At 38.9% G+C, this 271,117-nt stretch overlaps 3 protein-coding genes and 1 pseudogene across 12 annotated transcripts; 1 reads left to right on the top strand and 3 right to left on the bottom strand.

The window, feature by feature from the left end:
* Positions 1-24,024: 24,024 nt before the first annotated feature.
* NDUFAF4 (NADH:ubiquinone oxidoreductase complex assembly factor 4) lies at positions 24,025-30,079 on the bottom strand. Its single transcript, XM_064707263.1, has 3 exons — positions 29,038-30,079; positions 28,345-28,442; positions 24,025-26,239 (listed from the first exon to the last, which is right to left on the bottom strand). The coding sequence occupies exons 1-3, from the start codon at positions 29,357-29,359 to the stop codon at positions 25,925-25,927; spliced, it is 735 nt and encodes a 244-aa protein (XP_064563333.1). The 5' UTR covers positions 29,360-30,079; the 3' UTR covers positions 24,025-25,924.
* An 11,998-nt stretch (positions 30,080-42,077) lies between these two features.
* LOC135446332 (kinesin-like protein KIF11-A) lies at positions 42,078-43,931 on the bottom strand (annotated as a pseudogene).
* A 1,505-nt stretch (positions 43,932-45,436) lies between these two features.
* On the top strand, positions 45,437-167,822 carry KLHL32 (kelch like family member 32). Of its 10 annotated transcripts, XM_064707255.1 has the most exons (13): positions 45,438-45,714; positions 53,754-53,869; positions 54,222-54,314; positions 72,911-72,993; positions 75,495-75,675; positions 94,851-94,958; positions 105,213-105,311; positions 128,755-128,970; positions 150,120-150,846; positions 160,279-160,337; positions 162,738-162,930; positions 165,004-165,098; positions 166,910-167,822. In XM_064707255.1, exons 4-13 carry the CDS (start codon positions 72,971-72,973, stop codon positions 167,069-167,071), a joined length of 1,863 nt encoding a protein of 620 aa, XP_064563325.1. In that variant the 5' UTR covers positions 45,438-45,714; positions 53,754-53,869; positions 54,222-54,314; positions 72,911-72,970; the 3' UTR covers positions 167,072-167,822. The 10 variants fall into 10 exon arrangements, with proteins under 10 accessions (XP_064563331.1, XP_064563332.1, XP_064563325.1 ...); XM_064707254.1 differs by lacking the exon at positions 53,754-53,869; XM_064707252.1 differs by lacking the exons at positions 53,754-53,869; positions 54,222-54,314.
* Positions 167,823-175,205: 7,383 nt separating this feature from the next.
* On the bottom strand, positions 175,206-269,713 carry MMS22L (MMS22 like, DNA repair protein). The gene is made up of 25 exons (XM_064710087.1): positions 269,458-269,713; positions 268,216-268,403; positions 266,035-266,160; positions 262,808-262,860; positions 259,956-260,043; positions 259,677-259,854; positions 257,857-257,950; positions 255,758-255,888; positions 252,364-252,477; positions 251,150-251,329; positions 244,326-244,388; positions 238,327-238,446; positions 237,692-237,912; positions 234,811-235,320; positions 202,169-202,359; positions 199,584-199,734; positions 196,680-196,822; positions 195,781-195,923; positions 195,472-195,631; positions 192,352-192,521; positions 184,841-185,052; positions 181,766-181,932; positions 180,271-180,367; positions 178,985-179,152; positions 175,206-176,041 (listed from the first exon to the last, which is right to left on the bottom strand). Exons 2-25 carry the CDS (start codon positions 268,392-268,394, stop codon positions 175,957-175,959), a joined length of 3,744 nt encoding a protein of 1,247 aa, XP_064566157.1. The 5' UTR covers positions 268,395-268,403; positions 269,458-269,713; the 3' UTR covers positions 175,206-175,956.
* Positions 269,714-271,117: the final 1,404 nt, after the last annotated feature.

Here is a 271,117-nt window from a genome sequence, read left to right as displayed (position 1 = left end):
TCACTTCCAAACTGGGATAGGGTGACTCCTGATTCTGAGAAGGGCAAGGCCATAGATGGTCATTTCGAGACCAAAGTCTACATGGCTTAGGGTAGCTAATGTAGTTTTTAGTAATTGTTTTAATATATTAGTATGTATTAGTGCCAGGACTCACTGTATCATATTAAATGGCTATAGAACGATGCAAACTGATACGAAAGCTATCTTTTCTTCCAAAGCCTGCTGTCTGAAGGAAGAATCTTTCACAATCCCTCTTCCTATTCAAAGTGCATTTACCTGATTGCCAGCAAACACCTTTCTCTCTACAATAGATCACAACTGCAGAAAGTGGACTCAGACCATTAAAGAAGAGAATAAGGAAGCTTCTCATTCTCCCAAATGGATCTCTTAAGCACACAGCTGATGGGATGTCAGCAGAATGCTAGCATCTACATCTAATCAAAGCACTGATACTGCTTTGATTTTTGAGGAGTTCAACTCTTGATTGACTTCAGCAGCCCTGCACCCACAAGGCTATGGCTGGGAACTGCAAGGCAGAGAAAAAGCAATTCTTTCTGTCTGAGTGAAATTATTTCTTTATTCTTAAATTTTCTTTTACAAATGGGTGTGAGCACTATTTTTCAGTTGTAATTTCCCATCAGAATCAAGTTCAGTTCTCATCACTGTTAGGTTCTGCTGCTCATTTTGAATGCAAAATAAAAGACCTAAAGGAACCTGTGGGGTTTGAGTTTTGGGATGCACTCTGAACTCCTCTCATCTGAAATAGCCACAACTAACCTGATTTGTGTTGCTGTGGTTGGATAAAGTTTTTAAAGGGTTTTTCTAGCATAGGGGAGACATGATATATTGATTCAATTTGAAAATCCTCAGATATTATCACTGCACTCCATCTTGTGGAAGAGACAACAACATGTTTTTAAATGATTCTGTAGTGGTTTGAGTAATTAAACATAACAGTGTTTGGTTCGTACTACCAAAGCAGAGAACTACATATAGCAATGGATATGAGAAGTTGCTTAAGTCTTAATTAGCCTAATTGTACCCAGTGGATTTCTGTAAATGTCCCTTGGTTTCAGATATGAGCTTCACATATTCTTTGTTTTGGAAAGGAGCTTTAGGAGAGCATTCGAAGAGCCTAATTTGAAAAGCAGAACTAAAGAGGAAAGGACTCTGCTTTCTAGGTGAGGCTGCCAAGGAGCACTCCAGGTCTGGGAGAGATTTGGGGATGGTGATCTGTTGGGAATATGTGGCTGGGGTTAAGACTCTGCTTAGCAAGATTGCTCTGTAGAGAACTTGCTGGGTTTGGGGTTTGATCTGTGTGGTTTTGGTGGGTTTTTGTTACCCCTGTATTAAGGACAATAATCCAGTTGTATCTGGACACTGTTTTGAGGATCGCTGTCTTACCAAAAAAAAAAAAAAAACTAACCAAAATGAAGTGATGAGATTCACTCATGTATTTCTGAAACTGCCTTTCATGGCTTGTGACCTTTTTCCCCTTGATGTCTAATGCTGCTTTGGGAAATCAAAATAGGTATTGAGGCAACAACTGTGAACCATAGCAGGGGCATAGTCGTACATACCTGTGTCTGACCAGATTCAGAGAAAATTGAGAAACTTATCTGAATTCACTGCTATAAAAAGGTTAACCTTATAATAGTTGCCCTAGGACAAGCTTGAAGATAAAGCCATTTAACTTTAATGAATAACTTAAAATACAAAGGGCTAGTTATTCTAACTGTTCCTAGGGCGGAAGCAAAAAGGTTTTATTGAAAAAAGACTGTAGAAAAGCTTAGTCATTCAGACCCAAAGAAGCCGGGAAAAACAGGTCTGGCATGGGAAGGATTTAGGAGAAAATTCTATTGTACAAATGAGGATCCTCTGAATTACCTCACCCCAGAAGTAGGTTCCACAAGGAGACTGAACTTAATTAGCAGCCATGAACTATGCTTTTCGTTTTCTTTTTTCTTTTTTTCTCCCCCATAACTCTCCAATTTCTGGCAGTAGCAGTATTGAAGCACTGGCCTTTCCTGTATCATTTACCAGGGAGGGGGTTGGACAGCAGCTTGCTGAAGGCTGGTGTGCTTTACTGCTCCAGACTGAGCTGTCTAGTAAGGTTGAATTGATCTAAATAATGCCTCAGTGCAAACAGGGCCTTGAAGGTGGAGTGTCTCTGTCTACTATTCTAATAGTGGAGACAGGTCTCATTAATTCCTGATGTATACTGAAGGCAGGCAATCTTCATTGACTACAATGTTTGTTAGCCTTTTCCAGACTCCTTGGTCATTTTCCTAAAGCAATGACTCACTACTCCATCACTGCACTGATTACATTAAATTGTTGTTATTATTATTGCAATGAAAGTAACATAATGTTTATGTTAATTCACTTTGTGCGCAACTGCCACAATTCTTGTAACAGTCCTCAGTTGAAAGAAACCTACACAAGCATTTGGCATTATTTAGACTCTTTCAGATTATACTTTTCGATATTGTAGGTAAAAACTTGGAGCAAAGAATCAGACCTATTTGTGAAACCACTGGTATTGTGTGAGGGGAAATCAGGACATTACTGCTCTTGAGCATCTACTCCAGTTCAGCCTCACAGATTCATTTTGTTTTCTTACAGAACAGGCCAAGAGTAATGTTGGGGCAGGGGTAACAGGGAAGATTTCCCCAAAATGAAGTCTGCTTTTTCAAAGCATTCAACATGGATGACAAAACAATGAAGTTAAGTTTGGGCGTATTTCCAACAGTAGCAAGAAAGCATGCAGAAGAACAGAACAAAAGTCAGATGTTAAGCAAATTTATATTTGCATTTATTTGATTAAGCAGAGAGTTGTACACAATCCCAATAGAGTCTTGAGTTTCAAAACTGCCTCTGAACTCTATGCCCAAGAGATAAGAGATTTCAAAATGTAGTTTCTGCTATATGCAACATAAAAAACCCCTTATCATCCTTTTTGCCTGCTTTTTTCTTTGTAATGGAATGAATTTGAAGACATGAAAAAACACAGTGTAGTGTAACAAGGGAGAGACAGTACTGAGGTCTGACCTCGGTGGATTATTCATGTCCTTGAAGTTACACAGGTATTTTGTTCTGCTTACCACAGTAACTGGAGCAAGGGAAGAAAGACTGGGTGAGTAAGGATTATAGTGGAAAAAAAGGCTGCTATTTTGAAATGGAAATTTATGACATTGACCTGAGCATTGGTGCAGAAGGCTGGCGAATTGGAGCTGAGTTTGAAATGTAGCACAAAAATGCTTTCACACCTTTTGTCTAGAAAAATTAAATCCTCTAGAGCTGTGTTTGCAATGGAGCACATGTCAACTAATCATTTCCTCACAGCTTCGTTACTTTGTTTTCTATCCTGTTTTCACTCTGAGAGGAAGAGAGGAAGAGAGAAAGAGAAAGCATGCCAACAAATTTTTTTCTCATTGCAAAGCAAATATTGAGATAGTTTAGTATACAATTTAAGGTATTGCCATACATTCAGAGCCTCTTGTCCTCTTTTGGCCATCTGACTGCTATTGAAGTAATTCTTCTTTTATTTCTTATAACAAAGATGAAAAGATGGTCAACAAACCTCACAAATTCACCTGCCTCTCAAAGGCCATTTGCTGCTTCAGCTGCTACTCTTTGCCTTTGAAGCAAGATAAACCAAAGCTCTATTGCATCTGTGCACCATCCACATCAGCACAAAAAGAATGTTTTGAGAAAATTCAGCTTTCAATTTCCAGTCTACAAGACCCTGTAATGTTTGGGCTGTAACTTAAGTAACTCAAATCCTTCAGTAATTATAATAATTTAAGGAGCTTGGAGGAGTAGAGGACATAGGACAGAATAGTCTCCAATGTGATAGTTTGCTCTTATATTTTTTGCTCAATTCTGAGAACCATGTATATTCATCCCATATCCTAGTTTTAAGAAAGGAATGAGACTCACAACACTTCTCTTCATTTGAACTCTCCCATAATAGAACCAGCAAACTTCTTCTTGCAGTTAATGTGTTGGACAGGGAGGCTACATCCAGTATTACTGAAACTGATAAACTCTTTTTAATTTGTTTCCTTTTGTTCTCTCATCCAGGACCTAGGGGCAAATAATATTTTCTGGATTTCCTAGAGAGAAACTATAAACTTCTTTCCCACTCTCTGCCCGCTCCTCCTCCCAGTTCAGTGTTTCCCATGCTTCCATGATTAGGGTGTAATAAAAGAAGTGTAGCCTTTTTCCCATTCCAATTGCATCTGTGCCTGGGCTTGGAAATTTGCTGTTGTGTCACTTTCAGCCTAGATTTATATCTACTTCAGTTACTTGATATAATTTTCAGTAGGATCTCTATCATACATATTGGTATCTCTGTTTCAAAACAGTATTTTTTTTTTTACTGATAACATAGGTATTAAAATTAGCAATGTTAGTTTTCAGCAAATCCTTTGGGATCCTTACATTACAGTCTAGTGAAACTGGCTGGAATGATTTTCCAGTGTCTTTGTGAAGGAAAGCATCCACAGTGTAGTGTCTGAGCATGTCCAGTTTTTAGTTCAACTACACTCTAAGAAAAGAATGTAGTTAAAAAAAGAGTGTAGTTGAACTTCTGCCACAAGCACCTTTCTTTTGTGATGGCACAGATTTGTTAATCTAATTCTGTGCATGTTAGAATTGTTGCCATTCATTCTTCAGCAAATTTGACTTTTAGAAGATCCTAGAAGTGAAGATGGACAGCATAGATGATGTTTATTAGAAACATTTTTTTTTATTTAGAACCAAAATCAATGCCCCATGAACTTCATAAGATTAAGTTATCTTTATAATAAAAGAGGTTTCTGAACTGAAAACCAATGACAAATCCTTCACAGATCCTCCAGTTAAATAAAAATAATGGTGAAAAACTCATTTATCATTGAAAGAGATCATTACATTGAATAAGATATTATTCTCATTTGCCACTGGAAAATACCTGGAATCCCTTTGAACTGGTAAGTAACTTCAGCAAAGAATGAACATGAAATAGTACTTTTAAACAAAATTTTCTGTTCAGTCAGTTCAATGAAAATATAACAATTTTACTGAGATGTTGCACATAAGTTTTAGTTGTCTCTTTAAAATAGTTGTTACCCTATTTTAATTGCACCAGGGATAATTTAAGTTTTCAAATTCTCTGTAAGTTCCCTTTGTCCTAAATATGCCATACCATTTTTTGAACAGCACTACTAACTCAAGAGTGACTTCCACCTGTGGAGGCCTTTACAATTCACACCCTCAGAGGGGAAAAAAATGTCCTAAGAACATCCATGAGTGGGGAAAATGCCCTACAGAGTTGGACTGTGGTTCTTGTTTTCTCAGAGGCTGACAAGAGACCCTAGCACACATCAGGTATTTTGAGTGTACATCAAATGCCATCTCTCCTCCAGATACGCTCATTGAAGTTCCTGCTGTGCTTTTCCCTCTGCACTTTTTATTTATACACTCCCTAACCAAGGCCCTTTCAAGCTGCAGAATCTCCTCATCAACAGCTTCCAGGTCCTGTTGGTTGTTTGTGTCACCAGAGGAAGGAAGCTGGATGGAGGGATCCTGGTGGCAGTGGAACCTGTGTATATTCATGTCATCATTCTCGCACTTCTCCAGGCAGGGCAGCACTGGGCAGCATCCACCTGCTCCTTGGTCAGCCTTCAAGAAGGGATGAGTGATGTCTGGGTTTCTCTGCTTCATGCCCTCCTCCAGTTCCTAGCTCTGTATTTTCAGTGCTGTAACTCTTCCCTTTCTATCATTTGTTGTTTGTTGTTGTCTATTTTTGTCCTTGTTTTCATTACCTATAGCCCTCTCCCTCCCTTGGGGGGTCTTCAAGGTTTTGCTTATACAAAATTCTGTTTTTCTAAACAGAAAAGTAAATAGAAATAGCAGCAGTAAGAGAAACTATTTACAGAGTGCACACAAGTTTGGCCACCATCTTCAAACTCTTTTCTTTGTACTCCCCTAGCTTCTGTGGCTCTTACAAAGGTAAATCCTTGCCTAGTCCTTTCACTGTCATTTTTTTGGACTTGCTGCACATGAACTTACCCAATTCCTATCTGAAATATCCTGTTATTGCTGGGATCTGCTTCCACAACATCTTTTGGCAGCAAGTCCAGAAATACACTAACCACTGTAAAGGAATGTGTTCTTTTTATCTGTTTTAATTTAATTCTACTGAATGAGCCTAACTCTGAAATTTGATGAAAAATATTCATTCTTATAGCCACCTTCATGATTTCATAAAACTTGAAGAACTTTCACCACTGCCTTCTCCCAGCTGAAAATTTTTGAGTCTGATCTCCTGAGACAGCCTCTCCCTTTAATCCCTTTAATAATTTGTTTTTTCCTGTGTACCTTCCCTACCTTTTTCATGTCCTATTCCAGATATTGAGACCACTTTCTTTTTAGGTCCTGTGAACTTTTACCATCTTTTGTATAATGCATGAACATGTCTATTGATCCCAGTGCTATAAGTCTTCCAAAGGAACAGCTCTACCTGGAGTGAAGAGGAATTCTTATTTAAATAAGCTCAAACATATCTTTGTTATGGGGTAGATGAGGTGACAAAACACTAGGTCCTAGCTAGGAAGACAGTAGAGAGAGCAAATTTGGATCAGTACCTGAGACCTAAGATTGATAAGCCAGCTGTTTATTTTGGGGCTGGTTATGTCCATGCTGAGTATGGAAAGAGGAGAGGAAAATGTGTTCCTTAAGCATCATTGAAGTCTTCATAGATTTGGGGTTTTTTTCTTAATTTCATTTCCAGTTTTTAGATGCAGAAGTGCCAAAAGTGAACAGCTAGGAGAGGTTTTTATAAGAGACTTAATGATATTGAGCTGTTTGTATGTGTATGTGTGGAGATATCCCTCATATGATGCACTCTTTGACTTGAAGGCCCTGCAGTAGAGCTCAAACAAAGAGGTAAAAGAATTTTTTTAAAAAATCTATTTCCTTAAAGTAATTGCTTTCCAGAAATGAGACATTTTGCATATTACATTTTTCTTGGCACATTAGCTGTTGTCAATTCACTATTCATATAAAACAGCAATGTAAGGCACCTGTAAAGGCAATTGCACAGACAGCAGACTATTCTTTTATATGCTTCTTTGCTGTTTTAGTTTTGTATTTTAAAAGTCCAGATATTTTAAATCCCATTCTATAACAAATAAAAGAAGGTACTGTCTTTTGGGGGTTTTTAGGGCATATTGTAAGATATCCAAACAATACATAAAGTACATATTTAAAAATTAATATTTTCACACTGTTCTATTCTTATGAATGCTGATTACTGGAGAGGAAAGGATTGGTAATGTGAAAGCCCTATGTCCTTTTAAAGCGAATCTGTTATTAAAAGTAAACAAGTTTGAAGAATGAACCTTTTACTAATGATCAGCATACCCTCTCCATTTTTGTCTTCAAATAGACCAGCTGACACCAGATCTTATTTGGTTTTTTTTTTTATGCAGGGAGGCAATGATTACAACAAAGTTGTGTTTTAACTAAAAAACCTGATAAAGCCATCTTTTTTTCAATTTCAGATCATGTCTACTGAAGCATATTTCTCTGGATTGCTCTACATAAAGTCCTTTATAGTATTATGATTGATGCCTTTAAGTACACAGGCAGTGAGATGGCAATCACCAAAGAGGGAGGAGAGCTATGAATAAATTTAGAACGTTTCTAATAATCAGGAGAATCAGGTTCTGGAATAGTTTTTCAGCAGAAGTCTTGGTGGGATGATCTTTCAGTACAGAGATGACATATGTGATTTCTAGCTCTGCCAACTTAATCACAAGACTCTAACACAGCCTGCAGTCTTTATTTCTTGTGTAGAACCAAAAAATAAAAATCCCAATCCGGAACTGAATTCCACAGCCTAAGCATCCTCCTGTCTGTGTGGGACATAGCTGCATTTCTAATTTAGGGATTGAAAGGAAAAAAAATCCACATTCTTGTCCACTACATCTTGCCTGTGAGCTCTTCCTGAGGTGTGGATTATTTAACATAACTTTTGTGAAAGCATTGGTGGAAGTTTTAGACACGATTGTTTTTCTGCTGGAGGGCACTGCCATCAGAGTAGAGCTGGCAGAAGGGCTCATACAAGAGTTTCTTCTTTTCTTCAGCAAAAGGTCAGCCAAGATTAGATCAAAATACATTAAACAGTAGGTTAAACTATGCCAGCTGACTTTGTGCAGAAGTAGATTAGGAGTGCCCACAAAGGCCATTCCACAGCTGAGCTCCAGAGGCAAGTGAACTCAGAAGGAAAGGACAGCTTCTGCCATTTCTGTGGTGACTGACACAGCTCAGTAGCTGTATCCATGCAACCAGTTATTTCTGCTTCAATCTGAATTACAGTCTCCTTGCAGAGAGGCCACTGAAATATTAGGCTTGTAACATTTCTGGACAGGTTGAAAACGCTGTGCTTCCAGATATATGCATTCTGAGATGCTTTCCTGTGGTGCACTGAGAAATGCCTGATAGATGGAAGGAAAAATCAATGGGCAATGCAGACTTGTGCTTGCTTCCTTGCTGCCCTGATGCCCAATTCTTCTGGGCCTGTTTGGATGGATCTGCACCACACTGCTGGTCCTTGACACCATGACCAATGAAAGTCAGTAGATCTTTACAGGAGCAAGAAGTAAGAAATATGTGCCAAATGAGAACATCTGCTTTCCAGCAGTGAGTGATTTATGAACTTCCTAAACCACTTGTTCTTCCTAGGAGTTACATCCCAACTGCTGTGTTTATTAACACATGAACTTCTACTTCAGTGTTGATTTTTCAGGATATTTTTCTACTTTGTTTTAAATCTACTTATGCTTTTGACCTCTGTAAGATCTCATGGCAATGAGTTCCACAATTTAATTACACATTAAAAGAAGGACTGTTTTGCAGGACTTGCAATGCACTGTAGCTACACATTTCTTAAAGCCTGTTTGCCATTTTAGTGCCCTTGTTGCAGAGTTCCAGCCTACAGGGACACACAGAGAAACAAGAAATGGAAAAGATCTGTTGTATCACAGTGTTAGCACCAGCTTTAATAGAAAATGTTTCAGTCACAGCTTGACATGATAACATCAATGTACTTAAAAGATACAGCAGGTCTCAGAACAGTCTGCAGGGTGTGAAAACAAAGACTTCTACAGCCCCCAGGGTGTTTTTCCTCAACAGAATGAACAGGGCAGGATTCATTCAACAGGGCTAGAGCTGCTGTGAACATCTCTATTGGAATAATTGATATTTTTGAGTAGGCTTGTCATTTTCCTCACCACTATAGTTCTAAAGATATTTCCTGTCCTTCTTCAACAGTTGCTAGACTAACACTGTGTGCATTTCCTTGTATAGGTAGTACAGAAATTACATTATTGTATTAATGAACCACAGATTGTAAGTATCTTCATGGGGAATACAGTTAATTTTCCATACCATAAACATTGGTTAAAGAAGAGGCAACAAATTGGTGACAGTTTACCACATTCAGTCCGGAAGTAGATCTCAGTCTTGAAACAATGAAGGTAGTAACTCACTATGGCAATTTTCTAAGGATTATGCAGGGTTCTTTCTCACTGGAAATTACTTGATTAATAGTGGGTTTCTTATTTTTCCCCTAAGCTTCTTCTGTATTTCAAAAGAAATGGGAAATTAAGGGAGCATTACATCACTTTATTTTAGATCACATTAGAGTGTCACAGTGGTCATGTCTAAGATTATATAAATTATGAAATAAAAACAAAAGACGTCAGAATAACGATGAATGATTGAAAAACACAATTTCCTCTGGAATAATTCAGAATAAATAATGATCAGCTAGTTTAAACAAAAACTCCTTCAGTAACCTACTGAGAGTTTTTCCTAATAAACAACAACATCAACACTGCAGATTTATGTAATACATCAATTTAGTGCAGTCCAAAGTTGTATACAGATGATGTATGGGACTACTTCATACATCTCTAAAAAAATCTCTTATTGAGTAGAAAAATTGTAATTATCAACAATAACACACTGTATTCTGATTTCTGTGATTTCTGGGTGTCTGGATAATTCCATCTGTAGGCAAAATATATGAGCTGCTGTCCATTTTCCTCCTCAGAAAATAATAGGAAACAAATGTTGAAGAAAATGCCTAACTATATGCTAAAAACCTTCCTCCAAATCAATCCTCAGTATTTGATTGTGATATCCCAGATTTTGCATTAACACAGATTTTTTTTTTCTCAAAGAGGAAAATTGTATTATGGGTTTTTTACTCGGGAAGTTTTAAATCCTTCAGTTCTGTTATTAGATGAAAAGTTCTATTTCCATCCCTTTTTAAATGGAAGTTTCTAAGCCTTATGATTGTAGAGAAAATATAAACCTGCAGCAAAGGTTCAGTAATTGTAAATCACATAAACCCTAGGATCCCATACTTCTTTTAAAATTCTTTGATGCTTGAGGGCAGTAATACAATTCTTGACAAGTGGGACAAAAGACTTTGCCATGCTTGGAACTGAACAATATTGTAATTCCTACCTCTTTTTAGCCATTTGTTGTAATGAGAATTTACTTAGATGGTTTTATAGCCTTACTTTGCATTCTCACAAACTCATACAGATTAAGTGACTCCAAAGTGAAGATGTTACTTATTTTCAAATGTATATCCTTTGTTCCAAAATGCTCTCAATTAATGGGAACATTCAGTGGTATGCTGAACAAAGACAAAAAACTTTTGTAACAGATAAAATTTTGAAAAACTCAGTAATTCATCACATCACTTGCCTGAGTTTATTTTACCTAGATAGAAATGTCAAACACATTTTAATTAGCACAGAATATACTATTGCTAGGTTTTAAACCAGGTTCAGGTTTTTAATATCTGATAATACATGTAGCAAGAAGAATAAATTGCCAGTTTGTAGTTAGCTGAACACAAAATTGGCAAAATTTGGTACAGAGCAGTTACTTAAAAGAACTCAATTCTATCAGCCCAGATCTCAAAGCTCATCATAGGCTTTTTATACACTTTTAACCATTATAAGTGGCTCTGATTTATATACATTTCTAACTGAAGCAACCCTTCCAGACTGCACACCCATGAAATCCACCTACCAGGCATATGGGGACTGTGGACCAAATAAGATACAAGGAGCTCCACAACTGTGCATTGACTTGGAGGAAAAATGGATGCCTAGTGAACCATTAGCATCACCACAATAAGTTCTGGAAGTCTGGTCAAAGCTGCCCTTCTCCACCCCCACTGAGAATTCACATAGTTAAAAATAGTAAAATGGTTTTATCCAATATTCCTTTTTTTTTTTTTTTTTTTTTGATACTCAACAATAATTTTCAGTGTAATTCTCTTTCAGGTGTTTGTGTTCTACAAAAGATTTTGTTTCTAAGTACATGTTCTGCTCTGGTAATTATCCCTCCTGCACTGTAATTCAAGCCTGAAAGTTGATTTATTCTCCATGTATTCTTTTTACAATTAAATGTGTTGCCTTTGTAACTGACTTACATCTGACAAAGCTGATCTAAACAGTTGCAGAAATGTCTCATTGCCTTCGCAGTTATGAGCCCAATTAACTTGTCAACATTTTCCAATGGTTATTTACAACAGATTTACCACAGCTCTAATCAGCTACAGAGGCAGGAGAATGAAGGACAATTGGGTAGGGAGTGCCTTTCCTTGCAGTTTTCTAGTAACAAGTGGATCCTCATGATACAAGAATTTTAGGATCTGTAGGAGTCAAAATGGTGATGGGTCAGAAAATCACAATTTCTTCAGTGATTGTGATCTGACTCTGAAGCCTACTGAAATTAGTTTTTGCATGAATAATTATTTCATTCTTGGTTATTTCTACAGTCACATTTAAAAATGAGATTATCCCATCTGTTTTAGCATACTTAGATGTCATTGGCATGCAGTTTACTGCTTAGACCAGCTTCTGCTACTTTGTTCATCATATCTGATGAATACCACACCTGCATAGAAAAGGTGAAAACATAACAAATGACAACATAAGCTATTGTTCTGATAGTATTAATCCCTTTTATAATTTGTTTTTTGCACGTATGCTGTATCACCCAAACTAAATAACTGTAGATCCTCCTAGGGAAGTATCACAATTAAAGTTGTGTGATTTAAATATACCTAGAGACATCAAGGCACCTTGCTAGAGAGCAGGTCAGTGCACATTGCACTTTCTGGAGCTGTTGAAAAGTGCAGAGATCAGAAGCTCTTGATCTAGCCTGACAACAAATACTGTGTTCAAAACACATTCATTCCTTTATGAGACACCAAGCAACTGCTCGCTTTGAGAGGGCTCTGCTCTCTCACTGCAGATCATCAGAGCAGCAGAGCATTCCCTCCCGGCAGGGGCAGGAGCAGCAGCAGTGCTGGTGCTGCCGGAGGTTCCCAGCAGCCTCCTCCAGCTCTCAGGCCCATCATGCCCACTGGGGACATGAAGGTGCCATGGTGTTGGTGGTGCCAGATGGATTGGGAAACACGTTGGCTCTCAGGGTTCATCAAAACCTGTGATGCTCAGAAGGTTTGGCGCTCTTTGAAAAAAGGTGTCTCTGTGAGTGGGGTTATTTTCAAACCTTGCTGTAGTGAGAGGAGATACTTTGGGTCTGGGAAAGTATATTGTGTTCAAATACAAAATCATGTTGATCTGTCCATAGATAGGTCAAGTTGTAATTCTGGTTTTAAGATAATTTGAGTTGTAATTTTGGTTTTAAAATACCTAGGAGTTATTTGTAATGAATATTGAGACAGAGTAAGGATCCATCCTGAACTAGGTGAAGTGTCTGGGAGAGGTGAAGGGTCTGTGGAGCTAAAGCTGAAGGAGAGGCCGCGTTCCAGAGACAGCAAGGAGACAGAGAAAGAAAAACAGAAAAACCACGAGGTCAATCTGCCCCCGACCTAGGAATTCCTCCGATAAAGAAGAATTAGTGCTAAGTGTCATGCAAGATGAATATGTATGAACTTATTGTGAAACTGTATGCATATGCATTTGGAAGGGGGATAAAAGGAGGTCTGAAATCTTCAGGGGTACGCATGCCCTTTTGGGGAGTCTTGCGTCCGGCGCGCGTCGTAATAAAGCATACCGGGCTTTACAACTTTTACAAGTTGTGAGGTTTCTTCTTTTCTCCGCAAAACAAATATAAAACTGAAATTGTTTCTTTTCCAAGAGGGCGCTGTGGCTGAGGGGAAGCCATGGTAACCAGGGTGGCATAATGCTGATACCTTGCTCCTGAGTGATAAAAATGCACGTAGAGTAGGTTTTGGGCTTAGCAACAAAAAGGTTGGGTTTTCAAATAGCTCCTTCTAGCCCTCCATTACAGCTGCCATCCTTGTCCTACACAGTATGTATCCCAAGCTTCATTCTTTCATGTTCATTAAGCCTTTAGGCATTCAATAAGCAGCAGAAAATACATTTCACACAAAAGAAAGTAATTTAATTTTTTTGGCTATTGCTTTAGAAGAATACAAAACTCAGATCTCTTCCCTGTAGAGCTGTTGTGAGGTATGACTCATCCTTGCCCAACATGTTGGATGTTCACTTTAATTAGATATGTGCATCTAAAGATTGTTGTAAACACTTGCTGTTAATAGCATATTGCTCCGTCTTCTACAATGGGAAGTATAAGCAATCCTGATACATTTAATACATAAAGCTGTACATTTTAAGTCATGTTAGGGCAGCACACTTTCAGAAATTAATTAGGAATATTCTCTAATTAGCATATGTTGGCTGCCTTACAAATCATGTTGGCATAAAAAATTGGTATAATGCAAATTTTATTCTACAATGATGCTTAAATATTTTATAAACACTAAATATTGTTACACAAATCTTAGATATCTACCTATGTGGTAAATCTGGATGGAGATCCAGTTTATTCATAATAATGAGTGAAGAGATAAAGTATTGCTACTTTCTTGTTGGTGATGGTACATGAGAAATAGGCTAACCTTTATAGAATCACAGAGTAGTTTGGTTTGGAGGGGACCTTTAAAGGTCATTTAGTCCAACCCCTCTGCAATGAGCAGGGACATCTTCAACTAGATCCAGTTGCTCAGAGCCCCATCCAACCTGACCTTCAGTGTTTCAGTGTGGCAGCCACCACCTCTCTGAGTAACTAGTTCCAGGGTTTCACAACCTTATATCTAGTCTACATTGACCCTCTTTTAATTTAAAGCCATTCCCTCTTGTTTTATCACTGTCTGCCTGTGTCAAAAGTCTGTCCCTTTCTTTCTTACAGGCCCTCCCTAAGTACCAAAAGGCACCTATAAGGTTTGCCCAGAGCCCTCTCCAGGCCTCTCCAACCCCAACTCTCTCAGTGTTTACTCATTAGGAGAGGAGCTCCAGCCCTCTGATCATCTTCATGGTCCTTCTCTGGACCCATTCTAACAGGTCCATGTTCTTCCTCTGCTGAGGACCCCAGGCTGGATGCAGAACTCCATGTGAGGTCTCACTAGATTGGAGTAGAGGAGTCCTCCCTTGACTTGCTCCCTCATTTCTTTTTCATTTCACATACACATATTTTCCTCAGTACAGGCAGGTGAAATGTCTTTATACTCAGCTGGTATCTAACCAACCCACACACCAGTGCCAGCATATGACACAGCACAAATTGATGATCCAGAGATTTTACAATCTCTCTCTTGGGAGATTGTAAAAAAAAACCCAGGACTATTATGTCTTTCCAAATGTGGCTTAGCATACTTGAGTAAGCTTGACTGCTCTCAAAATCTAATACAACAATGATAAAACCATGTGGTTTTTTGTGTATGTCTTTCTCTGTTGTGCAGAAATGAATCATACTTGTCTGTAAGCAACATATCTTTTTTCTCTTTTTAAAGTTCACTGACATTTACTGACTCAGTATGTACAGTATTTCATAACCATAATGCTATATCACCATGTGTTAAAAGGAAGGCTCTAGGGTGTTAGACTGGCTTTATTAACATCATTTGTAATTTAAGAGTGTTTTCACATGGTCAGATCAATAGCACATGATTTAAACATTATTTTGCCTTTTACTGCTCAGAAGCCTTCACAGGGTACCACTTCACACTTTCGCAGAAGAGCATATTTCAGTGTTTTTATCTGTCAGCCAGAAAAATCCCTGAACAACAAAAATCTGAACTAGTCTTATCTCTGAGAAATTTATAGACACCTTAGTGTTAATCTGAAGACCTAACTGAACATACTTTTGATCACATGCATCATTTCTTTTGGTGGAAACCTTAGCATTTATGTAAATAAAGATTCATATCTAAGCTGCACAATCAGAACTTGAGAGTCTAGGTCATTCCATTCACTTAACAAGGATAATGGTGCACCCCTGGACTTCACCTTTTCTCCCACAGCCTTTTTGTGGCAGGTCAGAATTTTTTGGCTTTCTTTTACCTTTAGTTTGCACTCAAACACCTGCCAGAAAGACAAATGTGTGTATGTCACAGGACTATCAGAGAGTCTTCCTGGAGTGATTTAAGTGACATGACAACAATTTGGTGTATGCTCCTAAGGCATTGATCAAAAAAATAGCAGCCACATTTCTTCATGTGTCTGATGTAGACCTGAGGCATTAAGAAATTGTGGATTTTTTTGTGTTGTGTCACTAAGAAAATGTGGGAGAACTTGAAAGTAAAATGTCACCTCACTTATGCCTTTCAGTACCATTAAAACACAGAATTAAGGCATTTTAACAGTCTGTAACAGATTTGTTTCCAAATATTTCATTAAGTTTGATGCCTTAGAAAATGAATAACAACTGTGGATCTTTTAAGCATGTAATAAATGGAAACAATTTTCAGAAAGTGTTCAGACTGTAATGTGGATCCTGTAACCTTATTACCAGAAAATGTTACTACAGAGGAGTTGCTAAGAGAAGAGGAGCAGTTGTGAGCTTATGTATAATTTTTCTACATTACTGTTCATTAAATAAAATAAAGCAATATTATTTCCATTGGTGAACCACAGAGAAAAAACAGGGATAAGTTTTGCCTGGATTTTTGCTCGTTTCCTTGTTCACTCACCCACAGCCCTGGCTGCTGCTTTCCAGAGACAAATGCTTTGCCTGGTCCTAAGTGTATGTAGAGAAAACATGCAAGCTGACAGGAAGAGTGATGGTGTTACTATTGCAGGAATAATCCTTAAATTGTATGTTTATATTCTGTTGAATGACTTCTTTGTCTTTTAAGCTACATCATAGTGCCTTTTCCATCTATTCATGTTTTATAGATGAGGTGGTAGAGTTAGCTCCCAGTAGAAACAGGAATTGGAAAGATGACATGCCCAGCAAAGGAGTAAAGCACAGATGGATGGAACCAAGTTTCTTTCTGATACTCTGGTGATGCTGAAAGATATTTGGCCAGGCATAAGCAATATGGAGAAATTCTTCCATCTTCCAGTCTTCTAGCAGAACAACAATGGGCAACAGTCACAAGTTGCAACAGGAAATTTTGCCCAGCTGTACAGAAATTCCTTTTCCCACAAAGACAGTTAGGCACTGCAATGGGTTCCCTGTGTTGTAGAATATACAGGTTTGAAAGTATCCAAAGCTTGACTGCACAAGATAAATTATTCCAGTTATTACAACCTAAATTACTCTGTGATTCTATGAATTCAAAAATGTTTACAACACAGTGCAGAGTGTTTTGGGGTAGCAAGTGGTCTGCCTCATTCCCAAATGAAATGCTCAGTTCTTCTTCCAAGATCATTCCTCCTGCCATTAGATCCCACATCTCTAGATGGTGTCCTGCAGTTGACTTGGAAGCTGCCCAGCCATGGTTAAAGCTGTCACCTGGGTCCTGCAGGTCAGTAAGACCCCAGTGCTCCTTATATAATTCCTGTTACCTTTGTATAACCTTGATGGATCAAGGACAAGCTTTGAAAGTATTACGGACCTTATAGATGCTGCTACTGATCTGCAACTTTATAAGCAAAATTAAAAAGTGAAATAGAAATATTTTGGTAGCATGGCAAGAGATGCATATGTAAAAAAACATGCCTAGGAAAAGTCTATATTGATTTCTCATACCTGTAATTTTTTATTCCTATTCTGCTGCTAGCAGACCTCAGAAAAAAAATAGGTAAAACTATTCCTAATAGCAAAACAGAGAAAAACATAGCAGTAAATCAAGTAAATCATGTTTTGTGTAATAACTTATCCCAGAGCTATGGAATGAAGCATCCTTGCAAAAAACAGAGAAAACAAATATTATTCTTGTTATCATAGTTTACATTTAGTAGTTGATCCTGGTAAGTTACCTTCCCAAATGATCCAGACAGGTCCATTGAGATGTCCCTGCATAAATTTAATGATGTTCTTATAAAAATCTCTGGCCACCTGCAGCATATATAGATTTGCCAGGGCTTTGGGGAAAAGTTTGATTTGCAGAGAGGGGTTATTTGCAAGGATTCAGCAACAAAACCATCTGCCTGCATCTCCTCCACAGCCTGAAACTCTATTTCTGTCTAGTGTATCTAGTGAAGGGACATAACAGATAAGCTGTGTTCTCATCTTTAAGCCACATTTTATCAGCTGCATCTTTAGATAACCATTCTGCAGCTCCAGAGACAGTTTGACCAATTGGAATGCACACTGGATTTTTATCTCTTAAGTAACCATTTTTTCTTATCATGAAAATAGCTTGAAGACCAAGAGAATGTGAAGGTAGTTCAGGTTCAAGCTATTTTCCATTTGAAACAAACCTTTGATGAAGACTGGAAAAATACAGCATATCCATGTCTAGCACCAGGTGTAGAAAGGACATAACATTTGAAAATCCCTCATAACACATTCTTCAACCTGACATTTGAATATTTATCTACCATTTCCCTCTCTCTTCTCTTGAGGATGCCAAGATAATCTGTGCAGGAGAAAGCAAAGGAGTTGCTATCATTTCACCAAAGACAAAGGATGATTTTAGAAAAGGCATTTCATGTTGTTAAAAACTAAAAATAAGGGGAAATGTCACAGAGCCTGTGTTAAATTCAAGACAGAAAGGAGTAGTAGCACATCAAGAGCTCTATGTAATTTATATCAGTATGTCCTGCATTTTGACTTTAACTACATTTAGGTTTTCATCTTTTAGTTTCAGAAGTATTGAGCAGCTAAGACAGAAGAAGCAGTTCATTTTTCACAGTGTGTTTTAAGTTGCAGCAATCTCAAGAGGATTTGAGTAAGCATGGCTTACACTCAGTTCAGCTTTTGTTCTTGATTGAGAATTAATTACGCTTTTCTGGCAACATTAAACGTGTTATGCTAGAGTGCAATGTTGTAGCAAGGGCTGCATTCTGTAGCAAGTTCCACAGCAGCAGAATGATAGCACAAATTCCCGAGCCTAGGAGTCTAACAAGGGTTTCTCATACTGCTCTGTCAGTAAAACTGCATATTTCCTTAGCCTCCCAAACATTGCAGTTTTGCTGCTTTCTGAAGGCCAGAGAATTACGTGTGTATGTACAGAGTCATGGACTGTATGCATTACAAGCAGGTATTTGTGCTATCTGTTGAAAGAACAAACTTGCTTTCAGTAGCATCTTCTCAGCTTTTAATCATAGCTATGTGTCCATGGTAAAATTCAAATAATTTTATTCAAAATGTACTCAGCAGTACATTTATTTCAAAGGGTTAAGAAGTCATGATTAAATGTCAACCTATTAAGAGAGACACAAGAAAAATGGCTCCATTTCTCAAATTGCTACATTAATGACAACTTTGCAATATAAAAAGGGTTTAATATTGAAGAATTGCATGTGCTGAAGTGAGCTGATAGAATTTATCTTTGTTAAGTGATGACAGCTGTGAATTTGTTCCCACAAAGGAAATCTTTAACTGGTGACAGCTAATTGAGAAAGGCAGAACATAGTATGAAATTTATTTCCACTTTCTTCCTCTGCAGAGAAGCAAAGCCAAGAGTCTGGCATTATTTCTTCCTGAAGACATCTTCAGTGGCCTGTTTTACACTGATTCATTGCTATTCAATGCACTTACTTTCTATTTATTCCAGTTTCACTATAGCTTTAGGTAGACAGTAAATCAGCCTCACTCAATGTACACAATTAATTTCCTATCTATGAAACAGGACTAGAAACCTACAACTTTACTTGTCAGCAAAGTAGAGGGGTATGAGGGGACTGGATTTAGGTAAGGGTAGGAACAGTAGTAACCAGAATGTGACAAACTTTGTTTAACACAAGTCTTAGCATTTATTTTGGAGATTGACCAAAGGAAAAAAAAGCCTCATTATTTTGTAAAAAGAACAAAACAGGTGTCTGAACAAAATATTTTGTCTTCAGTTTGAACTGTTCTTAGAAATAAATGTCATCTTATACCACCACACTTAAATATGCTTTTAAAATTTAAAAAGAAATAAAGGTTTTAACAGTATGCTTTTCAAATAAATAACCTAGGGATAATGCATTTAAAAATAACCTAGGGACAATGCATTCGTAGCAGCATTTAGGTACATCTGCATGTTCAGCTTTTTGCCCCTAAATTTTGTGCAAGAAAAACATACCCAGTTTTTAATAACTTGTTTCTCCATGTAGATATGGCAAATAATACAAGTAAGCTGAATATATGGTGGCTTCAGCCAAAGGATAGCCACTGATGCTGAGAATGGTAAAGACTTTATTCTTCTCAGTTATAAAAATATCTCTTTTGCTTTGTTTTCTGCCATGTTAGTGAATTAAAGTGGTTCATCAAGTGGCCTGACAATTGCCTGAGCTAGCAAAAAGAGAGGAGGTGGGCTGTAGCACTGGGAAAGGGGTGGGGTGGTAGGGAACAGAGAAGGCTTCCCTCCCTAAGCAGCAGTGAGCCCCTTCCCCTGCCCACCAGGCTGTAGCCCCTACCACTGCCCCACCTGAGCCCCACCAAGAGGGACTTGAGCCCTGCTATGCTTGGTTCTCATGATGAAAATTCATGGTGTGGAGGAATTATGCAACTGAGATACACAGGTTCCAGCTGGAGACTGCTAAGATAGGCTCTATCTAACATTCCATTTCTGCTTGGCCTTAAGAGGGATGGAAATCCACAACCCCACTTTACAAGGGGACACCTAGCCATCCTTTAGGCCACAGTGTCGTGCTGTGAACCCCAGAGGCTGGGACAGAGGGCAGTGGAGGGTGACATGCAGTGCACAACTCCTGTACATATGGCAGCTGAACAAGGATCTGACTGTCCAGGCTTACTGTGCTCTGCCCCTGCTTCATTGCTCTGCCTCTATTTCACACTCCACACATTGCTGAACTTCAGTCATGAACTGTATTGATTTTTGTTTTGGAGCAAAGCCCTGTGCAGTTAACAAAAGGGCACACTTTAGGTCAGAGAAACTCTCAAAGAGACTCCACTTTTATCTCTTTTCACTCTGCCAAAACAGGCAATTATAACCAGCTCTGCACTCCCAGTGCACCCAAGTTACCAGTGCTGTCTGCTGTCCTTTCTCCAGACCCCAAGCTCTGTGTAAGTAGAGCTTCCAGCTGTGACTTTACACTCAGGCTTCCAGTTCCAGCAGCCCTGGCAGGACTGATTCCAGCTTTCACCAGCACCACATGCAGCTCATCCCACTCAGCAGTGGGATTCCTCAGTCCCTGTGTTATCCCAGCTTCAAGGTGTGGGTGCCAATGAATGACTTTTGAAAAAGTAGAGATTGATGCAACCACACCATCATTTCCCTCAGCTTACTAAAAACAGTGGCCTCATGCTTACAAGACATCATGCATTTTTTATTCCCATATGAGAAATCCTGATAGGAGATACCTGTGTGATCTGTCTGGCCCCACTTGCTTCCCTCCAGGGCAATGCAGCACTACTCTCAGGAGGCCAAAACATCTCACCTAAAAACAGCTTCTGCAGTTGAAGTAGCCCACACTGAAAGGAGATTTTTGCACAACAGTCACAAAAGAACCACCTTGGCAGACTTATTTTTTAAATTTGTTTCCTGGTGGCAGACACATCAAACCCCACTCCACCTTGCAGAGGCACAAGAGCAGCAGTGCTCTCCCTCCAGCACGATACAGGAGATGTGCTGCTGTTACTTACCACTGCTGCTGTGTACATCTAAGTCTCTGTTTCAGACCAAGAAAACCAATGTCAAGTTTCTAAGAGAATTTAATCCATGGGATTTATGGCTTTTTTCAGGAAAAACCCTTAGCTCTGGTACCAACACAGCAATACCTAAATTGTGAAAGATTAACAGAATTCATTAGACTTATAGGTTGCTGAAAACAGATTTAATAACAGTGTGTTTTGATTGCAAATACCACATCAGTTGGTGTTCAACTTGCAACAGTCTCAAGTACCAAAATCTGTTTGCACCTGAAGCTCCCCTGCTCTGGCCTGCCCTGTCGGTTCAACAGTGAGTGGCACCATCCGACTAAGAGCCAGGAAACTCCTGTATAAAGGGGCTTCAGAAAGAGCTGTGAAATGTGAAGCTTCGTGCAATCTCAAACATGCAAGCATGATGCTTACATGTAACAAAGTAAGACAGCCACCCTTTTATAACTTTTGCATTTTGATCCTGCTGTATGTGCTGTACTTGAGCTGCACTTGAGCTTTGATTTGATTTTCCAATACAGAAATAAGACATTCCATTTTGTAAGTTTAATACACATGTTGCACATATACTTTTCTTCTCTCCTTGAGCAAAAAAGGCAGCTTAAAAGACGAGTTCCCTGTGCTGGGAGGCTACACAAAATTCACATTTTGTACAGAAGGGCCCTCTGACTAAACTGCATAGGGAGCACAGTTAAAACTCCCTCCTGCCTCACAGCTCCAACCTTGCTATCTTGCCATCAGTCTGCAGGAACCAAGCTACAATTAATACATATATGGTGAGAGAGATTACTTACTAGGTTCACATATCCCTAAAGAGTAGGTTTTGAAGATGTCAAAGCTAAATTCCTTTTGAAAACCTGTCCTGTTCATAAGTTCTGCAGCGCAAAATGTGCTCAGTCTTTTAATCTTTATCTCAGCAGATGTGCTACTCTCAGAAGGCAAGAGTGCTCTGCAAAATTAAAACAGTTGTTACTGAAAGGGCAGAATACAACCAACATTTGCATGTGATCTAGAACAGAGAAAGAATGCAACTGCATGAGGTTTTCATACTAGCAAAGGCTGGCTGCAGAAGGCTGGGAATAGACTTAATGATAGAACAAGACTAGAGAAAGAGGAGTATGTCCAAAAAAACCCAGGTAAATTAGGTATTTGACTATCCCTAAAGAAATTTTCTATAAAAAAATTCAAGCCAGGAATTCCAGTATACCTGCTGGAACTCCCTTGAAGACAGTCAATTTTATGACTCACCAGGAATGTAACCCTCATTATCAAAGGAGGCTCAGCCTGCTCCTGTGTATTCACTCTGCATTGGTGCTCAAAGTGGTCTGGGGTTTATTCAGTGATGTTTGAAACTCTGGTAGAATAATGTCACATGTAAGAAGTTTGTCAACCATGTGCCACACTAGAAATGAAACAAATCCCTTGCAGGATCACAAAGTACTTGCAACACATTGCATTAATTCCATAATAACAAAGCAGTCTGAGTGAGACAGGTTGTTCCCTACCAAATGTAATGTTTCTGCATGGTGGACAAAACCACCTGAGCTAAATTTGTTTCACCATATGCATGGCAATGAGACATGAAAAATTCTTCACATAGAAGTACCTGAAAACAGAACTGCAGGTTCCCACAAATTCCCCATAATTACCTCTTCAAAACAGTTGCATGAAGAATTTCTTAAGATGACAGCCAAACAGGAAAGGGATATAGACATAAAGGGACACAGACACAACCATGGTTCAAGTGTAAAGAAAATACCATTATTCTTCCAATTAGAAACTAGTAACCAGGCAAGATAACTGATGAGTAAAACGTCCCTTGAAACTGGAAGAAAGGATAGAAGTACTTCTAGAAAAGATGCAACAGTGAGAATAGTTGTTCCATACATCAAGCCTAAAAGACAGCATTACCTTCAAACACATACTGGAACACTGTAGGCACACACACATGCTGTGGTCAGAATTGTACAAGAGAGTAGTGTTGGAGAGCTTGATCAGGGACAGGCTTTCTTAGCAGAGTAAAGGAAAGATCCATGCTCCAGGTTCTTGTGAGCTTTGGAGAACTGACATGCTCCATGTTGTAAAATACAGTGAAAGCCAAACATTCAGACCTCAGATGATTTGTGTCGCAGACATTTTTTCATAGAAATCTTTTCTTTCACATTTGTCTATCTTCTGGGAAGCAGAGCCCCAGAAAAAGAATGTAAACAATTGTTATCAGCTACTGTGAAATGTAGCAGGTGTCCTTGTGATTGGCTCATCTTCCATGTGTACCATTAAAAGCCAATCACAAGAGCAGCTCAGGAACAGATTCCCTGGACACAGAACTTTGTTATTCATTCCTTCTATTCTATTCTTAGCTGAGCAGCTCTCTGCAACTTCTCTTCTTATTCTTTTTAGTATAGTTATAATGTATTATATATCTTATATCAATAAATCAAGCCTTCTGATCAAGAAACAAAATTCTCGTCCTTCTCTCACCACAGTGACCGTCTAAAGTCACTGTAATAGATTTGGATAGATAATGGTACAAATTTTTACATGATCCTGTACCATTGGCCAATACCCTTGTAATACTGGTTTGACACTGCCCAGCAGGTGGGGCAGGTGACCAGCAGAAGAATCCTTGCTGACAAATTGCATTGCATCCAATTTTCCTGGGGCCTTCTGGGCCACAAGTTCACCTGCCTGCAGGGAGATGGGATCCCTACACCAACTCTGCTGTGGGGCATCTGCTTTCCCACTGTGGATAATATATTCTGAGGAAGAGATCCTGGCTCCACAAAACAGGGAACAGCTTTGCAATCATCACAGTTGTGGACACGATTTTGTCCTGAAGGTAGGCTGGGGCACTGAATGGGATGACAGCAAACATCCCAAAGCACAAGCCTGCTCCTGGAGGGTGGAAGCAACACGGTAGAGAAGTGAAAACAGAACACTGAAGTGAAACAGAGCACTGTCATGGTGCGGCCACATCACAAGACTTTAATGAAGGCAGACAAAAGATGCCAAAATACATACCAAGGTAGTCAAAGGGCATGGTTAAACTGGTGTCTGGTGCTGGTTGTAGTGTGTTTTTAATCAACTTCAATCCATAATAAAATTCATTTTACAGGAAATTGCAGCATCTTCAATATCAACAGTATCTGTACCAAATGCATTCCACAGCTGTTTTCTGAATGTTACCTTATATATTACATTAGGATGAACAGTACTCAAACAATTAAGTATTTCTGTTGTAACATTTTCTAAAACAGTATTTTGTGCAAAGCAATCTTAATGTGGTGCATACCTCAGATGCATTAGTTTCAGAGTGCAGCTCTGTAGCCCTTTGTATTAGAGGATAAATGACAAGCCATACATCTTAGACTAACAATTTTGAATTTTTATACAATGCACATACTGTCATTTTCCACTATCGTACAGCATTATGTACTTCAGAAATGAACCAAACATAACCTTCAAATCCACTGTGGCAAACTGTACTGGAGATACCAAGTTCCAACTCAAAGAAGGTGAAGGAATCTTGCTGTGAAATAACAAAGCTGATCATCTTCTTGGTAAGGCATTTACCAGACTCCAAATCAAAGACTTGGCAGAAAGGTTCTTGAAAGTTACATTGTAAGCCAGGCATGGACTTTTACCCTTTAAAATCACCTTCTTTGGTGACAGGCATAAGATTAAAGATTCTGGGTTTGTTTTTTAAAGGAAGGCAACCATAATGCATTTTTAAATATCAATTCTGATTATCTGCCGCCCCATCTCCCCAGCTTATCTGACCACGTTTCACTGCAGGATTAACCATCACTGCAAAACTTCTTACCTACAGACATGACTAGTCACAGTATTGGGGTTTAAACCCACCACTGCCTCAGAGTGTGTGTTACCCTCGTGTCATCTGTATAGATGCATGCTGTGAGTAAACATGACCTGATCTAGCCCACACTTGGATCAGACAAGGCTTCCACAGGGAAAAAGGATTATTGTAACAGGAAGGGCAAACATTCACAGAAGTCCTACCAGTGGGTCCAATTAGTAGATCCAGTTGTATGTCCTTGCTACCTATTAATATGAAGCATTGCTCCTCACACAGCAGATGGCATGGGCTGCTGCAAGAGACTCATGCCAGAAGATCATCACTAAAAATTCTGTAACAAACAGCACCTGGAGAGGTGCAGGTATTTAAGCTAAATGAGAATAGAGTATAAGAGGAGTTACATATGAACCACTGCTGTTCCAGCACCAGAAAGAGGCCTTCTTGCTGTTCACCTTTTTATTTTATGTTTGACACAGCTTAATTTTCCAAACGCCCTTGTGGTTAACCTTCTTTACAAAGTATAAATACCATTGTGGTTAATTGTGAAATGCCCTTGTGGTTAACCTTCTTAACAAAGTATAAATACCATTCCATTCTTACACAAAAGAAACGCAGCTGTTTGTTATATACACACACCTTGACAGCAATTCCTTGAAAAAGCAGTGCAACATGAAATTACAGAGCCAACGCCCACAGAGCACCTCTTTAGCTGCAGGCCAAGAAGTCTCTGCTGAGAAAGGCAATCTCTTAAAGTAAAATTCTTACAGTAAAATGCTTTTACCGAGTTCATAACATTTGAATGGGATAGTCAGAACTGTGTGACATGCTGTCATACCATGAATTAATCATATTCTGGTTTACAAACTGTAGTTGCTGCATTTCAATGAAGCCATCCAATGGAGAATGGAACTGCTTGAATACATCTCACTGGCATAAGGATGTAGCCTTGCTGGATGACACGTTGTTGACTGAATTTTCAGACATGGAATATACTTGAGAGTAAAATGAAGACACGAGTGAGATCACAAAAGGTTTTGGCAAATATTTTTATGTTAACTGTTTTGGTTTATGGCTTGTTATAGCTTTTTTGGTTTCCTTACGAAATTCCTGCACAGCAAAAGGAATGAAGAATTCCAGAAGAGAGTTGACCTCCTTCAGTTCCAGACTGTATTCTGCTGCTATTTTCTCTGCAGTCCATATTTGAGGTTGAAGTTTATGATTATTAAGAAGTGTCAGAGCCTCCACAAGGGAAATTTTGCCTTTGGGAACTTTGTTAACATCTAGACCTTCCAAGTGGCCTAATTTTGTAAGTCTCTTTTCCTCCAGTTTACTTGGAAGATGTTCACCACCTCCATCTTTTACCTAATTGAGGGAAAGAAAACAAAAAGAGCTCAACAGCAGTTCTGTTTACTATGTATACCATAGCAGCTAAGCTGCTTTCCTAAATATTTTTTCTGTTTAGCTTTTCCTGTTAGCTTTTCCCATTTTTTTAAAAAAAGCTTAGCCAGCCTAGCTTCTTCCACAGCCATTCTACACAGAGTGTCAGCTCCCAGCCAAATGCTGAAAAGCTCCCATTCACTGCACTTTCAGTGTTGTATTGGCTTGGCAGCCCTTCACACAAGGCAAACTACAGATTCTGGTAGGCAAATGTAAATCCAGATAACCTAATACTTGGTACTGATTCACTGGAAGAGACAAAAAAAAAATCATACAACAAATCGGTATCCTTCTGATCCCACTGGAAAACTTTTTCATGTAGTCTCTCTCCCTTTCCTTTTGTTTTCAAATTTTAGTTTTCCTACTAAAAGAAATCCCTTCTTTTGCTTTGTCTAGAGAACAAGCTTTCCTGCTCTTTTGCAGCATATGGAGTTTAATTGCCATGACTACTGCAACATGTTGACATGCAAAGTCAATTCTCTAAAGTCCCTTCATATTTCTAAGTAATCTCCAAAACAGCTTTCACTTCCTCATATTTCCTTTTATTAACATTTAATCAGGGAATCACACTAAAAAAAAAGACACAATTAATCTTATCTTAAATTCAGCAGTATTTACATAATAATCAGAGCCCAGTACCACTGATTATTACACAGACACTCTGTACTAACTCAGATGCTGAGCAAACTGATGTGGATCCTACAGCACCTGTGTGTCTGTTTCTGAGCTACAAGGAATGTCTGTACTCCAGGTCTTCTGCTTTTTGCTAAAACTGTGCTTGGATAATGAATGATTTTCAACTCTTAATTAGATCATCTGTCTCTGGGAATCTGCCACTTCAGGGCTCCCAGGCTGGTGCTTTTCCACTTACCACAGGCAGACAGCCCAAACATACACAGAGGTGTGTGCACATCATGTACACAATGCACAAAGTCATCGGGATAACATCAGGAATGGGAGAAAGCTTTTCTATTGCTTTGCCCACGTGTCTCTGTGATTACACTTCAATTGTGCTCTAACAGCTGCAAGCAGACACAAGGGCACAAGGGCAAGTCTGTGGCAGCAAACTCAGAGTAGGCATGGAATCAAGCAAAGATCTGCTCCACTTTGGCTTTTTCTCAAATCTCTCTTGACAGCTTCATACATGAATATTCAAAGATACTGAATTTAGGCCTTCAGCACTTCAAGATTAGAGTCCTAATCTCTGTGGTGGAAATTAAGGATAGAGATTTCTTGAAAATTTCAGGTAGAAACTACAGAAATCTATTTGAATTTTAAATATTTTTAGACTTGAATACCATATAAATAGCAAATTAGAGAGACTTAGGGATTTTGCTAGCTGACTATAAAATTTTTATTGCTGAATAAAGCAGCTGGAATAAAGTGGTCCTATAATGAAACAGGTAAACCACACAAGCCACAGCACGATACGATAGAAAAGAGGACACTGAACCCCAGTCTGCATTTTACAAAGGAGTACGCTTAGCCTGTCAAGTAAAAGATTGCAGCCAGTGGCAATAAGGAAATGATGACCATACAACCCACAAGATTATGTAGAAAAAACCTAAGGCACTTCCATGAGCTGGATAAAAAAAGTCTCTGCATTGTGTAACATTTAATGGAGTTAAAGAGTAAACATATTTGTCCTCTACCACATCCCTGCTCCCCCAGCAGCCCCAGTCTTTTCCAACAACTCCACAAATGACCTCTGGCAAACTACTTTATCTTTGCAAGAGCCTCAAGAAGTATCCTGCCTCATAGGAAGCAGAAATAGGAATTTAGATGAAAAACAATATAAGAACAACAAAATGTTAAAAAGGAAGACTGTGTCAGCATTTTGAACTTGCATAATAATTACAATTTGTCACACATTCAAAACCTGGGGTCAGACACACCCAGTGTTATTAATGTATAGAAGAGTAATAAAAACACCACTTTTATCTACTGAAAAAGGTAAGTTTCATGCACAAAGAGCATTTTTCTTGACACAGGCTTTGTGCTGAGTTTGAAGACCACAAAGCTGCACTCACCCGCACCGGTGGATCTCTGGAGTCGACATAAACGTCTTTGAGCAAGGTGAGGAGCCTATCGTCCTTTCTGAAAACTTCTTCTTTTATCTCTGGGCTATCTAAAGGCAGTGAGAAGAAGAAGGGAAGGGAGAAAAAAAACAAAAAAAAGAAAGAAAAGATTGATCTGACTCAAATCGTTTCCTTTAGTTCTTCCCCAGCGGCACGGCATGGCTCCCGCAAATGCACCTGCCCTCTGGGGAAGGTGTCATTCCTCTCCCACAGCCCTGACCTCAGCGACACGGCGGGGCTGGGCCTGTCACCCGTCACAGCACGGCGGGACAAGGTGCCCACACGCTCGGAGCTGCTCAGCCAGCGCTCCGTGCCACCATCCCTGCCACCACCGACACCACCGCCTGCCATAGCTGTCCCCGGAACCACCCGCGCCATCAACCGTCCCCAGCTCCTGTCCCCACCAGCCACCTCCACCGCCCCGCCCCCCGCAGCCGTGCCAGCAGCCGCCCCCATCTCCCAGCCCACCAGGCCAGCTCCACCGGCCTCCCTCACGCCGCTGCCCGCTGCGACCGCCCCGGTCCCCCACAGCCGCCCCACCGCCACCGCCACCGCGGCTCCCGGCATGCCCCGCGCGCCCCGCGCCGCTCTCAATGTCACCGGTCTCGCACCGGGGGCCGGCGGGCGAGGCCGGCGCTCACTCACCGGCCATGGCGTCCAGCCGGGCCGTGCGGTGCCGCGGCGCCGGCGTGGGCTTCTCCTTGCTGATCTCGCGGCTGGCCCGGTTCTCCACATTGAAATTCCGGAACACGCGGGTCACCCGCCCGCCCATCGCCGCCGCCGGCCGCGCCTGCGCACGGGGCACGCCGGGGAGGGGCGGTGTGCCGCGGCGGAGATGCACCGGAAGGAAATGAACGGAGCACCGCGGGCAAACAAACAAATAAACGAACAAATAAACGAGTGAACCAGAACACAGACGGCGCGGTTTGCTTTGCACTTCACGGCGCCCCGTAGGCGCTCTCTCCATGCCCTCGGTGCTGCCGTGCCTTTTTTAGAGGCGTTCGTGAGGGGCGCCCCGGGTCGGGAATGCTCCCAGAGCCGCGGGCTGCCCCGGAGTTTCCTTCTCAGCCGTGGCGGCCGCCGCCTGGTGAGCCCCCGGACACGTCATGTCGCGACTGGGGCTGCTTATTTATCGGCGGGGAAAGGCACGGGATCATTCCCCAGTACTGCTGAGAATGTATTTGTAGGCTACACAGTGCTTTCAGGGCGCGGACCCTTTTTTCAGTTCAACCAAATAGCCTTTCTTCTGACTTCCCAAAAATCGCGAAAACTGCTTGTGAGAAAATACTGAGAAGGTCTTAAGCCATGAAAGGTAAATTTGTCAACGGGATCAAAATTGTTGGGATGGAGTCAGCAGTTTATAGATTCAAGTGTGAAAAGATAGAGAATCCTCGGAGAAAGGAAGGCAGAAAGAGTGAGAGCTACTGGCCTGATGCAAAAAGCAATAAAGCCTGATGGTTGACTACTTTATTCAGCCACGACTGATAAGGTGTCTCACCAACAGAGATTAATGACTCGTTCATTCCAGCTGCTGTGTGAATTAGCCAATAAGTAATTCCCTTATGGCTTTAAATTGTGTGTGCTGTTTGCAGAGTCTTAGTGCCTTCTGGGCCAGCTAGTTCATGGTACTAGTTGCCTGAATGGAGTAATAAAGTCACCTGGAGTGGGAGTGCTAATAAAGGACAGAGAAAAGACCAGACTTTTTGTGCTGCTTTTTTTTTCTTTTTTTTTCTTTTTTTTTAACCTGGGGTTTCAGAACTTGGTCTCCTAATAGTAGCATAATTTAGTAATAATAATTATGATATGATAGTTGTCAAGGCTACAGTGTGCTTTAATGCTGGATTAATGAATGGCTGTGTTTTCCTTAGAGAGAAGCCAAATGGATTTTGAAAGGCAGTGGAGACAAGGCAGCATAAACATGGTGTGTGCTGGATTTCTGCTCTCTTTGGGAATCAGGAAAATGCAGTTTCTCCACGTGTTTATTTTACAGACTCTCACAGTCTGTAGGAGAATAGAAACATGTTTTTGTTCTCTGGTAATAAGCTTACTGACCCTGTCTTATTTTAGACATTGCATGCGAGTGAATTAAGGAGACCAGTGATACAGTGATAATAGGAAGCTGTTAAAATGTGCTGAAGTCAGACTGGTGATAAGTTTAATTCAATATCTATAGTCAGTTACTTGCTGCCTAAACCTGTGTTCCTGAGTCCGGGACTTGATGCTTTTGTAAATGGTGAGTCTGTGTGGTGTGGCTATAGTGGAGAAATCCACATGGATGCCTTTGGTGGTTGTAGACCTTTCATAGGTACTTTAGATTTGTATTCTTACTGATCCGTCTGCAGATCAGCTATTGTGGCAAATTTGAAATAAAGTTTCTCCTTCAAAAGCTGAGAACTCCTAGCTTGTGGAATGAAACTCAGCACAGGGCTTCTGTCTTCGTAAAGCCTGAATGTGATTAACACTGCTGTAATATGTACTGACAGCAAAACAAATTCACCAGAAAGCAGTCAGTTAAAAATAAAAGTGATGTCATGCTCTGCCTGTCACTTCCTACAACTGAGGATGGCACAAGGCTGTTCTTTTCATGTATAAAGATGCATCAAAAGTCCAAGGTTTTTATTCTGAAGAATCTTTCTTAGACTGTAGCAAGCAGAAGAACTGAAATTGAAAACAATATTTTTAATACAATTTGATATTTTACCAATTTAGTATTTTACCAATTTGACCATGTTGATACTAAATGTCAGTAATCAAGAGGTTAGATTTTTTTTCCATATAGAACATCTGAAAGTGAGATGATTAAAAAATGAATGTATGTGTACTCAGCTTAGAGTTTCAAATGGGATGCATTTTTCTTGAACGAGAAGTCTGAATTTTTCCAGGGAATTCAAAAATAACAAAATAGCCCATGAGAAGAACAGAGACTATCCAGCTGGATTCATACACACCTGTTCTCAACAGGTTCTCATAGCAGCCTGTTCTCAACACTGGACAGCACCAAACACATCAGAGAAAAATACTGTAACTCTCATGATATATGCATGCCTTAGGCTGCCACACTAGATCTCCTCGTAATCCTTCCATACCTTTTAAGAGAGAAATTTCTAAAGCTACTGGGAAGTAAGAAGTACATTTGTTCTTTTAATATTTTTTGTTTTCCATCTCAGTTTTAATTATATGTTGTGTGTAATTTTTTTCTCAGCTAGTTCTGTTGCTGAGTGAAAAATTAAAAATTAACTTTTGTATTTAACTAGCATCAAAAGTCTGATTGACCTATTGAAAATTCCCTTTAGAGAAGGGAGAAAAGGAATGTCTGTCGCTAACTTGTGTTACTGTGTGGTACTACTAAAGTTTCTTTGCTGTCTTTATTACTCAGAAGATCAGGAATCAGAATATGAGTCCAGATGGGCAGGTAATCTCAGTGAAATAAGAGTCTTTTTTGGTAAAAGGTGCCCAGCTGGAGAATTTTGGAGAGGAGGCAGGTGAGGTTTGCTTTGTGATTTGAGGTGTGGGAATGGCACAGCAGTCAACCGCAGAGGGAAGTGAGGAATGCCCTCATACAGCAGCAGCAGCCCAGGTTTGTGTTTGATGCTGTCCACATTTTCTACCTCTGAAACTGTTTTCCTATTCTTGTCTTTCTGTTGTTGTTTGTTCATAATTGATGTCAGTCTAAATGGATACTTGAGCAAATTCATGTATCATTAGGATTCAGGGAATTGAGTCCTCTGTCCTGATTACTGGTTTACCAGTAAACACAATGAAAGCATTGATCCTTTTGTTCCTTATCTCATCAGTGTTAGGCAGAACCAGAGAACACAGCATTAGCAAGAATTGATTATGAGCCAAGTAAAAATTACTGTCCTGCACTTTGTAAAGATGAACTCAAGAGAGATGGATTTACTGATGGATCACTTTCACCTTTCAGTGATTTTTGGTTGTTCTGTTACCTAATTCAGATTATTTCTCTGTTACTGGTTTCAACTGATCCATCTTTTACTGGCTTCTGAAGTATCTACAGAAGGATCTACACTGAAGGATTTTGCTTAATTCCAGTCTGTGATCAGAGTGTTCCTGAACACTTGCATATTTTCAAGGCTAGGTGGCTGCAGTGCTTTATTTAAAGGAGTTTTTATCAAGCCCTTATGTGGATGAAGTTTATGGCAAGTGCAGCAAGCTCAGTGTTACAGACTCACACACCAGCCCAGAGAGATCACTAGCTCCTTGTCAGATAATACTAATTCCAAAGACATTGCATTTAAATTCTCCTGATGGACTGTGGCTTGATATACCTGACATCATCTTCCATCTTTTTCCTGTCTGATTTTTGTTTCTCAATTAGCAGGTTATTTTGACTTGGAAATGCACAGTAGGAGCCAGCATATTTGGGAATGAGGCAGCCTGGTGCTGGAATAAATGAATTTCATCAGTTACACATGCCTTTTTACTTCATTTTTACTCACAGGGTTCAGTACCCCCTGTTCTCTTCTCAGCTGCAATAGTAGTTGAGACAGCTGACATCCCTATTATTTCTTGTAACCCTGGCTTGAGTTCATCCCTCTTGCCAGCATGAGGTTGTAGGAACACCTCCAGAGCAAACAGCATCACACAGATGGTCTGATTTAATAATTTTTCTAAGCTATATCAGTCACACTGGAACAACAACAACAACAACAACAACAAAAAAAAAGGCTGTGAAAGGAGGAGTGTGAATACTGTGAACTGATATTGCTGCCTGGTTGGTTGGTTGGTTTGTTTGTGAGTTTGCACTTTGCTCCCAGATTGTTTCCCTGCAGCAGTGACAGAAACAACTGTACCAGCTCCAGTGAGGAGGAGGAGGTGAATCAGGAAGAGCCTGGATGGAATGGAGTGGTGGCTGCCTCATCTTGGGCTGGCTTTGCTGTGCTCCAACAGCACTCAAGACAAACAACATTCTTTGTACTGACTTGAGGCAGTAACAATAGCCATGATTTTATTTCACTGCCACTGCAGTAGCTCTCTGATTGTCCCAGCATGTGGGACACAAATGTATTTTAAACAGTTACATTTACTAAGAAGAGAGATGGTGAATGGATTCAGAATATTAGCTATCTGCTGGAGTTTCTTTTATGAAATATAACACACAAAAAATAGCAAATATATAACCTAAGTGTGCTGGCAAGATGCTCTTCTACAATAATGTAATATTTTTCCATCCCCAAAGGATATTTCTAGTCTCTCTATATGGTTTTAATTTATGATTATACATACATATTTATACAGGGGTGCTGCATTTTTGCATACATAACTTTATAATTTAGTTGTATTGTCTGTGACTTGATGTATCAAGTTGATTTTCCATGCTTTTATAAGTAGTTGCAGAACCAGTTTTATTTATTCATTTTACACTTTAATTGCATCCATCTGCAATTTACATATTGGGTATTGGCAGGTGTGAATTACATGAAAAGCTCAAGTAGTTTATTTACCTGTGGGGAGGCAAATTTTGTGTAGAACAGGAAAGCCAAAATGACCTCAGTGAACACTACTAAAACCATTTTATATATATCTCAGTCCTAAAGAAGGCTTATATATAGATCTTAAGAAGCTGGAGAAGTTACAGTGTGGTTTAATAGCTCAGTGGCTTAATCAGTGTTATGCTGGGTAAGTAGCATTTGAGTCCATGTCCTATACCTGTGTTTTTTTAGATGCAGTAGCTAAAAATCTGCCTGAAACATGCAAAGGATTCTTTGCAGATATTCAAGTAATACCATACTGTGATTACATTTCTTTCTTGGCAGCTTCCACAAGCCATTTCAAGTCCTCTAATTTCTAAAAAGCAAATATATCTTCACTAATTCTGAAAGAGGATTCTATCAGGGGAAGATACCAGACTGCAGAGCAAAGAAATTGTGACCATAGGATTACTACGTACAACCTTTAATTAAAGGCCTTGAAGTAAAGATGAATGTGCAAAATTGCATTACCAGAAGACTGGAGACATACATTAAATTCATTTAACATTTAGTCCAAGAAACAAATGAGTATTCTGAGATGTGCAGTCTACAGTAGAGTTACAATGTTAAAGTCTGGCTGATTTCAGCACAATTTTTCCTTAAATTTCTTGTTGAAATAACTTTATTCTAAACTCTAAGTTTAGAAACTGATCTTAAAACATATACAACAGATAAAAATCCTATTGACTTCAATAACATTTATACAGGATAAATAAGAATGAAAATATTGGGAAAAAATCCAAAGCTCTAGAAAAAATTCTTCATTTGAAATGAACCAAAAATTCTTAGAATTTGGAGTGTAATTCAGTGAGTGTCAGAAAAGAAATCTGCAAAGGAAGATTTTTCATAATTATGTTCTGTCTACTACATGGGTTTTGTTTCTTTTACCCCTTACTGTGAAATACCCTGTGGAGGCCCTTATTAGAGACACAGTTTTAGATAACATGTATTCAATATTGATGATTGGGGAAAATAGATTTATTATCTACTTTTATTATCTACTTTATTTACCATAAAATATTACATTTTATTTGATTTAGGACTATTGCAGTATGCATTATTGTAGCAGTATTGTAACAGGAATAATATCCACTACAAAGGATTTGGTCTACACCTAATGCAGTAGTATCCATAAATGTATGTCACAGAGAAGGATATAGTTAAGACAAATAATGCTGCATTGTTTTAGTTAATTTTGCATTATTCCCTAATACTCTATGTACAATATTACACAAAATTAATTACATTCTTCCTGCAGCTCTTCTGAGCATTTTCATTGTGTGTATCCCCATTTACCCGAGTGATTACATATCCAAATTGTGCTGGTAGAAAATGCATTACAGGACAAGAAAAGGTCTCAATGATACCAACACATGACTACCAGTATTAGAGTTCAAGTGGAAATAATTACTGAAGTTAGAGAGCCCTTTTGTGTGCCTGTTCCTCCCACAGCATCAAAAATCAAGGGGCAGCATGTGGGACACAGATGTATTTTAAACAGTTACATTTACTAATTATATAGAGAGATACAGTGGTTAAGAGAATGCAAGTGTCAGGTTGCTCTGAGGGCTACTAAAATAGACCATTAAAGAGGTCCCCAAATATTTAAAGTACTACCTCTATATACTAAAAGTTCATTTTTAGATTGTATAATAAGGGCAGGATTAAGCTTCAAACTCCAGCATTTTAATGTAGACTTACTGAGACTCCTTGAAGGTAGAGTTCTTTCTTTATGTAAGATGTCTTTGGGATCATGATGAAGCTACCACACTTTCCTGTGTACATAATAAAATACAAAATCAGTGTTCTCAAGCATTAATTCAGGAACTCTGTAGGTACTATTGTACTTTTTTGGGCTAGAAAATGCTGAAAATGGTCACGTTCTCTTCAGTTGATAACAGTTTGTCAGAATGTCTCAGGTTTTTCTAATCTAAATTAAGGAATTCTCTACAGGATATATGATGAGTGATAACATGATAAATTTCACATGCACAAAATTGGTAGAAGTTGGGTGCTCAGAGGGATTTTTGTAACTTTCTGTAGGATTAGGTGTCAGCATATAAGAGCTGCTGGGGGATGAGGTTCCTTGCTGTACCTACAAGTAGCAGGTCTCAGCCTGTGCATGACAGAGACTTTAAATAATTCAGCACAGTGGGTTACTCCAGAAGAAATGTCTGTTGATGGCCTGTCTGAATTATGGCAGCAAAGCTTTTCTTGTCAGAAGCACTGCCAGACTCTCATCAATGGATTGTGACATGGGCCAGTTCCATCCTGGTGTCAAATCTCCTGTCAGACTGTAGAAATGATCCCTGCAGGGCATCTCTCTTTGCAGCATGAGGAAATTTACCTCTCACCCCAGGAACAATTGAGATTTTTAGATTTCCGCAAGCTGCTCCTGTAGTCTTTCAGTTTTTGTTCAGACATCAGAGGAAACATGCTAAGTTCTTTGTTCTTGTTTAATACTTTAATCTGCTTGGAAAATGTGGGTCATCTTGTAGTGGTTAATTGCTGCAACAATGAAGTGATTTCAATTTTTTATGACACCCTTGTGGATGGACTACACTCTTTTTTGGACATGGGGTCAAGAAGCAGAACTACAGACTCTTCACATGGGAGGCAGAATAGCATTGATTTCAGAATCTGTTCTCTCTCTCTTTTCAAGTGCTGAAATGCATATACCAGTGATCTCCACAAGCTGTTGCAGCTCTCAGTAACAAAGCAAGATACATTCTTCTCTTTTTAATGGATGGATTATTTCAGCCACTGCCTTTTGTTCTTTCTAGTGGTTCACCTGTATTTCAGGCTCTTAGAGTGAAGTGGAAAATGGAGTGGAAAGTAACACTGCAATATTTTTGAAAGAACAGTCACACTTTTTGCTAAAATTTAATATTTTTTCAGATGTTTTGTCTTTCTAAGGCATAAATAAGGTGTGAGGTGTTTTTTTTTGTAGTGCAGTGTATAAATTGATAATAGAGAGTAAAAGGCTAAAGTATAGTCAGCAAATGTATAAGAGCTAATATGAAAAATTATGAAAAATTCATAAAATGTGTTCCTGTTTCCTAATAATAGGGTAAATCTGAAAGGTTTAAATTTTGATACTTTTTACAATTTAGCATTTTATTAATGTATTTACTGTGTTTGCCAGAGGTGACCATACATGTGTTTTCTTAACTGCCCCTGTAGATTGGGGCTTAAATGGAAACAATATTTGGTTTAATGATAAAATTTTATTTGGTATTTTTGATTTTGCAGGTTTTTCCCGCTGGGCAAAACAGAAGATGGCTTCAATGACTCTTTTGAAGGCATCTTGCTCATTTGAGTTCTGCTTCTTCCAGACTGCATACATAAACCCCTTTTATGTGTGGGCACAGCAGGAAACAGGAGACAGTTTCCATGTTCAGTGTCAGCCTACCAGGCAATATTCACACACACGTGTACACAGACACACAATTGTAGGCCATTGTTACTTCTGTGGACAGGAGGGGCTGTTGTAATCTATAACCCTTGCTGTCACAACCCAAATTTTCATTTAATGACGACATAACCTGTCTCCCTCCACGCTGCTTTTTGTATCTTCATCTTGGATGTACAGAGTGACTCCCCAGACAAACCCAACCATCCTGATTTCAGACCAGATTACTCAACTTCCACTCCATGCCTCTCATTCCTGTGAATGATTTGGGCAGTGACTTCAGTTGTTTTGGATAAAATAAATTTTAAAAACCCAAACAAAATGATATTTGACTGTAGTTGGAAGTAGGCTATCATTCCTAGTAACCTTAAATAGGATTTAGACTTTTCATAAATCAGAGGTGCATCTCATGAAAGTTAGTTGCAATCTGTCTTTTAGTGTCTCCTGCACCATTATGATTTTCTGTCTATTTGAACAGACAATGCCTGCTTCCCAGAGTGGAATCCCTCATCCTGAAATCACTTTCAAGCATCTTTTTTGTGTGTTTACCAGAAGCAATTTAAGTCTGCAGTCTAACACTGCATTGTCTCTAAAGGAGAATCTTTGCCCCTCAGCCCCCTTGGGAAGAAGGGCTCCTCTGCCTGATGGTAGGCCAGCTCAACCTACTGACTGTGCAGAAAACCTCTCACTTGCTTTTCTTTCATTCTATTTTTTTCAGATACCTCTTGTTTAAGAAGGTGAGTAAGAAGCATAGCACATATATCTTGTGCAAGATTTCTTTCAGGAAACTATTCCAGATTTTTACTGTTCCTTAACTAAGGAGTTAAGGATTGGAATGTCAGCCTTTGAGGGTTCAGTTACACTGTGTTAGATAATCTTTGGTCTGAGTATGTATAGTCACTATTCTGCCACCAGTATGACTAAGAACGTTCTTCCTCCACTGATTTAACAGCACCAGTCATGCACATGAAAATAACAGGCTTTCAGAACTAAGGTGTTCATATTACCCAAGTACCACTGTGAGTGGAGTCATCTATTTTGTGATTGTGTTGACTAGAATATCTTCTGTTTCTAGTGCACAAATCCTGACAGAGGTGCAGGGGTCTTTGTTCAGACACTGAGGAGCTCAGTAAGCTGTGACCTCGTATTGCTGGTATCTCAGTAATATCATTATTTTGGATATCTACCTAGCCCTTCCTGCCACTGTCTATGAATTCATGCTCTGACAACACAAAGCCGTACAGAATCTTCAATAATGCCCTAAAAACCACAGAGAACTGTTAGAATACATACTGAGAAGGATAAAAGGCTGGTAACATTTGCTGAAACAACCTAGAAGGTAATAAACTTCAAACTGTAAGTGCTGTGAGTAACAGCCTAAGATAACTGATTTCTGCAGGTGCTTTTGCGTGGGCAAATACTGGAGGTCCTTGATCGGATATGGACTCAACTATTCTCAGGATGGTGCCTGGAAAGTGAATAGTCCCAGGTAGAGGAAGATTACACATGCTCACTGTCCCATGCTGTGTTTCTAATGTGTACCTACTGGCTCTTCTTATTCTTTTCATCTTCCGAAGTCAGAAACTGGGAAAGTTGTATGATTAAACAGTTAATTTTTTAATTGCATGAGGAAGGAGTTGCTGCTGTGCATAGTTAGCATAGCGAGGTCAGCTCTGACAGCTGTAGTTGTGGAAGGGATGATTGAAAATCCTTTGGTTCTGCAGACAGACTAAGCTCAATAAATTACTTTTATGAGCTCTCCCTCTCCCTGCAGATTTCTAACACCTGCATCCTCCCTCTTATGAGGAGGAGGCCTGGTTGTCTAATTGTCCTAGAATTAAAAGTGAAGCAAACATTCAGTCATTCTTTTAGGTCTTCGGTATCCCCATGCTACTTTCCATTGCAGAAAGGACCTGAATGTAAGAAAAGGTTGAAGGAAGAGTAATCTAAAGGCACTGTTATACAAGCAGAAGTCCAACATTAAAAAAAGAAAAGAAAAACTCACTGGTTTTGAAAAGAAAGACATGCAGAGTGCTCTAGACAAAGGCCTACGCTTTTGTTAGCAGAGTGGCAGGGCCAAGGCTTGCAACAGGCTCCATAAAGTGCTACACATACAAGCTCACCACAGTGAAAAAGCACTGCAGGAGTGCATGGTCTTTCTCCCTCTTGCTGACCCCAGGTTCTATCCACACTCTTCCTTTGCAGCCATGTCATGATCCCTTTCATCTGATCATAGAGGTTTTCACACATTGGAGCCTCCAGCCTGATGTTCTTGCAGCAGCCAAATGCTGAATGGAGCAGCTACATTTTCAGAGTACTGGCAGTAAAAATGTTTCCTTGATGTTAGCAACACACCTCCTACTTCACAGAAATAAAATCTGTGGAGTATCACATCCAATGTGCCAGACTATTTTGATTTCAACAGTTTAGAAGTTGAGAATGATTTTGTTTAAAGCAGCCTCAGGCTGAGCTATGTTTAACTGTTCTTTGGGAGTAGGGGGATCTGGGAAAGGGAGATGGAGGAATAAGAAAATTATTAACATTCAGTGGTCAGCAATTTACCTACCAAAAGTATCACACAAGTTGCTTAGAGAACTGTTTTTTTAGTTTCTTGTCTAACCTCCACTTCCTTTTTCCCTTTCTGTAAATGTTAAGGGCTGCATCCAGGGCTGTATTCAGAAAAACATATGTAGCAGAAGGAGCATTGCAAGGTTCAAGCAGGACCTTACACACCCTGCTACCTGTCAGGAAGTTTCTTTCCTCCTGTAGGGGATGTCACCTCATGTGACTAAATCTGTTCCAAATGAAAGAACCAGGTCAAAGCAGTAACCTAGACAACTTCAATGTTACAGCTAACACTACTATTTATATAGCTTCTACTGATAGGGGAATAGTTACTCCCTTACCTCTTTTAATTTTCTTTTGCCCTTACCTGTTTTTAATTTTATTTTACCAGGCTTCTTTTATGCAGATGCTCTCGTGTAGTTTGTGTTTGTCAGCTCCACCAACAAGCAGAAAACTCAAGGCACTTAGGGGTTTTCTTCTAGCTCCAGTTGCAATGAGGATTGAGGGTGGGATTGCAGATACTCTGTTTCCTTCCTTTTTTAATGTTGGATTTTTATTCTGTTTGATTTTTTTAGAAACATTTATTTGTGACACTGACATTTAATGTTTGTGGTACTGACATGTAACCTAGAAAATACTCAGCTGAGAGAACTGCACAGAACATAATGTAGTGTTTGGTGTTTTTCTGTTTTTAATCAAAATGGTGGTGCTGGATATATGTTCAGATGTAACCATGAAATGCCTGTGTTTATCTGGCTAATTTTCAGAACGTTGAGATAACATGCACCACCTGTACTGCAGGTTTCCATTCAGCTTTGCAACTCAGGAAGAGCACTGTAAAAGGAAATGGGTTAAGTACAGATGAGTTGTAAAAAACCTCTGAAGAGAAGGTTTACACAAACATTGATTGCACGTGATCAGAGATTGCTGTAACTTGTGGCTATGTGGGGAACTCATCATAAATCACCATAAGATGAGAATCTTGTGAACCCATACTGGAATCTGAACTGCAGAAGTTTTCAGTACAGATAGCTGAGTGATACATGATGGTGACACAGTGACTGTTAATCATTTTAGATGTTATCCAAAAACTAGAGGAAAAAATACTTCCTAGGGTGGCTGGAATCCCAAGGCACTGCAGTGTTCATAGATGTTCCAGCAACAGAAATTTTATATTTACTTCATAGTGTACGAAGGGGTAACACAAAATTCTGTATTTATGTTTGAAAGCAGTCTCAGCTTTAAGTTCAAGCCAGCTGTACCCTGAGGCTGAAACATGGCCATGTTTTGGCAGCAGGGAAGACTGCCATATGTTGCAGTGATAAAAAAATTACACTGATGCCAATCTCTGAAGTCAGTCTTCTAAAAAATATATAAAAGAGCATATTTGTGGCAATATAAGCTTTTAGAGAGAGAGAGTAAAAGAGCTTTATAAGCCTTTATTTAATGATAATTTTTCTGTCTCTTTAACAGTAAATGCTGCAAATCATAACTCACTGTTGTTCTTGAGAGAAGTTGTATATAATAAATAAATAAATCCATTGCATCTCCCCGTTACACAGCATTGCTTGCTGTCTAGCTCCCAGCTTTCAATTGCCATAGGACAATTCCATTCATTGAATAAGTTCTTACTTACTGACTGGCTTTTAGTGAGCACAAACTGGAAATCGATAAGAAGACCTTTTTTTAAGAGTTATTCAGGCAGACCTCTAAATGAGAGCAGGGATGTGGACCCTGGACCTAGCTGGCAGCACCATCACATACTCTCTCCTTTTTTAAGGTCAGTATAGGCCATTGGTTTGTAGCTCTCATGGGTGAATTCCAATGCTTTTAAAATTGGCAATTAGTTTGTTTTAGTTCCAGAAGCATGTCAAGGATCTTTGAACACAACTATTTGTATTCTTGATATGCATATAATAAAATGTATTGTAGGATATATTCTCACAGTGCAGTAGTTCCAAACTGCATCTACTGAAATCTTAAAGCAGAACAAAATATCAAATAAAAACTACGGATCTCAATCATAAACCTTCTGTTCTCTACTGCAAACACTGAAGCTGCTGTTTCTTGTTGCTGAAGAAGGACTGTTACTGATCCATAAAGCTGACTCTCTGAGCAGTTTTAAATTCCCTCCATTTACCAGTATCCTGAAATGCAGTTTTTAGATTGCTAAGAAGTTGCTGAGAACAGACTATGGATTCTACCAGCATCTTCTTTCATGTCCATGAAACATATGGCCATAAACTACCATTTATGTCCTTGAGCTTTTGAAAGAAATTATCCAGAGATGCAGTAAACTTGTTTTGAAGCAGAAGTTTTGCTATTGGCTAGGTCAGTAGTTTGCAGATAAACATTTTCTTGCCCAACAGTGATGGCAGTCATCAAACTTGCATTTTTTGGCAGTATACAAGCTAGAGTTCTTCTGCATCTCCTGTGCCAACAGGTTCAGCTGGCTTTAAAGTGAGGACACTAATTCATTTGCATTCTTTGTATATACACACTTTTCCATTTCCACTTCTCCTAAATTCCCAAAGTACTTTGCATCTGAGAAAAAAAAAAAAACCACAGGCTGTTTCTGTAATTTTTCAGAGTGAGACAAAGATCTCCTAAGAAGATATTAATTGTTTTTATGGTCCTCGATCTCATCAACCAGAAAATTTCCTTATGTTATTCTGAAACAAACAGTTTAGTTCCAGGACAATTTCTACCATTGCTGTCAAGATATTTAATGCTCCTGCTGATCCAGATATTTGCTTCTCAGTCAACTTGACTGAATGGCTCAGTTTTACTAGCAAATAGCACAGTCCTATTTTGTTACACATTTTCAGACACTTGAGAAAGTTCAGTGGTCAGCAATTTTTAACAGAGCTAAAAGACCCTGATACAACTAGTGCAAATACATTATCTCCTGAACAACTGATAGATACGAGGACACCTATAAATTATGTGTAAGATGTCAACATCTGTTGCTGCTTCAGATAGTTCTCACTGAGTCTTGTACTTTATTGACCAGAACATTAATTTCTCCTGCAAATCTATTTGGATGATAGCACTGCTATCAACAGCTCTCTTATGATACAATTTTGTAAGCAAAACATGATTTATCTTAACAGTACTGACCAAATGTGCTGGGAAGTTTTTGTGTATTCAGAACTGAAACCATATATTCTTTCTGAGCTAGAGGAATCTTGGTTTCTTGCAGATCTGTCTGTGCTTAATTTCAGTTATTTCTCCTTGAGTTGCAGATCTGTTTTCATTGTTTCATTGCTTTTATTAATTGAGAATGGTTTAGTGATTGTTTTTACTACTTTTTCCATGGTGCTCATTATCTCAATATCCTCTGTAACTTCTTCTTCCCAAACTTTCAGCTTTTTTTTTAAGGGCTATACGAATGAAAATACAGATTCCATTTTACTCTCGTGCAGCAGAGGTCTCCTTTCAGGTGCTTAATCTCTTCAATATCTTCCTCAATAACAGCTCCTTTTGGCAGTGACTGGTTAACTGAAGGTTTCAACACGTTCTTTGCTCTGTGAGCATACTCCACTGTACTCTGTTTTCCCTTGGGATTCATAGATGTGGGAGAAACTCTGGCTATTACTGATGTCCTTTTTGTTCTCTTAGAGTCGTGAAGGATCCTCTTAGGATGTCTTCTGTGTCTTCTTCCACAAGAGCAGCAATAACTCTTTCATGGTTCAGGATAGATCACTTGGTATTTCCAGCTTCATAAACTCTTTTATCAACTGAAGTGTTTTTACCTCATGCAAGTCTATATTCCCAGTTCCAACAAGCTCTTGTTCATCTGCTTGAGTTACTTTCATACAAATGGTAAAGGAAAAACAGGATCAACTGGAATATGCATTCATGTAAGTAGCTGCAATAGATTTTTTTGCTGCACCTTTTTCCAAGATCTGGTAGGCTTCATTTTTGTTGTGGTCAGGTATTTCTTTGGAGCCTTTTACATTTACACGTGTCTTGTATATGGGATCATCGAACATCTGCAGTCTTTCTCTAGAGCTGAGAATAGGAGTAAGATAAAAAAGCTCTTCATTATATATTTCCAGAATAGAGAATTTTACAAAGAAAAAAAAAAGAGAAAAAAAGAATAAAAATCATTGTCAATCTCTGTAACTTTTCTAATACTTAATACTTTTCTAATACTTAATATGTTGTATTGCCAGACTCCTTTCAGTAGTGTCCAGCAACAGAACAAGGAGCAGTGAACATAAACAAAAACACAAGATCTTCCACCTCAACAAGAGGAAGAACTTTATATTGAAAGTGGCAAAGTCCTGTAGGAATCTGCCTAGGGAGGTCAAGCAGTATCCCTCTCTGGAGGCATTGGAAACCCACTTGGATGCAATCAAAGAAAGGTATTGTAGCCATAACAGTTTTGTGTTGCACATGAATTAACTGGTTCTAATGAAGCACTGGCCTTGCCTTTATGCCTCTGTTTTGTAACAAAAAAAGGGCCTTTGCCTGGTATTGCACTGCATAAGCACCAAGCTGCTTGACCCTTGACTTGGGGAAGTTTTGCATAACTACCCAAAATACTCCATAGACTGCAACTGGTGAACTAACTTTCCAGATGTTACTGTCTGCTCTGCAGATGAGGAATTGGGGCATTTCTAGATCCCTTTCACAAACACCTTACAACAGAACAACTCTTCTGTCAGTAGGCTTAACTGACAACCCGCATGCTGTAAAAGTGTCTTAAGGAATTGTCATCTGAAAAAAACTAGAACTCCTCTGACGTGACACGTATGTAAAATATAATATGGAGTTATGTTGGAGATGGGAAGCAGAGCTTTTTGGGATCTACTGGTTTTGTATTAACTTCACAGATCAGAAAACAGAAATTAAACTCCTAAGAAAATCCAGTAGCAAGATGAAGACTGCTCAAAAGTAGAGGTGCTCTGTGCAATTCTCAAAATTGTATTTTCTCCTATATATTAAAGCACGTTCCAGTTTTGCTGATTATGAGTGGATCACTAATCATCAGATTTATTTTTTAATTTTCCTGAATGTTCTTCATAACCATGGGATCAGTTAGAGAGTGCGGGAAGAAAAGTTCTCGCCACCTGTCAGTTTCATGAAGCGAGGCTGAAAGAACAGCATTGTTACTGAGCCTCACTGAAGAGATGGGTCCTGTGTCCCTGCAAAGATGGCATTTGGAAAAATACAGTGGTGCAGCACTTGTATCTCAGACAGATGTTCCTCATCACTTTTGCACTTAAGATTTTTAAAAATTCACATTAAACCCCATAACAGGATGATAAAGCAGCGATGCCTTATTATGCTAGGATGCAGTGCTCTGATCCTGACCCTGCAGAGACCTCATCCTTCCCAGCCGTATCTCTTGTTCTAAAATCCTTTTTCCCAAATGGCTCTCTGACAGCCCTCCTGATCCCGTCGTCATCCCGCCTCGCAGGTGCTCGCCTACAAACTTAGCGCTACTTAAAGGGCTCACTCAACCAGGCCTTTTGCCCTCCAGCGCTCCCGCAGGGCCGTGGCCCCGGCGGCTGAGAACCGCGGGGGCCCTCGCCTCACGGGGGCACGGCGGGCTGCGCTGGCGGCCCTGCCCGGCCCCGGGAGCGGCCGACACACCGCCTCTGCCTCCTCCTCCTCCTCCGGCAGGTGCGGCCCTCCCGGGCCGCCGCTGCGCACTGGGCGGGGCGGGGAAGCTCCTCCTGCTCGGGCACCGGAGCGGCACAGCCGGGACGGCGGCTCTGCGGCGCGGGAGCTGCTGGCCCGCAGCTCGTCCCCCCGCTGCCGTCGGAGCGCAGCGGAGCGGGGCGGAGAGGAGCGGAGAGGCGGCGCCGCCACCGCCGTGCGCGGCCCCGGCACCTGCCCGAGGTGAGCGAGCGGCCGGGCCCGCGGCGGCGCCCGCGTTACCTAACCGGGACCGGGGCGGGGGGCGGCCGCCGGTCGTGCCCTGCGGCCCCGGGCGCTCAGCCCCGCTCTGGGGAAGGGGGCTCCGCTGGGGAGCAGGGGGCGGCGAGGGCGAGTGTCCCCGTTGCCAGGGAGACGGGTCAAGCGGCAGCTCCGGCCGCCGGGGCGCCCCCGGGCAGCGAACGGCGCTCCCGCCGGCCTCGGCTCCGCGTAGGAGGCGGCGGGGAGCGGCCGTGGGGGGAGGATGAGCCCGAGCCTGGGGTAGCTCCGGGACGCCGCGAGTGCCGCTCCCGCGGGGTTGTGTGGGGACGTGCTGCAGGTGCCGGGCTGGCGGCGGCTCGGTGAAACATGGATGGCTCTGCCGCCGCGACACGGGCGCTGCGGGGCGGCTCGGGGCTTCGTGCGAGCTGCGCTCTCGTGTGCCGGCACTCGAAGCTACCCGTTTGGCTGACAGAAATCAAGCTCTTGCTCTTCTCTGGCGTTTAAATATGCGGGAGCTCGCAGCTGCAAGTGATCCAGGCACCCTGATTGCTGGAACATTGGATCTGCAGCCCTCGCGAATGATAAGGTGCTGCTCAGGTGGTTGCAGCTGATGGTGGGGAAAGATTCGGTTCCCGGCAGGAAATTTCCAGTTCGGTCGATCGGGAGCAGTTCTGCCGATGCCGCAGGTTGCCGATTGCTCAGCTCGCTGCTGCCGCTCTCCCAGGCCACGGGCGCGGGGTGGATTCCGCCCGCGGAGCGAGCGGGGTCGCGGTGACAGCTGATCCACGGCTGTCACACCGAGCACGGGCAAGCAGCGTGCCTGGCACCAGACACCGCAATGAAACGGGAAAGAAATGGAATTGTGGTTTCAGTCTTACCGCCGGGAAATAAGCTGCAGACGTTGATCATAGCAAATCGCGTGACTATAGTTTGTAAAGCTTGTCATGATTTTTTCCAATTTTGTAGGGCTAGGAAAGTATCTTGCAAACGTTTCAAAAGAAAGTTGGGGTTAGTCTTGTTTGAGTAAATGTTCATGGCAGCATTTGTTCAGTCGTGAAAAGACCAGGAGCGGACCCAGAGGCCACAATCCTGTTAACTGTAGCACATAGGGTAAAGGATTACTGGAGCCCTGCCAATTCCTGTTGATTCTGGGATCTGCCTCCATAAAGCAGTTGGCAGGAGCAAGACCACTGAGGCGTGTTCAATTCTTCAGAGTTTTTATCTGAAAACTGTATTTGTTGTTTAAATAAATCCTACAGAAATCCAGTGATGTGCTGAATAAGTAATACAGTTACCACAGATGCTTAAAAAGCCACCCATATATATGTAGCTACTCAGTCACATCTCCTTGTGTTATTCAAGTTTACAGATGATTACTGAGAAATTTTTTCTTTACTTTGAAAGTGCTCCAGAAAAACTCCTTTAATCTTTTGCCTGTTTTTCAGACTGTGAATAATTTGACACTGTGACACATTTGACACAAAGCACTTTACAGTTATTATGTACAAAGTACTATGCTAGGTTTGGGTATTCTCAGAAACTGTTAGAGAATAATAAGCTGTTGATTAGTAGGACACTAAAAATAGTGTAGTTGTACCAATTAACATCTCCTAAGCACAAGATTTTTTTTTTTTAGGTGTCTACAATGTTTATAAAAATATTGTGTTATACTGTACATACAAGCAACAAAAGGCCCTGTTAATTCCTGTATAGGCATGCATGGACAAAATGTACATTTGGGCAGCTATTGAATTGACAGATGGGGCAAAGATTGTACTCCTGATATGTCAAGAGGCAAAGAAGTTGCCTTGGGGTTTATTTGAATATGGTCCAGTTAGATTGGCAGGTATACCTTTCATTCATTAACGGGAGAAAATGCTGTTAGGGAAGGGAATTTTAATATGGAAATTGAAGTGTTCTTTATTTAACACTTTGTAGCTCAGCACAAACCACACACAAGATGAAATTAACCACTGTTTTTACTGTCAGAATACAATGGAATATTTTAAAAGTAAAGATGACCATGCAGAAACTTAAGTTATTGATATATTTTTATGAAAGCAAGCTTGGAAGTGAGTGTGCTTCAAACTGACTCTGAACAAATAGTGTAGAATCTTGCCTTGGACAAGAATTATGATATTCCTTCTGATCTTCTAGTGGAGTTGTAATCTTTCTTCAATCTTGTCTTCTTTTTAAAATAGGACATGTACAACTGTGTTTAAGATGGCAACTTCTGTTGAAAAGTCTGTGTATTGCCAATTGTGTAAGTGAATTTCACCCAGGATTTGAGTTTGAACATACAAAGAAATTTGAGTAGCATCAAGGGAGGTGGTCTTGGTTTTTTTTTTTTTTCCTTTCTTTTTATTGAGGGGAGCAGTAACTTTTGATTTTACAGTAAGGAGAAGTATGGTTACAAGATGAGTAGGTGATGGAAATTTATGCTGGCATGGGTCATTTCTTCAGTGGGCACTTACAAAGTAAAGTAAGTGCAATTTGAACAGAGAAAATGCTGTGTTCATTTAAAAAAAAGGACTTTTTTGTTGTCTGTTTTTGATTCAGAATATTTTTCTTTTGCCTGAAAAGTCAGAACTTTGTGTAACAGCTTCTGACACTGAAGATCAGCTTCTACAAAGCAGCAAAAAGGACTGTATTTAATAAGAAATCCATGGCACTGCTGTGGTATTTTTGATTGATTCTGCTGACTGGAATATGATGTGATTAATGGTCAAGAATGACGGTAATTTAATGACACACTAGCATGGGGAAGTGATGATTATAAATTGAACTAGAAGTGGAAATTGGATTAAGTGAAAAAATGAAATTAATTTAATCACTTGTGTGAGAACAGATGACAATTAATGGGAAAAACTAGCAAAACAAAAATATCATGCAGTGTAATTATACTTACCTACAGCAACCATGTATTTGTCTCATTTTAATTCTTTTATTGAAAAAAAGAATTATCCTTCATATTTCTCATCTGTCTAAGACTTTCGTATGATACTTGCCAGTGTTCTCTGTTCTTAGGACCTCAATTACTCTGACTACTCTGATTGCAGAAGTGGAGAGAGTTTTATGTTTGAATTTTTTCAATCTCTCTTCTTTGGAAATAGAGGAACAAATTTTAGCCAAAAGGCTAAAAACGGTAAGATTTTCCTAAGAAATTATTGAAGTTTTAGAAACCTAATTTTAAATTTTTTTACAGTTTATTCCCCACACAAAAAAAGCGCAAACCCACCCTCATATTACTAACTGGTAGAGCTAGTATATCCCCTCAAATTTGTTGAATTATCTGATGCTTATACTTAGTAGTGAAAGACAGAATCCTTGACATAGTGATTTCTAAGCCCTCATTTCTTTGTGTTCTGACTGTGACGGCTTTTTGACTGCTTATGAAATAAAATGAGGTCTGCTGCTCTGGCATTCCGTGTGCATACTGTATTGCATGACTGTCTGCTTGTAGATGGGATGCTTTTATTCCCAAGAGATTTTTGAAATTTTAGGATGAAATTCTCATTACTGAAAATAAGTAAAGAGTAGAAACCCTTCACAGGGTCTTTTGATTATTTTAATTTTTTTTTTTTTTAATTTTACATTTTGTCTCATGTGTGGGTTTTACCCCTGACTGAATTCTGGGCTTTGAACAGTTAGAACCTTCAAATTGAGAAGAAGCATACTTAATGGACCATTTTTCGAGAGGCATTCCTGCTAAGCCTGAAGAAATTTCAGGGACTAGAGGCTGATCTGGGAGGTAGCTTCAAGAGAAGAAAATGAAGCAATTCTGTTGGGGTTTGACAGTTTAAACTGTAAGACCAGGAGAGCTTTGAAATTCCTGGTTCTGGGTGTTCCCATGTGAACCAGCCACCCTGAATCTGCCTGACCTATATAGAAAGGGAAATTTCTAATGTAGTCCAGAAAGGAGCTGTGGCAGGTTCTGGGCAGCTGCTAGTCTGTGTTCTAGATTCTAGACAAATGTTCTGTCAAGATTTATCAGACAAGTTTTAATTGCATTTTAACTATAAAAATTTGCTCTAAGCTAAGATTCAACCCTGCAGTCCATTGCTGGGCTTGCTGTGCCCCTGCAATGTTCATCTTCCTTTCTGGGGCAGGGCGTTCACAGACGAGGTACCTGAATTAGGAGACCTTTTGTGCTCCTTGCTGTTCGTGGCTGTGTGGTCACTGAGGGCAGAGAGCTCGTGGGAACTGGGGCAGTACCAAGGGGTCTTTCTGGCCCTACATCCGCTATTAGATCTTTGAAATACAGCTCTCCTTCGGCTTGAGACAGGAAAGATGCTGTTTCAGAAAGTGACATTCCAGTAGTGAATGCTGTGCAAATTCCAGTCACCCTCGTGCCAGTTGGAAGCTGTTGACCTTGCTATTGACAGCTGGATATTTCCCTCTGATGAGAAAGCAAATATATAAAAAATTATGAATAAAATAAATCAGAGGCTTCAGAACATCAATAATGTTTGAGAATGCATGATTTTTCTTCCTCGAAGTTAGGTGACTATTCTCAAGAGTTATGTAAATTAAGGATTTGTTCTGCCAAAATTTCCGTAGCAATATGCTGTGGCAGTTTAGAAGAGCTTTAATTGTAGGGAATGAGCGCTGTAGGGGGATAAATATTGTAAATATTTTGATTCGTCAGTACGTGAAAGTTCAGGTTGTTCTGAAGAGTGTCTTTTTCTACAACCATCTGTCTTTGTTTTTCCTGACAGGAATGATACATATAGTGGTGGTATTTGACAGTATAGATGTTGTAATGTTGGAGCCTAATTCACTTTTGTGTTTTTCCTGAGTGCTGTGATTGTTTAGGATGGATCTTAAGATTGTGGATTTTTCCACTCAGTAGTCAACTCTTGAATTTTTTTTAACCCCTTATGGCTCCAGAATAACCTTTCATTCCAGTCTTTGGTAAGAAACATATTGGAAAAAATTCTCAGCATCACTAGTTTGGATTGCAGAGGGGTTTTGTTTTGAAGGTATCATATCTCAGACTTATTGAGGTCCATTTCTGCACCATTGTTAAGGCTTGATTTCTGTCCTGTATGTTTTGTTTGTTTTCTTAAAGTGATTGCTTAAGTGAAAGCAGCATTGCTTAGATTAATAACACATTTTGAAGAAGATGTGAGCAAGCTTATGGCCTTATTATGTCTGAAACATTTTCCATCAGGTTTCACTTCAGGTCAAATAAAGTAAAAGGGCTGCTGCCCTTTGTAAGCTAAACTGTGCCTCTACCTGACCTATTAAGACAAAACAGATAAAAACCCGTGGTTGAAGAAATGTCATCAGGATATGTGGAATGTATATTTTCCAGGTTTATTTTTGAAGTTTTCTAAAATTGGTCTTAATGTTTTTTTTCCCCAACAACTGCATTTATAAGACAGTGTCTTTAATAATAGTTTTTCCCTAATCTAATACAGATTTTAAAATTACGTCTTTAAAGCAATAAGAAGGTGGTTCTCCTTTTGAGGGGATACATCTCCGGTGATTTTTGCCTTTTCTCTGTTAGTTTTGAAAGCCCCCTTTCAATCATTGACCTATATTTTAGTTGCATAAAACAACAAGGAAAAAGAAAGAACTGAGGTGATATTTTCAGAACAGAACTGGGACTTGAACTTCAGTGATCTGTGGAGATCAAAATAGAGGTCTCAAGAGCAAGGCTGAACTGATGTGCTGCCTTCTTGAGGGGATAAAAGTACCTGCTTTGTGAGTTTGGTGTATTCCTTAGCTGAACTTCCCTTTTTTTTTTTTCACTTTTTCTGTTTCTGTAGAAAACTCAGACAAACAGGAAGGGATCAGAACTCCTTTCTGGTTGAGCCTTAGTGCATCAGCACTGAGGAGTGCACTGGAGAGTGTGCCATGCCCCTGCTGTGCTGGGCTTCCCATCCTCACTGAGGTTACATTGAAGTACACTTGGCATTTCTTGTGGTCTGGGGTTACTTTTGCATATAAATGCAAAAGGGAAAGTAGGGAAAGTGTAGGGAATTGCTTGTAGAGAAGGTGTGTAGGAAATTGAATGATGGCAATGCAAGTGAAGTCTTGTCCATTTGCATTTCATGTATGTGACTCCATCCTCCAAACACACTCACAGAATTGCAGAAACTTACATGTTGCTGAAATGTGAATAGAAGAACTAGATGTGCTTTGCTTGCTTGCTTACTTAGGGAGGATAACTATGAATGGAGGTGAAACAGAAGAAGGAATTCAGCATTAGAGAGTAAGTCAAACTCCAAAATGTTTTGGTAGCCAGGGCTGCTACCTATTACAGGAGGAAGCTCTCCTGGACCAGTGTGACTGGGTCCTCAGGTACATATTCAGTTTGAATTATGCAATTTCTTTTTTTTTGTTTGTGTGGGGTTTTTTGGGTTTTTTTTTTGTTAGTTTTTTTGTTTTGTTTCTTTTTATTAAATTTGTTCAATTTCTTTAAGACCTTTTGATCAGGTTGATCATGCACAATGGCATCAGATTGCATGCTTCACATCTCTGCATGTAAATGACAGCAGATGAGAGCAAGTCATAGACAAAATTAGTGAAGTTTGTATTCCTTGCAGCTGTTCATATTTCCCCAGGCTTCCCAATCCACCATAGTGCAACTCTACCTTAAAGGCTGGAAAGCTGCTAAGACAGGCTGTTTGAATTTACTGTCTTTGCTAATTAGAACTAACTCTTGCACTATGGACTTGAATTGATTTTTAGTGGTGTTGCTGGGTAGGTGAGGAGAGTTAAGGCTCTCGTAGCAGAACCTTGTCAGCTGTAATTTGTAGCAGTTTTAGACATAAACACCTCCAGCCTTCCCCATCCGTCTGCACATACTGCAGAGCTGGAGGAGTAGAGCAAGTGCCTGCATTTTGTCTGGTTGTGGGCACTGTTGTGGGATGTCACTTTGGGTTTGTACCATGACACCAGTGGCAACACAAATATCACCTGTGCTCTAGGGCAATACTGTGTGGCAGAGCATGGGGCATGCAGGGGGAGAGGAGTCAAAGCATCTTCAGTGGCATAGGCTGATTCTGTGAACTACACATTGTTTCTGCATTTTGTCCTGTCACTGGCCTGTGTACTTTGAGTGTTGAAAATTGTCGTGGAAAACCCAAGGAGTGAATTTTCATAGGCTGTGTCTTTAGTTCCTGATGTATTTATTCTTTGGCCCTGGTAGTGAGGGAAATTACTGTGTGATCACCAAGTAGCCCATAGCAAACCAGATCAAGCCCTGAACACCTAAAAGGAAGAAAAAAAAAAGGTGGTACTATAGCTACAGGGATCTAAAGATGTCAGAGGGAAGGGTGGGATTCTGCTGTTTGTTTGGGGTTTTGTGACTTTGGTTGTTTTGTTTTATTTGATTTTTTTTCTGAGCTAGTTGGTATAGTCTATGGGAGGAAAGGAAAAAGTGTGGAAAGAAGTGTTTCTTCTGCTTAGACCTGGAGAAGGTACAGAAGTCTAAACACTTGTTCATTCTTTTTATAATTCAATTTCTGCTCTTAATTAAAGACCAGAGGTTAAAATTTATTTAATATCTTAATTTTAGGTATTTCTCCTTGAAAAAGCAATTTTTCTCCAAGTAAAGAAAAGTTGTGTCCCAGACCAAGGAGGGCTAGGGGATGTTTGAAGAAAATCTTGAGCTGTAAATTCAGAACCTTCTATTTGAAGGGGGAAAAAGCCCCTCTATCTGTTGTCGACTGAGGTTATTTTCCATCTCTTTATCTCTGTTACACACATTTGAAAACTGTCAGAAGAACCAGACTTTATCAGAAAATTCCATCTAATGGGTTTGTGACACCTTATGCATCTTGTTTTGACACAAGAAATTCTGCAGCTGTACTGGCTTGAGGAACTCCTGATCCCTCTGCCCTCCTGCTGCAGCTTCTTGCTTGTGTGCTTTGCTGGCATCGCTGTTTGTGGAGGCACGATGGGGATTGGATCACCAGCATGTCTCTTAGAGCTTTAAGAAAAAATAAAAAACCTCCCCCTAAAAATTAAAAAGCAGCCCCACAGAAGTCTCTCTTGCGCTCTTAAACCAGGTCAGGCAAAAGAAGGAAGTGTGGAAGCTGAACTTGTAGCCATTCTGTCTTGAAAGAAGAGAAAGTTGCTTTGACCTGTGATGAACATATGCAGACTAGAGAAAGGCATGTGGACTGTAAGTGTTAAGTTTTCTTTTATATAGTCGGGGGTAAAAGGTGTTAAAACAGTGGGTTTATTTAGCAATTTCTGGCGCTGATTTGTAGTAAGCAAATGTTTACACTGCAGCTTGCCATAAATAAACAGAAGGGTGTTTGGAAGCCCTGACCAGCTTTTGTGTAGGAGAGAGCAGTCATAACAAACTGGTTCTGTGAGAAACTGAAAACAAATAAAAGATGGGCTGTTATTCATGCTTTGCAAAGGCAGAAGAGACTGTGAACAAAAGAAGCAAGTAATTTTCAAATACTGAAAAACACTGTTTGTGAACCTGGGATGAATTTCTGTAACATTTCATATTCTCCTGTTTTCAGAGTTTAGAAAATCTAAAGAAAAGAAGGGCAAATGATTTTAACCAACTCCAGCCTCCGAGAAGGGTGAAAATCTTCACTGCATTCAATACTGCTGTGAGTCTTTTGTATCTCCCCAAGATATTCCCAAGAACATTTGCTACCTGTTTCTGACTGTTAACAATCTTAGTCACTTAATATGCTGTAGTTAGCTAAAGGAAAGAATTGTTTCAAAAATCCCCTAACAAACCTTTTCCCACAAGGAAAGCTCTTCTTTTAGTACTCAATGAGATTATTACCCACTACAAGGAAGCTATTTTCCTTATTATTTTGTTTTCTTGGGATTTTTTGAGTCTAACATTACAGTATAATGAGATAGGTAGGCAATAGGGCGTTTCCGGTTGGGTAGCTGAAGGATAGATTTATGGATTTTTTAAAGTAGTTAAATAGTACCAAACCCCAAAATCAATATTCTGTTTTTATTTGTACACATAGTTTTTGTGATTGAGTAAAGTCTGAGAATCTTAGTAGCTGATAACTCATGTTGACTTTTTTGCAAATTTTTTTGTAGTTTTCATAGAACTACAGCAATATACCAAAGAGTCTCTAGCCTTAAAAGTGAGACTAGACTCAGACTTGGAATGGAGCTGACAAAATGGTAATAAAAATAATGGCTAAGGCTGAATCTCTTTCTTAGTTATTTCCTGTGTGGAATGAAAATATAACTTCAGCAATCTTAGGTTCTTCACATAGAATCTCTTGGTTGTAGGGTTCCACTGGAGCCAAGTAGGCAGAGAGATTGTATTAATAGCTCAAATCAAATGTCTTTGTGACTGTGATGGTAGGAAAAACAAATATTTTTTACAGAAGGAAGAGATGAGATGAAACCTTCTACATTAGGGCATACCAGTTGGCTGTGCTCTGTAGAGATACCCACTAAGCTCTGAACAAATTGGCAAAATGTGTAGGAGCATTATTTGTGGTGTGGTATTTTGTGTGAGTAACGTGTTGAGAAATTACTTGTATGTCTGCAGGCCTCTGCATTGGGCTATGTTGAGTGCAGGTGAGGTGGTGATCCCTTGGGAGCTGCAGGTCAGTAAACTCCAGTCCAGATTCAGAAATTTTATTCTCTCTCTCTCTCTCTCTCTGTGAGAAATAGACTTCAAAGGCCAGACTTGCGTGGTAATAAGTTGGGGAAACTTTGAGTCCTAATAGTATTGCTGCATCAGACTTTGATTCATCTTTGAGATGTTTGTGTTGCCAGTAGCACTTACTGTAGGAATTTCATAAATAGCTTTTAGTTCTAATTAGTGTGCAGATTGTGCTCTTTCTCTCCTGAAAAGAAAAGGTGACAAGAGCCTTTATTTGGTTTTCTTGAAATTGATATAAATTCAGAGGTAAAGACTTGCATCTGTTTTTCAAATATAACCAAGAGTTAGCCTGAGAGCAAGCTAGTGGTGAAGCCAGTCCTAGTGGTGATGCAAGAGCTCCTATATGCTCAGTGACTGCAACTCTAAGAGCAACAGGTTAAGGCGCTTTCAAGGTGGGGAGAGATCTTTCAGACTTTATTTATTTATTTATTGGAGATCAGTTGTCTCCTGATTGTTTCTGGGGGGTGGCTGTAATGTTGAATAACTGAGGTAAATGAATAAACCTGGCTGAAGTAGTCCTGCAGTTCTTGGCTGCATTAGACACCTTACTGTCCAGAGATGGAAAAGGAGCAGTGAATGTGTGCTTAGAGTGCTGGATCATGTACAATGCAATGGCTCAGTTCCTTGGCAAGGTGAGGAGCAGTCTGTCCCCTGCAAATTCTCTGATTCAAATCCAGCTTTTTGTGTGTGTGTGCCATTTGATAAAGAGAAATCAAGCACAATTTAATTATCGTCTTAGTCCTTGGATGTATCTGCAGTATCCTTGGGCTTGGCCATTGGAGGGAAGGAGGGGGTGCTTCAGGCCATCTTTGTGCCAGTCAGCATTTTTTGGGCCAGTGTGTCTCTGTTCCCAGCTCAAGGCACTGATGAATGGCTTCTACTTGTTATCTCATTGAATGGCTTTTAGTCTTAGCATTGTCATTCTCAAGCATTCAAAGTCTAAAAGTCAGTTCGCAGACATCAGTAATCACATTTATTCAGACATTCCCCAGTAGGAGTCATAAGCCTGGTGTTAGATTATGTTTTCAGGCTTCTCTCAGTAATATTCAGCCCTATAAACTTTTTTTTTTTTTTTTTTTTTTTTTTTGTGAGGTGAGAGCTTCAGGTACAGTTTTATTCCAGGAGAAACATTTGGTGACAGGGAAGGAGACCACCATGACTGGTTTATTTTGGCTATTTCAAAACTTAAAATGTTTATTTTCTAATCACAGCTCACCTGTGGTTTCCACAAAACTATTCTCTAGTGTTAGAACCTGTATTAGAATTTTCCTTCCTAAATCAGTCTGTGTCTAATTTTGATGTAGAAATTCAGTTGATATTAAGGATCCTGTCCCATAGAGGTGTACTAACAGTGATACATTTAAATTTTATTCTTTGCTGTGGTCCAAATATAAAAGCAACCTAGATAGCTTCCATGTGGGAATAGAGGCTGGGAATCTCAACTAATGAAAAAGTGGCTGGAGTAAAAATGATGTGGAAGTGTTCTGATACAGCTGATGTGGAAATGTTCTGATGCATCTGATTCTGATACAAGTTAGAATAATATAGGAAAATACAGTAATTCAGATTTCTCCCAAGCAAGTGAAATTTTTAAAATTTTGCCACATGTGTAGTATAGAATAATATTGGGTTTTTTTGACATAGGCAGTTTAATTTTATCACCATTCTTTTGCGGAGTTGGTTGTCCCTTTTGTGTCAGCAAATGTTGCTTTTTCTTGTTTAAAAGTTCATAGCAGCTGGAATCAAATGGTTTACTCTCAAATGAGAGTGATTATTAAGAAGTTAATCTCTGATCCTGCTGGTACCAGCAATATTTAATGTCTTTTAAATAATTTAAAATGCTAATGTGAGATCTTGTACATAAAGTGCACAGTTAAAGCAATTAATAATGTAAGATCTAGTCAAATGAGTTGTGTGATGAAAGTTTTCTTCCACTACCAAAAATATCCCAAACCAGCCAACACTGAAGTGAACACCTGTACCCAAACCTGTGTAATACAAGCTTGGTAACTCTGTGTTTTGCTAAATATATTGTGGATATTTCGATTTTAGTTAGAGCTTTGACTTCTTTGAGTACTTTAATACATTTTTAGGAATGAAGGGATTATGTTGGCCTTACAAGTGTCCATGAAGAAGAGATTTGGAGGAAGAAATCTCTTCAGGACTCTCTTTTAGAGTCCCGGAAAATATTCATTGTTTTCTGGGATATGGTAGTAACAGCAATAGGCCACTGTTGTCCCTTTGGTAATTCATAGTTTCATTTTGTTTTGATTTTTCTGCTCTACCTGGCAATGTGGTTTTGATGGAGATGTCCTCTGTGGCCTCTAGGAGCAGCAGCTTTCCCAGATATCATAGTTAGCAGAATTATCTTTCCAGAAGGAAAAATTCTTAGTGTGACTCAATTCTGGTGCATTCTAATTTGTTGCCTTAACATTTGTTTATCAGAAACATTACATTTAAAAGCAAAACTTTTATTGATTGTTGGAAGTTTATTCAAGATGCTTTAAATTGCTTGGATTTCTTTTGGTTGATGACCATCTGTTGGAAAACTTTGAAAATACCCTCACTGCACCTTAGTTAAGGAAAATAAATTCTTTTTGCTCTTTGTCAGGAGTCATTCAGGGCTCAGCTTACTCTCTGGAATAGGAATGTCTAGTGCCACTTGAGATACTGATGCAGAGGCGACTGGATGTCCTCTATGTCCCATGTCATCTTTCTTATCTACCCAGGAAGATGTCCTAGATAATCTACAGGGTCTGAAATAACAGTATGTGGGGGCCTGAATATATGTTGTATTGTAAGGTCTGTGTGGGTCCGAGTTGCTCCAAACGAGCTGCAGCTGCAGGGTCCTTAGTTGGGCAGCAGCTGTAGCTCGTGAAGGTAACTGAGATAAATAGGGGTGGGTCGAGAGCCCAAGAGGAGCCCCTGAGAAGACAGGAAGGACTGTGCTGCAGAGAATGGAGAAGAGCCCCAGCAGAGAGGCGAGAACAACGCTGCAGCGAAGATTACAACAACTGGTGCCCCGTGTGATGAAGAGCACTGCAACCAAACATTGAAAGAAGGTATGGAATCCCCCGGACAGCCGAGAGCTGTGGCAGCCTGAGAGCTGGGACTTTGGAATATCAGCCAGAGAGCTGGGACTATAGAAGATAGGACAGCTGAGAGCTGTGGCAGCCTGAGAGCTGGGACTGTAGAATATAATATGGCCTTTGAATTAAGGAGCTGTAGCAGCAGAAAGCTGGAAGAATATGGCCTTTAAAGAAAAGAGCCTTGGAACATCGAAAGACAGCCGAGAGCTGTGGCAGCCTGAGAGCTGGGACTGTATAGGGATATGCATATATTCTATGTATGTATCTAGGACAGCTGAGAGCTGGGACTGTATGCATATTGTAATTGTATAATTGTTAAAAGAAAAGGGGGGAAATGTGGGGGCCTGAATATATGTTGTATTGTGGGATCTGTGTGGGTCCGAGTTGCTCCAAACGAGCTGCAGCTGCAGGGTCCTTAGTTGGGCAGCAGCTGTAGCTCGTGAAGATAACTGAAATAAATAGGGGTGGGTCAAGAGCCCAGGAGGAGCCCCTGAGAAGACAGGAAGGACTGTGCTGCAGAGAATGGAGAAGAGCCCCAGCAGAGAGGCAAGAACAACACTGCAGTGAAGATTACAACAACAGTACATTTCTGTATATTATCAACTGAATTCAAGTCTTATTTGAGTTTAATTGGAAAGATTTTTTTTTTTAAATTAAAGGTTTTTTAATGTATATATTGCTTACAAAGTATTATTTTTGGTTATCAAGTGAAATAATCATCAAACTTCATATACAGTAGTTGCACATGTATTGCCACCAAGTTTTCCTATCCTTCAAAAAAAAAACCTAAAAGGAAAAACTACTTGCTTATGACAAAAGAAGTGTTTGGTGCTACAGTACATTTGGTTTGGATTGGTATTATTTCTAGACAGGAGTTTAAAGGCAGTTCCAATAAATGGAAAAGACTGAAACTCATAAATGTGCCCTACTGGGACACCTAGCAGAGATGTGGAGGCATGTGTGTTTGCTATGGTTTTGATAGAATTTCCCCCTTTTGCCCCTTCTGCTTCCCTTTATGAGATAAAGTGTCTTCAAGAAGATTGGAATGTGGAATAAATAGTTCATATGGGACTCATATGCTCTTGCATGCTTGTAGTACATTTATAGTCTTCTCTGCTGTACCACAGAGAAGCTCACAAAGAACAGAATTGTCTGGGTTGGAAAGGACCTCTTGACATAATTTAGTCAAAGCAGGGTCAGCTAGATCAGATTGTCCAGGATGGTGTCCAGAAGTGTTTTGAATGTCTCCAAGAATGAAAACTCCACAAGCTCTCTGGGCACCCTGTTCTGATGTTTAACAATTCCTCACAGTAAATAGCATTTTCTAGTGTTCAACAGGAATTCCATGTCTGTTAATGTATGCCCATTAAGTTATAGAAGAAACAGTGTTTTAACTTGAATTATAAGTAGCTATTTGTAGTACTTGGTGGTTTTTATAAGGTAATTATTGCCCTTAAAATTAAAAAGTAAATATTGTTTTAGAAACAAGGAAACAAATGCCTTTTTTATTTTTTCATCCTGCTTGGCACTGTTTAGCTTTCTCAAATAGGGTGGGATTCTAGTGATTGCATTCAATTCACAAACTTCAGTTAGGCATGTAGGTCTGTCTTAATGAATCATCTGATATTTGGTTCTAGGAGCAGTATTCACAAACCCTAGAGGCTTGCTGAACTTACCAGTTTAGTGTCCTGGTAGCGACAGATGCTTCAGAACAACGACTCAACAAGCTGCAAGTTGCTTGCATGTATATAAAGGGAAGAACAAGATGTCAATTTAACTGATAAAATCAGAAGTGTACAAGTATTAAATTCTTCCCTTCTGCTAGTAAGTGTAGCCTTATGCAGTCTTTTATAGGTGGCCTTGGGAATTTAAACACCAACTTGTTTTAAAAGAAGAGTTTTTACTTCTCTTTTGAAATGTAGCTTTTATTTTGTTTGGTTGGGTTTGTTGTTTTGTGGTTTTGTTTTGGTTTTTTGTTTGTTTAAATAATCTAAGAAGTATTGATGCAACATTTGCCTAAAAATGGATCTGAGTCTGTCTTTAAATTTGTGTGTACCCAAAGGATTTAGGTACACACAGATTTAAAGAAGCATGAATTCTTGGATTGTCTCTGAAAAGCAGAGAATAGAGCACATTTAAAAATCTGATGTTGCCAAGCAAGAACTTATATGTTTCTCTATTAACCTATATGATAGAGCTTAATTAGAGTGATATTTTTCTTTAGGAAAAAGGATTTCCTCAAACTGAATTTCTTGAGATGTTGTCAAAGTTATGACTCATGCTACAAATATATGCATCTTCACTGTGAGTTTTTTTAGACTATATTTCCTGTCACCTTCCCTCTCTATCTGGTATGTCCCTTCTGCTGTGAGGGAATTTTTATTTGTTGTATTGACACTGGGTTTTAATGACAGTGGTCAATATCAGAACATTTTCTATGTAGCTGGTCTGGTACATTGAATAAAGTCTGTGTTAGAAATGAAACGTGTTGAGTAAAGATGAGAGAAAAAAGATCTCCTATTTCAGTAAAATACTATAATATGAAATCTAGATTCTGGATAAATCCTTGGAGAAAAAGAATCCACTAACTCTATCTCAGCTTGGTCAGGGCATTCTGCTGTTTTCCAGCATATGAGGTTGGGTGTCCTGATGTTTTCCCTTGTGTTCCCAGCAGATAAGTGAACCACAGCTTCCTGTGGTAGGAACTGTACCATTCCCAACTGGCCTAATGCTTCAAAAGCTCACACTCTGGCAGATTGTACTCACAGGGAGCAGGGAGAAGGCCACAGTTCCTTGAGTAAATCTGCCCATTGATATCTCTCTTGAGCTGAGAGCATTTTTCCTTCTAATATGGTAGGAGCTTTCTCCTTTGTCCAAGTAAGGTTTGTACAGTCCTGTGTGTATAGCAAAGCTCCTGCAGATTTTTGTCTGTGGGTGCAAAAAATCCATCTGACATTTTCAGTGCCACTTTGCTTATCCCAGACCAGGCTAGCGGTAGCAGTGACTGTGTAACCATGTTGCTGGTGGTGAATATATGAAATCGTGGTCTTACAGTAACAAAATATGGACATGATGGAAATTCTGTCTTTCCTAAAATACAAGGTTTTTTTTGGTGGGTTTTTTTTTTTTTTTTTTTTTTTTAATCTGCAGAAGGCAGTGTAAAATAGGGTAAAGAGCTAGAAGCAGAGATGACTGTACAGGCTTCCCTGCTTATGGCTTTTGTGATTGCAGTGCGTGATAGAACTTGGAAACTGGCAACCCTCTCCCCTCTCTCCCACTGCTTCTCACCCACAAACAGAATTTATCTGTAAATATTATTTATTCTGGTCATCTAATTAGTTTTGCTTTTCTCTTTCAAACTAGATTTCTTTAATGCTTAAATCAAATATATCTTTTTAGTAAAGAAGTGTTTCAGTGGATCTGAGTTTCTTGTAAGGAAAAGGTCTAAATTAGATGGATTCACTTCAGAGCTCTAGCTAACTTCAGGTCCTGTCACTCCTACTTAAACTTCTAAATCAATTATGAAAAGCTACATGTAGAAATTCCTTTTATACTTGAAGGACCTTAAAGCTAAACAGTAATACAGGCATCCCTGTAATACAAGAGTTTATGCTGGAATGGCATTAGCCAGGCTTTTAGAAGTTTTGATGCAATTTAAGGGTAGAAAAAGGGCCCTAAGGGAGTTCAAACATTCAAGTTTTAAGAAGTGATGGAATTAGGAATACCTGTGCTTTTTCTTGTAGTAAGCTGATTGTAAGGAACTTTAGTTTTGGTATTGGAGCACATAGCTGTTTGCCTTTTCTAGCATTCTTAGTTTCATGAGCATGTAATCCTTTGACACTTTTTCAAAGGTAAATGAAAAAAATCTTGAAGAGCTGTACCAATTGAATGGAAGAGCATCATGATTGGAACCATTAGCACTAAGATAAGTAAACTGTCAGGAATTATTCACTATAATCCATCACAGTCAGCAGAAAGGGAAAGCAAATGTTCTGCAGCTGTTTCTCCACAAAAAAAAAAAGTGCAAAACTTGGTGATCTTGATTTCTAGTCTAAAATCTAGGTGGAATAGGCTTTTATAGACATTGGTTCTTTTATTTGCATGCTTCTAAATCTGATGGTTTTGACATGCACACATTTTAGCCCAGGATCTTCCCTGCCCTTGTCTCTTTGCCTTTGTTCTGTGTGCTTTCCCAGTCTGCTCTCCTGAGCATTCAGTCTTCTTGTCCAGTAATTAGAATCATTCCCTGATGACCTCTGGCTTCTCTTCCTATGATTGCACTGTAGAAAAATCCATTATTTCTACTATATTTTCTCAGATACTCATCTGATTTTAGTACTGTGTACTATTCCCCTGTTTCCACTACCCCTTTGCAAAAGAAGAAGCCCAGGAAATAGCTGTAGCTGGTCTTCATCACCAGCTTCCTCCATTCTGTTTTTGTTTCCTCTTCCTACTTCTTTCCCTCTTGGCCTCATCAAAATGTGTTTCGTTATCGAGGTGAATCACACTCTGCCCAATTTGCTTAAAGCTGTCAGAAATCTTTTCTCATAACAGGAAGGAGTTTGCAAATATCTTTGTTGTCTTACATTGAAAGAGTGGAGGAAAAGTCCATAAGCCAATTATATATCTAGTTCTGAGGTCCTCAATACAAGGAGTGATGACTTGTTAGAAAGGGTCCAGGGAAGGATCACAAAGGTTGTCAAAGGGCTGGAGCACCTTTCCTGCAGAGACTGGCTGAGCCAGTTGGGATTGTTCAACCTGGAGAACAACTTGGAGGCTGGCCTCACAGTGGCCTTGGAGTAAGAGGCTTTGTGAAGAGGAGGGAGACTGACTTACACAGGCAGGTAATGATAGGAGAAGGGGAATCAAGGTTTTAAAGGTTTAGGTTAGATGCCAGGGAGCAATTCTTTATTCAGAGGGCAGAGAGGTACTGGGACAGGTTGCCCAGAGAAACCTTGGATGCTCCATTCCTGAAGGTGTTCAAGGCCAGGTTGAATGGGACTTTGAGCCATCTGGTCTAGTGGACCCTGCCCATGGGAGAGGGTGCTTAAGGGCCCTTCTAACCCAATCCATTCTGTGATTCTTTGATTCTATATGGGGTAAAATTGATAGGGATTTTAGTGATCAGTTGCTCTATGACTTGAATATTTTTTCAAAATAGAAACGTGGAGGTCAGTAACCTGCTGCAGTGTTTTGATGTTTCTAGAGCTGTCCTGGAAGTACAAGCTATATGGAAGTATAGTTCTGCCACCCTGTGGCTACTGAAGGCCATTCTTAGAAGGTACATGTTTATTTAACTGCTGGTAGTCACAGCCTTTTAACTTCATGAAAGCTATTTCACAGAGGAAGTTGAAGGGCTATTGCAGGTCCCATAGAGATGTATAAACTCTCTGTGTTTTTATTGAAATATATATAGTTGTTCACTGGAAGTGCCATTTAGACACATAAGTGATCACCTCAGCTATGCAAGACTATACACTATTAAGAAATATCACTTTTATTAGTATTTTTATGTGATTTTTTAATGTTTCAGTCATAGATTTGAAAAGTTCATGTGACCCAATTGTTCAAAGTGTAGACTACAGTACTGTGTATTCCTATCTGATGTAGTCTATATGCAGATTTGAAGTAGTTTCAAAAACATGTTTATATATTTTTGACTCTTAATAATCTAGAAAAGAGTAATTGTTGTTTTCAATAAAAGCTTCTTGATAGTTGTGAGAGTTAAAAATCTAAGGCTTATCTGAGTGAGGTTGACACCATTTCCAACCACACCTCACTATTGTATGTCCCTTTCCATGTTTGTTTCTAGAGAGTTTTGTTTCTATCAGGAAAAATAATTATGAGCTTTCTAGTTAAATTTCTGTTGCATTCCACTATAAAACATTCTGACTTGCTTTAGAGAAACCTTCCACATTTGTGGACCTATTAGGGCAGATCCAGAGGAGGGCCACAAAGATGATGAGAAGGATGGAGCACCTTTCCTATGAAGGCAGGCTGAGAGCTGGGGCTGTGCAGCAATGAGAAGGCAGAGCTCCAGGGAGACCCTCTAGCAGCTTTCCAATACCTGAATGAGGCTTGCAAGAGGGTGGGAGAGGGACTTCTTACAAGAGCACGTAGTGACAGGTCAAGGTAAAAGGGACAAAAAGTTTTAAACTGCAAGAGAACAGGTTTATTTTAGATAAAGAATTAGGAAGAAATTCTTTACTCAGAAGGTGGTGAAGCACTGGAACAGGTTGCCCAGAGAAGTGCGGGTTGCCCATGCCTGGAAGTGTTTAAGGCCACGTCAGATGGGGCTTTGAGCAAACTGGTCTAGAGAGCGGCATCCCTGTCCCTGGCAGGTGATTGAGACCTAGATGATTCTTAAGGTCTCTTCCAACCCAAACCATTCTATGATTTTGCAACAAACATGACAAATTTTCTAAAAAAGTAAGTTTAGACTGGAAGAATGGGGTTCTTGGATTTTTAATCGAATGAAAATGCAAATCAAATTCCAAAATAACATGCAATTATACATTGGAAACGAATCAAGTCCCCCTGTCTTTTATTTCCTTTTTATAAGGTCTAGAGGAAAAATCTTGAAAGCGTAGTTTTGCAAAGTAATAAAGATTTTGGTTTGTGCCAGCAGTAGAAGGCCTTAAAACTAACCAGAGACCTTTTGACTTGGCCCTTAAAACAACTGTGAGCTCAGTGTATGGATTAGATACTTCATTTTGAGATTGCTTTGCATATTTGTTGCCTGTCTTTCAGAAAGATGAGAAAATAGGTTCATAGAGAAACAGAATAGTTTGTGTTGGAAGAGACCCTTGAAGGTCATCTAGTCCAGTCCCCTGCCATGAGCTGAAATTTCTTCAATGAGATCAGGATCAAGTTGTAATATTGTTTTCCCAACCATGATAAATGAATCTGCTGGAAGTTATGTCCTGCTCCTTTCAGCAGGTGAGTAATTAGCATCATGGCTTAAATGACAGCAACATTGAGTGCTCTGGAAAGCTAAGATGATAGTGCACAAAGGCTTGTTACTACAGTTGTATACAACTGTCATCTTTTTTCAAATGAAATGAGTGAAACTGTGTGCACACATCCTGGAAAGCAAACCTTGTCTTCAAATTCACCAGACTTAATCTGTGTAGTTTCCAGTTAGTTACATGATTGTCCATGGTTTTATCACTGGAATGCAGCGACCTCTGTCTCAGGTGGTAGTTTAGGTAAAATGTGCCTAAGTTACACAGCTGACCATGAGCCTGGCTTTTTATTTTATCTGAAGGTGTATTCAGAAAATATCTTCTGAATGCTGATACATTGAGATATGTAAAAGGTATAATGCCACAAAGAAGATATAAAGACATAAAGATGTTGTTCTACTCATACAGCCTTCAGTCTTGTTATTTCATTTTATGTTTTTGTGGCTTAAAATCTTAGTTATTCTGTGAAGTCACATGGTAATTTGGTAGTAATAGAAAATAAACCTCATTATTCTAATTGACTATAGCTGATGGCCTGAAGATAACAATGACCTTTCCGGTCTCACAAGAAACTAGTTTATAATTAATCAGAAGACTGTAACAGTTTGAATTTTTTGTGATTTTATTTTGTATTTATTTTGGTGAATTTTTTTTTGAGGTGTTTTGACTGACTTCTGTTTTCCCAAGCAAGTCCAGATTTTCAATTTTTTTCCCTTAATTTTGTAATTTACATTAAATCTAAGGGGTTTTTCAGTACTATGAAAGCTTTTTCTTTAAATTCACTGTATTGAGGCGCTAAATGAGTTGAGCAGCTTGTGTTTGAGCTGAGTGCTGATTTCACTGACAACATTGAGTAGTGGCAGAGTTTTTCTCACACTTGACATTCTTGAACTTTTTTTATGGAATGAGAAAAATATTTCAATTCTCAAAGATCCCAGTGAAAAGAGGAAAAAGTGTTGTCTCCCAGGCATGTGGGAAAAGTATGTTAATATACTCAAAAGAGCAGGTTTGCAGTCAAACTTTAAATCTGTTTCCAAGTGTTTTCCTTTTGATAAATTAATCTGGCAGAGATGTGATTTAAAAAAGTAGAAAATAATGTTCTCCATTATTTTCTGTGAATAGTAAATCCAGAGTTTTGTTTCTGAAGAGACTCTGAGAGAAAGTGAAGCATGGCTTCAAGGGATGATTTATTTTGACTTTGTAAAACCACAGGCAGAAACAGAAGCTCCTGTGAATAAGGAGCCAAGCTAGAACAGAGAATTGCCATGGGTAAATCTTAATGGTCTAGTTCTGTATCCATGGCAGCCTCTGTCAGGATGTGCTGTGATGCCATTCTGGAATGAAATTGATCTAGTGTACTTCTGTTAGCTTCTAAATGTTGTATTTTCTTTTTGAAAATAGGCCAAATTTAAACATTTTTTGGAGCTGTCAAAGTGAAAATACCCATTTCATTGCATACAGATCCTTTATCTTCATGACTTATCCAGCTGGTTCAAAATTTTACTTTTTTGCAAGAAAGAGATCATGATCCCTTCAGATTTTCAATGCATCTAACTTGAAGTGATGTGGGTTTAAGTGGAAATGTTTTTCAGTACTTAATACTTAGTAATACACACTCCAAGTGTTTATTACTAAAATACCCACTTGGAAAAGGAGTGACTGAAGGGAAAGATGATAAGTAATTAAAGATAACTGCTTGAAAATGCAATATATCTTTAAAATTATTTATATATTCAGTATTTTTAGTCTTTTTAACCGGTTCTTGAGCATGTGAATTTAAACAATTTTCTATGTAAAGTAGTTTGGCATACAGCAAATTTAATATAAGTAATGTCGAGTTACTATTTTCTAACATAACAACAGTCATAATTAAGAATATTAGTAAATATATCAAAATTAAATATTGCTGTCAGAAAAGATATATTATTGGTACCCAGGGAAGTGGAAGAACACCCCACATTTAATGTGAAGTTCTATGAATCAATAGGTTTTTATGATTACTGGCAAGTAAAATGAAGTTCCATTTTCATAATAGCTACTTATGTGAATTGAGATTAAAATCTGTGTTTAAATACTCAGGATTTGGCTTTATAGTTTGTGTGAGTTAAAATTAATTACTTGAAATATATTTTTGATAAGCAGCATTGTTTGAAGTAATGCAGTAATCGATAAACGAGTGGCTTTCCCAATTCAAAGTAGAAATTTAAAGAAACTAGAAGACTTTTCATACACTGGAGTGTAGGGGGCTAGAATGTAAGAAAATAAAGATAGTGTAGAAAGTAATCTTACCCCTAAGGAGTTGCAGCTGGGCCAATTATCAAAGATTAGGAACAGGCCTGACTTTAACAGGCCACAGCTGTAACAATGAGAAGAAGTGTGCGAGGGCGTACTGAGCCCTGGAATCCGGCTAGCTAGTGAGAGGTGAAGGCCAGCACCCCTGCACATCTGAAGCCAGCCCCCTCGGCGTCTTGGCCTCGGGCTGAGCTGGGTGATAGCTCGGAGCGGCGCGAGTGTGAGACGAATTAGGAGGTGACCACTTGCTGGAGGTAAACTGTCGGTTTATTACAGAAGCACCAACAAATATGGGGACCACCAGCAAATGGCCCCGAACAGGGGGCGAGACAGGGTTTTAAGGGAAAAAGGGGGGAAAAGGTAGGGAAGCTAGCTAACCAACAGTAATACATATTTGGAGGTCCTAAACATAATTGACATACCTAAATAACCAACTAATATTAAGCAAAGGAGGGGCCCCGGGGCGGCAGCCAACCATAACCCCCAGAGAGAAGAAGGTTCTCGAAACCTGGGAGGAGAAGGGGGTGATTGACTGGGCCCAGGGAGGAGACAACTTTCACTTATAAGGGAAACCAGGGGAGGAGCAATTACATATTGGCAACTATGAATAGCGAGGTTACCATAGCAACTTAGCTGACAGGGTAGCTGTGGCGGGAAATAGTGGGGAAGGGAGGAACCATTTACAGAAAACAGGGAGATACAATACAGAAAATGGGGGAGCAAACTAAAAACTTAAGAACACACTACAGCAAAGAAGATGCTATAAAAGAGTGGGTGGCTGGTTGGGAAGGGAACTGGAGTCAGTGGCTGCTTTGTGAAGGAGAAAGAGTCAGTGCTCTGAGGAGCTGCCCATGAGAAACACCAAGAGGGTATGGAACTTTTGTGGTAAGGAGACAACAGCATGGAACCCCTGCAATAAGATGACAACACAGGAGGACTTTAAAGGCATAACAGTACTTAATAATTCAGTGCCATTCTGTGAAGTTTAGCGGTAAACAGAAGATCAACAACTTTACTTGTGATCAGCTAGGTGAAAGTTGCTCTAAGTGGTCCCAGTGAAAAGGACTTGACAGCTCCCAAAGCCAGTCTCCTGTCACTCTGAGAGTGGCTCTGAAGCAGCAGGGTCCAGCATTGTGAGGAGTGAAGCAGTGGCTGCTTCAAGACATCTCCAGGGGTTCTTGGTACTTCCACCTCCCTCCAAACATGGATCATCACAAGAGTAGAGACAGCAGCATCTAGCTGCAGTGGAGATTTATGTATGTTGGCTGCTTGGATCTCAGTGAACAGTTTAAAAGATTTTTAGCTCCAATTTTATGTTGAATCTTTTCACAGTTAAGCTATTTTCTTTATGTGGGATAAAAGGTACCAAATGCTTTGTAATTTTCCACCCTGTCTTTTAAAGGCTTTCTGATCCTGGCCATGTTTGCAAGAGAACATTTCTTCTGCCTACAAAAGCATCTTTTAGTATCTCTTGAATCTTATATTAAGCTGAACTTTGTGAAGTGGTAGTTGCCTGTGTTTCACTTTGATTTTTCTCACTTTTTTATGTCAGTCTTGCCAGAATATCTGAGGAGGGTAGAGTCTCACCTCTCCCACCACAGCACAATGCATTACCTAGAGCCATGGAGGCAGTCAAATGGGGTTTTTCTGACTCCTGCATAGGTAGTAGAACCTTTGCTTTGCCCTAAACCTAGGCTGGGGCTCAGGGGGTGGGAGTGGGATAGTTTAGTAACTCCTACCTAAGAAGTAACTACCTTAGTAAAGAGTACAATCTTTTTGTCCAATGCTATTTTATTTTTGTATTAAGAACACATTTAAAATGAGAATTTTTAAATAATTTCATTTTTGACCCAACAGAAATAATGCTTTTATCATGTTTTCAGAGTTCACACTGAAGTTCATTGTAACTCAATTCTTATTTACTTAGAGCAAATGGGAAAATGATTGATGAAACCACTGAGGTGGTAATTATTTGATATAAGCTTTGATTATGAAGAAAACCTGCATGTTTTCAGGCATTATTAATAGATTGTCATTTCCATTATGAATATGCATTTTTTACTAGTTTGCAGGACAAAGGAAGCATAATTAGGGTGGAAGAAATGTTTCTTAGGTACCCAGTATAAAATGCAGAGCCTATTTATGCAAAGTAAGTTTTGTGATGATCTGGACTGTGGTTTGGCCAACTCTGTAAAATAAGATAAGTGAACAAAAAAAAAAAGGTTGTTACATCAAGGGGGAGGAAATAGTGAATTTTGGGACATTTAACTTATTTTCAGAAAGTAGATTGAATATGAATTTTATTTTGATCTCCTACACCCTTCCCCCCTTAATCTAATCTGTATTCTGGTGGTTTGTATTTTCAAGAATTAATCAAAAATATGTTCTTGCCTTCAGTTTGTTTCTAAATGACACAAGAAGAACAAATAAACCCACTAAAAGGATGAGAAATGGTGTAACTGAAATTCTTTAATGTCTCATGCATTCTGTGTAAACTAAGAACATGGTGTTGGCTTTTCAAGATTAATTTAAATGTACAAGATTTTTTCTGGACAAGGGAACATGCATTCTGCCAATAAATACTTTTGGATACTAAACTACTTTGTCTAATATTTCCAATCCAGTGTTATATCTGATTAAAATAAAGGAAGAAATACTGCCTGCTTAAATGCTTTTTTTTTTTTTAGTGATATTTGAACAAATAATTCCTGATTCCCTGGTAATTTAGATTAAAGAAGTGGCATAGCCTAACTGTGCAGTGGATGTGGCCCTTCATTCCAAGATTTCCTGAGAGTGCACAAAACCTACTGTTTATTTTACTGTGTCATAAGACTGTGACAGAAATATGTATAGAAAGACTGACACTTCATCAGGCAAACAGAGCAAACTCTGTTTTGGTGTATTAGTTTGTCACAATAATTTTCATGGACAGTGTGGTTTCTATTGAATTGCTTACTTTTGAAATCCTTAGATACACTGTGTTTACATAAGGAAACTTCTGTTGAGGGTTTTTCTTTTTTCCATTTAGGAATGGTGCACCATTCCCTACCAAAATATGTTCTTCCAGTGCTAGCTAGATCATTACTAGTTTTATTCATTTGCAAATGTTTAATTTTAGCACTTTTCTAGGATGTGAAAAAACTAATGGAGCAATAAGGAATTAAATTTTACTTGTGAAATACAATATTATTGGCAACTAATATTCATCACAAAATCATAAAGAGTGAAATAATATATTTTCTTTTAAAAATACTTTTTGGAAATTTTAGCATGTATCTCAAACCTAGGATGTAATGAGCATTTTCTGTCTGGCTTATATTTTTCCTGTTAATTTCCAGCATTAAGGAGTATTTCACTATAACAGAAGGATTTATGTGGATTTAAAGTTTTCCATTTAAACCAAAAGTCTTATCCTTAAGTTTATAAACTAATCTTTTAAACCGATTTGATGACTTAAAGCAGTTAAATAGAAAGACAATAGTATGTCTTAAACATTCTAATGCAAGGAGTTTTCTTGGGTACCAACCACTGTTTATATAATGGACATGTATCCAGCTGTCTGAAATAGAAATAATCTCTTGGTGCAAATGATTTTAGAACTGTTCTGGCACAGCATATGTATACAACAGGTGAAAGTGCCTCCTTAATTTTTTTTTTTTTGTAAGAATAAATAATTCTTTCAAATTTCCTGTTATTGAAGATGTTTAGCTGCCTTAGTTCTATATGGCTAAATAAAATCTGTGCAGTACTAATTTAATGATTTACACACTCCTACATGGTATACATTTAAGTGAGGCATGCAGTGCTAGAGCTTTGGGAGAGAAAGAAGGGGTGCTGAATTTTAGGGAAGATTGATAAAGTGGTAAAACTACTAAATGCAGCATGGGACTGTTTGAATATCTTGTTAATTCTTTAATGCGTATGCCTTAATTATTGCAGAAGGAATGCTTTTCCCTGCAGGTCTTCATCCTTCCTCTGTTTGCTCTCATTGCTGCTTGTGGTTGTTTTTTGTTTTGGTTGGGTTTTTTTGTTTGTTTGTTTGTTTGTTTTGTGTATGGGCTGGAGAATTTGGACCTCTTAAAGGTTGAATTTGTTCTCTATCAGTCTCTGGCAGGTGTAGGATTTCCAAAGGGCAGGCATCAGTATTGATGTATGGGTGTATACAAGAGCAGGTACATTGATCAGAAGTGGTTTTGCTTCCTTAGTTGACAATACCAACTTAATATGCTGTGTTTTTCTGTCTCTTGAAGGGTAAGGTGAATTGTCTTAACAGAGCTAGAATGATGATCATTGAGGGAGAGAGGGAAATCTTCTGAAACCACCATTGGAAGGCACTGCAAACCCATTTGCTTAGTATCCCACTGAATCATCAGCATAAGTTCTCTGTGACCTCACCCATCTGCTCTTTTTGGAAAAGAGAGAAAAATATGGAAATCTTTCCATTCTTCAGATTATACTGTATTGTAATACTTCAGTGTTACTGAGTTACATTAAACAATTCATGTATGGTTAAAATAAGCAGTTAAAGGTACTTTTCTTTTTTGACTATTCAGTTAAAACCTATTTTTTTCTTTTGTGATTCTTATATGAAGTTGAAATGTCATGTCAGCTGTGCTGGTTGCTGCACCAGTTAAAAATTTGCTGTGCAGCCCTGTTTTCAATAACTTAGGTCTTCGGACACTTCAGCTGTTCTGTGTTTATTTATATGGTCACTTTAGTATTTTCTCTTTTAAAAAAAGAGCTGTTGTGTTTATAAAAACGATTGTACTATAGTGCTTCTATTTGCCAGAATGATTATAGCATCATAAAGCCATTTAGGTTGGAAAAGACCCTCAGGATCATTGAACATAAAAACTGTGTGTTATTCAAGAAAGTAAGCAAACACTGTTACATGCCTGTGGCTTGCTCTTCATGTTGAAGGAATTTTGGTACAGTTACTTTCTTCCTCATCTTTCTTCAGCTTTTTTGAAATTATATGTGTTCCTGAGTTTGTGGAAAGCATTCCTCAAGGGCAGCAGGTGCAGGACATTCAGATGGCAGGGTGTGAATCTCTAAGAAGGACTAGAGGAAAGGCCACTTTTCCTTACAGAAAGACTGTACTCGGATCTAGACAGTGAAAGCTGCTTTTGAATTGCACATCCTGAAAGTATTGATCTTTAAGACTGAGGCTGTGTATGCTTTGAATTTTAATGTTCCTCTCCATTCTCTTTTTCTAGCTGGAACACTCACAGCTTTCTCTAGAGGATTATAAGTTTTGATATTCAGAAGACTGAAGGATGCCATCTGAGAGGTGCCTGAGGTATAGTACTTGGTAGTGTGTAGGAAGTTATTAACATTTAGGATGATGTTTACCAAAGATTCAGTTAAGAAAGTAGGAAAAAGTAAAACTACTAGTTTTGTTCATTAGATAGAAACTTGCATTATTAAATACATATCCATGTTATAATCTGCAAAATACTATCTTGTTGTTGCTTCTTATCTCAGGCAAGGAAAACTGCCTGGGATTGATTGGAGGCCCACAGTCTCTTCATACCTTATCTTATTTAAGCCTTAGTCTATAATTGGAATTTTTGATTGTGGAAGCAACTGGCATTTTTTGCATTTGGAATGGTGGCTGGTGATAATTTTGGGTCTGTGCAGTTCCACTTTTCGGGATATATTACTTTTCCAGTTATGTGAAATGTCTTCCAGTATTTCTCCAAATTCATCTTTCTGCCTTCCCTTCTGTCTCCTTCCTTGTGTAGCCTTTCTCATTTATTTGTACCACCCATTCTTGCAATAGAGAATTTGTCATTTATAATTTAATTACTTTCTGGGAGCAGAACATGGTTCTTTCAGACAGAACACTCTGCAGAATTTATTAACTGAACTGGTTTTCTGCAGAACTTTTCATTAGTGTGAAATGCTAGTGGTTCTGTTTTACAGAGTAGTTAACACTCTGATCTGGGAGCTCAGAAAACTCCCTGATATGACTGGGACACCTTATCATTCCAGTTCTGTTCCCCTTTCCCTGCCATGCTTGTGCAGCAGAAGAGAATCAGAACTTGCTTGCTTTTATAGCTATTAAATTTATCAACTGACAATATCATTACAAATAATCAGTCATGTTATGTTTAATTATTCTGTGTATTTTCATTCATAAATTCCAGTTAAATTGCCTTTCATGTGTATGCATTCTTCATATGTTATTAGCACAAGGGTTACAGGCAATTGATTTTTCACTTTGGTCACTGAATTGAAAAATGGATTATGATAGAACTCAGTTTAAAGTCCCAGATATGTTCTCTATTGAATGAAATAGTCCTCTGAAAAAAGCAAGAGGAATGAAGGTCTTGATTTACAACACTGGGAGAGAGGCTAATAAAAAGAGAAGTAAAGAGAAACCATCTCAGGGTATCATTAATGTATTATACTTGCCCTGATTTTAGTCACTTTGCCATAGAAATTACAGATGAGAAATAACTGTTAAAAACATTTCTCTTGTGTTTAGCAAGTTAGATTTCTTGATAACTGTCATTTAGAATATGAGTTGGGTTCCACAAACAGAACAGCTGAAGAAAAAAGAGTAATTTGAATGAGTCCTTTTGAAATATATTTAGGGCATGTCCATATGTGAAATCTGAACTGTCAGAGAAGTAAAATTCTTCTGTTCACTGAGCACTCTGTTCCTGTGTTATTTCTCTTTGGCCAGCCTTCTTCTAGAAGTAATGTTTTAGTTGTCTTTCTAAAAGAGCAGGTTAGATTAGAGCAAACAGTCTGCAAGGCAGGTCTGCAGGAGTTTACAGGTGCCTGAGGTGCAGGAGTAGGATAGGCAGAAAAAGGAGAATATCACAGCCACACAGCTGCTGCATAGTACATGTGTGCAGTGAATTACATGACTGTGCTGGAAAGATCATGAGTTATTCCCCCCTTTAAAAAAATCTTCACTTTGATATCTGCTGAGATGACTCTCTGTAAACTCACCTTCTATAAACACACATGTGGATTCTCTGACAATTTAAATTTGTAGTCTCACAGAGCTCAAATCAATTGCATTGTTTTGTACCAAAGAGGATTTGCTGATATGTTTTGATTTGTTTCCATTTGCATCAACAGTTATCTTGTCTCTTCCTTTCACTACAGAGAAAGGAAGCTGCAATCAGGCAGTTCTAGCCTGGATTATATGGGAAACTTATATTCATACATGGAAATCTTCAGAGGTGGAGAAGGCGTTGGCATTTTAAAATTGAGCAAACATCCTCTCCCTTCCCCCAACACAAAACAGACAATCAAAAAAACACTTCAACTCTTCATAAATATGAATAGCCTGAGGTGGTTATTCAGACCACTTCATTCAGAATCAGACTTAAACAGGCCACCTGAGACCATGAGGCATCATACCTTTTAGTAGAACTTCTGGCATGCATACGTATACCCTCCTTTTCATCAGTCCTTCAGTTTGAACCACTTAAAGTTTTCTGGTGATCCATTGACCTAAGCCCTCTATTGTTCTCATTTAATCCTAAAATTAATTAATCCTGTGAGTTCAGCTAACTTCTGGTACAGGAAGTGAGAAATCAGAACCATTGATGTTTTTAAATTTGAGTATATAATCAGTTTTCATAATGCTTTGTTACAGTGAGCTTTTCTTCTGATGTCTGTGCTGTGTAAAGGTTTTTGCCTGACAGGGTTCATGACTTTTTTGCTTTCCAAGAACTATCAAACTTTCTTGTCTTGTTCTGTATTCCTGACAGAATGCGCTTGTTTTGTACTTTATTTTCTTTTTGTTTTTGACAGAGTCTTTCCCCTTTCCCCTCTCAGTGTTCAGGAAATGCTGACAGGTCAGAGGCTTTGTCAGTCTAGCTCCCACAACGATGCTGTCCTGGCAGCTCTGAACCAACAAAGAAGTGATGGCATTCTTTGTGATATTACCCTTATTGCTGAAGAGCAGAAATTCCATGCACACAAAGCAGTCCTGGCAGCCTGCAGTGACTACTTCCGAGTAAGTCCCAAGATTTTTATACTTATATAATTATATTAAAAATTGTCATTGTGGAGGATGGAGATAATTATAAATATCATATGGAACAAGATTTATATTTGAACCTTTGGAAAATGCGGGATTATTGCACACTCTGTAGAGTATACAACTTTAAATATCCATAGGAAAGAAATGTTGAGAACGTAAATCAGATTTTTTAATAATTATTTATGGTAAGTCTTATCCTCCCTCTGCCTCTATCAAAGATAGTCAGTGCACATCTTTCTATGAATGTAATGCCCCAGTAAAGGGAGAAAGTGGAAGATATTTTAGTATATAGAAATTTTTGTAGAACATGTGAGAGCCGTGATTAGAGGATGGTTGAGAGACTGAGGGAAGTCCTCACTGTGGTCTTCAACATCCTCACAAGGGGAAGCAAAGGAGCAGGCACTGATGCCCTCTCTGATGACCAGTGATGGGACTCGAGGAAACTGCATGAAGCTGAGTTGGGACATTGAGGTTGGATATTAGGAAAAGTTTTTCACCCAGAGAGTGTTTGAGCGCTGCAACAGGCTCCCCAGAGAAATGATCACAACACCACACCTGACAGAGTTCAAGAAGCATTTGGACAATACCCTTGGGCATATGATGTGACTCTTGGGGTGTCCTGTGCAGGGCCAGGAGTTGGTCCTTGATGGTCCTGGTGGCCCCTTTCCAAATCAGCATGTTCTATGATTCTGTGATTAGAGTATGGAAGTATGGGGTGAGGGAGTTTAATCTTTACTATGAGGCTGCTGAGGCACTGGAACAGGCTGCCCTGAGAACTTGTGGATGCCCCATCCCTGGAAGTTTACAAGGCCAGGGTGGATGGGGCTCTGAGCAACCTGGTCTAGTGGGAGATGTCTGTGGCAGCGGGTTTGAAACTAGGTGATCTTTACCCTTTCAACCCAAGCCGTTCTATGATGCCATGATAAATGCAATTTATTTCAACTTGAGATTGGATTTTTGTCAGATGTGAATGGTTGCTCTCAAAGAGGAAGCTATAATAATTTCTTTAATGTGATAAAACTTATTTTCAGAAACAAGTGTTTCCAAGATGTAAAATATTCCCTGGGAAATCTGATTCAGACAATTCCAGTCTAATTCCAGTCCAGAATTGGAGTAACTGAAAAATCATGTTTGCTCATAGGAAAAGTATCCTTTATATGAGGCAGTTCTACTAACCTTTATTACAATGTGCCCACTCAAAATGTTGGACCATCTGTAACTGTGTAGTTCGCTGGTATTTTTGAGTGTGAGTCATCCTGTTGTTAATTAGAGACTAAAGTTGAAATTAATTTAAAGGTCTATTTTCTCTTACAAAGTAAATTTATTAAATATTTTGTCTACACAGTAATTGTAGTGTGATGAACTTCGTTATGAGGATCTTTTTGTCTTGTTACAATAGTAATACAGTGTATGACAACTTCTCTATATCTCTGATTACCTGAGCAGGGTTTTTATCTTCCTGTCAACTCTCTCTGACTTTTGGTTAGAATTTAGACTTAATTTATTCTGTGTATTTAAGAAATGTTATTAACCTTGATGTGACTTTTGCTGTGATGGTGTTGAGCCAATTGATTGCTCATTTTTTGAGCTTATCTGCATGCTTATGGGTTCTGCTGCAGCATGGTTTGTACTGCCACGGTTGCTGATGTTGCTTCATCGTGATGCCCAGGCCCTGCTGTAACAGAGATTGCTTTGCATTTTCATTTCCTTTAACCCCAGTGCACAGAGAGGGATTCTGGACCTTTCTCCTTGTAGCAACTGCTATGTATACTTGCAGTTATAAATATAGCTCCTCTTCTGGTTTGGTTGAAATATTTTCATAAGGGTGCCATATCATCTGCACCTGTGACACTCTTTCCAGAGCTTATTGTTCCCTGTGCATAGAAACATCATGGAAAGAGCATCTCTGCCCAGTGTTTCAACCTCTGCCCAGTGTGGTAGAAACAGCCTCTGCTTTGGTCACTTATTGATTCATGTTGAGATCTGGGGCACTGTGATTTATCCTGTTATTTCCAGTTGAGTTACTTGGTAATGACTGGACAGTAGCTGCAAGTTAAAATCTTAATGCCCTTTATTGCTACATAAATATTTTTTGTTTTAAAAGCGTTGAGGTTTATGCAGCATTGAGTAATTTGGTCTGCCTCTAAACTCTTATGGTTTAGTAGGATGCATTCTTCAGACTTTAGATACTAGCTATAAATATGGAACTCGTGCTTTCTGAAATCAGGAAAACAGGTTTTTATTAATAGACAAAAATGTTTTTTTAGAATATTGTGAAGTAAGATCTATTTTCTGGAGGAGGATGGCAAGAAAGTTACGCTATGTTCCTAATTCTAATAATTTAGAAAAAGCAAGAGTCAATTAAAAAGTAATAATGTTTTGAGAGAAATTATTGATCTTTTTATATCTAGGGAGATTTATTGATATTTTTATATCTAGGGAGATTTTACCTAATTTGAGCTACTTGGGTATTCTTTTTCTAAGACTTAGAAGAATTAAGCTTCTTCTTCTAAGACTTAAAAGAATCAAGCTTAATTTTAGAGTTGGTAAAAAGAAAGAGGCATTTCCAGAGGATGATAAAGGAAAATAGCAGATTTATTCAGAATAACATGAGTGATGATCTGGAAGTGCTGGATCTCTCTCAAGTGTCCATAAAGGCCAGAGTCACGTGCTTCAAACTTAGCTGTTGTTATTATTATATAACTTTTACCCTTATTTTTTTTTTTTTTTGGAGGAATTCTTAGACAGAACTTTCAGATTTTCTGATTCTAACCCCAAAGTCATTTATGAAGAACTCATTGCCATGTGAAACTTGCCAGGATGGACCTACTGCTGGCCAAGGCTTAACCAAGCAGGGGAGGATAGTAGCACCTCTGTAATGTGTTAAGAAGGGGGAGAAAAAATTATTGTACAGTTGTAATTGTGTTCAGAGAAGAGCAGGGTGAGAATATGGGAGAGGAACAACTGTGCAGACACCAAGGTCAGTGCAGGAGAGACAGGAGGTGCTCCACGTGCTGGAGCTGATGTTCCCCTGCAGCCTCTGGTGCAGCCCATGGTGAGGCAGCTGTGCCCCTGCAGGTCCATGAGGATGCAGAGATCCACTGCAGCCCATGGGAGATGCCCTAGCCAGAGCAGTGGATGTCTGAAAGAAGTCTGGGGAACCCTGGGAAACCTGTGCTGGAGCCAGATCCTGGCAGGGACCTGCAGATCCATGGAGAGAGAAGCTCATGCTGGAGTTTCCTGGTAGGACTTGTGACCCTGAGGGGAATCCAGGCTGGAGCAGCCTGTCCTTGAAGGAGTGCACCCCATGGAAAAGTGACCCACACGGCAGCAGTCTGAGGGGATCTGTTGCCTGTGGGATGGACTCACACTGGAGAAGTTCCTGGAGAGCTGTCTCCTCTTGGAGAGACCCCACGGTGCAGCAGGGGAAGGACTCCACGCCCTGCACAGTGGCAGAAACTGCTGGTGATGAACTGACCACAACCCCCATTCCTTGTCTCCATGCCCTGCTGCGGGAGGAGGGAGGGGTGGGAAGGAGGAAGAGGTGCAGGGAAATAGTTTTTAAGGTTTATTTTACTTCTCACTATCCTGTTCTGATTTTGTTAGTAATGACTTCTGTTAACATCCCAAATTTGAGTCCATTTTGCCCATGGTGGTATTTGCTGAGTGATCTCTCCTGTTCCTCATCTCAACTCATGAACTCTTCATTATATTTTCTCTCACCTGTCCATTTGTGGAGGGGACTGAGAAAGCAGCTTTGGTGGGTGCCTGGCATCCAGCCAGCATCAGTCCACTACAGTCTTTTTTCCAGGTCTCCAAAAATATGTTCAATTCTATGCAGGACTCTTATCAAAATGAATAATTTGGTTTTACTTTTTTGCCACCATTGTAAAACAGCTTCTGTAAGAGACTGGATGTTTGCTTTCCATGGAGGATTTGTATAATTTTCTGCAGTGTTGTCCTGTGTCTACTTTGATTAAATTGTAGTGTTTTGTTGAGCACTATATTTTCTTAGAAATTGATACTTATGTCTTTCTTTTACTGGAAAGAAAAGTTTGTTAATGCTTTAGAAGAATACCTAAATGTGTGTCATTTTACAGACTGGGGCAATTGGAGCCACTTGTGTGAGGAAGAGTGGACAGAGAAGGCCAGAAGTTTCCTTATCAAATTTTTTTTGAGATTATAGTTTGGAGTAAAATCTTTGGCTTTCCTAAGACAAGCTGGAGACTTGAGCTTCAGCAAAATAAAGGCCAGCCTTCTAGGGAACCAGCAGGCCTTACATTCTTCCTGTTGGTATAGTTAGTCTCACAGTTCCAGCTGTGCACAAACATTGAAGTTTAAATCCTAAGAGCTACTCCTGGTTTGGAAGTTTGTTACATTTTTACACCAAAATTTTGTGGGTTTTCTCTTTATGAAAAAAAAGTCCCTTAGGGAATTGGATACAAAGACTCTGTACACAAAGTTAAACTGCAAGATTAGACACTTGAAATTTAGGAATTTAAATTTATTTTCTGCTCCTGAAGTACCTCTTCTTTCAAAATGTCTTAAGGAATATAATGGTTATCTCCATACTCTAAAAGACTACTATAAAGAATAGTAAACATCTATTTTTATGTGTTTTTTTAAAGCAAGAAACATTATTTTAGACAAACTTTTCCATATTGACATGCTGTGATTTGCCGTTTGTCTCAATCTATTGCACTGAGACAAGGCAGTTGAGTTAATGTGTGTAACTGTGATAGCTCTAGCAAGCTAAGTCATTTCCAATTAAAAGATTCCTCTGCTTTTTTCCCCTCTGGGAGCAAGATGAAATGTTACTGCATGACTTCATTAGTAGGCATTTACAGTGTTGGCAGGTGATTATATAACCTCAAGATTTTCTTCTACAGAAAGCATTGGTTTTACAGTCAGAAAAACTCTTCTTCCCTGCTTTTCATTTGAGTGGGTTTTTAGTTGCAGGACTTTGATCTTTCTCAAAAAGATGCAGATTTTCCATATAATTTAGATGAGCAATTATATCAGTTATCTGGAATAGATTTTTAAATGTCAATAATATTCTGGTTCTTTTTCCACAAGGAGCATGCTCAACTCTTAGTAGAATTTTTCTTATCTGAAATGAACTAGTGATAATAATTTTGCACACAGACTTTGTACTATTAACTGCTGGTTGGTTCTTAAGCATTTTCTTCTCAGGGGTTTTCTGTGCTCTCTTTCCTGCCCATTGTCAGATAGTTTCCTCCTTTGTCCACAACATTGTTCATATTTGACAATATATTGCATTGTTTCATGATAAGGTTAGGGAATTAATTTTTATAAACCAATCCCTGAGGATTGAAAGGGTGCTTGATGCAAATAGCTTTTGAAGTCCTGTTCTATTAATCATAAAGAGGAAAAAGCTCTCCCTGATATGTCTTAGAGATAGATCTAAAGACCTAGTTCTGAGAAATCAGGGTTACCTGCTGCTTTTGCAGTATAGTGTGATTTTGTCTTTCAGTATTTTACAGTTGCTATGTGTCAACAGAAAAAAACCATTTTCTTCCTTTCTACCATACCCTGAAAGTGATGCTACTTAGAAATTGTTTTTCCTGATAAGCTTTAATAATGTAAGCTCTTCCCATTGGGCCAAATCAGCTCTGTTCTTCCAAACAAACAGTAGTTCTGCCTGTAGTCCTTCCCTAGCCCCAAGCCCCATGTGGATGGGTACGGCTGCTTCTGAACTTCCTTCCTGGAACACAGGATAAGGAGCAATGTCCAGAAATTTAAATAAGAGAAGTTCCACCTCCACCTGAGGAAAACTTTACATTGGGGGTAGCATAGCCCTGGAATGGGCTGTCCAGAGAGGTCTTGGATCTGTCTGGTTTTGTGAACATGTTACTTATATGCCCCCTGCTGAATGTGAGAACTCAGTGCTGCTTGCTTCTCATTAGAAAGAAAGGAACTTGTCTAAAGTAGGAGGAGGTCTGGAAAAAATTGAGTTAATTTACTAGAATATTATGAAAGTCTAAATATAAATTAGAATGTTACTACTAATTATTCAGTTATTCCAGCTACAGTTAAATGTCAAGAAAGCTGCACATTCCTTCACTTCTCAAAATATTGTTTGATATAGGCACTTGTTTTACTACATTAAATCAAAGCATTGGAAGTAATATAGCATAGACAGGTGTGAGGTGTCTTTTATAATGTTCATCTGAACAAACTTTTATTTCTGCAGTATATACAAAAATGGTTTGCAAACTTTTTTAAACTTTCTAAATAAATACTTTAATATTCTTTTGAAATTAAAAAAATGGAAATGTATCTGGGTTATTTTATTTTGTTCATCCTCATCTTTGTATTTAATGAGTTTTTGTTCTGTGAGGCTCTGAAGCAATTTTTCTTTGCTGCAGACAGAATTCCCACAGCTCAGCAGCATTGGTTCTGACAAAAACATCTACAAGAATCTTCTCTTTTCTGAATTCTCTGTTCAAATTCCCAACAGTTTTTATTCTGCCTGCGTAAATATGTTTCTGTTGAAATTCTCATAGTTCATGAATGAATTCATTGCAATTGTGTTGGATGGCAGACAATATGTGGTGGTATCATCTTGGGGTTTTTTTTTTCCTTTTCCTTTCTTGAAGAGCCTGTATGGTAAGTGTGTGCACCATGGCTGTGTATGGCAAAACCAGCTCTGCAGTTTGTGAGAAAGGCCATAGCAGGCTGTGGCTCACTGTCTCAGATTGGTGTGATAACAACATGGGGTGTTTGACTACTGGATGGATGCATTCTCTCACTTTAAAACCAGGAGAGAAAGGAGTCATTACAGCCATGTTCCTCTGGCTGTCCATTTTCTTCACTATGTTCTTTGCTTGCTTCAGGCTACCTCAATTCAGTTTTGCAGTGCTACCATAACAAGTATTCTGAGTTTTGGCCAGGCTCAGCTACATTTCTATGTGGCTTAGTGTTTGCCCATGGAAACCAATTTATTGGGGCAGGTCTGTGGCAGAGAAGCGTTTTCTTCTCAGTCTCTATAGTCTGGTAAGGAAGTTTCAGAACATTGTTGGATGCAGTAGATGCTCTTGTATATCTTGTAGTCTCTGTCAGTATCTTCCTACACAACCTCAGGAGAAATAAAATTATTCTGTGGGTGTAGTGAAGCTGAAAATACCCGAGGGAATTATTTGGGCAGCATATCACTTTAAGCTTCAGTGACTAGGACCCACATACCATTTTGATAACATGAGAAGTATCCAACAAAAGAGACAGAGAGGTGTTAGAAGTTTTTAACATTCTTGAAATAGCTATTTTTCTTTTGGATACCCTGCCAGGGAATGTTCCAGTCTCCTCTGTTTGTATAAGAAGCCCAGAACAAAGCAACTCTGGCTTTTGTGTTGCACAGCATGCTTGTTTGAAGTCCAGAGGAGATACCTGTCTTTTAATAAATTCTTAAGTTGCTTCATTGTCAACAGTGCCATTATTTTACTTCCTTTTAACACCTTCATTTTAGTAGACTGAAATATAATGTTGACTGAATTCATGTCACTGTAGGCAGTGAATCTTGCGAAAGGTTGGATTTAAGGAGTGGAACCTTTGCATTTGACTGTCCTGAACAGCTTTGTAAAGTTTTGCTGGTTGCTTATCTTTGGCAAGAGTTAGTCTGCTTGAGTCAGCCATGTTGCAAACTTTAGACATCAAAAACTTCTTTTAATCCCAGTCCTCTCACGAATGACCTAATGTGTGAGTGATGAATGGATCAAACTGCCTCTCAATCTAATCTCAATTACCTGATAGGTAATATCTCAAAGGAGAGAGATACCCTTAGCAGCCTCAGGTGAGAGCATAAGAACAGCCACACTGAGTTGGATCATCGGCTCCTTGCTTTAGCAGCAGCTCTGGTGAAAAAGAGTAAGTCCAGGGTAAGTGTATGTGGTGTGTTCAGAGAATTCCCCAACTGTTTTCATCTCAGGGACATTCCAGAGCAGGCTGTGATTCCTGTCTGTTCAGCAGTCCTTGCTAGGTCTTTCTTCTAAGCTTTTATCTTCTTTCCCATTGGGCCTGTGTAAGATTTCTTATCCACCTTACAGGGTGGCCAACTGCCTGTTGTGTGAAGATCTACTTTTGTTTATAGTCAATCTGATTTCTGCCAGTTCAATTTGTTTCCTTCTAGTTCTTCTATTGGAAAAGATAACCATTGGTTCTTCTCATGTCACTCAATCATCTCTTTTCCTGAAAACTTTTGTCTTCAGTAGATCTATTTAATTGGAAGCTGTGCAGGATGCTTGAGGAAGCTTCTTGCCCTTCTCCAAAGTTTTGACAGCTCAGGTATATATTTTGTGAGCTGAGGGTAAGGGAATTGCATGCAGTAGGCAAGGTGTAAATTTCTATATGAGCATAGGGTTGATTTCTGTTTTGTTGTCTCTTGCAAAAAAAAATTTTCTAAGCCTTGATTACCTTTTAATTTTTTTTTTCTTTTTTATTGCTGAGGACTGGGATGATTTTTTATTAAACTCATATGTTCATTTTTATAATTGCCATTTTAGAAGCCAGCTGCTTAATCCATGCAATCCTTTTACAGTTTATCACATTATCCATGCCTTTACTACTTTGCACAGCTTTGCCTCAATGGACTTTCTACCTGCAGTGTTCTTGCCCTTTTCCAGAAGTGCTAGGCATATGTTAAACATGAGTTGCTCCACAGGAATCATCACTCCCTGTGAAAACTGTCCCATCTTTCCTTGTTCACTTTTATGTATTCAGTCATTATGTACCCAGGCAAAGATCTCTCCTCTTTTCTCTCTTGCCTAGTTTGCCTTCCAGGCATTTAAAGGCCTCTGTCAAAAGCTTTTTGTGAATCCACATTGTGAAAAAGCAATGGTTACAGCCCAGCCTAACATACTCTTCACCATTAGGTTGCATCCATCACTTCTATATGTATAGAACACACGTTTGTGTGTGTATGTGTGCAGAAATCAAATTACCATCTCCTCAGACAGGTGGAACATTCTTAGCTACTGATAAAATAACCTGCCCTTCCAGGGCCACAGAGTGCCAGCTTTGCAAGTAGGCAACAAATGTACACAAAGCCCATTTTATATAAAAATTAGGAATATTGAGACAATGTATTAAATGTTCATCTGCATTTTCAGGAGCTCTTATAGTTGGCACCTAATCATCTACCTTGCCAGGGTTAGATTTCAGCCAAGAGGGTATAGGTATCAAGCCTGGAGAATTTATGGGAATAATTAAATTAATGTTATTGTGGTCTGTTAGCTCAGAAGCTCTGTTAGCTTGTTTGTTAGAGTTGAAGGAAAAGCCAAAGGATAAATGAGCATGGTCAAGTGCAGACAGCTAAAAATAAAGTGAAGAGATGATTTTATAGAGGCATTTGTTCCAAAGGAAGTAGCTGATGGAGGGTAGAGTTTAGCTGATGATGGAAACTACTGTGACAAATGACTCCAACATTAACACAAGCTTGGTTAGTCAAGTCATTCTTCTTTTATTTTGCAAATTGTTAGTGTTTGTTTACTTGTTCAGGTTTTTATCAGTAGAAGGGTAGAAAGAAACAAAGAAAAATAGTCAGTAAGCTGGTTTTATTATTTTGCCTTTGTATAAAAGAGTTTAATAAATATTTTGGTGGGAATTAAGGGTGGTACTTTAGCAAAATTGTACTATATTTTTAATGGAAAACAAGATTTAGAGTCATAATGGAAAATATAAATATTTTAAAGGATATGAAGGTTATCTAGTTCAAACCCTCATAAAATGGGCCAGGTAGGGAAGATATATAGTGCAAACTCTCATAAAATGAACCATTTAAAATTTCAGCATTAGACTTTTCACATAACAAGTGTGCTTTTGCATTTAGGATGCAGAATAGAAGTAATTGCCATAGTTTACTATTGCTTGGAACATTTGGATGTCAGTGCCTAATGACATTGACATCCCATTATATAAATGGTTTCTTAAAAAGGTAATTATAATAACAACTAAGATTGTTGCTACAGTTCTGTTAGATTATGCCTTGCTGTACAACTGTTATATTAGAGCCTGCATTCACTAAGGTGGGACACTTGTTCTTATGGTATTGTATGAAGTGTGTTTTTAAAATGAAGGTCCTTAAAGGTGTCCAAGTTTGGATCATGGTTTTTTCTTGGAGAGGGAAAAAAATCACAAGAAGATTGCCTTCCTGAATTAAATGTATTGTGGTAGTTAAAATGCTAGTTCATAAGCTAAGTGACTTTTATTGCAATTTTATTCTGGGCTTGCTTTTGATATCACTTGCTAAAATCATCGAAGGATGTGAACAATAGGCTTATGCATTCACTGGGAAGCATTAAGCCAATTTAAGCCAAAATTTGCAAATGTGACTCATGCTATTCTGTGCTTGACTGGAAATGCTGGGAAAAAAATCTGGTTTTAGTTATGCTGCTTTCTTTATTCTCCAAAAGGCAGGCCTGCTTATAGGTGTCTATTGTTAGGACAGACTGTACATTATTGGAGTTTTATGCAGTGCTTTGCGCAGCAGTGTCCTTGCAATTCAGTTTTCTTGCATCTGCCATAAAATAAACAAGAACCTTGAGATTCAGGACCACCTGTGGTGACTTATTCATTTTGAAATATTGGAACTATTAACTTTATTGTATCTGCAGTAGTTCACAGTTTTGTGTATTTTTTTTATTCAGATACCAAGTTGCACATGGAAATTGTAGAATTATTTTGGTTTTATGGAACTACTTAGATTTTGAATATAAGTCTTTTTCGTGATGATGCAGCAACTCATTATGACTAGCATGCTACAGAATTCCTTTTTTCATGTGGCTTAAATGACATTTGTACTTAAGCAGAGCTTGGGGGAAGACACATGGCACTGTTAAGCTCTGACTATCAAAACATGAATTATGTTTGACGCAGGTCCAATCAAGGATATAACTTGCTAGCAGCACTTTTTTGCGAATTTTTTTTGTTTAATTTGAGGTTTTTGTTTGCTTGCTTTTGGTTTGTTGTTGTTGTTTCAGGTTTGTTTTGTTTTGGTTTTTGTTTTTTTTATCTTGAAGTTTTTATTTTGACTAGGAATAAAAACCCTGTGCCTTGTTACAACCAAGAAAATCATTTTGTTCTTGATGGAATGTCCAATATACAAACAGGAAAGAAAATCTCGTATCCTTAGGTTCTCTAAACAGTAAGGTAGTTCTTTATTGCAATTTTCATTACTTATTTTGAAGAATACTAAGAAAGGAATATATTTTTGTATCCAGAATGTGACATAAGTGCCTTGTACATATCCTTGATTTGGTAAGCTCTTTGGGGCTGTGTAATTATGTATCACTGTCTGACACTGACTAAAAGAACTAAAAGAAACTCCAAAGGTTCAGTGGAATTTGCTTTACTAAGGGTAATATGTGACACTTGAATACTGTGCATAAAATTGTATAGTTTGCTGCTCAGTTTTATCTCTTTAACTATATATTCTCTTAAACTATGAATGACAGCTGACCTTTCCATTTTATAGGATTCATTTTAGTTGCTTGGCGAATGCTTAAAAACCAATATTTAGGTAAATTTCATAGAGCAGATGAATTTCTGTAGGCTCAGGTATCAATGACTGATGTTATGTGACATTTTCTCTGTGAGTTTACATGGAACTTTTTTCAGAAGAATTGTGTAATGAGCCTCTTAATCATATTTCATGCAATTGGTATTGATGGATATGTTTTTCAGTGTTCGAGAGACTCCAGAGGACATGGCTGGTTGGCTGATGATTGATTTAGGATAGACAGGCTTGAATTGGGAGGGAAACAAAGCTAGTTATAAGGAGAACAAGCACGTTTTTACATGCTGTAAAGAAACATTCACATATTCAGTTGGTTATTTGGATAAGTATACATTGCATATCTAGAGCATAGTTGATATTTGATGTGGGCATGGTCATCTGTCAAAGCAATGTTTTGACTCCTGTTCATAGATTCTGAATGTATTCTTTTTTGTTGTGATAGGTGAAAACAGCAAAGGAAAAATGACATGGCTTATATAATGAAGAATAAGAACATAAAGCTAAGGACATCCAAAGGTTATTTCAGGAGTGATAGAACAAAGTAGATGAAATAGATTGTGATTAATTTATTTAATATTACTGTTACATGAACAGGGAATTGCCATTTTTAATACAAACTGCAAAGTGTAATGGTTTGGCCTGAAAAAGTTTATAGCGCAGATAGAATAGAGTATGTCAGGACTGGATACTTAGTAGCTCAAGTGACAGATAAGCTGAGGTCCCAAATAAGAAAGAATGTGCCACTGATCAACAGATCATTGATGCCTGTAAGATTTCTCACAGGTTTAAAGTTACACGTGAAATGAAAACAGTCTTGAGGTATCACATCATAACTGAGTTCCCTGAACAGTGTGGGAAATTGATCTGAGATCTCTGAAGTGTTGGTTTACTTTCTTCATGGCTTTTCTGATGCCCGAGATCAGAAGTACAATCAATTTCCCATTAAAAAAGGCTATGGAAAAGATGAATGTAGAATTAAGTGCATTCCCCATATGATGTGGGAAGTAAATTCGAGTAAAATACTGCCCTTAATGAAGATGCCTATCTATTTTAAAATAATTTTTAAAAGAACTCAAGCCAGTATCATTTAATTGTGGAGGTAGAAATTTGAGATGACAAATCAGCTCTTTCATGAGTAAAACAATACTAGATAGTGTTAATTACTTAGAAAATTCAATGCAACAAGATGAATAGCTAAGGAAAATCTTGGTGACTTCATTGATCAGTTCTTTAGCAATTAATTTGCTAAGTGGAGGTAATTCTGAAGTATCTCAGGACATTATTATTGTGCAGCTAAGTCTGTGGTTGAACACGAATTTGTGTAGGTCAGAGCTATGCTTTGGTGGGAAGGTCCAAATGTTTGTTTTGTATTATAGCAGACTTGGATCTAGGGCTGCTGGTTGTTACCAAAGCTGTGTTTGAGAAATCAGAGGGAGGAAATGTTACTCTTGGAGTTACTGTAGGTTGCTGTAGCAAGCTCAGCTTACTTGCCTGTTTTTGAAAGCTTAGCTTTCTTTTGAATGTTGCATTTAAAGTTGAATCAAACAAAAGTGGAAAGTGATGAACGTCTTTTCACAGTCTTGCTGAGGGAACTTTGAGGTATTGTGGAGGTTATTGCTATGCACTGGTACCATGTACTTCTTTACCCCTAGAAGAGGGGGAGGGTATTTCTTGAAAGCCTCAGGTCACAGCAAGTAGTTACTTATGATTTCAGTCTCAGTGTTGTCTTTTGAACAGCATAAGGCATAACCATTTGTTCATTTTACATAATTTACCTGTCTCCTGACACTACATATGTTTTCATTCTGTTTCTTGCCTTTAAAAGGCCACTAAGATATGTGGAATTCACTGGCAAAATTTGCTTGTTTAAAGTACATACAACTTGGTTGAGTTGTTTTGTGGTCGTTTGCTGTTTGCTATGACTGACATGGCTGTAAGGTTGATGTGTACAAATGAGGGAAAGCTCATTACTCTCATGGATACGGAACACCTGAGTAAGTAAGAAAATGACTCAAAGGCAAGGAGCAATTTGTATGTCACCATTGTGACAGTGAGCAATTTATATTTTGGGGATTTTGACATGCATCTTGTGTGTCTGTTACCCACGTATGTGTTCCTGAAGTGGTATGTTGGGAAGGAGTCCATATATGTTGCTGCAGTGCTGCCTGACTGGTACAATCAACGTGTCTGGACATTTTAACTGATTTGGTGATACATTTAACTGATACTTTATTCTGATTTGGTGTTATTTTACAGCTATTGTGCATTTTGGTTTTGAAAGCTAAACTACATGCTGAGCGTGGAAAGTCAGACACAATGACTGTGCTAAACACCTTTTACTTTGACAATTCTGCCTGGATGCATCAGATCTGCTCACATCTAAGTCTATACACCCTGTGGTTGTGTGTCATTTAGTTTTGAGCTCTTGTTCACGTCTGTATTCTATGTTTGTAGAAGAAAATGTTTTTACAAAGGTGCCTGTGACTGCTCAGGGCCAAGTTGTGGAACTAAAGGTGTGCTCTGTATTAAATGCTCACAAGTTTGACACATTTCTTTGAATTCAAGTTTTCAAGAGTCCGAGAAGTTTTTTTAAGGCTTGAATATTTTTATCTAAGGACTGTGTTTTGTTTTCTTTTTCCTTTGGGAAAAGGAAAAAGCTTTGTTCTGTAGCTTTGTTTCTGTTTCAGGCCAAGATTAGAAGAAGAATGGAGGGTTGATTTCCTTCCTCCAAAAAGAGGAGCTATTAAAGTATCTGCCTGCCTCACAAAAATAAGGCCTTCCAAATCTGTAGCATCTGAAATAAGTGTGACCTCAGGTGGAATTCCACAAATGGAGTACATCCATTTGTGTCAGCATGTTGAGACCTGAGTTTTTGGAGCAGTTGCCAAAAAATGGCAAGTGGATTGTACTTACTTTGCATTGGGGGATTTGGTTTACTTACTTAAAAGCTAAACTGAAATATCAGAATATAAACAATCAATCTATTTACCACAATGTTGCCTAATTATATGATTGGGTGACAGAACAAAATCTGTATTAATAAGAAGCTACAAAAAAATTGTAAGTCCTCTCATCAGTGGGTTTTATTATAAAAGGGATCTTTGGTTAACAGTGGCAACTTGTACTTTCAAGTCTCATGAGGGTCTTGAAGCAGAAATGAGGCATAATCAAATAGATTTTATTTCAAGACAAATTGTTTTAAAATAAAGTATAATAACATTGTTGAGTTAAGCCAATAAATAACATTATTAATATTTCATGCTTAGTCAGATTTGGTAGCTTTTCTGATAGGGTTGACTTTGAGTTGTGCATTTGTCCAAATATTTTGTATTTCATTTGTTTTTCTTGTCTGCCACTTCTGCATTCACCTGAGATATTTATCTCATTGTCTTGTTTTTAATGTACCCAAGGGAAAAATAAAGTAGGCTAGTAGCCTTGTATTAAAAGCATGACTGATGGATCTATATAAGCTCACAAAACCTTAGAGTATTTTCAGCGATGCATCTGAAACTGGTGTTTAACAGCTCAACCATAACTCATTCTCCAGGTATTGGTGAAGTGTCATATCAGAATGTAATGGTCCATATTTTTTTTTCAGCTGAAACTAAAATATTCAGGTACAGGAGTGCAAATTAAAGGCTGAGTTTGAGTTCAGCTTCTGCCTGTGGTAGAACAGATTTTTTTTCATGCTGGATTAAACCTCAAAAACTATCAGGCTAACAAGGAAATTTGCCTGCTGGTGAAGGCAGTGTGGATCAGTGAGCAGCACAAAGTTCATTTAAGTGGGAGATTACTTTCCTGGAGGCTAATCAAGTTCAGCTGAATGTGAACTGTCTGAGGACCAATGCAGGCCTTGTCTTTTGATCCAATTCTTTGGCCTTGTTTCCTGAAAAATAGATGCATTTCCTACTCAGTTTCAAAAACCTTCAAGAATATTTGAGGTGTGACTACTGCAGTGGACAAGGGAAGAGCTACAGACATCACCTGTCTGAACTTCTGTAAAGCCTTTTACCCAGTCTCCCACAATATCCTTGTCTCTAAATTAGAGAGAGATGGGTTCAATGAGGGGACTGGTAGATGGAGAAGAAAGTGTTTGGACAGTTGCTTCCAGAGGTGAATGGCTTAGAGTCCTGATGGGCATCAGTGACAACTGGTGTCCTTCAGGAGTCTGTACTGGGACCTGTGTAATTTAATACCTTAATCAAAGTGATTGAGTGCACCCTTGGCAGATTTGCAGATGACACCCAGCTGAGTGTTGCAGTTAGCACACCTGAAGGATGGGATGCAATCCAGAGGGGCCTGGACAAGCTTGAGAAATGGGCCCATGGAATCTCATGTGGCTTAGTGAAACCAAGTGCAGTGTGCTGCACCAGGGTCTGGGCAACCCCAGTATTAAGGCAGGTTGGGGGATGGACAGATGGAGAGCAGCCCTGCTGAGAAGGACTTGAGGGAGATGAGAGGCTGGACATGAGCCAGCAATGTGCACTCACAGCCTGGAAAGCCAAGCATGTCCTGGGCTGCATCCAGAGCAGCGTGGCCAGCAGGGAGAGGGAGGGGATTTTTCCCCCCTATTCTCTTCTCAGGAGAGCCCCACCTGGAGTGCTACATCCTGCTTTGAGGTCCTCAGTATAGGAAGGACTTTGACCTGTTGGAATGAGTCCAAAAGAAGGCCACCAAACTGATTGGAAGAAAGGTTGAGAGAATTGTGTTATTTCAGACTGGAAAAGAGAAGGTTTCAGGGTGTGTGTCTTTTCCTTATGTCGTGGGACTCTTCAAGAAAGCTGGAGAGGGACTTCTGATAAGGGCATGTAGTGATAGGACAAGGTGGAAGGCTTTCAGTTTAAGTGAAAGAAAGTAGGTTTAGATTAGTTATTAGAAGAAATCCTGTACTGAGGATGGCCAGAGAATTTGTGGGTGCCCTGGTCTTGTAAGTCTTCAAGGCCAGGTTGGGTGGGACTTTTAACAAGCTGGTTTAGTGGAAGGTGCCTCTGTGCATGGCAGGGCTGTTGGAACTAGATAGTCTTTATGGTCCCTTCCAACCCAGACTGTTCTGTGATTCTCCACAAAGCCACAGTTTTGTGTCTTACTGGCAGCTTCTGATAGCTCACTGCACTCTTAGGCTATATCTGCAGTTATAAATAAGGTGAATGAGGGCTTGTTTTCTGGCCCTAAAAAGACTGGCATAACATGGCTTGTGACAATGTGGCTAAACCTCTGTGAACATTTTGGCTTTGTCCATGCTGCCTATTTGCAACAGCCATGGCTTGAGTTATCTCCTGGACCATAGTCTGAGCATTGCCTGGGATAATGCTAGTTGGCAGGGGTCAAAGCTCTGCTGGAGCTGTGCTTCTTATGCACTTTGGGTGATTATGGACAGTGACTGAGTTAGTTGTCTGATCCTGCTGAGTTTACTAAGTTATGTGTAGTAATAAACCCTGTGTAAAGACCATGTTGGAATCTCCTTAAGGTAAAGTTAGTAAGTGTAGACGGAAGTCATATAGGAATGATTCCTGGTTTACAGACAGGGTTCAGTCAAGTGTTTCTTTGTATTTGTAAGCTTAACTCATTGTGTGGAATATTGTCCCTTGACCAGAATAAGAGCTGTATTAGAAACCACACTGTCGTTAGGTGGTTCCTATGCACAGGTTGTCACACAAGAAGACACAGAGCACCTTTTACCTCTCAGCATTCCCAGCCTTTCTGCAGGCAGTCGGTGTCGGGCTTGAGGGTACAGAAGGTGTGCTGATCTACCCCTTGGCAGACAGACCCTTTGGTTCCTTTAAGACTTTACTCTCTTTATTCAGGAATTGGTGTGTGAAAGGAATATTTTCCAAAATATTTATCTAGTAGTGAATTTCTGAGAAGAGAAGCTTATCTCTCCCAGACAGCCACTGCAGGTCTGCTTTTCCAAAGAGTAGGTGTCTGATGAGTACCTTGCAGCTCCTGGCAAGCTCTGAAACCTCACATTAGCTACTAGATGACAACAAAATATGACATTTTTAATGGGTAAGAAAAGTGGCTGAACTTGTTAGAAGTTTGGGGTTTTTTTCTCCTGAGGTACATTTAATGGCTGTGTCTTACTGTATTTGTTTGATAAGGTTTTAAACTATTTATTGCTTCTTTTCTGTTGCCAGTTTGGAAGAAGCCTTGATATCACTTTAATTCAACAGAAATTGCAAAATCAGAAGGCATGACTGTATGATAAATGTCATTCTTGTTTATATTGGATGATTTCCAGGAAACATATTTATGCCAAATTATAGTGTTTTAATGATGAAAAGTACTAATATTTTCTGAAGAAATTAACTATTTGCTGGAAGCACTCAGTTCTTGAAGTCACCTGAGTCTAGGTGAAAAATGGAATAGTTTGGGTAAAGATGATGTAGTCATTCATATGTGCTAAATGGTTAGAGAGGGTAGGGCTTGTTTTTTTCCTTTCAAATTCAGCACTGCTTGGTGGACAGGTTGCACATATGAAATCCAGTGACCTTGTTGACTGATACTCAGCTTCTGCAGGTATCAGCCAGAATATAGAAAGAAGGTAGCAGACACAGTTATATCCATGAGTGGGGCTTTGTTACTGGAGTTCCCCAAGGTGTAGTCTGGTAGCCTCCCTAAAGACATTGAATAAAGCACAAAACCTACTAGGGATAAGTTTAGACTTTCTTTAGTAGTAGCAGATGGCAGAAGTGTTCAGTTTATTTGTTCACGGTTTACTGTTTAAAAACTCTGAGTGGTCTATTTTGTTAAAAAAAGTGTGGGAGGGTGTCAAAGAATGGAGAATGGGGCTGATAATTAGGGAAGGAGTGGTAAGCAGAGGAAATGCAGCAGGAATGCAGGTTGGGAGGGAAGAGTGAAGGGCAAAGAAGTTTAATGGGGATGAGAAGAAAAAGATTCTCACAAGGATTCAAGAGACGGAGTATGATTGCTTCATTGCAGGGAGACACTGAAGACAAATGATCTGGAAAGTAAGGCTGGATGAAAGGGAGAGTTGCTCTCCTCAGTGGTATATTCAGGGAAATTCCATACCACCTTGCCTGTCTTCGGTTTAGACTGTATGGTATGAGAAACTGAGGCAATAACAAATAAAGGGAGGTTGTAAGTTTGGGTGTCTGCATCTCCATCATTCCTCTTCATTTAATAAATTGACTACTGCATTGCTCATATTCCAGTCTGAGATGCTGGTTTGAAAAGTATTACTTATAAAAGATGCTTTTAACTGCCCCTTCTAATCAAGTAATTGTGTATGGCTTATTGCTCCTTCTTATATACAATGATACTCTACATAAGTATTACTTTTAGTGGTGCTTGTGTAGATTATTCTTTTCCCAGAGTCCATTTACCTTTTTTATTGAATGATACCTTATTGTGTGACTGTTCTCACTGATTTCATCTGAATGACTTCATTAAGAAGTATATGTATATTAAAGAAAACGATTTCTCTGTTTATCTAAAATAAGTTTTTGTATTTCTTTAATGATAAAAGGACTCAGTTACAAGATTGATTGCTGTGGTGTTACTGAAAACTTGGTATAGATCTCATTCTGACTCTCAAGGCTGCTGTTATTTGGAATTTTTATCCAAAATTTCTTAATGACATTTCTGTTTTTTCCCATAGGCAATGTTCAGTCTCTGCATGGTTGAGAGTGAAGCTGATGAGGTGAATTTACATGGTGTCACAAGCCTTGGTTTAAAACAAGCCCTGGACTTTGCATATACTGGACAGGTATTGTACAGCTCTTCAAATTAAGAGACACCATCAAAAGCAACTGCATTAAAAACTGAGTATGACCTTTTTAGAGATACTAGAAAATATTGTTCTTGTGCACTGCTCAGTACAAGCTATTTTGATTTAACAGATCTTAATTTTCATGTACTGTGGTGGATTTTTCTTTAGATGGATTGTTTAATAAAAACTCTGCTTTACGTGCGTCATTGTCAGGTAGGAAACCATGTAGGTCTTGCAAGCCCTTTTTATGGTTCCCTGACTATTCATAAAATCTTAATGTGAGTTGAATCTCCTTGCTAAATTAAATTTAAAGAAAAATGTTTCCCTTATAATAAATATTTATCAACTCTGCTGTGTTTGACAAATTATATAATTGAGGGGAAAAGTAGTCTCTTATTCTCTGGACAGATGAAGTTGAGGCATCTTTGTAAATGCTTATGGGTACTGTACATCTTCATTTTGGCCCATTCGTTATGGTACTTCAGAAAATGAAGAGTGATGATCCTTTTTCCACTGCCTCTTACCAAAAAAAGCCCCCCTCTAAAAACCAAAAAAAAAATCAAAAAAAACCCCAAAAAAAAAACAAAACAAAAGAAAACACCTCAAGAAAAAAGAAGTATTTATGGCGTGCCATATCTCTGCACTGCATGCTTGGAGAGTGTTGCTGCGTGACTTTGTCTCAGTTCAGAGTTCATGGATAGTGAGCACAGAGCACTCAGCTATTTTTGCTTTGGACTTGAAAATTCTAGATAACCAAACTATTTCTGGAATATCACTACGGCAGTTGAGTCCATTGACGCACTAGTGACGTTTATTAGTTAATTTTGAAAAGGAAGGCTTAAATCCCTGCTATGATATTCTGAAGAATTGTTGGGTTATAAAAATTTAAGGCATCTGCTTCCATATTGTGAATTAAGTATATGGCCTTATGTGGGGTTTTTTGGTTTTTTTTCATTTTTATTTTTAAAGGAAACTAAGTAGAAGTAAGGGGAGAAAAAATTAAAGGGGCTGTTTTTGTCACCAACTCAGAAAACAGTTATGCTTTAGCATTGCTCTTGGAGACTAACACTTGAATTTCTTTGAAGGAAAATTGAGTTTTGGAAAACATTGTTTATTCAAAGATATCTTTGATATAAATGATAAACAGAGATGTCATACTATATTAGTGAATTAGCTACATGACTTGTCATTGGTATGCTTTTCTTTCTTTCAGTTGAAAGCTTTTGTTAAAAATGGACTGTCTTTGATTGAAATGAAAATGTTAGGTACCTATACATCGTCATATTAGTAATTTAAAACTATAGGTTGATTATTCTGAAGAGAAAACTCTGGTTAAATGAAAGTATCATTTTAGAAGACGGGTTTTAATTGATTTCTGTCTGACCCATCCCATCTGCTGTGATTAGAGGCATTCCCCATCTTTCTGCAAAATTCAGTCTAACAAACCTGTGTAAAATACATTAGAAACCTTTGAAAGGATGGATGTGGCTTTTGTGTAACCCAGCAAATGACCCCAGGTTGCTTCCAGGATAATATCCTCAGATTCCTGGGAAATATGTACCTTCTGTCACTGGCCCTTTAGACTTTTGAGTCTCTCATTTTCAGGCATAACCTACTTTGAATAAGTGAGTGGGTTTCCTGAGTTAAATATAGATGTGCACGTATGTAGCTGCTCATACATAGAAGTGATTATCAGGCGAGGCTGGCTCTGTCGTGTCTGTCAGATGCACCAAGTGCTTCTTGGATGCACAGACAAATGAGAAGGATTCTGTAAGAGTTGTTCAAAGATGCCTTTGAAGCACAACTCGGTGAAATGTGGGTCTGAGAATTAGCAGTGTCTCGTTTCCCTTTCATCCTTGGAATTCTCTTCTGGTACTGTGTTTGTATTGAGCATTGATGGTGTTCAGACTCAGACTGACAGAATCTGGGTGAGCATTTCAAGGTAGTGAGTGGGAGTAATCCACAAAGGCTATTAATAAATAACTGGATTACTCCATGCTTATATCAGAGTCCTGAAAACAGAATTGTCTTTAGCTTGGTTTGCAAACTCTTCTTGTTTTTATAAGACAAACAAAATATTTCTCAATAATCTGACAGTCACTCATGCCAAATATAACCTTATATTGCTCTGAAAATATGGGGCTATCAAGATGTGAAGTGCCTCTTAAAACTCTTAAAAGTTCTCTCTCTTCTTTTTTTTTTTTTTTTTTTTTTTTTTTTTAAAGAAGACTTGGCCAAAATGTTAGTTCAAAAAATTGCTGTTTGCCTAGGCAACACTGTGAATCTCCCTAAAATATCCATGTCTAAACAGATAAGCAATTAGTTGCAGCTTTCTTCTCTTTACTTCTTTAATATACTACATTTCTGTTTGGCACATTACACTTCAAATTGAGTGCAGCTTTCTGTGTAAACTAATATGCTGGAGACATCTGGTGGAAATATTTAATATTGCACAACAGCAATATTTGGTGTCTGCAGTTTTTGAAAGTTATTAAAATGAAGAAATTTAATTTTTAGAATGACCATGAAATCTGTAATTAAACTCTGTCATCCTTGCCTCTTTTTGTTAATTTGAAATCTTCCTGCAGACTTCAAATACAGCTTTCATCTTCCTGTCCACTTAGGCAGACAGTACCTTATTGTAATTACTGTTGAAAATATTTTGCTTTATAGGAAAAATTGATTGTTCAGAAGAAAAGAATGTATCAAAATTCAAATTAAGTATAAATAATATAACTCCAACTGAACTAATATATAACAATGGTCCTTAATAATTACAAAGAAAGAAATTTTGTTACAGAAATAAATAAAAACTGACAAAAGGAATGACAGTAGATCTTGTTTTTGTTCTTTGCGTGTATGTTCTCAGTAATACTTTAATAATAAAATCTTCAGCAAAAAATGTCTTAGATATATTTAATCTTGTCCATAGGTATTTTACTATGTAATCCCCATATTCAGAATTCAGAGATACAGCTCTTCTCCTTTTTAGGTGACTGTTTTCCTGTTGTAGTTGTTGTATCCTTTCTTCCCAAAAGGGCTTTTACGTCATTCTCTCTATTACTTCATAGCTGGCAGTGGCAAGGCCAGGCCAGAGTCTCAGTGAGTGGATTACTCTCCCTTTCTTCTCACAAGGGCATTTTGTGAGTGTCAGATGTGCCTTGGAAGGGAGATGGATCAAGTTACAAATCAATTTACAAACTATCTGTTTTAGAATACTCATATGGAGAAGCATTTCCAGGCAAAGAGTTTGGAGCTCACAATTCCTGCTGTCAAAATAAGAGCCTAAGTCACTGTGTCAGAGACTCGTGGGCATTGTTGTCTGCTCTTTTTGACTACCTTTTAATAATTTTAAGTAATTTGTTAGAAAGAGACATAATCTTGGAGGAGTGGGGTAGCCACTAAATAGGCCTGTGTAGTTGGCTGGTAAGTCAGGGGAGCACTGGCTTTAATTTGCAGTGGATGATTGTGATCCTAATTCAACAAAAATACAAAATAAGTCCCATGCATACAGAAATGCTTCTGACTTGGATCTTTTTTCTTTGTTAATATATGTTCCATCCTATATCTTTAATCTATGGCAACAAATATTTTGTAGTTAGATAGAATTTTATTTGAGGACCTGAAAACACATTACCAAAGCAAGAAATCTCTATATGTATTTTGTTGCATCACAGGTAGGAAATAATTTGGGAGAAAATAAGTTTCCAATGACAGCACAGCACTCTAGTGGCTTCTTAGTACCAAGTTCTCTTAAGTGTCATTTTTCTAAATGGCTGGTCTGTTTTTCCCCCTAAACTCTAATACTTTGTTTTTGTATTAATAGAAATTACATCTTCCCTAAGTTATAATATTATCCTGAATTAGTAAAGCAGAAATTAGTGCTGAAGAATTAGTGAGGAAGCCCTTATAAATGAGGCTTTTTATGTTCAGCTCTTTTTCCCACAGTGGATTTTGGGGTAATTTGTCCTTTGATGCCTTCTTAGCCCAAGATTAACATAGCCTTATTTCCTAACTATGGCATGTTGAAATGTTTCCTTTTATTGAAAGCACCATACAAAGTTGCACTTACAATGATTCAAAAATAGGCTATAAACTTTGTTATTACCATTTTTAACAGGTTTTCTTTTACTCACAAAAGGCTAATGTAGCAGCAGTGTTTCAATAAAGGTAATATCAGTATATTATTCCAGTTACAAATCTAGAACTTCATTTTATTTCCAGTTATGCTGCTCCCAATATTACTTCAATGCATTTCCAGTGTGATCCTATTTAACTATTGCCTTTACTTTGTGTTCAGTTAGAGACGTGTCATCCTCTTAACAGCTATTATTACTTTACCAAACAGCTTTCAGGAATTGGTAGAGTACCATCATGTGATTTTTCAAATTAATTCACACAAACCTCTGATTAGTTAAAGTATTATCTTACAGCTCCTTTTAAAAATTGTTCCTTTAGCTTTGTTATTTCTTTAAAAAAGCTGTGAAAGAGTAAAAGATCTTAGATAGTAAATAAATAGTAGAAATAATTATTATTTGTAAGTACAACTATTTCTCCTTATGATTTTTTGGATTCCATTGTAAAATCTTGACTTTCATCTCTCATCTGCTCCCCTCCCCATCTGATGCTGGCAGTTTTTCTAGTGATCAACCAGCGTTTCATCTGCCATTTTTAGTTAAGACCAAGGTGAGGCAGCTGTCAATATCTTAGTGTCCCTTATTGTGTTGATCCTCTCTTGTGGGTGGAGGTGTATTGCAAAGCTGTATTGTGATGGTTGATTTTCTTGGGTAAGTGACCCGCTGCATCCTGTGCACAGCAGTTCCACTGGCTGCTTTTAGATTAAAATGATTCAATTCAATTACCTGCTGTCCCTAGGAAAAGGGAATTCAGCTCTTTTCTACTGGGAGACCATATGCCAAAGTGATGGATAACTGAATACAACAGGTCTGTGTCTTACTGTAAATACTTAATATAATTTTTCAATGCGATTTCAGAGCAAAAAATATGAATTTGATACTTAGATTTGGACACTTCATTTTTTCACTTCTCTCAGGATAATCTTTTTTCTGTATCTAGCACTAGGGGTAACAGCTACTAGGTCCTAGGTTCACAGTTCAGCTGCAGATTGCCTAAAAGGCTTAGACTAATACAGAGCTTTAATTAACTCACTTTATGTAGTTAATTGTAGAGAAAATTGAATATTTCACTTTTTTTGCTCTGGACAGGAATTTAGCTAGGGACAAGACAGCTTTTCTGGTGCTGAAAGTGATTAAAGTAATGAAACACCTTCTCAAAGAGTAGTGAATTTGCTTGGAGTCTTGCTTATCCAAACCCTCTTTAATTACAGTAATGGTACTTAATGGTGGTGTGAAGCTATGTCAGGGAACGTTCAGGCTGGCCATGATGAAAAGGTGTCAGGTCACTGGAACAGGCTCTCCAGGGAAGTGGTTATGACACCAAGCTTGTCAGAGTTCAAGGAATGTCTGGACATTTGTTTAGTTTTGGATGGCCCTGCAATTAGCAGGGAGATAGGACTAGATGATCTTTATGGGAGCCTTTCAAATTGAAATATTCTGTGATTTTATAATGTGTATGCTGTGCACTTAACATGGGTTTTCTTCTAATTTTCTGGAAAAATATTATGATGCATCAGAGAAATGCTGGTCATGATGCTTTCTGGCATTGGCTAATGAGACATCTGGATTTTATAGCAAGTGCTACCAAACATTGTGTGCCAGGGCTTTGGGCAGTTGCCTGCAGGGGACTAGAACATTCTTTCCTCACTCACTTTTTTGAAGCAGCACTTGTCAGTGTGCAAGGAGCTCAGTATTCAACTGAATCATGAATGAGCAGGGAGACAGGCAGAAGTGCTATCTGGTTGGGAGTGAAATGCAGTCTAAATTACTTTAAAAGAAAAGTTAAGGTGTTTGATTGCTCTTAAGCACATGGAATGATCTCCATCAGGCAAAAACAACTGATACTTGTGTTTGATGCCTGTCTTGTTTGAAATGCTGATCACTGCAAGGGGAGTCAAGGAGGAATTTTTTTTTTATCAGAGTGGCATGAATCTTAGAAATTTTTTTCTTGTTTTCTGCGTTAAATTCCATACAGTTTACTTTCTAGAATTTTCTGACAGGGCTGCATCTTTCCTTATTCTTGGAAAATGGGACTTAGGAGAACTTAGTATTAAGCACTAAGAAACCACTTGTGTGCTGTGCTGTCTTTGGAAAGTTATTTTCTCCCAAATTAAATATGGCTGCATATTTTCTTACTGTTACAGCATAATACTGGTGTATTTTAATGTGAATCATGCCACCATCTCACTTTTCCATTGTCCCACAAACAGCTGTATGAAAATGAGAAAAATATGGGGGATATATGAGTAGCTGGAATGAAGATGATTAAAGTGCATCTTCAACCTGCAGTTTAGCCTTCTTGGGCCTAAAGCAGCTATTTTTTAGTGTCTTTAAAAATGTATGGATAAATATAGTGGCCTGCAGTATTCAGGGAATAGAATGTTCTAGTTGTTCTTTCCAGATATAAACCTCATGAGACTCCACAGATGTGACAGTTAATCTGGATCTTACCTTCTCCCTCAGGCTCTAAGTTGATCTGTTGGAAAGGACAGTTTAAGGAGTTTCCTTTTCATTCTTTTTTGGCTGTTATTGCCCTCTTTGCTCTGACCTTAAAATATTTTTTTTTGGTAGGCCTATAGGGCTTTGTTGGCTGTAGGAGGGTAGGATTAAATGAGTAGGACGTTTTTGATCTGGACAATGTGGAGGTGAGGCCTGAGTAGTTGTTCTTAGGAAAGGGTGGTGGTTCTTAGACACGCTTTTGCCACAAGTCTCAAAGAAGATTGAAGAGAGAGAAAACATGCATTATACCAGTTAAATATTTTCTCTTGCTTACCCATTGTCCTAAGGTGTTGGAGGGGATACAGGTTGACTTGGGAAAGGAAGAAAGAAATCTTGGGCCAAGAGAGAATAAATTCTAGTTTTGAACTGCTGGCTGGAGGGTAAAAATATGGGGCAGGGTGTTAAGGCCCCTGTGTTTCTATAACAATGGGACTGGTTATAAAATTCCCTTTTCTGCCTCAATAATGTGGTTGACAAAGTCAGGTTTAATTTACCATTTTCTAGTTCTTGCATTTGAAGAGAAACTTTCTGCAATATATCCACGAAGTATAAGTGGATACATTTCCAGATAGATTAATGTTGTATGTCTAAAAATAGTGTATCTACGAAATTACAGAATCTGCCTTTCTAGATCTTGTGACCTCAACATTCTGTTACAGACAGCCAGATTTTGCATCTCTTCAATCTCTTGGGCTGTGGGTCTGACCAAAATAGGGACCAGACTGTATTTTATGTATTTTCTCGGGGGGATTGTAGCATGATGGAGAGTAAGTAGAAAGGCAGCTTTGAGGAACAGGTTTCCTGTTTGAAAACAGTCATTTTAAGGGAAAAGTAGTTTGTCAAAGTAAATCATTTTGAAAACAAGCAGTATGTCAGGCTTGATGGCTTAGGAAAGGATGTATCATGTATCACAAGATCTGCCTGTAATATACAGGGAAAGGGTGCTTAAGGGGATTTTCTGGGGTACCACCATATGCCAGGGAGAAGTTGAAAGTATAATGAAAATTAACCCCTCAAAATAAGGATTGGATACAGGGGTGATTGTAAGGTGCAGCCAGGTGCAGCTCTCTATATTTTCACACTGAGAATGATGATGAATTTTGAGGTTGTGAATCCAAAGCAGACCTTAGTTTCACTCTCCTTAATTTGCAATAAGCATCATTCTTTTCACCTCAGATCTATTGTTTTGAGATTTAGACAAGCAGAGGAGAGTCAGTCACTGTTTGTACTTGTGGTGTGCATTTGGTGGTGTTTATGTGCATTTACTGTTAATATGTGGTATTTATGTGCATTTACTGTTAGTATTGAGCTGGAAGGCCTGTATGACATATAAACACCTATGCTGGTAATTTATAAGAACCAAGCAATTACTTTATTGTATAAAAGCTCAAAGGTGTGGAATAATTGTGAATTACCCCAGTTTCAGTAGAGGGAAGGCTTGCAATATTTTCTTCCTTCTTTACTTATAATTTTATTTTCCTTGTAGATTTTACCAGCCTGCAGTTTCCCAGTGGTGAACATTTAGAATAGGTAAATTAGTATTTTTTGCCTATATCCAAATGAGTATTGAATAAAAGTTCAGATAGTTCACTTTAAAGCGAAGTTTTGTGAAAAGATAAACTAGACTTTCCTCCCTTATCTTGGGAAGCACAGAAGTGATTCTGTTTTCTCAGTAGAAAATAGATTGCATGGTAATGGAGGGCTGTAAAAATGGAAGAACATGTAGGAAATACATCTGCCACCTTGAAATGAACTTTTGTTGACGACTTTGTGCAAATCATCTCTAGACAGTAGCCAGCCACCCTCCTTGCCTCTTGTCCTACTTCTTATCTCAGAGTGCTATTAGTATTATTTGTAAATGGATTGCTGTAGCTTTAAAATACATGATTATTGCAGTTAGGTACAGTTTGTCTATGCCTACAAGGTACTAATCTGCTTAGGGCTCTGGTTCTCTGGCTGACAGTAAGTAATGTGCCAGAGGATGGCAGCTTCCTCAGTGTCAATCATGCCTGAATAAAAAACACTGCAGGGTCTATACCAGCTTGTTTAGTCTGACCTTGAGCTCTCACTTGAAAATACTTGAGAGTGACATGATTTTATTTGTTTGTTTGTTTTTAATATCTCTGTCTGTTGGAGATATTTTTGTTACTGAAATCCATCCTAACTTTCTGTTCAACTACCTCTCATCATTCATAGCAACCTCAGTAGCACCAGCCAAAAACCTGGATTGTGCTGGGCCTGCTTCTCATTTACAGTACGATCCTTACATGAATGTCTGGCTAGATAAAGAACCTTCATGTTTTATATAGTATGTAAATGACATATAATGTTCACTTAAAACCTGATATTAATAACTGTAGTGATTCGCACAAGCATTAAGGATTTCATATGCTGCCCGAACTCAGTGTAAATGAGTTCTTGATATAAGCAAGGGTCAATCCCCTTCTCTCCTCCTCCTAATATATATCCATTATGTTGGAGATATTTTGTGGTTTTGCTTGAAGAAATACATACGCTTTTTTTCATTTCTCTCCAAAATAGTTAAACTACAAAAGATGCATTTGAATATCTTTCCTTTTGTTTTCCATTTTCCTTATTCCTTTGCACTTGAGGTATACAAATGATGCTGTGAGATAAAACTGAATTGTGTGAGCAGAAAGAAAGGAATCTGAAAGCAAGCTTTGCTTCCCTGTGGAGCAGTGAGAGACTGACCTCATGTGGTGTGAAACCAAAGTTGCCAAGGGAAGTACAAGGATAAAATGAATATAGCAAGCAGCTTTGAAAATTTAATTTTTATCATGCATTTCTGATTTTTTTTGATGTTGTGCTACTTAAAAGATTTTAATATAGATAGTTTTTCATCTGATTGCTAATAAGAAGCTGACCAGTGTCCATATTCCCAAAGACATTTTTGTGTCCCAAAAGGGATGCTCTAACAAGCTGACCCCAAGACAGCAGTCTATAAGCTGTGGCCCAATTATCCTTACTGCTGCCTATACACGATTTTAATTGAAATGAGTAGGAGTTTCATGTGAGCAAGTAGCTGAATAATCAGTCTTGGTTTCCATGCCCTCTCTGGCACTTCCCCAGCAACATGCTCATTGTGCTTTCAGAGCCCTGCTCTCTCAAATGAAGACAGTGGTTAGGAAAATTATAAAGTGGCACCATGCAGAATAGGCAGGGTGTTCCTAGTCTATATTTGTTTTACATGCATGAATAATATTATTAGTGGAGACTTGTGAGTCAATTCTGTTGGCCTGATTCATCAGTATATGTGGAAGGATCTAAGTATACAGATAACAAAATGAGCTTCTGTTATTTTGAAAAGTCTCCTTCTTAAACAGCACACATTTAGTTTCAAAGGATTTAAGGGATATTGTGACTTCAGGACTCTCACAGGAAAAAGAAAATAAAAAAAGTTTAAAAATCATTTGAGAAATTCAGATGAACATAAGAAAAATCTGTCCCTATTCTGTAAAGACTTCCCTATATGCTTTATTGTATTCTGTTCTTCATGTTGACTTAAATATCTGAAATAACAAAGGCCTTTAATATACTCTGCAAGTACTCTAAGTACATCTTCCAGATGACAAACCTTCCATTTTCTTCTTTACAGATCCTCTTGGAACCAGGGGTGATACAGGACGTCCTAGCAGCTGGGAGTCATTTGCAGCTGCTGGAGCTTCTCAGTTTATGTTCTCACTATCTCATTGAGGTGAGGCTTTTTGGCCTGATCAGCTGTTTCTGTTGGTACACTTTTGTTTCAAGCCTAATTTCAATAGGAGACCATTAGTACAATACCTGATGTAATCTAAATGGCAAAAACTGGATTTCAGTAGATCTGCATTTTGGGTGTAATTTGGGTATCAGTTTATGGTTGATGCTTTATCCCTCCATCCATTTTGTCCATTTAATTCCTGAAAGCAAGAATGGTCACACGATTCCCCTTTTTACCAGGGAATTTGCCACCTTCTTCTTCAGTGTACCAAATGTGAAGATATTTCCCTATTAGGATCATGAGTATTGTGACAAATTCAGATGTGTAATTCACAACAGAATATTGACATTTATTCCAGGGCACTACAGCCTCTCACTGAAGGAATAGGGCTTGTTTTAATGTTTTAATGGCACCTTATTCTCAACGAGCCTTATGCCTGTAATGCCAATTCCTTTATCAAACAAAAAAATTGAGTTGTGGTAAAGATTTTTTTTTGAGCTTGGCTTGTATAGGAAATGGCAGCAAGAATGATGGTATGATGGTAGCAAGAACATGGCTTTGACGGGTATCTGTGAAAAGCCTTCTAAAAATAAAATGGCAATAGCAGTTCTACAGAGCTGTTTGCTCCTGTCAGTAACTTTTCATCACTGTTTCTGAAATGGGATGTGTTAACTGCACCTGGGCACCACTTGGGCATGGAGATGCACATCAGCACAGTGCTCTCAGTGTGCACTTGCCTTCCCACAGTGTAGCTGCCTTTGAGCAGTGGGAGTGTGCTTGGCAGCACGCTGAGCTCCTGAGCACCAGGGGCATGCAGCATCTCCTGCTAAGAACTTCAGGATGTACTTGAAGGCTTTGTGTCTTACAGGGAAAGAATCTGTTCTTTGAGTGTTAACCTTAGGAAACACTTCAAAATGTATATTCAGATAATAAGTTGGTATTATTTTGTGCTTTATATTAATTGATTTAATTTTTTATTTAATTGATTAGAAAGTTAAAGGTGCTGACAGAGGGCTGCAATTGTTTTTGGTTTTGTTTTAGGAATGCAGGAAGAGATTTAATTTTTCTGAGAAAACAGACATGGGTTGTCATGGGAAAGATGATTGGTTTGAGAAATAAGAACTGTGCAATACCAAATAAGCCACAAGACTATTTGACCTACTGACTGTCAGGCAGGCATGAGAAAGATATAAATCTAACACATGTAGTCATACACAATGTATTTAATGGTCCTCAAACACACCAGTCAGTGTATGTCTTTGATGCTTATGTAGCTCTTACTTTGTCAGAAATTGAACTAAAGAGACTATTACAGCAGAGAAGCTACAGAAAATATTAAAGAGTAGGAAAAAGTTGGTTTGTTGTGCTCATCAGGTAGCGATGTGAGAGGATGTAGGTGTATACTCAACATAAACCCTTGTGCTAACTTTTCCTGTTTAGGCTAAACTAAAACTTCTTTTTATTACCTATGTTGAGTAGCCTCTGGTATTTGTAGCTCTTCTCTTAGTATCATCTTAATACTTTTAATCCAAATGCCATTGCAGGGGAAAGACAGGAAACTACAGAGTTAGAAGTGCTTTGAATCTTGGCCTTAATGTGCAAACTATAGTCAATTATTTAGAAATAAATTGCTAATGAATTTAAAAAATGAATCAACCCCAAAATCACACTAGCCCCATAAAAAACCCAACACTTTGGAGGTAGTGAATATTTCTTCCAAATGACTCTGTGATTAACAGAGCACTAAAAATTTTCTGGACATGACAGTCAGAGAAACCTTTAGGTTGGAAAAGCCCTTTAAGATGAAGTGCAACCACAAAATAACTTGGAAAATAATCAGAGGCACTTTAATTCCTCTCCTGCTAGTGCTTTTCCTGTTAATTTCATGTCTTTTGATGCATTTGGCTCATGCATATGTTTATTTGCATGCTTTTTCCATTTCTACAATTTCTACAAGATTACTGTGTCTTTCATGAGTCATGGAAACCATAACGTTGTGGTCTGCAGTTGCTGTGGGATGTGTGAAAGATGTGAAAAAGCACTGTTGTGCCTTGAATAGTGTGCCAGGGTGGGATAACTGGAGCTACACTGCACTCAAAATAAAGAGGAAGTGGGACCCAGTGTCCAGATTTACAGTAGTTGAGATAAGGAATAAGGTAGTGGACGAAGGGGAAAAAAGAGGAGAGTATGTGGTGGAAGACAAAGAGCAGTGCTAGTTCTGTAACCTATTTTTGAATCAGGATCTCATCATAAAGGTTTGGAATCTGCATGCCACATGTGTGAGGTGGCTGTAGCTTATACCACATTGGGATTTAGGCTGTATTTTACTCTTTTTACAGTATTTTTTTACCAAGTTCACCTCAGCAAGGCATACATGTAGACAAATCTGCAGTCTGCATAGATCACAGTAAGAATTTACCTGTCTTGTTTGTTTGTATGGTTGCAGTCCATGCAAGTAATCAGCCTTGAGTGGTTGCTGCAAGTCTTTTTAGCAGAGGTCAACAAGGTACTGCACGTACCTTAAAACTGTGACATCTTTCAGGTCCAAACTAATTAAATCAAAGATCTGTTTATGTTCTACATATTACTGTGTGACTTTAAAAAATAGCTCTTGCTTTATTTTAGTACTATCTGCAAATGAAATCCAAGTAGATAAAGAGGGCTTCCTTAAAACCACTTATCCTCTCTGCATTTGGTAACTGGGATGCCTTGTCACCCCGTGTGCTGTGATACAGATGCTGTAAAGGGAATAGTGCTTGCCCTTTCCCTTCTCTCTGATGAACAAGTGTGCCAGAGTTCTTCATTTACAGTGCTACTGAATTTCTTTCATGCTGTTTTGGATTGTTCAGCTATCATGAACTTAGCTTAGCTTAGTTTAGCCTGCATTCAGGAAATACAGTGTGTGGGATCTAGCTGTCATTTATTGTTGTGTAATGATGACACAGAGTTTTAACTTGCTAGGATTGCCTTTAACTGTTTTGATTAGACCAAGCTTTTCCTGTATGAGTGCTGCTCTTATTGTTAGCACTTGTTCCAGCTCTTCTCTAGATCTTCCAGCCTGACAGTTCATTGGAACTGTCTTGAACACTTTCATCTCTTTTTGATACTTTTATCTGGGGCCTGTAATAATGCCATGCATTTCAATAAGGATGGAGTTTTTTGGCTACAAATGCAATTGGCATTGCCTGTTCATGTATCTGTTTCAAGGCACATTGGTAGTCTATGAGGTTCCAAAGAATACTGTAAAGATCTGATTCATCTAAGGTGATTGCTGAAGTGTCTGATTGTCAAGAATTATTTCTAGTTCACTGAGGACAGAATAATTTCCAGCCAATGCTGACTTTTATACTGACTGGTCTTTAAGGAATTTCCTCTTGGTTGTATCAGAATAAACAAAACATTATTTTGACTATGACAGATCCTCTTTTTTATAGACTAAAGAGCTTAGAGGACTTTAATGTTTTGATGAATTTAAAAAAAGAATTCTTTAACAAATTGTTTAAATTGCATTTATGGCATTTTTTTTAAAGAGTTCTCAATCAAAGGAAAGACAGGAAAAGTGAGAGGAACATTTTCTCCCTACCCTCAATTAGGCAATGCAGTGGAGGTTTCTGCCAACACTACTAGTTTATTAAATGCATTTTATCATCTATAAACTTCTCGTTATCAAATGTTCTGTAGCATCTAATGTTGATTCAATATTTTCATTTGAAAACTCATGCTCATTTTAGATTTGATCATTTACTAGTTTTCATTTTAAAACTATGCTTTTATGGTAAATAATATTTTTATGGTAAAATATTATTGTGGTAAAAAATATTTTCTTTATTTGCAAAGAAGAGAAATGCCCAAGTATTCCCTACTTTTGGTCTTAATTCCAGCTTTGTGTAGTGCAAACGTCTCCCCCCATATCAGCATTTTCATATCTTGAATTATGATTATTCCACAACCTCTGCTGTTTGGGGGTTTTGTTTCTAGCTTCATTTGTAGAAGGAGACTCTTTTGAAGCATGCTGATGTATTTTATTTGAGATACATACATATTCATGAATCTCTCATGTCATCTGCATAATTCTCAGGTACATTAAACATTGAAACAAGGCTTGTAAGAGCACACATCTGTCTCAGGCTGAACAAACGGTAAGGCAATGCATTTTCCTTAACTGCTGCAGAGGTGTGGGAGAGCGAAAGGCTTGAACTTGGTGTTCCTTCAGTGGCACTAAGGTCTGTGATCACCCACACAGCATTTGCTTGTAGCCTGCACATCCAGTTCTCTTAGGTTCTTGTTTTCCAGGTTCTTCCTCCAGCTCAGTTTGATTGTCAGTTTTGGCTGAGGTATTTCAAAGGGCACTAATGCAGAGAGCCGCAGCCAGTAGAAAAACTTGGAAATAAAACAGGAATGGGTTATCTGAATATCTCCTTTGCCTTTTAAAAATGGACCATGTTTGTCACATGATTTAGGAAAAAGCAAGATATAACGAATCAAAGGCATTAAATGTGGTGGCCATCTGAAAAGGGGCTTTTTAAATGGAACTGTAGAGAACATGGTATTAGGTAATGTGTTTGTGATGACCTATTTTGCACTTTAAAGCTTGTGAATGTTTTTCTGAAGGATATGTGACAACTTTATTCTTATGCAAGAGAATAAATGTGTTAAACATTTATTCAGAACATAAAAATGTTTGTTTCATGAGTATGTCTGAGTTACATAACTGCTTGTAGATCTGAGAAATTTTTGTCTTTTTCCTCAACTGTTTGTGTATTCAGTACCAGAGAGCCACAAACTGCAAATTATTTCAACAATCAAAGAGTCTTGATAAGGAGGGAATGCTGTCGAGAGTGTAAGTTTTTAATGGAATTTCCGTCTGCTGATCAACAACAGCTCAGTATTGTGTGGGTAGTAATTGGTTTTTAAAGCAGAGGTTGATTTCCACTGGCATTCAGGGATCTGGGATATTGGACTGCCCATAATTGAACTCTCAAAGCTAAGTGATTTTTATGTATATTCTGAAGTATAATATTTTTTTTCAGTGGAGTTCTAGGTACATCCTGAATTACAGTCATGGTATGATACTTGTGAGTGAGGAGTTTAGAAGTTGCAGAGCAATCCAAAGCAAAGCTTAGACTCATTTCTGAGAGGCAGAATGTGGCATTACTGTTAGATTGCATTTATCCCTTTAATTTTCTGTTGACAAATTAGGCACCTTTTGTGAAGAACAAATTAAGTTTACACACTGGACAGAGTCAGGGATATAATTTATGTTATGTATATTGGTTGGACAGTGGCATAGTTTCAGTACAGACTTATTTGAAGCGACTGTCCTTGCACTTTATTCTGGAAATTATTTATTATTCCCATAGTTCCTTAATTCTGGAAATTATTTCTTATTCTCATAGTTCCTTGGAGGAGCAGGTATAGTAGACATGAACAGTGATGATCCTGATTGCCACTGAAGTTATTCTGAATTGTAAAAATTCTTCTTGGTATCCTAAATGTTTTTTGTGTCAGGTGAACTTGAAGCTTTGATGCCAACTTTCCTATTAGTTTTAAGTGCATTAGGTTCCCTGCTAAATGGTAAATGTACCAGATTACTTTTTTGAAGCTTCATTACTTTAAATGGAACTCTGCTTGCTTGCTACTGATGTCAGTCATGCCATCTTTGAAGACAGCTAATTTAAGATAAAAAGGAAAGAACATGTTAGGTGAGTGACTAAAATAAGCCTGGGCACAGAATTGTACAAGAGCAGTCAACTGGAATTTTCTTGGAACTGCCTCTGTACTGTCCTGCTCTGGATTCTTGTGTACAAAAGCAGACAATGAGGAGGATCAGACTTGGGATACAAAATAAGGTTAATCAACTGACAAATCCTTCTGGAATAATTCATGGTAATAATTGAAGCAGGCAAATTTTCTTGGGTAGGGGCATTTGATTTTTAATGTTCTACTCTAATGGTCAATTTAGGTTTAAAAAACAAATTTTTTTCCTGGTGTACAAATTCCTAATGATCTAAATATTTTCTTCTAATTTTAAACTATCTGAATGTGTTGTAGATTGAAATATGTTACTGTTTTTAAATGGAAGAAGCTACAAATGAATTTGTGTGCAGATTAAAAGGAGTGTGCATGGTTTATATACGTGGGTAAGCCAGAGCTTCAAAGCTATTTATTTTTCTTAAACCAAACTTCTCCATTTGGAATGGTGCCAGTGACAATCCCAACTTTCACTAAGATAAACTCCTTCAGAGATGAATTAATTCCTACACCAGAGATTGAGAGCATCACCTTTGTATTGCTAGAAGCCCCAGATCAGTTGGGATTTTAGCTCCTGGGTTTTTCATATAGAGCAAATTAAACTGCTGGAAAGAAAATCTAAAGGTCATCTAGCAACCAAGCCTTGCTTTTTTTAACTAATACTGAGTTTTTAATCTAAGTGCATGCATGCACACTCTGCACACTCCCCTCAAACCCCAGAATTAGTCACCACCAGCAAGCTTAAGTCTACCAACTTTATCCTGTGGTGAAGTAACCTTCCTATGCTAAGAATACAAAGTAGACAAAAATAATGTCTTACATTTCGCTGTTTTTAAGTGTTACACAACCAGTTGTTGCTGTGCTAGCCTGCTATTTTTTGAAGGAGCAAGTTTTGTCAGCTGTTGTCATTGAGCTATTGATAGTCATTAGAGCAGTTCTTGAACAAAACTCAAAAATAACTTGGGGATTTTTTTTCTGTTATCTCTTTAATACACTGATACATTTCAGAGATAATAATCCATATATATGAAATGTGGTTCCACTAGTGAGGATTCCAACTTAAAATGAGACTCAGGAAAAAAATGATGGTGGTTTTCTTTTTTTCATTTTTCAATTGGTATCAGTGAGGAAGTTGAAAATATACCAAAGTGACAATACCCAGTCACTTTGAATCCCATTCTTACTATAATCCACTTGCTGCTATTTATCTGCAGTGTGTATTGAAACTGATGATGGATGTGTAAAAAAATGATGCTGCAGCATCTAGGTTAACTATTGCTGGCAAGATCAGAGCTCCCAAGCTGTCTAGGTAGTTGTGTGGATACACATTGCCAGTCCTGTGCAGCAAAGTTACAGGAGAGGTCACAAACTGGGGGGAGACAGTTAGTGCTGGATCTGCCATCTCTTTGCAGGTTCTGTCAGGAGGGGCAAGCAGCTTTGGTGTGTGTTTTAAATAGGAACAGGGAAACTGTATGGCTTCACAATTTCCCTCCCTGCCCTTCTCATGTTGTCATTTTAGCCAGTGTAGACTCTTTAGATGACCTTTTTGTCCATCATTCCCTGAAAGATTTCTGCTTCTGGAATCTTTCCAGTATTTTTATAAAGCTGTAAACAGTGGCTGATGAATGCCAGAATGCTTAGTGTACAAAATTGTTCTTTAGTTTTATTGCCATCTGATCGATACTAATATTTTATGTTCTCCCTGTCCCTCCCTGTCCCCAGTGTAGTTCACTTTAAATTCTCCTTACAAGTTGAGGCAGTTTGGATGCACTTCCAAAATAGAAATATTTGTAACTGGGTAGTACAGCTATCTTTATCTGCTTGTATTCTCAGCAACATTCTTAGAGGTCTGGAGGAAAATTTCGTTTATTGCAAGAAATGACACCCAGAATGGCTGAACTGGACTTGAAATGAGGCAGTCAGGGCTTTCCTACCTGGGCCTGGGCAGCAGGTGGCAGTGTGAGTCCATAACAGTTTCAGCAGAGAAATTCAAGCTAAAATCAGAAAAAATGAAATGAAAAATTATTTATTTTTACTCCATATTAGTCTTCTGACCTAATCAGTAAAAAAGTCATTATTCACACAACACTGGGCAATATGCATTGTAATTTTTAACAAATAATAGGAAACTGTTAATGTTTTCAAAGGAAATACAGTTCTGTCTTGTGCAGCAATGGTCATTTATCACTGCACTTTGTGAAATCACTCATTTGTTCTAATTTGAATGTAAATGACTCTAAGGTTTTACAAATAAGGTGACAGACTCACATAAATGTAATTGCAGGGTTCATCTCTCTCTTTTTATATATCACTCATTAAGTTATGAATTAAATACATCGTATTAAACCAGGGGCATGTCCAATGATGATATTGTAATGGCAAATTACTCTATGCTATTAGAGGTGTATTTTTTATTCATGGACATTAATTTGTCATTAAGCGGCATTAGTTTAGCACTTTTATGTGGAAGACGTGACCTGAAAGAGGAGACTTACAGCTCTAATGTGAAAGAAGAGGAATATAGGCACCAGACATAGAGAGGGGTTTTTTACCTCCTGGAAAGAAACAGAGAAAAATTTTCCTTACATTTGTTTTCATCTAAAGCAATTTGAGTTGTATTAAGCCATTTTAGCAAAGGTATTTCTGAAACAAGAAAATCCTTTGATTATAAAGTATTTACAATATGGGAAAAGCCAGAATGCTAAGTACGAAATGGTGACTATAAATCATTTGTAACCTATGAACCTGAAGAGAACATTGGGCTTGAAGTGAGTTACAATCTGATTTTATCTCAGAAGTATCGCTGTGGTAGAGAGCTAATTGTTCATCCTTTCTTTCCTCTATACTAGCTTATCCAAAATAGAACTGATATTTTTCATTCTTCATTGTGAAGTAAATATCTTTTACCTCTTCTTTACTCTATTTTTAGATACACTGTTATTATTTTCATGGGAGTCACTTTCAAATTCTAAATGAAACAGCAAAACTTTTCTTAAGAAAATGAATGAGAAAATGTATTATTTGATGGAATTTTAGGAGGCAACTTAGCACTTAAAACATTATGCTAAGGAAAATAGTGAATGATTCAGTCTGCTCTGTCTTTAAAAGATGTCAGAAATACCCCATAAATTTAATTTTTCAGTCAGTTTAATAGAAGAGACTTTCAAAAGTTAGGTTTATTTAATGGTGAAGAAGGACTGAAGTAATGAAGATCCAAGTTAATACATTCTCCAATTATGCAGTATTTGCATTTTTTGTAGACTATCTCTCATTGAAGGCATAAGAAATCTGGACTTGATACAAACCTATGTATTTAGCAGTTGATACCTTGACCCACCATTTTTTATGTTTTTCTGATGGCTTAATTGTTACTGTGTGATCCATCTACCTGAACTGCTTACAACATACTCAACTAATTGTGCTAGTTAAGAAGAAAGATTTGTAAGGAAAATTACCTAAGCCCATGTTATGTATAAGTAGCTTTAGAAATGGAAGTGTTCCAGATTATCATCTCTTTTTAATTACTGTTTAATACTGTTAAACCATTTGTGTTTATAGGGGATCACAAAGAAAGAGACAAGTTCCATATAAGGCTGTTGATGTTTTCCAGTAGATCTTGTAGCAGCAGTAAATGAAGCAGCATTTTAGCACATTCCATTATTTATGGTATTTTGTTTGCACAACTGCATGAGTAGAATTTGTATTTTGCTTTTGATTAGTGATGTAGACTAACTCAATTTAGAATAAAGAGACCCTTCTGGTCCAAGGTATTGAAAAGGCCTTAAAACCAAAATGAATATAAATGTATACATGCTGTAATGACTTACTGAATCTTCAGCTAGTATTATCAGGGCTTTAAAAGTTATAAATTGTCCTCAATCTTCTCACTAATTCTAGAAATTAAAGATCCATGCCTAAAGATTAGTGGCATCAACTTTATTAACCATCAATAACATCCTGTGAGTGTTTGTTATTTCAAACATTAAAAACATGAGAAATGCCTGTAACTTCATTCACCTGTTTTCTTGTGTAATATATTCAAAACATCTGTTTATTAATTTGGAGGAAATTTTTGCTAAATTTCCCATCTGTTTAAACAGTTTTATGGAATTTGTGATTTCTGTCACAAGTGTGTCTAGCTGTATAAGCAGCATTAGATCTTAAACCAGGACTTTTATTTACATTTCAGTAGGAACTGAATTGGTAACACATAGAATTCTTTCTTCCTTGTAGAATGTTTTCTCCTTGATAATTGGAAGCACTGTCTATTCTAATTATGTAAGTAAAGGGCCTTGAGTTTCCATGGCATCTCAGCATACCTGATTATCATGGGAAAGTATTGTAGTAACCTCAGGTATGTTCGGTTGCCAGTGGTCACTAGGATTGGAAATCCAACTGACTTGGCATGTTGTGGATATGAAAAACACCAGGGGGACAGGCCTACTGTCATACACCATGCCTCAAATCAGTGTTTATATGTGTTTGTATTTGGGTTTGCCTGCTTCTCAGTATTTTTACTCATATTTGAAGCATTACCATCTTCATAGGGAACTGAAGTATGTAGGAAGTACATGTATGCAATGATGATGTCCAGGACCCCTGAGACTGCTACTGAAAGTTTACTGTAACCAAACACTTAAAATTATTTGGCTTTCCTAGGTACTGTTGTGAGTGTTAACTTCCATGTATTCCTAATCAAGTTCTGGACTCACATTGCACCATTCAGCCCTGGACCAGAACTTGTTAAACTGGTTAAAAATTTTCTTGAAAAGGAGCAGAGCAAGTAGCAAAAATGATCAATATATGAATATTTTGAGATGGGAGAAAACAAACAGTATTAGACATATATAACCTTTTATAAGCTGTTGGTAGGGTTTTGCTTATAAGTGTGGTTGAAATCTTTGAAATTTGAATGTTTTAGCAACATTTCTTACTGAAATTCCTATTTGAAAAGGACCAACTTTTATAAAATTGCATGGAACAATCATTGGCTAAAAACTTCTTTGGTAAGCGGTAGTTAATTTTTGAAAGCAGTGACTTTTCTGCAGAAGTACATTCTTTTTGAAGCAACTCAGCTATGTCTTATTTTTAAATGCCCTTCCAAGGTTCTGTGAAAGAGTGTTACAGCATGGGGCAGGTTGGAAGGTAACATGATGGGTTGTCTGGTCCAAGCTTCCTGCTCAAGCTGGGTCATCCTGCAGCACAGGGCACAGGATTGTGGGCAGACAGTTCTCAAATATATCCAGTGATGGAGACTCCACAACCTTTCTAAGCAACCTGTTCTAGTGCTCAGTCACCTGCACAATACAGAAATTTTTCCTCCCATTCAGGTGGAACTTCCTATGTATCAGTTTGTGTCTGTTGCCTGTTATCCTATTGCTTGGCACCATGAGGAAGAGCTGGCTCCATTCTCTTGGCACTATTCCTTCAGATATGTTGTTGAGATCCCCTCTCAATCGTCTCTTCTTGAGGCTGAACAGGCCCAGTTCCCTCAGCCTTTCCTCATACCAGAGATGCTTCAGTCCCCTAAACATCTTTGTGTAGCCCTTTGCTGGACCTGCTCCTGGAGTTCCACATCTCTCTCTCTCTCTGAGGAGCCCAGGATTGGACACAGCTCTCCAGATGTGGCCCCACCAGGGCAGAGTAGAGGGAGAGGATCACCTCTCTTGACCTGCTGGCAATGCTCTTCCTAAAGTACCCCAGGACACTGTTGGCCTTTTTGGCCACCAGGACACACTGCTGCTTATGGACAGCTTACAGTCCACCTGGACTGCCAGGTTGTTATCCACAGAGCATTGCCTTGCTTCATTCTATTATGTTTAAAGGGAAATGCTGGAGAGGTGCCTTTCAAACTCTACAGGATTGAAGTCCTGGCATGTATCTGAACTTGTGAACACTTAAAACTGGGCCTACAATGAGTTGTTCAGCTTATAAAGGTGGTGTCTTTTATGGTGAAATCTTGAAGTCAGTGAGAATTCTGTCATTTGGTGGTGTTAAATATATTGATTAAATATTCTTATCTTCTCTGTGGAAAAAAAAAAGGCTTTATGCTAAACAAGAGATTCTGACTGTAAGCTGTTTGATATTTGGAAGTGAGGGATTGAATTATTTTTTTTTCTTGGTAAGAACTGCTAGAAACAAATGGGCAAAAGTTATCATGATCTTTGAATACTCAGGCATTACTGCTGGTGCTGGGCACCTTCAGCAGTGTGAACATTCACATGTATTACTTTTGGGAGGACTTGTGACTTGTTTAGTGCTACGGAAGGTCAGATGTTGGAAATCAAACTGGATGTTGAGTCAAGGCCCATTTTTTTCATTTCACCCTTTCTGAAAGTCTGACTTTTGAAAGTCAGACTTTAAATAATTTCTGACTAAAAGAATGACAGGTAAACCCCTAGTCAATAATGCTCAAAATGTGCTTAGCCTGGGAAAAAAAGGAGGCTCAGGGGACACCTTATCACACTCTACAACTACCTGAAAGGAGGTTGTAGCCTGCTGGGGGTCCATCTCTCCTCACAGGCAACCAGCAACAGGACAAGAGGACACAGTCCTAATTGTGCCAGAGGAAGTTTAGGTAGGACATTACGAAACAATGCTTCATGAGATGAGAGATTTGCTGTTGGAATGGGCTGGCCAGGGAGGTGGTGGAGCCACTGTCCCTGGAAGTGTTTAAAAAAGACTGGATATGGCACTTAGTGCCTTGATCTACTTGACAGGGTGGTAGTTCATAGGTTGGACTTGATGACCTTAAAGGTCTTTTTCAGCCTGGTTAATGCTGTGATTCTGTGAAAGACAAGCAAACTCCTCTTGATCTTCACATGTCCAGATTTTTTTTAAAAATTCAGTGGTTCTTCCAGATTTTTCTCATTCTTTTACTTTTCTGTCTATTTATGGCCTACCACTATTCCTTTTAATGCTGTATATCTCCTGAAATTGGTTATGATTAATACATTGTAAACCTACTAATAACACAGCTCCTAGTTGCAGGAGAAAGAGATCTTCTTTTCACTTCGTAAATCTGGGGAAAGAGAGGTGGAGAGAGTTTGTTTTTTTTTTTTTTTTTACTGGGGTATAATGCCTATACAGTACAGATTGTAGACATTTTGCTAATATATTGAACTGAATATGTAAGTTAAAATTCTGTTAAAGTTGGTGAAGACAGGAATTATCTAGCTACTAGAGCACTGGAGTGAGTTCCAGGCATTTGAGGTTCTCTGCTTTGTATATTCTGCATCCTGTGAAATCTTTTTAAATTATTCTTCTGCTTCTCCTTTTTTCCTCTGTAAAATGAGAATTTGCCTTGGTTTAGTGCTATGAGCAACAAAAATAAAATTCTTAGTGATTTTTGAGCTGAGGTCAGATATTGCAGGAGCACAGTGATACCTGAACAAATAACAGTTTTCCAAATAAAATGGAAATGTTGCCTTTTTATCATTCACATACTTACAGTCAGGTTCTTTTAACTGCTGAGTACTCTCATATCTTCCTGCAGCTGCAACAAGTCTCTTGCTTTTGAGAGGAATGAGAAACCATTATGACCCCAGCAGTCAAATTGCACAAATATTTCCTTCTTTACCTGTACAGACAGTTGTCAAAAAAACTAGTTTTATTGCAGTCTTTTTTTTTTTTAAATGAAGAGCTGCAAAATGTACATAATCCCATGAAGCCAATGCAAACAGTCCTGTACTTTCTAGTTCCTTGTCCAGGGCAGCTCTGGTCCTACATTCATGCACCAGAAACTGTTTTCTGAAGATTTAGTTAGAGCTATTTTTTCTTTCATTTATTTTCTCCATGTTATAAATATCTTTGCTCAAGATCAAATCCTCCAGGAGTCTTTCTTTAAAAAACTAACTTGAGCACCTGAAATCTTGCAAGGTTGGTTTTCCAACCTGTAGGTTTTAAGTATCCCTAAAGTTTGGACTTCAGAACTGGGACCAATAATTGAAGATTAGATTTAAAATGTAATATTGAAGCAGAAAGAGGGCTTATTTCTTTTATTGTGCAGTACTAGGTGTGCATTTTATGACATGAACTTTTTTCTTTTCTTTCTTTTTTATTTTTGCCACAGCATTGTTCTGAGGACTGATGTTACTATTTATGACTGCTTCTTAGTGCCTCCTGATGGCTTGTCAGTGTTGTTCCAAATAGAGCCTGGTATATTTTCTGTATTATGTTACTGGTTCCCAGATAGCCTGACAATACTCATGCTGTCCTTGCACAGTCTTCTGCAGACCAAACTTATCATTCACTACTTCAATTAAACTGTTAACAGTGTTGGATCAAAATGGATTCCTTGAGGACTTTTGTCTGTCAAAGTTATACTCATTATTGAGTTATCCTGCACTGGATGGGTTCAGTGTTTCAGCAGATGGAATATCAAATACTGCCTTAAAATTCTAAGGAAGTTTTGTTGCTTTCGGTTCTTTTGCAAACATTTCTGAGATTTGAATTGATCTGTGTTAAATAACCTGTTATTCCACGTATTTTAGGCAATTTGTTTAATTCTCTGATGTTATTAGATGACCAGCTCACTATAGCTACCCTTTTCTAAAAATGTGATGGGATTTTGGACTGAAAAGTTCAAATAAGGTATTACTGAGCGTATACAAATTATTTTTCTAGAGGCTTAATGAGGGGTGTCAGTGAAAGTTGTTCACAGGGATGGCAACTCCTATGATCTATTTCCATTCTGAATATTTTTAATATGGAAGAGCAATGGTCTTTTCCTGTCAGGCTCGTTCTTAATAATGTATAATGAGCTTTTAGGGATGTTTTCAAGAGGTTTCAAGTGATTCATCTTGAAGCTGGAAAACTTCAGCTTGACTTATTAAATGTTGGCAAAATAACAAGCTATTTTTAAAAAGGCATTGTAGAGGGAAACAGTCAGGTACACTAATACCTCTATTAACAGATATATCAGGAATGTTAATTTTTAATTTTTTTCCTGTCTCTATCTGTCCTCCATGCTGGTAATGGAGATTCGAATTAAGAGTAAAAATCGCACTTTAATGTACTGTGAATTAGAAATAATTTTTCTTTTTCTATTTTCTATGTCTAAAAGTTTTCATACTTAATACTGTTTTAAGACTTACTTTGGTTTGCAGTATATTAAGGAGGATTTACTTCCCTACTTTTCACAGAATAGAATAATGAAATCATTAAGGTTGGAAAATACCTCCAAGATGGAGTCTGACCTTTAACCAAACACCACCATGTCAGTTAACCATTGCACTAAGTGCCATGTCCAGTTGTGTCTTGAACACTTCCAGAGAAGGTGCTTCCACCACTTCCCTGGACAATCTGTTCCAGTGCTTAATCACCCTCTCAATGAAAAAATTCTTCCAGGCATCCAACCTGAACCTCTCCTGCTGCAGCTTGAGGAAATTTCTTCTCCTGTCACTGGGAGAAGAGACCAACCCCTCCCACCTGGCTAGACCCTCCTTTCAGGCAGTTGTAGAAAGTGATGAAGTCACCCCCAAGCCTCCTTTTCTCCAGGCTGACCACCCCCAGCTCTCTCAACCACTCTTCCTATCAGTCACTCTCTACACCCTTCATCAGCTCTGTTGCCCCTTTCTGAACCCTCTCCAGCCCCTCAATATCTTTGTTGTAGTGAGGGGCCCAGAACTGGTCACAGCACTCGAGCTGTGTCCTCACCAGTGCTGAGTGCAGAGGGACATTGCCCCAGCCCTGCTGGTCACACTATTGCTGATACACTATTGCATCCTGGCCTGCCAGGATGCCACTGACCTTCTTGGCCACCTGGGCACTGCTGGCTCTTGTTCAGCTGCTGTTGAGCAGCGCCTCCAGGTCCTTTTCCACTGCACAGTTTTGCAGCCCCCAGCCTGTAGTGCTGCATGGGGTTGTTGTGGCCAAAGTGCAGGACTTGACCTTGTTGAATCTCATACTGCAGGCCTCAGCCCGTTGATCCAGATACAATTTGAAACAAGTCTTAAAAATCATTGAAATAATTTCCCCCCAGTAACTGGTATGGAATGGGACAATTACAAGATCTGTTACTCAAAGACACAATGCAATTAAAGAAGTGATTGGAAAATAGTTTCTGAGCATCCTCAGTAGAATCGAATAATAATTCCCATTTGTAATATATTGCATTAGTTCTGTCAGAGTGGCTGTTTCTGAGTGACTGTTTCTGAGTCTCACTTGAGGACCAAGTTCACAAAGACTTTTCATGTATTAAATCATATGGTGACTAAGACCTACTAATGTCATAGCATCAAGAAAAAGGCTGTTGGACTTTCATACGAGATAATTTATAAAGCTGAGGAAGTATTATTTTGTATTTATGCTATTTTACAAGGTACTGCTGAAAAATCAGGAGTACTGGGAAGAGTTTGTCCATGCCGAAGAATTAAGTGAAATCAAAACTGTGAGAGATGTATAAAAGGTCAGCTAAGATGATCAGGAAGACCTACTGTAGATGAGGAGATTAGACCTTTTCTTTTTTAGTCTAGTAAAATGAGGGCTGAGGAGGAATATCCTTGTTTTCTGTAAATGTGTCAAGGGAGGAAATACTGAGGGGGGGGATCAGGGAGAGAAACATTGTGCTGTTAAATCTAAAAGATCATTTTGGCACAGAAACAAAGGTATATAAAGTGAGTGAATTAAATGAAATTAAGAGATGGAGTCTCAAAATCAGCTGAGACTTCTTGTAATACTAGTTGGGAACAAGATGGACCTTTCTTAATTTATGCTGAAGGCGTTTTGATGAGTTTGTGGCATAGTGGAAGAATAGACTCCCACTTCTGTATTCTCATGGCCTTAAACAGGAGCCTCTAACCAAAATAAACAAAAAAAAGGAAGTAATAGTATCATACAGTCCTATGGTTTTTCTTCTTCTGGTTTGTAATTATTTATTTTGGCTGCTACTTCTCTAAGCTTTGGGTTTCTAAGGTACAACACTTTCTGGATTTGTCAATATTAGCAACAAAAATACAAAAATGAGAACAGTTACCATAAAAAATTACTGCTTGTTGATGCATTAGCAAGTAGTTTTCAACTTTCCTCTTATACTGTAGTAATTCGAAGGAGCTAGCAAAAATGTAAAATGATAAATCATCTGTAGAGACTATATTCTGCTGGATTTCTGCTGGAATAAAGGATATATGAATGTGTATGAGAAATGTTATTCCTCACAACATTTTTGAAGAAAAGGCAAGCTCCCATAATTGGCAAAAATGGTAAATGTTGATAAATCTCATCAAATCCTTGCTTTGTGTTTCTGCTGTCTGAAATGATAGAAAAGTGCCAGGTCAAGGGTTAGAAGATCTCCATGTTCCTTCATCCCTGTACTTTTATTTGCTAAATACAATATATTGCTACAGTTAGATTGCCAAGAGTAGCTGGTAAGATGTGAAACTTTTCATTTAGGGGGTTCCTATGCCAGGGACACTTAAAATAATTTAAAAAATTCTTATTACAGCATCTGATAACCAAGGGAAAGCAGCTATTGAAACTGCTGTAGAACCTTACCTGTAATTCTTCCACTGGTAGTATGAAAATGTAACTGTGTAGTCTTAATATTCCATTAATTTATTTCTCCCCATGATACACATAATTGTGTATGCAGATTATAAAAGTTATGTATAGTCAGTGTCACCTAAAATATTTAATTGGATTTGCAATTGAAGATATTTGTACTATTTAATAATGTAGATCAAACTGAACTTCTAGAAAATGTTTTCTTTTTTTAGTTTTACATATGGCATGCTTCACTTTCTTTTTTTTGAATACCACACATTTGTGTCATCACATGAGCAATCTAAGAATGTCATGTCTTTCCTCTGTGCTTGTGAAGCTCACAGGCCTCCTCTGTGCCTTCAAAGAGGATTCTCACTAGCAGCAGCCAGCAGGATTAAACCTGAAAACTGGGCAGATATAGAGAAACAATAAGTGAGAAGGGAAATGAATTCTCATAGGGTAGAGGAAAAATAATAGGGCTGAAATGTTTTGATATTGTTGGTCTTTTACTTAGCTCTAGACCTACTTTGAAATAGCAGCAAGGATGCAAATTACCTTTTCATGCTCAAAGGAGAAAACAAATTCAAGAATTACAGGAAGTGGTGAGATAGCAGTGATCTATCAGAAAAATTAATTGTATAAAATGAGTCACTTAAAGCCATCTTTTACTTTGTCTATAAACACATCTGCAGCCTGCACTTATTTCATAATAAGAGGAATCAGTTTAGTACATTGAAAAATTCTGAGCCAGCTGTTCCACTGTGACCAGGCTTCAGCAAAATGCTTTTAATGGCTCAACTTAATGACTTTGGTGTTTAACAGAGGCAAATTTCAAATAAGGTCTAAAATATACTTTTTGTGCTTATGTTTATTATTATGAAATGTTTGTGTCTGTTGCTGTGCTGTTGAGTGTGTGCCTGATCTGTTAGTTCTTAAGTAAATGTGTGAGGTTTTGCAAAACTAAAACCTTTGATATACAAAGAAACAGCTAGACCCAGCAGAACTGATTTTCTTTTATCTTAAAATTGTGTTGATCCCTTTTTTTGTCATTACAATTTTTCATTTTGTTACTATCCCTGATCTATTTAGGGCCATCTTTGCTATGATTTTTGTCAAGGATTTTTTCTGAATGGCGCAGCTGGTTCATAGTATTAAATGTGGCAGAGAACCTGGAGGTGTAGGGTCAAGACCTGTGCTGCTTAAGGATTTTGAATAGCTGTGTCCCTCTCTCAGAGACCTCACACTTGGGCTTCGGGCTTTTTGCTTTAAAGAGGCTGATCCCCTTTTAGAAAAGGGGGGAATAGCATCACCATGCAACTCTTCCCTGCTACAGCAGCAGGGCTAGTCATTTCACACCTTGATTTATAACAGTATTGTAATCTAGGAAGCAGGTGGAGTTACAACTGGTTACGGTGCTTTGGATATTAATGGCTTGGCTTGGCAGTGGAATTCTAAAGCTGTATATACTTTGCTGTTTTAATTATGCATTCATTAAAAGCTTTTATACCCAACAGAATAAAGTAAATATTGTTTGATCTCCGTAGTGTGCTCCCAGACTGTAGATTTGCACAGCAGGGTCTTGATAATCTGAATAAATTGTATTTCCCCAAGGAGTTTATCTTTCAAATAAGGTCATAAAGAAATGCATTCTTTCCCCTTAGTTCTCCTTGTGCTTTTTCTGCTATTTATAACATAGAGCACAGGAATAGAGGTATATTGTAGTCTGCTGTGTACTTGGTTATGATTAATTCTAATTTATCAATCTGTTACATCCTTTTCTGTGGCTTGTGCAAGGCAATTATTCTTTAAAGTAGGAACAAATAAAGATGGTTTTGGAAGCAACTTAAACACAATGTTTATATCTATTTTTCCCTGTTTGACATTTTAGCATATCTCTATACTGAAATGCACCTCTGTATCAAAATATTCACCCTGTCACATCATTTATTTTGAATATTTAATATTGTCATCTTTCAGATTATGTTTGTTTGTGGAAGATATTTTCTTTTATGAGGCTTTTAAATGTCAGCTCATTGTTGAATTGATTTGGCATCTAAAGGTTGGTACTACTGAATCAGAAGACCCTTAGTGAGGAATAATAGATTCCCTTGCTTCAGTGGGGAGATGCAGACTAAGTAGAATGCATGGGATCTCTAAGGAAGTTTCTTATTTTAGAAGTAGACACTGGTAAATAATTTGGACAATTTACTAAATTGGTTTGAGTTCACGGTGAGATTTCAGAACTATTTAAACTTAGTTTTAAGTGCTGTACCTGTAATTTTATACATGTTTTCTTAGCCTGAATGTGTTTCAGCAGTGTAACATGCATCATATTTGAAGACATAGGATCACTACCTTCAGCTCTTAGTGACAGTTCTGCTTGTGTCCTTTAGCTCAAAAAAAGTGGCATATACATAAAAGGTTATGAAGAAGGGGTTAAAAGTTTCAAAAATTTTCAGAAGCCTGGTTTGTAATGCCTGTTTTCCAAGAACATGTACTGCAATACAGTACCACACGAAAGTCACACACTACTTCAAAATTTTATAGATGCTCAGTTAATGCAATATAATAAAATCTGTGGAAAGCAGAGACTGCCAGTACTCTTACTCATGAACACACCTAAATTTCCTGTTAAGTAACCTATTTCACTATTTACCAAAGTTTTTAATTCAATTAAGGTTTTAGCATGAAAAATTTATTCAAATCAGATTGAGCTGACAGTGATTGCTTTGATCCTTCCTGTGGGACTTTTTTAAAGCTAGAAGATAAGGTGCGTTTTTCTTTCATAATTTTATATACTTCATTTTAGACTGTTTTTGAAAATTTGACCACTTATAAGAGCAAAGTTATGTGATCTAGGGTATACATTGAACAATCTCGATGTGACATTTTTGCCTTCTAGGATCATAACTGAGGCAGTAGTGTATAGTACTGTATAAACCTGATTTTCATTTGTAAAACCTAATGAAATATTTGCCCCTTTGTCTGTGAAATACAAACCTGTAGATCAACTCTAACCTTACAAAATCAGAAATGAACATTACTGATTCCAGGCCAAGGCCAATTTTAACAAAACACACTTTCAGTATTCATTAACAAGTAGACTGTGAGTTCAGCTACCACATTATGTTAGGAAGCATCAAAAATCATCTGAAACTTAGTAATGAAAATAAGTAAACACATAAGAGCCACCCTCAAAAAAAAACCCCAACTCGCATACATAAATAAGCATTTGAAATAACTTACTACATGCAGTATAAGTAACTGGTGAGATTTTATTTATACATCCATAAGTATATTTGGCCTCTTTAACTGTAAGACAGCTTTCATAAGAGCAACTTTGATTGCTTCTGATTTGAGAGGATAGGGGAGTTTGGAACTCATGAAAAATATCCAAACCTAAAATGAAGGCTTACCAATGTCTTTCAGATTTCCCTGAAAATGTAAAGTTTTTTCAGAGGTGGATTGCATTTGTGTGTCTCATTACTGAGTCTCTCTAATAGAGGATCCTGTTATGTTATCTCCAGTATTTTCCTCCTCTGAAGTCTGCTAAAAGCCACCTCTCCTTCTCAACCAACACTTAGTGGGGTTTATTCAGGCACGTATTGTAGTGGGACTGTTGATCCTCAGCTCACAATGCTTGATTATTTATTTATTTATTTTTTATGTCCCTAGACATAGCCATTGACCGCAAAAGAGCTCAATAAATACACTCTGAGCTCTTCTAAATTTCTTTCTGACATTTGGGATTTTTTCAATCAGTGAGTTCTTTGAAAAGATAGTTTTCTGAGCCAGAGACAATAAACTGTGGTTGCTGCTTGTCAAATACTGTGCTGTTTGCTTGGATTAGACTCCTGTGTGTTGTTGTCACCATTACATGGCCATCACAGGAGTGGGGTTGTGAGGTGCCATCTGTGATCTGAAGATACTAAATCACCAAGCAAGCTCACAGACCAGATACTTTTCATGTAGAATTCATTCTTTTATCTTTCTTTCTGCAGATTTATTCTTACCTCCTCTGTGTTAATGTGAGGAGGGGCTGACACTAGAATAGTTGTGGCTTTTGGGATGATGGCTGTTAATGCTTGTTCTGAAAATGTAAAGAACTTTGTTCTTCCAAGAAAACCATGGGAAGCTCTTATGCAGAAGTCTAAGTAGATAATGAGTAAGATTTATCTTTAGTGTACAACTCTGCTGGGGAGGGTGAACCGTTCAGACTGGGAGATTATGTAACAAGCAGGAACCTCCGCAGGAATTTGATTCCATTTCCTCCAGTACTGACTCCTCTAAGCAGGTTAAAAAATTCTTTCTCCACTCTCCATTGCATATGCATAAACAGCTCCACAGTCATCGGGACAGGCACCCAATTCACACGTTCAAGATGTAGTCCATAAAACATTCCAAAAAAACCCCTCTTCGCACTTTCCCATCTTCCCTGTTGCTCTGCTCTATCTGCCAGCCGTGCAGCTCATTTGACATTTACAAGATTTCTTGTCACTTTCATTTGGTGCTGCCATTCCATCCAGCAGAGCAGTGAAAGTGAAATTGACTTAATTTAGTCTGTTTCTCTTCCTTGCTCCAGTCCCCGCGTTAACTCACCAGCAGAGTGAGACTGACGAGGCTCCTTGTCATTCTCACCCATGGGGCTGGTCAAGGGGAAGGCGCTGATAGGGAGCAGGGCGCTAAATTGGAAGATGAGAACCAGGATTGCGGAGGAGAGGGGAAGAGAGGTGTGAGCATGCAGCAGGAACAGAGAAAACGGGTAAACATGATTGTTATTTCTCAGATGCCCTGGGTGCTTTTGTCTAATAGAGGTGAATTCTTGGGCTGTTCCCTGAAAGGAGCAGTGTGGTCTAGAACAGCAGTAGTTAGTTGTCTAGGTACTAATTTATGAGGGATGCCAAGTTGAGAACGTTTAGCCCGTAAATATTGGTCATCTGTTAGCAGGATGGGCAAAGCTTTCTGCCCTGAGCTACTATAGCTTTTGCTCCTCACTTTTGCTGTCGGGTTTTCGGCTGTTTGAAGGGCCTGGAAAGGCCCGGGGTGGCCTTGGGGCAGCCCGCGTATCGAAGGACGAGAAGAGGCTTCAGTTCTTCTTTCGGTTTTTATGTTTATTAATTGTTTATCTAAAAGATTTTCTTTCGGCCCGACAGAGATCTGCTCAGCAGTCAGCCATGAGCACACTGTCCTGCCCTCCTGGCAGCCACGTATCTTTATACCCATTGTTACGTGTACAATATTTATCATTTTTCCCCAATACCATTTATTCTTATTGCTGGGTGCACTTTTAGTAATGGCCAATCTAAAAGTGCCACCATCACTACAGAAGATGGAGGAGAAGAAGAAGAAGAAGAAGGACAGGACACGCCCCAATTCCTCCATCTTACTTCTCTAAACCCCCCTGTACATAAATCCTAAACCCTGTGTCTCACCCTCTAATTAACTAATCCCTTCACCATTCACCCGGTGAAGCCCTCATCCTTGTCGTCTCCTGTGTAGGGTCAAAGTCCAGCCACCAGACACTTCTGGCAACATTCCAGGACTCCCGAGCCCCCCAAGGTGGTCTCGGTGGCTCGGCACCTCAGGACTGAGATCCTGAGATCCCACATCTCAGCTGCCAGGAGAGAGAGGAAGCCAACATCCACTATATTTTGATGACGGTGGTTGGAGAAAAAAAAAGGGTTCATTTGTTCAATGAAGAAAAATTCATATGTAATAAAATGTTGCTTAACATCTTGTATTTTGTGAGGTTTCACAGAACAAAAGTTGTGCTACACAGGTGTTCTTCTTCAATCAAAACAGTAAATAATGAATAAACAATTGCTTTGTAACAAACCATTGTAGTTAAAAAATGCATTTTTTTAATCCACTTCTTAGCTCCTGTGAGCTCTCTTGACATACAGTGTAAATCATGCTGGTTTATTATATTATGTGCTAATCCATATTTCTTACAGATGCTTTATGCATAAATAACCTTAGGAGTTGCAATATAAATTAGTACTATCATATATATTTGCATATGCAATGGTAACACATATACATTTTGAATGAGGCAGTGTTAATTAACTTGAAGTTATATTGCCTTCCTTATCCACAGCTCCAAAAGAATAACCTTTTTTCATTATCTGAGACCTGTGGATTTTTATATTCTCTGTTTCGGGTTTGGGATATTTTTGTGACGTGTATTTTGTTTGCTTCACCCATCTAGGAATTAAATAGTTTTAATTACTTGGACCTGTACAAGCTTGCGGATCTTTTCAACCTTACTTTGTTGGAGAATGCAGTCATTGGCTTCTTAGTAAAACATCTCTCTGAGCTATTGAAGAGCCATCCTGAAGAAGTTCTGGCACTCCCATACTGCCTTCTTCGAGAGGTTTTTAAAAGCGATAGACTCACTTCACTCAGTGAAGAACAAATCTGGCAGGTAAGGGGATTGGTGAACAACCAGAATGTGTGACACTCTATAAACCATAGCAGTAATCTGTTGTTTTGAAACCCTGGAGCAATCTCGAGGGAGAATAAGCACTTGAGCAAAAACTGTGAATAACAACTGAGGGAAATTTCTAAACGAAATTCTAAAAATGTTGTGTTGTGTTAATGCAATTACTTTGTTTGAGAGAGAAATTTGTCATGCTGTTTAACTTCTGCTACTTAAATACAGACAGAGATTTTCCTCCAGATCCAACTTCTTTGATAGGAAGCGATGGCTGATGCACGCAGCTCAATTATAATTGCCTCTGATGAGGCTGGTGCCATGAGTCTGGTGGCAAACTTGCTTCTGCAGTCTCTCTCATTCACTTCAGACAAATTTAGCTGCATAACTTCAATAGTCATTGAAATTGTTTGGGCCATCACAGCTGACTTTGCCTGAAACAAATGAGAGAATCATCACACAGGCAGCACTGCTCCAAGATGAGTGGAAGCTTCGATGGAAGGTTTGTCCAAGAAGCCTGAGATCACTTCCTTTTAAGAAGCTGGATCTAGAAAAGGACCAAGTTGCTAGCCATAAAGTATTAACAAGATAAAAGCACTGCACTGTGTTGTGACGTTTAGTGTGTATGGGCTGGGAGAAAACTGAATGTGAGAAAAACACATTGCCTGTTAAGAGAAACACAAAAACTAAACCAAAATTTGCCCTTGGAAATGTTCCCATTGTATGTCTGTAAAAATTCACTGTGGAGTGGAAGGAAATCTCTGTAATATTGATTACCCAAAGATGTTTTTCTGTTTCGTTTTTGCTGCCATGTTTTAGAGAGGAAAGTATTTCAGTGTATTTCAAGGTAGAAGGAAACTTGCTAAAAAGAAACCTGTGCATTCCTTTTAGAAAGTGGGTTATATTAGCCAAACAGAGAAGACTGTGTTTTAGAAAATCGATTTATTTTTCAACCCCTATTACCTATTTATTATCTATTTATCTTTTGGATTATTCTAAGGAGATAACTACATTTGGATGCTATCAGTTTCTCAAAGTGTAAAGTGTATATTCATCATTGGGATGCTTTATGTTCTGTGGATGAATAATGTCATGCAGGATAAGATATTTATTCTTTAAAAAATAAAAATGCCAGGTTAACCAGTGTGAAGATGTAACATAACCCTTCAGTTATGTAGCAGGCATATTTTTTTTCCAAAATTTTGAGGCTTTACATGATAGAGTATGTTACAAAGGTGGTATTTTCTGCAAATACCAAAATGAAGTTGGACTTTTTCCTGTCCTAGTCCCTGGAGGATGCCTGTACTACACACGATGATGGGTTGTGTTTGGTTTAGGTTTTTGAGGCACACTGCTCTGGAGTCCTAGCCCATATTCCCTTTATCAGAAGCAAGTTCTGATGTGCAAGTTTATGCATGGAGCATGGGTGATTGGCTGATTGGGTTTCATCATCATTTCTCTGCAGAGCCAGTGGAATCCCCTAGCTACATGCTTGGGTATGCTTCTGCTAGAAGAGTTTCTATGGGAAGCTATTCAAGTATAACTTAATACTCGCTCAAAATCTGCTATAATGATTTTGGGAAGTGGGAGTGTTCAAATCCTGTCTTACTGTCCTGTTCTGCAAGACTCAGACTCTGAATTTTCTTAATTGTGTGTACTCCAGTCAATGAACACTTCATGAGGCAAATGTGACAAAGCCTCTGTTTCTGTTGCAGGGTCATACTGAGCAGAGATAGGTAATATGCTGCTTTCTGAGTGACAACAAACTCCACACTGTCCATTTAAGTGTTATCATAATAGCCTCTCTAAAGGTTACTACTGCTGTTCCGAAGATTTTTTTTAAACTAGGTTTCTGCTGCAGGCAAAATGTGCATGCATCTTTTTAATTCAGTTTGTAAAACCAGGAATAAATATATATTTATAAATATTCCAGGTTCCCAGAATGGATTAAAAGACACATATAAATATTTACCAATTTGGGCATTCAGAAGGCAATAAGAAACTGGTTTCTTGCTTTATCTTAGTAAATAAGTAATTCCCTCATAGTCAACCCAATAGAAGAAAATCAAATCAGACCAGCTATATTGCCTCAAGTGTAGTTAAGTTCATCATTTTTGCTAAGGTTATAGTGGTAATGCAATATACCATGGAAGAATCTAATATTCAGCCCAGGGTGAAGATTGGGTATGCCAGAGGATTAGTGTCAGGGTGCTTTATAGAAGTGAAACTTGATGGACAGGCTGGAGACAGATCTACAGAATCTCATTAAATTGCTGAATTGTTCATTACTGAGCACTCTCACTGTAATAAAGTGCTCATTGACTTTGACAAATCCCCATCCCATGTCTTAAGGAAGAACAGCAAAGCAAGAGGTGTTGGGGAAGCTGGAGGAAATTTGCACAAAGTGGGGCAGATAATAGAAAAGCTGATGGGGGGATGCTGCCATTTGATTTATCTGTCTCACCTGTGACTAGTGTGGCCTCTGCACACACACATGGCTGCGTGTCACAGCAACATGAATTCAGCATGTCCCCAAGGCACCTTTGCTGGTAGGGCTGCCATGAAGTCCTAAGCACAAATTAAAACTTCCCCCAGAGAACCTCTGGAAAGGGTGCCACTGTCTGCAGAGCACAGTTTTTTATGCCAGTTTGAATTCCCAATATCCAGTGGGTGATCTGATCCTAGTGCACATAAAGATTAAGGTGCTTATTTTAATGCATCAAAAGGTGTATATGGAGTGATGCTTGAATATTATTTAAATGAATGATTGCAGCTCTTACCTGTCATACTTTGGATTTTTCTAGGCACAATTGGCTAGTTCTAATGAGTATGGTGAAATATAACTGAACAAACCGAGTCTGAGAAAGTTAAATGGTAATATTAGTGACAGTGTGATAGGCTGTGGGTTACTGCCAACTACTACAGAAATTCCTGTTGATTTTTCAGACTTTTTGGCTTGATGTGTCTTATTTTGAGTGGAGACAATAGACAAAGACTATAGTGATGTGGTTCTTAAAAAACCAAAAGCCCCACTAGAAAGCCTGTGTAGGCTGTGAAATTGGATCTATTTATGAGCCTCTTCATTACCTCTACCTTAGCTTAGGTAAGCTAAGACAGTAATTATGATTATTCATTGACATAAGATATGTTTTCATATCTTGATTTTTACAGTTTATCAGCACGTGAGATTATGAAATATTCTTCTACATAAGAATTTTTTATTTGTCAGCTGCATTAAAATGTGTAAAGTTAAGTCAGTGACATGAAAAAAAGGATTAAATAAAAAAAATGAATTAAACAAAGGAAAGAATCATGGGGAAGGTGGAGGAAAAAAACCTTTTTTTCCTGGTTTGTTCTTCTTCATCATAACCTGTGAAGCACCCTTCTTTTTTCCACAGGAAGCAGTCACGACAGAGACATAAATGTCTAGTTTATCGTGAAATAAAAAGTGAATCTTTTCATAATTGACCATTACAAGAAAGATTCATTGGCTGCACTTTAAGGAAGCAGGTGAATTCTTTGCCTTGGTAATTGAAAAAGTAAGCAACCCTGTAAGATGGAACAAGTTTGCCAGAGAAATACAGTGGTAGAGGGCTTGTTGTTGGAACCTTAGCAAGTAGAAAGCAAGCTAAAGATTTAAGTAAAAAACTAATTTAGCTTTATATATAATTATGCCTTATATTTGTTATTAGAAACTTCAGTGTCATGAGACTTAAATATTCATATTTCAAATATCCTACTAATGCTTAGAGAGAGAAATATTTACTGGATTATTGTGTCTCTGTGCAGTAGATTGGTCAAATGGTTCTATTATTAAATACTGCACTTGATCCAAGGTGGACTCCTAAATCATATTTGGGAAAAAATCTTAAGTGGGATCAGTATAGATTAATTTCTTCCATCCCTGCTTCTGTTTAAGTAGGTTGTTAAAGGATACATATAATTTTTAAGTAGCTAACAATAAAAGCAGGTCAATATTAGTATTTGTCAATACTTCTTCAGAAGCAAGGTTAGAAGTTTTCCCTTGGCTTTCTTTGGCTTCTTTTTTTTTCTATTTTTTTTATTTTGCAAAGCAACTTGGTTACTTGGTAATCAACTGATAAGCAAGCAATCTAAGAAAAGCTGGTAGATAAAACTGCTTGAGTGGTTTATTCAGTTAGGATGCCTGCAAATGTGTTGTGCCTTTTCCAAGGCATTCCTGAGACATTGTAGTCCTGTTAAACTCCTTGTGTGTAGCTTCTGAACTTGTGTTCATGAAGTAATATGTTCCATGTGTCAAAGTGTAATGCTAGTTCCTTTTATCCCTGTGGACGTGCAGAAGCAAATACAAGCAGTGTTTGGTCTCTGTATTGGAGAAGTGTCTTTGCTTGAATAAATAGAAAAATGAAGGACAAGAAGATTGGAGTGTTATAGGTCAATATGAGCTTGTATTGTATCTTTTATAAAAAAATTAAGTGCACAAATCCAGTTTTCTTACTACAGTCCTGTTTATCCTCTTCTGTGCCCTATTTTCAACAGCCTTTTGTTATGCTTGAGCTCCATTTTGGATTTCCTGATGGCATTTGTGAAGGATCAAAATTTTTCTTCTGCAGAAATCCCACAGTTCAATGCTGTAGGAAATTTTGTGGTGTACACATTGTGGCAGCCTGCTATGATGGAACAGTTCTGTGCTGATGACAGATCCAAAGACGTCTTCCATACATCTGCAGTGGTGCACACATTTACCTGTGCAGAACAGCAGTGTCTAAAGTGATTGTCATGTTCTGGTACAAGCTTGCCATTCCTTCAGATCAGTACTTGATTTTTTCTTGTGTCAATCTTTTGGTATTGCAGAGCAATTTTTCATATGGAGAGAGTATAAGTAATTTTTCTCAGGGGTATATATATATTTTAATGAAATGTGGCCTAAGTGCCTTGCTGAATGTGAACTTAAGTTTTACTGCCAAACAAGTAACAACATAAAATATATGTGAAGGAAAGCACCTCAGTAATCAATGTTGTGTTTAAGCAGTATATTAGCCTTTCACTATTCAAGAAATAAGCTTAAGTGCTCTCTTGGGCAATAAGTGAAATAATGTCTATTCTGATGCTTGTTCCTAGTGAGTATTTACCCTAAGCAGAAAACTACCTCTCTAAAATGTGGCTGTCAGCCTCTCATCAAGAAAGGCATAGAAGAGAAAAAAGGGGCTTGATGCATATCTGAGGTGAATAGGTGAGGCTAAATGAAAAAATTAGTATATTACCCATGTGTGTTTTGCTGTACTTTTACCTCCTTTTTTCTACCCTTTTTATGAAAGTCCACATAAAATTGCCAGAGAACCAGTATCCAGTGTACTACATCTGTGATGGTTGTGCTATGTGTGTCATGACAGACTGAGCAAGCAAAATCACACAGTTACCCTCAAATAAAATTAGTATGGAAACATAACCTCTGATAGGCTGCAGCTTTCCTTTTCCTTAGTCTAATCCTCATAAACATAGGTATCTCACCTGAATTGACTCTGTGCAGTGGTGCATTTCTCACAGTCTCTCCAGACTGGGTGGGATTAATTTTTATAAGGCATGTGCAGATTTGGTAGGACATCCATCATAGGTAGGCCAAGCCGGTAGCTGTGGCCCAAGGTCTGTAGGAGGTTGGTGTCCACTGGCACTGCAGACTGGCCTGGGTTCATGCACAATACAGAGGGTCAAGCAGTGGGTGTAGGCAGCAGGAACTCACACAGTTCAGCTGGTGTGCTCAGGTCACACACTATTTATTCCTGATATAATTTCTGTATCATTAGTAATAGTAATGGCTCTTTGGCTTATAGGGAAAATGAATGCTGTCCCTGTTGGCACTGTTCCCTTATTTTATGAAACACCTTTCCCCTTTGTCTACTTTGGTTCAATTCAAATGGGCTCTTAATTTGTCCTTTACAGTAATATCTTGGGAACTTTATATATGCTTTTGTTCTGAACTTTTAAAAGTTTCTTGTTTTTTGAATACTAGCTAATATATTTACTGTTATTTATCAAGTCTAACAATATAGAACGTGATTTCCAGTATTAAAGCTATGCTAGGAGCAACTGTGTGTTCTTCTAATGCTCTTTTTCATACATGTCAGAAAACTTGATTATTTTGGTGCTGTTGTTGTGAGCCTTGGAGAATTACTGGAGAGCATTACTTTGGTCTTGCTGTCCTACAGTAATGTTGCCTCAACTTATTTATCCCAGATTACCTTCAGAAGTGCACAGAGCATCACACCAGTATTTAGGAAGCCTGCTGTGCTCACAGCTCTTGGATTTAGGTCAGTTCTTCAGCTAAGCAGTGGATGTGTGTTTTGATTTAGAAAAAGACACCAAGGTATCCACACAGCAAGACTTCTTCTGTGTTGCTGCATTCTATGTTTGAATTTGTCTGCTGTGGGGGGATTTGTATTGACTGTTGCCCTCTTTGTGGCTCAGATCTGTTGGATATTATCTACAGTATAATTGTATAAATATACACATATATGTAGTTACATAAAAAAAAAAAAAGTTGCTGAAGCTGTTTTGAAAGCCAGGTATGGTTGAAAATATGCATCAATTTTTAAGTTGAAGAATATAACACAAAGTCTAAACTCCACAGATACCATGGATGATCAAATATGTCAGTCTGTTGTTACTATCTTAGTTAATTTCTTCCATTCAGAGATATAAATGTTAGTAATCTTTACTCTTTCAAAACCTTGGTAAAGCTGTTTAACATTGTTTCCAATGGGTTTAAGCTTGTGGAAAATGATAGGAAGTTAGAATCTCTTCTGAGAATTCCCAGTTCTGTATTTCAACAAATTTTCCTTTGGGAGCTGATAGAAGCATTACTTTGTAACCACAAAGCCAAAGAAGACAGTGGAAGAAAATTGAATTCCATGTTTCCTGATTCCGTGCACATGGTCATCAATGTGTTAAGATAGCTGCAATCTCGTTCTGGGGTCGAGTGCCCGAAGTGTGCCCAGTTGGAGGTAGTGAAGTCTCACCTGTGTGTCCAGACCTGCAGCAGGTGTGTTGGTCCAGCACAGCTGCTGAGATCTCAGTATCTGGTGCCCTTTGCTGCCACTCCTGCCCCAGGATCAGGACACCAGTGGCTCCAGGAAGGTGAGGAGGCAAGGAGATGGAAAAGCTGTGTCACTTCTGCACAGCCTTTCTTACTCCAGCTGGGACACCCTTGGCAGCTTCCAGATGTGCGAGTGAGCTGCAGAGCTGAGGATTTCCTTGCCTTGTGACAAAGGGTTACTTTTACTCCTTTGATCACTTCGGACTCCCTCGTGCCAGGGAGAAATGGAAGAAATTACGACAAATACATTTGTCAAGAAGATCTTAAGAAGATTTCCTGTGAAGCGGCTTCCAAGCTAAAGGTCTATGTGGGATAGTAATGACAGATTGAAAGATCACAGTCTCTGAAGTGAAAATCTGTGCTGAAGAGCTTTCAAAGTGCTCCTTTAGGGTGGAGCCTATTTTAATGTTGGAGTGAAACTATAGGACATAATTTTACAAGGTTTATCTTATAGCAGTTACAGATGTTTTAGTTTGCTTCAGATATTATTTAGTAGGTTTATATAATAAATTAATGTTTGTTTTAATCTTATAGTGGGGAAGCTCTGACATTCCCAATTCATTAGATTCTTTTGGGATCTCAAATGCAATTGCAAATGTGGTTCAAAATGTTTAAGTTAATTTTTTGAAAGAAATAGCTTTCTTAGAACAATTAGTTGATTTTGAAAAATTAATGCAGGACTCATTTGATTAAGCAGTGAGGTAATCTGAAGTCCATCATGTGGCGATTAAACCAAAATCAGTAAAACTGACTGAGAGAATGGAGATTGTACAGACTGGAGAAGGCCTCAGGAAGCCTTTATAGCAGCTTTTCAGAGTCTAAGAGGGCAGACAAGAAACATGGAGAGGGACGTTTTTGAAGTACATGTGGTGACACAACAAGGGGAAATGGTTTTAACCGGAAAAAGAATAGGTTTGCATCAGAAATACAGAAGAAATTCTTATTGTGAGGAGGTGAGGCACTTGCAGAGAAGTTGTGGATGCTCCATCCCTGACAGTGTTCAAGGTGAGGTTGGATGGAGCTTTAAGCATCCTGGTCTAATGGACACTGTCCATGACCTGGGGTTGGAACTAGGTGATCCTTAAGGTCCCTTCCAACCCAAACTATTCTGTGATTTTGGTTGGAAAATTTGACATCAGAGGTTTTGAAGTAATAGTGTGTTGAACACATGCATATTTATAAACCAGCTAAGGAGAGCATGTACTTTGAAGTACATTTTTGTGTGACCGAAGATTTTGATGACACACAAGTCCTGTATAGCTGTTGTAAAGATTATTATAGAAAATGATACTTTTTTTTTGGTGATTTGTTGGATTTGCCTATTAAATACCTAGAAAATTATACCCTAACAATAGGGAAGAAAGGAATAGAAATCCTTTTACATTCAAGAACCATTTAGACTAATTTTCACAGAGTTAAATTGCATTTTTATAGAATTTTGTCAATTTTGTGCCTATTTCATTTTCTAACAGTTTTTTACTGATGAAAGCTTGTAGATTCTTGTCTCTGGAGTGAGCTGCTACACTTCTAAAATATATTTCTGAGGGGAAAATAGCAAGAGAGGAATAGCAATAAAAACAGTGTGTATCAGATTGTAAAAATTGTCTTTTCCACTTATTAATTATGTACCAGCAACTTGTTTTAGTGCTAAATGTGTCTATAAAGTTCCAATGCATTTGATGTCAACCTGAGTGTTTTCTCTAAAAGTAAAAATGAGCAGTTTTAGATTTTGAAATGATGGCTGCTGGAGGTAGGTTCTTTTCCACCTCTGTCCTTACCCTGTTTCAGAAAAGATAAATACTATCATAAACCCTAATCTCCTTAAAATGAAATCAAATCACAGTTACGAGCCCTAGTTAAACAGCTCTGTTTATGAAGAGATAAGCTTCTGCTCTTTACAGCTTCAGAAAACTTATCTGATATAAAGCACCTAGCAATGTTGGTTCTACCATCTCAACAAATGATGGAGGATTCAAACTTGAGCATTTTTTGATGCATTTGAAAAGGGACAGCAAGAAGTTTTTTACCTCAGAGCTTCTTGCCATTTTATCCACTTATTAAAGAGAGTAGGTTTTATGGACCTGTGAAGCTACATTTTAGGAATGTTGATGTGACAATGCAGAGTGACACAGAGTCCCCAGGCAGTGCAAAGGAGAGCTGCTTTATTGCAAAAACCTGGCCTTTTTAAGCAGTTTGGCCTTTATCAGCTACATAGTTTTAAATCATAACAAACATAATTCAACCAACCACCATGCAACATGATGTGAACTCACAGTGGTTACAGAACTTGTTTTTCTACCTCTAATTCAGCTGAGTCACTTTCCCTTTTCTGCTTAGCAGAGGTAACAGGCCTAAGCCATGGTTTTACAAGGCCTTCCCTTTGTTAAGGTTTTACCTAGATGCAACATGTTTATGGTGAGGAGATTGATTTCCTTGTCATTTCTAACTCTCGGTGGCTGGATTTGTTTTAAAGGAAAAAGTTGAGATTGTGTCTCTGGAAAAAGCAAGATTAAGTCTCTGGATGCCATATTTTGGATTTGCTTTGCTGTGGTTTCATTGGCTTTGCATTCTCCTTTTTGATGCTCTTGTTAAAACAAATTTTGACTTGAGCACAAAAGTAAGCAGAGCCTTTCCACTGTGATTATTCCTGGCTTATTTATTTTATGTGTGTAGACTCCCAGGTGTGACAGCCATTGCAGTGCACAGAAAACAGAGGCTGTGAGTGGTGGGTAGCTGTGAAGTCTGTTGCAATAGGAGCTGCACACAAGCTCATTCAGCTTTTAAACACATGCTTGAACATGTGGAGGGTCACTGAGAGGGGTTGCCAGGGTCCTGCTTGCCCCTTCTACCACAGTGGAAGAACCAGTTGGATGTGAGAAGCACATTTGTAAATCTGCCTTCGTAGAGAAGCTCCAAGTGACTGTGGAGGAAACTCCTCTGTGGTTTGAGGACCTGATCACACAGCATCAGACTTCTCTTGAAGCACACCGTGGGACAGTTTTGTCTTTGCTGCTCCAAGGTTAAGAAAGGATGCAGTGTTTATGGCCTGTATTGCCTTGCACTTTTCAGCTGCAAAAATATCTCAAGTACTTTTGGCAGATGATACTTTGGGAATTGTTTTGTCCTCGCTTTCAGATACCTGCATATCACCAGACTTTGTTCTGTGGCATGAGCACCTAAATTTCCACTGGATTTTTGGTAGTGGAATAAAGAGACTCAGTTGGACAGATTGAGGGGACAGATTTTGATTAAGACACCTAATTTTTCTCTTAGTTCCCATTTTGAGAAAGTGGTTGAAATGTAAACTTCTCTTGGGGAAGCCTGAATTTTACTTATAATTTGCTTTTAGATACTTGGAAGGAACATTCTGTATAATTTTGAAGTTCAGATTCCCCAGAAGGTGTAAAATGGCAAGCTTTCATGAGCTGTGATAATTTACAACAGCTGAGAGTTTACCTTCTGTCTGTACCTTACTTCACTTTGAACTCCAGTAGGTGAGAACAGGTTTTCTATTATAGCAACTCATTGCTTTAATAAGATTACTTACCATATATAATGTTATATATTAATATAGTTCAGCTAGCCTTTTGTAAAGCTGATTTGCTCTCATAGTTATTTTATTGTAAGTCTAAAAAGATGGAATATCTTTATTGAATTTAATCAATATCTTCTAGGTAAACTTCTTACTCTCATGGCCAGTAAATATAAGAAGTGGAGAAAGTGTGCAAATGAAGTGAATACAATTCTGAATGCATAAATTCTATTATTTACTTTTATTACAAAACTGGCAATTTTTTGTGTTTCGTAGGAAACACATACATAAAAAGATGAAACTAGCATTGTCCTTCTCTCTAACCTTTTTTTGTAAAATAATGTTCCTGTTGAGAAGGCCACTATAGTAATGTAGCACTAGGGGCGAAGGAAGCTTGCAGTAAAGCACTGAACTGACAAGGCAAGGGACTGTACTGGGTTGGTGGAGAGCTTGTCTTTGGATAAACAATTCCTCTCTTTCTCACAAAGATGCTGGGCAGAAACAATTATTAAAAATTTCTGAGACAGAAGTACAGGTGTTAAAGTTGTTACTCCTAAAGCTGTTTGATTATGAGTAAGAAATCTGCCAAAGATGTGTATGTTGTATTGTCCTCCTTGCACCTGTTGAAACACTGTGCAGGACAACATTTCTGTCCAGCAGCAATTGGTGATGGATGCTTTACTGCTTAAATGCTTTAAGGAGGTAGACATTATCAGCAGTTATTATTATCAGTTGAGAAAAATTGAGAATTATTTTTAATACATTGTGATTAGCTTTAATGCTGTGAATGTTTTATAAATGTGTGTTTTTAGTACACCTGCATTACCTGTATCTGCTTTAATTACAGCATATCATGAAATGCATAATCTTTGGTGCTAGAGACTTTGACCATTAACTGTGCTTGCTGCAGTGTTTTTCAGCTGAAAGATCAAAATCAAATTTCTGCTTCTTGCAAAGTGGCTTACAGACTGCAGGGCTCATGTTCTGAAAGTTGCAGGTTGTCACCATGACATCACATAAATCCCAAACCTGCAAACCAGCCTAGAGATAGAGCATTTCTTATTTAGGCCAGCAGTTCCCTGTGTAGTACTCTGGACAAATCCACTGCAGCTTCTGCAGAGCCTGATCAGAGGTCAGGACGACATACTCTAACAAGTGCTTTCACCCTCCAGAGATAATGAACCTTGGTGTTCTTTAATCTTCCTTTGGGGCTGTGCATTTCCTGAAGTCAATTCCTTTATATTTGGCTTCCCTCTTTACTGCCTGAGTTAATCCCTCAGTCCTCCAAGCCCTGCCCATTTGTGAGGCTGAGTCTGACTGCATCACAATGATAATATTTGGGTCTGGAAAGACGCATATTTTTTTCTTTCCTGCCAGCTGTGATCTCAGTCTTCAGTTTGGGAGCAGACTTCAGGGGCACCCATGTACACAATGCCAGTGCCATTGCTGAAGCAGAGTTCTAGCAACAGTGTGGACTTGGCTGGGTAGGAGTTGGGGACAAATAGCAGAATGACAGGATCTTTGATCGTGTGCAGTGGTCCCTTGTGGTGGGAAATGTGAATCTGAGACACCTCTCTATGTAGAGAAATGTTTGCTTTGGAATCTTCTTTCTGCTGCATCCAGCAAAACACGTGTTGGCAGCTTCCCAAACTCTCACTTCCCTTCTTCACTGGTCTGTGAGGAATGTTTTGGGTTCATTCACAAGAGTTCCGATTTTATAAACAGTGTCCTTATATTTGGAATAGCATAGACTTCAATAATTGTAAATAGCGCCCTGTGCATCAGTAAGGATGTGCAAGCCTCCTCACAGCTTCTTTTGCTGAGGGCACTTCCACTTAGGTGAATATTCTGCCTACAGTCCTAAACTTTTAAGTAAGTAAAACTTCCCTTCTGTGGTGTGAGAAGAGATACAGGACGTTAAATTTGTTAAAAGCCGTTGGTGTTTGGATCAGAACTTCTGTATCCACTCATCTTTCAGACAAATCATAATCTTTGCTTCTATGCTGTTTGTTTTGTTCTTTGGTATGCTGACATGAACATTGGTATGAATTTTGTAATACTTGACACTAGAGAACATCTGATGATGACCAAGACCACAGAACAAAAGTTTTACCCCTCACTGCTTGCAATACTTGCTTCTCTCAGAGGTACAATTAAATTAGATTATTTTTATTTATCTCACCTTCCTTGCAGCAGCCTTGTGAGAAGGGGAAGCTATATGGGTGGAGCAGGGTGAGTCTGGGAGAGGAAGTGAACCCAGCAGAGGAGGTGCAGGACACCTGAATCTTTCATTCTTCTCATATTTTCTGTACGCAGCCCCTACATTTTTTCTTTTTTTTTTTTTTTTTTCTCCCTGGTCACTTACGAGACACCCTGAATCAGTGCTGATAAGTAAGGTAAGAAACACCTACTGGGATTGATTAATTTCCCATCCTTTAAAATGTGGGAATGAACAACCCAACCCACCCACCAGAAAACTAAATATTGATGCTGTCAGTGGCATGATAATTGGTCTCTACTTTCATCTGCAAACAAACCCTTGCTTGGATTCTATTATTCATTCAAAGAGGAAAAGGGTTATTAATGCAGTGTTCTTTAATTTATATTTTTCTTTTGTGTGTGTGTGAGAGAGAGAGAAAACAGGAGAGCAGTAATACAATAAATATATTGGCTAAGAGAAAACATTTGAAAATGATTCCTGCCCATTTTTTTAAATCTTTTCTTATCATGAAGAATGTGAACTGTGATAAATTGTTCTGCTAATCAAACAGCACTGAAAGGTTAGGTCATTGGAAGTCTTTAGTCATTTTGTGCTTTTCAAGAGTGAATTTGTTAAAATTATGCTGAATACCCACTTAAAGCCTGGGCTGAAAACCCTACCTGTGTTTTATAACTCTGCACTGTCAGAACCCATAATAAGTCAAACATTCTTTCAGAGGTACTCATAAGGGAGAAAAAACCCCGTAAATTCAAGAGTAATTTCAGATTGTAAATGAAAAAGAGAGGCACGACTGTTCATTTGCACCAATCATGCCTTCCTTTCATCTGCTCTGATTAGGCCTGGTGCGGTTTCATCAAACTACTCCATCACTGAGCTGTCACTCCAGTCGTCTGTTGATTGAAAACAATCAGGGCTCTGATGGCACAATTATTCTGACCCTTTAACTAGAGGCTGCTGTGATAATGAAAGGTTGATTATGATAGTTTGTGCCTCTTTCAGTTTGCCAAGAAGGTTAATTTGGGCATCAGACGGATGTTTAATGGGCGCTTGCTGGCTACACTGAGGTAAATGAGAACGTGCAGTCTTCGATATTGCACGGATATAGTTTGGCTGTCAATCATTGTCATTTTGAGTTTGTGCCTCACACTCTGGAAATCACATTTTATTTTTTCCTTGGGATTTAATTTATTCTGTGCCCTGAGGAAGTTCTTTCACTCTGTGACCTTCACAGTAGCTTTCTCTGTCTTTTTTCGCTTCCCTCACACGGAGCCCAAAGGCATAATACATCTAGGGGAACGTTTTTCTTTCATTTTTCACATTAAAAAAAAAAAAAAAGGTAAAATTTAAAATCCCTGTTTATCAGCTCATCCTGAACAGAGCAAATGTTTTAATTCTGATTGTAGAATCCAAATGTGCAAATGGAAGCACGCCTGCTTGCTAACGCAGCGCCACACAGGGAGCTGCTTACGTAGACACACATTTGTAAAACTGACAAACAGGTAATTTAAAAACGTCTCTGTGTTAAGAGGCTGGGGGATGGCACAGCTTTATTTTCACAGGCTGCACGCATATGCCTTAGCTTGGTGCCTTGTAAATGTGGTTTCAGTCACTGCGCCGCAACTTTTTGCGTTAGAAAGTCTCTCTTCAGGGTTCAGGGCAAAAGGCATTTCATTGCTGATTCAGAGATTATTAATATTTACTGTGTTCAGATTGAGAGAATCATATGCATGATTTTGTAGTTGTTTGGCTCAAGGTGCAAAAGAAATGCAAATACCTCATAATTTTGATTGTTCCACATGCAGCTCATTAGAGTCTTATTTTTATGCACATTTTAAATTCAAAATAAAAAGAAGAAAAAGATTTCTATCTTTAAGGCTGTCTTGCATCTAGGCTCAAAACACTTATTTTTCCTGCTGTCCACAACTGTGTAAGATATTAAGTGACTGATAAAATTGCAGGAGTCTGGAGGCTGTGCCTGCATGGTTACTAACTTCTAAAAATATTTTTGTGTAACTCATGGCTTTGAAAAATTGTGTGTGTGTGTGTTTTGTTGTGTGATGGGACTTTTTCCCTCAGCAACAATTCTTACATTTTTCATCCTAAATGAATAATACAGATAAATGTAGTTCATCCTGCTTTAAAAGCTTCAATGAATATCCTAAACCCCCTCGATTTTGTCCTTTGTAGCCTCTAGAGACAAGGGTGACAAAGACCCTTTAGAGATCCAAATTCAGGCCCTTTGGAAAGCCCTGTTCAGTTTAGACTAGGTGAAAGTTCCTCCATAGCCCTCAATGGACTTTGTTCAGACCTTTGGTAAGTGTCCTGGTTTGTTCATAGATTCTGCTCCTCTACTTGAAATTTGAAGAGTCAGGGAGTTGCTGGAAATTGCCAACTGAAATGTGGTTTTGAGTCAGGAGATCCCAGTCTGGAACACCTCAGACTTGCTGAGTTAGATAAAATCTAATAAAAGGCAAAATTATTGCAAGTTTACAGCCAAAATATATATTCTTAGTGTTTCGAAGACCAAACTAGTAAAGTTCAAGTTTTGCTTTTTGAAGTTCACTTGGTGGTTCTTTAAGGTGATTACTGCAGTAACTGTGTTGCTTTCATGACTCTTCTTGGCTTCAAAAATCAACAGAATCAGGTCTATAGCACTGTCCAATATGCTCAGGATACAAAGATATTAATTTGATTTCTTTTTTTTCTGGCCAAAACCTTTTGCTTCTGTTAAGGAACAGAAGAACTGTTCAGATGAGATTTATAGTTCTTTCTCTTTCCCTGATTTAATATCATCATCAGATTGTCACAAATTGAATCATTTGTGTTGCACATATCTGATCTCAGTCCAGGAAAATGCATCTTTCCACTTTTGTTTCCATATTTAAAATTTTGTTTTCTCCTAAAATGAGAACATTCACTAGGTTATTATAATTAGGATTTCTATTTTATTTAATGAGACAGTGTGAATTGCTTTAAAACCTTAGAAAATTTGTTTCCTTGTATTTGTTGCTAAAACAACCAAAACACAAAAAACCCAACACTCCAATGGCCTTGTTTTTTGCACTGCTGTCACTTTTTGACTTCATCTCATTTGCTAGACACGTTGGACGACATAAAGTAGCATATTTGCAGTCCATTGGGCTACAACGTGAATACATCAACTAAAGAGCAGGCCAGGATGACTTTAATAGAGTTCCTGTGGCCCCTCACAGAGCCCAGGTTTAGATAAGTTTTTTCTTTCTTGGAGCTCTGTCAACAGAAACTTTCCCTGACTTTGGCTTTGTGACTTGGATTAGTTTCTAATTGAACCTGAGTTAATAAATAAGAGTATGTCAGGCTTTTTGCACTCATGAAGTGGCTTGGCTTTTCTTATTAGAGGGCTTGGTGTGGTGTCAAGGGCAGGTCTGGCCCCTCTCCCAGCAGAGTGGCTCGAGAGGGGCTGCAGGGGATGCTGAGCGGGCACGGCACAGCCGGGATGGGCTCTCCTGCTCTCTCCCTGGGATAGCTGGCAGCCCAAAGGAACAGGTAGCCACTTCTTGCAGGGTTATCTTCAACAGGAGAGAGACTCCTAGTTCATCTTTAACCTCCTGTGCCTCCGTGGCCTCTCTGGCTGTGGCATAGGTGTGGTGTGTTCACTATGAACAGCAGGGAGGGAAGGACTGTGCTGCAGGCCTGTGTGACGTGTTCAAGCACTGCGCTGGAAACAGAAGCAGGTGTTGGAAAAACAATGAACTTGCTATCCAACATGCAGATGTACTTTGATGTGTGCTCCAACTGTGCCACAACATATTTTTCCATCTCTTTTCTGCTGTTTTGAGAAGGCACTCCATTGCTAAATCACATAATGTAACCTTGGAGAAGAAAAATCCTTTGGGTTAGGGCATTAGAATGAGAGAATTAATCTGGTTTGAAAATCATGCCCTTCTGAGGGTCTACTTTTGTCATTTACTTAGTTTAGAAGATGAATATGGCAAAATATATTATTTATTAAAGTTGATATAGGCACTAGGCTGTAGCTTCCTTTACTCACTCATACATTAAAATTAATAGAAAAGAAGCTTCTAGCAATTTAAACAGAATTTTCCTATATGGGAGTAGGAATAGGAGTCTTTCCTTATTTTTGTAAATTATTTAGCACTGATACAAATATTTTAAACCTCAAAATTGTAGATTGTCTTTTTTTTTTTTTTTTGCTTGCTTGCTTGTTAGCATTTTAAGCACAGTTGTAATTTCAAATGCTATTGGTATTCCCTTAGAGAAGCCTTAAAGGATGTCTTTTCTTGCAGCATCATAAAGCCTGTAATGGCTTTGAGTTTATTTTGCCAATGCTGATTATAGTTGCTAATTGTTACTGTCAGAGAGGCAAAAACATAGGCACAATAATCAGTGTATAGATGAGGTGAATTCTGGATTTTTTATGTAGGCACCAGGGTTTTGGGTCTAGATTAAACAAAACCTGAGTAAAGGTGTTAGAAATTGTGTTGATAGATATACAGATGTGTGCTGGTCCTGTACATGGAAGTTTGTGTCTGCCATACGTTGATGGGAGTTATGTTTGCCTCCTTTGCACTGAAGGAAAGTTAGAACTGTGTTGCAGTCCACCAGTGACTACTTCTGCTACAAGTGAAAGATGTGTTTGGGAATTCAGTTTTCATTCTTTTGAACTTTTTCAGCCCTCCAATACCTGCTAGACTGTTCACTCACACCCAGTTTTCTCCATAGTATGAGACATCATATTCTGCTAGAGAACATGATAACAATGTTCTGCAAAACCAGTGTAGAAGTCTAAGGTTCAGTTGGTGAGTGTTCCTGAAACCAGGCGGCCTGTTCCATAGCCTTGTGTCACAATTTAGGAGTTTGTCCTGTATTCTCTAAATATAGATATAGATACCTACATTTGTAGGTATACTACTTATTTTTAAGTAGTGGCCCATAATGAATTTAAGAACTGTAATTGTCACAAATAGCAAGACAAGGTGATAAAAACAATATAGCTTTTATCTCTTAAGGCCTTTTTGCTGCCTTGGAGTGTCACAGAGTAGGTGTGGGTCACACAGGGCACTGTAGTTAAATTGTGTTCAAACAGTAGCATGAGTTGATTTGGACAGGAGCTTCTAAAGACATTGTGATTCACAGACCTCTGTTGCTTCCCTAAGACTCAGTGAAGCTTCTATGCATTCTGTTAAATGCCTACAGAGCATCCAGGTGGTGTGCAGGGTTTAGCCCTGCTTTCTAAACTCATACAATAAAATGAAGTTCTTCCACAGCAAGCTAACCTCAGACATGGAGTCTGGTAAGAGCCAGAGCATCCTACACAAGAGACAGCCTGGGATTCACATTGCCCTCCCCATTGCTGCTGCAGCTGCTTGTCAGAGGGGAAAGGGGGAGGTAGCCCTTCCAAAGATACCTTGGGGTGCAGCATGTAGAGAATCACAAGCACGCTGCAATAAACCTCATTTGGAAAGGTTCAAAGGTTTTCATAAAAAAAGATGCAGGACAGATGAGTGGGGATAAAATAGTGTGGAATGGATAGAGAAGGTTTAGGTTCAGACTCAGAATAGATTGTGCATCTCATATGAGTGCCAGCAGAATCTTTGTATCGCTTTGCAACCATTGCTGGAGTGGTTTAGGGAAAAGCTAAGCATTTCATTTCAGTGGAACAGTTTTTTACAACTCCAGGGCTTTTCTCAGTAGAGATTTAACATTATGAACCAGGCTGTATATGCCAAACTTCTTACAGCAGAGAAAATGTATTGTAACAGAGATGTCCATGCCTTCTGTGCAGATCATCACACATCCCATATCCAGAAATGAATGCAGGTACCATTTCTTGCAAGTTATGTATATGGTGTTAGTATGTGGTGTTGCTCGTGTGTTTATACAGTATTTATTGGGGGACCAAAGGCAGGACAATAAAACAATAGCAGATGGATGAAGTCCTAAGATATTAATAAGGCGTTAATATTAAACTTCCTCTAAAAGGCTTGTGGTTACCAAGTCCTGGTTTACATTAGTGCCTGTCTTTTACAGAGTCTGTAATGTCTGTCATTGCAGCCCAAGTGTTACCTCTGTGATGCCATTTTAGGTGTGAGCAAAAGCATAAACTTGTAGTTCCAAAAGTAACCAGTCTGTTGGATACAAGGGCTGACAGAGAAGAACTCAGTTTTTGTAAATTCTTCTATCTTAATATGGTAACCCATATATCATTTATATGATGTATGCTGAAGATAGCCTGAATTTCTCCTCAATTTCAAGTGATTGCATGATGAGAGCTAAGTGCTTTTCAGGAATCATTCACATGGCTAAAGACATGGAATAGGAAGTTGCCTGATACAACTCAGTAGGAGACTCCTGACACATGGGTTTGGTGGATTTAGAACACCTGACTGTGAAGCTCAATGATTTCAAGTCCAAAACCATTTTCAAATACATTTAATGATTGTCTTTTTTACTAGCAAATCAAAATACAAATAGCTAATGCATGTATTTGAAACTCAATACAACATTTAACTGACTGAACTGCCGGTGCATTTTTGATGCCCTTCATCGATTCTTTGTTTCACAGGGGTTCACAGTGCGGAACTCTGACAGAATAAAGAAACAGTAAAAAATTTAATGCATCATATATGAAAGCCATGAATAAAAGCAGCCTTTATTTTCAGCTTTTTTATGTGACATTCCCAACAACAGTACAGGGCCATAAGATTTAGCTGAAAATTTTTTTATCACTCAGCTTGTTAGAAACGCCCGCTCCATGAGTTCTGTTAAAGTATCAAGTAGAGTTAGTCCTTATCTAGAACTAGTCAATGTCTTTGAAATAACTTGTATAAAAGAATAATAAGGGGGTTATGTTTCCAGAAAGTCAGAAGGTGAAATGGTTTTCTAGCACTTCTGATAATGCAGTTTGGATTGAGAATGATCTTGACTGGAGCAGTGACCCAAAGTAATAGTAGAGAGTTGGGTAATGGCAGAGAAAGCATGACACTGTGGAATTTCTGCAGAAAAAAAAAAACCCTAAACAAACAAACCAACCACAAAAAAAAAAAAGTACTCAGTAATAAGCTTAAATATGGATCATCAACATCACAGTGCACTGACAGTCTTATGTGGTGATGTACAGGCAAGAATGGCATAGATTGTTCCATTCAAAGAGATTCTGCCAACCTATTCACTGCTACTACAGCCTTAAGAAGAAGATTATGTCCAGTTTTCAACAGCAAACATTAAAGATTTCAGTAACAGAGAACTGTGAGCCAAGTAGCAGAGATTTAGAAAATGTGACCTAAGATGCACTGAAATACTTTCTTCGTTCATTGAAGAGGAAACTCACACCAATATTAAAATGCATCTGAGGTGGAGAAGAAAAAAAAGGTTACAAAATTCTTTTCATCCTGTATGGATCAATAATTTTCAGGGGTTGCTCTGGAATTTAAACCAAAAGGTGGAAAATGGAGTGATGAGTTTAAGGGTTTAAAGCTTCTGCATATGTAGAGGAAAATCTGTCTGGAAGGTTATCGGAGTATAGGAATCGCTTTCCTGAGGAAATTTTGCTATCTTCATTACTGGACGTTTTCATAAATAACTTACACAGCAATTTCTGAAATGGTTTAGGCCATTCCTAGCCTCTTTTTAGGACCAGTTCAACTCAATAAGCTTTATGTGATTTGAATGCTATGTTTAATTTTGAATGTTGATACTAACTGCAATTGCTGAATTGTTGCTTTCTGCCTGCCCCAAACTAGTAGGGCCTCTTCTATGGTTCTCTCTTCTCTGACTTAATTTTTTTGTCCCCTTACACCTTTCTCCACTTTATAAATAAAATAAATGAAGAAAGAAAAATATATTGAAGGATTCAGTATGTAATATGTTACATTTCTTCAATATTATGTCATAAATAGGATGAAATAGGGAGGGCAGAAAAGGCTTTTCTTTGTAGTCTTCTGACATTAGTCTTCTTTTTAGTGTCCAGTGATCCCATAGCCCCTGTGTTAATATTATTTTTCCAGCAGCTTGACTCAGGGATAGTTTGGTCTCCAGCAGCACTAACAGATTGCACAATGAGAGTATTGCATAGCAGCTGATAATGCTGTGGAAATTGTTTAGGGGAGCTGGTGCAGTACAGTGCTTTTGGATGTACATCTTTTTATGTCGACTAACAGGCTTTCACAGCTGCTTTTTAGATGCATAGATACCATGACTGAGGCAAGTATATATATCTGCTCTTGGAATGCAAGCAAATTTCAAAAGATCACATTTTGACAGAATTGTGTGCAAATAACGTGTCTTGTTTTTCCCTTCCTTCCCTCCGCTTTTAGCTGGCCGTGAGGTGGTTGGAGCACAACTGCCGCTACCAGTATCTGGATGAGCTTCTCCAGTACGTCCGCTTTGGCCTTATGGATGTGGATACGCTGCACACTGTAGCTCTCACCCATCCTCTCGTGCAAGCCAGTGAAACTGCGACCGCGCTCATTAACGAGGCCCTGGCGTACCACCAGAGCGTCTACGCACAGCCTGTTTGGCAAACTGCAAGGACAAAGCCCCGCTTCCAGTCAGACACTCTTTATATCATTGGCGGGAAAAAACGGGAAGTCTGCAAAGTGAAGGAATTGCGATACTTCAACCCGGTGGACCAGGAGAACGTCCACATCGCGGGCATCGCCAACTGGAGCGAGCTGGCACCCATGCCTGTGGGGAGGAGCCACCACTGCGTGGCCGTCATGGGAGACTTCCTTTTTGTGGCTGGCGGAGAGGTGGAGCACTCCACGGGGCGCACGTGTGCCGTGAGGACTGTCTGTCGCTACGACCCCCGCACCAACTCCTGGGCGGAGATAGCTCCCATGAAGAACTGCCGGGAGCACTTTGTGCTGGGAGCCGTGGACGAGTACCTCTATGCCGTAGGGGGCAGGAACGAACTGCGCCAAGTGCTGCCCACGGTCGAGCGCTACTGCCCCAAGAAGAACAAGTGGACCTTTGTACAGTCCTTTGATCGGTCACTCTCGTGCCACGCGGGATATGTGGTGGATGGTCTCCTTTGGATATCAGGTAGAAAACGTTTCACACAGTTTGAGGTACTAACAAAACACCAAAATACTGTCTTGAATTAAAGTAATAAATCTTTGGTTTATATGTCATGATAACTTTTCTCTGCGGAGAGGACAAAGAGCTGAAGCCTCATTGGAAGTATAGGAGCGTAATGTATCTTATACATTACACTCAGTATTCCAGAGCTGCTGATATCATGTGTGCTATCTCCAGTTGCCATTCATAAATCATAGTGAACTGGAATGATAATGCACTTTTGGACAAATTTCCCATGATAAATTCTGTATGCTTCTTAAAAACAAACTAAAAAGGACATTGTTTCTGTAATATGATCTGGTACTTTTGACAGTCACAGGACCCGAGGGAATGGCCTGAAGTTGTGTCAGGGGAGGTTTAGGTTGGATATCAGGAAAAGGTTCTTCACCCAGCTTGATTGGGCACTGGGACAGGCTCCCCAGGGAGGTGATCATAACATCACCTTGACAAAGTTCGGGCAGTGTTTGGATAATGCTTTCAGGCATGTAGTGTGATTCCTGAGCGTGTGCAGGGCCTGGAGTTGGACTTTGATGATCCTTGTGGGTCCCTTCCAACCCAGAATATTCTATGATTCACTTATTCCTGATGATGAAATGGAAAATTAAGTGCTTGTTAGCTTGTGTTGTTCCAGGGCTTGAAGGCAAATGTATGATTTGGTCGCACTTGCTCTTCAGAATATTGAAACACACTGAGATGACTGTTTTTAGAAATCATCCATGGCTCTGTCCATAGCAAGTGCACAAGGCTGTCTGGATGTAATCATGGCTTTACAGCACAGATAGATGGATGTATAGACCCTGTAATCCTAAAAGAACGTGTCATTTACAACTGAGTCTTTAGTTGTTATGTTCCATTGATGGGGATGGGAGGATTCAGTTGCCTCAGTCCTTGTAGTGGGTATTAGTTATTTTGGAATATGGCTGATGCTGTCTACAGAAGATTTGACAGAAAAATATTCCCCCTTTACTAAGAAGTGTGCCACGGAAGGTTATATAGTTATAATATTTATTAAGGAAGCTAATGAGTAAATGGGGCCAGCCCTTGAGGTAAATGTTCAGTGATTGGCATCTTCACCGTAGATACCCTCTGGGGATTTTAATATGATCTGGAATGCCTGTGGTGAAAGGATGGAATGTGAATGGAAGATTAAGTTAGCTTCTTAGGCCTGTGCTGTGCTTCTCAAAATGTGTCATTTAGGCTAGTGGATTCACCTTTCTGTCCCTGTGGATTAAGTGCCTCATGGGAAAGGGTTCCCAAGCATTGGCAAGTGAATTAGCAGGTATCTCTTTTAATACATATGCACTAAAGTCATGAATGATGACTTTGGAATTAAAAGCAGGACAGGACACAGCAAACCACCAAGATCACTGGCAGGTACTTTGGGTCATTTTCTTTAGTGACCATCATTTAGGGAGTCTTGTAGAATTTGTGCTGTGTGAATCCTGAGGTGAGACCCAGGCAGAGTACAGGAACAGGATTTCTGCGTTAGGCTCCCAGCTGGGTGTGTTCAGACCATTATTGTGTTTATTCACTGCTTTTCCTATTTCATTAGCAGAGAGGGATGTGTGTCTGCAGTGGGCACTTCAAATACATGGATGTTACTACTGTTGTGTCTTGATTGCTGTTTTTTTTTCCTGTTTTGTGGTTTACATTTGTCAGTATTTATGAAGAATAGGACCTTTTAAAAAATGATGTTACTCATTCTCACATGAAATCATTGAATGTGTACTGGAAATCCATCAGTGCGGTCTTTCCTCCAGTAAATGAAAAAAGTAATATTTTTTGTCTTAATCTTATGAAAAAAGAACCCAAAACAACAAAATAATCAAAACTCAAGAAAGTATTTGATAACAGTTTTTAAGTCAGACAAGGGGATGGTTGAAGATTAAATTTAATCTTTCCAGATTTGCTAGGAAAGGGGAAATTATCCTGAGGATTAATTCATGTGCTTAGTTATGTAGGTGAAATGCATTCATGCCTGTGTGTTTTAAATTCTGCTTTTGTTTAGAAAATGATGCAATGTGATACTGTGTTCAGGGATATGCCTCTAATAGAGCTGTAGAATCAGTGGAAGAGGTAAGTGGAAGCCTCCTGGATGAATTCTTTAAAACTGGGCAAAACAACAAAATATATTTTATCAGTATGGTTCCATTTATATTTGAAAATGCTGCCAACAGTGGAATAAGGTAGACATAGCTTTTCATTTTGATAGGTTCTGAGAAAATGCTTAGAAAGTTTTGAGTTGCTCAATTATGACAGGTTATTTATGAAGTATGAGAGCACACTTACTGTGCTACACTTCAGTAGATATTGATCTGAATTTTGTCCTCTCACACTGAAACCTGGTTGTGTATTGAATAGTGTTACTTTAAAAAGAAAAGTGGATGGAGATGTAATAACTATGGCTAGCTTTCTAATATTAATTAATTGCTTAGAACCAGAATGTAGCTTGTGGTACATGTACATTCAGGGGCAGGGGAATAGAACAGAGAGATGTTTTATTATATCATAGTCACTGCTGGAAAATCCACTGTTCATCTTTGAATATAAGATGTTAGCATAACAGTAATTAGTAATGCAGGAGGGAACCTAATTTTGAAGTATGTGGCCTAAAATTAAGTAATTAAAAAATTAGTCTGAGTTAGAAATGTTTCTGAGCTGTATCCCCGCTGCTTTTTCTGGGTAATACAGGTCATCAGCAAAGAGCTCTCAAAGTCACTCTGCTACTACCAGCTGGCAAGGGAACCATGGAAATGTGCCCAGTGAGGGAATAAATTAAATAGTGATAATAAAAGTTTCTGGCCCTTCTATTTGTGGAAAGCATCATCAAAGCTTGATCTGCACACTGACCATTTACTTGCTCAGTGCCACTGCTACAGCCCTGTGCCCGCTTAAAGGCTTTGCTGATCAAAAGCTAACTAGACTTAAGGGATTCCTGTTATTATTGGGATTCATTTTCAGCTTTGCTTTCATGCTCCTTTGGGACAAATATGACAAGGATTCAAAATTAATAGATACTAAGATCATGGCAAAGGCAGCAGGAAAGGAAAATGGACAAAACAAGCCACTGTTAGGAGCTTACGCACTGGCAGTAGTGGGTGGGTGGCTCATGTTCAGGTGACAGAGGGACTCCTAAGCTGCCACCAGCCCTTTAGGGTTTTTAGCCTGACAGAAGCAGATTAAAAGAGGGAGCCTTTTGCATACTGGAACTAGTCAGTCCCTCTGCTCAGCACATGTGGGTTCAGCCCTTGAGTTTTTCAAGCTCTATATTTTCATATTCATGTCATTATTTATTGTTTTTCCCCCACAATCCTAATTTTATTTTTTTTATTTAAAGAAAAAGAAAACATGCGAAGTTATTAAAACCTTATGTGCTGGTTTTGACTGGGATAGAGTTAATGTTCCTCATAGCAGCTAGTCTGGGCAGTGTTTTGGATTTGTGCTGGAAACAGTCCCGGTAACACAGGAATGTTTTTGTTATTGCTGAGCAGTGCTTCTCCAGAGTGAAGGTGTTTTTCACTTGTCACCCCACCCCACCAGTGAAGAGACTGGGATGGACAAGGGTTTGAGAGGGGACCCAGCCAGGACAGCTGATCCCTGCTGACTGAAGGGATATTCCCGATCATGAGGTGTCATGCTCAGCATATAAAGCTGGGGGAAGAAGGAAGAAATGGGGAGCGTTCATAGTGCTGATGTTTGACTTCCCAGGTCACCATTATGCTTGATGGATCCCTGCTCTCCTGGGGATGGCTGAACACCTCTCTGCTTGTAGGAAGCAATGAATTAATTCCATGTTTTGCTTCGCTTGTGTGTGTGGCTTTTGCTTTACCTCTTAAACTCTATCCCAACCCACAAATTTTCTCAGTTTTACTTTTCCAATTGTCTCCCCACCCCATTCTGGGGGAGCAAATGACTGACTGTGTGAGGCTGACTTTCTGACTGGGGTTAAACTACAACAAATAATTTGTCTGTACTGACATTGCATTGGACAGATGGTTTGGAAATTTTATAGAAAGGTGATTCTTCCAGGCCCCAGTTAACATCTGGTGCCATGACCAGTTTCACAAACGAATTGCATGCCACAATGCTTGTAAAGTGAAGTATTTCAGTTAAAGAAAAACTAAGTACACTAAACACTTTGGAGTTCAACATGACTAACAATGACTATCTATAAAAGCGAGGAGATATTTTCCATAAGAGCCAGGACTTGAACTTTGCCCATTTCCCAGCATCCTCTGTGGAGTGCACATGCAAATCCGGAGACCTCCTTTTCTATCCACGTTAACCTTCCTTCACCTGTACAGGTCTAGTGCCCCTGGGGACATTGGGGACAGGGAACCTCTGCCAGGCATTCCAGCTCTGGGTCATTCCTGCACCTGCATCTTGGGATAATGACACTTCCCCTTGCCTTAGGTGCTCCAGAGATTAGCACATGAAAAGTCTTGTTTAAAACCAAGTGTTACACTGGTGTTTTGCAGAGGCCCAAGTTGTCTGACCTTAAGTGTGTCAGCTAAGATGACATCTTGACATGCACATAGAAATTCAGCTTAGGGGAAGGGGGTAAACAAGCCATCCCTCTACAGTTGCTTTGTACTTAATATAGAAGATAATTTTTTTTTTTCAAAATTCAAGATGCATTCTTTTGGTTTTTAAACCGTTGTTTTTTTCCGTAATGGTGAAGATTTTCACCAAGGAAATGGTGGTGATAACATATCTTGAAGAATTATTCTGAGTTTGCAAGTGATTTGGGATGAAAAGTATGACCTTACTATCAATATGCTGTCATGAAGTAAAGAATTTTTTCTCAGGAAAAGTCTATAAAATTATTTTATGAAAAATATATCTGGAATAATAGGAGTTTACAGAATCTATCCAAATCAAGTTTTATAGTGTGGCTGGCACAGGATTTACTGGAAATGGGAGGTTAACAAGTGCCTAAAAATTGCCTTAGTGGCCCAGTCATAGTCTCTATATGTTCCATATATATACAGACTTCATTTTTACTGTGTTTGAATTCATGATCTCACAGCTTTCAGTGATAGGACATTGATGCCATTGATTCTCCTTAGACTGAATGTAAACATCCAGCTTTAATGATTTAAACAAAGCTAGGGCTTGTGCCCCTCTGGTCTGTGGCTCGATTGCATCTGGAGTCAAGGAGCACTAAGCAGAGCTGCTGTTGGCCTCTTCCAGGGGACTCCTTACCTTGGGGGAATGTGCTCCAGCTCACCTGTCCTCACTGCACCGGGGCTGGCTCCTGCAAGAGGCAGCAGGTTTGCTTTGCATGTTGAGGAAGGATCATCGTGTGTTTAACACACAGACACCTGAGAGAGGAGAGATTTCTGGTTTGAATAGCAGAGCACCTTAGGGTGCACATTGTGGGTTTCTGTATATTCCCTGGATTTGCTGGAAGGAACCCACGTGGGAGCTCTTTGCCAGTGTGTAGTTTGACACATCTCCCAGTGAACTCGGATTCGCGCTTGGGGACTGTGCTTGGGGAGAGTTGTGATATTTCCTGGGGATTTGGGTTGGATCAGGTTTCTCAAGTCATGTGGAGGCCTTGCTAGGCCACGTTATAAATATGGCTTATAAATTGTCATTGAGGAAAATGTGGAATCTACTGCCTCCTACCCTTCTCTTTTTAGAAGTGTGTCTTGAAGGTGTTTCTCAATGTGGTTTGTGGAGTGTTTGGGAGGACTGCAATAGTTCAAACTGTTTATCAAGCGTGGGAACGGGATGGACGAAGTGTGTTTTGGAATCCTTGAGCAATTTCCTCATGTAGAGGGTCACTGTTACATGACTTGGGAATTTACAGGTCTTGGAAGGCTTAAAAAGCAACTCTTACAGCCTACAAGGGAGTGAGAGATAGTTATTGTGGCAGTGTAAAAACATTGTGGGCCCATGGGTTGCATGATGGCCTTTCCATGATGGTGTGCCTCTGTCTGTAAGAGCAAGGAAGTCTTGTCCTGAGGGTGCTCCTTGCCTCCCAGGAAATGGAATCCTCAAAGCAAGCTGCTCATGTAAAGTGGTGTAATCATCACTCTGTTTACAAAAACAGCAAATGCTGACCAAACTGTAAATTTTCTGTCATTTAACCAGACAGAATTTTTTTTTTCTCTTTCTCTAACTGTTGGGTTACTATCACATTAGCTGTTATTGCTTGGCATCAAATTTAATAGCATAGTTTGTATTTTTAACTACTTTCTCTCATTATGATGGCTCTCTATCCTGTCATTTCCTTATAGATAACACAACAGAGAAGTGTAAGAAATTCTCTCAGAACTACCCCATTTCTTTTCTGAGAAAGTATGTATTATTTTTAGTACTGTTTAAACTGGTTTCCCTCTTCTTTTCTTATTTTTAAGAGACATATTGCTGCTCTTTCGCCCTTTCCCAGCTGTCTGTAGTATTTAAAAAAAAAAAAAGTTCAAGAGGACATTGCAAACTTGTTAAGTCTGAATTTTGGCAGAAAATTTTAAACTTTTGCTATAGCACTTCAAAGTTAGAAGGAACTAGAGTTTGAAAATTGATGCAGATATAAGATGGCATATTTAATGACAGATGTATCTATAGAAACCTGTTAAGATGCAGATTATCCCCCTGGGGAGGGGAGATCAAAACTGCCAATCTATAAAATATACTTGTTAGGGGAAGGCATGGAATCTATCTCTGCGAGCACTTTGATTGCAGGGGACAGTGTAGCAGCATGTGGCATCATAACCTAAGAGCAGACAAATCAGCTTGATGACTTTCAAAGCCAAGAATACTGCTGGAGGCAAGGGTACTCCAGTCTAGAAGAAATTAAAACATATAGAGACTGTTATTAATTCCAGATCTATTTTTGTGTAGTCAAATCTGTATGCAAATCCTTAGCATCTCATTTTGGCAGATTAATCTAAAAGTGAAGAGCGGTATGTGAAGGGAATGTAATGATAAAACACCAGAGATGAGCAATATTGCAGGGAAAAAGATGTAAGCTGTGTACTTGATGTGAGGGGCCCTTTGTGAAGAGAAGGAAATAATTTTGCTTATTTTATTACTTTATGAGTAGACAACACTCTTCTTTCTCTTCTTCCTTCACATCTTTCTCCCCAAATTAAGGTGTCCTTTCAGAATGGAAATGTATGACCCAAAATTGTGTTTCAAATGTGTCTCCTGTAGTTTAACATTCTGGAGGTAATAAACCAAATAACTATGGTTTTTATTTTTCAAAGTACTAATCTGATGTCTCATTTTAGGCATTGTGCTGGGAGTGAAAATAACTATATGTAAAAAAAAAAATCAAAGTACAAAGCAGATATTAGAAAAGATTGTTTTGTCTGTCTGGCTGATGACCACTAGGAATGTGAAGGCTGCACAACAGTGTAGAGACAAATAACAGATTGTGAGATGAGGCACAGGAGCAGTCTTTGCTTTCCAATGCCTGTTCTTGTGTGTGCATTTCACATGTGCTGTGATGGGCAGGGTGTGGCATAGTGTGATGGAAACAGTTTGGAGAGGCTGAATCTCATCCCAGCTATCTCAGCCTGTGAGCATCTCTGAGCTGGGAGTTTGGGCTGCCGTCCCTCTGGGGGTGCCCAGCACAGGCTGGTGCTTGCAGACATGCACCCAACAACAGCATCATTTCTCCTTGCTGCTGCAGTTGAAGAAAAGACTCTAAAATAGGTGCATCTGTAGTTTCTGCTGTAGATTCTTGGCCCCGCTCAAGTTTTTTTGAGTGGTCAGAGGGTACTTCTATGTCAGCAAGTAGCTCAGCCCAGCAGGAGCAGATCAGCAGGTAAAACCTTGGCACCAAGTTCTCTGTGTTCACTCCATGTACCCTTCACATATTTTGCTTTGGGCTGGGTCTGTTCTGGTCCTCTGGCTCTAATGTTCCCAGTGCTCCAATGCTCCAAAGCCAAAAGACCAGTTATTATTTCACACCCTTATGCTGCCATTAGGAACTGGAGCACAGCTGGTGCACATCTGGAGCAGAGTTTCTGGTTTAACTTGAATGCACACCAGTCCCAGCCTACAGCCTAAAATGACATGAGGGAGGTGGCAGAGTTGTTTCAGAATCACAGTATGGCTCTGAACCAAAATTCAGTCTGCCCTCAGCCTAGCTGGAGGCTGGCAAAATGAGAATTCCCCAGCACAGAGCTTGGGGATAAAAGGGAAGAAACCAACCCAGCAACCTTAGTGGGGCTGGGCCATTGCTCAGCCAGCAGGAATGTAAGTCACTGTGCTGCTGTCCTGGCTGAAACAGGTATGCCCTGACAAAAAGGGAAACATCAACAAAATGAAATGTAATAAGATGAAAATCCTTCCTCTCATTGCTGCGGATTTTGTCCACTTTTGGTACAGGCCATTAAAACTGTAATATAAATAGTTTGTCTGTCAGTATGAGTGTCACTGGTGTGTGGCCACTGACATGCCCTAGTTCTGCCAGACCTCGTGGCAGGATGAAGGTGAGGCACAGCTTACCTGTGCCTTATTTCTGATTCCATCTTCCCAAGGGGCCAGCATGGTGACAGAGGGGGACTGGGGACTGCAGTGGCACCATGTCCCCAGGAGGCTTGAGCACATTCAAAAACATGTTTGCACAGGTAACATAACAGGCTGAAGGAGTTGTCCATGTTTAGTTAGTGAAATTTGCCATTTTAAACAAAACAAGAAGATGACTGGGCTTTAAGTGTCTCTTTACTGTGTTGAGGTAAACAGCTGGTTTGCAGCATCTAGTTGGGTCAGAGTCTATTCTGAGCTTTTCTAGGTGCTCAACACCTTGATTTTCTGACCAGTATTGAAAAGTAAGCAGTAGGGCTGTTTCTGGTCACTGTGGAGGGACCTTCCAACCTAAGTTTACAACTAAATGAGATGTTTTCTATAATACAAGCTAAGTACAGAATTTCTTTCAAGTGTATAGGTAAGCACAGTTGCACGGGTTTGAACTATGCTTTTAACTGGCAGTGATATCCCCTGTCATGCAGAGCTTCTCTCTGACCTCTTCCTTCTCATTGATGCAAGCTCACCTCTTCCTCTTTCAAACCCTGTCACACACTGGGTGTTCCTTGGAACACGAATGGGTTTTATCTTTGTGTCTTGACGAAGGCTGAATGCACAGTTATGTATAAAGAGATCCATTTTTTACCATTTTTGGCCCATAGAATTAGCTGTACAATGGAAGTGTATGAGGGCTGTTTATTGATGCTGTTCTGTGTTGCTTTATGTTTGATAAATGGGGCTGCTTTTTCCCTTGTAACCAGATTAAAAAGTGCAGTGGAATATAAGCAGAAGTGGTGGTATGTAATGTAATTATTATCTGCAGATGAACTCATGAATTGGTTTTTTTGCTGTACCTGATCTTGGGCCTGGCTTTGCCTATATGAAAAAATGTAACCTGTATAAACTCTTTTATAGGAGGAGTAACAAATACTGCACAATATCAAAATAGACTCATGGTCTATGATCCTAAGCAGGTGAGTATCTGTGTTATATATGTTTCCTTTTGCTTCAAACAGATCTCTTGGCAAATACAAAGATTTGTGAGGATAAAAATGCTGACCATTTGAATTAGTGGTGTTTTAAATTCACTTTGTACTGATACACGAGTTTAACAGAGTGATGGAAACCCTGACAACTTATTACATGTTTTAGGCCTGTAGGAATTAGAAACATCCTAGGTTAAATACAGAAATGTGCTTTAAATCCCCTTATTTATCAGTATTTATTTTGCTTGTTCTTTTTTATTTTGTAATCCAGCAGCCCTGGGCAATGTATACTCAAAGTCAGTGTTCCAAAACCGCTCCTTGTCATTGGCATTTCTGTTTTGAATTGCATATATGGGCCTTTTTGTTTCCTGAATACTTAGAGAACTGTACTACCTGGCCGTGACTTACTCTGCTGACTGCAAGGGTGCCTATCATTTCATTACCCAAGCACCTAAAATATCTTTTAGGGATTATTTCATACATAATGTATGTGTTTTGATTAGGTTAGCACGGCTCAGTAACCATTTCAGAGGGTTAGGGCATGGCTATGCCCTCTTGCTTGTATTAGGAATTAAAAGTCCTAAGCTTGCAATCAGAGTTGCATAGCCTGATTTACACCCCCGTGGAAGAGTATTGACTTTTCTGATTGTAGGATAGGGGCTTTGATTACTGTATTTGGAACAAAATTGTGCCAGGAGATACTGCTATGTGGTTCCCACTGACTATTTAAAGCATAGCACATGCAAGGCCTGAAGCAGAAAGCAGGAGATGACACACCTGGCTTTTTCTTTTCGAGGCGCAGTTTTGTCATTGACTACAAATGCTGACTGTTCTCAATCCAATCAGCAATTACAGGCAGCAATCCTACTTTGCTTGTGAGGGGGACACGTATTTGTAAACCCTGTCTCTACTGTGTACCTTTCACTTGGGATTCTTCACTTGCTGATGTGAAAGTTGCCCCCCAAATTACCGGTGCTGGGGCTGCCTCAGTGTGCCGTGCTGACAGCGAGGAGCCGGGCCTGGCACATGAAGAGTTACAGAGGAACTGTGCACTTGCATTCTTCAAACGACGTCTGCTTCGTGTTTGTACACACAAGCTCTCTTTAAAAATTCTGCTGGCATATTGTTTACGGTGGGTACTGGAAACCATCGCATCTGCTCGCGCCTCGCGCGGAATCTCAATCGCTCCATCACGGAGCCGCAGCGCCCGCTGCCGCGCGCGGCCTTTGTGGCGCGTCGATAATGCCTGCCATCTGCCAGCGAGCACACAGCTACCTGCCAGCCAGCCTCCTGCACTGACCCCTGCCTCCCCAAAGCTCATCAGTATTCACACGCCGCCTTATTAGAAATGACCCTGCCAGGCCCCTCTGCTTCGCTGCCTTTGCAGTGCTTTGAGGCTCACCTGGCAGGCACTGCAGTGGAGGAAGCTAAAGATATAATCAGGGGATGCAGGCAGGCTTTGCAAAGCAGATGGTGTCTATAGTCTGGTGTTAAGAGACTGGACTACTAATGCAAGCATTAATGCCTAATATTCAACTATTACACATTGAAATGTATAGCTATATGTTGTGCAGGTTAAAAGGCAGAAGGCTTAGAGACTCTGGAGTTGCTGCACATGTATCACAAAAAATTTCCTCACGGATTTTTAACTTCCTCCACTTAAATTAATCTTATCCCTTGCCAGGTTGTTTGATTTGGTAGGCATATCAGGACCAATTGTTTTCTCAGGTATAAAATACTCTGCTTTAATCCCTTGTCTTCCATATCTTCCTGCCTCTCCCCTAAACAGGTAAAATTCTTGAATATTGTTAATGAGTAAGAAAAATATGCAAAGGGTTGGAACTTTGTAAGTTGCCACAAATAAAGGGTTGACATTATACCAAATGAATCATTTGAGAAGATTCTTTAGGAAATTATTTTTCCTGTTGCTTTATTCCCCAAGGACAAGATCAAATAAGCTTCTGAATAACAAAAGGCAGAAGAATCTCTCTTCTCACATAACAGAACTCATTGGTACAGATAATTTTAGCACCATATACAAAGGAGATGTTTAATAGTCTGGTTTAAGGAGAATTTGCTACTGAGTTATAAAGGGAAAAAAAAGACCTTTGAAACCTGATGAGCTAGACAAAAAAAAAAATAGAGCAAGAAATGCCATTAAATTAATGAACTTAAATGTGAGAACTGTAAACCATGTGTTGAAAGTCCACTATCCTTATTCAGTGTTACAGCCAACACACATGACTGGCATATGACCAGAACCAGTATGTGCACTTGTGGTTCCTGACCAAGGGTAAGAGGAAGCCATCACTGTGCTGCTGCTGTTCATTGCACAAGCACTGTAGGTGTGCCTTTGAGCAGTGCTGGACCAGCCCTCTCTCGTTGCAGAACAAGTGGCTGAGCCGCAGCCCGATGCTGCAGAGGAGGGTCTATCACTCCATGGCTGCTGTGCAGAGGAAGCTCTACGTGCTGGGGGGGAACGACCTCGACTACAACAACGATCGCATCCTGGTGCGCCACATCGACTCCTACAGCATCGACTCCGACCAGTGGACCCGCTGCAGCTTCAACATGCTGACAGGTGAGCACTAGTCACAAGGGGAACTGAAACATCTTTTCCCTTTAGATGCCTTCATTCTGTGGAGCTCCATGACTTTGCGACAAGTGCTTCCAATTCAGGGACCACTGTTAGCCAAGAAGACACTTCTCATTACGGTTCTGGCATTCAGGGGTCTGCAAAACATTTTGGTTTTGTACATTGTACATTAAATTTTGAAGAAGTTGCAGATAAATTTAATTTCATTTAGCAGTCAAAAATAATTTGTCATGAGATTACAAAAAAACAGTATTGTTTTTTAATTCTCCAAAAGCTTGCCTGTGGTATTGGTTTAGCTCCCTGTGTGAGTGTACAAGAGACTGTTGTACACTTTAGCGTGTAGTATCATTTTGTAGTAATTTCTGCTGGCATTAAAGGGCAAAGCTTTCACTGAAATCTGTTAACTCTTGCTTATTTCTAAACAGTATCTTTTTAATAAATTACCCAAAAGGACATGTCCTTGTTAGAATTACATCCAGTCAGAAATTAATTGAATACTTAGTTAACTTATAGGATCTGTAAAGTTCTTCTTGACTTATTAGGAAGAGCTGTTACAGCTGGAACTTGCAAACACTGCAGCTCACTGACCCCAGTCCACCAAAGTTCACCTCCACCTGATACAATTCCCAGATGTCGTATCTCCTTGAATTTCAGGGAGAAACAGAATCATAGAATGGTTTGAGTTGGAAGGCACCTTGAAGATCATCTAGTTCCCACCCCCTGCCATGGGCAGGGACACCTTCCACTACACCCATGTTGGTCAAAGCCCCATCTAACCTTGAGCACTTCCTGGGATTGGGCATCCACAACTTCTCTGGGCAGCCTCACCACCCTCACAGTAAAGACTTTGTTCCTGTTATCTAGTTTAAACCTGCTCACTTCCAGCTTGAGGCCAATCCCCCTTGTCCGATCACTACATGCCCTGTAAAAAGTCCCTCTGCAGCTTTCTGGTAGGCTCTCTGCTGGTAGTGAAAGGCCACAGTTAGGTCACACTGAAGTGTTCTCTTCTGCAGGCTGAACAGACCCCAGTCCTATCAGCCTTTCATCCTAGGAGAGGTGCTCCATCTCCCTAATTAGCTTGGTGGCCTCCTCTGGACTTGCTCCAGCAGGAGCAATCCTTCCTGTAGTGAGGTCCCCAGGGCTGGACACAGCACTCCAGGTGGGATCTCACCAGAGTGGAGCAGAGGGGCAGAATCACCTCCCTGAACCTGCTGGCCACACTTCCAGGCAGGCAGGTGACACATTCTTAGAGAAGCACCAACAGAAGGGTTGCTTGGTTTCCAAGTCAGGCCATCAGAGTACTTGATGGACACTAGGGAGAGAGACGTAGATTAAAAAGGAATTAGACATAGTCAAACAGAACTAGGTTTTTGCTCACTAGTTAAATATTTGATTATGTGGAGAAACTGACAGCCTTTGAGAAAGATGTCATCTGATTTGCAGCTGCAAAACCCTGGCACTGCAGGCACCCTCTCATTCTGGAGCTGACCCTGTCCCACTGAATGCTGTGAGGCAGCCTCCTCTCTCCACTGCCTCCAGGTTCTTTCCACAACCTGCACCTTAAGAAGCTGTCTAAGCCTTTCTTTCTGTCAGTACAACTGGCAGTAAATACGCCAGGTGAACTGTGTACTGCAGATTTTTTTAGGCTGTATTTTTCCTCCAAAACTTCCAAACTAGTTGGGAGACTGTTGCTATGGGGATGAACTTGGGCAGCAGCTCCTGTGATTTTCAGTGTCCTTGTACCTGGAGGAGCGGGGCTGCACAGGTGTGGGCAGCACAGGGGGGGCACTCGGTGGGGACAGTGTCTGTCACCTGTGGCACACGTGAGGAGGGAGCTGATGGTCCCCTGCACAGCCACATTAGTGCTCATCTGGGCAGGGCTCCTGGGGAGAGCAAGGAGCTGCCCCCACGCCTCGCCTTCGCTCCGACACGATGGGAGTTCTGAAGCAGTCAAACCGCTGCCAGGAGTGTTTGCATGCCATTTCAGAACTCCAGCACTCGGTGTTAAAAGGGTTAATTAAACACTGAAAGTGGTTTCTATTTCCTTCTTTGCTTTAGGTCAAAATGAGTCTGGAGTTGCTGTCCACAATGGTAGAATATATTTAGTTGGTGGCTATTCGATTTGGACAAATGAGCCTTTGGCATGTATCCAGGTGAGCGATTTAGTTTTCTTTTAAAGTCTTTTCCAATAATCTTGCAAGTATAAGTTTTGCATAGTTGTTATTAAAAAAGGAAAATGCATGTGAAGAGGAGAGATTAAGGATATTTCTTATGCAGCCACTGAACCTGCATAAACAGAGAGGAAATACTGTAGAAATCAAAAATATTTCCAGATGAGCCAATAGATGCAATTTCTCTAAGATATTCCAGTAAATCAGGGTTGAATTGTCTTTCCTTTGGCAAGGTTTGGGTAAAATAATGTGTACATATTCAACAGTTACACAATTAAGTCCAAAATTAAAAGGGTTGCAGAAATGGATGATGGGGCTAAGAATTTTCCAGCCCATATTGGGATTTTTCTTTTCTTTCCAAGTTGTGTTTCTGAGGGGCAGCCAGAGTTAACGAGTTCTTCATTGACCAGGTGCAGTCAGCCTGCTACCTGCCCTTCTGCTTACTGCCTTAAAGCTTCAATGGCAGTTTTTTGATCCCTGCCCTAGGCAATAGGTTCTTCTACAAACTCATCTGCTCTCCCATCTTCTATAAAAACAGCTCACCCACAGATCCATGGCTTTCAGGTATTTTGGTAAAGAAATTAGGAATTCTTATCTTTCTGCATGTTTCTGAATGAAGCAGTTCTGCATCACAGCCACTGCTTTGTCACCAGCTGGGTGGTTAAAAGCAGAAACTCCTGTTTATATCTCAGTTTCTGCACTTTTGCTGATAAAAAACATTTTTATTAGCTTCCAACTTTTTGGATTTTAGAATTTCACCTCCAAACTGTGCCATAAGACTAGAAGTTAGGCTTAGCATAAGAAGGGAGTATTTTGGGTTGCCAAGCTGATGGTCTTATATTGAACACTTAGTAGCATGAATTTGTAAAGAGTAAGATAACACAAGATAAAAGTTAAAAGCATGTTCTGGTCACTAGTATAATTGTGTTTTAGCAAGTTGTTGGATACCACACACAAAAAAAATCTTGGAAAAAGTCATTCCGGCTGGCTTGGATATAGCTGACATATAATGCTTTGATGGAGTAATAGCACCGTGTAGAGGCAGCAGCTGTGCTCCACCAGTGGGCTCGTTTATAATCAACAGGTACTCTGCAGTATTGCACCTGGGTTTTAATATGGCTTAGTGACAAGCAAAAATAATCCTGGGATCTTGCTTTCTTAAATGGACATTTGTCCACATCCCCAGACTGGTTGTGAACTGGCAGCCTGCCTGACACAGTCCCCACATAAAAGGGGAAAAGAAATATAATGAGTGATTTGGCAGAGCTGAGTGTGCTGTCCTTTCTCAGCTGTTGGCAGTGTGCCTGGCTTTAACCAGCAAAACTACCCTTTTATCTTCCAGTTGAGGAAATCTGAGGTTGCTCTCTCCTTTGGAAGAAAAAATTACATTTTTCCTTTAAATTTCTTTACGTACTTAAAGTCACTCATTTATTTGGCATTCCCATCTTCCACAGAGCTTCTGTGCCCCCTAAATACCTTGGGGCTGACAAAGGATCTGTGCTCTGTGCTAACAGGAGCCCTTCTGTGCAGAGTAACCCATGTGCACGGCTGCACATTCTCCTGCCAGCAAGCAGGATCCAATGTCATTGTTTGCTCCCAAGTGCCTGAGCACTCAGGTTTTGGGTTGGGTGATGAGAACAGCAAATGGATCACCAGATCCATAAATAATCTAAAAATTATCTGAAACTACCTTTATGCTGGGATTAATAGTAAATACATGAGGTGAGTGCCAGCAAATTTGTTTCAGCTTTCTTCTGTGATCCCAAAAATATTTTGTATGCTTTGCCATGCAGGTGCTGGATGTTAGCAAGGAGGGGAAGGAGGAGGTGTTCTATGGGCCTACGCTCCCCTTTGCTTCCAATGGAATAGCAGCCTGCTTTCTTCCAGCTCCTTATTTCACATGCCCCAACCTCCAGACTCTGCAAGTGCCTCACCACAGGATCGGCACGATGTGACGCATTCCTCACGCTTCACGGAATCGGGAGTGGAGGAGGAAAACGTCAAACCCCACAGGGTTTGATGGAAGGGTTTCTCTGGGTCAGTGAGAAGAGTCAATCCACTCGGGCTGCTGCTTCACCATCACACATTTGTCTTAAGGCCAGATCCCAGCGGGCAGGCCGGGAGCCCCTGAGGCCGCGCGCGGTTTCTCTGCGGGGCTCAGCGATGCGTGAGCGCCGTGTGCGGTTCTGCCGGTGGCCCCTGGCTGCGTCTCCTTCATTTCCTTATGCAACCTCATCAGGCATTGTGGATGCTCTCAGCTCTTCCTGGGCCGCTGCTCTTTGGAGTCTGCACATTCAGTTGTTCACCAGTGGCGCTTTCAAAGACAATAAAAAAGCTCTGTTTGTGTTGACAAAGATGATATAATACTGTGCTAATTATGCAACTTACTCAATACCTTTGGCAAAAAGAATAACAAATGTGTTGACTTCCAATTCCGAACTCCATCGTTTACAGTTTCTCATTTAATAATACTTCATTTGAAATTTAAATACTTCAAAACAGATTAAAACAAAAATAAAAAATAAGCAAGCCCTATAGGATAAGAGGAACAGATAAAAAATTGTCTCAGCTGAAAGGCAAAGGAAATGAAGCCTCACGGTTAAACTCAAGTCTGGACTGATTGTGTTTGTCTGAGACTCTAAAGATTGTTTGGGATGTCATTTACCAAGGTCTACTACCAAATAAATGTTACCTTCTGTCATATGATCAATTCTTCCTGACAGCTGCAGTCTTTTAATGGTGGAGATCAGCCTCTTTACTGCATAATTAAAATGTGCCATTTACTTAATATTTTTAATATTCAGTTTGCAAGGGGTCACCACATTTACGATTATCAATGAACAGTCTCATTTTGTCCAACATATGGTCCCACAAATCACTGGTCTCCAGAGGCTAAACAGGTGTAGAACAATGTCAATATTTATTTATTTATTCTTTCAGTTTATATAGCGTGTCTCCATTCCACTCTCCAGGCATATGCCAGCTCACAGCAAATACTCTAACCTGGTGTATTTTGGCTTTGCTTGGCTACTGCAGTCCCTGTCTCTTATCTCTGTGTTTTATTTACATATTGAACAAAAATGTCAATGTTTGTAAATATTAACCAAGCATGTAATTAAATCTTTCTCTATTTCTGATTTATGGATACTCTGCACTTCTCTGCCTTACCTACTGATCAGCTCCCTGTCACTGTGCTGCCTGAGCAGACCTATCAAATTCCTGCTGATGCTCCTGCTATTCCACATGAGGAATGTGCTGCAGCAGTAGCCCGTGCCTGCTGGACAGGAACAGGTTTGACTTCATCCAGTGAGCAGCAGCACTTTCTAATCAAAACTGTCTTTTAAGGGTCTGATTACAGGGAGGTAACTTTATTATCATTTCTGTCTCCTGCTGGGCAGTGTACTGGTGGAAATCCCCTTTCCTTTTCCCTGCTTATCAGTTTAGAATGTTTTATGGTTCGTTTTTTGGTTTTTTGGGTTTTTTTGTTTTTTTGTTTTTCTTCTTTTTTTGCTTCCTCACTTTCCCTGCCTCGAGCAGAGCTGCAGCTGCCCAGTCTTTGCCTGGCACACTGACTCGAGTTGCTAACACCATCTCACTCCTGGGCACCAAGCACACCTTTATCTAGGCAGCACTTTTCTCTATGCTGTGTGGGAGCTGGATAGCCTGTACATTGAGACACGTTTTAATTTCTTGGTTTAATTTGTTTGATGTCCTGGAGATCTGCATGCAAGGGACAGCTCTCTGAACAGTACATTTACAGAAATTGTTCTCCTGTGTGGGCTGCAGGGCCCAAACCAGGCAAGTATACAAACTTTGACTTAGGTGTGGCTTTCAGGGACACAAACGGAGTGCATGTCTCATTTTCAAGAGGAGAGTGGCTAAAATAATCAAAACCTGTGCAGGGGCTTTGAGTCTCATCCCAGAGGTACCGCACCAGGTGAGTGATCCGCTTTTGTTTCGGGGGCAGAACCAACACTTCGGTTTGTAAAGCCCAGGGCACTTCTGGACAATTGTGCCAAGTGTGTTTTCTGTGTCTCAGCTTAGTTTGGAGACTTTTATTCCTAGGTCTCATAGCTTACTACAGCTGTAGCTATGGAATCATTTCTAAACTGCTGCTCCTGGAGAGCAGGGGGAGGGATCAGGATGGATCAGGACAACTGCTGAGCAGCAGCAGCAGAAAGTGGCAGCAGTGGCCTGGGTTTGAGGAGCAGAGGGGGGCAGCTTCCTTATGCAAAGCAGCATGTGCCTCTTGGTTCGAGGTCTGAAAGGCAAGAAAGTTGTTTATCATGTTTGTTCTGCCCTTTAGACACTTCTGCTGCTCTGGTTGTTGTCACCAATTGTCTGCACTGTGAATGGCAGTTTCAAGCAGCTGTGCAATTGCATTATATTGGTTAGGGGTGCCTCTGCCACAGAGCCTCAGGACAACACATATGCTCCTGTTAGTGTCAGGATCCTGCTCTGGCTCTTAATCATCAGGCTCCACTGATTACAGAGGTCTTTCACGGCAACCTCTTAGTCACTAAAGTTTTTGTGTCACACTTTCCTGTCTGGGTCTTTCTGCTTTTGTTGCAGGACCTACAGGACAGATGGAGGGTGCTTTGCTACACCTGAAGTCAGAAAATGCCTCATAGCCCTTGCTAGATGAGCAAAACCCAGTTAATTATGGCCAGGTAAGAAAAGAGAGGAGTGTGGATGCAAAGAGCAAGCAGAGAGCACCCTGCTGTGGCTGAGGGGTCTCAGCTGGAAGGAGCAAGGATGGGAGAGCCAGGCTGGCATCCCCTGCCACCTGCAGCTGGGCAGGTCTCCTGCAAAGGCTGCCTGCTGAGCTGAGGTTTCTGAATCATCAGGTCCTCACGCTGCCAACCCTCCATTGAATGTCTTTGGCTTCTCAAACTGCCATGGCTGCAGAATCCTGTGCGTGACCTCCTGATCCACCTGTGATGTTTTAAATTTTGTACTATTTTGGGCAGGCATATGACTCTGAACCCAACCTTCATACCTACCCAGCCTGCTGGTTTTGGTATGTACCTCTGACACAGTTTAGCTCAGTTTTTCCACACACCCTTAAAGCTGTCCAGAACAAGAATATTATTCCATGCTTGCTGGTTCTGTTGCCAGAGTCTGATCATCACAGTGGGAGAGCAGATGCCAGCACAAGTCATTTATCCAGCTAGGAGTGTGCAAGGTAAGGGGACAAGTTGCAACCAGTGAGAACTCACTACGGCTTCAGGGAAAGAGGTGTTCTTACCAGTGAATAATGCAGCAGTCACTGACTGTCCTGTTGGGCAAAAAGTGCAGTTCTGTGCCCTGAATTCCTTAGATTTACACATTAAGGCTATTTATATCTGCAGCTAAGACTTTTGGGTCACAAGGTCTTGAAGAGCTGTAAAAAAGATCAGAGCTATTCTCTGATCTTTTTCAGGCCACACCCATAAAGAATAATATTCTATCCTTTATATGGCTTTAATTGAAGTATATAAATATATACTTCACAAGCAGCAGTAGCAGCAGCACTAACAGCCTCTTCTGCCACTTTGGTGTCTCTTGAGCATTTCACACCCAAGTGCTGACTAAAGGAACACTCACATTTGATAAGCCAGTGTGCAGCAGTTCTGCTTCTGTACAGTAATGTTCTTGTAATCCTTTAAATTCTAGTTGTGGCTTACGATTTTCTTCTTAGTTTAGCAGCTTTTGAGCCAAGTTCCTGACTTTCAGAAGAGCTGAAACTTCTGTAACTCTTTTTCATCTAAATTTTGCCTTCCCCAGTTACCCTCCCCCAAACCTGTACAGACATTTAGTACATCAATTGCAGAATGGCAGAGAAACAGATAATTGAATATTCACACATGCAGAAACAACCCAGGCAGAATGTGGAACAATGTGGAAACAGGCGCGAAAAGAGGCGGCATCTGTTTATTGAAAATTAAAATGTAGAATAAATTAAGAGGGCAAGGTTGAAACACTTCATCTGCAGACAGAGTTTGTAAGGGAAGAAGACTGCAGGAAGTTTAGCACATGGATTGTGTAGAAAGGACTTATGCAGTTCTATTTTTGCAAAATGAGGAGTTTTTTCCCCTTCCAAGGACATGTTATAAAGGGATAAAGTGTCTACATAAAGAATGGTTTTCCAATAGAGATGATTATATATAGCAGTTTCACAGTAATGCCAGAATTAAAATGCTTAAAACGTTAATGTTGCAATGCTTCAAGCGCTGAAGAACAGAGTAAGTATTTTTAGCAATACCCTCAATTCATATAAGCAAATGCTGTGCTAATTTTTCCACTGGTGCCTCTGCAGGTCATGCTGGGCTTTTCTAAAACAAATAATGAATTTAGCAAATTTGCATTTTTAATGCCTGTTTTGGTGACATTCTGCAAGGAGAAGGGTAGAGCCAAGATAGTGTTTGATGGACTGGGAAATGCAGTGAATTTGGTTGTAATGTGGAATTACTCTGCTGGCATTTCCAAAGGCCTGTAAAGCTAGCACATCTATGAACAGAGGATCTGAGATTTTGCTTTTTTTTGTTGTTGCTGTTTATGTTCTGTACATACCTTTGCACTTTGTACATTAGGCTTACAAAAGGTTTCTCACTTTAAAGCTGCTCAAGTAGACAAAAGCCATATTCTAGTCATTCATCATATAACAAGCTTAATTATGCTAGGACATATTGACACTGCATCAGATTTTTAATCTTCAACATAATTTTATAACCATTGCTAACAGATGGGCTGATTACACTGAATTTGAGTTTTAAGTAATAGTTAAAAATTCTAAAATATGATTAAACTGGAAATACCCATTGCATACCTAATTTTCAAAAAGCTTCTGAAAGAAGAAAAACCAGAGTGCAGTAAAGCCTCTTTTTTGTTTCCTGAGGGAGCTATATTGCATTTAAGTGCAGAGTTATCAAAGTTCCTTAGATGACCAAGCAGTTTGTGCTATTGGCAGCTCCTCTTCTGTCCAATTACAACCCATAGGCCAGGACCTTATTTTTTCCATGGGTCTGTTGCTCTATTCCAGCATAAAAGATGTGAATTTTTCTATTTCAGAACTTCTTTTTTATCAAAACACATACCCTCCCCCCCTTTTTTTCATTGAAAATTAAAGCAAAGAGTAATTAAAAATAGGATTTTCTGCTCTTCAATAACAAATGTAGAATTCTTATGAACAAGAGGGACAGCTTTGTGGGACTAATGGAGGTTCACATGTGAATTCTGAACAAAAGGTATTTTTTTTCATGCTATCTTTTTAAGGTTACTAAAGGAAAGATGGAAAGATAAGCCAGTTTTCCCTCTGCCTGCCATTGTTCATCATGTGCTGGACATGTGTTTCATATCACAGGGGTGATAATGGGTCAGAGGTGATTGGTATCCTGAATTCTGGAATAGAGGAAATGCAAAGATTAAATACTGTCTATTTAGATCTCAATTCTATACATTGCAGAAAAAAAAAGGTGCTTAGTATATATACACACACACATCACAAAAATGTGTCCTCTTATATTCTGGAACAGTCCTCTGGCCAAGGAGATAAGTGTGGAAAATTCTGCAAGGCTCATGATGGCTCAGTTTCAGACAGGTCTCCCATCACCAGTATTAGCATTTCCAAATGAAAGGACACTGGTCACGGACTGAGGGCAAGAAAAATCATACTGAAATTAATTTTTATTTTAAAAACTTCACTGACAAACACTGATTCTATAGTTATGAGCAATTCATTAGATGTCTACTAGTTTTGGCTGGAGTGGAGTTAATTTTCTTCACTCTTTCCTCATATAGACGTTTTTGTTATTGCTGAGCAGGGCTTACACAGAGCCAAGGCCTTTCTGCTTCTCGTACTGCCAGGCTGGGGAGGGGGCTGGGAGGGGACACAGCTGGGACAGGTGACCCCAACTGACCAAAGGGACATTCCAGATCTGCCCAGTGACGTCATGCCCAGTACATAAAGTGGGAGAAGAAGGAAGAGACATTTGGAGTGATGGTGTTCATCTTCCCATGTTCTGTACTACACTGTTCCATGCCATGGGGCCCTGCTGTCCTGGAGATGGCTGAGCACCTGCCTGCTCTGGGGAAGCAGTGAATTTATTCCTTGCCTTGCTTTATTTTCATGCATTCTTATTAATGGCTTTTGCCTTCCCCACGAAACTGTCTTTGTCTCAGCCAAGGAGTTTCCTACCTTTTACCCTTTCAATTCTCTCCCCAGTCCCACTGGTGGGGGAGCAGCTGTGGGCCAGGGTTAAACCATCACAACATTCAAAACAGCTTAATACCATAAATTTTTCATCATATAGATGGGTTTGAATAATGAAATTTCTCTGAATTAGGTACTCTAGCTACAGTTTTATTTTCAGGATCTTTTCACCACCCATTGCAGAATTTACAGCTGCAGGAAATGTTTGTCCATGCAAGCAGTGTTATTTTTAAACAATGTAATAATGGGAGACACCCTTGCCAGCCTCTGAGTAAAACACCCCTGCAATGAGTAGCAATCTTCAAATGAGTGAGGTTGCTTAGAACTTCATCTTACCTGACCTTCAATATTTCCAGGGATGGAGTGTCTACCAACCCTCTGAGAAACCTGTCCCAGTGTTTCACCATCCTCATAATAAAGAAAATTCTTTCCTATATCTAGTCTGAATCTACCCTTTGTTAAACCAAACTGTTCAGTGTAAAATGCTATAGAAAGGTTTAAATGAAATGATGTTTATTGCCTTAAGCAGCCTCTATACAGACAGCATCTAATAAGATGTATATATACATTTTTAGCTTTTAGGTTTTTTTCTACATTTTAGTTAAAACCAGAATTTTCTTCATTCCTTCTGACTGGTTTTGGACTGCTCTTTGGTGTATGCTTGGTAGGTCAGCATAAACTAGTACTCTGCAAGTCGTCCTCTCATCAATATTATTGGAACTATCAGTGACATCTGCAAATGTCCATCCCACCCATCAGATCCCCCATCTGGCACTGGTTGATGACTATGATGCAAAATGCCTTGTTTCTGTTTGCTTTAACTTTGTCACAAAGAAGAATGATATTTTCCAAACTGTTAAAATTAGTTTCTCATGTGCCAGGAGCTGCTATGCATTTACATAAAGTCCTGTTGCTTTTTCAGAAACTTCCAGCCACTACAGATAGTATTAAATATGTCCTTAATAACCTACTACACATCATTAAGTGCTTCATTGTAATATGTGTTCTATCCTTTAAAATCACAGTTTTTACTTTCAGGAAGTAATACGACAGTCAGACATCTGTTCTGGGATCTACTGTGGTAGGACTCAAATTTCAAAAGCATCTCAATTAATTTCTCTTGGAGAGGGGTGTTTTTAATTTTTTTCAAAAAAGCTTTTCAGAAGCAGAATCCCTCTGGGATGAATAAAACTCCCAGGTACATAAGCTTACGAGAAGCTACAATGCAAGTTCAATAAGTTACTTTCATAATGAAAAGAACCTCCATGTTCTGCACTATTAAGTACCCTAAAGAGGCTTTTAGTTACTGCATTATCTGAAGTACTGATAGCTGATTTAGGCAAGAAGATTATCTAGTTCGACTTGATAAGATTACTGCAACCAAAGGGAAGCTGCTCTGAACAAGATTTTAGGGATTTTTGTGGAGCTATTAGACATAAAAATAATTTTTTCCTTCCTGTTAACATTGTAAAATTAAAATATGAGTGACTTTAAAAGTAAGAGCCTGCTCACTGGTGTTGCCATTAATGGCAAACCCACTCCAAAGTCCCGTAAGTAGTTTCAGAAGTTTTCAGAAAGCCTCAGATTATTGAGGGAAGTGAAAAGTGTGGATACCATAGCCATCAATGAAAGTTTCCTGAGGACTTCGAGAAAAAAAATGTAGAAAAAGTTACAGAGCTAGATACACCCTGCAAAGACCCATAACACAGCAAAATACTTGACAGATCCAACTTTCTTAGCAAACAAGAATAATTACTAGCCTATCATCAAATGATGAGTATTTCAATTAGAAATCTGTCCTCTCTTCTTTTTCCCTCCCACCTTTCACACCTAGTATAAGTGTATAACTAATAATGTCATGACTAATTAAAGACCATTGGGACCCCTGGAAAACACAAGTCAATTTTAAGAACATAGCATTGAAAAGGAAGGGAACATGAAATCTAAACCTGCCTTTTCTTATATTACCCACAAAGAAAACAGAGAGGTTTTACAATGGAATATGAAATACTGAAATGTTTTAATACAGGTGAAAGTTAAAGACAGCTATACACATTCTGTGCAACATAAACACATTAAAAATACTCTCTCTTAACACAAGCTTTATCACACTGGCACAACCCCTGGTGAATGCACTGCATTCAACAAGTTGAGTACTAGAGAGCACATGTTTTTCCCATTCTACTAAAATAATAAATTAGAAATTACAAAATTATGATTTTCTTAAGAACAGACTGAATAAGATTTTCAAAAGTACACTATTTAAGAGGGACAGGTCTCATTCAATGGACTAAGTTGTGAAATTCTTTGAAATTCTGTCTTATATGTTACAATATATAGGCTCTGTTCTTACAGATACTGAATCTGTAATAAATTAGCTTTCAACCTTTCTATTGCTATTCATCAGGACATTGAGTCAATTTTCAAATGCATGACAATAATAAAATACCAAAGGTTTTTTTTTTTTCAATTAATACATAAATTGGGGAAAAATGGGGAACAACCACAAAAATTGATACATGTATTTCCATTGTAAAGATAAAGAGCTTGTCTAGTTCTTGTTGTAGTCTGCAGTTCTTGTTGTAGTCTGTAGTTTTAGGTACCAACAATGTCATAATGTCCAAGAAGAAAGGATTAATCACCAGCACATTACTGAGCTGTCTCATTTTCCAGTTTTTGTATCTCATTTTGTCCAGCCTCTGCAAGGTGAGATAAGAGTCTCTTATACGCTTCTCTGTTGGGGGAAAAAAACCAAAACATATAACATGTTACTTTAATAATCTCACACATCCTAGGAGTCAAGTGTGTAATTCCCAAACACATTGTTTAGATATTGAGATATTAAAACAGTTTAATGTCCCCCCACCTATTCAGCTGCTTCTTTGCTGTGACTCTTTAGCATGGCCAGATCAGGAAGAATAGGGACTGCACTGTTTACAGCTAGAAGTGTAGTGGAGCTCCTTAGAAGCCTAATTGTTTAGTAAACTGCTCTGAAATACAAGTTCCTTGTTTAAAAACGTGGAGTTTCCAAGGCCTGGATGAATATCAGCATTCAGCCTTGATGATGTTTGCTCTCTCATTTCTGCCTAAGCAATCCCTGGGACTCTCACCACAGCACAGTGATGGGAGCCCCTCACACTTGGGTGCAGCCCAAGCACTGAACCAGATTCAGACACCAACCTCAACCAAGGACAATGACTGCTAAAATAAACCTGGAATTCAGAAGGGAACTGTCACTCAAGTGGATTTTCCAGAAGAGTGCATATGTGTTGATGAGACTTTTCACCTTAAGTTCATTCTAATACTCTCCAACCCAAACAATGTAATTATTGTTAAAATACTGCCTCTGACATTTAGGTCTTTTCTAATTATAGATTTTTGTCATGAAATATTAACTTGAGCAAACAAAACTGCAGTTTTCATACTAGTTCCTTGCAATTACAACACTGGACATCACCACTATAAGCATTTAATGCAAATTCTGAACACCTTACTTCTTTTATAGATACAGATTTGCACTTTATTGTCTACAGTAATTGCACTGAATATGTTAATATCATGTTATTTAGAGTCTAGGACCGAAGAGAGAAAATCAGGTGTTCTTGAAGAGAGAAACTTAGTGTTCTTACAATAAAATGCTCATGGAACACCTCAGGCTGCTGGGTAATGCAGCACATTCTAAATACAAATTACTAATAGAAAACATTGACAACAGATTAGCTAATATATATGGTTTAAGTGATGAGGATAAAGGAAATGGAGCTCTTCAGTAATCTCCAAGCATGTATTTCAGGAAGCTCAAACAACCTGTAGGCTTTGTAGATAATGACATGAATGTTCCCATATTAACAGTATTTAGCAAAAGAAAAACAAGCAAACTTTTAGCTATGAAACACATTATCAAAGGATGAAAAGCAGGTTGTGTGGAAATCCTAAAAAACAGTACTTCAGGCTGATCCTGGGCAAATTCTCTTAAATAAAAGCAAATGCAGTTGCTGGCAGTGGATAGTAAAAGGTGAATAATATAATTACAAATTAATTAAATGCATTTTTCATTAAATGGAAGATGATACCCTGTGAGTACCCTTCAGCGTCTCATAAGTTATTCTTGCACAATTCTGTCTTTTGGACTTGTTACAGCCCAGGCCCTGCTGACACACACCTCAAAACTTCCCCAGTGTGAGGCATGAGTGGATTCTCCCCTTTGCGCAGTCCCAGGATGTGCAGCCGTGCCAGCACTGGGGCCAGGGCCTTGCCCAGACCCCAGGAGAGTCACGGGCAGCCTTCCAGTGAGCAGCACTAACAGGAAGAGCCCTTTTGGCTCAGGTGCCCTGCAGTGGGGGGGCATATGTGGCCCGAAGTTTAGAGTCCGACTAGCTGAGGGCGAAAGGCCGACGCCCCTCTGCAATTCCTGGCCAGCGCCCTTCGGCGTCTGAGGGCCTCGGGCTGTGCTGGCTGCGGACTGGCTCACACCGCTGGTATAGGGGAGGAACGGAGCTGACCATTTCCCGGGGGTTAAACATCGGTTTATTGAAGGTGTTGCGGGATCCAAACGCGGGGAAACCAACCGGGAAAAAGTTTCTCCATAGGGGGTGAAACAGGATTATAAAGGAGGGGGGTGGGTACAGGCGGAACCAATCGGGAAAGGTGAGGGGATGAACTTCACAGAACTGACACTCCATGGAGACCAATAATCAAAAGGTAAGGGAGGTGTCCTGGGACCCCAGCCAGCCACCATCTCCAGAGAGGAGAAGGTTCTCGAAAGCTGGGAGGAGAAAGGGAGTGATTGACTGGACCCAGGGAGGAAACAACTTTCACTTATAAGGGAAACCAGGGGAGGAGCAATTACACATCAGCAACTATGAATAGCGGTTACTATAGCAACTTAGCTGACAGGCTAGCAGTGGCGGGAAAAACTGGGGGAACGAAACCATTTTACACATAATAGGGGAGAACAATACATAAATTGGGGGAATAACACAAGAAACTTAACAACATACTACAACAGTGCCCCACCAGGCAGAGCTTCCTGGAGCTCTGTAGCACTGCTTGCATAGATCCTGGAAGGTCAGTGCTGCATCTGCACCCAGACACCACCATCCCTGCCAAGCTGCTCCCCTCCTCTGCCATTTTCTCCTAATGCCAGATGGATTCAAGTGTCAAATATTTCTGTCCTGAGTTCTTGGGGGGCAAACGGAGGAATCCTGAGCCTGCTGTGCCTATTGGAGCCAGCCACGACTCTTCTAAGTTTAGATTTTGAGAGAGCTCTTGATATTCAGTTGGGGGTATTTATTTTCCAAGCATCTCAGACCATACCTGATTATAGTATAATTTCACATATGACCCAAAAAGTCCTCTAAAACAGGGACTAACAGGAAAATTGTTTGGGTAAGGAATTCTTAATTCTGTTTTGTAACATATATTGTAGAGACAACCTGGCTTCACAAAAATTCTACTCTGGTCTGTGGACCCTAGTATCAAAACATCTCTGGAAATATTTAGCAAATATAGATGGCTTTAAACCATGAGAGGCTTGAGTTAAGGGAGATTTCTGGCTGAAAACACTTAAAAATAACTCATTTTTGGGTGTCTGTGCTGCTGTCTTACCACTGCTTTCTTTCAACAGAATAAATCTCTACTAGTCATTGTCAAAAGTAGTATTAAATGAAAACCAAACCTCTGTGCAGCATTTCTTCCAAGGCCTTGTTTGTGCTCAGAATCCTTCAGAGACTGTGTGATTGTGGGAATCAGGCTGGTAACTAAAGTCTGATCCAAGACTGCCACTGTCTCCAGTATGCTGAGAACCCGGTGATCATAGACAGCAGTGTAGTCCTGGATGAACTGCCTGGGGGGACAGAGGGGCATTTAATGCAGGGTCAAAAGAGATGCAGAGAACATGCCAACAACAACTGTACAGTCTAATCAGAACAAACAATCTGGCTGCACAGCAATTTTCATTTTGTTACACTGGAATACTCTACCTGGAATACTTTCTCTAAACAAAGGATGGTTTTGAAGGCTAATGCTAAAAATTCCACGCATTTATTTTCAAGTAATTTGGCAGATTCTGCTGCTGTTTCCCCAGGACTGCCTTGTTCCTAATGTGTGTGAATGCAAAACTAAACCATACATTTCTTATTTAATAAATAATAATTGTAATAAAAAGACTAACAAAACAAGAGTTTTAGATTCAAATTTGCAGAAACAATGTTGGCATTTCTAATAATGATCCTCTGGATCTTAAATAGGGCAGATCATTAGATGGAAGCACATCCATTTGCCATCCTGAGGACCTGAGGACTTTAAGGCTCACAGATTACATTCAAATCAAAATTAGCACCCTAGGGATGACACATCCCATGAAATTGATGTATCAGATATAGACTGGCATTCCCACAAACACCAATTCTTTTTTCAGTGAGTCTCTCTCAAGGCTTTCACCTAGACCTAGCCCAATACAGCAGCAGTGCTTAAGGTTTGCAGAATGTCTATGAGTGCCAGGCCATGCAGCTCTGCCACTGTATCCATGCAAGACGCAGGATTCATTTTGTAGAGCTATGAAATAAGGATAATTCACATTATAATAATCTATTATTGTCACAAAATCAAATTAAAAAAGCTAAGCTTGTTATATGAATATTAGCTGCACTTCAAATTAGGCACACACATCTTTCACAGCACCATCAGCATTCCTGAGGAGTTTTTCCCATTGCAGGAAAAACTATATGCCTATCAAAATAGTATCTCATCCATAAGGAAGCAGGTATGCCTCTCACTTCTATTTTTCTGCTCTGGCTTTTTGGCAAAGCTGTGCTCAAATCCAGTGCCAAAAGTACCATTACTAAAATACCATAAACAAGCAACAATGCAGCATGTTAGGATAATTAGCTATTTTAAGAAAATATGTTTGCTGTCAATTGGCTTGCAGCAGCTTTGCTGCCAGTTGGCATATTTTCTGGTTACCTAAATACAGAAGTCAGCTGGGTGGCATGTTCTCCTCCTGACCCTGCTTGGCAGCCTTCTACCATGTACTGTACAATGTCTGTAGATATTTTTTTAACTGCAAAAGAAAAATCACAGGATTCACACAGAGCTCTTGAACTGGCCATCTGGAGAATGTCTTTCATGAAGACAAAACATTTTAAATGAGAAAAAAAAAAGGTTTAATATTTCTTTGATGCAAGTGAAATGACTGTGAGAGCACTTAGTTAGATTGGCTATAAAGAACAGAGTGAGTCATGGGTTTATGCAAAAGTCTTATTTTCACCACCATTATCCTTTAAACAGATTTTTAAATACACTATGGTTTTTTAGGTTAAAGCCAAGAGATACACATTTAGAGGAAATAGAGGTTTTATTTAAATCTAAGTTCTGTTTATATTCTTTAAACACTCCTATTTGATTCAAAAGAAAGGTAGTCACAGCATTATATTCTGCTTAAAGCTGTGTGGATCTACTCTGTAATTTCAGTGGTGCAGATTGTTCTGAAATGCACCCTAGCTCTTTTTTTAAGGGAAAAAAACCCTAAAAAACCCAACAACCTCTCCCACTATTTTCTCAATAATTATTTCCAAATAAATACCCAAGTTGCAAGATGCAGCTCTTCCTTTATAAAGGTGGAACTGGGCTGCAAGGACTTTTCTGGAAGGCAGTGGCAGAGCCCTGTCCAGGCAGGCAGGGAGCTGGTGGCTACAGCAGCCCAGGACTTCCAGCTCATTGCAAGGTGAGTGCTCAGTTTTTAGCAGATATGGCTGTGATGGCAAAAGGGGGAGGAAAATTGGTGATGGCTGAGTCAATTTCCTAAGCACATCTTGTCCCTGAAACTATTACAGACCAGAATCAAACAGTACTTTATCAGAGAAAATTCCCAGGAGAAGTCAGAGGTGAATCCAAATTTTGCTTAACGCCTCTCTAGCAGCAAGAAATGGAAATTTTGAGCTCAGGTACATTCATTATACAATGGTGGGGTGAAAAGAGTGCTTCATTCTGTAAGTACCTAAAAATAAAGATGTTCTTGCTACAAAACAAAGCATGCTAAAAGAAGAAAGAAGACTCAAAGATACCTTCAGAGAGCAACATGCTACTTTTAATCCATTTATAATGTCTCTATGGGGAGAACATAACTCTAGTCCTTACTTGGTCTCAAAACTTTAGGTGGAAGAAAAGCTCCACAATTGCTAATGGAGGAGATTATATGGGAAGGATATGGAAAAAAGGAAATGCCTTCAGATTCCTGAGAGGCTGATTAGTTCATTAGAGAGTTAAATGAGGCAGGATTTCTCTGCCTGAGAGGCAGAAGCCCCAGACCAGTTAATGAAAAAAAGCTTCATCCAGTTTATCTGGCCAGATTGTTTTATTCACCTCATCTGAGAGTCTTAAATACCGGATGAAAGATGCTCAGCAGTGCAGAAATCTTGCAGGCGTGGAGAGATGTACTTAAAGCAAACAAACAGCTCACCTTGCAGCTCATTAACCAGCACCAAGCACTTCAACACAGCTGGGAGAACCAAGTCTGTGTCACACAGTTCAGTGCTCTGGGTTCTCTGAAGTACTTCAAGAATGAAAGCAAGAACAGAGGCCAAGCGAGGAGGTGGAGCATGGCCTCTGAACTGCAGGTAGTTTTCCCTGGGAAGACAAAGCAAGCCAGAACAAAGTCTATGATTTGGGGTTTTTTTCCATGTAATGCAAGCACCATATACCTTAAAATAACTATGATATTTCAGCAGGAGGCCTATTACATAGATTTCTATCTTTATCTAGGCTTAAATAATGGCTTCTATTTATCTTAGTCGTAGCAATGACTCCCAGTTTGTCAAAGGACAGTGATATCTTCTGATTCTTCTCTTCCGAGAGGAGTGAGAAATAAGAGCCATCATAATTACAGTTTAAAACCCAAGTGTGACTATTAAAAGCTAAATACAAAGGTAGCTTCATAATATAATTGAATTCATGAAGGAATCAAGATTCTAAAATCCTAAATCAACATGCATAATACAGCTGTTATTTAATTACATTATTTAGCTTTATGTGCTTTTGCAAACTCACAATCATACTTGTGGTAACAGCTCTGCTGTTACACTGGTACTGTTATTTGATTTTTATAAACAGTATGTTGTAACAGGACAGCCAGTGACTGATTTTGTTCTGTCAGAATTAACACAAACATCTCCAATATAAAATCTGGCACAAGGATAAAAGGTGACCTGTCAATCTGCAACAAGAGCAAATTTTAACATCACACACATGGAGTGTTCCAATTTTAACACATTGATTTGTTCATTTTCCACGAAAGAATACAAGAATATGAACTACTGTTGGTTTGGCACCACAAATTAATGGAATCTGAAGACAATAAGTTTTGCAGGTGAAAGAGAACACAGCATTTATTCATCAGTCAGCAAGAGCACTCCCAGAACCTTCAAAAAACCATTCTAAGATATTTAATATTAGGTACTGTTACCCACTCAAACAAGGCACATATGTTGGCTGAACAATACATCAGATAAAAACCAGCATCCTTATTAAAAGCTCAGTAAAGAGTGCTGCTACAACTTTCAAATGAAATGTGACTTTCAAAGCTTTGGGTACTTCATTGCACTGCTTCAGAGCACTGGTGTGACTTGGCCAATGAAAGCTGTGACACCCACAGTTCTTGTATCATGTGGTCTGTCTAACTTTAATATTAGCAACTCTGAAATCTTCTGTCTCATTAATTACTCTGAGAATTTCCCACAGGTTTTTTTTTTTGTGTGTTCTTCCACTACAACAGCTCTGTGAGCTGGGTAATACAATCCTGATGGAGTTTCCCTTCCCCTCTGCAGCAGCAATACATTCATTGCTTTCATGCGGCAAAGTGGTGAACAAACTGCACCTATTTGTGTACAGACCCCACGACTGCCTCATGACCACCCAGCACTTTGCAAACCAGAGCGCTGCTCAGTTCTAACACATTCTTCCCAGATCACTAAGGAATGTTTCACATCTTAAAAATCCCCAAGTGCCATTACACCTTCAGAACTTTCCACTCTTAATCTCCATGTTCACACATGCATGCACACATTCAAAAATAACTTTAATAAGATGAAAAGTTTGGGTATCCAAAAACATGCCAGAACTAAGATTGTGAAATCTTAATTGACTCCCTTAATAGGTGATAATACAAGCTTTACTTACAGGATTGCCTCTCATATTTACCCAAGATTAGCACTGACATTATTTTTCTGATCAACATGTATACCCACTCTTCAACAAATAAAGACCCAATTACCATGGATATAGGCCTGTATTTGAGGGGGTTTAAATCCTTTCCCAACACAGAAAAAAAGTACAGATTGTTCACTACTCTGCAGTGCATAAAACCAAGTGTCAGGCTCTCAGCAGCAGGAACAGAGATTTGTAGCTGCTGTTGACATCATGCGAGTGGTGACAGCGCAGTGAACAAACACTGTCTCCTGCCTCTCTGTCTTCCTCTTCCCAGTTTTCCATGTCCCCTGGGCAGCTGGCACACCTGTGCATGCCCTGACACTTAGAGAGCAACAAGGCTCCCAATTCTCAGGTAACTCTGGCAGCTCTAAGCGCTACAACACTGTACCCCTAAATACAGCTTGAGACACACATGTGATGATGTCTCTTGGAGTATAATTAGAAAAGGATTTGCATTTCACATGGCCTCCTGCAATATTTTTTGTTGTGGTCTGTCCGGTTATCTCGGCTGTTTGAGGGGCCTGGAAAGGCCCGGGTGGCCTTGGGGGCAGCCCGCGTATCGAAGGACGAGAAGAGGCTTCAGTTCTTCTTTCGGTTTTTATGTTTATTAATTGTTTATCTAAAAGATTTTCTTTCAGCCGAACAGAGATCTGCTCAGCAGCCAGCCATGAGCACACTGTCTGCCCTCCGGGGCAGCCACGTATCTTTATACCCATTGTTACGTGTACAATATTTATCATTTTTCCCCAATACCATTTATTCTTATAACTCGGTGCACTCTCAGTAATAACCAATCCAAAGGTGCCACCGTGGCCAAAGAAGATGGAGGAGAAGAGGAAGAAGAAGGAGGACAGGACACGCCCCAATTCCTCCATCTTACTCCTCTAAACCCCCCTGTACATAAATCCTAAACCCTGTGTCTCACCCTCTAATTAACTAATCCCTTCACCATTCACCCCGGTGAAGCCCTCATCCTTGTCGTCTCCTGTGTAGGACCAAAGTCCAGCCACCAGACACTTCTGGCAACATTCCAGGACTCCCGAGCCCCCCAAGGGTGGTCTCGGTGGCTCAGTACCTCAGGACTGAGATCTTGAGATCTGACAGTGGTCTAGGACTTTTATCCTTAATTAATCTCTCACAAATCTTTCTGATTTTACTCTTCTGATATATAAACACTCTTCTTCCTTTGCTCCCTGCCCATCAACTCCCAGGCTCTTCCAAGAGCCGCACCATCAGCTGAGAGGAAAGCAGAGGCCTGAGCTCATGAGCTGTTTGTGAAATGTGAATCTGAGAGCTGAGAGAGTGATGATTTATGGCCACCGCTCCTCACCTGATGACCTGCAGGGTGGTCCTGCGGAGGCGGAGCAGCTGGGGGGCGCTGATGGAGCTGCCCAGGGCAGCGAGCAGGGGATGCTGCCCCGCACCGGGCACGGCCGGGGAGGAAGGCAGGAACCGTCCAAAATAATGGCGAATAATGCTCCCCAGGAGTTGGTTTAAATAGGCACCCTGGGTTTGGGACTGACAACATATGAAGGACAGGCCCTGTGGAAGAAAATTTTAGAAAGTGATGAATTAAATATATTTTTAGCAATCCAGTTGAATAAATCTTTAACAACTGTATGGTAAACACTCACTACATGCTGTGTAAACTGCTGCACACAGAGTAACTATGCCTGACAAATAAGCATCACTGATTTGCTGCAGACATGATGATCTGCAAATGAAGACAGAGGCAGGCAAGACTTGCAAAGCAGAGAAAGATCTTTCACTAGACTAATATATTGGAAGATAAGTTTTGGGACATGCAAGCTCCCCTTCAAATTCAAAATAAAACTGTGGCACTTCTGCACCCAAAAGCTTCTCATTTCTGTTTTCAACCCTGTACGTGGTCTAACAAAGTATGTTAATCAGGTAAGATTTAAGATAGGACAGAAAGAATAAAAACCTCATCTGCTTGTGAAGGACTGTGTGAAATTTTCGTATAAATGCTACAGCAGAAAAATGAGCACTTAGAATTGAGCTCCAACAAGAAAAGATTTGCTCATAGTATGAACAAATTAGGGTAAATTAAGCACCATTTATAAGGGATTTAGAGGAGGTTTTAAACTCTGTTTAAGATAAGGCTAAAACTGCTGTGATTTATCCAATATAAGCTATATTGATCCAGAGAAAAATCTATAATGAAAGTACTTGCCCAGAAAGTGCTTATCTGAACTCTACCTGTAGTTTTAGAACATATATATGGTCCATCTCTGAAAAAAAGAGTATTCTTACTGGAATGGGTTCCCATAAGAGAAAGTTAAGATCTTGTTTCCTTCCCCCTCCTCTGATTACTGAGAGCAAGAAGAACAAATCACTAAGAAAAAAATAAAAAGGTCCAGTGATCTCCTATCTCAAGGGTCACAGTCAGCAGCACAAACAGAAGCCTCTTGAGAACTCAGTTTTCACAATAGTTTTGTCCAACAAGAATAATGGTGTAAAACAAGGTCAAGCACAGAGCTCCCTAGACAGCAATTTCAACAGTACTTCAAATTTCCATTAGCATTGCAATCCAGACTCTGGTTTTGGTAGGAAGAGTATCTGTCTGAATATTTATGGTTGCTGAGGTAAACTAATGCCCCTGATATAGGAATGAACAGATCAAGTCAAGCTGCTTTTGTTCCCCAGCTATGGAAAAGATTTATTTTTGTTGCTTTTTGTATAGAAGTCAAAAAACCCTATTTTCTGACTCCCCAAAAACATTTTCATCGATACCTGTCTGTGTGAACATGACAGAACATTCAGGAAAAAAAAAAAAAGCAGGCTGAGGCATAGCTGAGGGTCTTGAAATGCTGAGTTCCCACTTTTGGTTCCACAGTAAACAAATACAGGAAACATGAGAATTCAAGAAATGAGGTGTCTGAAGACCTGGTGGCTCTCTTGAATGCAGATTTGGCTTAAGAGTTTTACCTAACATACTTTTGGGGTTCCTTGATAATTCTGGCAAATCTCAATGATAAAAAACCACACTTTCTGAACTGAGGCTTTGAGTAAAACTTCAGATTTTCTCCCTCTTTTGTGCACATAGAGTAAATTATTGTAGGAAAAAGCTGCTGCTGCTGTATCAGAATTCTTAAAAAAAGAAGTCAAGTGATACTTCTTGGCAAGTAGCAGACTCAGAGACTGTTAGAGATGACAGACTATTTAGTGTATAAACTTGAGTGTTTGATGTTTTCAGTAAGATATTGCAGCCGGCATAAAGAAGAGTTGCCTGTGCTTTCTGTAGTAAAGCTCATACAGAAAGACAGAATGTACTCCATAATCCAAATATTGGAACTGGCACTCTTAAGACTCTAGACTGTTTTTAACACTAAAAGAACCCAGACATCTTTGACAAAGTGTATTAATTAATTGGATAAAAAGGACACAAAGAACATCACAACCTTACAGAGGATACCTGCAGGAATACATGAAGGAGGCAGCACCTCTGAAGAACTAACAATGACAATTGCTAAAATGAGACAGTTCTTCAAACTGAGGATCAACAAATGATACACAGTATCAAGAAGACATCAGTTATTAACTAGTAAGAGTTGCTGTTTTTAAGAATGATTCTGGACTTATTAAATGGTTGCAATAAAAAGAGAAGAATATTAGAATTAAGATATCTGAGGGAATGCTGACTAATTTTTGCAGGTCTAATAATTTCATGTCAAAGTGAACCAACAAACCTAGCCCGATCCTTCATAAAAGCACTTTCATTTTTTGAGTTGAAAGAAATTGATATGGAAACTGCATCCCAAAAAATCAGAAAAGAACTTGGATTTATCTTTTGGACAAAAAGGCATACTAACTTCAGGTCAGCACTGGGTTCTTTATTTTGGACTCCTCCTTTTCCTTACAAAGTGCAGAGAGCAACAGAGCTGCACCATATCCCAAGAGGCACAAGGCATGAGTTACCAGTAGGTACAAATATCCAGCTACAATGGCAAAACACCCTAGGCAGTGCTGGCCAAGGATGTGATTGCAAGGTAATCACACAGAAATTTCTTCTTTTAAATCCCACCAGTAATTAAGCGAGATAAAGGAAGCTGCTGTTCAAATGAGAGGAAAAAAAAAACACACGTGCAACTGGACCGCAGTTCTGGACCAGAGATTTGAAATCAATCACATCAGAGCCCCAGGACAATCCCTACAAAGCAGATGGACTTAAAAGGGTTGATAGAGTTGCTTTCTTTTCTTTAACTATGCTCTTCAGCCATCTTCTGAGGTTAAGATTAAAAAAAAGGGACATTTTAAGGGGAGCAGAGAAGCATGACATCATCTGCTCCTCATTTTAGCAGAAAGGCAATGGATTCCTGTGTGTGTTCACTGCAGGAACCTTTTGTGGCCAGAGCTGCCTCTTCTGATTTATCTGTAAATCACCTGTGGAGAGCAAAGAACCGATTAGTGTGGATTACTGGAACTATTCACTGCAGAAATGCCAAGCTACCTAATGATGACTTACACTGCAAGTCCCGCTGCTGGAATAAATCTGCTGTCCACCAATTAATGTTGTACAATTCCTATTAAACACATATTATAATTCACAAAATGTACTAATAAGCTTGCTCAAATATCAGACCACAGATGTGGCACCTGGGAGGGCTTTCAAGGTCTGGTCTCTGACAAATGCTGAGCCTGCACAGAGCCATTAAAATCACTGGGAAGTGCATGGGCCAAGCACTACTAGAATGAAGCTCTTTTGCCATTCTCAGTATTTAGACAGAAATCAACAAATACTGATAAATCAAGCAGTAATTATTACTGATAAATCTTACCATCCCTGTCATTATGTATACAGTGCTTATTCCATGCACCCACACTGTATTCTGCAAGATGGATTTAAACTAATACTTATTCTCCAAAACAAGTTTCTCACACTGCTTCAGTCTTTTCCCATATTACTGGTAAACATGTACTAAAATTCTTCCAAATCATTCTCCAAGAAATCCATCAAGAGCAATATCTGAAAACTGAAACTTCCTATGATAGATGTTAGCAATCCACTACCACACAAATCAACTCAACTTCTTTTTGCAGTAGTGAAATATCCACAGTTAAATTTTACATACCTCACTATTTGATAATTAGGAACAGTCCCATACAATTGTAAAATGGCTGTTCATTCACATTCTTTGTGCTTTACTTTCCAAAGTCAGTAATTCAAACAAATCTGAGGGCAATTTTTATATCTCAATAAAAATCTTTCTTAGGTCATCAAGTATTACCAAAACACATGTGCGGTGAAAGAAATAGTACCCAGACAGTAACCCTTTAGGCAAGATAAAAAACCAAAAAATATCTTAAAAGTTGCTAGAGCTAAGCTATTTTAGCAAGGCAGTATCAGTGACTGAGTTTGAAAAAAAATCTTGATAAGCTCCCTGTACAGTAGAGACCAGACCAGCTGCCCAAAATCTGTCAAAAGGCAGGGGTGTAGCCCAAAGTTCTATATAAGCACAAACATAACAAGTAAACACAGTCAGTCTGAACTGATGAGAGAGAAATGCAACATCCAGTCTTAATTAGGGCCTTTGACAATTATGTGTGCTTGTGTAAAACGAAACAAATAAATTCGTAGGTTTGGGGTGGTGAAGAAGGGTGAAATACAGCAATTGGTTCTGATGAATTGTGTAGTAATAAATTACATAGTGTGGAGAGAAGGAGCTCTGTATGCTGTCCTAAAAGATTAAAATATTCAGGAATTCTATGGAATTTCATAAAATTGTTGCATCAGTGGATATGTAAAATAAACTGCTAGTAGGACTGACCTCAAAACCCTTTAAAACCCAATAAATGGATCAAGTAAACCAGATTAAGATTAGCTGTTAAATACTCTGGAAAGAGGAATTTTTTTTTCAGGTCATTGCTAGCAAAACTAAAATGTTTTCTGAGATCTGAAGCAGTTTTTTTGAGCAAAGCAGGAAAAGCCTACACTGTAGGAACTGAAGAAAAAAAATGGAGCCTGGAACTTTTCAGAAGACTAAAGAAAAAAAAATTAAAAAGGAAAGGCTGCTGAGTATAAATTTCACTAAAGGGCTTTTATACTTTGACTATGAATAAAGAACTCGCACGTATAAGAGAATGCTTTGCATGGCCTCCAAATTCCTGTTCCTTTATTTTCACATAACTGTGAAAGGATTAAGTTGTAAGCTGGAGTATGAACAGGGACAGACCTACAGAACAATGCTTGTCTAACATTAGGGTGAATTAAGGCTCCTGCCCTAAAATACCAGAGCTCTACCCCCACAAATGAGCACCAGGCACAGGGCAGCTCCCCAAGAGCGGCCTCATCACACATTTCACCTGCAGTTTAGTTAAGTCAAGGTGAGGCTATTCCCAAAGAATTCTGTTTCTCCATCTTCCCTTCCACATATACTGTTTGATCACTTTTCTGATATGCCCATTTGGGTTTCTGGGTTTTGTTTGTTTTGTGAGGCTAGTTACTATTTGGCTCAAGTCACAAAGTGCTATTCACGGAACCATTAAAGCAAATTAAATGAGAATGTGTATTGGGGTGAAAGGGAATGAACGTAAATTTAACCCAACTGTAAAAAAACAACTTCAGATGTCTGAGAGTGCCTAGAACTCATTCAATCTCAAATGGTCTCAGAAGAGTTTTTTTCTTTTTGTTGTTTTTAAACTGATCTTGAAATATTTTGAGTTGATTCGAAACTGGAATTTTCCCACTTTTCCACATAAAAGAGGAGGAAATATTTTTGAATAAATGAAGCGTTTTCAAACACTTAAAAATATTAGAACCTTGCAAAGACAAACAAAAATTAATAAAATACAAAAAGTGTCACATTGAAACAGGAAAAATAACTCACAAATTCTCCTCTTTTCTCCCCAGAAGTGTTTATCAAATTAAAGAATTACTTGTTTTCTAGAAGCAGTGTTTGTCTGAAATATTTTGTCACACAAGATTATCTAGCGTAGCTGGAAAGCACATGGACAATGCAGCAGATTGGTGAAAAGTACAAAAGTGAGGTCTGGAAGTCAGAAACTGGCAAATAAAACAGGAAACAAGGGTACACAACACTCAAGACTTCAAAACCAACTCAAGTGGTTTCATCTGAAGGCTACATCTGTCTCTGCAGGCTCCAGAGAAACTGGCTCTACAACAGAAATAGCAAATTAGCAAACAGACACTCACAGTCCATGCTAACACCATTGTCCAGATGGCCCTACATGTACACAGCTTCTGAAAATACCTACAGAGCAATAAAGCAAAACACTGTGCAGAGCACTGCACAACCATATTCACTTCCCTATGACATGCCTTCGATCACAATGAGCTGCTTTTGAAACTAATAAATTCCAGTGATGTTTACAATGTCACCACTGCATTGTTTCACAAGGCAATCCTGCAAAGTAGTGAGTTAGGACTGCAGTCAAAATGAAGACTAAGAGAGAAGTGAAAATGGTAAGCACAGAAGACACAAAGATTTACAAGGAAAACTTGTCAACTTATTTATTTTCAAAATATAGTCTTTTCTCTTTCTCACCAGCAGAAATTAGTCTCTTCCTACAGCATCAACAAGCCTTACAGAGTTTCAAGTGTGACAGGGTAACTGAGAGAAGAGTAGGACAAATAATAGGGAAGAAGGCTTTAGTCATGCAATCTGAAGCAGCAGGAACCTGATTTAGCAAAACATATTCTCCAAGTATTAAGACAAACCAGTGGCCTGATACACCAAGGATTTTCTTTTGTTCCCAAGAGCAACAAAAAAAGGGGTATCTCATTTATAACTATCTACAGTTAGCCAAGTCAACGATGATTTAAAATATTTGTTCTGTCATCTTAACAATTTTCTCCCTCCATATTATGATTACTTGATGCACTGTTTGAGAAATCTGTCACATTGGAGACCAGTGTAACCAGCAGGTTAGCTAAAGGTTTTCCATATGCAGTGATGAGACCAGAAGCTCTGGAGTGTACCACAGCACAGCTGCCTGCAGTGAGGAAAGCCAAATGAGGGGCAATTTTCCTTTCACTTCTATAAGAAGAAAAAAACTTCTCTTACTGCTTCAGTAAATTCAGTCAATGCTTGTTGGCTAGGGAAAAAAGAAAAAATCCTCTGCAAAATTAATATTTTCCTGAAGATTCATTTGTGTGCTGATAATAGAGATGAGATGCAGAAGTGGACATATGTGGCCCGAAGTTTAGAGTCCGACTAGCTGAGGGCGAAAGGCCGACGCCCCTCTGCAATTCCTGGCCAGCGCCCTTCGGCGTCTGATGGCCTCGGGCTGTGCTGGCTGCGGACTGGCTCACACCGCTGGTATTTTGGAGGAACGGAGCTGACCATTTCCCGGGGGTTAAACATCGGTTTATTGAAGGTGTTGCGGGATCCAAACGCGGGGAAACCAACCGGGAAAAAGTTTTTTCATAGGGGGTGAAAACAGGATTATAAAGGAGGGGGGTGGGTACAGGCGGAACCAATCGGGAAAGGTGAGGGGATGAACTTCACAGAACTGACACTCCATGGAGACCAATAATCAAAAGGTAAAGGAGGTGTCCTGGGACCCCAGCCAACCACCACCTCCAGAGAGGAGAAGGTTCTCGAAACCTGGGAGGAGAGGGAGTGATTGACTGGGCCCAGGGAGGAAACAACTTTCACTTATAAGGGAAACCAGGGGAGGAGCAATTACACATCGGCAACTATGAATAGCGGTTACTATGGCAACTTAGCTGACAGGCTAGCAGTGGCGGGAAAAACTGGGGGAACGAACCCATTTTACACATAATAGGGGAGAACAATACATAAATTGGGGGAATAACACAAGAAACTTAACAACACACTACAACAATGAGATATTTACCTGGAGATAGAGAGGAAGGCTTTCCTGAATGGCAGACAGCAAAGCCACAGGCAGCTCCTTGTCCTGCTGGAGCACAGAGTGTGGCAGCAGTAAGCAATCCACAATGCGAAACAAGAGTTGCTGTGCCTTGGAAGTAGCCAGTATTGGTGCACAGAACTTTACCAGACATCCTGTTGAAAAAAGTTCAAAAAAATCCCAAACCAATTTACAGTTAGTAAAAAAAATTAAGAAAGCCTTAAGAAGCAATTATGTTAAATTAGATAATCTGAGAGTAGCAAAAGCAACTGAATTGTCTCACTCCTATGTACTCATTCCATGGCATCCTGCTAAAAAATCCCGGTCAAAACAACTCAAAAGTCCATTTGCAGTTCAAAATAAAATACTATATTGATTCAACACAACACAGTTACAAACTTTGTAGGCAAGTGAAGATGCTTTAAGAAAAGTACAGCAATGCTAAAGATAGGATGAGTCCCTTAGATCCCTGCAGAAAACTTAATTAAACTTGATCCATAACCCTACTGCAATCAGCACACGTGCACTTGAACATTTACCTTGCTGTGTGCGTTCATCACTTTTGCAGGGAAATGCTGCCTTTGCCTTCCCTTTACATTTGTCTAACACCACTGGGGCAACACCACATCAGCAACTACTCACACAGCAACTTAATGTTAGCAAAACATTAAATATCCTTCAAATTGCATTTCATTTCAGCAGATTAAGAAGAACAAGGGGCAGCCAACTCCATTAAGTCTTGCCAGTTCTTTGTGGGCTCTCAGTTCACAAACTGAGAGCCTCAGAGAACATCTTTCTTGTTTTCAGCACAATAATGTATCACTTGCTCAGCTTTCAGCCAGTTTTAAGATTGTTCTTTTGACTTTCAGAAAAAAAAAGTAAAAAGGTGTTGATGTGTAAATACTCCAGCTTTGAAAAACATCTTTATTGCAGGCAAGGTTTATTTTTTCTTGAAAAACTAACTCCCTACTCAGAAGTGTTAATACTCAAAACACATTAAATAAAACAAGATTCTTATGTAGACGTTTTCAACTTTAGATATTATTAGAGCAGGAAGAAATTTTCTGGGTTGAAAGTACAGGAATATCTCGAGGAAACATGTTTAAGACTTTGAAAATAATGGAACATCAAAAGTAGGCCGTTATAAGATATTATTAATCTATAAAAGTCATTCATTATCATCTCTAAAAACAACGCAAAACAACATTAATCTTGTGGAGTGAAAGAAAACACAATGATCAATCATAGAGAAAGAGAACGATCACCTAACAATACTTCTAATAATGTTGTCTAAGCTTCCTGCTTTGAAAGAAACATGGTCATTCCAGCTCAAAGTACTCCTTCTATTATCACTGCTGTGATGTATGGGACAGTACAAGACACAATCTGACTACAGACAGGAGGTGTTTAGATTTGTTAAGTTTTGTGCTTTGTCCTTATAATTTAACAAGCCCACAGAATGTGAAGCAGTGATTGAAATATACTTGATTTTTTTTTTCCTTTTAAACCTTCTTTATGTTTTCTTAAATAAAAAGAAAGGACATTTTCTTGCACACAACAGCATGACTGAAGATTAATCGTTTCCTACGGCAAAGAACAAAAAGGACAATACCAATCTAAAAAGGAAAATACCAATCTAAAATGACTTTCCAAGGCTCCAACCCACATTTAGGTATCTAAGAATGTTTAATTTTATATGCATCCTGTGTATCAAAGTATGCTGATCTCACAATATAAAAATTGAGTATTTTTTAAAACTTTAATTCCAGTACATTTGGTGCACCTTCTGCATCTTGGTCATGCTTTCCCTGTGCTCCTTAGAATCATGATGTAAACTGTGTGTGCATGCAAATCATTATCTCTGTGTTAAGATACATAAGGTTTACTCTGTTTTTAAAAGTAAGTGGGTCAGACTGGCATATTTTAAAGCACTCTTCTTTTGCACCCTATTAGTGATTCTACGTTTAATGAATAAATGCTAGAATTGCATTTCAGTAAAGTACAGAGTGCTTGTCAAAGAAGGAGTTCCAAAAAAGAAGTGAAGTACATACCTAAGCCTACTTGGCCACTAACATAACTGCACTACATAGGATGTAGCCTGTAATCATATTGCTTATCACAGAATATCCTCAGATGAAAGGGATCCACAAGCATCACCAAGTCCACCTCCCAGCCCTGCACAGGACACCCACCAAAGGTCCCACCATGTGCCCGAGAGCACTGTCCAAGCTGTGACCACTTCCCTGGGAAGCCTTTTCCAGTGCCCAATCCCCCTCTGGGTGAAAAACCTTTTCCTAAGCTCCCTAAAAACATAGTTTTAAACACATTACTCCTCCACATTGGCCCTAACAAAATCTGCCTACAATTCGCTGAATTCTACAACTCCTTGGCTGCACTTCCACTTCTACCATAACTATACAATGATTGAAAAAACCCATTCAAATCAGTGACTACTACAGTGTTTTCTTTGGTGAGTCAGGCTATGTCCCATAGCGTGGATACCTAACACCAAAGCTGCACGTTGTCTCAATCCACGTGGCTCAAAACTTGGAATTCTTTCAGAAGGGTGTACAACTACTTTTATGTTCCACAGGAAGAACTCAGAGTTCATCACTTCTGTTTAAAATGAGTGGGCAGAGGAAGGAAACAATAAGAGACCTCATACAAAAAGATCTCATGACCCTGTCTGGGAAGAGCAGATCCACTGTGGGTATAAATTGCTGTAACTTCAGGAACTGCTAGAACTTACAACAATCCTCCCTACAGCTAAAGAGCCAGAAACCAGCTCTTGTCACTGTTTCTGGGTTTGTTTAGGTAAAACAGGTGGTTTTCAGTAATGAATGATACAAAAACATTTTACTTTTGAAAATACTGATTTGCAGGGGTAATTAAAAAAAACCCCATAAACAAAAACCACAATGAGGTTAGATATTAGGATCTAGAGAAAATCTAACTCTAGCACTGGCAACTTTGTTTTTTTGAACATTAAATAGCATGGAGAAAAAAAAATATGTGGATAGCATAGAGGGAGAAAAAAGTATCATAAGTTTATTTTACTGATTCTTTAAAACTATTTCCTAAAAGAAAAGAGTGTAAAATAATTACCTATGATCCAGTATGTAAGCTGCAGACCTTCTGGAGGTCCTTTTGCCTTCAGATAGGGTTTTACGTACTTTAACACATCACCCAAATACTCCAGAGTCTTTGCTACCATGGCAGATTTCTCAGGGAGAGTCTGAAGACCACTGTAAGTTCTACCAACAGCCTGAGAAAACACAAACATTGAAATAAATATAAATCAGTCTCTCATGAGACTTTTGCAAGTAATTTCTTTTTCAGCACACTAAATCTGATACTTAGTCTCTTTTCACTGCAATTGTCTTATGAAAATAACATGGGGTAGAGGTACAGTACCTTAATGAACTGGACAAGAGCATTTTTTGGGTCTTGCTTGAAAACTGACTGTCCAACATTAGCCTTTAAAAGAATGTTTTCTACTTCTGAGAGTTTAAAAATCAGTCTTGTCATTTCCGTCAGCTGCTCCATGTAGGCTTTTCCTGATTATTACAAGAGAGGACATCAATAAATACAGTACATAGTATTTAATTTAGTCCCAAAATAATGAAGTGAAGCATTATTTTAAAATATCTAAAACACAAGTATTTGGCAGCCAACTGCATCTCTCCAGATAAATAAAACAATTCCAAACCAGTTATTTTTCTGATATAATTCATAAGAAAGTACAGAGTTTTAAGTATGGCTTAAGCTGATGGGGTTTTTTTTTTTTTGAAATCCACAAAATGTGTATGAGAAATAGCGACTGGAAGACAAGTTCTACAGATAATTAGAACTGCATTGGTTTTAGAAGAAGGGATAAAGTATTGCTCTAAGAAAGCAAAGTATCCAGTGTAAAAAAACGGGAGAATTAATTGCAGCTAGATTCCCCCATCCCTCCCTTTTTTTTTTCTTTTAGGCCATTCACAGCATGATTTCTGACTATTTACTTCAGATTTTCAATTTTTTTTGGAGCAGTTTCTCCATGGGGGAAAAATAACTTGTCTCCTTGGGAGCAAGTTTTTATTCTTTGCTTCCAAGGAAACAAGCTCTTTTATCTTTGTTTGTGATAAATTTGTCATATGCAGAGCAGGCAAACTATCAATAAATAGCACAAGCAGTGTAAAGAAACACATTTTGTAATTAGGTAAAAGTAAAGGAATACAAACAAAAATACATTTTGTAATTAGCTGAAAATGTTTGCCAGCTTTGCAATATAGCCCCGTTACTGCAAACATGAGGGAAATGTGAGCACTTACCAACTGTTCTCTCAGCATCTGTCTTGGCCCAGGCGCCACTTGGTTGATCGAGGAACATTTGCAAAACGCAGCGAAACCACGAACGCACTGTCAAAGCTTCATAGGACGTATAGCCCATGCTAGAAAAAGCCTCACACAGTGAACTGTGGAGGTGGAAGAGAAAGAAAAAAGGTACAGGGATCTAATAAAAGTCAGCAGAAAGGTGACAGAGCGTGTCATTTGGCTGTAGATGACACATAGTTGTGTATATATGTTTTGGCTACAAAAAAACAGAGGGAGGAAAATCCACACAATGGGAAATGCCTTACTGTAACAATGGATGATTTGACTGTGTTATCTAACTGACAATGTACAATGGTGGAAATAGTTTATCTGAATTAGCTTGGAACTTCATATTGACACTGTTCACACTGTTCAAGCCTTTCATATAAAGCCAGCCCAGGTGTCCCATGCTACTCTGAAGCCTGCTTAGTTCTAACTAAGTCTGCTTAGTTCTAACTACATTAAAGATGGAGAGGAGAAGGCCTCCTTTAGCAAATAAAGATATGCTATGTTCAAAACAGATACAAAAGGGAAACATAAAAGGGCACCTTGGAGATGAGAAAGGAAACTGCTGTACTTGGCAGTACACTTACAGACATATTCATTTAGGTATGTATACACACACAAGCATATCCATTCCCACATAAACATGCTATATATACTTTCAAACACCTGCTACCATTCTACCAGTCAGGTGTCAGACCAGAGTCACTCAATGCACAGTCCCTGTACTCTACTGCTCTGTATTCCCAAAGTTTTATTTGCCTCACCACCACGAGTAGCTGCTGCAATTGTTTTTCCCAAGCATATCAACCTTGCATCATTAATTCTGGAGAAACTCCTTGCAAAAAGACAGCAGGTGTGTGCTGCACTCTGTTCCCAATTACTATCAAATGAGGTGCATGTGTGCTTCAGGTCAGAGATATTTCTTGAAAACAGTTACACCTTTTATTTGAGACTCTTCCTCCCTGATCAGTCCTAGATACTTCAGCTTTAATGAAAAATGCTTGTACTCTTTCTTGATATGTGTACATGTAAATCTACCTATTTTCTACTCATTTTTTACTCATGCTTACAACTGAATGTCAAAGGTCCAGATGGAAACCAAACTGGATTCTACTTCTCACTAAACAACATTAATGAAGTTGAGGGTTTTTCTGCTTCACTCACTTAAAACCAGTGATATCTGTTGTGTATATTTTGTCTGAACATTCCTGCTGAAGTACTATTGACAAATTAAGTAAGGAGACCAATTGAAAGCAAATAAAATAAAAAAATTAACACTGAATTCCAGCACCGAAGAGAACAAATAGGTTGCCTACGGACTTAATGCTACTTGCAGTATCATGTAAAGAAATTCAGTCTCGTGTAATCTTGATGTACACAGCTAGTCTACTTGGTCCCAAAGACAAAACCACTTTCTGTTGTAGTCTCACTCTTGTTTCTCTTGCTTGCTGGTAGGTGGGCCACTTAGGCATCTTCCTAGAACTGGAAAGGAATATGCTCCTAATCCTTAGAAAGGAAGGAACAATAACTACCTGCTGGAAGCAAGGCAAGTGGTTCTTTTAAAACAGTGAGCTTATTCACATGCTCTGAGTTAGTCTGGACAGGTTGTAACACCATCATGCACTACACAACATGGATCTGGAGAGGAAGGTTTAGGCTCTACTGCAGAAGAAATTCCAAAGCTCATGCATATGTTGCCAGAGCTTGCAGGGTGTAACAGTATTGTAAACAAAATAATCTTTTTACTTTTAACTGAGAAAATTTGATGAGAAAATTATCAGAGCACAGTAACCAAGAAGTCCTAAGATTACAGCACTTGGATACTTTGATAACTTTTGCTGTAAAACTGTGTAAGGTAATTAAGTACCTGAATCATGCTAAAAAAAAAGTGCTTTCAAGACAACAGTGATACCTCTATATTCTACTAAAAATATCTTACCTTAGGTACAAACAAGGTAAGTTGAGCCAGGATAACAATGTATCTATGTATGCATTGTTAACAATATGTCAGGTGCTTAATGAACATTGGTGACAAATACTTAAATAATTGCTTTCAACTACCTACTTGAGTGAAGAGAATTGGTAATTAACCTTATGACCTAAATAATACCAAAATTCAAGTTCAGGAGTCAAAATTTTTTTCTTTTCATCTCACACAAAGAGCAATAAAACTCAAAATTATAAAATTCAAATTATAAAAGGAATTTAATGTGCCTAACTCATATTTCATTCAGCACATGTTGGGTATTTGCAACCTTGAATGAAACTCACTTTTTAAAAAACATAAAAGAGAAATTTAGCAGAAGATTGAACACTCCTTTCCCAAGTTCCAAACTGAAACACAAGGAACTAAATTCAACCTTTTCTAACACCTCCCTGCAAGAAGGCCATAGCCTCATCTTTGTCAATCACACTTAAATAATCTTTACCATATCCTGATTTACAGTTACTGTCCATAGTACACTACGTACCCTAAAAATGTGCAACATTTTTCACTTTCAAATACAGTCCAACACAGAAATATTCCCTCTTTCTCTCTCATTTCTCACCTCCTCTGCTTCCAAAACCTGATTCAGAAGCAGGCATGGCAGGCAAAAAAAAAAAGCACACAACAAAAACAACCACTACCCATCCATCTTAGGTTCACAGAGGCTTACTTAGTGAAAATAAAATTTCTCAGGTATATAAAAATTTTACTGGATTGTCCTGGGCAATCTGCACTAGCTGATCCTCTTTCGAGAAGACGCAAAGAATCTGCACTATTTTAATCAAACATTACATTCTGAAGCAAGATTTCCCTCAAACCTAATGAAGGATGAAAAGGTGATGGAAGAACAAATAGTCACAACTTTTCACCTGTTTTCAATTAGATGACTTAGGTATCTTGACACCAGCTGAGGCCACACCATGTCATCCCACCCAAAGAGCCGCATCATCGACAGAACAGGCTGTGGCTGCAGATCTGACAGGGCTTTGCTGGGTATATCCAAAGCCAAGAGAGTAAAACCTGTTTTGAAAGAGAGAAAAACATGGCATCATTTTAATAATTTCTCAGTATAATCCCTGTTCCACAAAGAGCACTGAAAATTAATTACAATTACTAATGTGCAGTCTGGAAGTACCAGAAATCTCAATTAGAACAGGGCAACTGTTCTAACAGTGATTGTTTGTATCCACGTTAAAAATGTAGTCTCTATCCCAAGCAGTTTGTAAATCATCAAGACACATGGGTGGCAAAGGAGGAAACACATGCAATTTTAAACAGATTCACAAAACCACAGTTTATAAATCCTGAAGGCATAGTTTTACCACCTCTGCAATGTCTTAAAACCTGCTTTTTCATCTTCTTGACTTCCTTTTCTTACCTCCATCCACTATATCTTGCCCTGTACACTTAAGTATTACTGTGCTTTACGGGGTTGAGTTTTATTTATTTGTTTTGTTGTTTTTACGCACTTCTCACAGTGAAAAACTGGATCTGAAAAGAATTCACTCAGTAAAAGCTGGTACCTCTCTATTTTTAGAAGACTTTCATGTATCAAAAGTTACCATATAAATAAAGCACTACAGAAAAAATTTACTCTTGCAAAGGATCTCCATATAACTGCTTCAGATCTAGAAACTGGGGCAGTACTTTGTGCAGAATTTTGGTAATGAAGCATAACCTTTTGCTGTTTCTGTTAATTCCACTGTAGATTCTGTATCCAACAGTACCAGAATAAAAATATAATGCCTTATTAATACTGCAAGTGACAAGTGCATAAAAACTCAGAAATTTGATGTAATCTTAAATGCTGAGCAGTTATTGGGTTACAGGAAATGAGAAACATCAAATGAGTCAGGAAAACTGACTTTGGAGGGCAATGAAAAAGGGACTCATTAGTTCCCAAATTCTCCAATTCAAATAAATATAAACCTGCATGCATTGACAAACTGACTTTAAATTAGACAGAAAAGGCTAGTTTTATTGTTGTTCACAAACAACAATAAAGTTGTTTTAATTAACAGTACAGGGACAGACTACCTTTAGCCATGAAGGACTTCCCATTTCCTTATGTGCCTCAGAATAAACAATAAGGTCATACAGAGTCCCCATTCTGCCTTAGGTGAGGAAACAATTTGTGCCAGCCTTCCTCCAGATTATCACCTCGTTTCTGCAGCAGCAGCCTTAGGAGAGGCTGGGGAGAGAGGGGAGGCAGAGCAGAGCCGTGAGGCCCGGGCTGTTTGCCTGGCAGGGGGAGCAGGAGAGCTGTGCCAGCTGCTCTCCCTCTCCTCTGGGCTGCAACCTCAAGGCAAGAACTCAAACAGCATGGGAAAGGTTTGCCTGTCTCTGCAGTGCTACCTTACACATCTCTACAAAGCAGGTCACAACTGCACTCCCCTCCTTCTCAGAGGAGTTTATAATAGCTTGCTGCTCTTGCTATTTCACTGTGCTAATATAAAAATAGAAAAAAATCTATGTCACTGTAGGAAATGAATGAAAGTTTTGACATTAACAACCTTCTCCTTTGATTTGTATTGCTGTTTCTCACACATGTTTCAGCACTGTGAGACCACTACTGTTGCACACTGCCTCTTTCATTAATGCTGCCTCCTAACTACCACAGAGCTGCTTCAAATGAAGGGTCTTTTAGGTTTTCTATTACCAGCTCAGTACTCCTGAGCTTGTAACTTTATCTAATTCATATCATGATGGGAAAAAATATTTTATGTTTCACTCTTCTGAATTTTAGTTAACTGGATACAAGATTTCATTGTAACTGCAGAATGCCATGTTAGCTACTGATGTGAAAGATCAAACTGGGATATCTTTCTATTCACTGCCAAGCTGACTCATTGCATGTGGAGTTCACACACATATGGAATGTTGTACTTCAAGATTAAAAGCCTTCAGTGCAAAGCAAGACAAATAACTAGAATGAATCGTTAATAGTTTTATGACCACAAACATAAGGATTTGTCAAGAAGCAACAGTCAAGTAAGCAACCTTTTAAAAATTGCTTTCAAATGAAAAATATTTTAGAAAATTTAATTTGAATCTCAACCATTATGAACAGTTCAATACAAATAAACGTCTACAAAAACAAGTAAATTCTGAATATAGTGAAAAACAGTATCCTTATTTATACTGTATAACACTTGCATGTTGATTATAATTTGTGACTAGTAGTGAAAAAGAAGTCAGGTTTGTGTAGCTTCAAACCCCTTTGGCATTCTCAGTGTGTCTGTACCCTATTAAGGAACTCAACACTACAATACTTCCTTCTGCCAAAACATTTAGCACAGATTCTACTTTTTTCATTTATACACACTTATAGACACTTATATACTTCTCCTTACTACATGGAAGGAGAAATATCCCAAAGTACAAACTCCTTGAAAGTTTGTGACCCAGAGAAGAGCACCAAACCCAGTAGGTCGCAGGCAGGGTCAGTGCTAACCTGCAGCTGTATCAGCAAGCTGTGGGGAAGGCGGCGTCTGAGACATTCGCTGGCTCTTCAAGTAGGGAAAGAAATTTCTCCAGAGAGCACTGGCGACAGCAAGGTGGTGCTCTTTAGCCACTAATGGAAGCTGTGCATCTGGGGCTGTGTTTCCCAGCTGAGGTCCCTGGCTTACACGTTCATGCACGCTCCTAGGGAGAAACAAAAACAATGTTTACGTACAATAAATGAAAAATTCACATCTTTTTAAACAGTATTTACAGCTACTTTAAACTGTAGAGTCTGAGAACTGAAGGATCATTTTGAGCAATTAAAGCCTTTATGCAAAGACATTATGCATACCAGTTATTTGATGGATGAATGATGGCATATTAAGCACCATAAAGTTAATGTTAATTACTAATGTCAACCATTAATTATATGCTTTTTAATATGTCAGATCAAAATGAGAAATTGGCAGCTTTAAAATTAATATCTGCATTTTGCAACCGTTAGCATGACAAGCAAGTCTGCTTCCAATCGAAAGGCAGGTGCTTCTTTAAAATTTCTGTCACTAGGATTTTTAGGATTGAGTTGTGTACAGCCAATAATGGCAAATGATTTTGATCAATTGTAAAGCTTCCTTCTGAAATCTACTTCTCACTTGTACAATCTCACTAGGTACGAGGTTAGATAAAAGATTCATTTTATCCTGATGCACTGCAGACAATTAGGTTTGACAGCAATGCCCACAGCTTTGTTAGTACAGTAAAGACAAAAGTTACCACTACACATAACTCCCATCTCTTCCTCAGACAATGTGGCATGAATTCAATAACACACTCAATTTTCTTTGATTCTTCTAGTACCATTCCTGCTACTTAATCTAATTTGGAAGTTGTGACTTTCTAGAGGTTTAATAGAGATATGTCTTCAGGGAATCAATGTTCTCTGAGAAATGGGGGGGGGACATTAATAAATTTGTCTGGTAGAGCAGGATAGGAGGCATTATAGCAGCAGGCTGATCAACTAAATAACATGCTTATTAAAAACAATCTGTAGGAACGCACTATCATTCCTGTTCCTATTTATCTTCTGGTCAACCCAATTGAGATTGTGCATTAAAGCACAAGCAGCATTATTACATTTGCTTTATTAAATTCTATAAACAGCACTGTAAAGTCAGAGTCAAGATATTTATAAGATAATGGCAAACTGCAGAGGCATTGAGAATTGCCTTAACACTAACATTTCTAGACTACAATGTTTTTTTCTTAACTGCCATTCTCACAATAGCAAGTGTTTCACAAAAATCCTCCCCTGGATCTTTATTTTATGCTTACCCTAATTTGAAATAGACCAAAACAAAAATAGAAAAACCTCCAGCTTCTAGTTCCCTTCTGGGAACGGAGGAAAATTATGAAAGAATTACACAACTCACAGCACTCATTAGGACATCTGAAATGGAATAATTTTAAATAAAGAGTAGGTTGGCTGCAAGGCCTTCCCATACTACGGTTGATATTAGAAGCGCATCTCATTATATCAAATTAGTATCCAAAAATTCTGCCCAACACATAATTTAAAACATAAAACATACTGGCTGTCAAAGGTAACGATACCTTATGCCTGCCTGCAGGCATTCATTAGTTTCAATAGGACAGACAGAGAGAATTGAGTACCAGCTACTTTTCGAATGGCTACATTTAACAGACAAGGAAAGGTATGCAGCATTAGGAGGAATCAAGGATTTCTTTGAGAGATGGCATGAGTCCAAACACAGGAGCAGAAGCCAGGAATTCTAAACCCAACATTTATTCCCTCTGTGGCTTCACATAAATCATACAGCCTTTGTTAGCCTCAGTTTCCCAGCCATGATATTTGGATAGTGAGACAGCTTACCCTTTAAGGATGCTGTGAAAACAATCAATGCTTAGAAACTGAGGATTATATTCAGTATGCCAGTTGGTATTCCTATTTACAAGGCATATTCTCCAAGTCAACATGAACTGAAATAGAAGCAAGATTAGCATAAAGAGTCAAGCAGCACTTCTTTGGGAGCATCCCCTCATGAAAACAGGGCAAAGAAAAGGGTGTAGAAACCGTGAGGTGTAGAGGTCAAATGATGAGATGGTAAAGACAAGGCAAAAGACAAAAGTTAAAAAAATTATTTTTGTCTATTGCAAAAAGAAAAAGTTTAACAGTAAAAACAAAGGGCTTTTCTGTTCTATTTTGTTAGGAAAGGAAACATGATGCCTCATAATGCAGAGAATAAAACTTCTGGGACCAAATTCTGCCCTACTTACACCCAGACTGCACTGTAAAACTGCACAAAGACCTTTTTCTCTCCTCTAAATTGCCTCTCCAAAGACGGGTGCCTTGCATCTCCTTTAGCCATCTATGCAAAGTAGAAGGGTGTACAGACTTCCAAAGTAAGGTAATATATCTCTGTGTCAGTGGAAGGGCAACACGTACAAATCACTATTTATGTTTATTCATAGTAACCTACACAAATGCTGGCAATAAGGTAAATGCTTGGAATAGATGGGGCATCAATATATGCTGCAGCTGAAGTAGCCAGCTATTTCTACAAACTAGCACATTTTTAACTCTACTAAAAGATGAATAAATGCAATTTTACTTTTTATACAGGTTTCTACTTTTTTCTAACACTAGACAAGCATACCATCAAACATTACTCAATTTCTAAAACTTTATATATTTGATTTTCTATTCTGCTAAGAACTCAGGAACCACCAGTTGCCTTATTACATTGGTAATAATTTGGTGTGGTTTTTACTTTTCAATAATGAATTTTCTATTTCTTAAAAAAAAAAAAAAGCTTTTTTTTTTGTTTTTTATTTTTCATTTTGCCATCAGATCAAATAAACCCTGGGTTTATTAAAGAAGGGAATAATGCTTGTGCTACCTGAATGAGGATTGTGCTGGATATGTAGGTATAATAGCATACAGGATTATTTTCTATATCCTACACCTAGAGTAAAGAATTGCAGCCATTTATCTGGATGTAGACACAGTAATCATAAAATATGCCCTTGCAAGCCTGCATTACTAAAACAGAGCCAAACTTTGTCAAGCCAGAAGAGTAAAACACAAAACTCATCAGCCTGCCTGTATTATGGAAACTTTCAAGTCACTACTAGTCTGTAATCTGCAATGGATACATAATAACATCCAGACTTAATGAAAAAATGTCATTTAATTTGATCTAGAAGGGTTCAGAACTCCCCAGCTCGAGAGAAGACCTCTCTCCTACCAGCACTGCCAGGGGCTACCACCCTCAGGGTCTCCCAGGCTGTGAATACAGACACTGGGCTCTTCACAGACAGCATTCCCAGCTCCTCGACTCCCAGTCCAAGGCAGGCCAGCCACAGCATCTACAAATCTCAGCTGCCCAGTACAGCCTAGATTAGGCTCAAGAAAGTCTTCTTAAAGGACCTGAATGACCTTTTGATGTTGAAACAAATTAATAATGAAAACCCACCACCTGAAGGATCAACACGCTTGGATAAAACTAGGGAATTGGGAAGAGATATATGAGTATTTCTAAAATGGTGAATGGTTTTGATGCATAGAATTTAAACTACAGTCATCAGTTACTTCCACAAAAACTGAGGCAATGTGAAAGGAAGCAAAGCACCATCACAATCAGATTCAAAGAGAGGTAGTAAGTGCATTGTGCCCTTTGCAAATCAATGGAACTTGCATAATATCTCTTTTATATCAATAAGATTACCAACAGAGTTCATGGAATCATAGAATTGTTTCAGTTGGCTGGGACATTAAAGATGATCTATTTCCCACACTCCTCCATAGACAGGGACGTCTCCCACTAGACCAGGTTGCCCAAAGCTCCATCCAACCTGGCCTTGAATACTTGTGGGGCATCCACAATATTTCCGAGCAACTCCTTCCAGCGTCTTACCACCTTCACAATAAGGAATTTATTTAACTTAAATTTAACTTAAATTTCCCCTCTTTCAGTTTGTTCCCATTACTCCTTGTCCTGTCACAACAAGGACAGGTGCAGAGTCCCTCTCTGGCTTCCCTGTCGGCCCCTTCAGACGCGGGAAGGTTTCCATGAGGTCTCCACAAAACCATCTCTTCTCCAGACTGAACAGCCCCAACTTGCTCAGCCTTGATTGCCACCACTGACAGCTCAACCAGGGCTTGGCCACGGCCTGGGGGTGGAGCAGGGCACTGCCTCACCTTTAGCAAAGCCTGGCCTGCCCCTCCCACCAGACACAGACACTGGGATTCCAAGGTGTTTCAAGACACCAAACATCCAATTTCTGACAAGCAGTACACTCAGCTTTTAGCAGTCAAACAATATTTAGCAGAGCATTGCAGAATGACTTAAAAACTACTAATTCAATTTCACTTTCTTCAAATGCCATAAAACACCAATACGTCTTTAATACCTCTACTGACTTCTTCCTGTCATGCCATCAGAACTGCTATTTACAGTGACCGGAACTGCAAGCAAGGTTTCAGCAGAAGCCACACACATTTCCAGGAACTAAATCTATCCAAGATTAAGCCGAAAAAATTCCTTGTGTGCCCTCCATACACCTTTGAAAATCCAGTATGAGTATTCAACTAGTTGACTATTATGTCATTTAATTACATGTTATAGAACATTGCAACTATAGCACCTGTTTCATCAATGCCTGTGGATACCAACCCTCATGTTAACAAACTCACTGTTCAACTTCTACTCAGTAATTTGTTCACAGGCATTTATTTTTTGTCTGTGCTTCAAATATGCAGTTGACACCAAATACATGTAACGTTTCTGAACCACAACCATTTCCGATACCATAAAATATCATACAAAGTGTAAAGGAAAACACACTTTTATAGTGAGTTAAGTACTTTTATACAGGACTTTTTAAAACATTAAAAAATAAAAACTGGTTTCAATCTGAGGTATAGTACTGGCACTCAAAAAGGCAAAACCAAAATGGCTGCACCTAGGTTCAACTCGGCTTTCAATGCAGTATCCTAGTACTGTGCCAAGATACAAGTAACAAACTGCAGGATCCTACCTCTTACAAATGCAGATTCATGCAAAAGAAATGGATCTGGATTCACAGAAAAGGCACGCTAACTGCATGGTGGTGCAGCTCAGAGAGTGGTGGCAAGTCACAGATTTGGGTTTCAGGCATCTCATGATAAAGGCTTTTGGCTCTCTTTTCACTGAATGACTGTGGCCATCTGACCTCATGTGTGAAGAGGTGAAGCTCCTTTCTCTTGGCCCCAGCTATGAATGCAGGTGTGCCAAGTGGCAGAGCTCCGCACTGAACTCCTGGTTATCAGCATGTTTAGTAAGGGCACTGACAGCATGCTTACAAGAATTTTAAGTGCTAGAACATCTACTTTATGGCCTCAAAGTGCCTAAGCTGGATGCTAAACAGCTAAGATCTATGAAAACAGCCTTAATGCCTCTGGGCACACGTTTTGGTCCCCATGGAAGCTGGGTGCTTAAAACAGAGTGACCTACATGCTGTCAGACACTTCCATATTCAGTCTGTTTCAGTGAGACATGCAGGAAGGAAGGTGACTAAATTCTACCCAAGTCTGATTCAAACATCCAAGCCTTCTTTTAAATCTGTTTCTAAGCTCTCTGGGATACAGTTTATTTTTTACAGCCTTTTATATAGCACCCAGTATATTGAGTCTGGTATGACTGCAGAAGGAGCTCTCAAAGTGCACAGAATTTTCACCCACCTTTGTGGAATTAAAAACTACATTTCAAAAAGCTAAGCAAAACAAGAAACTGAAGACCAAACCCACATTTTCCCATCCATGAGAAGAAACATTTGGAAAAAGATCTCACAGTTTATATAATGTGTCAGCACTGTGGAAGCCATAACAATAGCACCACCACCACAGAGCTGTACTGCTGTACAGCAGAGTGTATAAGCAGAAGTGGAAAAATCATGACACAATATCAAAGATCAACATACCCCTATCAGTTTAGTACTTATTAAATTATCTTTTAGTGTTCACCCTTCATTTTAATTTGCTTCAATAAACTATTTGTTTAAATGTTTACTCAAAAAAGGAAGTCCAAATAACATGCCTGGTTATGAATGTGTATGATAATTACTGACTTTTGCAATGGAGTAGGGAGGGCTAACTAGGAAAGTGGGATGTTTCTCAGAACTCTCTATAAATAGGAATTTTATCAAATGCTTAAATTCACTCACGGTGCTCAAGTTCTTTATAGTGGATTTGCACAACACCATTAGTATCAGCATTACAGCACACCTTCATCAGGAACAGGAAGCATACACAACGTGAGGTCTCTCAGATGTTGGGTGAGATCCAAAGGGATACAAGGATGTAATGGTTAAAAAGCAGGGCACAAACAGATATCAGACTCCTGAATAATAATTCCCAAACTGATCACTTAGTCAGATGACCCTCTTTTGACCAGAAAGTTCCCTAGATGCCTGCAACTAATCTACACAAAAGCCTTGAGCTGAGCATCTGATTCAATCTCTGTCTACTGGGGCCCAGAAATTTGATCACGACTAATCCAAACCAAAAAAACAGGCAGCTTGCATAAGGTGCAGCAGTAGCTACTTGTATTTTCAAACACAGAATACACTTTTCTTTATGTAGCAACCAGTGAATCACAGCATCAGGGTGGAGGGCAGCTGGGTCCAGTTTTGGTGCTATTTTGGGCTCTGCTTTTGATTGAGTTCTATGTTACTCGATAAAAATGTGAAATCAATTACTGGATAAAAATGCAAAATCCTAGAACAAGGCTAGGACACTCTTCTCTCCCAGTATGACACACTAATCACTAGAGAGCAGATATCATCACTGCAGCTGCTGCCTGTGATTTAAATGACAAACAAACAACATAACTAAACAAAACCCCAAGACACTTAAGCACACATATTCAGCAGCTGGGCTCTAAAAGTGGTTCCAAACACACAGATTTCTGTTTTCATGACACTAAATCAGATGTCTCTGGGCCCACCACACACGCTGGATTCAATTCTTTACATTTTCTGTAGGTTAACAGGAAACAAAATCCCAGAGAGGAGGCAAGAGAGGTTTGTTGTACAAGTGTACAAGATACATATACTACATGTGTCAAATGTGTTGCTGGTGAGCTGGACCTGTTACTGTAGGTCATTAACCATTGTATCTTGGAAGACCCCTACACCATTTGAGAGCAGGGTTCTTCCAAGTGCTGGCAACCTTTAAGCTCACCTGAACAGAGCTGTCAGGCAGAGAGATACCCAAGAATAAAAGGTCAAAAGATGCCAACATCACCACAACACTGTAGAAAGAAACTGATGCACAGAAAATTCCACCTGAGCAGGAGGAAGAACTTTCTTATTGTATAGGTGACTGAGCACTGGATCAGGTTGCCCAGAGAGGTTCTGGAGTCTCCCTCACTGGGGATACTGAAGAACTGCCCGCACACAATCCTGTGCCATAAGCTCTACAATGATCCTGCCTGAGCAGGGAGGTTGGACCAGATGACTCCACTGTGCTCCCTTCCAACCTGACCCAGTCTATGATTTCAATTACCACTGCTTCCCTGCAAAACCTTAGCTAAAAGACACTCTACCTTTCTCTACCCAAAACTCCCACTCACACTGTGCTTGTTTGGTTTTTTGCCACACACACATTAGGAATACATCACACCCAAACATCTTAAAACATATTTTGCAGTGTGTTGCCTTAATTGAAAAAATGTCTTAACAAAATAAAAAAGGCTACAGATCTTTTCAATTTACCACACATCAATCATTGCCTATGTAGAAGCAGATCACATACTCTTTCTTACTGAAGATACAGCAGGTTTAAATAGAGCCATTCCAGTTCTTTCATTGGTGGTATAAATCTTCAAATCTCAGTGGAAGAGCCTAGTATATTCCTATTGTTAGTGAATCATTGACAGAACAGTCTCAACAGTTAAGAAGATTCTAATGTGACAATTTATATAAGCAGAGTAATTAAAGTATATTAGAAATCCAGATAATCTCTCCCAATCAAGCCAATGAAGGGCAGCCCATGGGCATTCAAATTACACATTGCAATTTAGCTCAGGGTCACCTTCCCAAGTTAAATAATGCCAACAGAAAATGCCTTCAACAAAATGATCCTTACTCATAACTAAACCTATTCAGGAAATGACGTAAAGCCCTTTGAAGATATACACATTTTAAGAAGTTTAAACCACTTTAAACCACTACTTTTTACCTTCTGCTGATTGGAAGACTAGGGCCAAATTTAATTTCTCAGACATTACTTGAAATATTCAATAAAACATAGGGAAGAGAGGAGAAAATGTTTCAGATCCCTTTACATGTTATAGTGAAGTAATATTTTCTCATATTACCTGAGAGGGTGTGAAAACAGATGATGCAAGATGTAGTAATTAATGAATCGCTCTACCAAAAGATAAGGAATCTAGTGCTTATGATTTTTTTAATATTCTCATAAGCAGTTTTTTTAACTGCTTTTAATTTTTTTTGTTTCATGCATCTTCTGCAAATCAGTCTATGGATTACACAATTAAAATGAATCAATTACATTTTGACATAAAATTAAATCAAAACCAGTATATAGTTTTCCAACTTTAAGGTTACAAAAACAAAGCAAACAAAAAACTCCCCCACAAAACATAACCATTGCAACTGATCCCACGATACATAAAAAAGGGCAAACATACACTATTTAAATTTAAAGACCAAGTTCCTAAATTTTTTAATACACAACCGCTACTTCTTTACAGAAATACAATTCAAGAAATGGGGCTCTGTCTGAAACTAATACAGAGGAATTTGCTAGATTTATGTTCTTCACTGAATTATTTATATTTGGATGTAACAGAGCAAACAGTATGTACCACAGAAAAAAAACTGAACTGGAAGTCTCAGGCTTCTAAGACAGCCATTTTTTCCTCAGCAATATGAAAACAATAATGTGCTATGATATATAACCAGCAAAGTTCTCACTAATTAAATGAATGATCTTCCCAATCAAGGAGTCACTAAAACTGGCAAAAGCAGCCATGACCTAAACCTCTTCAAAATTTTCAAACCAAGCATTCAGAGTAAGGGATGTTAGTCTGTAAAACTGAAACATTTCTGAACACAGTAATCCCTTGAAACTTCAAATATTCTTTGGGAATTCACCTTCTGGACTTTTAGAAGGAAACTGCACATTGGTGTGACAAAGACTCAAAATCTAGGTGTCATTCATATAGACTCCTTTACTTTTTTCCTACTGAAGAGCAGTGAAAGTTCCCAAGATATCACCTACAGATATCTTGGCAGAAACAAGAGAATAAAAGAAGACAGTACTTTTAAACTCATGAAATTGCAGGAAGAAATGTGGCTATTCTTCAAAGAGGAAAATGGGCACACAGCAAATTCAGTAGAATTTAACTAAGAAAGAAAAAAAAAATAAAACACACAAATGAAGTGTCAAGCAGCGACTGTCGGATCTCAAGATCTCAGTCCTGAGATGCTGAGCCTCCGAGACCACCTTGGGGGGCTCGGGAGTCCTGGAATGTTGCCAGAAGTGTCTGGTGGCTGGACTTTGATCCTACACAGGAGACGACAAGGATGAGGGCTTCACCGGGTGAATGGTGAAGGGATCAGTTAATTAGAGGGTGAGACACAGGGTTTAAGATTTATGTACAGGGGGGTTTAGAGGAGTAAGATGGAGGAATTGGGGTGTGTCCTGTCCTTCTTCTTCTTCCTCTTCTCCTCCATCTTCTTTGGCCACGGTGGCACCTTTGGATTGGTTATTACTGAGAGTGCACCGAGTTATAAGAATAGATGGTATTGGGGAAAAATGATAAATATTGCACACGTAACAATGGGTATAAAGATAGGTGGCTGCCCTAGAGGGCAGACAGTGTGCTCATGGCTGACTGCTGAGCAGATCTCTGTTCGGCTGAAAGAACATCTTTTAGATAAACAATTAATAAACATAAAAACCGAAAGAAGAACTGAAGCCTCTTCTCGTCCTTCAATACGCGGGCTGCCCCAAGGCCACCCCGGGCCTTTCCAGGCCCCTCAAACAGCCGAGATAAACCGGACACTTGGCGTTCCCTGGGCGGACAAGAATCACCACAACCTTTCGGGGGATAAACCGGACAAGCGACAGATGTCCCAACTACATTACACCACTTCTTTTACCCCATTCTTCCTGCAGTGACCTTTACCTCATGCACTTACAACAGAAGAGGGACTTGGATCCTCAGTGAGACTTGCAGCGATGCAGGCCAAAGAGATGACATAATCATGAGATCCAAATGAATACTCCATATAAACACTAAGAAGAACTTTCCACTGATTGCTTGATCAAAGTCTTACAAAAATGGAGAAATGAGTCAGCAGTCTACCTGAAGCAACTCCTACTAAATTACAAGAAACAGCAAGGATTTGGAGAAGAACTACCATAATATAATCAGGGACAAACTAAAGGAAATCAAACTTGGAATTCTTTTCTACTGACTGGATTCTCTTTACTTTAAAGACATGAAGTAGAAGTGTCACCAAAATTCTGATTTTATAATGTGTAATATTAAAGATGAGGGGCAATAAGTTCCAATTATTTTTCTATGCATTTAACATCAGATTTTAGAGGAAAGCTATTCATTCATGTATTAATGTCAAAAAATGTCAACAAATCTCGTGTTGCTCCCTCAATCCACTGATTCATAGATAATTTGTGGATGGGGAGCACTAGGAAATGTTTTTCTTAGTTACTCCATAATGTTCTTGTGTATTTCTTTTAGAACACATCTTTTGCAAAAGCGTTCACTATTTTGTAAACAATTAAACAGCATAATAACCTCATAGTTAACCACTAATTCATTCATCAATAAATTTTTTTTTTACCCATTTTTGAATGGCTAGGCTTGATGATTATTCCCTCTATATGCCTAAGTAAAGAAATGTCCGAGGCAACAGTTGCAAGACCACACTAATAAATAAATAAATATTAAAAATTAGAAAAATTATCTGCCCATCAAGGGACTCATCTCCTGATATAAAGATTCTAATCTTCACTGGGATTGAAAGTGTTAATGCTGTGAATAAAATATTTTCAACTGCAAGTGAATCATGTGAAGATTATCAATATAGCAGCAATGTACAGAGGTGCTCCAGCAAGGTTACAGAGTTTAATATAATCCTCTCTATAGCTAAGCACAGTAATAGAGAACCCTGCGATCACTGTGACAGCATGTTGTGTGTGCTCAGTAATACTTTTAAAATACATGGGGAGAACAAGAAATCCCCAACATCCTTACCATTCTCAAAGACAAAGTAAAGATATTAACAAGAACAGACACACAACTCTAAAACACAAAGGTACAGAAAAGCCAAACATTCAAAGCTGCAGAATATTACTTAGCACTTTCTCCTTAACCCTTCTCAGAGGGTTTAACTGCAGCACAGAAAAGACAAGTTGTTATGACCATAATTTAAATGCAAGCAACAGAGCCTGAGCTTTCTTTGTCTAGGTTTGCTGTGGGGGAATATTACATCTGCCACAGCCACCCTAGCAAATTTGTGTTAGAGAGCTGTTTCCTTTTCCTAATCACATTTAGAAAAGATAAGGTTGCAAGAGCAGCAAAGACAACGCAACCTGTATTAATTCAGTGCAACTAGTTCACATTTCAGTTTGTGGAATACTGTTGGGAAAAACAGACACCAGATTTGAGCCCAACTGCATTTTCCTTCATTACCTTCACTGGTGCTCAGCCATACTAGCTTCTCCCCTGTACTATGCAGGCACATGCTAAGATTGCAGTTTCCTGTGTCTGCAATGCAAAATACAAACTGGAAGGCACAAGCACACCAAGTGACCCTCTGCTGCCCCAAAATCTGAAGCCCTAGGAGAGAGTGTCCAGGTCCTCATTTTAACATAAGGGCTTAGGCATTCACAGATCTCAGCCAAGTGGTCTCTCCTAGATTCTGCACTGTTTAAGGCACTGGGAGTCATTTTGTTGCTTTGAACAGGTGCTTGCTCAGCTCTTTTGAAGAAACAACAGAAAAAGTAGAGATAAAAAGACATTTAGTTTCCCTAAGCAGACTTTCAGTATAGGTCAGACACAGAATTTTTTAATCCGCTGAAAGAGCAAAGAACAATAAAGAAAAAAATGTAACAAGCTGCATTGAAATTGATACTATTCTAGGCTGTTGTGTTCCCCTTTTTTAGTTCATATATATGCAAAAATCCCCATCTAAACAAAATTTAGTATTGCAACACTACAATTAGTTTTATTAAGACAAAATTCCCCAATAAATTACCTGTCACATCACAAAATTAGAGTTCAAAAGAAATACTCATTCACCACTGATGGGCAGGAGAAGGCTTACAGAAATCATTGCAAGTTCCGTAATCTGCTCTGACCATGAGACACTTCAGCCTTTGGTTTTGAAGATTTTATTAATTTCTTTGTTTAAAAAAACACTAGTAATCTTTCATCTAAAATATTTCTTAGAGAACTGAGAAACTGTCATTACACTTCTGTAACTTGAAGTTACCAGGGACAAAAGTTCTTTCTTTCTTTCTTTTTTTTTTTTTTAAACAGGATATTTTGCTTCCAAGCTATTTTATATCTGAAAGTACTGGGAGCCCAGATCACTTCAGGTTATATTTATTAAAGTTCAGACTTTATTAGGAACATAAATGCTAATATCTGCCACGTAGGGAACAGAAAGTGTTAACTGTTAGGTGCTTTTATGAAAAAACACATCACTGCTGGTACCATGATTCTTCCTTCTTGCCATCAGAGCAGAACAGTTACAATGAAAGACTCAAGGGTCACAGCTAATAAATTTAGCACCATTTGTTCCTTGTTAAAGAGTAATAAAATAATTATTTTAAAATAATTAAAGAAAGATACTTCAAAATAATCAAAAGAAAGATCCACTCAACCCCATCAAGACCTTCTGAGTGAACTCCTTGCTTGCAGAAGCTGACTGCCCACAACCACATCCAGATGGCTTTTGAATAGTTCCTAGTATGGAGACCCCACAATGTCCCTAGACAACCTGTGCCAGTGCTCAGTCACAATGAAAATAAAAGTGTTTGCTGATGTTCAGAAGGACTCACCAGTGCCTCTGGTCTTGTCACTGGGCACCAGTAACAGCCTGGCTCCGTCCTCTTCACACCCTCCCCTCAGTTCTATTTATTGAAAAAATCCCCCTTCGGCAGTCCAGGCTCTCTCAGCCTTTCCTCACAAAAGAGATGCTCCAGTCCCAAAATCCTCTCTGCAGCCCTTCACTGGACCCTATCCAATATATCCATGTCTCTCTTGTACTGAGCAGCCCAGAACTTCACACAGCACTCCCAGCTGTGGTCTCACCATGAGCAGAGGGGAAGGGTTCCCCTGCAGCAGCTGGTAATGCTCTGCCTGCTGCAGCACAGGATGCCACCAGGATTTTTGGTGGCAAGGGCACATTTCCTGCTGAAATCCCCAGTAAAGGCATATGGAAAACTTCCACATCACTATAAAATGACTCAGACACGAATATAATTTATAGTGAGAATCAGAACGCCAGATTATCTGAGAAACCGAAATGCTGAAGTGAGGAGCAAATGTTTTTATAAGCCATGTCACTTAATAAACAGACAAACTGCAGACTGCAAATAGGTATCTTTCATAAAACTCTTCCATTTAAGCAGTACTTGTAAAGTTCATCATACTTTAGACATTATGTTAAACAGGATTTCCATTTGTATTTTGTCATTTGTTGGTTTTCTTTTGTGCAATTTTATTAAAAGCTAAAGTCACAGAAAAACCCCTTTTTGGAAGGGACCCCCGGAGGTACAATCCTTGGCTCAACATAATGCCAATCTTCAATAAACCAAGGAGGGAAATTCTACAACTTGTCATAGAAATTTGTTCCAATGCCTGTGAAAATGTTATCCTTATTTCTAATAAAAATTTCTTTCCTCATAATCTCAGTCCATTGATTCCTACAACCTTTGTGACGAATCTGATTCCATCTTACCTACTACTCTCCTTTCCTAAGGATGAAAAACTCATCTTTCTCTGTCTCTCCTTGTAAGAGCATTTGCTCCTGCCCCCTAATGATCTTGTTCATCCTCTGCTCAACTTAAATTGGAATGTGAATGCTTTTCTTTTACTGGGAACACAATATGCTGCTTACTTATACAACATAATTTATTTGAACTGTATTCCTGCAGAACACCAGGAGGGCAATGAAATGTAGCTGTCTATAGCTACACAACAGCCCAGACTCAGATACAACATATTTTCTGAATTTTTACAAGCTAAGTCTTTTTTACCAATTCCTTACTGTCTTTTTTTCTTAGAAAAAAATTTCATGAGAAATGATAACTACATAGTGTGACTGGAATGCCAAGTAATGGTGCTGAAAGGCCAGCACTGAAATCCAGTTTTAGGTAATTTCCAAAATCCTGCCTTTAGCTCTTCTGTGGGAGTCTGAGATCAGCAGCAGCTGACAGAGAATTATAATATTGGGACAGGTTCATCTCTTCTCTAAACTATTGTTTACACTTTAAAAAGTAATTTGTTACACAGTACAGATGGCTGAAATAAAAACTGATGCTTAAAGGTTGAGCCTAAACAAATAATTTCTTAAAATTCAGACCCCAGTAGTTAATCAGACTCTCAGTGTTGGATGGACTCCCCACACTGGGGAAGAGACACCCACACTGTACTAAAGTGGATCTTTCTTTCAGCTAACAGTGTTTCATTCAAATATATTGAAAGAATACAGATAATTTTGAAAGTTTACAATCTTAGAAATGTGATGGTAAAATTTGGCTATGTAAAGATCATTAAAATTCTTTTTAGCCCTGCTATAAAAAATTAAAAAAAAATAAAATCCAAAGTTCAACAAATTGTGTGAAACATTCACTTAGGACAACTTCTCCAATGTCTTCCATTATCTAGCACAGCTTTAGAAATGCAGTTTCCCTCACTGAGCGTGTCCTCACCCAGGCTCAAGTACAAAGAAGCAAAGACAAACTGGTAAAATTGTTATTCTGGCTGCAGATATTCATATGTTGAGTCGGTGCCACCTCAGTTAAAATTTTCTGATGGGTTCAGGAGATGTGAAATGGACTCTGAGGATAACCACACCAAGTCCTGAGGAGAGTATCAAAATATTAAACATTAAACCCAAATACTGAAAACAAACCAACTAAAAGTACTACTACCCACAGCTCTCTCTTCAGATATTCTAAAATCTTTTCCAGTAACAGACCTATCTTACCATTACACCTGTAACACTGTCGGTATTATCACACAACTCATTTTTAAGGCAGGAAGCTTGAAAAATACTTCAAAAATCCTCTTAATTTAAAACAAGACTGTAACAGAGAGAGGAACTGTAGTTCAAATGAAGTTTTCTAAAATGAAACTCTCTTGCTCCAGCTTCTCTAGCTGTCTTTGCAAAAAACCAAAACCCATATGCATGTGGATACTCTCTAGCAAGTTGCTCGGAGTCATACACTGTAAGTGGTTTAGGAAAATCTTCCTCTCAAGAGAGAAAACAGATTTTGGAAGGCAGGGAAACTTGTACTCGAGATAATGAACTAACTTGTTTCCAAATTCCAAAACAAAGTATTTCATTTCCTTCTTGCAAAATCAATTTAGTTCCTCATGGAGTATCTATTGCAGGAAAGGATGCTGTTCGTGTAATACATCTTTTTAGTGGAGGTGATTACTATGGGTACAAAACATCCCATAGTAACACTGTTCCCAGCACTGCATAATACAGAGCTAATCAGACATCCAGGAAGAATGGCAGGCTTGCTAAACTTACCTCATCATCCTCTCTGAAACACAGTAAAAATCACTGTTAAAACTGATCATTTATTAGATCAAAGGTACCATCAACAACATCAATTCTGCCTGGTAGTGTTAACAGGAAAATGTTTTACAAGTTCTACCACTGGGCATCCATTTAACTTCCAGCACCAGCTAGGCTGTAAAACTGTGCACATAATTTATCTTGCGACCTGTGTGTGTGGGAAGCATTATCCAGGCAAAACTTCTCACAGTCTGACAAAATGCTGTGATTTGCACTGTTCAGATGATTGAACACACTTTAAGCAGTTACCAACAATACTTTTTATCTTCAAACATGCTAAAGTGTAACACTTCATGAGAGTAACCTATAGCTTTAAGACCAGATTTGATAGAATACAAGTAAATGAACAATTACTACATTTGAAACTTGTCCACATCTTATCCATTAGGCTTAAGTATTATTAAAGTTCACATTTATATTTCACATTATTAGCAATTTCTCCACAGGACACTCCTAATTCTTCTATGGTGTCCATGGTAACGTCTTTGCTTACATATAGCTTAAATAGGCATTCATTCCAATTAGGTGAAGTAAACAGAAAAGAGCCATTCATAATTCCTCAAGTTATTGTCATCTTTTCTTTTACATGGCAATCAACAGCCTTCCAGTTTAAGTCTGTCACATGTAGTTGATGACAGATAGGTGTGCCAACAAATTCTCTTTTCCACATCATGGCAAAAGCAATTTAATTAGTCCCAATAATATGCACAATACAAAAGTATTTAGCAATAATTCCAACAATGTAGATTTGATAACTTACCATGTTTCTTTTCAGTGTAAATGTATTGCTACTACTGTGCAAGGCTTCCTGAAGCTTAATCTAATATTTTTCTATACTATAAAAAACATTTGATTATAATGACATGCTCTAATGCCTTCCAAAAGACTCACCTCAGATAGAAAATATGCACAATAAAATAGGATTGTATGAAATTGTGCTGGTTTTGCAATATTGTATTGTACTTAATATCAAAACAGACAGGAATGCTGTTTAAAAACTTGCAGCATGTTTTAAGTTTTTAAAACATTCTGATTTTATGTGCCTGTTTGTTACTTAATTTCTTAAGATGCATTTGCCTAGTTTGCAATATTTGTTTTTCCACTGAGAAAGTAGCTGATGAAGGTGTTTTCTGATGTTTTTTTACATAAAAGCCACTATAGTGGAAAACAGCATGAGCCCTGGAACAACCTTTCAGCTTCTACTACTCTGCCTATGTTCAGCATGTCATGCCTTGCCATGCAGCATCACCTACCACAGGTAGACAACACATTGTTAATAATGTCGCAAATAACTGCAAAAGTTTTCTATGCAGCTGCTGAAAGAATTCAGAGACAACTTCAAGACACAGAGTTAAATGCTGCAGCTGTTTTCCTTATTTTGCTCTTCAAAGCCCTAAACTAGAAAATCCTGTGAGTGAAAAGTCAGAGAAAGGCTACCATCCCTTCTAGGGTTAAAAGATGCTTTTGTAAGATTTTTAGCTCAGATTAACCTTTTGCTCACAATAGGGCTGGTTATTGGTTTTATTTTTTACTGTCTTTAACACAGGTAAAAAAATCAATATGAAGCGAGACAAAGGGCTCTGGAGGCCCTGGCTGCACCAGCTTTTGGTTTGGCTCATACACAATCCTACAACATGCTGAGGCTGGGAAGGATTAGCCTGCTTGTGTTGAGTAAACCGATGATACTCAATAAACAGTTTCTGTTGTAAACCCCTTAGGACGTGCAAAGCCACACTAGTTGGCATTAGACCAGATAAGCTGCCGAACCAGCTGTAATCTCATTTAGACCTGAGCTGATCCTCCTGTCCTTTCATTCCACAGGATCAAAGCAAACCACTGAGGAGGCAGCTGTATTATAGCAGCAGTGCTTGCTGGATGCGGCAAACATTTCATAAATTCCTCTCCTTGAAGCAAGCCTGCACATAATCTACCCAGAGCCAGTTCAATCAATGGATTTCTGAATTCATTAGTCTTATTATTACAGGATAACTGTTTTCTCCACATAGTGTTGTAGCTGTTGCAAGCCAACTTTGCAAAACAGCTCTTACTGCTGACCATTTCTTTCTGGTAATGTGCCTTTGCATTTTTGCAGCGCCACATGAAAATGATTTAAATCGCTTCAGTGCAGTATTTTTTTTAAAGACTAGAAATAAAACCAATTCACGAATATTCAAGTAGGGAGCCTTGAAATATAGTACACTCTTCCAAGTATAATTACTGGCTACCTGTCTGAATGCTTCCATGCATCAGTAATAATGACCAATGTTTTCTGAGCTCAAATGATAACAGCAAAAGTAGAGATTATATCACTGTAGCAGCATAAATACAGACAAAAAAAAATACAGATGCGAAAGCAGTAATTCCAAGAAAGAGATTTCTATTTGTCTTTTACTCTCTGTGTTCTCTGGAATTAAAAAGAAGAAATATTTTCATTGCTGAAGAAATGAATAGCACAACTTAGGAAAACTGGAAAACCACATAAGCAACAAGTCTTTTTAAACTAAGCAAAAATGAAAACTAAGGCATTGGATCAAATAAGACTAGAAGGTGCTACATTTGATTTCTGTATCACATTTGGAGTTTTCACTCCCGTTGCAATTATAGATAAAAAATATTATAGTATAACCTTAGAGCTTTAGAAGAACAGAATGTGTAATTCAGAAAATGCATCAGTTGATCCATTTCCCACCAGTGAACTCTGCAATATAGCAGATATTCATAGATAAACAAAGTAAAATTAGATTTTTTTACTTCAATGGAATAAGGAAAATATTGTTTAAAATCTTTTTCAGTCCTTTTAATTCCTAATTATATTAATCATTAACGTAAAGACTGAAGCTTTCTGAAACAGCTGCATTGAAAAAAAAAGAAAATGGATGTAATAACAATTATGCACCACAGCACTCATTTTTTAGGTCATATTCAAGTAACATTACTGATTCTTGGATCATTCCTTGAGTAATGAGTAGTAGTCAGAGAAAAAAAAGTTTGGTCTGAAAAATAAGGACGGCCAGGTAACCCTTAAGGTAAAAATAGCAGTGTTTGTGACTTATTGTTATTTGCAGCCAGTATAAATATGCAGCACATTCATGCACAAACTGAAAAGTCAGGAAGATCCCTCACAGAGAACTGCTCTGGGTTTACAGAGCACAAGAGAAACATCTGTATCATCTTTGCAGACACACCCTACCCTACACTAAACAGATCTACTGAACATCTGTATCTGGCTGCTCATGTTTTTATAAGAATATGAGAAAAAGTCCTTGTAATAAAAAGATTCAATGAAGTGGAATAAAATCAAAGTTTAACACATACAAATGATTTTTAACAGATTACAGAGATGTTTAGTATGAAACTTTTTCAAGCACTACAGCACAGATTAGAGCATGTCATAGGCAGTTGGCAAAGATGAACAAAAGGTATTTGCACCTATCATGTAGAGATGTATAAAAAACTCACCACACATCTCTTCCTCAATCACTTAGAAACCATCTGATGTGCTAGTTAATGATTCCCCTCTCTCCACTTCATTCTTCAGACATAAAGGGGTCCCATTTAACATAATCACTTAATAACAGCAAAGTGATGGGTATCAGAACTCTAATTCTTCTAATATTTGCAAAATCCAGCTCTTTGTAATAATAATAACACCATGATAGCAAACTGTAAAACTGTGTAATTATACTTTAATTGTATTGTGAGGCATGCATTAATCACAAAGTTTAAGTACCAAGGATGGAATTATAATAATTCTGTAAAACAAATTTAAGCTAGCTAAGTAGGTCAGAACCACTAGCATGCAACAGGAGACCTCTGGGAATTTATCAGTTAATGGCTATTTATGTGCAAATGAGTGCCCTCCAACCCTCCCAAATCCTGTGTAGCTGAAGGGTATTTCTGTTAACCAGGAGCATGCTTAACTGCTGAGGCATAAATTAAACCATTTATTGGAATGATTTTAATTCTTCTCTCCCCCCACCCACTCTTACTACTCCCCTCCACCCTCACTAGTAGCACAATTTACAGTATTAATTTACATGGAGATAGGATTGCTGAAGAGTTTTCAGAAATTACTCTGCTTCAAGAAAGAGCAGGAAAAAGAGAACGGGGAAGAAAAAAGAGCGAGAGACAAACTTTTAGTAAGAGTCAGTAGCAATGCTGCACTTAATCTTCAAATCTTGGCAGGTTGAGCTGTTAGAAATTCCAGAGATTCACTATCACAGCAGTGCAGTGGAAACACTTTCATAATGAACTTTAATGAAATGAAATTCTGTTTCCATCCTTACAGAATCATAGAACCTTTCAGGTCGGAAAGACCTTTAAGATCATCAAGTCCAAACATTAACCCAGCACTGCCAGGTCCACCAGTAACCCATTCCTCCAAGTGCCACATCTCCTTTCTTTAAATACCTCCTGGGCAGCCTGTTCCAGTGCTTGACAACCCTTCCCATGAAGAACTTTTTCCTAATGCCCAATCAAAACTTTCCCTGGTGCAACTTGATGCCATTTTCTTATCTCACATTCTAAATTTGGAGAAGACAATGAAGCTCAAGGGGAACTGCATCCACTGTATTTTCTGTCGTAACATTCAGACTGTACACATATCAAAGGTTTTCTTTTAGGAGAGAAAACAATAAAAATTTCTTGGCTGCAAGAAAAGAACACCTTCAATTTTTGAGTTTGACTTGGAAAAAGATAGTCATTTTTCATGTCTTGGGAAAATAGATACCTTTACAAACTACTCGGAATCAAGATGTATTGAATTTTCACTGTGATGTAAAATGGGGATGATTTACAGACAATATAAATGATTTCTCAACACTTATAATCATAGCAGTAATTCAGTACAGCAAGGCAAGATAATGTAAGCATAACTTCAAGGTTCAGTTTTAGGCTTATAATTTCATATGCTTGGGGTTTCTTTCTTTTCCTAAGTGCACGCGCACATATTCTTGCAAAGCCTAGGGTCTCAGGACAATAAAACAGAAAAAAAATCTGATTATCCTAGCATCAATTAACCACAGCTCCCTGTTACCCTAAACAGGGTCACATCTCCCAGTGCCTAATAATTATATTGGAAAATCCCTTGATTGTTTGAATATATTCAGTCTCCCTATGATATTTGGATGATCATGGTTGTGTTACAGTTAATTATTATTTAAGACATGATTGCAGTACATCTTTCTGATGTCGTCTTTGCACCCAATACAAAAGTCCACATAAATGTAACACACTGGACAAATACAAAGAGTTTTTCCTCAGCAGTTCAAGCTGCTGTAGAATATCCCTTCAATATATATAGGTGTGGTGTGTATTAGAGGAATTCCCTGGGAGCAAATCTTTAGCAGCTCTAATATATTTTTAATTGGCAGACATGTGGAACACTTATTGATGTATTTCCAAAGGCACATCCCCAATAGCTAAACAATATATTCACATTCAGAAAAACAAAAGAATATCAATGAAAATATTGTTCTATTCTTATGGTTGACTTTTTGTAAGGAAAACAAGACTGCAAAAAGCAGTAGAAGGAAACCTCATTGTCCTGGCAAGCACATCTGTACTTGCCTGTTCTTCCCTTCTCCTGCCCTCAGTGAAGGTTGACACATCCCTGGCAGCAGGATGCTCCTGCTGTGTGCATGATGGCTGCTGTGGCTGCCTGTGCAGCCCCTGCACTACCACAGAGAGAGCCAGCAGCTTTCTGACTCTTAACACAGATTTACAAGCATGCACGTTAAACCAGACACTTCATACAACTCTTTGATAGCAGCCAGAAATGAATGAATGAACAGAACTATCTGACCAAAAATAAGTTCATGCCTGTGTTTTCAGAAGCATTAGCACATGTGCATTATCAGAGCCTGTGACAAGCCCATGGTTACCTTCCCTTCCCTACAGTGAGGGGCTGCAGCCTGGAGTATGTCTGTACCTTACAGTCACTGGCAGGGGCTCAGTATTGCCCTCAGGCTTTAATTAACCCTAATTAGAGATAAACAGGGCCTTCTGGTTCTGAAAGAGGGACTAGACAGCACCTTCACCTTATCAGACAACTATGTAAAACACAAACTGCTTTTACCTTTCTCTACTTGCTCCTCCCAAAAAAATTAATGTTAGAAAAGGTCCCCACAAGATCCTGAGATGATGCACAATGAACACGTTGCAGAGCATGCCTTCTTCTTTCCAGTCTGTTTTTAGGGAGGATATATATGGTGGCCTACTATTTTGGGCTCATTTCCCATTAAACACATTTTCACTGTCCCTGTTTTAGTGCCACTGTAAAGAAAGCTGGAGCATTTAGCCACAGGCAATTAGTGACACTTGGACTTGCTCCAAGCCAAATAGAACATGGCAATGCACATCTACATGTCCTGTATCAATGCCTAAAAAAGCATTTGCAAAGTGATTTTCTAGACAGATATCAAGACTCAAACACAAAACCACCAAAAACCCATCACACTCTTCAGCAGAGCCACTGTCCAGTGCATACAGTAGAAGCCATCTTTACACTTCCACCCCAGAAATTCCAAGAACAAGTAGGCTACAGTAGCACTAAACAGGTTCAATTTTTCTCCTCCAACAGAACAGGGAAATTTTAAAAAGATCTAAAAAAAGAAAATAAGTAAGTTTGGTTCCACAAGTCTCTCTTGAAGCCTGCAAGAGTGCTACATTTGCAACCTACTCTAAATAACCACTTTGAACTTCTGTCCAAAATTAACCAATGAAGAACAGCAGAAAACCTGTAACATTCTTTTCCATACTGGCTGAGTTCAAGCATGTCTCCCCTTAACTCTTCCTAGCTGAAATCACTTCCAAACGTATACAAACTCCCTACTCTAGTCATTCATTTCTGTGACTCTTTCCAATTTTCAATTTATTCATAAATATTTTGTAAAATGACATATCCAGAACTGCATACAGAACAAAGCAGCGAAAGACAGAATAAGCAGCTCTTCTCACCTGCAGGAGTTTTATTAACACACTTCACAACAATTTTTTTTTCTTTTTTGTTTTTCCTAAAGCAGAGTCACATTAAGTCCTGCTTTGTAATATCACACAGGCTGTGTGCATAAAAAAGTCACTGTTAAAAGTTAGTTAGCCAATAGATTTCAAATTTGAGATTTTCTTGCAGATACTATGGTCTTTGAAACTCACATAAATAAACATCCTGTAAACAGAGGTGAAAGCAGAAGTACCAGGTATACTTCACACTCCTTGCAAGATACAAGGGAATCAATCCACTTCACAAACAATTCCAATTCACAAACAATTCCAGCTTTTCCCCCTGCACTAGGTGGCAATTGTGCTAGTGCAGGGACAATACTGGACCTTGCAGGAATTTGTGCTGAGCAGGCAGGCAGCAAAGTCTACAAGCAAGGGCAGAAATGGGGTTAAGAGCAATGGCAGCTACCTCACTTCAACCAACCCCAGATGTGGAGAAACCCTGTTTCTCTCACTGTCGGATCTCAGGATCTCAGTCCTGAGGTGCCGAGCCACCGAGACCACCCTTGGGGGGCTCGGGAGTCCTGGAATGTTGCCAGAAGTGTCTGGTGGCTGGACTTTGATCCTACACAGGAGACGACACCTGTATGAGGATAGGAGGGTTTCACCGGGGTGAATGGTGAAGGGATTAGTTAATTAGAGGGTGAGACACAGGGTTTAGGATTTCTGTACAGGGGGGTTTAGAGAAGTAAGATGGAGGAATTGGGGCGTGTCCTGTCCTTCTTCTTCTTCTTCTTCTTCTCCTCCATCTTCTTTGGTGATGGTGGCACTTTGGGATTGGTCATTACTAAAAGTGCACCGAGTAATAAGAATAAATGGTATTGGGGAAAAATGATAAATATTGTACACGTAACAATGGGTATAAAGATGGGCGACTGCCCGGAGGGCTACACAGTGTGCTCATGGCTGGCTGCTGAGCAGATCTCTGTCGGGCCGAAAGAAAATCTTTTAGATAAACAATTAATAAACATAAAAACCGAAAGAAGAACTGAAGCCTCTTCTCGTCCTTTGATACGCGGGCTGCCCCAAGGCCACCCCGGGCCTTTCCAGACCCTTCAAACAGCCGAAAACCGACATCTCACCTCCCCATTTTGACAATATGGCTGCAAGTCAAGCATTCCATGTTCTATTTCCATGCGTTCTTCCTAATTTCAGTACTCAGCCTTCACTATTTCCTCTTGTTGATGGTAATTGATTTCAAAATATCAAAGTAATTTTAAATTCTGGCTTTGCTTTCCATTTGAACACAGAAATACTCTCTAATTTCTGGCTACATACAAACTCAAACCCTAAATTTTTTTCATGTAGCACAACAATTTGTGCTAAGCAGTTCTTCCCTTTCAATGATCAGAACAAATGCCATTAAATAATAATTGCAATAATAATACTAAGATTACACAAGTAATACTGAAGCCTTACACTACCAATGATTTTTGTGAAAATTTTCTCTTTCATTCCCATAGTCACACATTTTACAGAAAAATTGTTTGTACTTTTAAGGCTGCTGTTTTCTTTTTTGTGTCTTTTTTTTTTTTTTTTTTGCTTAGAATACCCAGGAATGAGTACACTAGAAGTTGTTTATGTCCAAGAAGAAATTCAGTCATAAGCAAAAGCATCCTAGAGGATGAAGAATCAAACAGTATATACCCAGAAAAACACTAAAGAGTAAACAGAAAACACAATGTATTGAGATTCATCCCTTCTCTTCACTTGGTCATTGCTTTCAAGTAAACAAACCAAATTGTTTTTGCTGATTAGACAGTCCTAGAAGTTGATAGCAAGAGTTGATGCTGGTAAGTTACAGCTGTCAGTAACAGAATCTGAAACAAATTTGGAAAAAAATGAAGCCAGTGGCTATTTCTCATCACTGTAGCTATTACCCAGTTGCCAAAGTATGAGTGATGGTGGGGGAGAACCAAAACCAAAAGCTTGTTCTACTGAACCACTGAAATGAATCTTTCAGAACTGCACCAATTGCTTCAATCTATGTTGTCCTGTCCACCACCCAGCAGGTGCTTTCCTTGCTTTTCATTTTCCTCCATTAAGACAAATACATTTATCTGTTTGGTTAGCATAAGGATTCTCCTTGGAGCTGGTTCAGATTTTTTCCTCCACTTTAAAGGTCAACTTTCTTTAAAATACATAGGCACAAATTAATTCTCCTCTCCAGAGATATCAACTGCCATCTCAGGGGCTAGCAGTGGAGAGAAGAGCACAAAGGGAAATATTCTGGGTGAAGCAGAGCCAGATGTGTCTGGTTCAGCGCACATAATTGACTCGTCTAAACATTCTTGACACATCCAAGACAGGGGTGTGCCGTTGTCCCAGAATGCACACTTGCTCTTTAATCAGTCAGGTCTCTGATTAGAGAATCAGAAGAGGCTGAGAGCCCAGGAAGCCCGGGCACAGCTGGGCACAGCTGGGCAGGCAGGCAGTAGGAGGCAGCATCGGCTCTGCCAGCAGCGGCTCCGCACCGCAAAGTACTTGGGAGCGAGCTTCATTCTTCTGTCATTATATAAGCAAGATGACACTGTTCTCTAATCCAGCCAAAGCTGATAAGTACCATCAACCTGTCACTTCCTACATTTCAAATTCTAACATTGCAGCATCAAAGAGTTTTTACATTTCGATTTCTTTTGCTGGCAGCGGTCGGTAGCCTCTCATTCTCCCACGGTGTTCTAATGCAGCATTTGCACACCGGGGTTACTCCCAGCCTGAATAGCAGGTCATCCCCTACTCACTGAGCTCATCTGCGGCCCATGTGCTAGGCAATTTAGATCCAATCAGCCCTTATTTAGCTCAAGAGTAATGAGCAGCATAGTGACACAGACTTAAGCCTGACCCTCAGGACACTGCTCATCAAGCAGTAAAACTGTGACAAAATCATTCATCTTCCACCCGCTGGCAAGAAATAATACTCGCACTCACTGTATTACTTTTTCAAGACATAGAAAAAAAAAAAAGGTCCTGAATTTTCATGATGTGAGACATTAATTTGCAGAAAGCTGAATTCCCTTAAACCCCCCTGTTGCTATGAGCTCACCAGGGGGAAATAGGCCTTAGGAGACTGAAATGGAATAAAGAAAATTGCTTCAGCTTTCTGTTCATTTTAAATAAGCCTTAAATCTGACATGAGATATCCTAAAGAGAGAAGAAATATAGATCTTGTAAGGTAACGAAGAAACAATCAAAATTAAGAGATTAGAAGGCTACTTGCATATAATGATTTTATTGGCAAAAATATTTCTTTTGTTTAACATCCACAACAAAAAAAACACACCAAACCACTCCATATGAAAAGCCATTTTCACACCTCATGTGAAGAATAAAAGGAAAACCGAGATGAAAGTTAATTTAGGGAAAATAGTTTCAGAAGTGAGACACTTCCATCAGAAAACAAATCTGTGCTTTATGTCCTTCAGGGAGCACATATTTCTCTAAACAACTGCAGGGTCCCAAGCAGCAGGCTCTCAGTACACCTGGATATGGTTTTACTCTTTTCTTCATGGATTTACTCTTTCACAACAGAAGTCTTGTACTGTTGTCAGGTAGGCTACAGAAAGCTTATGTGGATTAATTTTTGGAAGATAAAATGGATACAATGGAATAAAAAAGTGTTTCCATGTGTAGCACAGGGGATTGAACTGTGTATCTTTATGATTCATGTCTGAGTACTAGACTTGAGTGAATTTCTTTAGCTTTGGGTGTGCACCAAGACTGACTTTTTTGGGGTATCAACAATTTGATACCCCAAAAAAGTCAGTTTTTTGATAGCTTTTAATGTTTCAGTTCGTTCCAAAGTGATTCTAGAATAGAACAGTAGAATAGAATATTCTATTACAATACAATATTCTAATATAATACAAGGGATGTAAAATGACCGTCTAGTCCAGCTGCCTAAGTAATTCAGAGCTGATCAAGAGCTAAAGCAAATTATTAAGGGTATTGTCCAATTGCCTCCTAAACACTGACAGGCTTGGAGTAACAACCAGTTATTTAGGTTTGTTCCAGTGCCTGACCATTCTCTCAGTAAAGAAATGCTTCCTAATGTCCAGTCTAAGCCCTCCCTGGTGCAGCTTTGAACCATTGCCAAATGTCCTATTAGTGGAGCCCAGGAAGAGCTCAGCACATCCCACTCCACTTCCCCTTCTCAGGAAGCTGCAGAGAGCAAGGGGGTCATGCCCCAGCCTCCTTTTCTCCAAACCAGACAAGCCCCAAAACTTCAGGCACTCCTCACAGGACATGCCTTCCAGCCATGCTGCCCTCCTTCCAAGGCAGATGCTCTTTATTACATCCTAAACATCAGTGTGAAATTAATGTTAATCAATTGTTCAACTTCCATGTGTCCACCTACTGATTCAAGAAAATGGGCACTGAGAAGGGGAGGTGAAAATTCTTGCAAACCTGTGGTAGTGTGTTGTTAAGTTTCTTTTTTTTTTTAAATTTTCTGCAGAGGAGGGCATATGTGGCCCGAAGTTTAGAGTCCGACTAGCTGAGGGCGAAAGGCCGACGCCCCTCTGCAATTCCTGGCCAGCGCCCTTCGGCGTCTGATGGCCTCGGGCTGTGCTGGCTGCGGACTGGCTCACACCGCTGGTATTGGGGAGGAACGGAGCTGACCATTTCCCGGGGGTTAAACGTCGGTTTATTGAAGGTGTTGCGGGATCCAAACGCGGGGAAACCAACCGGGAAAAAGTTTCTTTCATAGGGGGTGAAACAGGATTATAAAGGAGGGGGTGGGTACAGGCGGAACCAATTGGGAAAGGTGAGGGGATGAACTTCACAGAACTGACACTCCATGGAGACCAATAATCAAAAGGTAAAGGAGGTGTCCTGGGACCCCAGCCAACCACCATCTCCAGAGAGGAGAAGGTTCTCGAAACCTGGGAGGAGGAAGGGAGTGATTGACTGGGCCCAGGGAGGAAACAACTTTCACTTATAAGGGAAAGCAGGGGAGGAGCAATTACACATCGGCAACTATGAATAGCGGTTACTATGGCAACTTAGCTGACAGGCTGGCAATGGCGGGAAAAACTGGGGGAACGAAACCATTTTACACATAATAGGGGAGAACAATACATAAATTGGGGGAATAACACAAGAAACTTAACAACACACTACCACACAAACCTGAACCAGTGACAGACATATACAGGAACTTTCTATATGCAAAGTATTTAGGGACACATTTCCAGTGCCTGCTGCTGTCCTATTTCATTTCTTTACACAGTAATACTCTCAGAGTAGAGGAGAAACAATCAAAACACACATTAGTTTTAGCTAGTCAGCTTTGAAGGTCAGAATACATTTGTAAATTTGTAAAACATTATTTTTGTCTCCAATAAAAACCTGAAAAAACCCTCAAATCCCTCAAAGTAAGAAGAAAAGAAAATTCAGTGTTAATTACCAGAGTCACACCTTAAGGCAACAACTGCAGCTAAGAACACACACTATTTGCTCAGAAGGTGGTAACAGATTATTTTTAAGGATTTAGACATAGGAAATCTCTCAAAATGCTGCTATTTTCTAAATCTGTGCTTGCTTCTCATGCATGAGAGCATTTAGAGACTAGATTTTCATTACACTCATTTAAACACCAGTTTTGTTAATGGAATACCTGAACTTCAAAAATAACCAGTAGAAATACTTTAACAGATGGTTCAAGATAGCATAGCAAGGCATGCTTGCTCCCCAGGCATAGGATATTTGCTGCCAAGTGGAAAAGGAAGGATTTATTTCCTTTTTTTCACACAGGTGAACAAAGTTCACAGCAACTTTTAGTAGTAATTCATTAAGAGTGGGAGATCTTAGAGCTAAGCTAACACCTTCTGACTCTCAGTTCAGTGCCTCAGTCACAGAGTTGCCTTCTCTGCTTATCAGGACATCACAGCTGGCAGCTCTAAATATCCTCACAGGATGGGATGGGTAAGTGAAGACTCATGATCTTCCAAACTCTTCTGAATACAGTTTTCAGAAGCTCAACATCAGAAAAAAGATTTTACAAAGACTAACACTATAACCCCTGAGGGGGAAGAAAAGAAGGAGGGTGGACCTTTCTATTCTCCTCCTGAGCTTATCTACTGACTTACACAGTAACAGAGAGGGGGAGAGATGCTTCTGTTGGTCTCAGAAAAGCTTCCCACAGGCTGTTTTGATGGCAAGTAAAACTCAAAAAAAAATTACAAATGACTGTACATTTCCATAGCAAAGATATACTGGATAATCCATTCCTATTGTGGTTTCTCTCACAACCTCAAGGCTAAACACACTCAGATAGGAACATTCAGTTCTCCTGTTACCCATGGCCCAATTATTAATGTAACTTTCTACTAGAGACAGTTTACTTGGGCAATATTGCTGTAAGAGCTTATAAAATTTATAAATTGAAATTTTCAAAAATTAGCAAGAAAGTATCAATGGGCACAAATGCACAAAAACGGTTTTCAAAGTAAAATTACCACTTATTATGGTATTAGGTTAGTGATAGTTCTCATTTCTCCTACAGGAATCTCAATTCTCCTACAGGAATCTCCCTGAAACTAGGCAAAGATGTTTGGAGCACAGCAGGATATCTACTCACATTTTATAGTCTGTAACTCTGTGCTAACACCCAACAAAACCCAAATGCCAGGATGACAATAATAAGAGAAAGCTCATGTCAAAGCAACACCCCATTACAATACAAGACATTTTAGCATGTTTCAAACACTTCTTTTAAGTATAACATATTGCAGTGCCAGCACCTACAGCCAATTTCTCTGAGCCTTGTATCCATTTTTACAGCAAGTTCTGTCAAATCTATTTAATGCCTGTATTTTTATTAACCCAGGGCTTCTTTTTGTGCCATGAGGCACTGAGATGACAGATAGTGCTAGAGATCTGGAACAAATGAAAGCACACATGGGCAAACATCCTGCATTTACCTTTCAGTAAAAAAAAAAAGAAAATAAAACCAAAACAAAACAATAAAGATTTTAAACCATTGTCTAGAAACAGGGGAAAAAAAGGAAAAAGATTTATGTCTGAGCTAGAAGCAGAATAAGTAAACATAGGAAGGAAGCACTTCATGTTTTGTTTAGGGGAGTTTCTTGATTATTTACTGTTTATTTTATATGCTTTTTAAAAGGAGAATGTATTAAAACACAAATCTTACACTTCACAGTGAATCTTACTATGAAGATCAAATACTTGCAAGTGCCAGCAAGTAGCATTTGATTCCAATTACCCACTCAACATGTATCAAAAACTGATAAAAATTAATTCTCCTGCCAAGACATAGTTCTATTTAAATATGGATCACAAAACAATCAATATGGTAACAATCAATTAAAAAAATTGGTTTAAGAAATCTTACTTAAAATAGTCTAACCATAGGTAAACACAACAATCAAAAGCTACCTGTACTTTTCTAGAAGACAAGAAAAACACAAGAAAAAGCTGGGAAGGGTTATTTTAAAACACTGTGGTGTAAAAATAGTGAAGGTGGGGGTCTCTTTTCAGATGTCTTTTAAGAAAAAAGAAAGAAAGAAAACAAGGGCACTTTCAAATCCTTGTATGCCAAGTTTTAGCCCAGAGCAAGTTTTCACTGCTATGTTACAAACCCTTGAAAATAAAGGTTTATAATGGAAATGCTGACAGACCCTTAACCACAGCAGCATGAATAGCTATAATTAAAGAAGAGCTTTTGGCTACACCTCACTCTGAAAGACTAGAATTTTTACAGTATCCTCAAATAAAAACAATTGGGAAACCTGGAATGAGATTCCAGCAATCCAACAAGATATGTTAAAGGGGACTGCTAAAACTATTTGACATTTAAAGCTTTAAATATTGAGGCACTTAGTTAACACAACCAAGTCAGTATTTTCATAATGCTACTTAATCAGCAATAAAGAATGCTCCTGTGAGCCATCATCTGGGGTTAACAGAAAGTAACATATGAAGTTATTATTTCCTAACAGCCTAGAGGGAGCTGCTTGTCTCTTTAATCAGTGATCTCACTTCCTTCCTACCTGTAAATTCCCTGTCATACAGTTATAAAATTATTGAGAGTACAGTGTATGGAAAAATTATATTTATGAAAGTATAAGTATATACATATTATGAAAGTATGTATGATATACTATCTTATACAAGCCTGGATTTTAAAAACAAGCATCTCATCTTTTTCTGAGTTTGAAAATAGACCAGGCCTAATCAGTCTGGTCAATTCAGTAACATTTTAGCATCTGGTTAGCACAAAGTCATACATATATTCTGAACCAAAAAAATGTTTTTAGTGCTGTTTTATTTGCATGGCAACAGGGGATTGACTGATTGACTTCAGTGAGTCTGTCAAAGCAGGAAAATCACTAACATTTTCCTGTTCCATACAACCTGAAGATCAAAGTGTATCATAAGTGTTAAGGAATTTAATTCCTCTGAAGATAGGATAAACAGGGTGGTAGCAGTAACCAAATGTATAAATAAAGAAACTGAAATAACTGTTAAAAGCAAGGTTCTAAAAATCTCTCTCATACCAATTACTATTTGAGCATGTTGGTAATTCAAATATTTCAGCAGAACTACTTTTTGCAAAAAAAGGTACTAATACTGTCCTGTACCTTGTCTGTGATGACCTGAGAAGTCTAGATTGAACTTCCATGCCCTCTTCTCTGTGTTACAAGAGGGCCACATAAGCCCCAGTCCTGGAAATCTTAAAAATAATGCCAAGTTATAAAAATAGGCAATTTTTTCACCACTCTGAAATTTCTCTCTATTTCATCTTTAAAAACAACACAACAAATGCTGTCTATTAGCTAATAGAGAAAATGTCAAAGTATTTTTGAAGTCTCCAATTTATTCCAGGAAATACATTCAGTTGAACTCAAATAATAAATAATAAATCAACTAAACTTAGTTTTGTGCTTCATCTTTTTTCAAAAGACTGCCTGAAAAACAGTTGTCTTTGGATCTATAAGCTATTGACAGCTGCAGTCAAACTACTAGACAATAACAAAGAACCTACTTAAAGAGAGATCTTGCATATGGGCCTCAGAATTCCTATTATGTACTCTTCCACAGCTCTTTACACATATTTCAGTCTTGCACATTTGAAGTAATGGCAGATCAATAGCTACCTCTTAATATCATATAAAAAAAAAAAAACCAGTTTGGGCTTCAAACTGGAGGACTGCTTCTCAAAGGCATCAGTAGAGAAAAAAATATGCTTATTGAAGGGCACTGTGGATGTTGAAAAATGAACTAGTACATCAAAGCAAAATTGCTTGAAAGTGGTAAAATATGATTTCCTTCTTTCCTATCGAACCCCAGACATGTATTTAAATCCCCATAACTGTAGAATTTGAATGCAACCTTGGTAAAAGAGAAAAAAAATAGAATGAAAAGTCTGAAAAACAGAACACATTCAATGAAGAAACAAAACCAAAAAAACAACACCCTCCAATTAATGTAATTAGCAGAGACAATAATTTCCAATTTTCCTTTACCAAAGAAAAGATGGTATTTTCTGAAATAGAAGCAACTGGATGACTTTCTAAAGAGACACTAATTCATAACAAAACATCAGGATGTCAAACCTAATCTCCTGAAATAACAAGGAAACATTTCAAAGATTCTGTATGCACTGAAGTATTGGTGAGTTTTGAAATTTAACATATCATTCATAGCCCTTCAGAGATTTCTCTTTCCATTTACACAATTTTGGTAAAAAAAAAAATAGGAACTACAGTATAACCCTAAAAACAAAATGTTGGTCTAAATCCACAACTTAACCAAATAACTTACCGAAGTCTGGCTAGAACAACCTGAAGAAAATTCAGCACCATGCTCAGCTCAGCTCCTCGACATGCAGGCAGCAGCATAGTAAAGCCATCATTCAGCAACTTCTCCTCAGAAAGGCTCAAGTAGCAGCTGGTCTCAAACACTTCCTGCACCCCATCAATGTAGGTTGACAGCAGAGTCCAGAGATTTTGTCTCTGTGTGTGGTCATTTTTGGTCACTAAAAACTCCTTTGCCTTCTCACGGAAAGCATTTGAGACTTTCTCGGCCAGGGCACTGATGTCCATGTTCTTCTCAACATAAATTAAAAGGAAAGCAAAGTGACCTCTCCAGATGAGAGCCCTCCGAGCCGTGGTGATGGAGGATGGAGTCAGGAAATCCAAAAGATCCAGCACCCGACTCACGATATCTTCTGTCTCCACAATAACTGCCAGCACGAGGAACAGGCTAAAGAAGTTCTGCAGCCCCACCTCTGTCAGCTCCTGCATTCTTTTCCGATGGAACTTGGAATAAATTCTACATTAGAAAAACGAAAAAAAAAAAAAAAACCAGGAAAGAGAAAGTTTCTTAAAGTATGCAATTTTCTATCTTCTCGAGTGACTAAAATTGCACTTTCATGCTTTTAGTTTATGGTTAACCCCTTCCAGTAACCCTTAAATTTTAAATACTCTTCTTTCTTATTACTCTCATGATTACTGGAACAAACACGCTCTCAGTTTTTGCTTTTGATTTAAAGAACACATTGTTTCCAATTGGAGGTGCAACCAAGCCCTTCCCCCTTATCCAACCTCTAGTACCAAGCTGAGCACAATGTTACTACTCTACAATGTTAATACTACTACTCTCTCTGTGATGGAAGTCCTCCCTATATACCTTCAAATCAATCAAGTTTAGCCCATGAGGGCTCCTAGGAAAGGGAGCTGTCAAGTGGCATCTCTTTGCAGCAGCAAACCAGCTTCTTTCCTGGAAACTTCTTCATTTCCACCTGGAAATCAGCTACTGGTTTCTGCCATTATGCTATAGTGCTGCAGCTGCAGTGATCAAAGTCTCACCTACCAAACCAGCACTGCAGTAAAAGGAAGATTTCTGTTGGAAAATCCCTTTTCTCCACAGTGCTTTGCCAAAGTCTGTATCAACTTGTACTGCTCACCTATGGTATGGACAGGTTTGAAAGAAAACAGAGAAACTGAGGCATGTGCAAGAGAAATGTCTCTCCAGGTAGGAAGATGTTATGAAACTTTTTCTGCATTGCTGACAGGACAATGCTCAAGTCATAAACAGCTGATGGTGACAAGCATTGCAACTTTGAAACTTTAAAGTGGCTGCCAAAAAGGAAAGAGCTTACACAAAGACATCTTTCCTGGGACCTTTGCTTGGATGTGGACTTTTATTTAAAAATCACCATTCCTACAACAGAGGAGTAAGATGATAATGGCATAACTTTTTGATTATTGTGTTTAAAACTTTAGGTATATCCTTCACCTTTAATTTAAAATAAGTTCCACCTACAGTAGTTAAACATCCATAAATGCTGTTTTCCTATTCCGTCACCTAGAAAATAGTTGGAAGTGGTGTTGAGGTTATCAAATCTAGCCACCAAAAATTACAGCAAATCCAATTAATGTTGTTTAGTAGTAAATTACTACTGACAGGCATTTATGTTTTTCATGCATCAATTAGTGCTTGGTTAGCTACTGAAAACAGAGTTCATCCCAAAATCATAGCTGCAGGCTGTTAAATTTTGCTACTTGTGTAATTGATTTTTTCAAGGTAGAAATGAAGAAAACTGGTTCAGCAGACTGATGCACTATGTGTTGTATGTTATTACTCCCCCTCTTAAATAAGGGAAAGTAACAAGCTATAAGAGCACAAAATTGTAAGTATAATTTTATTTCAGTAAGAATAGAGTGGGCTAATTAAAATTTTTAAAGAAAGCAAGACACTGAAACAGAATCCAGCAACATATTTGTTTCTGTGTAGTTGCAGTGATTCATAAAGCCAAACTTTAGTGACTAAACTCCTGAAGTGTACATAGACATTAGGCATACTGGTCTTTTCTGATAGCCAAGATAACTCTTCTTTTCTGGAAGAAGAACACCACAACTTTCTAAGGTGTGTATACACATGGGCATTTTTTAATGTTCATTACTTGTGTACATGAAGATCTTACTAATGTTCAATAAAGTTTTAATTAATTATATTAATACTTAACAAAATCTTTTAAAAAAACGCAAAAGCCTAAACCAGAACTATTTCTGTTTTCTCTATCTAATGCAAAAAAATTTAACAAGTCTGTACTAATCATTACAATTGCTATCTCATTACTATAAGAAAAGTCTTACAGATTAGTACACATCTAAAACATCAAGAATTTCATTTAGAGCTTATATATTTTATGTTTTTTTATATCATGACTGACTGTACTTAATTAGTATGTTCCAAGATTAAGTGAAATATTAAAATCCTCACAAAAATATTATGAGAAATTTTGAAAACCACTGAAAAGAAAATATTTAATTGAAAATGCAGGTGTAGCAAGTGTCAGTCTGCATGTTCTTGAACAACACATGGCTTAAATGGAGCTCAAACACAATTTCTGTGCTTTAATTACATTATCTGTCTGGCAACTGGGTTGTACCACTGCACTGGTTGCCAGTCTACCAAATTCCTGGCCAGTGGGACGAGGTAAATCATCCCACTCTGTGGATGCCAAGGTGATTTTTGGACCCAGTTACAGCCTCAGCTGGCAATAGAAACTTGAGGGAACAACTGCTTCCTCAAATTATGAGTCACCCTGGATCCCTCACCCCCTTTATTTTGTCATGAGCAGAGTGCCCCTCCCCACTACCCTTGTTACAAAATGTGACAAACTAAATAGCATCCATACCGTCCTTTAATTTGTTTCCAAGGATGCACACCGTTGTTTTCTTCTTTCATAATCCGTGCCAAGATGCTGAGGAAAATGAAGTAACTGTTGCTGGAGTTGTACAGAGAAGGGACCTGCTGTTCACAGCAGCAGCGTTTCACCAACTCAAGCATTGACAAAGAAGTCTTACTAATATTTGCCAGATCCTTCAGACCAAGCCAAGGAACAGTAAAGCAGCTGTTCTAAAAAAATAGATGAAAACAGAAAATATTATAAATAACAATAAATGCCAATATTACAAAGGCAGTAAGATGCACTCCTTCACAGGAACAAAAGGATATATTCCTACCATGGCTAAAACAATAAAAATGCATTGTAACTGTGTGCAAAGTATTTTTACAAGACCTGTAGTCCTGATGAAAAATAGGACTTAAAATATATTATCATATTCTATAATTTCGTAATGTAATGGACCACAACAAATTTACACATGATTTCATTACACAAACAGAGCAAATTTAAGGATACTGTCATTGATTAGGTAGTTTTACACAAGTATAGCAATCAAGCTTGGCTACAGGAAAATCAGAATTAATCGGCAAAAATCAAGGACTGCCTATGTGCAATTCTACATTTTTATATATTCATCTACTTACCAGATTCTTGCTGTAATAATCCCAGAGTATGGTAACAACAGATAGGTTCAAATCCCAGAAACTACACAAAGTCAAACAGCACTGAAGGTGCATTCGTAAGTGTTCCTCCAACACACCAGCCTTAAACAGGAAGGTAAGAAATTAATTGTAGGATACATAAAACCAGAACTAACAGACTATAAGTAATCTCCTAATATAAAACATATTTTTAATTATATACTGTTGAGTAAATGCATCTTCTAATACAAGCAGCAAACTTGAAGATAAAAGCTGACAATTGCACCCTGCAAACCGGCCAATGCTGGTTCATCCCAGAATCATAGAATCACAGAATCATTTAGGCTGGAAAAGACTTCTGAAAAGGTTCATAGGACAATTTGAACACAGTGAAGCATTCAGGTAGTAATTGTGGGATAATGAAAGTGGAATTATTCTCATCCAGCTTTTGGTAACAACAAAACAGAACTTTTATGGGAGGTAGGATATTAAGAGGTCTAACTAAAACCATGTGTTTAACCCAGCCTATTTTAGGCATCTACTTTAGGGCGATAATTCCCATAAGGGCTTTATTGTCTCCACTGCCTGCAAAAGTGGTTTAATGAACCAACTTGTGTGCAGTTGTCTGAAGAGTAGATTTTTACATGTGTGAGTCAGTCTAACACCTGTACCCCACGGCAGGGGTGTGGGAAGTAGATGACCTTTAAGGTCCTTTCAAAACCAAACCATTACATGATTCTATGATTTACTCACAGTGCTACTTCTTATGACCTACTATGTCTTTGAGTGGTTTTTTTCCCTGCTTTCAATGCCACACAAATGAGTCTAAGTCATGAACTTGTCTCTACCTGGCCATACATTCTTGTGGAAAACTTGACTTGCTACACTTTATCACAACACTGCAAACAAGTATACAATCACCCACAAGAACTTCTAACCACATCTGCCTTCTCTTCTCATGAGTAATTAATGTAGGGCATATGGCTTCTAAAGTGGTACATTCCTTAAACAACTTGAAAATTGAAAAGACACTTTCAGTTGTCACAGAAAATTATATATTCAAGACATTACATGTAAGATACAAAACCCAATGAAATAGGAAAGTAACTTTCCAGTAAAGACTCATTAAAAATATCCAGAATAGTAATTCAAGTGTAATAAATATGCCTAAAAATGAAAGGTGATACTCAAGTATTTTTTAAATATATGATGTAACTATTAATTAAACAGACTTCCCAAAAAAAACCCAATCTTGCATGAAAAACAAGGGACAGAACAGCTGCTCTTTTTTTAATGAATAAAAGCAAGAGTCTTGATGTAAAACAAAAAATCCTACAGCTGAACAGACCTATTTCTCTATAGGGATCTACCCAGGTACAGGGTTGCAAAAAAACCAACCAAACAAAAATGAAACAAAAAACCAAAACACACACCATTCAAAAATTCACAGAAAGGGAATGCTTAGTCTTGAAGTTGTATTTTGAATCTAGGGTTATGTTTAGGTTCTAATTCAACAAACAATGACTCCTCCAGTTAAATTAATTCAACAATAAACACAGCAGTTGAGCATCTTCAATTTGAACCATTATTTATCTGTCCAACTACAGTTTTAGAACAGTTTCCAAAACCATGATAGCACTGAAGGCTTTATCTCAAATTTAATATAAAAGAGTATCGAGACTTCAAATATCCCTGGGATTAATGGATTCTCTCATTGCTCTTTTGCTTAAAATGGTCTCTTGCACTGCTGGAAATACTATCAGAACTCTTGAGGTAGTCAGCTTTTAATTTATCACAGAAGGGAGGAACACCTGATACTATCAAAATGATAGTACTATCTAAACACAACATTTTTCTCTTATGACCTCCTACTGTAGTAACAAAATTGGTTTTCCTAGAAACCCAAGAAATACTTCTCTATCTCTCTTAAGGCAGAATTAAACAAAAAATACAGTGAAAGTATAACAAAATTGAGGCAGAAATGAAACAGCACAAAGCATTTATTTTCTAAAATGAGAAGTCTAATAAGACAGACTGCTATTAGCTGTTGCAAACTAAAAAGCTTTTGATTCTCACAATAAAACTTCATAAACACAAATTCCTCTTATACTGACAACCCATAAATCTAGTCAGTTTGATGCTGCCTAGTAGACAAATACAATTATGATAATATTACTACTATAACAATTTTCATTTTGCAGTACAAAAAGAATTGGAAACTAGCTTTTTTTTCTTCTTTTGGAAGAGAATTCCAAATTACAGAAAAGGTAGGAAACACCTCGTACAACTAGTTTCCCCAAAAATGCCCTTTTTTTTGTGATAGACGTGGGAGTTTTTTCACATGAGCAATTTTGTTCAACTCTTATCTCCCTGGAACTTTAAAAGAGAGCAATTTGTGGCTGAAGAACTCAGCTGTTGGTCAACTGAAGCTGAAAGCATATACCCAAGGCAGAAGCCCACTATATTTGCCCAGGTATCCATGACTGCTCCTATCTTCCCACAGGGTGCTTTTGGGTCCCATCACTACTGATCCCATAGGATGAACAGCACCTTCACATCTTTCCCTTGCCCAGCAGCAGGCTGACTGAATCTTAAAGCAGCTCCTGTTGGGAACAGGGCATTGTCGGGGCACCCCTCAACCATCTTCACTTGGACCATCTTCTGGAGGTGCTCATCACACCCAAAATCCAGCATATCCTGGATTACCATGCCTTAGGCTCTCTGCTGCCTGCATGTGTGTCGGATCTCAAGATCTCAGTCCTGAGGTACTGAGCCACCGAGACCACCCTTGGGGGGCTCGGGAGTCCTGGAATGTTGCCAGAAGTGTCTGGTGGCTGGACTTTGGTCCTACACAGGAGACGACAAGGATGAGGGCTTCACCGGGGTGAATGGTGAAGGGATTAGTTAATTAGAGAGTGAGACACAGGGTTTAGGATTTATGTACAGGGGGGTTTAGAGAAGTAAGATGGAGGAATTGGGGTGTGTCCTGTCCTCCTTCTTCTTCTTCTTCTCCTCCATCTTCTTTGGTGATGGTGGCACTTTCGGATTGGTTATTACTGAAAGTGCACCGAGTTATAAGAATAAATGGTATTGGGGAAAAATGATAAATATTGTACACGTAACCATGGGTATAAAGATAGTGGCTGCCTGGAGGGCAGACAGTGTGCTCATGGCTGGCTGCTGAGCAGATCTCTGTTCGGCTGAAAGAACATCTTTTAGATAAACAATTAATAAACATAAAAACCGAAAGAAGAACTGAAGCCTCTTCTCGTCCTTCGATACGCGGGCTGCCCCAAGGCCACCCCGGGCCTTTCCAGGCCCCTCAAACAGCCGAGAAATCCGGACACATGTGGACCACTAAACACAACAGAACTACTGAAACTACCAAAATGCTGCAGATTTAACACTGGTTAGGCATTTTTGTGTCCCAATACTTAGCTGTCCTAAGGATGCTAAAGCTAACTCCAGCTTCTGCTGCTTCATGATGCTCTGGTACCCTCGGTGGCTGCAACAACACCTACTGAACCATCTTCTCACAGTATAGAATTTGAAGTTCACATGAAGAGACTTTAACAGTCATTGTTAGGAGATTATCAATTTACCTTACAAATGTATGTTCTGCACCTTTTTTAGATGCTTTTGAACACACAAAACTACACATACTTCATTTCTTCTTCATTTCCCCCCCCATTCAGTGTAAATTGCCATTCTTCTGAGCATGCAGTCTACAAGCTATAGGGAAATTAGGGAGCAACAAGCACAAGATTATGAGGCTGATGAGCATAGTACTAAATGTGGTTAGTTTTTAAGTTGCCATATACCTAAAAATGAAGGTTTTTAACTACCAACTCCTGCCCTCTCTAGCAAACGGATAATTCAGCACTATTATTTCTTTTAATTTATGCAATAGCTGTGCATCTTCAGTAGATAACAGGCTATATGCTGAAAAGGATGGCTCAGAGAGGATTAAATAACAAAGTCATGCCAAGTGTTAATAGGCAGTATCATCAATTCTGTCCTGCTGTTCATTCAAAGAATACTATTATCAGTTTTGCTTTTTTCCCACTTTTCAATGCTCCATTTCACTACTGACTTGCTGATATCTCATTGTGCATCTCATTACTACATTTTCTGGACTCAAAAATACTTAAGAGCTGCAAAAGGATAAGATAAAAGGTAGGAGTGGCCACTTGAAGCTGACAGATCAACAGAGGAGATGGACATATCTACTGGCAAAAGAATTCTCCTTCCTAGACACTGTCAGGAAGGCTGCTGTGCAGGGATAGGGAGCAGGATGTGTGTTTTAATAAAGTACTCCATTCACTCGTGCATGCACATATAGGAATTAATGTTCCCCAAGGAGCACTTCCCTTGGGCAGCTAACTCCATAATGCAAGAAAAAATAACGAACAAATAAAAAAAGGAAATCAACTAGATGGCTCCTTAGATGGTTGGTAATAGTTACAACCACGTCTTTGGCAAATGAGGGTTTGTTTTAATTCCAACAGTGGCTGCTGTTGGAACTTAAAACATATTTGCTTCATATTACTGTCATGACTGACCCAATATGCAAGTCTTCTGAACTTGGCCACTTAACTGCCTTTCTAAACTATCTACAGTTCAATACTTCCTTTTTATTGAAAGCATAAAAAACTGCATATTTTATGTATGTTCTGTTTCAAAGTAATCTTTATTCAAAACAATAAACACTCACAAGAAAAGGGGATTATTTTGAAGAAAAGAACATTAACTACAAATGTATGTCTCACGTTGCTGCCACACAGAAGATGCAAACAGGAAGGTGGCTAATAAGCTACTCAGTTTTTATGCATCTTATCTAAATCTCTCCAATTTCTCTCACAGAATGGTAAGAACATCCAATAAGTAATGTCATCACTTGGGGTTTTAATGTATATGCACAATTTGTATTTTGTCATATACCATAAAATCATTCAAAAAGACTTAATCTTTTAAGCTGATAAAGTACAACTACGTAGCCAAACATTAGAGTTTATGTTTAGAAATCTGAAAATTCATGCTATCATTTCAATTCTCCTAACAGCCACAATTATTTTCTTGTCAAAAAGTTGTAACAAGTATTGTTCTGCATTCCAGCTTTAAGTACAATTGTTGCTACTCCATGAACAAGACAGTTATATAATTTAAAAAACGGAAAGAACTGATTCCCCTTTTGCTTTCAAAAACAGAACTTTGCAGGATTTTTCTTAATTTCATATACCAAATGAAAAGATAAACATGTGTATTGTTTTCTTAAACATACATAAATAAAGAAATTATTTTTACAGGCGTTGCCGATACAACATTTGCAATTTGTGCCATGCAACTTCAGAACAAATTTACAGAGCTACAATGTAACTTATTTTTAAAACTTGATGAACAGCATATTTAAAAGCATATTAAAAGGAGGTCAATTCTGACCTCTGGGCCATGAAGCATTGCATTAACAGTTCTGCAGAAAGAAAAATGATAAGGTATGAAATGAGTGCTCAGAAACTAGAACCTTATCAGTAAGAGTTTGATTCAAGCCTGTAAGACAAATTGCTCAGCAAGGCAAGTCACCTTCCCGCTGTGATGAGGATATAGCTGAATTTTCAATGCAACTGACTATCTCCTTCATCATGTCTCCTCAACTTGATATCCTTACATTCAGTATCTGATTTACATTTTCTAAGCATCCAGTTCTTATTCTGAATACATCTTGTCTAAGAAGTCATATACTACCCTTCCAGGATAATTATCTTTTTTCTTTATCTGACAATTTAGCATCAAGCACAGCACTTTAAAGCAAGTGGAACTGCTAACAAGGAGGGAACTGTACACTGTCATAGTTTAGCTATGTCAAGGTTGTTCATTTACCAGTGATAAAAACACTACAACTCCAAAAATACACTTGTTAGTTGGACTTTGTTTCATGCACTGTCTTTTCCTGAAAGCATCCCTGACACTTTCCTTGTTCATTATTCTTTCCTTTATACACTTACTTGAGCATCAGTGGATTTTTTAAGGAGCTCCTCCACAAATTTCCAATTGGATTCCTTCTGTTTCTGAAAAATAATTATCAACATGAAATAGCATTTGTATCCCTTACAGGAAACACTATGTAATAACACAAAAGTTAGCAGACAAAATATTTCTAGAAATATTTAATTTTATGACAGAATACAGTAGTCATCACCAAAAAGAGCTTTTCTGTTATAGGAATGTAATTGATATCTGTCCTAAAAATTAGCCCTCAGAAAGCAAATAAAAATAAGAAGCATACAACTTGAACCACTTTAGGTGGCTCATTTGCAATCCCAACTTTCACTTTTAATGGAGATGCAAAAGAATCAGGCATTTGTTATTAGCCCAAGCAGTATGCCTTACAGTTTCTTTCTTTAATGTTCTGTAAAAAGGAAGCTATAAGGAGTAAGAAGGAAGAAAAGGTATAATCTCACAGTTTCTTGCTTTTTCCTTTTCCATCTCTTTATGCAAAGCAGGAAAGGGTAAAAGGCTTTGCAACTAAGGCCATTTTCTCAGGAGAAAAAAAAAAGGCAACAAGGCCAATATACACACATTTCTAGGAGATTCAACCATCATCTCTTACATACAGCTACATATATAGCCTCTGCAGATAAGCAGATGTGTGAACATAATACTCCCATCATTGTCCTGCCTTACTTGCTCCCTCCAGTACCACAGCTGTTTAGCCTCGTGTGGTAGTGTGTTGTTAAGTTTCTTGTGTTATTCCCCCAATTTATGTATTGTTCTCCCCTATTATGTGTAAAATGGTTTCGTTCCCCCAGTTTTTCCCGCCACTGCTAGCCTGTCAGCTAAGTTGCTATAGTAACCGCTATTCATAGTTGCCGATATGTAATTGCTCCTCCCCTGGTTTCCCTTATAAGTGAAAGTTGTTTCCGCCCTGGGCCCAGTCAATCACTCCCTTCCTCCTCCCAGGTTTCGAGAACCTTCTCCTCTCTGGAGGTGGTGGTTGGCTGGGGTCCCAGGACACCTCCTTTACCTTTTGATTATTGGTCTCCATGGAGTGTCAGTTCTGTGAAGTTCATCCCCTCACCTTTCCCGATTGGTTCCGCCTGTACCCACCCCCCCCTCCTTTATAATCCTGTTTTCACCCCCTATGAAAGAAACTTTTTCCCGGTTGGTTTCCCGGTGTTTGGATCCGGCATCACCTTCAATAAACCGATGTTTAACCCCCGGGAAATGGTCAGCTCCGTTCCTCCCCTATACCAGCGGTGTGAGCCAGTCCGCAGCCAGCACAGCCCGAGGCCCTCAGACACCGAAGGGAGCTGGCCAGGAATTGCAGAGGGGCGTCGGCCTTTCGCCCTCAGCTAGTCGGACTCTAAACTTCGGGCCACATATGTTCTCCTCTGCAGTCTCGTACATTATTTTGCAGATAGCTGTCCTTTAAACAACAGCTTAGAATTTACAATAAAGAGCATTTTATGCTTTAGTAATTGAAATATAACTACTTTCCAGCAGCAACACCATTGTGCTCCATCATCCTCTGCTACTGATTAAACTGGTTAATGGTGTGGCTTGGTGATAGTTTCACACAGAACTCCAGAAAGTACCAAAATAATTTTAAATATTAATTCTTTTAAAAAATGCACTAATACTCATCCAACACTATTTGACTACTTGGTGACTTTACATTTACACCACAGGAAAAAGAGAATCCTGAAAACAGACCATGATAGCAAGGCATAGGCCATAGACTATTTATGGAACAAATATAAATGAAAGGACAGATCTATAGAAAGTTACATTAAAGCTGTGATTTCATGATTCAGGAATGTGACATGTATCAGTTAGGAAATTCCCACTGCTTCTTCCTCACTCTGAGCTCCTCTTTCTGCCCTCACAGCTATGGCATGCCACTGCTCAGTTGTTCTGGTACTTCTGTTTGGGGGACTCTGAGCCAGAACAGGGAATCAACACAGAGCTTTAAGAGAGGAACAAAGAATAAAAAAGGGAATAGGGCCTGACTTAGGTCACAGGAAATGGAGACCAAAAATTGTGCCAGAACAGCAGAGGGCATGTCATGCCTAGGGTGGTGAGCAGGATTTAAGCTGTTAGTGATGCCAAAGGCTCTGTATCATGAAACCAGAGCTAGCATCGTGTCAGGAGGACATTGCATCAACAGACAGTCAAGGAGTAAAGGCAGCACTTCAATAACAGGTAAACCCAGGGTTAGGAACAATCAGCATTTCCAGACAAATCTGGCCATTAGGTACATTCAATTTTTGACTGTGTTTTAGAGCCTGATGTTATGTGAATACCTACACACGGGCAACACCCTACTGCAGAGTTCCTGGAAAGCTAAGGAACTGCTAAAAGGCCAGTCTTGGCAGCAATAAGTAGAGATTAGAGTTAAATGTCTATGAGAGCACTGAATGTTTGAATCAGCCTGCTTAGAACATGTTTTTAGCAGTACCATAGACCAAGGACACATGTTTTATACAACAGGTGTTTACTGCCAAAGTTCCAGCTCGTCTCCAGTATGCAGATCACCTTACACGATCTTGGAATAATCTAGGGCAAACTCCTGACACCAGCTGGGATTGATTACAAGAGTGCACCCAAGTTCAGTCCAAACTCAGGAAAGAAGGACACTAACCACCTGCTGCACTCTTTTTAGTTACAATTGTATCTATATTTTAACAGACCTGCTTCATTCAAATCTCAATAGATTTATATCCAAACATTATTCCCTACTGCACTGGCAATATGGCACAGCACCTGTTTACCATTGTTTCCAATCTGTCACTGTCAAAACATACATAGAACCTACATCTTTGACTCCAAACCACGTGGCTTAAAACATCCTCCCTCCACCCCAAGAGAGTCCTAGAAATCAACAGAACCCAGAGAATTCACAGAGCATAGAAGTGCTGCTAAAACCAAAATCTTGAGCTGAGTTTGCAGGAAGAAACTTTTGCAAGGACTAACAGCTGAGTGTCTGGAAAAGCCATATTAGGCTTCTTAGCTGGAAGTCCATGTTTGCATATCTTGCCACATAGTCATTTCAGATTATTCTATTCAAAGGCAAGAATTCTTAGCCCCAAGTAACTCTGCCTATATTACCTTAGCCTACAGGATATTAAAATTGACCCCTGCAATGTTCAGAAGTGACAAATTTTCTCATCAGGTCCCATCTGAGTTTTAAATATACAAATTCTACTTTTCAGAAGAGTGAAGTGGGACCTGAACAGGGGAATATTGAAAGAGACACGTACCGTACATCTCTCAGAACAGTCTGTAAGAAACTTGTCCAAAAGTTTCTAGTTTAAAAATGTGGTTTCATGTATGTGAAATAAATATTCAATATATATGAATCATTGCATATTTGAAATCACTTTTTATGAGCTAAAGGGGGAAAAAATAAAAAGAAGCAAGGCTGAAACCTATTTGGAATTTTAAAAGATTTCATAACAACCTTACAGCCATGCAGACCACATTAAAAAATTGAAAATCTTCCACAGATGACATAGGCTTAGAGGCAATTTTTGCTACAGAGCACATGAATAACCATCATTATGACACATCACACTCCCACCTCTGATCAGTTAATTAAAAGAAAGCATGTGTCACAAAGCCATTGCATCATATATTTAATCAACAAAACAGGACAACAGAGTCCTCATGTAATTGTGCTGACTTCACAAATTCATATCAGAGATTGTTTTACCTTATAATGTTCAAAAAATATTTTTAGGTTGCAATTCAAGGAGGGGAACAGGACCTCAAGGGATGGTTACCATTAACTGTACATGACAGATTATATTACTGTGGTGGGTGAAAAGGCCCTGATGTTACTGATAACACTTTTTTTGTATGAGAACAGGGATCCCTGGACAAACTCACAGTAACTCAGAAATGCAAAGCAGAGCTAACAGTTTGAACACAAAGACTACAGGAAACATCAAGAGAAGCATGCACAGGATGGTCTCAAGATTTACAAATCAAGACTTGGAAATTCTCTTCTCCCAGGTGGGGTCTAAAGGAAAAGTATTATTTAATCTTGGGCAAGTCACTTCCTGTCACTGTGTCTCAGATTCCTATTTTAAAATAAGAACAACAGGAATCCTTTTTCTCATTCTACTTTTTTGGCTTATGTAAATAATACATTGCCTGGGGCAAAAAAATAATCTCTCATGAGGCTAAATACAGAGTATCTATCCGAGTGAGATACAGGAAAAAAGCCCCAATGATAAAAGTAATCAGTATCCCTGTATTTGGATTAGGGCATTAAATATAAGAAACTCAGTATAAATGTGCGCTTCACACAGATTTCTGTATTCCACCTGGGAATAACCTTTTCTCACTTCCTAAATTCTGCTAAGAAGCAACACTGTGGTAATTCTATCTTGCAAGATCCGTCTATAATCCACTCTGGACTGTGTCCCTCTCCCCCACCAGGCAGCAACATGCAAAGCCAAGGGAGGCTTGGGACAACCCTCAGTGTAACAATCAGACCTGGTGTGCAACTTTACACTGTATCAATGTGCAAGAGGTTGCTTCACTTGGCCACATGATAACAAGCAGCCTGCCATGGCCTCCTGAAGGATCTGGAAACTGGCAAATAGAAGAAGCTTAAGCATCCCACATCCCCAGTGAACAGATGTTGTAGTGTGTTTTAAGTTTCTCAGTTTGCTCCCCCATTTTATGCACTGTACCCTCCTTTGTTCTTTGTAAATGGTTCCTCTCTCCCCAGTTTTTCCCGCCACTGCCTCCTTGCCAGTTAAGTTGCCTAGTTACCATACTATTTTTAGTTGCTAATGTTACAGTTTGTAGGACCGCTCCTCCCTCATCCCACCTTATAAGTGGATGTTTTCTCCTCCCTGGGCACAGTCAATCACCCCCCACTCCTCCCAGGTTTCGAGAACCTTCTCCTCTCTGGGGGTTGTGGTTGGCTGTGGTCCCGGGGCCCCTCCTTTACTTTGTATTCATTGGTTTCTAGTGTATGTCAGTTACGTTCAGTACCTCCCTTTGAGTTTCCCCATTGGATAGCTGAGCTCCCCTTCCCTATAAAACCTTGTCGCTCCCCCTGTTCGGGGCCATTTTGCTGGTTGGTGCCCCTCCTCGTTGGTGCCTCCGGATCACCCAATAAACCGACTGTTCACCCCCAGCAAGTGGTCACCTCCTTATTCGTCTCTCGTGCGCAACTCCGAGCTCTTTCTCCAGCCCAGCCTGAGGCCAAGACGCCGAGGGGGGCTGGCTTCTTATGCGCAGGGGCGTTGGCCTTCTCACCCCTCATGCTAGCCGGATCTAGGGCCGCATACGCCCTCGCGCAAACAGACATGGTCATGAGTTTCTCACTGAAGTATTCAAGGACTGAATTAACACACCTTTGCTACATTTTGGTTTTCTTAAAATAAATTTGCAGATTAGAAAATCCAAGTAGTTCTTAATTTTTTTTGAAAGTCTAATTTTACTTAGGGATTGTAAGCATTCTCAAAATTTCAACACTTTTCTTTAATTTTCTATTTATAGACTTATTGCCTTTAAAGACAAAGAAAGGGATTTTAAGTTCTCCAAACTGCTCAACCAGCATGATCCCTCTTCCCTTCTTACAGATTTGCAGTTCACAAACACATTTCCAGGTTTTAAACTTTCATCCTAAATCAGGAATGGAAATCACAGTACCAATTTTAACACAAAGAAGGTATGGCCTTTCCAGTTTTAATATGCATTGTCAATTTACAAATAGTTAAAGACAATTCACAATAAAGGGCAATTAAGCCCAGTTTGTGGAAGATGCCACACAGTTTATGCTTGGAAAATTAGGGAATATGGGCAATGCAGCTGGAAGATTAAAAAAGCCACCATACCAAAAAACCGCAAAAATCAAACAAAGAGACCTCCAACACCCCCCACCCCAAAATAAAAGAAAAACCACAAAAAAAAATCCCAAAAAAACCCAAAAAAAACAAAAACAAAACCCAAACAAACAGAAAAATAGATTAACAGTAACAGCATAAAAGAACAGAAGGAGAAATGACAGAGGATAGCATGACCAGAGTCTCCCTAGTGCAAAAAACACTGTTGGGGGAAAAAAAACCAAGCAAAACACACTACACCAAAAACACCCCAAACCCCACAGTTTCTGGGTCCTCATCCACCTCATTGGCTTCTAACAAGCCTCCTCTATAGACAATTAAGAAAAATTGTCCACTTTTATACATCTCAAAATGGATGAATTGCCTCAGCATGTGCAAGTTTCCTAAACCAAAACTTGAATTCAAGTCATTAGACAGTGTCTATTGGTAGCATACCAACATAAAATGAAGCTGGATAGACAAATATATATACATCTTGTGATGCAAAGGTAATGCAATTAGATTTAAATTTATCCAGAGCAGAGCTATTACTTTAGAAAAATAAGTGGCATTAATAATTACACAGTCAGCATTTAAGGTTTATACTTCATAAACCACAAACTCATGTGCTCAATTCCTAAAACAAGAAATCCAGTGAAGTATTTATGCTACAGGCAGACAATCTTAAAACATATGCTACATCATTAAGTATATGTGCTACTGACTAGTTGGGATATTTCAAGTTTACTTCACACAGTTCTCTACTGAATATCTGGTATGTAATAGAGATATGTCTGGGACTCCTGGAACATTTACCAACTTGTACAAAACACATCTTAACACTTCCAACATAAAAACAACTTCTTTTAAGGAGTATGTAAATTCCTGCATTACAAAATGAATTGTTTCCTGTCAACAAAAATAATAAAAAATTGATCAAAATCAATTACAACAACTCTTAGGTATTCAGAAAAAGGCATACCCACCTTTTCATCTAGATTGCCATTACGGTCAAACTGGTAGAGTGGTGCCAGATGATTCATCATCCACCAGCTAAAACTCAGTGGGTCTTTACACTGAACTGTGTCAAACCCAGACACACTTTCAGAAGTACTTGGCCGTTCAAAGATATTCCTTAAGGTTGTGTTCACCAAGCTCCAGAAACACTGTAGAAAATGCAACAGGTAATTTGAACTGTCTCCAATAACAAAACCTATGTTAATTTTCTCTACAACACTGTCCTATTTATAAATTTGCTTTTACAGAGAATGAAAGATGACAGTCATTTAAAGAAAATAAAAAAAGCAGTTGTGAGTATTACCACAGAAAACTCAAGGCTACCTTAGAAGTCCTCTCTCAAATGTCAGTAGAAAGCAATGTGAAAGGACAAGCTTGGGCCACCAGTGCAATATTTCACAGGCAAAACTACAAGCTGATGGATTGATGACATGCAGACAGGATGGTGCCCCAACACTCACAATAGAAAGATTAGAGTTCCTTAATGAAGAGTTGTTATAACATATTTCTGGAAAACTTCTAGTGTCAGAATATCCTAACCAAGAGGAATACAGTAGGTGGTAGAGAATCAATCTGAAAGACAGCAAAAGACAGCAAACAGATTCCAGTTCCCTGTTTTGTCACAGTCTGTTCCAGCACTGACAAACTGATTAATTCTCATTGACTCAGACCCATGCCTATATCACAATATTACTACTTCTTACAGCCTGTGCCTATCTTTCCTTCTTTTAAGGAAGCTCTCTGGGACTTCTTTGCATGTGCATTTCAACCACTTTAGCTGGGTCCTGGTAACAAAGACAAACATGAGCTAGCTGGATCACTGTTCTGACTGTACCCATGTTTCTAATGCCTGGAGGTGACTCACTGCATGACATATCACAGAAACTGCACATAATTTTTTTTAAAAATAGGTAAACATCACTGTTTGTATTAGAACTTTCACAGTATATTCCTTTGCTTTGATTTCTTTAGCACTAGGAGCACTCTTTATCAATGCCCTAGGTCATAACCCAACAGCACACTGCAAACCTAGAGTCAGGATTTCATGCACTTTCAGGACAGTGACCCAAGGTAGCACAGTTGGCATGCAGTTCTCCTGGAGCAAATATGAGTTCAGATCTGTGCATTCATGGCCATAAGGGAACATCTGGTGACTGCACATGTAACAGTACTCTTCCTTTACCTCTGTATTAGACCCTTTATTTCTGTGGTCCAGCAATTGAATAAGTAGAATCCATAGCTCCTTAATGCAGGTACAGGAATAGGGGCTACTGGCAAGAGCCTCAGAAGGTCGCACCTGAAAGAGAATATAGAATAAAATTATTCACAGAAGTGCTAATTTTTGAAGTGGTGTTTTATGTATCAACATTTCTTCTTGTCTTGGTTGTTTGGTTTGAGAGGTGTTTTTTCAGGTAAATAATATAGTTAGAATTACCCATTCAAAAGTGCATTATTTCACTAACATCCCAAACATCTCTCTCATACAATATAGACTCTTTCTTAATTCTACATAAATTATAGGTTGTGCTATTTCCTAGTTTCTTCTGATCCACCCTCAGACATTATTTAATCGCACAAAAATGGCATTCCGTGTCCTAAATGAAAAGAAGCTACAATAAATACTAATTCATTGTCTGATAGTAGGGAAAAGAAAATGATTGATTACATTTTCTTGATGTTCTTGAGAAGAAAAAGATTTCAAATTATTTACCAGCTATTATTGTTATTTTTAACTGAAAAATCCTTAATGACTAGGCATAATGCAAGTAGAATATGTTGTTGTTGGCATGATGAGGATGTTAATGTTCCCACAACATTTCACAAAATCTGCTTTTCGGTAAATTTACTGCAAGGCATTCTTTTAATATGCAGAAAACAGCATATTTCAAGTCATGTACATTACTTGATTACTATTCCATATTTAACAAAATTCACTCAGACTGATGCATTTCAAATGCAAAATAGTGTTCTTGTGATTCATCTTTCAATTTTACATTCTCTCAATTGTGAAACAAAACAAAACAGCAAAAAGAAGTGCTAAATACATAAAGAAACTCTGTATGCTTTAATGATTTTAAGATCTACCAGACCTGTATTTGAAATAATCATACTATAGATAAAACTTCACTTACTCTGTCCTTAGACACATGAACCCACTGAACAGTATTAAAAATTGGGAGAAAAGCTTTGCTTAAATAGCTCAGTTCAGCACTTTTTACCTTCAAGCAAGGACAGGATGGCAGAAATGTAGAAAGAAAAGAGGGAAAACAAAGCAGCTTATACTCATTTTATCCCTAAACAATGAGTAGTCCTAGTTTGAATAATCAACCTACACCTCTCTAGAGCAAACACAGGGCAATCCTTCCGTGACAATAAAAAGTACCTCAGATGACTAGTTTAGCCAACTAACTCCTAGCCATCCACATCTGATGAGGTGGAGCCTGAATTTTTATATCCTCATGTTTTTTTCTGATCCATTCACGCACAGCTATTCTCAAATCACACTGGGACTTAAAATAATTTCTGAATTTGGAAACCTAACAGTGCAAATTAAAAATTAAATCAAAATATGCAATGCCAGTGACAGAAGTGGCTGTGTGAGACATTATAGAAGTGGGAGTGAATGACTAAAAACCTACACTTTCACAGTTGGAACAACAAGTATATCACCAGTAATTTCAAATCTGTATAATATTCTATTAGGATGCAAACTTCTTATTTATTATCCACCTTTAGAATATGCTTACAACTACAGCTTCATACAGGTTTAAATAATTTCAATTATAAATATGAATTATAAATATGAAATATGAAAATGTGCATATCCATTCAGGACAGAGTCTGGGTACTAGTATCAAAGCAAGACACCGTACAGATATTGCTTAGATTAAGGATAGCCATGATAACTGCTTTCTTCAGAGAAAGAAAGAAAAAATTTCCTCTCACAACATCCTCATTTCAGTGTCTTGGTAAGAATGTTTAATACCCAAAATTGTGGCGCTGTTGGGACAATACAGCTCTGGTGCCAGAGGTGTTACTGCTAAAGACAGAAGCAAGACATCCACAGATATATATTTCTCTGCCAAACATGTCTCAGAGCACACTGGAGTCAGTGCGTGATCCAAGTCAAGCACTTTGATATCAGAGCTGCCCAAGAAACCAATCAGAGCTGCCCAAGAAAATATGAGTCTGGAATGCTGGAGTTCATGTCCCTCCTTCCAAGGATATCCACAAATGTTAAGAGCTGCACTCATGAATGTTTCTCAGCCAAAAGCCCAAGGACATGTTTTAGTGATGAGCTGATGGTACCACCTACTAGGGGTATTAGTTGCATTTGGAACAATTTTGAGGAATGCTATTTCCATTATGGGATGACAGAAAGGTTGTATATTATAGGAGGCATCAGCTCAAGTGTAAGCTTCACTTCAGAAATTAATCTCAAATAGAACTAATTCAAGCAATGTGGTCCAAGCCTAGAGAAAGCTTAAGAAAAATCAGTGGCAAAACAATCTTCTCTCTTTGTAACATGGCTCTGTGAAAGGATGTAGAATCTGTCATTTTATCATCTGAAATTTTCAAGCCTACCATCAAGTACTGTGTTAAACAGATAGATACTATTTGAATTTTCTGTTATAAAATATTATTCTCATCTATTTGCCTTTTGTTAGGGGAGAAGGTTGCAGTATTATCTGAATTTAATAGATCAAAACTGATTTTAAAAAGTAACAGTTTTCTACAGGAAGGTATTTTATAAGTTATCAAAGGCTAGTACAGCCATTTCCCCCATCCTCAAAAGTAACATGAAGAAGAGGGACTATTTCTTATGCTTTTGTGCTAGGAAAACAAATTATACAGTGGTCACTGCTATTTTTTCTTAGAGTTCAGTCCTGAATTCATGGATCACACATGTCCATCTAAAGCAGGTTTCACAATGACACAAAGATTACACAGCTCTTCTACTGGCTGCTATATGGGGCTATTATGACCTTCTAGCTCTGGGGTGCTCAAAACAAGTGAGAAAAATACTGCAGCTATAGAAGGAAAGAAAAAGGAAAAGAGAAGACACAGAAAAGCTTTCCCATGGCAAATGCAGAAGTGCTCTAACAGAAAGATGAGGTGGTAGGAATAGGCACACTGCAACAATAAACTGTAATATGACATTCTCTAAGTGTCCAGTTAGCTTACTGCCAGGATTAGAGTTATCCTCTTTTTGTTCCTGTTCAGAGAGTTTGAAAAGACTTTTTTTTTTTTGCATTTATCTAAACCTTTTAGACTGTGCCATGTTTGGCATTAAACCTGGAATACTGAACTTAGAAAATGTGGCACTCACTTCTGCTCTGTACACAGTGCATTTCAATATTACTGTCTCATTCAACTGCCAGATGGTCATGAATAAATATAACACAATTTGAGCTCCTAACAAATAACACTCTTTAAAACATGGAAATACAAAGCCATACGTAACATTTACAACTAAGCACTAAGAAGTCATCCATGCACTGCTGCAATACCCAATTCATATGGCTCCCAGTAAAAGCATCTAACTGCCCATGGCCTGTATAAGGAAAAAGAGTTACCTTTGTGTATTTGTTGATGGCCAACCTTATTAAATCAGATACGAGATTTCCAGAGTGTTTTTCAAATAAACTGATATTGGTTAGATTCTCTCCAGTTAGATTAATGAAATGGTTAGCATATACAACTTGTCCTAAAATACAAAAGAAAAGTAGAATTGTTTAGTTCTAGGTTTGGTTCTAGCAACATAAAACAGACAGGATTTCTCTTCTAAGATATACATATATTTTAGAATGGGCTTGTTGACCTGTATGTAATTTTAATTTATAAATTCATGTGAGAAAGCTCATCCTAAATTCAAGCTAATCTCCATCATTGCACTGAAATCTGGTATTATTCAGGTTGACAGTAAAAAAGCTTGGCACTTTACAGCCTTTTACTGGCACAGATTTTGCAGAGGAATAAAGATTTATTTATCTGCAAGTTCCTCTTTGTCACATGGCAGTGCGCATGTTCTGGAATCATGACATGTTTTGCAGATCTGCAAGTTGATGACAAACAATTCTGGAGAGGTCTAACACTTTCCTTTGGATGTGTTGATGTAGAAAGCTGGCGTGATCATGTTCCAACTTGAGCATTTGTAGGCATTAACAGATAAAATGGTGAAGTTAAGAGGCTGTAAGATCTTATCCCACAAGCTTTTCAACAGTACATCTCCCTTGACATCAGTGGAGCAGACAATACGTAGAGTGTGCCTGTGTTTTATTCCAGTAAATACAATGTGAAGCCCTGAATCCACTATCCTGCCACTGCTCTCAGCAGTGTGAAGTTTCCACTCAGAACACTTTACAGAATGAGATAAAAACCTAGGAAATTCTAAGCACATAAGAATGCAAGATAATGTAAGTAGAGATATGACCGTCTTGACTAGTAAGTTTTGTTGTTAAAAATCACGAGCTTTCTCTTACAAAGATAGATGACTGCATTATAACTCAGAACATTATCTAGAAATAAATATTGAATTCTGGAAAATAAATTGCCTCCAACAGTTTCACTATCCTTTCTCCAAAATGCTCTAAAAAAGGCAAACACACTATCCCACAATGGATCATAACAGAAACTTAGAATTATGGAACAAAAAGCCAACCTACACACTATACAGTAATGTAGAAACAGAGAAAATGTGTTAATGGGAGCAAGGCTGTGTTGTGACAGCAGTTGGAGCAGGCAAAAGCTAATCCAAGAGTTCACATTCAACACAGGGTTACTGGGGTAAGCATATAGTGCCTTCTTTCTATACCTCAACATTACTTCAACTGTTGCAATTCCTATATGGAATTTATATTCACAACTTATAATCACGAGGTGTGAGGGAAGGTATGGTTGCAGTGACGCACCAATTGTAAAAGAAAACACAATTCTGTGATTTATTTTGGTAGAATGGACATAGAAAACAGATATAAGCCTCACAAAGCAAATAAAGTTCTCTTCTGTATTTTAACAATTCTTCAGCAAACTGAACTACTCTGAAATTGAGTTTTTCAGTTGCATTCTATGACCTTTTTAATCTAACTTCTATGAACAGCTTACTCTTATCAACTTACTTTTTGCCCTTTTAAAGCCTTATAATTTTTTTTTTTTAAAGATATTGCCTTGCCCTTTTCTTTCTGTACTTTTATAAGCTCCCCTGATTGAGGCTTCTTCTTCTGCCCAATATTTTCTTAGTGCCACACATGGTTAGCAATGCAAATTCTCTCCCCCGAGAATCCTTTTTCTGGTCCATGCCTGGACACTTTTCCTACATTGTTGTCACCAAATTGCCATTCATTGTTATGCATTCTGGATATCTGTAAATGCATTTTTATTTGTGATGTCAGGAAGTGCATTGTTATTAAATATTTAGTATGCTGCATCAGTTGAGTATGAACTCTGTGATCTTTGTTTCGACAGAGCAAATTCCTAATACAATTTTATTTAATTTGAGCTGCACAATGATTCACAAAAAACCTACCTTTACCATATCTGACTTTACCCCATTAAATACAGACAGCTATGCTTAAAAAGTAGCAACAGTAGTTTTTATTCTAGACAAATCAAGATGGGAAAATTAGGTAAGTCATATGCAAAAGAATAAGTTCAAGAAAAAGGCCTGCATACTTACTCTTCAGTTTTTCACCTAGTACATGAAGAACTTCTAATACCAGCCAGTTAATATCCAAATGGAGATGTAGTAAGTGCCATGATGGAGGAAAGACCTGTGATTAGAAATATATTTACTTATATTGAACATTTCTTTAGTGAATTCTGGATACTGTGCTAAGACAGGGTGGTCAGGTGTCCGGTTTTCGGCTGTTTGAGGGGCCTGGAAAGGCCCGGAGTGGCCTTGGGGCAGCCGCGTATCAAAGGACGAGAAGAGGCTTCAGTTCTTCTTTTGGTCTCTGTGTTTATTAATTGTTTATCTAAAAGATTTTCTCTCGGCCCGACAGAGCTCTGCTCAGCAGCCAGCCATGAGCACACTCTCCTGCCCTCCGGGCGGTCACCTATCTTTATACCCATGGTTACGTGTACAATATTTATCATTTTTCCCCAATCCTTTTTATTCTTATTGCCCGGTGCACTTTTAGTAATGACCAATCCCAAAGTGCCACCATCACCACAGAAGATGGAGGAGAAGAAGAAGGACAGGACAGGCCCCAATTCCTCCATCTTACTTCTCTAAACCCCCCTGTACAGAAATCCTAAACCCTGTGTTTCACTCTCTAATTAACTAATCCCTTCACCATTCACCCCGGTGAAATCCTCCTATCCTCATACAGGTGTCGTCTCCTGTGTAGGATCAAAGTGCAGCCACCAGACACTTCTGGAACATTCCAGGACTCCCGAGCCCCCCAAGGGTGGTCTCGGTGACTCGGCACCTCAGTCCTGAGGTGCTGAGATCCCACAGTCAGGCTTTGGAACAAGCTGCCCAGGTTTAGTGGTGGAATCACTATTCCTGGAAGTGTTCAAAAACATGTGGATGTGGCATGTGGGGACACGGCTGAGTGGAGAATGTGGAGATGATGGAGTAATGGTTGGACTTGACATTCTAAGATGGACTGCAATGAACATTATGAATATCTATGATCAAATACAACGTAACGTACAAATGCCATTCAGTTCAAGAAAAAAAAAGAAATAAAAAATTTCATTACAATTCTGTCTGTAAGAGACTGTTTATGAAGTTTTGATTCGAGCTTGACAAATTACAACATCCTTAGTTAACCTTTTCTTTACAGAGAAGCATTTTCAATTGCACAAAAAAGTTGCTAAAATAAGCTCTTAAAATAACTCCAAAATTTTAGTATTCTCTTCCCTAAAGTTTACTTGAAATTACTGTTTTTAATCAGCTCAACCACTAGTGACAAGCTAAATAAAGGTCCGAAATGCTGCTTCTCAGCAGATTATTCCTCTCCAGATACTAGTTTATACAACAAAAGCCTGAAATTCCTTTTCTGTCTTTATAAAAGATTTGAAAGCATTAGCTATGTGTATGCACAAATCCTAATGGTGTACACTTCAGTAGTACTTCCACATCCGCACTTGTCTTTTATAAGAATCTTTTCCCATTCTGAGTCAGATTTCAGAATGTATTTTTAAAGAAATGCCCCTCCTGCTGGGATGCTCAGAAATTTTAAACATTACTACAGACAAACACCAAGGAATTTTTTAAACAAGCTATGCTAATTCAAGCCTACTTATCTACCTGTAATTGGTACAATCATTTGTATACTACAGGAAGAATTCTAAAGTTACAGAAGAAAATAGATAAATAAAACAACAGAAAATACAGATCTAATTAGTTGTGTTTACCAAGGATGGCACTTAATAAAGAAAAACAACGCAAAAAACCAAACCAAAAAGATTAACCTACATTAAGGCAAAATTTTTCAAGTTGAATTCATAATGCCACATAAAAAAATAAAATTTTAAAAAGACACCAACCTTTGCCTGATTTGGAATAGTAAATGCTGCCAGGACATTACTAGGAAGCTCACAAAGGTGACCAACATGCACAGTCAAAGCATGAAGCTCTTCCACCAACACTGATGGTAACTGAGCTTCTAGTTCTTCATAAGGATGCAGCACTCTATCATTTTCCACCTCAGGGGGTTCCAGATACCTGAATGTACAGAAAAATACAATACACACAATCAGAAAACAGGTAAGTAGCAGCTACACAAAGCTCAGTAACCAATTCAGTAAAATGTGTGTAAATCTCACCTGAAGATGAAAACTTTCACATAATGCAAAAATTTAAGACACTGATGCCTGATCCTCTCTGCTTCAGAGTGCAAGTGCGCAGCTTGACCTGAAGTAAAAGAGATCAGCAGCTTAAAGCAGATGACAAGCACACCATGACTTTTTTAACATTTGCATTCTCCACAGTAATTAGACCAGACCACTGGAAAGACATCCTCTGAGGACAAGCTGGGAGGTGACTGATGGTAAACACCCACTTCTAAATGTCATTTTGCCAGAGAGATCCATTCTTTGTCTTATCATCTCAGGCACATGTCCAGATACAGACAGAAGAGAAGACACTCAGGAAAGGTGAAGGTAAGTACCCTCAGTGCTAGAAGAAATCATTCAGCCCTACTGTCCTGCTTCCTGACTGCTTCCAAGACACCTTCAGTAAAGACATGGGTAAAACAATTTGTCAGTACCCTTTCCTCCTGACAGACTTAAACTGTGATAAGGTTCAGTAATAAGGTACAAATAAGTTCAATAATGTGAACTTATTTGTAAATATGCTTTGTAACTTTTCTTTGGAAGCATCACTGTTGCACAGAACCTTCAGCTGTATAATGCTAAGAGCCAGCCATTCACAATCCTGCCTTTCACTTGCAGCTCTGTATGCTTTCAGGCAGCTATTCTGGCTGTATGTCTCCTTTCCTTTGTTCTCTGAAGCTATTGCTCTCATGGTGTTACCACCTTCACCTTGCACCTACAAGCTCAAACACCCCCATTAGAGCAGAGATTCACTGGAAGTTATTGGCACTGTGTGAGAATCACTCCTTATTTATTCCTATACCTTGCCTTGTAGCTTTTAGCTTATATTAGTGCATAATAAACAAAGTAACTACTGCCCAACAATACATATACACACACAAGCTTAACAAGCAGTCAGCCTGCAACACGATTACAACACATGCTGATTATTCAGAGCATCTTCAATGCAAGCATCAAATGAGGGCCTTGAGCAGGACCAAATGAAAGTGCATCACCCTAGAGGAGATGCATGGCAAAAACTCTTGGTCACCTACTACACTGGACTGCAGAGCCAGGGAAAGACAGTTCTCCTTGCTCCTCTCCCCAGCTGACCACTGGCGAGTCTTCCCATTTTTTTAATCTTGCTCTCACTCTCCCTTTTGTTTTCCCCCATCTCCTCCAATTAACCTGGAAGTTCTGGAAGTTCATATATGACACCTGTTACAGATGCCAAAAATAAAGCTTTGTGCATACAAACCTATCTCCACATCTTTTGAGCAACAACACTCAGTTGGCAAAGCAAACCAACTGGTACAAGATCCAGAATATTCCAGTGTACAGCCTACCTGCACCACACCAGAAGCCGTAGCATCTGCCATGGCAATGAACCAAAAGTTTGGAACAGAGTGAATTGATACTCTTAAAGTAATTATTTATAGATATTACTGCTGATTTGTACAAATAACAAATACTGCATCCTAAATTCTCAGAACTGTTTAAACAGAATTTTATATTACAGTGTTTTCATATGCCTTCTTCATTACACAGTTCTCAGTCCAAAGTCTCCAAAGCTCATCAAGACTGATAGGAAATGAAATTTAAAGCAAAATATTGATATCTATATAAACACACAGTACAACATAGATTTACTGAGCCAAAATTCGTAAATAGCATTTTGACAGTGGCGACAGCACATTTTTTTAAGACATCAATAATAACTAACATCACCCTGCTGACCATTTAAAATACTTCAATCCTCATGACACCCTTCTACTACTAATCCACTTCTATAAAGGGGGAACTGAGTCACAGCTGAATCAGTGACTTGCTTCTGATTCAGAAAGAAAGCCTGGTGCAAAGCACAAAATTCAAGTTCTTCATTTTACTAGCTTCATTGACAAGTGGAAGAATGGGATACAAAGAAGAGAATGCAACCAAGCAGGTGCTTAAATTTAAGTGAAAAAAACCCCACAGAAGAGTTTCTTGACGTTGAAACATACAGTTCTGTAGTTGAAACCTACAGAACAGTTTCTTGATGATGAACTGCATATGAAAGAAGCTTGATGATAAATTCCCATCAATTATTTAAATGGCAGAACATCACAATATTAAAAAAACAATAGTAATGTGTAAAAATATTCACTCATAGAACACTAGCATGTTATCTGTAATAAGACACTATAGACAGTCTATTTCTGAGTAATTACTGAACTTCTCAACTTGCTAAGTAATTCAGCCTTCAACTTACAATAAGCCCAAGGCTGCAATAATCCTTCAGAAACATGCTGCTTCTCATGCCTCAGAATTTAATTGAAAGAAAGCATTTTGTAGTGATCCCATTTTATCGATCCTACTGCAAAGATAAACTAAGTTTGTAAATAACTTAAAACTAACCAAATCTAACTTGTTTAAATGTCAGCCAATGAAACACTGAAAAAAGATCCAAGCCACTACCTTTGTAGTTAAAATAATTGTTGGGATGATCAATGAAATTTTCTGGTTTTAATTGAAAGAGTTAATAGTTTTGCTGAGTTCTGCTCTAGGGGTGACACCTTAAGTCAAATTAATGCAAAATGCCTCCCTAAGGATTGCTCTGTCCATCTACCTTTACAAACAAATCTGGTTGCAAACTGACTCCCAGCATTTCCACTCTATCTATTTCCCTACTATTTTACTTCACTTGGTTGCCTATATTTCTACCCTAACTGCAGGTTTATGCTGCTTATAAAGGAGCTGTTCTGAGGCACACTCCAAAATCCCTTGGTCAAGAGTCAGAGCACAAGCACGAACTGTGAGAATTTACTTCTTTAATGAAAGGTAGTCAGTTGCCTACTGCAATGTCAAATTAAATTTGTAAAACTTACCAAAATCAGATGAACTCATTTGTACTAGGTTTTCCAGTCTGTATATCTGTTCCCTAATTAAAGGAATACAAAGATTTAGGGTATTTATATAGATATAAGTTGTTTAACTCCACTTTAGTAAACATAAAATAGAACAGAGAAAGGTAAGAGCTGTTTCTTGCTTTGTAGCTCTGAAAAAGCTTATGGAAATGTAACTCAGAAAACAGTTTTAGTCAAAGGCAATGGACATATCCAAGTGTGAAGGGATGACATTGAGTAGACTTTGTGCATGTTTATAAATCATTAAACACAGTAAAAAAATCCCCAAACAATTGTCTGAATATTGGGGAAGGCAAAAAACAATACAGACAAAAACCCCCAAAAGCCATTCCCTGCAAGTGATCTTACCATAAGCATAACTCAGCTTCCTATTTGACCACAGATTAAACCTAAAAGTCAGTTCTCATGGCATACACTCAGTACTAAATGAATCCACTTTAATGTGAATGTGCCTTAGTGCATCCTGCCTGCAGCTTCTCCCGTTCCTGCTCAGCGTGATCAGCTCCTGAACCCCAGCACAAAGCATAAACAGCAACACAAAGAGCTGAGTAAAAGGAGGTGTCTTTAGAAAAGCTAAAGTTCAGTTCAGTTTTGGAGAGGAAAGAGAACATTTTTAAAGAAGCCCAGTGTCACTGTAAGTGAATATTTTTTTAAAAGCTGTAACATAGGTAAACACTTGGCCATATTCTGTAACAACTGTTATTTGCAAGTGGTCTTCCAGCAGAATCTCCACAGAGATAAAGCAGTACTAAACTGAATATATGAAAAGCACAACTGTGTCAGACAGACTTTTGAAAGAAAATGCTGCATAAATTGAGGAGAGAGCTCTGTCTCATTTCTTATACAGTCAAAGCAATAACTACTGAAGGATTCTAAAATAGGCTACTTGGATCTAACACAAATCAAATGTTCTTATGAAAAAAACCCTGAAAACTAGGAAGCATTTAAAAGACACAAGAAGCATCTAAAAGACAAAACTACAGGCTGTAAGTTGCATATTAAAGTGCATACAGACAGTAAAATGATCTCCCTTCACTCTATCTTGTTTTCTTGGATAAAGCCATGTCAGCTACCCTTCCATCATTTAGGTGGGTTGTAGAGTTTTTTGTCTGTTTTGAAATCAAAGTTGAATTTCTGCCTGGATTTTTCAAGGCTTTCAACCACGAAAAAAGGAAGGAAGTCTGAAGCAGGAGGGCTTTATGAAACAGGGCTGCTGAGACTGGTGTTTAGAGAAGGAAGGTACAAGAAAGGAGTGACAGAAAAAAAAAAAGAAAAATACTCTCCAGTGGATTGACAAAGACAGAACACAATGAGCTGATAAAATTAAAGCACAAACTGGGCAGAAGAACATAACAAAAATACCATTATTTAAATAAATCATTTTAGTTTCAATTTGCATTTGTACCTCAAGGATTGATCCTCATGGCTGTTAATCATTAAATCATTTGATTTGTAATTACACATTCTGACAGATAAACTGGTACTCCTGTTTTTTAATCAAATCTATATTATATTAATATACCCACTTAAATGGTTACATAGTCTCATTCACTTTGACTCACACTTCTCTCACATGAAAACCCGTAAGTAAAATTTTTACTATGCAATTACTATTTTAACTTGCAATTCTGCAGTATACTGTTATTTATTACAATATTTAAAAACTGCAAATAATTTTTAATTACAATATTAAGTATAATCTCAGACATTAAAAGAGACTAATTTTCTGTAGGCATACATTTAAACATAGATATTACCTTTACTTCATAAACATAACTATTTACAGCCACCCTATCTTCAAAAACTACTATAACTTGTACTTAACACATTCAATTTCCACAGTGGAAAAAGCAGAAAAAGCAGTTTTTCTACTTTTAGTTGTCAACTGATCTATAAATGAAAGTGTTCCATTTTATGACTGAAACAAATGAACTGAATGTCTTTGCAGAGACATCCCCCTTTGCAGAGGAACTTGTCACACCAAAAGACAACTTAGCAACCAAACACTTGGCCAAGAGTTAGCTGAAATCCATTATTCCTACCAGGTCAGGAGGTTTTAAAGAAAGCACAGCTTGAATAACTTAAAAACCACATTATGCCTTATGTTCATCTCTATTACAATTACAGAGCAATTTACATTACAGGGAAAAAAACTTTAAGAATAGCCATTTAATTCAACATTCCTGTGTCACTGCCCAGTGATTTTATGTTAATGACCAGTTAAAAAAATCAGACTAAATACTGAAACTTTTAACTAAATTGTACTCCTATCTCCCACTTAATCACTCTGGGGTTTTTTTAAAAAACACAGTGAGGTCAAAGTTTGCATCAAGCAAGCAAAGCTAAATAACAGTGCTTTTAATACACTTCCAGTCATCTATGTCACCATGTTCCCACAAGCCAGACCCTATTAATCATGTTGCACATCATGCCCTTGGTCATACCCTAAAGGGATGGAAGAATCCCAAAAGAAAGGGCCGATGGAATACACCATATATATTTGTGAAATCATACAAAAGCTCCTCTCCCATCCACTCTGTATGTGCTGTACATCCTGAGGATTATCAGTAGAAAAGAGGATTATCAGTGATCTGTGTATTTGCATTGACCAGATTAAGCACCTACATTGAATTAGTCAAACACTGAGTAACTGTATCTGAAGAGATTGCTGAAGCTATCCTAATCCAAACAATTGAAGAAAGCACTGCATCCAGCATTTATAGTATTTGATTTTTAACCTCCACTTTCCTTTATTCACAAAAAGGACTAAAAATCTTCAAAAGACAACTTCAATTATATGGGCAGCACAATCTCATTCAAAGAAATTTTATATAGTCTATTCATATAATTCTGAAGATAGAGCCTTCTAAATTAACCCCAACACTCTGTTGTAATAACTATACTTAATTTTTTTTATCTGGTGATGCCTCAGATATGCACCACACTACTTAGAAACTTAATAATAAGTCACATAATATTAAGAACCTGTGACACAATGTACTTCTTCCTGCAATTCCATCTGTGTCCTATCCATCACTTACTGAAGCATTAAACAGACAGCATTAATCATTTTTAGATGCATTGCACAGCCCAGTCTTTTATGGTGTTTTAAATGTGAAGTTTGTAACACCCTTACAGAAGGTATAATTACAGATGTGGATTAATTATAAAATACAATGTTATCATACCTAAGTAATCCAAAGAGAAATCCACAGGATTCAACTAATGCCATTTCAGTAACCCACTGAAAGCCAAACAATTCCACTGTATCTTCTTCATAGTCATTTGGAGAAGGATCTAGTCTCAGCAAAACCCTGCAAAATACAGCCAACAATATTCATACATTTGCCAGTAATAAACCTATGGAGTACAATATCTACAGCTGGCTTATGTACCACCAATACTTTCTGAATGTATCAGCAACATGTACACGACAGATGTTTCAAAGACAGCTGTACCTTTTAGAGCAATAGGATCTATAGAAATACAACTCCTAGCTTCAAAAGTAAAAACAGGATATAGCCACAGGTCACAAGCAGATTTTGGAAATCAAAATTAACAAGTTACCCTCTTGAAGTATTTTCATACTTACAAAGGGGCTGAGACAACACACAGACTGTGAAGAGAAGATGCTGCTATGTAAGATAATCCACTGCTCTGTATGTTCAGGATCTGTCTCAAGGCACACTATATACCTAGTAACTAATGCTAGAACATACATTTATTCATTTAATAATATTTATACTGAACACACTGCTAAAAGCACACTTTTAGGCAGGTGAACAGATGAGGCTCAAAATGGTACCTTGTCACTATAACTCAAGCTAACACTAGGCCATAATTACCCTTTGCTCTTGTTAAAGAAAAATTAAATAACACCAGAATTATCATTTTACTCAAAGTGGAGAAAATCAGACACTTGTGTTGTTAAAACATTATAATTGTGCAAATAAAAAAATGTTTCATTACCATGCATTAAAAAAAAATTGCAGCAAACTGCATGACAGCATGGTAAATTATTTCAGAATTTTCCAGCTGCCTTTCATAAAATAATCCCACATAGAGGCAGCTCAATTCTCTAAGATGTAAAAATTATTTTTATTTTAAAAATTAAAAAGATATACCAGGCAAGCACTTACTTTCCATTATATTACACACCAAGTTCTTATTCTGCTTGAACTATGCACTAGTTCCAATTTCATTCTCAGAGGCAAAAAGAGAATCTGCTGAATAATTGGCTCAACCTTCCATAACACTTTAATTCACTTGGTAACTTTCTGAACACTGGACTGTTTTGAAGCCCCTAGCAATCAAATCCAGCTACTCCAGTTCCAAGCAACAATGACAGAAGAGTCCCTGACATGGAGGCTTTTCCAGGACTTTGCAATCCAGGTAGACAACATGAACAAACAGTGGAAGAACAGCGTTATCACAACTCTAGTGACTGGGAAACCTGTCTACATACAAGCTCCTCAGTGAGTTTTAATGACAGAAACAATTTCAGGTGAGATGTTTCCTTGTCAATGTGGAATCCACTACTGATATATTCATGCAGATACAGGATCCCTCAATCATCTACTTGATGTAAATTTGAATGAACGTGCTCTAATGCAACTAAAAATATGATAAGGCAGAGAAAGAGGGAGGTGCAGTGGACCCCCCCCCCTTAAGCCTTTACAGAAAACACGGTGGGGAAAAAAGTAACAACACAAAATAGAAAGCCTGGCAGGAAGACAGACAGACAGAAAGATTAAGCTTTTGTAGAGAAAACAAGACAACCCCTGTAAGATGAGCAAACAGCACAGAAAACTAGGGTGAATGACAGACAGCAAGGCAGGTAACAATTAAACCAAAGTGACATTTTAAAATCTCACAGAAAATACTTATTTGCTATGCCTATGACATCAGAACCTTAAATCCAGAATGCATGCAAGGGTAAAGCTTTGAGAAAGATGGTCTTGAAGCTACTAGGGCCAGCTCCAGAAATTTGGGGAAGCCAGACAGAGTGGAAAAGAGAGAAAAATGGCCAGCATTTATTAGAGCAGATGACTGGGAAAAGCAGCACTGAAGCTCCACAGAAATTCAAGCGATCTCAGATGCTGCTGCCCAACAGGCCAGTTTTCAATTATCCTAACAGGCTTGTAAATGTCCATTACAGTATCTTAAAAGCAAGTTCAGAAAGCTAAGAACTGCATCTAGGGCACCATTCAAAGCTGTTTATCAACACAACAGCGCTTCCCACTTTGGTATCACCAGGCTGATTTCAGGAACAGAAGAACAAACTGATTTGGAAACCTGTCAGCACCAAACATGAGTGGAAAGAACATCTAAAAAGGCTTTTATATTTGTAATTCCAAAAAATCCCATACCTCTTAAGAGACCCACTTGCTAAATAAGACTCTGCAGAGAACCTTCTCCCTCCATTTTGGCTGTCAAAGGCACAAGAAAAGAAAGCCGGCCTTGAGCTCTCATGCTCCACTTCCATCGCCAGCTCCAAGCTGTCAGTGAGAAATGGGGACGTGGAGGAAGCACCACAGTCATCCTCCATTGTTTTCACCTGGCCCAAAAAAAAAAAAGTTAAATACAAAAATACTCATAGCATTTCTTCAAATAAATGTCTCATTGTTACAACTCCACATCATCCTTCAGCTCAAGTGAGGACACAGATCCGACCAACTGCAACACTGAAGTAAAAGCCACCAAGAAGGGCAATCATGGTCACATGCTCTGTCACACAATTCTGCACCTTTGTGCAACCCCATCTTCCTCACTGAACAGAGCCTGTTCGAGGAGACACATTAGTGACTCAAAAAAACCCCAAACATTTTCTTCTGGTTTGGCTCTCTAAATTAATTAGTGATGAGGTTAGACTAGCAGTAGGTTATAACATGAGGCAGCAATGCATTACAAAGCTACTTCCAGCAACACTGCATTTTATGACCAGAGTAGCTATGCTATGGAAGTACATCATGTACTAGAGGCTCACAATATTAAAAACAAAAATCTAACTACCTAGTAATCTGAAAAAAAAGAGAAACAAAACCAAAAAAGGATTACCATGTCCAAAAGAAGTTCACTGTACAGATATTACTGTATTCATACTTTATACAATATACTGAAAGAGCAGAACTAGGCAACAGGTGTCAGAGTCCGATAAAAATGCAGAAACAATATAACTAAAATGCTAAATTAAAGTTTTCAACTTCTTTGCTGGTAGATTTTGATATGGCCCTTGCCGGATCTAGTCAACACAATGGCTGGAGTTAACTAAAATATATGCCCAAGGGGAAAAAAAAAAAGAAGAAAACAGTTTACGTTCTACTTTCTCACGTTCTCTATTAACAGTTTCCATTTCTCACTTTCTCTATTCACATTCCTGTGGAGCAGGCGGCTGGGAAAGCAGGAAAAGAATGACTTCTGTGCTCCAGTTTACAGCCAGACCCTGTGCAGGGGTGTTGGGACAGCTGAAGGGAACGCTCTCAGCCACAAGGGCTCCAAGGAAAGCCTGTTCAGTTCGGGGAACCAAAATCGCCCCACAGGACAGAAACCCCTGGGGGAACAGTACATAAGAGGGCAGCTCTTCCCGGCCATAGCTCCCATCCGTTCCATACCTGTCTACCACATCTCTGATGCAGCGGAAACAAATGAACACTTTAAGCACCTCCTGGTCCTCCAAGCAGAACCTTCCAGGCGGCTGCAATCCGCGGGCAGCAGCTGCAAAGCGGCGGGAACAGCGCTGTGGGCCGTCGGGACGCGCCCACGAACACGACCCGCACGTCTACCGCCTGGGCCCCGCGCCGCTGCCCTCTGCCCGCAGGCGCTTCCCGGCCGGGCCAGCCTCGGGCGGGCGCCACAGGGACTCGGGCGGTTCCTGCGCGCCGCCCGCGCCGCCGCTGCCGCTCCGCGCCCGGGCCCGTTCCCGTTCCGTACGGCCCGCGCGTTGCCGCAAGCCGCGCACTGCGCAAGCGCCAAGGCGCCCATTGGCCGCCGGCCGCTCCTCCCCAGCCCCGCTTCCTCCACCCGCTCCGCCTCCTCCCGCCCCGGCGCGGCAGCGCCTGCCCCGGCTCCCGCCCGCTCCGCCTCCTCCCCGCCATGGCAGCGCCTGCCCCGCCTGCCCCAGCTCCTGCCGCGGCTCCCGCCCCCTCTCTCCCGCCCTCTCTCTCCCCGCCTTCCTCTCCCGCTCCCTCTCCTCGTCCCGGCCCGCCCAGCCCAGGGCGAAGCGCCGCCCGCCGCTCCTCCCAGGAGTGACAGGCCGGCCGGTTTCCCTGCTCGGCTGGGTGTCCCTTGGCGGGCCCGCCACCACAGGTGGTTTCTGGCCACCTGGCACATGAACGCCACCGTCTTGCCACTGCTGTTCAGTTGCCTTCTTTGTGCCCGCAGAATCGTGGAACCATAGAATGGCTTGGGTTGGAAGGGGCATTAAAGATCACGAACTTCCAACCCTGCTGTGGTGACTTCAAACACACCAGGGTGTTCAGAGCCTGGGCTAAAACCCCTCCAGGGATGGGGCATCCACAGCATCGCTGTTCAACCTGTTCCAGTGCCAAACCACCCTTACTGTAAAGAATTTCTTCCTAACACCTAATGTAAACCTACTCTCGAATTGAACTCATTCCCCCTTGTCCTGTCTCTACATGCTGTTATAAATTAGTCTTGGCCCATCTTTCCTGTAAGTTCCCTTGTACTGCAACTGTCCCCTACCTTTCTCTGGTGTCTTTCTTGTCTAGATTTTACTTGAACCTCATTTCCCTTCTTCTCCTCAGCTTTCTCAGTTCACTCATTCCATGTTCCCTCACAGAGATGGGCATGAGGCTCTCCTGGTCTTTTCTGATGTCTTACATATGGAGATCCAGCCTTCCTATGTCTGCAGTGTAATGCTCGTATCCCCAAACACACACAATTGCCATCAAGCTTAGGAAGTGGTGTTCAGAGCATTGAAATTCAAGCTGGGTATCACTCCTATCATTTACTGCAGCATCTCCATTGGGTGTCACAGCCACCACAGAACGGGCGCCAGGGCAAAAGTCCTAAACCCTGTGCCTGGCATAACTTAGCTTAAAGTGCCTGCTGTGCACCTAGAGGCTTCTGGGTCTTTTTTTTTTTTTTTAAGTGTTGTATTATTTTGGATTGCTGTGGTTTGATTTTATTTCAAAATGAATGCTCTTCCATTTCTGCCTGGATTTTGGGTGCAAAATAGCAGCAGTGCACTAAACTTCCTTCTAGTAAGAAAGTTGCTATAAAAAGTTTTGCTGCCGCTGCTACAGCTTGCTC

Source organism: Zonotrichia leucophrys, chromosome 3, assembly GCF_028769735.1.
Source record: "Zonotrichia leucophrys gambelii isolate GWCS_2022_RI chromosome 3, RI_Zleu_2.0, whole genome shotgun sequence".
Taxonomy (NCBI): Eukaryota; Metazoa; Chordata; class Aves; order Passeriformes; family Passerellidae; genus Zonotrichia; species Zonotrichia leucophrys.
Note: the sequence above shows the minus strand (reverse complement) of the source record. Positions and strands in the feature narration are given on the sequence as shown.

What these genes read in the sequence shown, in the direction of transcription:
- NDUFAF4 (XM_064707263.1), bottom strand. Translation starts at nt 29,359, where the DNA reads ATGGAGAGAGCGCCTACGGGGCGCCGTGAAGTGCAAAGCAAACCGCGC. An exon ending in CCGGCTGGACGCCATGGCCG is followed by an intron (nt 28,443 to 29,037) that starts GTGAGTGAGCGC and finishes CACTGCCTTTAG; the next exon opens with ATAGCCCAGAGATAAAAGAA. An exon ending in CCAGAGATCCACCGGTGCGG is followed by an intron (nt 26,240 to 28,344) that starts GTGAGTGCAGCT and finishes TCCCTCAATTAG; the next exon opens with GTAAAAGATGGAGGTGGTGA.
- KLHL32 (XM_064707252.1), top strand. Translation starts at nt 72,971, where the DNA reads ATGCCATCTGAGAGGTGCCTGAG. An exon ending in ACTTTGCATATACTGGACAG is followed by an intron (nt 94,959 to 105,212) that starts GTATTGTACAGC and finishes TCTTCTTTACAG; the next exon opens with ATCCTCTTGGAACCAGGGGT. An exon ending in GTGAAGAACAAATCTGGCAG is followed by an intron (nt 128,971 to 150,119) that starts GTAAGGGGATTG and finishes CTCCGCTTTTAG; the next exon opens with CTGGCCGTGAGGTGGTTGGA.
- MMS22L (XM_064710087.1), bottom strand. Translation starts at nt 268,394, where the DNA reads ATGGAGGATGACTGTGGTGCTTCCTCCACGTCCCCATTTCTCACTGAC. An exon ending in ATGGCAATCTAGATGAAAAG is followed by an intron (nt 244,389 to 251,149) that starts GTGGGTATGCCT and finishes ATTATTTTTCAG; the next exon opens with AAACAGAAGGAATCCAATTG. An exon ending in ATTATTACAGCAAGAATCTG is followed by an intron (nt 237,913 to 238,326) that starts GTAAGTAGATGA and finishes CTATTTTTTTAG; the next exon opens with AACAGCTGCTTTACTGTTCC.